General features: G+C 46.3%; 2 protein-coding genes across 3 annotated transcripts; both read right to left on the bottom strand.

Moving 5' to 3' along the window:
• Positions 1-8,758: 8,758 nt before the first annotated feature.
• On the bottom strand, positions 8,759-98,193 carry TM9SF3 (transmembrane 9 superfamily member 3). 2 transcript variants are annotated; one of them, XM_045024563.1, is made up of 15 exons: positions 97,950-98,193; positions 83,913-84,108; positions 67,788-67,910; positions 57,555-57,715; positions 55,335-55,412; positions 52,827-52,958; positions 51,644-51,810; positions 43,170-43,264; positions 39,068-39,198; positions 25,365-25,504; positions 20,892-20,960; positions 20,613-20,759; positions 20,041-20,124; positions 17,987-18,063; positions 8,759-10,394 (listed from the first exon to the last, which is right to left on the bottom strand). In XM_045024563.1, exons 1-15 carry the CDS (start codon positions 98,031-98,033, stop codon positions 10,327-10,329), a joined length of 1,752 nt encoding a protein of 583 aa, XP_044880498.1. In that variant the 5' UTR covers positions 98,034-98,193; the 3' UTR covers positions 8,759-10,326. The 2 variants fall into 2 exon arrangements, with proteins under 2 accessions (XP_044880498.1, XP_044880499.1); XM_045024564.1 differs by lacking the exon at positions 97,950-98,193 and adding an exon at positions 88,153-88,170.
• A 13,782-nt stretch (positions 98,194-111,975) lies between these two features.
• Positions 111,976-192,056, bottom strand: PIK3AP1 (phosphoinositide-3-kinase adaptor protein 1). The gene is made up of 17 exons (XM_045024228.1): positions 191,840-192,056; positions 183,472-183,888; positions 157,478-157,626; positions 153,374-153,518; positions 149,243-149,385; positions 148,363-148,495; positions 145,382-145,578; positions 143,194-143,383; positions 133,979-134,074; positions 129,317-129,499; positions 127,992-128,057; positions 125,104-125,309; positions 123,261-123,333; positions 120,470-120,625; positions 118,474-118,544; positions 117,805-117,920; positions 111,976-116,640 (listed from the first exon to the last, which is right to left on the bottom strand). Exons 1-17 carry the CDS (start codon positions 191,850-191,852, stop codon positions 116,586-116,588), a joined length of 2,409 nt encoding a protein of 802 aa, XP_044880163.1. The 5' UTR covers positions 191,853-192,056; the 3' UTR covers positions 111,976-116,585.
• Between the last annotated feature and the right edge of the window lie 37,150 nt (positions 192,057-229,206).

Raw genomic sequence — 229,206 nt, 5'->3', positions numbered from 1 at the left:
AAGTATGGATTGGATGAATGGACTATAACAGGGGTTGGCAACCTGCGGCACGAGTGCCAAACATGGCACGGTGAGCTGATTTTGAGCCACACGCAGCCGTCTGCCACAGTCCTGGCCCCTAGCCCCACTCAGCTCCCTCCACCCACCACTCTCCCCAGCAGGGGCAGGAGGCAGAAGCTTGATTCTGCGGCAACCAAGCTTCCCTTTCCCCCGATTCTTCCCCCAGCATGGTGCTTTCTGCCCCACCCCCTCTCCTTCCCTGCGCCAATCAGCTGACGGCCCTAGCAAGGGGGAGGGGGGAAGAGCAACAGCATGCAGGCAGTTCCCTAGAGGGGACAGAGAGAGGTAGGGACGGAGCCTTGGGGAAAGGGTTGGAACAGGGATCATATCCCTTCCAGCCCCCTGCCATGAGCTGCTCAGGGCAGGGGGCTGGGAGCACCCCTACGAGCTGAGCACCCCAGCCCTCTGCCCTGACCCCCCCCACACACAGCCTTCTGCCCTGCAGCCCCCATACCCCCCATCCCTCTGCCCTGACCCTTGAACCCCCTCACACACAGCCTTCTGCCCTACACCCCCCAGCCCTCTGCCCTGAACCCCCCCCACCCCAACACACACCCAGCCTTCTGCTCTGCATCCCCACAGCCCCATCCCTCTGCCCTGCACCCCCACCCCCCACCCTTGACCCCCCCACACCCACCCAGCCTTTATCCCTGAACCCCCCCAGCCTTCTGCCCTGATCCCTGAAACCTCCCCACCCAGGTCTGGGGTCCCGGCCGCAGGCCCTGCTCAGCCCGCTGCCAGCCTAAGTGAACAGAACCCCAGGCTGGCAGCGAGCTGAGCAGGCTAGCGGCGTAAAATCAGCATTTTAATTTAATTTTAAATGACGCTGCTTAAACATTTTGAAAACCTTGTTTACTTTACATACAATAGTTTAGTTATATAATAGAGACTTACAGAAAGAGACCTTCTAAAAACGTGGATTACCAGCACATGAAACCTTAAATTAGAGTGAATAAATGAAGACTTGGCACACCACTACTGAAAGGTTGCCGACCCCTGGACTATAATGTGGATAGAAAGCTGGCTAGATTATTGGGCTCAATGGGTAGTGATCAATGGCTCCATGTTTAGTTGGCAGCTGGTATCAAGCGGAGTGCCCCAGGGGCCCGTCCTGGGGCTGGGTTGGTTCAACATCTTTATCAGTGATCTGGATGATGGGATTAATTGCACTCTCAGTAAATTTGCAGATTTCACTAAACTGCGGGGAGAGGTGGATATGCTGGAGGGTGAGGATAGGGTCCAGAGTGACCTAGACAAATTGGAGGATTGGGCCAAAAGAAATCTGATGAGGTTCAACAAGGACAAGTGCAGAGTCCTGCACTGAGAACGGAAGAATCCAATGCACTGCTACAGGCTGGGGACTGACTGGCGAAGCAGCAGTTCTGCAGAAAAGGACCTGGGGATTACAGTAGACGAGAAGCTGGGTATGAGTCAGCAGTGTGCCCTCGTTGCCAAAGAAGGCTAACGGCATATTGGGCTGCATTAGTAAGAGCACTGCCAGCAGATCGAAGGAAGTGATTATTCCCATCTATTCAGCACTGGTGAGGCCACCCCTGGAGTATTGCGTCCAGTTTTGGTCCCCTCATTATAGAAGGGATGTGGACAAATTGGAGAGAGTCCAGCGGAGGGCAATGAAAATGATTAGAGGGGTGGGGCATATGACTTATGAGGAGAGGCTGAGGGAACTGGGGTTATCTAGTCTGCAGAAGAGAAGAGTGAGAGGGGATTTGATAGCAGCCTTCAACTATCTAAAGGGGAGTTCCAAAGGGGATGGAGCTAGGCTGTTCTCAGTGGTGGCAGATGACAGAACAAGGAGTAATGGTCTCAAGTTGAAGTGGGGGAGGTCTAGGTTGGATATTAGGAAACACTGTTTCACTAGGAGGGTGGTGAAGCACTGGAATGGGTTACCTAGGGAGGTGGTGGAATCTCCATCCTTAGAGGTTTTTAAGGCCTGGCTTGAGAAAGCCCTGGTTGGGATGATTTAGTTGGTGTTGGTCCTGCTTTGAGCAGGGGGCTGGACTAGATGACCTCCTGAGGTCTCTTCCAACCCTAATATTCTATGATTCGTTGTTGCAGTCTATTGTTCTCATCTCTTGGTCACTACTTGGGTTGGTTCCCACTTCCTTTGTGTTTGCCTATTCTTTGGTTTGGGCTTTTCAGCAGGATTTGATTACGCTCTAAGTTACAGCTCTAGGTTGTTAATGAAATTAAATTGGGTTCCATTATTGATCCCTGTTGTCTCTCACTCGATACTGCTTTTTACCTCTATAACAAATGTTAATTATGCCATAATATTTTGATGTGGTTAATAGTTATCTGAATTTCTCTATAGGTGTATTATCCCAATGTTTCTTTCTGTGTACTAAATCGGTAAATGGGCCAATACATTTGTGCTTCAGGTAGCAGAAAGAACAATTTATTCAATTTGCAACCAGACCCATTTATACATTAAAACTTAGGAGACATTTGAGTGACCTATCCCTATTACTCAAAAAAGCAAAACAGACTCAACAACACTTTGGGAAGTAGGTCGCAGTTTGCAGAGTGCTTTGAGATCACTGAATTTAAGATTTTATGTAAATGCAAAGTATTTTAGGAGTCATGTCCCAAAGAAACATCAAACAATACTTCCCTCCATTGTTCAGTCCTTGAATCTTGGGAAAATAAAGCAACTTCCTGCAATATTTCTTAACATTTGTATTTTACTCAGAACAAGGGCCCCAGGTAGAAACAAAGGACCCCTCTCACAAAGGAAAGAGCAAGATGGGCTAAATCAGAAGTCCCCAAATTGTGGTATGAGAGCTTGATGTGCCATCAATTCACTTCACAACCATTTAAGAAGGTGGTTTGTGAACCAATAAAGTTTGTGAACCACTGAGCTAGTCTATTGCTTCCAATGATGCCAGCTGCAATAGGGTTAAACAAAACCATACAGGCCACATTTAGCAAGATTCCTCTGGTGTTTGGAATTCTGTGAATGTGTCCGTTGGTCTTTCCAAAGAAGGTTGTCTCTCCTGCCACAACCCCCCCCCCCCCCAAAAACCACAAACCCATGCTGGAAATTAACAGCGCCCCTCTAAACCTCTACCATCAGGCAAGAAGAGTTGCATTCCAACAGCCACCCTGAGTTGTCCATTCCTGAAGAGCCTGGTAGCATATACTACCTGAATTTGTTACTAATTTGTTGATTCACAAAAGTGTTTTTGGTTTGATGAATTAGCAAAAGGAAGCTGGCTGCAACCCAAAGGAGTAGATCCTTCTTAATTACACAGAATGCACTCCTTGTCCATGTTTTATCATAATTTTTTTGTGTATACATGATTATCTAAATAAATTTCTAACCTTAACCGCAGTGGCACAGTCTGCTATATCATCACTGACCACAGAACATGCTAAACCTTTATCTAACTTTCAAGACCAAGACATTCTTAGCTTTAAAAAATTTTAAAATTTTGCTGTGACACTTTGCTGTGTCATGTTACTAAAACCAATATTTTTAGTCTTACTTTGACCACTGATGCAGTTTTTGGTTTATTGCACTTTGTGTGGGTTAGACAAGGAAGCTTAACTGGCCAGCTTCAGATTCTCAGACAATGCTGCAGTGTTTTGGGTTGCAATTGCAAACACTTCTTGGGAGCAGGGCATAGAGAAACTAAAGCTCAACTACAAACCATTTTCAGCTAATGAAAAAAGGTTGTAATTACAACTGTTTTAAAAGCTTTTACAGAGTCTAAATACTGAATTTAAGGTTCCTAACTGCATCCCCGTAACACTGAATGATTGTATTAGAAAGCAGAGTTATTTGACATAAGATTTTCTCCAGTTCTTAGGCTTGAAGGTGTTCCTGCTTTGGTAAAAGCATTAGACCTCCTTTTGATTAGACCTCCAAATAAAGCAGGGACAATGCTAATTAGTTCACCTGCTAACTGCTGGCCAGACACAAGAGGGAAACAAATAGTTTCCATTCCATTGTTGCATTACACGTGAGGGCACATTGCTACAGCCCACACTAAGATAGCAGCTTGCAGCAATGCATACAATACACCACTTTCCTAGCAAATTAAAGTGATAGTTAAACCAAGATGCTTGTGATTCCTAAGCAGCAGACACCCCAGATGACGGCAAAAAGGGAGCCTTCCCTCCTCCTAACTAGGCCAACAGAAGCCATGCTTTAGCTATTGTTGAACCTTGAGGTTCTTTTTAAGACTATGATTCTATTGCCTTGGTACATTACAGGCATTAGAAATTTACAGATAAAAGAAAAACCTTGAGAAAATGGAAGTACAATAGACTGCATACAATAACTTCCCTTTAAGGAAATTAAATATTTCCTGATATTCTCTGATCCTAATGCTTGGAATTATTCTCAGCAATAAGTGACTTTAGATGTAGACACTTCTGCGTACCAGGTAGACGACCAATTACCACTCTGGACTTTCAGAACAACCTTCTACAAAGCTCCACCAAAACTTGGCCACTGTACATCTTCAAATCCTTCTGCTAGAAAGAAATCTATTGTTTCATTAGCCAGCCTTTTTCCAACAAGACCTACTGCTGTAAAAAGCATCCCTACATGATCAGAGCAAATTTTTGTTTGTTAGGTTTATGGGCTGAAATACAAATAAGATTTGAGAAATTCTCCAATTCAAAGGATGTAAATCTTCAGTATCCTAACATTTATCAACTGTTGGCTAAACTGGCTTGTAGTATAAAGTATATTGCCTCCATTTATAAAACTTTTCACTTGTACGCATTCAATAACTTCCTCACATGTGAAGTTCCCTCACTTACACAGAAAGAAGTTAAAAAGGCTACAAGGAGTCTAATGTCTCTATTACAAGGATTTTTTCAAAGTTTATAGGCCTCAATGTGACAGATTCCTGCAGTGCAGATCGAACTTCCATTTAATAATTTTGTAGTAAAAAGTATTTTTGTAAAAATATTTAAAATTTTCCAAGTTTGTTCACCCTTCTACTTTGGGGTCGAATTCAGCAAACCATCCCTATTCAGCAAAGCACTTCAGCTTGTTCTTGGCCATTGTCTACCTTTTTAACAAAATGGTTATCACCATTTTACGTGATAGTGCCATGTTGTAATGAACAAACTAGTTAATCACAACAGGAACACGCTCTAACTTGTGCTACAAAAGGTGGAAAAACAAGTTCTTCTGTAAAATGTAAGCAATATTCTACTTGCATATTAATCTGCTATTATAAAAACACAGCACATGTTATGTGTACTCATGCAAAGGAGCCTTAGATAGAAGTTGCTTTTTGAATATTTCACATGAACTCTTGTATACTCTTATGAATCTTCTGTCTAGAATATAAAGAAAGTATCTGGGGGGTTAAATTTAATTATTTAAAAAAAAAAACTTACGTTACAACGCATAGAACTTCAGCAAGTACCCAATACATGGCCTTGCCTTGATAGTACTGCTGGTTAGCAAGCTACTGTTTCCACAGACCACAAGTGCTTATAAGATTAATATACCAGCAAGTAACAATTTTCCCCTTGTGTTTTGTATCAACCTTTCCTCTGTAAGAATCTTTTGCAATTCTTATACTCTTATCAGTATACTGATGAGAATGAAATGGAAAATAGACCTTTAGAGAGCCTAAACATGAGTTCACCGTCATCAGTTTTTCTTCAAACATAGGTTAATTCAGCATATAGGACTAGCCTCTCTCAAAACAAACAAATGGGCGCACCCTTTTTTGGTCCTCCCCCCAAATTATTTAGATTTTCTCCATGCATTAGAACTCGCTAATGTCACTTTACAAGATACTGTAAGAGTTGCAATTGTATAGACCAATGGTTTTCGACCTTTTTTCATTTGCAGACCCCTAAAAACTTTCAAATGGAGGTGCAAACCCCTCTGGAAATCTTAGACATGGTCTGCGGACTTCCAGGGGTCCGTGGACCACAAGTTGAAAGCCATTGGTCATTTGCTATACCATGACCCCAAGGTTGCAAAAGAAAAAAGTTTCAGGATCACTTCTACCTAGCCATGAAAAAAGAGCAGGTTATCACCTCCAGATTGAAAACCCATGCCCTAGGTAACTCCCAAACATATGACAACAAAATGTTAGCATTAATTCTAGGATTTAAATGCATCTCCCAGAGAAAAAAGTTACCTAGCTTTCTAACTGCATGCATTTTTCTCTGGAAGGAAATCATTCCTATTCCAAAAAGACACTTTGGAACTCCCACATTGGGAAAGATGAAAGAACTGAAGAGCTGCTCCTGAAGGATGGAAATGCATCAGCACAGAGTTTTGCATTCTCAAGTCTGGTTCTAGTCTAACAGAACAACAAACGTCATTACATTTGTGCCTCAAGTCTTGTCCACGTTTGGGGCGGGGGGGGGGGGGAAATCGGGAAATCTGATTCACTTGGGAGCCCTTTCCAATTCAGCTGAAGTGATTATAGTAATGGTGGGAGTCCCGCTGCAGCAGGTTTAGCAAAAACAATGACAAAAAGGGGTCCAGCTATCAGATCCTTGACTACTATACAGGTCCCACCTGTGCTAGCACTGGACCAGAGACAACGCTGATAGGAATTTAAGAAATTTCAGCGTGTAGACTTGAGTCTAGCTCAAACACACTCAATTTACAAGAGTTGCCTCCAGCTGTAGTCCTAAGATCTGAAAGTCAGACTGGGTTCTTTTTAGTTTATACATCATTACCACTAAATTTCAGCAGACCAATTCTGTCCTTAGTTCCATGTCCTTCAGTAGGACTGCATACATGTAACTGAATGGGTTGTGCAACTAGAATTTACTGTTGACAGAACCAGAATAAATTCCAACTCATTACTGTTGCCTCTGCAGTGCTGACAATAGTAAAATCTAAATTTGCCACTAAAATGAGTAGATCCCTCTGAACAGAGGCAGCGAGCTTTCAGTCAGGCACGATCAATTTTATCTAGTCACTTTTGCAACTATAACTGCATTTTAAGTTATACTGATGCTCCTATGCAACCAGATGTCAAAAGTCCAATAAAAATGACTACAAAATAAACAACTTAAATCTCTAACGTAGCATTCTCCTTTTTCCTGAAGTACGTACTACAGCTGCATTCTATTCATATTCCTTCCGAAATTCAAAACATTCACCGTTGAATATATCCAACACATTTGGCTGAGATGGGCTATTGCTATACATCACCATTTAGTAAATTCAACAAAAGTCATCTGTACTAAAATAGGAAGAGCCAAACTGAAGAGTTCCTAACAGATGGCTTTAAAGCCAATTCAAAAACTGACAAGAGGCCATGGTAGGAGAAGTATTAGGCGTAAGCTCTTTATTTCATCCACAACAGAGGAAGGGCTATGTTGCCTAAGCCAGAGCTTCCGCATCCTATTACCTGAGATGGTTCAAGCGGTATCCACAGTAACTTGAGCTAATAACTAAACCCTGCTCAAACAGCAACCATGACAAGGACAAGCAGTTCAAAATAACAAAGCAGTCACATTTCACAATCCTTCAAAAGCAGAAAACACCTATTCCTGCACTAGAATAGAAGTGTAAAAATGTCAATTATTTAAAACGTAGAGCATTTCTCCAGAGGAACATACCTGCAGAAATGGAATGTATCTTTTCAATGTCACTTTAAAAAGTACAGTGTGCTGTCTGGATTTTCTGAAGCTAATAATGCCAGAGGATGGAGAAAGGAAATATGCAGCATGCAATTCTGTAGCATTAAAAAAAAAAATCCAACTACAAGACAACCAATTAAATGAGATTCAAAAATGATTTATGACATTTCTGATAGACCAATCATATTCCAATACCCTAAATACAGCGATACAGACCCATTATTAATAATCCCTTTCCAAATCTTGTACCACATGGGGCACTTAATGTATTTATTGTGTTTGATAACTGATTTTCACTTTACATTCAGAAGAACATTCAACAGAAGAGGGCTAGGAAAGTCACTAGAGGGAACAAGTACAAAAAACATTTTTGTTTAAAGTCTACATTTTGTGAAACAGTCATTTTATTAAGGCAAAATAATTGCAAGTTTATGCTCCCCTTCAGTCAGTCTATGTGCTTTTAAACTACAACTATCTTATGTCAAACAGCAAAATATAGCTACAACCAACTATACACTTACTTTAAATGCCACTTCCCTTTTCCTGCAAAGATCAGTTAACATTGGCCAAGAAAATCAGTGTGTGTGGAGAGATTTTTATAGATCTATATGGGTAAAATTTCAACAGAATATGTAGGATATAATCTCTTTCACATCTCTGGATTTGGCTACATTCTCTCTATTCAGTGGAATTATCTTGTTCCAGTCATTTAAAGCTCATATACTTTACATAAAATATACACAGGATGCACAATTTTCTAGAAACATACCTTGTAATAAAATACTTCCTATGAGTTCAGTTCTCCCCTCTTCAAGGGTGGAATGGTATTTCGTCCCTCAGCTCAATAATGGTATGTTTTGTAAATACACAATTTAGGGATAATTAATACAAATACCATTGCATGGGGTCACTGTCCTTTTTCTCTTTAATTCAACAAGTTGCATTTTCTGGGGCAGATGTTATGTTCCAAACAGACTGTCTTATGAAAGCCATCCCTATAAGGCATGTGTCAAAATCCCAAGCTGACTGGCTTTTAAATCTCTCATGAAAACAAATGAAGAATCCCTCTAGCCAAGAATACTACACAATTAACACTCACTTGTCTTAGAAAATCTTAACCTTTATTTTCCCGTTTATATTAGTGCTCCTCATTTCTTCGCCCCAGTATACTAATTGGATCAACAGATTTCCCCATAAACATTTCAGTCAAGAAGGATCTTTCTCAGCTGGCCATCTTTGGAACTGTACTGTATAGCCTCCAGATGTAAGCAAACTTTCTCAGACTTTGAAGCGTGGGTTTTCAATATTTGAAAAGCACAGTAATACTGTATACAGAAAATGGCATTCAATAGCCTTGCCTTTTTAAACAAACATTTTCAACTGCAAATTCATCTATTTTGACAATCAGAACATTTTTGTCTGAAAAGTTTATTTTAGTTTTCTGAACACTCTAAAGCAACCGTGCTTTAGATGTTACATAAGTGTCCAGATAGGATTAAACAAAAATTAAAATGTTCTAAATTACAAATATTAACTCCTGTAAGAGCTTCAGAAAGAAAACAGACCAGAAAGTAGGACATACACACATTGTGAGGAAACCCCAACGTTTCATGCAATGGCAGGCAAGATGTAAAAAGCCACCCAAATTCACACATTTGTACACCGAATCATCAGAAAAAAGTACTCTGTAGTAAATCTGTACATCCAAATACATTTGGGATCTACACCTAAGTTACATTATTTAATGTTATATACACTTATTACCACTTTATAATGTCTTAAGGAAAGCCTTCATTCAAACCCAAACCAAAAAAAAGACTAACTTTGGAAAAAAAAAAAAAAGGAGAATCACTTTAGACATTCAGTTAAAACGCTGGTTTTGTTTTAATCTAGACCTCAAAACGTTTAATAAAAACAAACAGCATCCTCTTCATTTAACATTTTGCTTTCTAACTGTACAGTAAATTGCACTGTCTTCAGACTGTATCTTCTTTGGATGGTTTTAAGATGTAGCTGGATATTACTTTAAAGATAAATAAACGGGAAGTTGGTCCAACTAGAGTGATTGCTGATATATTACATGCAGGTGAGTTTAATATATTTTTAAAATTATTTTTTAGACAAATGGGTATAGGGATAGCTGATACTGCAAATGAACCAAAAGAAGCACCCAGAGTCAAAATACAAAACATACTTCTATCCTGACAATGGCAGTGAAAACCAGAAAAGTAATCTTTCTGGAACAGCATTTTTAGATAATTTAGAAATGTTAAGTACCAGGAAGACTACTAATCAAGCAGTTTTAGCAGCCAAGTTTCCCTCTTTTTACTGAATGGAACAAATTCTTGAAATAAACTGTTTGTCCTCTTCACTGAAGAGAGCTAGCCTATTCATCTTTAATGAGCTAGGTTTTTTTGGGGAAGATTAGCCATGTACTGTAGTAATGCCTACTGCATATAATCCAAGCATTTGCTGTGAACAGTTGGAGAAAGCAGTCAGTAAGAATCTAGGATCAATGAAAATAGATGTTACTTTAAGCCATCCACAAAATGGAGACCCACACGAGGCCCAGTGTTAAAACCCAACTCTCTTCTTGCGCTTTTTGTTGTGCAAGTTCATCCCCCATTGAAAACAGTAACTGATCCATAGTTCAGTTTTCTTATTTCCTTAGTCAATTTTCACATTAGTGTAGATTTTACGAACAAAGGCACTTGTTCCCATGTAACCAATAGCTCCTGCAAAACAAAAAATAAAATGTATATTTTAGAGATCACCTAATAACTATTAACATAAAACAAATATACTGTTCTTAGTCATTTAAGCCATTCATTCTGAAAAAAAAGACAATTACTGACCTGAGAATACTTGTTCTCTAACTGTATACAATTATCCATGCTCCCAGTGAATAACTGGCAAGAACTCCCATAGCTCTAAAGATCTAAATCCATTAAACCATCTGCCCAGAAGACTATGCTCCCTTGCCCTGATAATATAGCAGTGCCCCCTACTGCTTCTAATAACCAGGTCCTTTTCTCCAAGCAAAGGGTGGAAAGCAAAACATTCCCAAATCTCTGGGGTAGGTGGGTTTTATTATAAGTTACATACTTTATGAAAGTGAATGTTCTTTTTCTCACCATGAGGTAGAAATGAATAGCAATAAGTTGTTAAAAGGAAATTGCAACCTGCAGTTTTCAAATTAGTAAGAGTCATGAGGCGAGTATGCTTGGACCACAGCAGTAATAAAGGAACAGGACATTAGATGTTTGAGAGTGGAAACAGTTTCGGATTGAACAATACATTGCAGTAGTAAAGGGCCTCCTAACAAAACTAGACACTCAGATGGCAAGAGAGCAAGAACTCATTCCAGAAGCAGGTTCTGCAACTCCAGTAGGCCAAACCTAGAATTTAAGATGGATACGCAAGGCTGAGTAAGCAGTAGCATAGAGAATGCTACATGACTGTACCGCATATAGGGTGACCAGACAGCAAATGTGAAAAATCGGGACGGAGTGGGGGGGGGGGAGAGGGGGGGGTGTAATAGGAGCCTATATAAGAAAAAGACCCAAAAATCAGGACTGTCCCTATAAAATCGGGACATCTGGTCACCCTAACTGCATACCTCCCAAACAGGAACAAACTGAATGTTACTGCGGATGCCAACCTGTGAGGATAAGCTAACATGACACCCAAGGTGCAAACCCGGTAAGAATCAAGAGAACTGCAGTTACTCAGCCAGTCTGATCCACTCTATGGTGTGAAATGAAACCAAAAGCTGTGTGACAATCTAAGGACTGTAACCACTGCAGATAAAAGCCCAAGTTTATTAAGATGTTCTTTCCAGAATAGGTTATGCATGGAAAACTCACACTGGTGCTCCTCTGCGACAACACAGATTAAAACCCAGGATGAAGCATCTGAGATAAAGGGGGTCCAAAGCACTTGAAAAGGAGATCCAGATATGAACAAAACTTCCAGAGAAGAACAGGTGATTCCAGAGCCTGAACATCTTTAGAGAAATGCCGCAAAAACTTTCCACTTTGGAAAAGCATTTCTACCATAAGAATGGCACTCACTGATACCCATTTCTACCAGCCAAACCAAAAAAGGGAGAAAATCAAATCAAAACAAAAACCCTATCCAAGCAGAATTTCTACCCCAAAAAGGGAGAAGTACCAGAGACTCCATGAATTCCACTAGACACTTCACATGGAAGGTGCTCAGATAACTACAATGATGGGTCACAGGATAAAACAAAGGTAAACCAAAAAATAGTGTCATGCTGGTTGATTAAAGCTTAATTAAGAGTGCCACATAAAGGAAACTAAACCTTAAACACTGCCAACTTCGAAAGGGATCAAGAATAAGATGCGTCTTGACCAAAATGGGGCTTTTAAGATGATTATTTGTCTCTCCTGAGACATGTCAGAACTTTTGGATGGGGGAGGATGAAAGGTACATATGGAGCCTTTCTCCAAGGGATAGGGAAGAAAGGTGTCCATCACTGCTGTAGTTGGAGTACCAGCTCAAGCACAATTAGCATGGCATGTCTACACAGCCTGGGAATCACACCTCCCAGCACAAAGGCAGACATATCATAAGACTCTCCAAAGGAGAAGACAGGCTTTGGTCTGAGATGTGGCATTCATATACTCCTTTTAGCTCATGGACACAAGCTAAGAATGTAGGTATTTCAGTATGAACTAGGGTGACTCCAGCATCATGGTGGCAGTGGCAGAGAGATCCAAAGAGCACCTTCGTGCTTAGAATTATGATCCAGAAGAGCTGAACCAGAGATCTTACTCACATGCACAGCCATCTCTACCAATAAGCTTTCAGGGAGGCAGAGGGAGGGGGGGGGAGAGCGGGAAGTGGGAGGAAGTAAGTTGTAATATTCTTTGGTGCAAAGTAATTGTGCTCAGCCCTTTTGAAATTCCTGATACATATCCTTCAACCACCAGTTAAGGAATGAACGAACAGGCACAACCAAGCTACTGGCAGGATGGGATGTTTCAAAGTGCAGAAAAATCCGGGCTCTCTTCAAACTTCCTATAAACTCATGAGGACTGAGGAGTCCTTTGGATCTTCCAGGCTACTGAGCAAGTCCTCCCATTAGCCTCAAATAGCAAGCTGTGATTGTGAAACCAAAAGATATCCCAGATGCATCTGAGTTAGATCAGGCCATCAGCACCAAGCTAGCTAATGGTTTAGAACGGAGCGCATCAAGAGCAATAAGAGCATGAGGCATAAGTATCAGCATATGATATTCTAGGCAAGTTCAGCATCATGACTGTGCTTTATCTAGCTAGCAGATATGGCGTATGTATTAATGACTTGGCCAAGGCAATAGGATTAAATGAATTCAGTCAGTACTACTGGGGTTGGAGTAGGCTGCTTGACGACTTGGAAAGACTAGATGTGGCCAGGCTAGTTTAGTGGTCTTCTCTAATAGTCTGTGTTGAACTTAGTCAAACATCAGGGATGTTTTCAGAATTCCTTGAGCATGCCAAAACCTTGCCTTCCAGCCTTGCCGGCGGTAGCTGGCCACTCTAAAGGTGCTGAACTACTGCTGAGAAATTTGTAACGTTCTGCCTGCACCAAAGCAGACAATGTCAACAGTTTAAATTCTATTTAAGCCGAGCTACTCTGAAGCATTCCGACACTTGTGCTTTGAGGCCCTCTGGGGAATAGTGATGTCAGACACTACAGAAGCTTGGGAGGCCAACAGACCCTTAAAACATTCAAGTTAGGTCCTGGCAGTTTGGAGGAGACATCAGGCCACAGATCTCAGCCACAGAAACAAGTCATGGCCTACCCTTAATCTTGGGCAGTAGTCATATCCATGAGGGACAATTTATGACTGCATCCAAAGTATGGCTTGAAGCCCCCAGGCCGCTTTGCAGACATTGTATAAACAGCACGAGAAACTAAGACTAATGCTGCTCACTAAGCTACTTATTTAAATACAAGTTGGCTTTGCAAGGCAAGAAGGAAGAGATACCATTCCTCAGCTAACAACTAGAAAGTGTTAGCTAAAGTTGTGGGCAACGCAGTAGCATAGAACGTCACTGTGTTAGCCAAGAGAGGAAATGAACAGAGTGTGCGCTACCCCAGGTGAGGGTATCAGCTATAGAACAGCAGTTCTCAACCAGGGATCCGTGGCCTCCTAGAGGGGCCTTGAGCTGGTTTCAGGGGGCCACAGGGCCCTGTGTCTGAAGCACACAGCTAAAAATCTAGAGCAGAACCCTTGGGGCTCCCTGTGCTCAGTGCCCCCACGGGGCTGAAACTAGGAAAGGAGCCATGGGGCTGAAGACCTGAGGCCTGGCGCCCGCCTCCTGGGACTAAAACCAGGATCAGAGCCGCAGGGAGTCCGGAGCCCTAGTACTCCCTCTGGGGCTAAAGCCCCAATCCCCGGTGGCCCCTCCCGTTCCCGGGACTAAAGCTGAGTGTGAAGCCGTTGGGCTAAAGCTCTCATCTCTGGTGCTCCCCCAGGTCTAAAGCCCTGAACCCCAGTACCCCTGCAGGGCAGAAGCCTTGAGCACCACACCCCCAATCCCCTGCAGAACAGAAGCCACAGTCCCCCCCTCTTCTCCCTACCCAGTGGCTGAAGTCCAGAGTCCTCTGCCCCCACTGGGCCCCATAGTTCTTATAGCATGTTGGGGGGGGGCCTCGAAAAGAAAAAGGTTGAGAACCCCTGGCTTAGAACACTGGCGATACAGGAGTTCCTGACACACACTACTTGGAACCCAGACCCAGGTATAAAGACTATTATTTGTAACTTTTGAGTAAGAATTTTACTTACAGGTATTACCCATCAAGCAAGAAAAATTGTATTTTGGCTAGGGGTTTTTTCAAGGGACTTGGCTAACAGGATATCTGTGAGCAAATACTTGTTTAATGCAGTAACTGTAAAGTCCATCTCATCAGAACCATAAACTTTCATAAGCATGTAAAGCAAAACTCAAAGGATCCAAACAATCAGGAACACCTGAATCATAAAAGAAACAGTTTCCTTACTGTTGCTTTGAGAAAGGGGTTGGACTAGATGACCTCCTGAGGTCTCTTCCAACCCTGATATTCTATGATTCTGTGTTCCTAATACCACAAAACTACTAATGCAAATCAGAGTTGTGATTTTGTATACACAGGAGTTAAGAAACTCCAAGGAAGAGAGTGAACAATGTAAGTATTTATCTGTCAAGTGCACCATAAATGCAACTGAATTAAGCATGGACAATATGAAGTTAGTAAGCCACGAGAGCAAGAAGAATGGCTACCCAGATCAGATGAGCTCTCCCCTATGCTATTTAAAGAGATGGGGATTTTTAAAGTTTTATCTGTCTCCTGCATTAAGATCAAAGGTCTGGAAGTTGTAGGGAGCTCCCCACTGCCATTTTCAAAGCACTCATGCTCTATAGGAAGCAGTGTTCTCCAGTCATCAAAGTACCTTACAGTGTGTGAAATCTGAGTTAGCTAAACACAGTCGAGAGATTTATGATCGGGATAGGTGACCTAAATGTGCAGGGACTCAAAAGCAGGCAAGTTCATGTTAATCGATTCCAACAGCATCCAATTGCATGATCCTGCAGATAGCCAAGTGCATGAGCATCGTCCCTCCATGCATTGTTTCATAATAGATCAGCAGTAAAAAGCATGCACAGTGCACATTTTTCTAATGCACTTCGTTAGCCGTGCTGGATATGAATTTAATGCACAAAATGGATTGTTGTCTGATTTTGAAGAAATATTTGGGTAGTAAAAACCTAGATATCTCCTTAATACTGTTTCAAATAATTTTTCACAGTAACAAGAAAGCATACAAAGATTTCCACTTTCCATTTTCTTTTAAAACATTTTAATTACAAAAACTGATGGACACACTCAGTTCCTGACATTAGACATTTTAATCAGTACCAGGCTGAACACTTGAAGAAAAAAAAAATAAAGCTGAAAGGTATATAAAAGCCTACTAACGAAAAAATAGCTGAGAGACTGCCAGAACAGTGGGGGAACCTTGTAATGTGCCAAAGACTTGAAGAGGAAAGATGAGATTTCAGTCGGAAAAGCACTTAATTTAGAGTAGCCCACATTTCTTTTTCCTTGTAAATGTCATGAAATTACCTTCTTGGCTCTTTCTAAAGAGAAGAAAAAATATGCATGAAGCATAAGTGGTGGATATTGTATCTATTTGTGCCCTGAGCCTGCAAATCCTTATGGACATCGGTAACCCGTATGCAAGTGCTCCCTCTCGGAGCAAAGAAATATTTGCAGGTGCAGGGAGCTGTAAAATAAGACTGTAGGCTTGCATGAATAAAGCCAGTCATATTGTGCAAAAATGGGAAAGAACCAATTTGCACTTTCAAAAACATGTGAGGGAAAGAACCAAAAAAGCCAACAGGTGAATATACTAAATTCACCAAGTGAACTTCCATATGATTTACTACACTCTTATCCAAAGGTCTGCTCAAACAGCATCTAACAAGCAGTGAAACCAAATGCATGAAAGAGCACTGTGTTCTTTGCTCATTTGTAAATATTTGTAACATTTGCTTCCTCATTCCTTTCCAGAAAAAACAGGTCTCTTCTGCATTCTCTCCACTCCCAAGATACCCCTGGTACTGAGAGTTACTAGACTGAGCACTATGCGCCATCCCAGATGGTGCTGAGACCATCCATGAGTCCTTCACTGGATATTTGAGCCTGCTAAAAAGATGAGTGGAGGAAACCATCCCTCTTGATGCAAGACATTTGGACCACAGTCCTGTCCTGGGGTGGTGGAGAGAATGGACTCAGCACAGGGGCAATGTCAGCACCAGAGCCAAGGCTCACAGCTGCTTCTTTAGATGGTACTGCTGAGGGATTTTCTAGAAAATACCTCTGTGTCAACAGAGACACTGACAAATGATGGACCATGGGCCCTAGTGCACCTTTCCTTCTACCGACATGATTTTTGGGTGTGAAGAATGTTTTTTGTTTTTATGTTTTAAAGCCTTAGATGGAACTTTAGTTTATCCAGTGCTGGGAACACAGCTTCAGAAAGAGTGAACCTCTTATGTGGAGGAACTGGCATAAATTTCTTAACCCCAGAGAACATATCAAAGGCTTACTGGCACCAAGGGATTTGGGGCTGTTGCTGTGTGGCTCCCTCTTACCAGAAAGTCTGTCAAGCACCATTCAGTTACCTCCTGTCAAGTGAAGTGCCCTATTGTATCTATGGCCCCAGAACTGTTTGAGTCTTGGACTACAATTCCTGGGAAGGGTAAAGACTCCTCTACCATGGTTAGCTCTAGTCCTCCTTTCTGTCTGTAAGAGCCATGGCTGGAGATGATGGCCTAGGCCAAACAGATAACCTGGGTAATGTACTTCCTCATGGCTAATAGTAGTGACCAGCTACTAGCACTGTGTCCTTGCTGATCACAGTGATTTAATTCTGATCTGTTGCATGCTACAGCCTTGGGATTAAAGTTTTTTACACTTTGGAATAGTATAGATTAATGACTTACTTAACTACCCTAAAACCCCCAAAACTACAGAAGAGTTTAGGTCTCGTGTGAGCCAGACTGCTACAAGCACTTGAAGCAGTTAAGTGGCAAAAAAAAAAAGAAAAAAAAAAGTGGTAGTCAGGAGCCATATCCCTTTTATAACCTTTGCATTACAGCATGAGGCTCACGCATTTCACTGCTGGGTGACAATTCAAGGCAGAATCTTCCTTACTCAGTGCCTGCGCCGAAAATCCTTGTTGCCCATGTCCTCAGCCTAGTACTGGGAGAGTATGTCAGCAGTGAATAGAATGAGAAGTATTTGTTCAACTGACCACTCCTGAACTAAGGGCTTCCATTTTCAAATTTCAAAAATAAATAAATAAACTAATTAAAAAAAAAAAAGAGTTGAGAGTTTCAGGGCACAGTTTAAATGGATGCCTGGAAATCTAGCTCCTCCTCCAGGTGCTAAAGAAATAATCTCAAACTAAAACAGATAAAGGACTCTAGTTAATATGGAATTCATTGTGCAAATCTCAGATGTGTTGGAAATTCAACCTCTGATTATAGTATTAATTTATTCTTTCAGCCCTGCAGAGTGATGTCTTTTGTTTTCTGCATAGCACATAGGAGATATATATAAAAACAGTTCACATAAACGTGGTTCTACTAGGCTGGTATAAAATGAAAAACCAAGCATATAAGCCAGAAATTGGAAGATTATTTTCAAGGATAGTATGTTTTCTTTAATGATACATACAGAAGTAAAATTATTTACAAGGCATTTTGAAAATAGAGAGCTGTGAATTTATGATATATACATAGTAGATTTGAGTATATTCTGAACTTACCACACATTATCCCCAAGGCTGTGCTAAATACCGCCATGTAACCAAAGTAAAATGATGTTTGAAACAAGCCATACATTCTGGAAAAAAAAAAAAGAGAGAGAGAGAGAGAGAGAGGGAGATAGTAATTTATACCACAGGTATAGGTTCAAAAAAGGGCAACAAAAATTATTAGGGGTATGGAATGGCTTCCGTATGAGGAGAGATTAATAAAACTGGGATTTTTCAGCTTGGAATAGAGATGACTAAGGGGGGATATGATAGAGGACTATAAAATCATGACTGATGTGGAGAAAGTAAATAAGGAAGTGTTATTTACTCCTCCTCATAATACAAAAACTAGGGGTCACCAAATGAAATTAATTGGCACCAGGTTTAAAACAAACAAAAGGTAGTATTTCTTCACGCAACGCACAGTCAACCTATGAAACTCTTTGCCAGAGGATGTTGTGAAGGCCAAGACTATAACAGGGTTCAAAAAAGAACTACCGTATTTATCGGCGTATAACACGCACTTTTTTCCCCTGAAAATAGGGGGCAAATGATGTGTGCGTGTTATACGCCGATATAACCTTAACAGGGCCGGCTCTAGGATTTCTGCCGCCGCAGGCAGAAAAGAAAAGCGCCGCCCCCCCCCCCCCAGCGGCGCGGAGCGGCACCCTAGCCCCTGCCCCACTCCCGAGCAGCGCAGCACTGCCCTAGCCCCCCCCCCCGGGAGGCGGCCCGCAGCTGGCTACCGGTTGGTCTGGACGGTGGGGGGTGGCCGCTGCCCCCAGGAGAGCAGCGGAACAAGCTGAGGAGCGGCCCCTCCTCTGCAGCTGGGGCAGGGCCGCGCTACCAGCTCCGCCTGGTGGGGGGGCCCTTACTGCGGCAGAGCGGCGGGAGCTGGTAGCGCGGCCCTTCCCCAGCTGCAGAGGAGGGGCCGCTTCTCGGAGTGCACCGGCGGGGACAAGCGGAGGAGAAGCGGCCCCTCCTCTGCAGCCCGAGCAGGGCTGCGCTACCGGCTCCCGCCTTTCCGCGGTAAGCAACCCCCCCCCAGGCGGAGCTGGTAGCGCGGCCCTTCCCCGGCTGCAGAGGAGGGGCCGCTTCTTGGTGTGCACCCGCGGGGACAAGCCGAGGAGCGGCCTGTCCTCTGCAGCCGGGGAAGAGCTCCCGCCACTCTTCCGGTAAGCGGGCACATACACGCCCGTCATTTCGCCGCCCCCTAAATGAGCTCTCTTTTATCTGACTCCCGAGCAGCGCGGCCCTTGCCCCCCACCAGCGGCCTGAGCCCCCGCCCTCTCCCCCCCCCCAGCGGCGGGGCCTGAGCCCCGAGCCCCGGCCTGCGCGAGCCCCCACCTCCCGAGCGGCACGGCCCGGCCCTAGCCCCCTCCCGAGCGGCCCGGCCCGAGCTGCCTTAGCCCCCGCGCCCCTCCAGAGCGGCCCGAGACCCCGTCCTCCCTCCCTCCCCCGAGCGGCCCTGGCCCTAGCCCCTGCCCCCCTCCCGAGCGGCGTGGCCCGACCCTGCCCGAGCCCCCGTCCCCCTCCCGAGCGGCCCAGCCCGAGCCCCCCTCCCCGCTGGTGCCTGGAGCCGGCCCTGAACCTTAAGAAGCTTCAAAGTCCTTTATTTGAAATTTAAGTTTTTTTCCTGAAATTTCCCCCTTAAAATGAAGGTGCGTGTTATACGCCTGTGCGTGTTATACGCCGATAAATACGGTAGATAAATTCATGGAGGATAGGTCCATCAATGGCCATTAGCCAGGATGGGCATGGATGGTGTCCCTAGCCTGTTTGCCAGAAGCTGGGAATGGGTGACAGGGAATGGATCACTTGATGATCACCTGTTCTGTTCATTCCCTCTGAAGCATTTGGCATTGGCCACTGTTGGAAGATAGGAAACTGGGCTAGACTGACCTTTGGTCTGACCCAGTATGGCTGCCCTTATGTTCTTAAGTCTTTTTTTTGTTGTTTCTCAATATACCAGTTACTCCAAAGTAAGCTTATTTTTAATTCTTTAGGTCAAATGTTTGATTTACTAAATGCTGACCTATGACATACAAGATACAATCACCACTTACTTTGTTTTGAAAAAGTAGTAGTAAAAGGAATACATGTAAACATAGATTGCAGTTGATGCAGCAGAAAGAAAGCTCGTCCATTGCCTGAAAAACACATACAAGTCTGTCACACCACCAGATATGGACCAAACAAAATAAATTTCCCCGACAAAACATATGGTACAGGAGAAATCTGCAGCAGAAAAAAAATCTACTTGTCTAAACATGTTGTGCTTCATGTGAAAAGCAGGCTTCCAGGAAAACATTTGTCAGTAATATCAAATACTCATTAGCTTCTGTTTTATGTATCTTTTTTAGGCTACACAGTTTGAGAGCGTAATCAACATGCTCTTACTACAAATGAATTTACCTCATCTACCTTTTCTCCGTTATCCTGGAACCAACATGACTACAACAACACTGCAAACAATTCATACTCTAATGTCAGCCTTTGCTTGATACAGGGTGATTTTTAAAAAATCCACTTGTGTTTAGAGAAACTTTATTTCAATAGGGAAAGTCTCTTGCAAATCTGTATTATGATTCTGAGATAGTACATTATTAGGACATTTATGAACAAAAATGGTACTTACCACCTATAATCCTCTGCATTTAGCAGGAAGTACGTACATACAATGGTCACACAGACTGTCACAATGCAGAGGATAACCAGCACCAACATCATGAAGCCATAAACATAGTAGATCTTGTAAGCCCAGAATGAAGTGAAAATAAAATACCTAAGTAGAATTGAATGAAATAAGCAACTTTATTATTATATCGTAACTACACCTTTTTAGCAGTTTCAACTGATCAGGCATAATATATTTACTAGCAATAGCTAACTTAATTCCATGCAAAAAACCCCTCACATTTCAATGAAAATTGATCCAAAAGGGAGGATTCCACCTAGGCAAACAATAACAGCTGGTTCCATGAACCTGCAAAATAACAGAAATAGCAATCAATGTTGATATTAGATAAATGTATAGTTTTATATTTCATTAATAAAGATATCCAAAACAAATAGTAGAACACTTAATAAAACCCAAAAAAGCCATATTAAAGGCATCCATTCAGACAAATTCTCTGCATCAGTCCCTCTAGACCCACCGTATTGAAAAAGAAAATAATCTTAGATTTTTAAAACACGTGAGAGACTCACGCCAGTCTTCATGCCTGATGGGAAGTCTACATGCTGAACACCATTCACTGAAGCTGGGCTTTGGGTCAGGCCCTAAGAGGACAAAGCACCCCAGCAGCGCCAAATGAAGTCAATGGGACCTCACTGCTTTTGAGCATATGACCACGTATTTAGGAGCCTGACTACAGCCTCCTGTGTTGTTTTTTTTTTTTTAAATCTGACCCATAATACTTACCTATGTAACAAAGCCCCACAAAATCCCTATGATGTAATGTATGTAAAAATAATTCTGAAATGGAAAGTGCTATCTACCATCATTGTATGCAGTGTAGTTGTAGATGTGTAGGTCCTAGGACATTAGAGAGACAAGGTGGATGAGGGAATATCTTTTATTGGACTGACTTTTGCTGGTGGGACAAATCTTTCAGGTCTGGAAAAAGTACTCAAAGAGAGCATCACAGCTAAATGCAAGGTGAAAAAGATTGTTCAGCATAAATAGCACATATTCTAAGGCAGGGGTTCTCAGAACAATTTTTTTGGTGGCCTCAGAGTACAGTTACCAGCCCTTGCTGGTGGCTGCGCTGACATTTTTTCCAAGCTCGAGCCCCGCCACCTGGGCTAAAGTCCAGAGCCAGAGTCCAGGGGATGAAACCTGAAGCCTGCTGAGCTTACACACTGGCTCCACATACCTGCAGAGGCACTGAGCCCATAGGAGGCTGCCTGGTGCAGGGAACTGATCCTCTGCTGGCATGCCAGCAAACACCAAGGGCTTGGCTACACTTGAAAGTTGCAGCGCTGGGAGTTACAGCGCTGGTCGTGCAGCTGTGTAGGGACAGCGCTGGTGTGTCGCCACACTCACAGCTACCAGCGCTGGTGTGTGGCCACATTTGCAGCGCTGTTGGGAGTGATGCATTATGGGCAGCTATCCCAGCGTTCAAGTGGAAGCAACGTGCTTTTCAAAAGAGGGAGGTGGGGGGTGTTGTGTGACAGGGAGCGGGGGGAGAGAGAGAGAGTGGATTTTTGGAGCCAACACTGTGTGTTTAGCTTCCTGCCTTGAAAAATCAGAAAATGTTCGCGACCCCTTAGTCTTAACTCTTAATTGCAAACAGCCTGCATCCAAACAGACTCCCCGCTGTCAAGCAAACACTCACTCCCTACCTGCCTCATTATCTCATTTGATTGTTCACAGCCAGGTACAGATTGATCACAGCAAACAGGAGCTGTGTTATAAGCAGCTCCGGGATCAACGGAGCTCTGAGTTCACAACAAAACAAAGAGAGGCTGCATAACAAAACAAAGAGAGTAATTTATAAAAGCATTCTGGGATATCTGCTAATACCCTGGAGGCCAACAACAGCACTGGTGTGTGTCCACACTTGTCGAGTAGCGCTGGATCACCAGCGCTGCAATCGTTATACCCCAACCAGACCAGGTGTACAGCCAGCGCTGCAGCCAGGGAGTTGCCGCGCTGGATGTGCCTTGCAGGTGTGGACAGTTACTAATTGCAGCACTGGAAAGCCTCCACCAGCGCTGCAACTTTCAAGTGTAGCCAAGCCCCAAGACAGTCAGGAGCAATAGCTGTGCACTGCAAGGAAGGGCCACTGCTTTGCCCCTCTCCCCCATCTCCACCCAGGAGACTGTTCTAGTGCAGAAAAATCCACTCCACAGAGAAATGCTGTTCTAAGGGACCATTCAAAGTAGAGTGCCCATTAACACCTCTTTTTGTCCTATGACTGCAGGTGTTAACAGGCCACTCTACCTTGAATGGTCCCCTACAATATATGCTAACTACTTATGCTAAACAGTCTGTTCCACCTTGCATTTAGCTGTAAGGCTCCCTCAGGCCTTGGCTACACTGGCGCTTTACGGCGCTGTAACTTGCTGCGCTTGGGGGTGTTTTTCCACACCGCCCCTAGCATCTCCCATTGGCCGGGAACAGGGAACCGCAGCCAATGGGAGATGATGCCTGAAGCAACAGCAACACACCTCCCCCTGCGCCTCTCCTCCCCCACATTCCTTCTGCTTCCTGGAGCAGCACAGGGGCAGGGCAGGCAGGCAGGGAGCCTGCCCTGCCCCCGGTGTGCGTCGGGCCGGAGCCGCTATAGGTAAACACTGGGGGAGAGCGAGGGGGGCCGCGAGGAACTCGCGGGCCGCAGAAAATAATCTCGCGGGTGAGACCCCTGCTCTAAGTGCTATCAGTGTTAGTTATCTATATATTTGAGCAAGTCAGCTATAGGGGCACTTTTCATAATACAAGATAGTATTGTGGTTAAGGCACAAGAATAAGCATCAGACAATCTAATTTTATTTCCATCTCTGCCACAGATAAGTCTTGTGGCCATAGGCAAATCACAGATTGTGTGCCTTTCCCCATCCCTAATATGAGAATACACCTTCTTCACAGGGGCATTGTGAGTCTTCATTCATTGTGTAGCACCATCTCAAGTATTAGTATTACACTAAAAATGTGCTTCATTTTTGAGACTGTGGTAGCGAGTGCCATATGTATATCAACGAAATTGAGAAATGTTGCACTGTAAGGGACCCTGAGAGGTTTTCTAGTCCATCTCCCCATGCTGATGTAGGATTGGGCATATCTAAGCATTACAGGGATTTATTTAACCTATTTTTATCTATAGACATACATACATACATACATGTATATAGATATAATATTTAAGCGTGATTAATTTGAGTTAATTGCACGAGTTAACTGCGATTAATCGACAGTCCTAATACTTTCCTCATTAATAGCCTAAACTCATCATTTGACAGACCCTTACTGATATGTATATTTACTGCACCTACATTTAACAATGTAATTCATGTGTTTAAAACCAAACTTCCACAAAAGTCTTGCAAGAGACAGCGATCATGCATCTGTGTAACCAATATTTATGAGGAAAATATTTTACAAAGAAATAGTTATCTAGCTCAGAATTTTTGGAATTTTGTAATGCGATAGTGACTCTATGCCACAAGCTTATGAATAAAATTAATACTCAGTATCTCAGAGTAGCAGCCATGTTAGTCTGTATCCGCAAAAAGAACAGGAGTACTTGTGGCCCCTTTGAGACTAACAAATTTATTTGAGCATAAGCCCACGAAAGCTTATGCTCAAATAAATTTGTTAGTCTCTAAGGTGCCACAAGTACTCCTGTTCTTTTTACTCAGTATCTGTAGATATTACTGTCACTTACCAGAGGTGACCCCTTCATATTACCCACACTGATACTGAATTTAACTAGAGAGGTAATTTAGTGATTTAATTTGCTGCTTCCTTCATTATTTATAGGGAGACTTGTCTAAGTCGATGGTCCCACAATTTTACCTTCATTAAAAGTATCTTATTTCTTTTTCTCATCCTGATCCAGAAAAATCCATCAGCTCTCCAAGATATGGGCTGCAGTATAAATCAAACCTCACCTTCTCCACTGAGCAACAAACCATTAACTCAAGACACTGCATTTCCTGGAGATTGTGGGTGTAACACATTCCACCATCCCCTTCATTTTTACTACTCCACTCTTCTGAGAGGAATAAAATCAATAAAACCCATCCTTTGAGGATAGTTTTATTTCCACAGCTTCTCTCCTCCTCACTAGATACAAGCTAACAGGGCAAGGAGATTGTATTCATGGTATGCATGCTACAAGCTAAAAAAGTCTATTTTTTGGAAATAAAGATGCCTTTATATTCACATAAAAAGAAATATTCATGAACAATATCAACTTAATGGCCTAGAGAAACCTCTTACCCAAAAAACACGTAGTGGCAATGCAAGCTGCCCCCAACAACATCCTCCAAATGTCTCTCGGCCCTAACTGAGAGAAACCCACCTCCAAGGGTGAAGCTAGTTCAGTCTCCAGGGCCCGTTTGGTCTTAAATCTGTCAAAGGTGCTAACTGAGGTGGGAACTTTGATTTCTGGGGAAACCTATCTACCTGGAATGGGAATGGGACCACAAACTAGTGGCTTCAAGTTGAAAGTTTTTACCTTTATCCATCCAATCCCTTTAAAGAGATGCTTTAATGCAGAAACTTAAATCAGCTTCCTGAGAAGCTTTTTCTCGCACACATGCCTTGAACTAAATATAAATTTAAAAGCTACTCTAAAATTATTTTTGAGGTATTGGGATCATTCAAAATTCTAAACATTTTTATGTTTGAGTGAATACACAATGTATAAGCACTTCTCTTTACCATTTTTTCTCCGGTATCGGACGAGGCACAGCATTGACACGACAAGGAAAGTTGGGCTGGCCCGAGAGATTTCGGCCAAGAATTGTACCAACAAGGTTCAATGGAAGAATAACAAAGAAACAGATACAGCATACTGCCACCTGTAAATTCAATAAACAGGAGTATGAGATCACAGAAAAGAAAAGAAAGAGACATCTAAAGTAACAAGGCAAAAGTGTGTATGTTGTACCAATGCTGAATCATACTCCTAGTTATAAAAAGTTAGCCAACATCCAAACTACTTGTTTTGACTGTTGAGATGCAATATTTGTGTTTTATTCCATGGCAAATCTAACAGAAGAAGGTGCTAAAAGAAAAATATACTCTAGTAAAATTGTATCCGTCTGAAAATATTAACCATTTTCTGCTATGTTTGTAAAGAGTTTGGAACAAATTTATAGCAGTCTCTTCTATTTATAATGGTTAAAGTGAAGTTCACGTTGTACACTGAAAAACTGAAACCTGGACCCTTTATTCTGCTTCGCTGTATCAGAATTCAGTGTCCGAAAACTTCTCTGATTACAAAAAGTTAACTACACTAACTCTGAATAGATATTACCTAGCTGATAACTAGCCACATTTAAAATAGTTAAATTTAAAATCTGCTTACAATATTCTGGATCTGTAAAGGTCTTCCAAAAAAGCCAAAACCACAATGTTGAAGCCATATCACACTGTTCAAACTGACACTTGGGACCAGATTTTCTGAACTATACATACAAATGGTCAGACAGGTAACTGATTATTTGCACGTTCAGTTACCCACTTTACAAACAAAAAATACATGTACAAATTAGTGTACAATTGCATATGCACAGAGAAGAAAAATCATGCCCTTTATTCTGCCCCATTCCAATAGGGTGTGCCTCAGAAGATTTTAGAGTGAACCATCTTCAATTCTATATACAACAAGCAATTTTTTTTTCTGCTCATGAAAGGAAAGGGCATTTGTAATAATAATAATAATAAAAATAAAAAGGAATTATAAATGCTCAGCAAGATGTTCCCTAATCATGTAACTCTTGAATATAAAAAACTATGAAACTACTTGGAAATATATTAAATTACTCAATAACATTCTCAGATACCATACTTCTAAGTAAAAATAGAATGGTTACTCGCAGTATAGTAACTGTGGTTCTTCAAGAGGTGGTCAGTGTGACTCTCTCTGTAGATGCAAGTGCACAAGATCGGATTTCTTTGTTTGAATAGCCATGTCTGTTGAGGCCATGCATGCACCCATGCTCTCTCATGTTTGGACATAAAAGGTGGGGTAACCATGTCCTTCCTCAGTTCCCTTGCAATTCAAAGCCCGTGGTAGCTGAGAACTCCAAACAGCAGGGATTGGGTGGGGGGTGTTGTGGGATCCTGTAGCGGAGTGTGGCAGAGCCCCCCATGGCTCCTGCCTCTGCGAAGTCCACAAAGTCACTCTGAGACCCTGGGGTCAGTAACCACAGGTGCAGTTTATTTACACACTTGTTCCCATCACCATTTCATCATGTACAGTTGGCCCTTCACCATTTGGAGACAGGAGGGAGGGAAGAGCTACCTCCCTGCTTCCACTCCCTGCCTTTTCCCCTTCTTTCTGCTCTTCCCCTGGCTTCCTTCCCCTGAGGCTTTTATACAGCCCCAGGCTAATTAGGTGGCAGCTCTCTCTGCTTCCCCAATTAGGGACAGGTTATCTCCAGCCAGCTCTAATTTCTTCCCCTAAATGGGAGCTGGCGTGACAGAGGGCTAAATCAGCAACCCTTTGCCCAGCACCCTGTCACAGATCCCCACTGATGACATCTTAAAGAATGATCACCCTACGCTAACTGGTTCTTTGAGTATGTGTCAGCGTAGATCCCACTGCAGCTGACTGGCAAGTGGTATCCCCTCGAACACTGGGAATGAGCTGTTTCACCGTTTGACTAATCCAGCAGAAGTACTGCTCTCCTGAACTTGGCACCTGACCTAGCAGCTAAGTCCAAGACACAGTTTGACAAAGGTCAGCAGGTAACTCCACCTCGAAGATCTCGGACACTAGCACATGTCTGAAGAGATCACTTGAGCTCTAGTGGAGTGAGTAAGACTTGCTGTTCAGTTGGAGATGCAATAGCTTGACCTTTAGAACTCAGAGCCAGAAATAGACTGGGCAACAGTGTAAATGGCTTACTCCTGTCAATATATTAAAACAAAGTCCTGCACACCATTTCTTTTCTCTCAGTGCCAGCCTGGCTATAAGGAAGCAGATTGGTAAGATAGTAAATTGGTTCAGATGAAAATCTGAGACCTGGGAAATCAGTTTTGGATGAGGTCTTGGGACCATCTTTGTCTTATATAGGGGAGGTTCAGTCACAAGTGCCTAAAGATCTTCTGGCCAAAGTGATAGCACATTCCAGACTCGCTGCTGTCTCCCACTGTCACCTGTCTCTGATCAGCCAGTCATCTAAGTGATAGATGTGAATGTCTTGTCTTCTAAGATGGACCACTACCACCACTAGGCATTTTGTGAAGACACGCGATGCTGTAGAGAGGCCAAATGGCAGTATCTTGTACTAGCAATGACCCGATCACACTGTGAATTTCAGGCACCACCTGTGGGCGATAGATGGCTATGCAGAAAGTTGCACCTTATAAGTTGAGAGCCCTTAAGCAGTCTTGAATCTGAAGAGATGGAACGATAGAGGCAAGAGTCACCATCCTGGATCTGAGGCAGCCTATGTATTTGTTTGTCTCAGGGTCTAGGATAGGACACAGATCACCTTTCTTTGGGATAAAGTAGTACTGCAAACAGAAGTCTTTTCCCCCCGTATTATTCTGGAAACTCTTCTACAGCTCCTAGATGAAGCAACAAGGCCACTTTCTGTAACAGGCTCTCATGAAAATGGCCCCTGAAAAGGGAATGGGAAGGGGGTTGAGAAAGGTACGCTGTGGAAGTAGATGGGATAGCCAGGGGTAACTATATCAGCACCCATTCGCCCAAGGTGATATTGGACCAACTGGACCTGTGGACCAAGGCAAGATGGCTCCTGATTAGCTCTGATGTGGCTCCTGACACTTCCATTAAATCGGCTAACTGGGTGGCATATGGGACAGAGGAGGCAGAAGAGGTGCCCTCTGGTACTGTGGTCTTTTCCACTATGGCTAATCTGTCCGTCTGCCTGGGAGTAAGGGTAAGCCAGCTGCCTTTGCTGGGGCTGATATTTGTAGGGGTTCCCATAAGGGGTTAGTGTATAAATCTCTAGTGACCTCAAGGTAGCCCTTGAGTCTTAAGGAGTGTAGCACTTTGCCAGCCCTTGTATTGGATCTCCATCCACTTGAGTGGGAGGTGCTGGGTGATATCTTGGAACTCTCAGTAGCCCAGTGGCTAATAGCCTGATGCTCATTTCATGGTCGCAACCATGTCAGAAGCACCCATGACTGCCTGCGGACTCTTCTGGTAACCATCTGGCCTTCTTTAATAATCTTCCTTATCTCTTTCATCATGTTATGTAGAACAGAACAGGGTCACCCTGCTCTATGTTATGAAATTATACTTGGCAAGCATTGCCTGATAGCTACCCAGAGTTGCAGCGAAACCAAAAAGAGTAGGTTTTGTGCCTGAAAAGTTCTAACTTCTGGGGTCCATGTCCCCAGGTGTGCCTCTTGTTGATTTCAACTTCTCCTTCACTGCTACAGCTACTAAAGACGCTGGGCTCAGGAGGGAATAAAGTTTTTGAAATTCTTCAGGGACACTTGAGTGTTCTGCCACCCATTTGGACAAGGACTAGTGCTGGCCACAGACTCCTGGCCAGCTCTAATATGGTTCATTAATAGGGAGGGCAATCCTGGCTGGGGCTGATGGAGTCAGGATACCATACATTTGAGAGCTCTCCTACATAACCATCTCTATGTCCAGGGTCTTCACAAGGCAAACCAGGTGAGCCTGAAAGGGCTTAAAATAGTCACCTGCCAAGGCAGGGGTTGGTGCAGCTGCCTCATCAAGCGATAACTATTCTTTTGTTGGAAATTGGGGATGTTCTTCTGCTACTCCTAGCTCTTGAATGGTCAGTGGCCTAGGTAATGATGTCACCAGGGAGCCTGATCTCTTCCTGGATCAGCAGGAAGATCTGCTTTGGGATACTTGAGATAATGGTCCCCGGTGAGACCAGTATGGCCAGCTTGGCACGTTAAATGGTACTGGCCCAGATGTGGTGGTCAGCCCATTGCTATTCAGAATTCCGCTGCGTCAGCATCTTGTGAGAGAGGAATGCTCAGTACCAGCTCTCAGGTTGCTCTTATAAAAAGGTAGAGGAAAGGCATCCCTGCTCAACATCCGGGAGAAGGCGTGACCAAAGAATAGTACTTTTTGAATGGTGGTGACATGTGGCAATATGCCTGGCAATATGCTGAAGAAGTCTCTGTAAAGAATCTAGGTGAATCCATAAAGACATAGACTGAGCCTGTAATTGGCACAGTGGTCAGTGCTGGTGTCTTTGCTGGTGCGCAGAACATCATTTTTACTTCAGTAGAAGACTTTAGGCACCCTCTTTGGAGAGTGCTGTTCCTCCTTCTCCTTCAGGATTGTTTGTCCCAGCACTGGGAGCCACGTCTGAGCTTCATTTGGTTGAGACTTTTGGTCTCACCCTTACGTTGGGGCACCAGTTCTGGCCCCAATGCTGAAGTTGTCAATGCTGGGAGTGCTGATGTTGAGATTAGTGCCATATCAGCAGGCACTAGTGTAGTGACAGAAGTCTCTGGTCCCTGTGCTGAGGCTGTCAGTGTCAATGTAGCTAATGCACAATTGGATGGTGTTTTCTTTCCTGCCACTGCTTGACATTGGAGTTTGCCGTCTGCCCAAGCAGCACTTGCTGAAGATGACCCTTCTTGCTCTTTGGAGACAGTAGTCTCCTCCAGATCCAAGGTAGCATGCACTGATTATTCAAGCAGATGCAATTTCAGCTATGCAACTCTTGACTTCCACTCCTTGAGAAGGATTTACATACCATACACAATGGGAATGCAACTCTCCTCCAAAGAGTGACTAAGCCCACTGACTGGGTGAGAAGGCCATCATAGGTCAGGTAGGATTTAAACCCATAGGATTTGGAGTCTGGCATAGCAGCAGGCACACGGTACCTATCCATGCTATATATAGAGTCTTTTTTAGGAACATCCAAATTAAAGAAAAGAACGGACGTGGGGGTGAAGATACATTTCTCCCCCAAAAGTCTGGAAATGGATGCGTTTTTAAGATCAATAGCAGTAGTGGGTCAGACACTCGCTGGATTCTGCCTCCCTGTCATGGGTGGAGAGAGTGAACTGAGCAATCCAGCTGCTCCATCCTTTATGCCCTTGCACAGGAGCACAAGGCAGCACGGGGAGCATGTGGAGCCATAACGGATGCAGCTAGCCAAGAAAATAAACAAACTGGTCTTGCACACATGCTCACCTACAGTGGATGCACAGTGACACACACTTGAACAGCAGCTACTTTGCTTAGCTATCACTTTAACAGTAAGTGATTTTGCAGGTATACAGTGATATGCTTCTGAATGATCTGATATCAGAATTAGGCCTTAAAAATTAATTCAAGCAAAGTATGTTTTATTACAGTCAGCTAAGGGAAATTCAAAGGACAATTTTAACCAATACTTCAAAAAAATTTATACTTTACTGTAACTGCAAATCCTGCTTTCCAGATAGAAAACTCAATACTGACTAAAAATCTAGACAAATTATTTCTATTTAAAACACCCTAGTTAGTTCAATTTCTTAATTTTACTTTTATTGCTGTCTTTCTTCAACTAAAAATATCCACTCTTTAAACGTCAGCATTTTGACTTATTCTCCTGGCTTCAGTTGCCATAGGAGAAATCTTCTGTAACAACAGCCTGCTTTATTTGTAATTTTTTTTTTTTAGGGGGAATTCACTATTATATTGCCCTTGACTAAATGTGTACCATTTAATTTTTCATACTTGAAAAGAAACATTGTCAAGAGGGACATAAATTATGTACTAGCTCCACAGGCTTCACATTTTCTAACAACTGTAGCTTAAACTTCATTCAAAGGTGATAATTAAAATTTTTATGAGCATATCAAATATTAAATTGCCCCGGCAGGTTGTGTTGTCCTGAAAGCCGAATGAAGAAGGGATGAATGTAATAAAAACTGTCTCTGAAGAAAAAGAGGCTTGATCTCTCCTGTCAGATACCAATGCTTCACACCAGCGATCACCTGTCTCTCCCCCCATGAGGGAGGGTATGTAGAGGATACAGATTTTTTTTTTTTTTTTTTTACAGCAATGCAGGTTCACACACTTAAAATCTGGACAAATGAAAAGTTAATATACAGAACAGTAAGAGTCAGTGGCACAAAAACTAAAATGTTTAGCATATAATACTATCATTACCTGGAATCCTGCCTCAATCACAACTTGACCCGCTAAAAGTTGAGCTAAAAGTGTTACACCAGATACACATTGGTAGTAAGTTGGATTTTCAAACTGAGTTAAGACCAGGCCTGCATAATTTTACTCATTATTTGTCTTGCGGGACCATCTTGGAGCTTGAGACATGGACCAGGATCCCATTGTGCTAGGTGCTGTACAAACCCATATCAAAGATGAAGAGTTTAAAATCTAAGCAGTTCAGAGTACTTAAGGGTATTACCCAAGCTGTATCAGGATAAAATTGAGCAAAAGAAATCTAAATTACATGTTATTACATACAAATAACTACCTTAAAAGAACATTAAGGTTGCAATGTAAAGCACTCAGAAGCTAGCCCCCTTTTATGTAAGCATTATGATTCAGTCTTTAATTACATGATCACACACTATTTTTTGCAAAGGACCCCTGGTTCATTCAGTGCACAGGATGGACACAGCTCAGTGAATAATACCACATGCGGCTGTGGCCAAAGACTAACTCACGAGGGGACTTAGGCACCATTCACAAAACCACAGGTGGTGGTGGCTAGCAAACCAAAAATACCAATTCTTTACAGCTCTAGTTGCGAGTGCTTCACACATCTGTAAACCAGACTTCAAATGCCTCCAGTTGGGCGCTCTGAAAATGAGAATACAGTGGCTGTGAGGATCGAATTCATGTGACTTGCCCAGCAAGACATAGGAATTGTGTAGTAGAGGCAGGGATAGAATCCTGTTCTTCAGGGTAGCATTCAGCTACCTAAACCACATGACCATCCTCTTCCTATAATCCCTTCCTTCATTCACTACATAATTTCCAACTTCTGCAACAAGTGAAGCAGAGGTCCTACAAATAACAGCCTCATTCACTACACAACCCTGATTCCTAATATAGTATGTGACCATACTATCATACTACCATCATACATGGAACATATAGTATAGGGTCATATAATTAAAAACGATCATAATGTAATACATCCATACAAGGGGCCAAATTAAGGTTGTATAGGCACTTTTAATTCTGGCACTTCCTAACCCCTAAGAGCCTTGACACTGCACCCTTAATGTTCTTTTAATGTTGTTTTTTGGATGTAATTTCCTAGGTTTTTAAAAAGCAAACAAAGCAGAAATCCCCTAATGTGGAATTATACTGATACCGACATGGAACATCAACATGGAACATCAATTTTAGATCCACAGCACAAACATCTGCCACTTGAGCTAATATTAACTGAGTGAAGGGCTGGCTCTGGCTTTTTTGCCGCACCAAGCAAAAAAAAAAAAGAGGGGCGGGGACACCAGAGCAGCAAAACAGGAGGGGTAAAAATGGCGCGACTGAAGCGGCGAAGCAGCAAAGCGGGGGGGGGGACACCGCACGGCTGGAGTGGCAAAACCGGGGGGGGGGGGGGGAAGAGACACGGTGCGGCTAGAGCGGCAAAGCCAGGGGAGGGGGGGACACGGCGCGGCTGGCTGGAGCGGCAAAGCTGCGGGGTTGGGGGGGAACAACACAAAAACGGCGCAGCTGGGGCAGCAAAGTGGGAGGGGGCGGCGGGGAGAAACAACGGCGCGGCCGGCAAAGCAGGGGAAAAACAAAACAAAAAACCCTACAGGGCAGCCAGAGCCAGGGGACTCCCTGTGCTGCAGAGTGCGCGCCCGGTCTAATGGGGGGGAAGGAGAGGGAGCGGGGGGGAGAGAGAGAGAAGGGGGGCGGCCAGCGCTTCAGCAGGGCACTCACCACGCGGCCCCGACCGCCACGCCGCCAGCCGGGAGGGCTCTGCTCCCCTCCTCAGTGCCGCCGCTGCCCCCTACAGGGCAGCCGGAGCAGTGAACAAAAAAAATAAAATAAAAATAAAGCGGCGTGCCGCCCTAGGTTTGGGCAGAATGCCGCCCCGTAGAATCTGCCGCCCCAAGCACGAGCTTGCTCAGCTGGTGCCTGGAGACGGCCCTGGCTGAGTGCAGTAGTAGGTTGTCATCCTGTATGTGAAACCACCATTAAAGGAAAAGACACTCTGCAATTGAGTTTCAGTTATTTGCTGATAGCAGAGGAACTGAGACTCCAGAATACTGGGTCTATTCCAGATGCTTGGGGCGTGTACTTTAGTGGTTACGGTCCTTTCTGCCTCTAGTCCCACCAGCCTGTCCTCATTCCAATCCTTTCTATAAGGGAAAGTTCATGGTAATCCTGAAAAATACAATTCTCCATGTCAAAATATTTTGCTCTGAACATCTGTGGTTCTGCCCTATGTCAGCCCTTGTTAAGAATCTCTTACACAAGAAACCTGTTGGTAAATTTATTCACCAACCCTATCCCATCTATAAGAAGCAAGGGAAAAAACAACGGCAGTGACAACTATGCAATTTCCCATAACAGAAGTAGCTCAACTTTATATTTCAAGAGGTATTTCCTGACCAAAATACAAGTTATTCATAAGCAGTAGGACAGATCTATTAAACAAATCAATAGGAAATAAATGTATTAACACAAGATAATTTTACCAGAAATGTAAGACCAACACAGATAGAGAAAAGGACCAGACCAGACCCAATGTCTTTCCATGAAAATAAAACAGACGTGTATATGATGTGACTGTTTGGCGCATGAGTGCACAGGAAGATTACAAGGTAAGTCAAAGTATCTTACAGCATCAAGAGAATCCCAGATCCTCTCGAAGTACAATAAAAAAATTAAGAAGATTGAAAAATAAAAATGTAGGCTCTGAAAAGGCAGAGTCACAGTAACATCCCCCATTGTTACTGCTACAAACATAGACCAGAGGAGGGCAAACTAACTACCCCTTCCCTGAGCCCCCTACCCCTCTGCCTTGGGCCACCTGCCGCATCCCTCCTGCATCCCAACCCCCTGCTGCACCCCAATCCCCTGCCCTGAGCACCTTCCTGCACACCGCATTGCTTCCCACACCCCGTGCTCCAGCCCTACATTCATGACCCTGCATACAATTTCCCCACTCAAATGTGGCCCTCGGGCCAAAAAGTTTGCCCACCTCTGAGTTAGACACTGGGCAGTCAGTTTCCAAACTTGTTTAGTGGCTAGCAGGAATCAGACCTTTATCCTTCTCCTTACATACCATAGGTTTAATAGAAGTGCTCCAGAAGGATTCTTTAAACCCTTTTCTAAAAGCTTTGAGAAGACAGAATAAAATTGGTCAGCTTCATTATTACATTTTGATGGGAAAGGCAATGGAAAAACATTTTCCAGGAAGAGAGCCTGGAACTTTATCCTCTCCTTACAGAAGGCTTTCCCTACTGTTGATTAAGGAGCATGTGTACATCCATGAGAGTCAAGAACAGAATCCCAGGCCTACAGCCAGAGAAGTTAGTTTAGGATTATAGGGGAAGATCTTATTAACTTTCCACTTCCTGTGAGATTCCAGATAGGGCTGATGCGCAAGGTAGCAGAGGAAGCTTTGAGAGATTCAAAGTGGACCAGTGTTACAGTGAGCTCTAGGCAAGGACCCTTCAGTGGCTATGAAGGTTCAGCCAATCTCAAACCAGGAGAACTAGGTGAGGGGGGCTCCCTAAAATCCAGATGCAATAGCAGGGTACTAATGTAGACAGCTAGTAACTAGGCTTTACCTCTTGTTTCTGGCACTATGCTACCTGGGAGATACAGGGGTTGGGGCAGATCACCAAAAAAGGAGGGAGAGATTGAGCCTTTTGTTGCAAGATTTGGACGCGAGAGTTTTACAATTTCTTACTGAACCTGTTTCACTCAGTGTTCTTCCATGACCATCCAATTTACGTTTTCTCCACATTTGCAGGGCTGGCTCCAGGAACCAGCCAAGCAAGCTCATGCTTGGGGTGGCAGATTCTACGGGGCGGCATTCCGCCCAATCCTAGGGCGACACGGCAGGTATTTTTTTTTTTTTGGTTCTCCGATCCAGACTCCCTGTAGGGCGCGGAGGAGGGGAGTGCCCTGCAGCAAACTTGGCAGGGCAGCCCGCGTCCTTCCCTCCCAGCCAACCGGAGCAGCGCAGAGCCCTCCCGGCAGGCGGCGCGGCGGTCGGGGCTGTGGGGTGAGCGCCCCGCTGAAGACCTGGCTGCCCTCCTTCTCTCTCCCCCCCCCGCTCCTTCCCCCCTATTAGACCGGGCAGACAATCTGCAGCACAGGGAGTCCCCCTGCACCCTGGCTCCGGCCGCCCTGTAAGGTTTGTTTGTTTTTCCCCTCTGCTTTGCCGCTCCGACCCCCACCCCCTCATTTTTTTTTTTTTAACTTGGGGCAGCAAAAAAGCCAGAGCCAGCCCTACACAATTGCAAAACATAACAAGGAAGAGTAGACCTAGCAAGCAATTTGAGGTAGGGGGACTATTTAAGACCACCATGGAGTAGGAGTGTCACCTCTACTGTAGTTTGGGAAAAGGGACATTCATCTCATGAAGGAAGAGCAAGCTTGCCATTAGCGACTTTTGGAGACTTGCCCACTTTGGGGAGGCGAGAGAAACCACGTCTGCACAAGGAGAGAGGGGCTCACAAAAGCACAGGTATTTACTGTGAGGAAGCTAAGCTCTTTTCTCTTTCCCTCTACAAATCAACTCCATTAGCTGATTAAAATTCATTATATCATTGATTGTTCTGGTGACGTTTCTAATCCATAACTTGCTCCTACTAAAAGTCTGCAAAGTGAAGGGAGATTTATCACCACACAGTAATTATGACTCAAACATAAATTCATAATCCCTAGAGACTTAAAATCACTCTGTGCATAAGGAACCCTACACACCCATTACGTGACCCTTGAAGATGCCATTCTCAATTGCTTTTGCGCAAACATTTCCCTGATCTTAAAATGAAAATGAGTGGAACAGCACTAGACTACAATTTCAATGCAGGTGGAATTCCCTTCCATCAGCATTCCTAAACTCCAAATCAGAATACGAATGAGAAATGTGATATTGTGAATGCTTGCTCAGCAGTAAAACACAGCCTCTTTGCACATGTCAAAGATCAATGCTGTAAACCTTTCTGACAGTGTTGGATATGACTTGTCTCAGCACAGAAAAACCAATACAATATTCCATTTTAGCATAAACTGATTAACACTGACGTGCAAAAATTAAAATTCTAAACCTTGCTCCTTAAAAAGACATTCAGATTGAAAGTGATTCAATGGATGAATGAATCAAGCACCTTTAGCTTTATATTACATTGATTATTTTAAGTCCTATGGCTAGCACAGTAATTCACATTAAAGGTGATATTAAGGTTCTTATTCTAAATTTTTGGATTATCCCTATTGCCAATATTTTAGATAGGCCACTTGATGTATTCCCTCTCAATGGAAAATTCCTGAAGACCTTTTGACTGGGAAATAGAACAACTTCTTTTAAATCGCACTCTCCATTCTTCATCTTCACACTGATTTTTGAAAACGCAGTTTAAAGTACATCCTTGCAGCCCAAGTACATCCTTCCCGCTGCTCCGACTTGCCAGGAACAGTGAACCATGGCCACTACCTGCAGACGGTCAATGTGAACAAACTGTCTCGCAGCCCACCAGTGGATTACCTTGATGGCCCATGGGCTGCAGGTTGCCCACCACTGGTCTAAATCTAAACTGCTGCTGCATCACATGTTAAAACATTAGGAGACATTTTTCATACTGCACATTCCCCAAAAATTTTCTTTTACAAATTTATAATTATGCCTTGGCAGTTGGAACATGAACTCTATCCACAACCAAATCCTTTTTCTTACATTATCACAAAGGGTTATTTCAGAGCTGGTTGTAAGTGCAAAAACTTTTTCCTTAAAAAAAAGAGAGTGTTCTACAGGAACACTACAGGAATTCTAATCTTATTGTATAGATTCTTTTACTTAACCATTATTGCTTAGAACTGGCTTTCAACTGGATTGGCTGTGTGTTGTACCTTGGCTTATAAGTAGCCTGCATCAGTCTTTAGGAATAAACAGATCACCATCTCCCACTTTTATTCCAAGATTCAGCTATAACTGGGGCTTGTTTACAAGGTAATAAATGCCACACATTTGGAGGGATGGCGTTTCTGTTAACTTAGCAGCTGTGAATCTGTTACGGTAATTAAGACAAGCGCCATACCAAAAGCAATGTTCTGTTTGACATCATTTTGAAGGGTGAGTAAATTCATAATTAAGCCTGGTTTATGACATTCAACTGGCTTCCTCACATGTGAAGCAGTTATACCAAATCACTTCACTTTTCCTGTGAAGTGAAACACTAATCATGGTTGACAGAGAAAGAGAGAGAGTGTATAGAAACAACGAAGTGAGTGAATGGGCAAGGATTTGGAAAATATGCAACAGAAGCTGCAGGGAGATAAAAAAGGAACAAGACCATAGATGTCAGAGACATGGGAGGCAATGGCTGAGGGCCCTGAATCCAGGTAAATTCAACTTTGGACATTAAGGGGGTGTAGGGAAGAAAAGTATACAAGTCGCACGGCATCTTTAAAATAGGGATAATATTATAGCCTATCTCCCAGTAGTGTTTTTAGATTTAATCAGTATTTGAGAAACACTAAGATTCTTGGACAAAAAGTCCTAAGTTGTAAGTATTATCAAAGTGAAGTTCAACACTGTTTTAGTTGACTCGACAGTAGAATGGTTTTGAGAGGAGTGCTATGAATGGGGAACTGGTTCAGTCCTATCCATCCACCCACTCTACTACCATCAGCCATGACTTATATCCTATCCATCACCATCACTTGACCTGCTGCTTTCACAATGCTCATTCTAAAGCTAAGACAAAAGAATTGCCATCCTCCCCCAAGGACACCAACAGGCGCATTCCAAAAAGCATGGAGTGGCATTCACGTCCCCATTCTCTGGATGTCCTTGTTTTTCCAGGCCCAGAAAGTAAGAATCCCATGTTTCTTCCCAATAAAAGTGAATGGGACTTGAGTATGTATCTGGCTCAATCCAATTAAAAATGTGATCCTACTGGTATTTGTTAAAATTTTCAACTACAAACAGAAAATTCCTTTTAACAATTAGCAACTACAGTGAACTGGTTTCTTTAGTCTGAATTGCAACTATTATATTATATTTCAAGTTAAGTGTTATTGCAAGAACAGCAGTTTTCTAAACTACTGTAACACAAACATGGATTTTTTATATTATTTATCAAATTTGAGACACTGATCTTTGGAATCTCAGTACCTGAACTTAATTTTTCCACTTTGAGGTGATGGGTCACAAAGAATATAAGCTCTCCCAGTTTAGAAGCTAAATTTTCCTGGGTCTGCTATCCTGTTTCAAGTTCTATTAACTACTCACCATTGTTCCAAAGGGAATAGCCCGTGAAGCATGGTAATATATGGCAATGAAGTTAATGAAGAAGGCAGTGCCACACACCATCGCTGGAATAAGGAAAGCCCCAATGAACATTTGCTTTATCCATCGCCTTCCTGTAGGAAGAAAACATTAAACATATTTGTAATTGAAAACATGCCGCACTTTGATTAAAGTTCACATTTTGCCACAAGTCTGCCGGAATGTAAGTAATTAGCCTTTTTTTCCAAAATGAATTAAATGAGTACTAGCTAACATACACAGGAGCAAAGGTAAACTTTTAAACTGTACTTCACTTTTAATTAAGCCTTTTGATTTCACAAACAATAACCATTCTTTATGGAAATATGGACGTGGGAGGGTAACAACAGTCTACAATGGGAAACGCTAATAAGAATGTGTAAAATAAAGCTTATATGTTAAAACAACGTTTAGAAACACTACTGATGGGTGTTTACACATGCAATTGTTTCCTTGCATCAATGGGCACCAATTCTGTTGTAAAACGTCTAAGTGACTGGTTAAATGCAACAGGAATGGCAGTGCAGGTTTATGGCTATAACAGCAATAACGGAGCAACTTTTAAACAAAGACTTGGGGCACATAAAACACCACACTACAATAATGTAGTTAAGAAACGTGCTTAGCTTCACTATTTAATCACATTGCTCAGCATTATTCCTTTCCCTCCATTGCCCTGTCCTCCTCCTGTCTGTATATCTAAAGACTAAGTTTTTCAAAAGACAGGAATATTGGGTAACATTTTCAAAAGCGCTTCGATGATTTAAAAGCCCCATCTTCAGAAGTGCTCACGTGACAAGGGCTCTGAAGTCACTTAGTAGGGCTCTTGAAAATGTTACCTATTGTCTTCATATCTCAGTAGAGCACCTAACACTACTGGTGTTAAATGATACCATGTTTAATAAACTCAGTAACAAAATTTAATTCACTATAACAGGCATCTCCAACAGAAGAGTAAGACAAGTCAACAGGTAAAGGTCTTCCACACTCCAGATAGATGTTAAGAGATTTGCTGCTATGCCTGGGTATTCAAGGAACCTTGCAGACCTTTGTTTTGTGGTCTTGTGCAAGACCTCTCTGTGACTGCCTTACTCCAGTCTTGGCTGAATGTCCTGCATCTGCTATTAATCTGTGAATTTGTGCTAACTTAATTTAAATACTCAGTGTCTGGATGCATCTGTGCAGCTTGCTGAATAGAATGCAGCAAAGAAACCAACATATGGTTTCAAGAATTGCATATGGACTACAAACTTCCATTGTGCAGGAGCATCAAAAGCATTTTAGGGCTTGCCTACAGTTTTTGTAACCAATTTAGCCAGATCTGTAGAAAGCAGATATAAAATTAATGCAACCTTCTAGTATAGGCCTTTAGAGTAATATAGCTTGGTGTTGGAGATACAGGCGTAACACCCCAATGCTGGTAAAACTGATCTGGTTTTCTACAGAGGTCATTAAATTTGTAGAAAAACTGCATGTAGACAAGGCCGTAGACATTTACGACCTTTCCAAGCTCTCGGATAGCAGAGAGACTGATGCTGTAGAAAACGAAGCATTGATCAGCATCTCGTGCTAAAATTATACAAGCTTCTGTTTTTAAAATTCACCAAAATCAAATTTCTTAATGTTTAGTAGAATAAAAATAAATATTAACTATTCTCTTATTGCAGCACAGGAGATGGGGGAGGCTGGAGGAATGGCAGAGGCACTGCAGGTCAGAACTCAGAAGCATTGGTAGAGCTACAAGGAGAAGGCTGCTGATAGCCTGCCCAACTTTACCTAACTAGTACTGTTGGGCTTCTGCTGTCTACCGATATTCACTTTTGCATTTGATGAAGTAGAAACTGATCACAAGCTGAATAAATGGAATGAATGTTTTGCTAAGATTCCAGGAAGATTATTCTTCATACCATAAAGAATGGCACAATGCAATAAATAACACTGTGCACTTCTATAGCCCCTTCCATTCACTCTTTGTAAACACCGAGCCTCAAGATCCCTATGGAGAAGATAAAGTGATAACAGGGATCACTTCAACCACTAAAGGCAGGATGACCAGATAGCTACTGTGAAAAAAACGGGACTGTCCTTTTAAAATCTGGACATCTGGTCACCCTAACTAAAGGCCAACTCAGGGATAGAACACACAAACTGTTTAACAGCACACGGGAACAGGAGGCTAGCCTATCCATTTGGTACCATAGGGGGTATTCAACAGGCAGAATGTACACCTCTACCCTGATATAATGCGATACGATATAACATGAATTTGGATATAATGCGGTAAAGCAGCAGCTCCGGGGGGCAGGGCTGCGCACTTCGGCAGATCAAAGCAAGTTCGATATTATACAGTTTCACCCAGTGGTGAGCTGCAGCCGGTTCACATGAACCGGCTGTTAACTTTAGAAGCCCTTTTAGAACTGGTTGTCCCGCCTGGGACAACTGGTTCTAAAAGGGCATTTAAATTTAACAAGCGCTCCCTGCTGCAGCCCCAGCTCACCTCAGCTCTGCCTCCACCTCCTCCCATGAATGCTCCGCCCTGCTTCTCCTCCCACCCTGCTTCCCGCGAATCAGCTGTTCGCGCAGGAAGCCTGGGAGGGCTGAGAAGCAAGCAGGCTTCCCGCTCAGGCCCAGGAAGATGATGCTGAGGTAGGGGTAGGGGGAACGAGGAGGGCCGTGCGCCCCGGCCGGTCTCCGACCGCGGCCCTGCCCAGCCTCGGCTGCCCGGCCACGGCCACGGCCCTGCTCGGCCCCGCGTCCCCGACCACCCGGCTCCGGCCACGGCCCTCCCCGACCGGCAGTCTCCAGCCGCGTCCCTTCCCATCCCCCCAGCTCCAGCCGTGTCCCCGGCCGCCCGGTTCTTGCTGTGGTGCGAGGCGGCCCAGCTCCGGTAGTGCGGGTCCGGGCACAGTGGCGGCCGCGACCCCACCTACCCGGATGCCCGGCTCCAGACACGGCCCGGCTCCGGCCCGGCCCCATGTCTCCAGCCGCCCGGCTCCTGCTGTGGTGCCATGCGGCCGGGCTCCAGCAGCGCGGGTCGGGGCGCGGCGGCGGCCCCGGTTGCCCGGCTCCAGCTCCAGCTGCGTGGCTCCGGCTGCGGCCCTCCCTGGCTCCGGCCGGCCAGCCGCCTGGCTCCCGCCACATCCTCCGTCCCCACGCTCCGGCCGCGCGACTCCTGCCCTGACCCCACGTCCCCGGGCTCCCGGCTCCAGCCACGGCCGGACTGTAGCACCGCCAGCCACGTGTAGGCAGCACGGTAAGGGGGCAGGGAGGGGGTGTTGGAGAGAGGGCAGGGGAGTTTGGGGGGGTGGATGGGGTTGGGGGAGTCAGAGGGCAGGGAACAGGGGGATTGAATAGGGGCAAGGGTCCCAGTGGGGCAATCAGAAAGGATCAGGGGTTGGATGGGGCGGTGGGAGGCAGTCAGGGGCAAGAGTTCCAGGGGCAGTCAGGGGACAGAGAGAAGGGGTGGTTGGATGGGGCAGGGGTCCCGGGGGGCCATCAGGAATATGGGGCGGTGGGGGGAAGTCAGGATACAGGGAAGGGGAGTGGATGGGGCAGGGGTCCCTGGGGGGGGGGCATCAAGGAACGCGGGGGGTTGGATGGGGCAGGAGTCCCGGGGGTGGGCCATGACCCCTCCTGGGTTGAGGAGGGAACCAGTTGTTACAATTTTGGCAGCTCATCACTGGTTTCACCTATAAAGCAGTAAGATTTTTTTGTGTCCCGAGGACAGCATTATATCGAGGTAGAGGTGTAATTACTCAAGTTGGAATTTGACCAGGCTACCACAGTTAACATCCTTATATTCCTTATTTATTTAAATAGATACTACCAAGGTTTTAGCAAGCTTTAATATAGGATATGCAACCAAGAATGAACAGGAAATGAAGCATCATTTAGATTCAAAATCTCTTGTATTGATTAAAAACTATGGATTTCATGTGACTTCATTAACTACCTAAACATCACCTGTAAAAACCATGTATGTTTGTGCTGTTTATACCAGGAAACAGAATAAACTTTCTATATAAAATAGTATGATAAAAAACGCTGACATTTAAAAACAAGTTACCTCCTTGTCTAGCATAAAGGCTTCCTCCAAAATATCCATTCACTGGGGATGTTGCAGCATAAACAAATATAGCTGTACTAAGCATTGATCCTCGCCTAAAATAAAAAGATTTTTTTGTAATGCCAATAGAAATGCAAAAACAATTTATATTACAGCAAAATATTCACAGTAAAACAGGCATAGTTATCAGAAAAAATATAATTGCTATTTTTAGCTAGTGCAAAAGTAAAAGTTGATCAATGAAATGGGTCTAAAGTTTACTATTTACAGTGAAAATAACTGTTTCCATTCAAAGCTGCTCACCAGCCTCATTTGACGAGGCTAAAACAACTAAAATTAGTACAGTGGTTTTCTTTCCCCCCCCGATATGCTTAATTTCATTAGAAATAAAGGCAGAAATTATCACCTTTGACCAAAGTATTTTGATTTTTTATAAGCCCTATGTTATAAGAACTGAACTACACCTCTACCCCGCTATAACGTGGTCGTGGAGAGCCAAAAATCCCTACCGTATTATAGCTGAATCCCCGTTATATTGGGGTAGCAGCGGCAGGGCTCCAGCAGTGATTTAAAGGGCCTGGGGCTCCCCGCAGCAGCCGGAGCCCCAGACCCTTTAAATCGCTGGTGAGTCCCGCTGCCGCAGCCCCGGGATAGCAGTGGCAGGGCTCTGGCAGTGATTTAAAGAGCTCCGGGCTCCAGCTGCTGTGGGGAGCCCGGACCCTTTAAAATCGCCGGTGAGCCCTGCTGCTGCAGCCTTGGGGTAGCGTCAGCAGGGCTCCAGTGGGATTTAAAGGGCCCGGGGCTCCCCGCAGCAGCCAGAGCCCCAGACCCTTTAAAGCGCCGCCAGAGCCCCACTGCTACCATACTATATGCTAACCCGTGTTATATCGGGTTGCATTATAGCAGGGTAGAGGTGTATATAACGTGTACCCATTGTAATAATACAGCATATTGCTCAAAACATTTCTAGTGTCAATGCTTAGTGGGAAGACTTGAATTAATGTATGACATATCTGCAGATAAAGGGGAAGGAGAGTTACTTATATTGTACGGGAACTGGATTTGCTCGAGATGTATCCCTATGGGTACTCCATGTCCTGATGTGTGCACATTTTTGATCAGAGATTTTCAACAGCAGTGTCTGAGGGTCCAGAGTTGTACTCTTGATAGCCTTGTGCTCTAGTATACGGCTATAGGGGAGGGTGGACCCACCGCCACTTCAGTTCCTTCTCAGCCACGGAAATCCAGTGGACTCCGAGGCAGAGGGGAAAGAGGTCAGGTAGTGGAGCACCCATAGCGGAGGACATCTTGAAGAACTCCAGTTACTGTGCAAGATAAGTAACCTCTCCTTCTCCAAGGAGTGTTCCAAATCAGGAGATAACCGAGCAGCAGCCCCAACTACAGAAGAGGGTGCCGAGGCAGCAGATTTGGTATGGACCATACAACAGTGCTCATGAAAGTCGCATCAGCTCTGGAAGCAAATACCAGACCATTGTGCATAGTGCTGGGAAAAAGCATGCACAAAAGACCAGGTGGCTGCCCTGCAGATGTCTGAGACAAGTATGTTTTTCAGTAGGGCTACAGTGGTAGATTGAGCCCTGGTGAAATAGTTAATCACCCTTGCAGAGGGGAGAACCCCTGAGGCTTCATTACAGGTTAAGATGCATTCTACAACCCACTGGGACAATCTTGGGTTGGAAATCGGATGTCCTTTGTTTCATTCTGCAATTGAGATGAAAAGCTATGGGGAGCCCCAAAGAGCCTAGTACTATTGAGGTAAATGGCAAGAGCTCTTTTTATGTCCAGAGAATGGAGGCTCATTTCTTCTCTTAAAGTGTGAGGCTTGGGATAAATCACCAGTAGGTGAATCTCTTGATTAATGTGGAAGTCTGAAGAAACTTTAGGTAGGAAGCAAGGGTGTAGAGGTAGCATCACCTGATCATGATAGAACACCACATACGATGGGTCAGCAGTGAGGACCCGAAGCTCCCCTACCCCCCGCCCCCGGCCAAGGTGATGGCTGTAAGAATGTGGTATTGAGGGACAAATGAAGGAGGGAACAGTTCCCCACAGGTTCAAATGGGGGTTCTCTCAGCACACTGGGGACTAAATTGAGGTCCCACAGTGGAGCTGCCTCCTTGACCAGGATGGAAGAGGTTGAACAGGCCTTTGATATAGCTCGTAGTGATTGGGTGGGTGAAGACTGAAAACTTCCTTGATGGGGGCTGAAAAGCTGTGGTGGCAGCTAGGTGAACCTTAATGGAGCTCAGCAATAAGACTCTGGTTTTTAAGGTCAGCAGATACCCAAGAATGTATGACAGACAGGACTTGAGAGGAGGTACAGATCAGAAGCTGCTTCCAGGCTAGATGCATTTCCACCTCTGTCGATAAGTTTTCCTTGTCAGGGTTTTCTGCTATTATACAGTACTGTTTGTATCTCTGGAGAGCAAGCTTTTTCTATAGCAGAGAACTATCTGGCACCCACATCCTGAGCTGAACTATTGGGAGATTGGGGAGGGTGATGGATCTCAACTCTTGGGTGAAGACATTTCGCTGTCATGGGAAGATGGTGAGGCAGTTAAAGAGGCATGCCAACCACGCTTGGGAACAAGCCCCATCTCAGCTACAACTGTGCTATGAGGACAGCTAATATTTTCTCCTTTTTCAATTTGTTTAGCACCTTGAACATTAAAGGAATCAGGAGATAAGTGTTTAGCAATATGTAAGGCCAAGGAATCATCCATAGAATTGCAGCTTTCCCCCTAAGCAGAATTGTTGTCAGATCTGGATTACCCCAAGTAAAGACATCTCTCTCTGAACGCCTCATTGTTAAGCATCCCCTCACAGTTGATCTGGAAATGCCAGCAGGTGGAGGAGGCATGACAGTTTCACCTGGTGAGCAGAAGGATTTATGCAAAGGTTATGTTTCTTCCTCCTCACTGGCTCCTGCTCCTTTGCAAGGTACTCCTGTGGAGCAAGACACAAGGGTGATGCTGTTGCTCCTGGCGTGCCCTTTTACGAGATGGGACCATGCAGAACTGGCTGTCATATGGGGCCCAGGGGATTCCATAAGCACACTGTTGTGGGGCATAAGGGAAGGTGGTAGGAGTCCAAGGTTGCTGGGTCTATCTCCTCATGAGATATTCCTCCTTAGGGTGTACCTCAAGGGAGGGAGGGAGGTTGGAGGAAAGGTGGAAAACCCTTATATAAGCACCTGAGAACTGGACGAGGTATCACCCATGTCCACTGGAGGTGCAAGTGGTGTCAGTTCCAGTGGCCAAGCCAATATGAGGCAAGAAAGAGTCCTGTAACTGCATGAATACCAGAGTTCAATGCTTAATTGGCTGGTGAGATAGTGCCAGAGGATGTGTCGATACTCGCTGGAAATGTGTCTTGGTACTCAAAGAGTTTGGAACTGGTGACTGTGTGGGTAGCAGAGAACAAGTCACTGTTGAACATGGTAGGATCAGAGGGCAAGTAGGCTCCAGGAGGTGAATTGGTGCCAACAAAGCATCTCTATAACTCTCAGCAATGGTGATTCAGGTTCTTCCAGAATTCAAAAGTCCTCATGGAATAGGAGCCTGAACGGTACCAGGGACTTCGGATGGGGTCCTCAGGAGTTAGTATGTCAGAATGTACTGGAGACAGTGCTGACGTGCTATCAGTACCTCCTTCTTGGCTGGATGCAGAAAATGGTACTGAAAACAAGTTTTGGCTTGGCTCTGTGTCCATGTGTTTTGAAGGCACGGACTCTGGTGCTGATGCCAGTGCTGCTGTGGATTGTCTATCTGACTGCTTCTTGGTATACAGTGTAGTTTTCTTAGCTGGTGCCATGGTCTGGATACCAGAGGGGATAAGAGCCTCAGTGGCACCCATACCAGGACGTGAGATCTCCTGAGACCCAGACCAATAGGGTGACTGCCCCCTTCCTTATCTAGTTCTGGAGAATTGGGTCTTTTCTTCTTTAAGGGTCTGAGTGGTTGTAGAGGACCCCCAGGACCTTTGATAACTGCCACAGCAGGGACTGTTACCAGGGTTCTGAGGAACTGGATCCAAAGTAGGTGACTAGCAGATTTTACATCTGGATGGGAGGTGAGTCTCTCACAGGCAGCAGAAGCAGCTTGAATATCTCTTGCTGTGGGGAAAAGACCTATGGCAGGTCTGGCAGGGTTTGAATCCCGAGCATAACTCACGCTCAAGGCCACACATCAAGGCCCAAGGACAAAAAGCCCAGATCGGGCACATAAAGAAGAAAAGAGGAAAAAGTATCCCCACTTGGCAGAAACTGGGCTAAATAACAAAAAACAAAAAAAATGTAAAGATACCTAAAGAAAAAAAGAAACAGAGATAGCAAGCTGCTTGGCTAGCTAATGGACACCGCAACACTCCATCTCGAGCCGCTGGTGGTTGAGAAGGGACTGGAGTGGCAGTGGGTCCACCCCCACTCTATATATCCTTGTATTGGAGCACAAGGATATCTAGGGTGCAAGCACAGAGCTGCCGATAATGCTAACAAAAATCTCCGACAAAGAGTATGAATTCAAACTGGAACAGGTACAAAGAAGGGCTACTAGGATGATCCGAGGAATGGAAAACCTATCTTATGAAAGGAGACTCAAAGAGCTTGGCTTGTTTAGCCTAACCAAAAGAAGGCTGAGGGGAGATATGATTGCTCTTTATAAATATACCAGAGGGATAAATATTAGGGAGGGAGAGGAATTATTTAAGCTTAGTACCAATGTGGACAAGAACAAATGGATATAAACTGGACACTAGGAAGTTTAGACTTGAAATTAGACAAAGGTTTCTAACCATTAGAGAAGTGAAGTTCTGGAACAGCCTTCCAAGGGGAGTAGTAGGGGCAAATGACATATCTGGCTTTAAGACTAAGCTTGATAAGTTTATGGAGGGGATGGTATGATGGGATAGCCTAATTTTGGCAATTAATTTGGCAACTGATCTTTGATTATCAGCAGGTAAGTATGCCCAGTGGTCTGTGATGGGATGTTAGATGGGGTGGGATCTGAGTTACTACAGAGAATTCTTTCCTGAGTGCTGGCTGGTGAGTCTTGCCCACATGCTCAGGGTGTAACGATCGCCATATTTGGGGTCGGGAAGGAATTTTCCTCCAGGGCAGATTGGCAGAGGCCCTGGAGGTTTTTCGCCTTCCTCTGCAGCATGGGGCACGGGTCACTTGCTGGAGGATTCTCTGCAGCTTGAGGTCTTCAAACCACAATTCGAGGACTTCAATAACTCAGACATAGGTTAGGGGTTTGTTACAGGAGTGGATGGGTGAGATTCTGTGGCCTGCATTGTGCAGGAGGTCAGACTAGATGATCATAATGGTCCCTTCTGACCTTAAAGTCTATGAGTTCACAGGCTGAGCACATCCTGATGTGGAGCACCTATTGGAACACCACCTGAAGAACTACTGTTAGTAAAACATTAAAACTAGAAGAAGAGTCACCTAGTGTTCATTTGCTCATTGGTTCTCACAAGTCCTAAACATGTGATTTTATTGTCATCTATTAGAATCCAATAATTTATAAATGGAAAAAAAATTGACGTTTTCAACTTAGAGAACACTATGGAAAAACGTTCAAAAATTGCAAATGCTGTATTAAAACCCCATTAGGCACACAACAGGGCTCTTAGAGTATAAAGACAAAAGGGACCATTGTGATCATCTAGTTTGACCTGCTATTTATTCCTGTTTGAACTAGAGCACATCTTTCAGAAAAACATCCAAACTTGATTTAAAATTTGCCAGGGATGGAAAATCTACCATGACTCTTGGAAAATCATTCTAATGGTTGATTACCCTCACTGTTAAAAAATTGCATCCTATATCCAATCTGAATTTGTCTAGCTTTAACTTCCAGCCATTGGCTCTTGTTATACCTTTGTCTGCTAGATTGAAGAGGCCTCTGTCATATTTCTGCTGACCATGTAGGCACCTACAGACTGATCAAGTCACACCTTCACCTTCTCTTTGTTAAACTAAATGGACAGTGCTCCTTGAGTCTATCACTGTAAGGCATGTTTTCCAGTCCTTTAACAATGCTTGTGGCTCTTCTCTGAATCCTCTCCAATTTACCAACATTCTTCTTGAATTGAAGCAATCAGAATTGGACATGCAGTATTACAGTAGCAGTCACATCTGTACCATATACAGAGGTAATATAACCTCCCCACTCCAACTCAAGATTACTTTGTTTACGCATCCAACGATCATCATATTAGTCCTTTTGGCCACAGAATTGCACTGGGAGCTCAACTTCAGAGTGAAGGTGTCAAATTGAAGCAGAAGAGTTCAGTAGCTTTTCAAGTCATCCTCTCATCAATATAACAAATACAGAACCATACTTGTTTTGGTCCATCCTTTGATCATTTAAGGGCAAAGAAGGCTCTGACACTAAGCCACAAAAGGTAGCCTCAGAACAATTTCCTTGACCGGGTTGTAACAAAAGCAGACTCAAGCACTGCTCATTAATAGAACAGTGTTTCCTTCAATAAAAGCTGACCACGCTGAGGCGGTAACCAACAGCAAAATTTCAGCCAGACCACTGTATTGTCAGAGTCATTCTGTTAGAAACTCTCACTACTATTTGGTGGCGGTCTGAAATTAAGCAAATATACCTGCTGCACAGAAAAAAGTCAGAATGTTAACCTACATGAGAGCCTATATGCGTCTTAAAAATAAGTTCCATATTTCTGTTTTAAAATTGGTTAACAGATGCCAGCTGTGATAGCCTGCTTTTAAACTGGTTCAAGTAAAGATGACTATGTAAAACTACAGGCCCAAATTCTGCTTCAAGTGATGTTACTGTAGTCCAGAATTACTCCAATGCATTCAATGAATTCTAATTTGAAATACCATGCAAATATTTTTATCCACTATTTTGACTTATATGCCAGAAGAGCCCTAATACTAAAGCTTTCCTGCCACACAATCCAATATTAACAGCTGATGTGACCAAATGCCAACCACTTGTTCTCAGGTGAAAAATGGTGAGTGCCCGGAGAGGGTTTACGGGGTATTTTATGGCACTGCAGAGTACATAAAATGATCACTCCATTTAAAGTAGTATGGTATATCACACTTTTCAGCTCACACCATTTTCCTACTACAGGTCCATTTTTGGATCACGGCTTAGTAAATGCTCAATTGTGCTCTGAGAACCAGACTGCTACCTCATTGTGCACGGAGCACCTGCACAGAAGAGGACGGGTAAGCATATGCAAGTATATGAGTTCAGTTTTTTTCCCCCTCTCACATGTTTTACATGCATCTGATATCACTATTAGTGTGAGTTTCTAATAGTACCACAATGTGCAAACATTCCAAACATGAAAGTAGGCGTGGTCCTGTCCAAAAAATGCTGGCATTCTAAAACACTTTGAATTGTATTTAATTTCCTCTTCAGCTATCTACACCACGAGGACAATCACTGTAAAACCAAGAAAAGCACACTAGGCAACAGGATTTTAAAAGTGTTACAGGGTAAGTGAAAACAAGGCAGCTAAATTTGGAAGCCGGGTTCCCTCTAGTGGCAAATACAGATAGTTACAGATGACCTGCAACTGAGGATAAAGCTGAACTGAGAGGGAGAAAGTTTAGTCACTGTTTAAAAAACCTGCTAATAGTTGGTAAAATTGTTTATATTGTTGCAGCACCCAAAAGATACTAACTGCTTTCCAAAACAGAGAAAGCTAGTCCAGTCCCAGCAGACAATCTAAAAGGGCAAACAGATGAAGGGTTGGGGAAAAGGCAGCCGTCCCCGCAAGCAACATGGTCAAGGTGATAGCTACGCAACAGTGAGTTTAAGTTGGTTCACATTATTATGTTTTATATGAGTATTTAACGCCAATGACCATTCCTAAATATTTGTACAGGCTCCAATCAGGACTGTTCTGTTCTATGTATTGCACACACAAATTGACGAGAGTCTCTACCCCAAGAAACTTAGAATTGGGAACTTTGGTTCTGTGGAGACTTATGCACGTGCTTTACTTTATGTAATGTGCATAGTCCCACTGAAGTCAAAGGCACTGCTCACAGAATGTGAAGTTAAGCACATGTGTAAAACTCTACAGGAGTAATACTTCCTTAAAGATTCGGCATCTCACTTCAGTTAAATGTGTGACCTCAAAAAATATCCTGAGACTTTTTACTTCCCACAAAGTCCACTAGCAAAACCAGGGAAGATCAGACTTAATTTTGATACTTCTAAGATAAAACAAGAAATGAGAAAAACTTAAAAGCTTTTAGGCCTTCTTTGTTAAGTCATATAGTAGCAACAAAATCAATTTCTATAAAAAAAACATTTGCTAGTCATCTCTGAACATTAGAAAAATACTGTTTTATGTTTCAATTGAAACTGTACATAGAATTCATAACCAGCTTCATTTTTACAAAAAGTCTCAAGAACTTTCAGACGTGAAAGAGTGAGATACGTCATTAACATACTTACTCTGTGTATAAATCCTCTATCATTGCAACAATGATAACTATGAAAGAAACTGCAAAGATTTGGCAACCAGAGCCAATAAGCGATGAAAATATTAAAGGATGACTGGATGGTCTAAAAACATCGCCATGGACCTGTTTCCACCCATATTCATCACCCAGATCTCTGTCCTGTGTATAGAAATATAGTTTGGTTATAAATACCATTGCCAAGTAATAACAAGTGAGAAAAACAAGATGCTAGGTATAAATTAAAGTCTGCCCTAACGGAATCCTTAAAGCTAGATAAATTAACTCTACAGGACAAATACTCCATGAAGAACAAACATAAAATGCACAATGAAAGTCACTAGTAGAAAGCTAAATCCATTCAGAATGGTTTTACTTCCCCAACCCACAAATGTCAGTCTTTAGGGGTTTACACAGGCTTCTGAAGCACAGGGGGCCAATAGGGAGGATTTTTTGTTTGTTTTAATTTTTTTTTTTTTTTTTTTTTTTTTTTTTTTTTTTTTTTTTAAGATAGCATGTGTGAAATTGGCACTTGTGGAATATGGCTGTTGAAAGTTCTGGGACCGAAGCCCAACTTATCCACACAAGAGGATATATATCAAGAGTCATGGTAATGCATTTGTTCCACAATACCCTACCAACGTGCCTCACACATGCGTTGGAGGGACCAGCTCTAGCAGGGCCAAAGGGGAGTTCAGTTTCCATACTCAGTCAGTTTTTGGAATGTGCCAGCTAGTGCCAGCCCTGGTAATGTGAACAAATAGCGACTAGCACCTGAACTGGGTGGACCAAACATTTCATAAGCAGCAGAGTTTATGAACTCTCAGCTACTACAACCCTAAGCAGAATTCAAAGCTGCAACCTAGAAGTGAAAGGCTATTGTCTCATCACCAATCCTCTGTGCAGTCTGTCGCAACAGCTTTAGGTTTCCTAATTCAGTCCTCATCAGCCAGCAACCAATTCTTGTAACAGGAAATTATGTTGCTCTAGTTGGGAAATCTGAAAGCCATTCTCTTCTGGAGAGAATTCCCTGACCACTTCCTAGACAAATTTTCTAGACAAATTTCAATTTATTTCCTATTTTGGTGAAGAAAACTATTCATAAGCGCCAATGAAATAAACACCAGAAAAAGGAGTACATCTTACTAAAATTTCTAAGAACTTAGTGCAAGTCTTACCATATCATCCATTTCTTCTTCTTTGCTATATCGTGCATAATCTTTTCGCAATGTTCTCATTAATATCATAGACACTAAACCCACCAGAAAGATGACCATCATGAAGGAATTGAAAATTGAAAACCAGTGAATCTACAAGAAAAAAAGACTCAATTTTAAGTACTGTAGGTACGTATTAGTGCCCAATAAGTCAGTACAAACTATTGTGCTAAGTAGCAATGAATTATCTAAAGCTTGCACAAATCCTATTAAATATAGCTTGCAAAATTTTGCAAGTTTTCATCATCTTCCGCAACACATGATGAATGTGTCCATTAGTCAAACTAAGCTGCTACAGAACATTAATAGTTAAATCTCGACATTTTCCTTCTTACAACCAAAGGCATTCAGTCCAGAAGATTCCCATTCTGATTTGAAATCCCAATAGGCACTTTACTGGAACCTCGAGCCATCCTATTGAATAGCAGACAGGCCAGGTACCACTAGCAGTTTTAAGCTATACCACAGTTGCAGTTGATTGTTTTGTCTCAAATGGAAACAAAATATTGCAATGCTGCAAAACCACATCATAAAGTAACATGCTATTTCCTTGAGACAAAATGGGTGAGATAATATATTTTATTGGACCAACTTCTCTTGGAGAGAGAGAGAGAGAGAGAGAGCAGCTTTCAAACTAACACAGCGCTCTTCGTCAGGTCATGCTATTTAACTGTCTGCTATCTTTTCACTCCAGAATGATTCTATTGTAAAAAACATTACCAGCATAGCTCATGCTGCAATGTCACGCATCAGACTAGGAATAGTAATTTGAATGGGACTGAATTTTGCAAGACCTAAGGAAAAAGTTGAGCTTGAGCATGGGAATCATTCCTACATCTGTTACTACAGGAGATGAAATCATGGCAAACTAGTTTGTAGGTCAGGTCAAAAGTGTGGCACAATGTACAATGAAAGTTATTAGCTCTTGGAGTAACTAACATTTAAAATATCCTTCCAATGCTGAATAATTCTAACCTACCTCAAAAACGCCATTCAAAAAAATCCCACACATAAACCAGATATGACATTTATCATAGTTGCTACCAACTTTGGAATTTAGTATTGCAGGGACTACTTTAAAATCATAAGAACATTCCCTGAGAAAATGTATAACTTGAAAAGAAGTGTCATATTTTGCACCTAAGGGGCCCAACATACATCTATCTCCCTGTTCAAAATTGAAAAACACATTGACAATCAGCTAGTAACTAACATCTGTCTTACCAGAAGAAGAGCTATGTACAGAGTGCTTGTAAGTAGTTTTAACTAGAGATGTGCCCACCCCAAGTTCAGATCAAGATATGAACTTCCCCAGAGACCAGGGACTTCAGTTTGAGCTCATCTCTTGTTCTAGCACTGGCTAATTCTCTACCAGAGAACAATAAATCAGGATTTGGCATGAAAAATGTACACTTCCCCCACACCTGTTCACTGTGCTGTTAGCACTTTCAGCAGTCTGTGAAACTGTTCCACTGTCCATTAACTGTTCTCATTATTAACAAGGGAAAGAAGAGCCATTTTGCCTTATCATCAAAGTGACACTGGAGATTTTCAGTTATTAATATTTCCATATTGCTGCAATCATTTCACAAGTTCATACAAAGTGGAAAAGAGGCAGAGGACGATTGCTACAGCAGTCAGTAAGCTGCTGATCTTTAAAAACCCCATCCAAATTCTACTCCAACTCCACCCTGAAATCCCAAATGGATCAATGGCAGTGAAAGGCTTTAGGGGAATTCAGTACCATAATTTGAGCTGCTGCCTGTCTGCTTCAATGAAAAGTGCAGCTTACCTGTCTAAATCAAAGGGATTGTTGTTTTTTCCCAATTCAAAACAAAAACACAACCAGTAAATAGAGTGGGAAACTGATAGGTCCACAGCAATACTGATTCGGCACGATTTACCTTCTTTTGTTGTGAGCATAACATCAATGCTGCTTAGGACATATCAAGGCGGAACAATTGTTTACTGTACTCTGCTAGGAGAGGGGATGAGAGCGGGACACAAGTATAGCAGGGGAGCAGAATAAGAAGGCTACTGGGACAATTTCAGATAGACTGAAGCAGTCAGAAAGCCTCTATACAGCATTTTCTCATGAAGCAGCATAATGTGTGCTCCCTACTGCATCTCTGGCATCTTTTACACTTGAGTAACTGTTTGTAAGAATTCATACATGCTGCCTCCTTAACTTACCGGGTGCTGCAGAGAAAAGTTTTCCCATGAAGAGTGCTATTCCACAAGTAGCCTCATGTTAAAAATAAAATCAACTGGATTGAGCCATTTTTACATTTTTAAGTATTTTATCTGCACCCTTCTCAAAAGGCACAAAGCCACCTCCAAAACATTTTACCTCTCCTTTATCACTACAACAGAAGCAATTGGAGCAGCGTGGAGAACTGTTCCACTGGACTTTCTGAACCAGAGTACATTTCAAAGGAAGTTTTGTATGGCTGTTTTAGAACTACATACTCTGTGTTGAAAGAAAGATGGATCAAGGTACTTGTCAAATCGATCTTCAAACTTCACATCTGATTTTTTCCATTTCACCTGGAGAGAGAGAGAGAGAAAAGATTTATACTTGAAAAGCCCACAATACTTGCTCAGCCATAAATCCACAGGGATATAGAAACTGTCCATTTCAGACTTTTTTCTTCAGTTTAAAAATGAATTTATGAGATAGCAAAAGGAGCTGGGCTGACAGCCCCTAAGGACTGAAATCTATAGAACAGGAAAGCATAAGCAACAGCAATGCATACTTCACCATGCTGCCCTGCAAAACTACTCCAACCCTCATCTGAGAAAGCACATCTAGGAACAAGGAAGATGATTAGTCTTAGGTACCCGTAGGGCAGGTCCACATTAAAGAGTTAGGTCGACCCAGCTGCATTGCTCAGTGGTACGAAAAATCTACACCCTTGAGCGACATCGTTAAACCAACCTAACCCCCAGAGTAGACAGCACTATATTGACAAAAGAATTCTTCCATTGACCTAGCTATCGCATGCCTCTAGGGGCGGTGGATTAACTACAGTGATGGAAGTACCCCTCCTGTCACCATAGTAAGTGTCTACACTGAAGTGCTATAACGGTGCAGCTGCAGTGCTGCAGCTGTGCACCACTGTAATGGCTTAAGTGTAGACATAGCCTTAGTCCTCAACAATGGTTCTTTTTTCAATTGTTATAAGCGCCTTACACTTTCCATTTCAAGTCCTGTTTTTGGTTACTTGTCACTTTGACAAAGTAACTGTTCAGGCTGCCATTCTCATGCCTGGGAGTCTGCCTCAAACTAAATGTTTCTGGAAAGTTTTTGCTGAAACGGTTCAGTTGTTCTTGGAATAAGGTTATTAAGGAAAGACCCTTTGCCAAGTTAAAATTCTTAAAAAACAGTTTCATGCAGAAGCTCTAGTACCTCTGTGTTGGAGCAAGGACTTACGTTTGGCAAGAGTTGCCCCAGACTGAGGGACATGCCTTTCCCCAGCCCCTTGAAAATGCACTCAAATTTAGTCATATTACAAGCTTTTGAAAAAAAGCATTTTGGACATGCTCAGAGATTTGCCACAGGTTGGCAGCTAAATTCTCCAAAGAAAAATCCATTATGTTAAGAAAATCTAATACATTAAGCAGACGTGTTAGTGTTAATAACAAAGTACTTTAAGTGTAAATGTGAGACTGTCAAAGTAAAGCAGTGTAGTGGAAGGTACACATAAGCAAGCAAGCACGCGCGCGCGTATGTACTGTTAGCATACAGTTCATTAAATAAACCAACACATTAAACTGCTTTTACTTTCAATACTCTTTTTCGCTACATCCAGGAGGCCCTGGGGTGCTTTCCCCTCTCCTCAATCATTGGTAGGTGCATACTGAGACCTTCATGCCAAGCTTCTTCCCAATGCCAGCAACAGCATTGGCAGCTGTGGGAACTCTCTCCTCCCAAGCAGGAGAGAGATGCCTCCTGGTGACAAAGCACTTCTGCACAGCAGAAGCTGATCAGACCATGGTCCCTGTTTGCCCAGGGAACCTTGCTCTGCACTAGGAACTGGACTGAGATACCATTATCATCTGTCACATAGGTTATTCAACTACTCATTATTGTAAACTGCCCTGGGACAAACTGAAACCTGTGAACTAGATACGAAAGTTACTTGTAGATTTGAAATTTGATTCCAAGAACGCTAGTGTCATTAGGCATGAAACATGACATAGGAAAAGACCAATATATGCACACCAAATTTCAGTGAGTGGGACTGCAATCCTGTGCATCAGGTCACAACACACAGCCCCGTGGAACAGGAGCAGCTGCTGAGCGGTGAGTGTGGGATGGGTTTGCTCTCCAATACTCCTCCTTCCCCCAGGCCACCCTCTCCCTCCACACAGCTCCGGGGGAAATGAATGTTTGCCTGGTTTTACACCCCTAGTTTCATGATTTCTGTGGGTGCAACTGAACCATGAACCCACATTAAAGCCACCCTGTTCACGTGCATCAGTTAGTTGTTTTAAATGCATTATATCAGCATTTTAAATGTAATTCTACAAACAGAAAGTTATGGAAAAGATGCATCTTCACTTATGTCAAGCTTTCCCTGTAAAAACACAGACATCAATTTTCAATTTTGGATATGTGAGTAACTATTCCTAACGTACTATACTCTGCAGAATTTCTTATCCCCTATATATTCCTGCATTACTTACTGAATATGACATTTGGATTTTGGTATTTGGAACCAATTTGACCTTTCCTTCACTTGTCAGATTCACATCCACAATTCTATTTCCATTAAAACCAATTTCAAGTTTTTTGTAGGTCCAAAGATAATAGTCTTCCCCATTTTCATCTGCTTCACCAACAATACCTGTAGAAGAAACAAGTATTGTATAAGACACAACACGCAATTAAAAGCATTTTTCAAGAGTATTTTGTGACTAATTTCATGAACATTTGATATACACCTCTACCCCAATATAATGCGACCCGATATAACACGAATTCGGATATTAAGTGGTAAAGCAGTGCTTCGGGGGGTGGGGAGAGGGGTGTTCGCACTCCGGTGGATCAAAGCAAGTTCGATATAACACAGTTTCACCTATAATGCAGTAAGGGAGGGGGGGACGGATAGCTCAGTGGTTTAAGCATTGGCCTACTAAACCCAGGGTTGTGAGTTCAATCCTTGAGGGGGCCACTTAGGGATCTGGGGCAAAAATTGGTCCTGCTAGTGAAGGCAGGGGGCTGGACCTGATGACCTTTCAAGGTCCCTTCCAGTTCTAGGAGATTGGTATATCTCCAATTATTACCTATTACCTTAAGATTTTTTGGCTCCCGAGGACAGTGTTATATCGGGGTAGAGGTGTACTATGGCACACTACAAAAATAATCTTGGTAGCTAAATTAACATAACAAAAGAAAAAATCAGGACATACATTTAAGTCTTCCTTGTTTTTGAACTAGTGTGTTTGATAGTGTTGCACCTTCAAGCAACTGATTTGCTAGACCAGCAGACAGTAAATGTACAGGTGCAGATAACAAGGACCATATTAGTAGTGCAAGACACAGTTGTATCAATGTTCCTTCTATCTTTTCATCTGAGTGCCAGTATAAAGTTTATGAACAAAACTTTAATTCCAATCTCTCCCCCCCCTTACTTTCTCCTCTCCCTTGTTCCATCTACACTTTCATTCACTCACTCTTTCCTCTTCTATGACCCACTTCACATTCATTCTATATCCCACATTCATTATTGCCACTTCTGCCTCATCACACTCCCCCACACCTTGTGTCCTCATTTTCACTCAAATTTTTCTGCTGTTTGTCAGAAACAAAAGGTCCTGACTGCTCTACTTTTGCCGATGGACACTGGCAAGATCTTTCATGGCCCCATTCATCTTCATTTCCTGAGTGACAAAGCAAAATACAAACACTTAACTATTTTGCTACACATGATCCTATCCTAATTCTAGATCCTATCTAATCCTATCTCAACTCCAGGTAGAGAGGTGATCAGACACCACTAGGGCCACTGGGCTGATTGTATTATTGATTTTCATTATTTGTTACAAATTTCTTGATTTTCATCTAGCTGCTGCAACATTTCTGCTCTGTCACACAAGACTTCCACAGAATCCAGGGACTCTACCATAAAAGTTAGGTTCAGGTTGCCATTGAGTACATGGGCCTCAGCCATGGAACACATACCTTCCCTCCTAAGAATAACTTCAAGACACATACTTCAGGTTCTTCATAACACCTCAAACGAACAGGATGCCTTTGGCAGCTACAAACTGTGGTGAAGAGCCATGTATAAAAACATTTTTTCATAAAGAAAGCAAGATTCAGAATCGAGAACTTCTACCTCTTATAATAGTAGCATCCAAAGTGTGCAAACATATAGGAAGACGTCTAAAAAGAAGCAAGCAGGTGAAAGGCAATGGAAAGGGTTTCCCCAAAGGAACAGATGTGTGAAGAAACAGCACTTGAAGGTTATCTATGCCCTTTATTTTTCAAGATATAATTTTTCTTCACGTCTCATTCAAGCTCCTCTGTTCAGTGTTGCCTCACGTACACCGTGTAGGAAGAACATTTGCCGATTTGTGGCTATGCTACTCAGCCTGACCTCTGCTCTGCTGGCGTTGCCCAAAGCCATGACACTCTGGATCTCTAAACAGCTAAAAGGATATTCAGATCAACCACCTCTTGAAGGAGAATGTTAACACACCACTACATCCAGTCAAGGAGACTGCATGCCACAGAGCCAATTCAGTCTATCTGCTATCTGCCATGGCTTTGTAGCCAGTCTGAAGAAAAGCACTCATCTAATTTTTCCTGGATTCAGTTTAAAGCAACAAAGATTAGGTAACCTTCTAGATGTTAGTAACTCAGATGGAGGCCTTCCAATAGTAATTTGAGGTCAATGCCTTTTCATTGTCTACATACAAGAGTTATTGTAAGCTATCTAGATATCATCTAGCGAGCACTCTTCCATTTCCAGACCTTTCAAGCTTTCCTCCTAAGTGTAACTTCAAGTGTTGATGGTGTGTCACACTGGTAAATCCAACAACGGCTGAATAGTCTCTCCCCTGGTGGACAACCAGAAGGACTAGAACATGCTGGCAGGCAAACTTCTACCACGCTCATAAGCAGAATTAGGATAGTCATAAAAAGAAGACCATTTTGATGGGAGCTCAGATTTCTTGACACTTGTTAAGAAAAGTGGTCTGCTTCACCAACTAAGCAAAGCATAAACTGCCTAGAATTCATAGCAGGAGGCCATGCCATTTGGATTCTACGCCTTCAAACTCCTCAGAACAGACTTGCTTTCTATTAGTAGCACATGGTAAGGCTCAGCTAACCCATTAAGGAGACACAGTAACAAGCTGAACCAAGAAAAAAAAAACAACCCACCAAGGCCTTGTCTACACTAGGAACATTTTATAGTGTTAAAAATACGGTGCTTAAAATGCAGGCAGGCAAGAGAAAATTCTCACCCTCCAAGATATTTACAGGACACTACTCACTAATATCTAGGTTCTCACACATTACCCTTTAAATTCCCCACTGGTACTACCAATGGCTCAGCTCCACTAATGGTAGCAACAATGGAAATGCTAGTGTACACAAGATGGTCATTGGTGTTTGTACTGTTAGGTTCTGAGAAGGATTCATCAACATGCTGGGCTCCTGCCATTGCTGCCAGTAGAGGAAGTGAACCATTGGTAGCAACTGTGGAAAATGTTTGGTGCTATGGAGAGCAGTGAGCCTGAAGCGGCTCTAAAGCAGTGCCTAAATCAAACCACGCTTACTGTTTCACAAACTATGATCAAGCCTGAGCTTAACAAGTTCCTGAATTTAGCTCTGTCTAGACTTGCGGATAGCCACTTTTCAGCACCAGTTCAACTACACTCACTGCTGACAACCAAGTAAGCAATGGGTGAATTTTCTGGTGCAGATTATAGCCTAACACTGAGGGAGTGAACTGCAGCTCTGATAGTTCCACTTTGCCTTCAGGAAGAGTACTGGAACCAGAATCTTCTATCCTGCTGCCTTTGTGTGTGATGCAAACAAGTTATACCTGTTATAATAATGGTAATCTGTGCTATGTTGATCCATTAAATATAAAAAGGCAAGGCCTGGCTCCAACAAATGCAACCAAGATTAGCCTTTACCATTACATTGAAAGAGGCCCAGAGTGTTCATCTGGAAGCTACACTGCAGGCAGGGATAAACAGTCTGCATAAAGCATACCATTCATTTGAAGTTACAAATAAATATTAGAATCAAATTAAAATATGTTTTTCAGCATACAACATAACATTTAGTCAATATATACAAGATTCACTAATATTAGAAATATTTCTATCCCTATTGTTTCTAGATTGCTTGTGTTTCTAGCTCAAGTTTGAGCATCTAGTCCTCCATTCAACTTATCTAGGTACTCCAGTCTGAGTACTATGTAAAACAGGGATGGGCAAACTTTTTGGCTCGAGGGCCACATCTGGGTATGGAAATTGTATGGTGGATCATGAATGCACACAAAATTGGGGGTTGGGGTAAGGGGGGGGGGTAAGGGCTCCAGCTGGGGTGTGGGCTCTGGGGTGGAGCCAGAAATGAGAAGTTCAGAGTGCAGGAGGGGACCCCGGGCTGGGGTGGGGTGGAGGGGCATAGGGGCTCCGGCTGGGGGTGCGGGCTTTGGGGTGGGGATGGGGATGAGGGGTTGGGGGTGCAGGAGGGTGCTCCAGGCAGGGACCGAGGGGTTCAGCGGGTGGGAGAGGGATCAGGGATGGGGGTTGGGGCACAGGAGGGGGTCAGGGGTGCAGGCTCCAGGCAGCGCTTACCTCAAGCAGCTCCTAGAAGCAGCGGCATATCTCCCCCTCTGGCTCCTACATGGAGGAGCAACCAAGCGGCTGTGTGCTGCCCCGCCTGCAGGCGCTGCCCCTGCAGCTCCCACTGGCCAATGGGAGCTGCAGGGGCAGCGCTTGGGACTGGGGCAACATGCAGAGCCCCCTGGCTGCCCCTATGCGTAAGAACCTGAGGGGGGACATGCCGCTGTTTCCGGGAGCCGTGCGGAGCCATGGCACACGTGGAGCGGGGCAAGCCATGGATCCCGCTCCCCAGCGGGAGCTCGAGGACTGGATTAAAACATCTGAAGGGCCAGATGTGGCCCCTGAGCCGAAGTATGTCCACGCTTGGTGTAAAACATCAACATAGGGGTCTTCTGCAAATCTCTGGTCACAGTCAGCACTCTTTTATATAGCCTGTCCTTCTCCAGCTCATGAATTTGTCCTGATCCAACGCTGGCTTGCATGGTTTGTATTTCCCTAAACTCTTTAGCTGGAAGCAGAACTTATTTTATTTTGAGTCATCAGAACTTCTTGCACTTGTTTAGCAACTGTATATATCTAGTAAGTGGTTCATTCTGTAACTTGGACAACTGAACAAGTTTACAACATTAAATTCAGAGTTTGAGGCCTGTTAGAAAAACCTCAAGTGAGGTTAGAAAACCAGCCCCAAAAAAAGACATTACTTGAAAGCTGTTCCATCAGTAATTTCAGCAACCAACAAGAACAGTCTTCAAAACCAACAAATACTCACTGGATTACAGATAAGACAGCTAAACAGCTGTCATCCTAGTGCACTCTTGTCTACACTACCAAATAGGGTCGAGCTAAGATACACAACTTCAGCTACCCGAATAGCTATGCGAATAGCATAGCTAAAGTCAATGTACTTAGGGCTTGGCTACTCTTGCAGGTGTGCAGCGCTGGGAGTGACAGCTGTCTTCGTACAGCTGTGTAGGGAAAGCGCTGGTGTGTGGCCACACTCACAGCTACCAGCGCTGCAGTGTGGCCACATTTGCAGCGCTGTTGGGAGTGATGCATTATGGGCAGCTATCCCAGTGTTCAAGTGGCAGCAACATGCTTTTCAAAAGAGAGGGGTGGGGTAGAGTGTGACAGGGAGCAGGGGGAGAGAGAGGGGGGATTTTTGGAGCCGACACTGTGTATCAGCTCCCTGCCCCCTCATTTACTCTTAACTGCAAACAGCCTGCAGACCAAATAAGCAGCTGCTCCAATGGACTCTCCCCCCCCCCCCCCCCGCAGTTTCTCTCCTCAAGCAAACACTCATCCCCCTGCCTGCCTCATTCACAGCAAGGTAGTGGGTTATCTCAATTGATTGTTCACAGTCAGTTACAGATTGATCACAGCAAACAGGAGCTGTGTTTGTTTTTTAGATAAGCAGCTCCCGGAGCCCCGAGTTCACAACAAAACAAAGAGAGGCATCATAACAAAACAAGAGAGTAATTTAGTTAAAAGCATTCTGGGATATCTCTTAATACCCTGGAGGCCAATAACAGCGCTGGTGTGTGGCCACACTTTATGAGCAGCGCTGTAGCACCAGCGCTGCAAATCGTTATACCCCAAGCAGACCAGGTGTACAGCCAGCGCTGCAGCCAGGGAGTTGCAGCACTGGATGTGCCTTGCAGGTGTGGACAGTTACTAAGTTGCAGCGCTGGAAAGCCTCCACCAGCGCTGCAACTCTCAAGTGTAGCCAAGCCCTGAGATCTACTTACCATGGTGTCTTCATTGCGATAAGTCAACAGCTGACGCTCTCCCGTCAACTCCGCTTGCGCTTCTCGTTCTGGTGGAGTGCCGGAGTCAACCGAAGAGTGCTCAGCGGTCGATTTATCGCATCTATACTAGAACACGATAAATCAATCCCCACTAGATCGATCACTGCCCACTGATCCGGTGGGTAGTGTAGACAAGCCCTATGTAACCGTGCTGTTGGGCCAGGAACATTACTCAATGATCTAATTTTGAATGATAACATCAGCAGCTGAGAAGCCATCGGTAGCAAGAAAAGTCAGCCACAACTTCTCTTAAAAAACCTGCTAAGAGTTGCAAGGAGAGTGCAATAATGGCTGCTTTGACTGACTTCACATGGTGCTTTCAAAGCAGCACCTCTTGCAGTGTATGAATTTAATAGTACACATGCCACAAAGACTCCTGTGCTGCCATGCTCATCAGCACCCTTCCCATGCTCATCAGGACTCATACCTCAAAATACTCCTGCCCAAAACTTATTCTGAATTTTTAAACCTACTTTTGTAGCATTTGTATTTTCTGTGCTAGTGTTTTTGTCTACATACGTAAAAGGAGAAAAGCCCTGCTGCTGGTGCACAACATTCCACCAGGAGAAAATACTGCCACACTAGTTAAGTGAGTTCAACAGGTACATGAGAAACAAAGTAAAGTAGGATGGTTGAAGCAAGAACCCCAGATGATGCTTGGCCAGACAAGATAAAGAGTCCTTGTTTGAAAGCAGCATGCCAAGTTCTTTAAAGTCTGTGTATTCCTCATGATGTTTACATAGAACACAACTGACAGACACCAATACTCTTAGAGTACAAGCAGAGAAACAAGAGAAATGGGTTGAAATTCTAAAAGGAGGCAAAGGAATAATTTCATAACAGAAATCCTACTGAATTATCTTATCATCTCTTTAATTATCCAAAAATAAGATTTCTACCAGCCACAACCCAGAAAATAAGCTATCAGCTCATGAATCACATTTAAATGATCCTGCCTGGGCCAGTGGTTAAAGCAAAGAACTGGAGATTTGGGGCCTACCACAGAATTGTTATATGACCTTAAGCAAATTAACTTTTCTGTGTTTCCATTTCACAGATAAAGGGAAACTGGGATAGTACATGCTAATCTGTCCTCTCAGACACTACCACAATGGGCACCTTAAAAACACTGGACAATCTTGTCATGCCTGCCAAGTGCTTTAAGAGATTTAAAATGAAAGATGTTATAGAATGCGAAGTAGCATAGTTATTGACAAAGTCACAACCTGTCATTTCATTTCTAGTCAGGTCACATCCTGGAGTAGATTATTTACTTTCTAAATCCACACTTTCAGAATCTACACCCAGAACAGAAAAAACAGTTACTCGCCTCTCCTAACTGTTATTCTTCGAGATGTGTGCACACCTAATTGGAATCGATATGAGCAATCACTCAAAGAAGAACTTTCCAACTTCCAACAAGAACATTTTTACTTGTGTTTTAGTTAATGAAGGATTTTCTCAATATATCATAAGAATTGCATTAGCTGTATTGGAGGATCGTTGCAACAAGTAATTTAATCATAATCACCCACCCAAGAAGTTCACTGCGTCACATATTGCGCTGTCATTAATCTCTCTTAAATTTCCTATCAGATAGGCACTAACCATACATGAAAAGCTTTGAGTTACACTAGAAATAACTAGTAACCAGAGTTGCAGTTGAGCAACTATTAATGGTTTATTAGATAAATGTTAAGTGCTCAGAAAAATACACATTTTAAGCTTGCACTCCTGAGGCTAGTAATCATGACCAAATCCATAATGCTACGAGCCTTTAGGAAGGAGCTACGGATGCAGGCAGAACACCTGAGGGAGTGCTGAACAGTATCATGCAGGATATTGACTATCAAAAGGGATCCTGGCTAGTGGCTTGCTCTTTTTGTTATTAATTATTATTATTATTATTAAACTACAGTCACATACCTCCCTCCTGGGAAGGGACAGAAAACTTTGTCTTGTAACTCTGACAGAAAATAATTCACCTGAACACAAGGTTTATGTGACACTTGACACACTTTTTCCTTGAGCTTATATCCAGTTCCATAAGATTGTCTTTTTTTTGGGAGGGTGGAGGGGGAAGAGGGGGGGAGGGGGGGAATGACAGACAACCATGGAATCCTCCAGGGAAAGAGCCACTTTATTCCCAAGATCTTCTGGGAGTATAAGTAGACCCTAAGAAGATATAGGGAAGAGCCCCATCTGGCATTAGGAAACCTGAGGAACAAAGAACCCTTCTACCCTAATTGTTTTCTGCTGCTGTAGTCTGATCCAAAGAGCTCCTGATGGGCTAAACACAGCTTGCCTGAGCAGATGTGCCATAATTATGTTCTTAATTAAAAAGTTAAGAATATTTTAAATTAGAGTTTAAATCAACTCAACTCTGATCCTCTGCACTAGATCTCAACTAGGGAAGTTCAGTAAACTAGACTCTTTGTGCTTCAAAGTGGCAATAAAAAGTTATAAATGTTCCAAAAAAGTCTATTGTTAGGGTGCCATGTCTCAAACTTTCTGTCCAATTTGTTTCAAATTTGGTAGGGGGAAAAAAAAACTGACATGGCCACAAGCCCAGCCTGGGAAATTTTGAAACCAATATGACTCTTTGTGGATCTTGGGAAGGAAGAGCTGCCAAAAATCTAGGTTATAATAGAAACTCAGTTGCTCTTTTAAGTACAGAGCACAGCTACCTCAACTCCATAATAAGACCTGTGAAATTAGGTTGCCTGGTATAACCAGCAGGAGAGAAGCTCTCATTCAGCTAACTCTGCTGAGCCCTTGTTTCTATCACTTTAGACTGATCTGAGGTTTCCCACTCCCTCCATCAAGATCCATCTTGTACTTCCTCCTCTCTATAATCAGACTATGAGAGCTGAAGCGCCTATGTAAACGTGCAGAATCTGACCAAATTAGAAGATGGAAATCTGCATTGGCAGAAAAACTTGGACACAAAACTTAGCAGGCAGGAAAGTTTGCCACTAGTGTACAAGCGGCATCTAAAACCTCTTCTCATTAGGCATAAATAAGGGGGGGGGGGAGAGGGGGAGTTACGAGGAAGGTTGAGATGTCACAGATGGACACCATTTGGATAGGGAGAAGAGTTTTGATCCAAGCTTTAAGCACAACTTCTAGACCAAATTAAGAATGTCCAACAAAACCCTGCTCAGAAGGGGGACTTCCAAGAGAGTCAAGACAAACTGCAGAAAGAACAGACTGATAATTTAGGCATCCCTGGTTTAGTGCCATTGACTCAAGAGGAGTCACACCAAGGCACTGTCCTGCACAACTCCTCCACTAATATTTTCATGTATTAAGAATGTAAGGGAGATGCCTCATTTACACGTGAGTCTTAACAAAAAGCATGCAGAAACTCAGATCCCTGACACTGAATCTTGCTTCATTTCTTGTCCTTGATTTTGACTGCTTACTATCCTTGACAAGGAGCAAGATAAGTTTTTTGAAGAATTTCAAAAAGCAACTAAAGTTAATTTATTTCACTTTACATACCCAAATACTGTATAAAGCCCCTTAACTACATTAGAGGTAATGTTAATTGCCATTGTGCTCTGAATTAGAAAACTCAGAGGCTATTAATACGAAGTTAAAGCAGCAAAGAATCCTGTGGCACCTTATAGACTAACAGATGTTTTGCAGCATGAGCTTTCGTGGGTGAATACCCACTTCTTCAGATGCAAGTCATCTGAAGAAGTGGGTATTCACCCACGAAAGCTCATGCTGCAAAACATCTGTTAGTCTATAAGGTGCCACAGGATTCTTTGCTGCTTTTACAGATCCAGACTAACACGGCTATCCCTCTGGTACTTAATACGAAGTTAAAGTGATCTGAAAACTAAATGGCTTACTAAGTCTGAGTGGTGCAGGGCCAAGCCCCAGTGGCATAGTGCTACAAACCAAGTTCTGGCCCTGTTAGGCACACAGCTCCTAATAACTTAGTTGCACGTGCATATCCAAGCGAAGCATTTAGCCCTTAAAACTCAGCATTAGCAAGGCTATATTTTTGGGAAGAAATTGCCAAAACAGCTTTTCATTGTTTTTAAGAAACTGAAACTCAACAACACAAGTCACTCACAAATGTTCCCTCAATAAAGTTATCAATCCTTTAACACCCTCTTTTATATTCCTATTATTATTAAGCTACACAGATGCATGTTGGCTGTCAGTTTCCCTTAAGGAAGCTTAATCAGTAAGTACAGTGATCTCATTAATCCTCTCAGCACAATACTCAGTCACTCAACGACTGACAAATATGATGTAAGTATTTAAATTATAGCACATATATAGCACTTACCCCATATTGGCAAATCATCAATATACATCTGATACCAATAGTGATTTTTGATAGCATATACAAATGCATCTCTCTTTGCTTTGTCCAAGTCAATTTCACAGTATGTGGTCTGCATTACATCATCTGTAGAAATTAAAATAATATGTTAATGACATATTAATGATAGGTCTAGCTAAAACATAAATTAAGCAGATGGAGGGGAAGGGAATGCATATTTCCAGAGCTTGAAATTCCTACTGGTTGTGCATCCTCTGGCAGGTAACATGAGCAGCACACTTCAAGTAAGCACTGAGGTACCTAAACAAATGTCTCTGCTTCTCCATTCTCCCTCAAACACAGAAATAACAAAAGTTTTAGATCATCATATTACTACTTTATCCACAAATAGATTAAGATATACTTGTTAATAGTTTCTTTATTTGAAGAGGTTAAGTGAGGACTCATGAAGCAGCAGCAGCAAACTGACATTAACAATCATTCCCAAAGGCCATCTTGTGTTAGGAACATTTCCAGAGCCCATAAGCAATTTTAAAAGTGCATTAGTATATTTAGTTGGTAATTTCACAAATACAAGAATACAATATTACAAGTAAAGATAATAACTAACCCCACCTCTGTATTTCCAAGCTCAGTCACTAGTCACTCAGTCCCATTCAAAAATCCCCATTGGCACTAGCAATATGGCTCACTTCAAAAAGAACATGTTTTTCAGCTATTTGGTAGTCTTCAAGAAAAGTATAGCGAGGGAGCAAAGCAAATGGGAAAGATAAACAGACTGAACAGAGGACAAAAATGGGAAGGTAACAAAATGTAGAACAGGGGTCGGCAACCTTTCAGAAGTGGTGTGCCGAGTCTTCATTTATTCACTAATTTAAGGTTTAGCGTGCCAGTAATACATTTTAACGTTTTTAGAAGATCTTTCTATAAGTCTATAATAAATAACTAAACTATTGTTGTATGGGATAAAGTAAATAAGGTTTTTTAAATGTTTAAGAAGCTTCATTTAAAAATAAATTAAAATGCAGAGCCCCCCGGACCGGTGGCCAGGACCTGAGCAGTGAGTGCCACTAAAAATCACAGCCTTCGGCACACATGCTATAGGTTGCCTACCCCGATGTAGAAGAAGACACATGGAAAAGGAAGTGAACCTGTCATTTCAAATTGGAAAGCTATGTTAATTACTGAAAATTCAATATAAAAATGTGGTTCACGGGCAAGTACTTTCAGTAGCTGCCATGTTATTTGAGTAGCATTTCATGTGATGTCTGGATTTCAAGCCTTGCATTTCTTTCTGAAGGGAGACAAGTTAAAAGCACATCTTTTTAAAAAAATGCTTATTCTGGTGGTAACACTTTAAATTATTAAAGCTAGTGTTCTAAAAATCTATTTCACAACATGCTAGTCTATTTTCATTATTCAATCTGAGTGAAATCATCAACAGTGAAAATGAGTTTTTAGGCCAGATGTTCTCAAACTATCATATTGTGGACACAAGCTAATGGAGATAAGCTCACAAACTCACTCCTCATCCAACTCTGGGCAGTGAGGCCACTTCACATTTCCAGCCTGAAATTCTACGCTCTTTTAGGCAGGAACTGTCACTATTTGCATTATGCCTAGCACAATCAGTGAGACCTTGTCCGGAGTCCTCTAGATGGTACTGCAATATAAATATTAATCATCATCATCCCCCCTGTTGTGAAGAGTTCTTGCTTACATAAAAAAAGGTGTTAGGAAGTTAATGTATTTTCAGCTGCGCTAAAATAACCTGGTAGTTGGAAACAACAACGTCAATGTCATTCAACCAGTCAGCACACTGCAAATGGCTACCAAGAGCTCTGGATGACAGACCACTTTGAGATCAGTTTTAGGCCATTTCACTCTCAGGTTCTCATGCCTGGCACAATGTGATGCTGGAACAGCACACACAACGTTCTGCTTGTTTTTTTAAACTGATCCCATTCAGTTCTCATTTTTAAATGCACAGAAACATTTCTGTTGGTCCTTACCTTTCTGAAGGGTAATTTTAGGCCAAATTTGACCTCTGGGTGTGTTTAACAATTGCTCAGAGATCAAAACAAAAGCATCTATTAGTAGAACATTATGATTCTTGTTAAGTATAAAATGGTCAAAGAATGGCAACAACACAGCAAGTGAAATGATGTTTTATTTTGGAAAAATGTAATTCCCCCTCTTAGTGACAAATCCAAAGCTTAAGGACGTTAATTGCTTTTTCTAATTAATGCCATGCTGACTAAAAAAAAGTGTTCTGGCAAAACTCTGCCAACCAGAGTCATTTTATGAATATGCTCTGGAAAAATATAGGTTCACACTCAGCATGGGCAAATAATATCCATTGTTCAGCAACACCTTCAGATTCAAATACAACTCTGAACTCCCTGGCCTTTGTCTGCTTTAACACAAACCTTTAAATGTGTGAAAAGGTAAATGCCAGAAATCTGCAAGTCCATTACAATATTTGTACACACATTGATACAGTACTAGTTTTGTTTTTAATCAAATGATAAACATCTGAATACAGAGGTAAACTCAGACAATGCATAAGCAAGATTACTAAAGTGTAGCCATGAAAATTGATGCATAATTGTCCTTTTTGACTCTTATTTAGTTGTACTTCAGAACCTAAGCACTAGCTTGTGGTTGTGAAGAAAGACTTTAAAATGTTAATTAGCAGGAACTAGCATAGCAATGTCTGCCTCAGGGCTTGCTTGCACAGAGAGTTATTCCAGAATAGCTATCTAGCTTTAAATACACACCCTCTCTTAATCCGAATTAATTTTCAAGTGTAGACAAGCCCTCAGTCTGCAGAGTTTAAAAATACCTTCATCCATTTCTATGGGCTTTACTGTTTAAAGCCTCATAGGCCTCAACTATTCCACTACTGATTATTTTAGCAGAAACAAGCCAATTTCTTACAAATTAAACACTTCACTGAAGTCAATTTAAGTTGCTCAAGTGCACATACCATCACTTTAAAAAAAAGGGGGGGGGGGAGAAAAGCACTAGCTACATCCTCACCCAAAACTTGCAACTTATAACCATGATTCCACTTTCTTACCCACACATCACTGCACTCCTAGGTTGTGCACAGGAAGCTTGTGTGGACGTACCAGAGCTAGCTTGAGTATTGGAGCAGCAAAGTTGTGGCAGCGCAATCTTCAAGCACAGGCTGCACAAGCTTGTCTGGAACCTGGGATAAGTACTTGGATGTCTCTAGCTCATACCAAAGCCTGCACTGCCACAACTTCACTGCTCCTGTACCCAAGGCAGCTAGATCAAAGGTATATCTACATGAGCTGCAATCACATCCCGTTTGCAGTACAGACATACCCACATATGCCTCCACCTTTCAGATGCACACACAACAATCACCTAGTATTGCCAATAAAGTGGAGTGGTTAGAAAAGGAACTTCTCTAGTTGTTTGGAATGTTGGTCTCTTCTGAAGCAAATGTTGGATGATTACGTTTAAGGGTATCATGCTGAAAAACTACATGGAAGTAGTTTGTAACAATTTGTGATTTTGGGAAGTTGCTCACTATACCTTCTAGGAATATTGCCATGAGCAAGTAGTGTTTTCCTTTTTTCCCCCAATAGCAGATGCTTGTGCTTGGAGTTGAAGTAGCAAGTTTTGTGCAGAGATAAGGGGAGAGGCATGTGTATTTTGGGTGGTGTATGTGAACAAGGCAACTTCTTCAATGAAATAACATGTCTTCAGCAAAAACAAGCATCACATTAAAAAATGAAGAATCTGGGAGTAGCATAAAAACAAATTCAATATTGAAATAAACAGAGGGCAGGGCAAAGCCAAAATTTGGGATTTCTGCCTCATTTAGATCTAATTCTGTTTCATTCAGGTTTCTATACCACATCCATTACTGAGGTTTCTTAGCGCCATCCATTATTGCATCTAGCATCCTAACAGCTGTCACATCTTCCTGAAGTGCTGCATACATGAAGCCTTTATTATACCTTTGGGTACTGATTCCTTGGTCTAGAGGAAAAATTCTAAGTGATACATTAATGTACAATAAAGATGTGCTTAAAACAATTTTCATTTTTAAATCTGCAATTTTCTCTAATGAGTGTTGTACCTGTAATAATGACAAAAAATCTTCTACAGTACAATTTAAAGTGCTGATACATATTAATTCACTAGAACTCAAGTGTAACAAATTGAGTCTGCCAACTCAAACATTTGTCATTTTTACATCAATTTCTTTATTGAAGTGCCACTATTAAAGATTGTTTGTCAAAAAATTTTAAATAATTTGAACATCTAAAATCACTATAAAAGGATAAGCTAATATTAATACAATGTTTCCCAACTTTTTGAATAAAGGTATTTATGTGGAGTTGGTCCTTGTAATACATTCATTCTACACTGTCCAGAGTGGCCCATATTCATAACAGATAAGAAATGCAGCTACACTATTTTTTTATATATGTGTATATATACACATACACAATATATATATATTTTTATATGTATATATGTGTATATATACACACACATACACCCCGAAGTGGGTATTCACCCACAAAAGCTTATGCTCCAATACTTCTGTTAGTCTATAAGGTGCCACAGGACTCTGTCGTTTTTTACAGATCCAGACTAACACGGCTACCCCTCTGATACTTGACTATATATACACACCGCTACCTCGATATAACACCACCCGATATAACACGAATTTGGTAAAGCAATGCGGTAAAGCAGTGCTCCGGGGGGTAGGGGGGAGCGCTGCGCACTCTGGTGGATCAAAATAAGTTCAATATAACACGGTTTCACCTATAATGCGATAAGATTTTTTGGCTCCCAAGGACAGCGTTATATCGAGGTAGAGGTGTAGTAGCATTAGCAAACTTATAAGATATTTCTATAGACTTATAAGTGAAAAAACTGCTTTATATATGCAGTTTCATCATCCGTTAGAGAAAGCTGATTTGGTAAGAAGGCACTGGAAAGTTTTTGTGTGACGAGAGTAAAGGGGATTGGATGAATTAAAAAGTTGCTAAATCCACTTTGGCTCCTCTGATATTAGCAACACCGGGAGCCTTAGTTTAGATGGGTCATTAGTGTTTTAACTACCGTATCAACTGAACATGCTCTGAAAAGGATTACAGGAGAAACAGCATAGTTTTGAGCTTAAGGCACTGGCACTGGACTGGGATTCAGGTGATGGGGGTTTAATTCCCAGCTCTGCCAAAATCGCTGTGTGGCCTTAGGCAAGTCACTTCACCTCTGTGCCTCACCTGTAAGACATAGGATGGGGGAGAGAGCAACCTGTATATCTACAATAAGCTCTTTGGGGCAGGGACTCTTACTGCGCATGTATACAGTACCTAACAGAATCTCTCTCTGATCTCGAATACATTTAATAAATGGTTAATGACGATGTTTAAATTGTAATTTTTAGGCTCAAGCCTTATCTAACTGGAGTTGCCCCAATTAGTCACAAGTGTAGCCATACAACTGCGTACACCTAATCTAGGCATGATAAGCCCCTATAAAGCCACAATTTGCAGTAGTGTGGCTTATCCCAGTTTCAAGCAGGGGCAAGTTCCACTGACAATAAACAGCGTTGCCCATCTCATTAGGGGTTTACGGCCACGACAAATCCCCAGTGCAGACAAAGCCTGGGTTACAAACCCAGTGGGACAAGCCATGCATCCAAGGGCTACCTTTGGGTTGTCTGACAATTTAATAACACTACACTAGTTTCATTTGCATAAGGGCTACTTTTTATTATTATGTTCACACGCTTAAATTCTGGAACACAATTTGCAGCAAAGGGTGGATTATAGGGTAAATTCCACAGCATCACAAAATAATGAGCTCTGGTTATCCCTGTTCCATGATTAGCGCATTTAAGTTTGTTTGTGTGTCATGTCAGCACCTTTCACAAGCACTGAGGTTTGATATAATTTCTCTCTTAACTCAATGAGAAACAAAGGGACAAATCCACAATTCAACTTAATTTGGCAGACTGAAAGATTTCTGCAAAACTGATTTAGAGAGAGATTAATAAGAAATAATTACTGAGCTGTTATAAAACATTGAGGTTTCCCTTTAAACATACACTAGAAAGTCTGACCTGTTAACTCAGGATTTAGATCTGACCTCAAAATGCTCAGTGTAGCTGGAGAAAAATGCTGCTTGAAAACTTCAGAGTTTCATTTAAGGACATTTACTTTGTATATTTTGACTTGTGATGTTGACAATTTGTGTTTTAACAGTTATAAAGCTTTAATTTTTTGAATCTCAGTGTCAACTGTCATTAAATAACTATTGTCTGACACCTCCCCACACCATTATTTGACATCCCCATCATTTCCCACAACTGTGATAATGTAAATCGATAAAAAACCAAGATTATCTATCAAAATTATACAAATATAAAAATTTAATTCTATATTATAAAAAGTAGTTTAGATTAATACAAATTTTTAAACAAGTACTAATACAAAAAGGCTAAAACTGAAGATAGCTGTCACAGGGTCTTCAATTCACATATACACTAAGAAACTTTGGCAGACTATTCTCACGAGTGCTACCACTGATTCATCTGTGGGAGTTCAAGTATAGACAAGGCTCCTGTGACTTCCAGCATTTTTACCACTGAGATAGGTCGGTAAAAGTGCTAGAATCTGCCACGATTTTGTCTACAAGAAGATTCTTGGCTATGCTAAAACCAGTGGAAACTTCCTCCTTCCAACCTGCTCCCCTCCCCACCCCACCCCCCAAAAACCTCCCCACAGTTTAGACAAGACTCAAAGCTCAAACTCTGGGTTCCTGTTTTTGATTCAGTGTGGAAACATTATAAAAAAAGTGAGATCTGCAGTCAGTGAAAAGAATATGATCTGTATCATCTCCCTCTCCTGGATTATCTACTAAAGCAAGGGCCGGCAACCTTTCAGAAGTCGTGCGCCGAGTCTTCATTTATTCACTCTAATTTAAGGTTTCGCGTGCCAGTAACACATTTTAACGTTTTTAGAAAGTCTCTTTCTATAAGTCTATAATATATAACTAAACTATTGTTGTATGTAAAGTAAATAAGGTTTTTTAAATGTTTAAGAAGCTTCATTTAAAATTAAATTAAAATGCAGAGCCCCCCCGGACCAGTGGCCACTGAAAATCATCTCGTGTGCCGCCTTTGGCACATGTGCCATAGGTTGCCTACCCCTGTACTAAAGCAATAGGTTCTCAACTTTTTCCATACAGTGACCCCACACGACAAGAGAAAATGTTTTGGGACACTCTGCCCCCCATTCACCCATAAAGGGGAGGCTGAAATCCAACCGGACCTGTTTCCAGCACCCCTGAAACTCGGATTACAGATAAGCAGAATGAAAACAAAATAAACCCCTTTTCCAATACCACAGAAGTGTCAAAAATAGGAGAAAACCCCAAAACCACAAGCACACACTTCCAAAAAATTGTTTAAAAATCTTGACTTTACCTGTTAGAAATAAACTAATGCCTCAGTCACTTAACACCTCAGAAAAACATGTAGCCTTTAGATATTTTTCACATGAAGATCTAGATTTGGCACTCTATATACAAACCAAGCTCTTATTTAAGATTTGTAATCTTTCATATCTGAAAAAGTCTTACTTTGGGTTGCAATTGGCTCAGACTGCCTGCAAGGATGTGCCCTGATATATCTAGGCATCTCTCATATCATTTGAGAATCATTAGAGATGCTAAAATAGGCACACTGATATAGGTGGAAGGCCAGACCTTTGGGCTATGAAGAATAATATTTCTTTGTTTCTCAATGAAGAGAAAATATTTGTAAAAGGAAAGCCTACCTAAAGGTGGAGGAGGATATAATCTCGAATGTTCAAGGCTTGTGATGTCTGCACATCAAAGCAAGACAGTAATGGAAAGTAGGCTTAGCGACAGCTAGGAATCACTGAAAATATGACAGAACACTGAGCTGGCAGAGTCAGCTCTAGGTTAGAGGAGTAAGGACTTCAGTAATATTTCATAGCTACATTTAGTGCTAGTTTATGAATGCTATGGAAAGCATGGCTATTTTTAGTTCTCCTGTCTTCTCTTTCCAAGGGACACTGAGTACATGAAGAGAGGCAAATAACCTAAGTACTAAAAAGAACAGTTGCAAATAAATAAACAGGGTATAATTTTCCCCACTCTCAGTTAAAAAAAAGATGCAACAAAGGAGAGAAACTGGAAAAGGAAATTTCAAAAACTCTTGGCAATATCCCTTGGTCATTAATGACCAGGCTCCCAGAGTCTAATGATACAAAACCACACTGTCCTGACTTGGACAACTCTTCTCCCCTCCACCCTCCAACCAAAGCCAAAGCAATCTCAAAGTAGAGAGAAAGCACATTATTTCCTTTCTGACTTCTTGTTAGCCTGGGGATGTTTGGTCTTTTCAAAACAGAACCAAAGGGACAGTTCTGAAAGGGGGATTCAGAGGAGTTGAATGTCGGACAGAATGGGGTGGATAAGTCACTGACTTAAGCATCTGCAATTGTGGTATTAGTAGGAAGAGTTTTAGTATTAAAGACACCTGAGGGAGTGAAGTTCAGAAAAATCTAGCCATTTGTGCCAGACTCATCCCCACAGTATCAGCACCTGAACACACCTTTAGAAAGGCAGCCATTTTAATTAGGAAGAAAAACCCCATCCCATGATGAATAGAGAGATCAGAAAAACACAGAGTGAAGAAACTGGTCTAGAAACAGAGTGAAGAAACTGGATGAACAGTTATTGAATGTGAGCTGTTCCTAGCTCAAAGAATGCTCTGAAAACCCCTATTTTCCAGCGTAAAGGATCTCAGATAGGCTGTCACAACAATGATGAATCTGTATTAGAGGGAACTAGCCTAGTGAGAGTTTTCTTCACTCATACGTTTTCACATTTCTTCAGGAAAGAAATCTGTACATTTGGAGACTTACAATCCCTGTCCACAAGTTGTTGCACCCCGGCACATCTGGGAAATACCTTTTCCTGATTCTTCTCCATTAAAGGAAGGAAGGAAGGAGAGGGAAGGACACTGCAGCAAGTCTCTTCCTCCAATACTAAAGCATTTACAGAAATGTCTGAGAAGGTATTCAGAGACCTCTGAGAAAGACTTATGTGAAGGCACCAGATCCTGATTCTGAGCCCATTTCTTCAGAGATATAATAGGGAAAGAGAAGGTTCTGGGATGATCAAATAAGATTTTTGACTATAAAGAGATGTCTAGAGGGGACAGAGGACAGAAACGAACAGATTGTTCAACCTGCATATCCAGCTTTCTTGAAGATGGGAAGAGTGTGACATGCAAAGAATGTTGGCACAAGAACAAATCAGCATAAACTAGCCATGAATACATTTAGAAATTAGAAAAAGGTTTTAACTATCAGGGAGGTTCTGGAACAGCCTTCCAATAGGCATAGTGGGGGCAAACAACGTAAGTTTAAGATGGAGCTTGGAAAGTTTATGAACAGAATTCTGTGACAGGGTTGCCAGCCAAAGCAAGGGACTAAACTCAAGACTGGAAGGGACTTCCCTACATAGGGACATAATGACCCAGGTCTAAACCAGCCTGATTAACCCTGGCAATGATGGTGGGAGTCAGGCTTTATAGGCCCTTTTATGTCTCTATGGGAAAGAGCTCCTAATCTCAGCAGGCGGAAATGTTGTGTGGTTGAAAGAGCCCATTTCCTTCCCTTGGCATCAAAGCTGTTTTCCCCACTATTAAAAAACCTAAACTTAAGGTTACCGAAGCCACTACTTCCATTCCAACAGGAAAAGTTTCCATTCTCATACTGCACAGAAAAAATTTATGATGGAAGCAATAGTCTGCTATAGCACAAAACAACCCACTGCTGTTCCCATAGTCATGAAAATAAAGAAGAGCCATCCTCATCTACCAAAAAACCTGAGATGACAGAGAAGAGCATTAGTAACTGACTTGCAGTATGGCTAATCTTCTGGAAGTCAAGAAACAGCGTGGGGAAAGAAAGGAAAGTAGAATACACAATGAAAGGGCACAAATATTCTCATGTGCCTGCCTGAGGTAGAAGAAGAAGAAAATCCTCATCTGCACTGGTAACAACCAAGTCACATAAACTGACTTCTTTTCCAAGCTGTTTCCATATCTATGGTGTGCTCTTGCTAACAGGGATGACGCAGAATCTCTATGCAAAGACAGTGCAATAAAAATTAGTAAACTGGTTGCATAAAGTCAGACATTTGTCATACCCTGAACAGATGAGGAGTGATTAAATAAAGCTTTGCCATAGTGTTTAACTGCAATCAGATGAAATGAGAACAGCTTTCCCCATTCTTTTTACTTACCATTTTCATGCACATTCTAGAAAATTAGATAAAATATTGCTTTCATTCATATTTAGTAAAATCCATAACAATCTGTAAATATAGCAAATTAGTAACAAAAGGATTGTTTTCTAGGGTTGTTGCCAGTATCATTCACTAGTACCATCAGTTTCTTCTAAAGGATAGGGTCAATTTAAAAATCATGTTAACACAAGTGCCTTTCCTCATGTTAGCAACAATGCTTTAAATTGTTAAAACTGAAAGTTATAAAATCAAATTATATTTTGCCATTTATGCCCTTCATTGTTTTTCACTCTGTAAGATTAGTAAATAGAGTGTCTTACTCTGGAGACATTTGGCTACCAAGAACCTCAACCCATTACAAGGGGAGAGAATTTTCACTACCCTATTGATCCCTAAAAACTCTTGGCTGCTCTGAAAAAGAGGATTCCTCTATTCTACGGTAGTCCCAAACTTTTTTTGTAAGCCCTTTTGCTCAGAGCTCTCTCAAGCAGTAGCATAAAAATAACATGATTCTTGACACCTTCACTATTGCCTTTCGGATTATGAATAGCAGCAACTACTAATTAACTTCATTTTGCTGCAGCTTGATGATATATAAGCAGAAGTAGCAGCACTGGAGTTCTGTCTGCAGATTCAGGAAGACAATACTCCCTAGGTCTGCCTTTGGTATGGTAGGCTCTTTCACCATCTTAAAACATTCTACTTGTTAAGCAAAACTTCATTTCCACAGAAGCTGATGGTTTAGAGTTCCACACTCAAAGACAGCTTTCCACTGACCAGCCTCAAGTAGATTTTTCAAGCTTCAGTCACATGAAGTTTATAATAATGAATGCAAGATCCCAGTACATCTGTTCTAGCAATTTTAAAGGGAAATATTAGAAATGTATCAGAGTATCTAGCTAAAGTCAGAACATTATTTCTTTTAAGCACATGTGCATCCCTTCTTCAGTAATATGGAGGGGTAGGAGAAAAGAGCTTACATAGCAAAGAATAAGATTTCATGTCATCATCTTATTTGGTTTAGGGATCCCAGAGAGTGGGGTCCTGAAAGTGCCAGGGGGAGCTCTGTTTCTCTGACCTCTGTGCCCTTTGCAAAATTTATCTTAAATCTGAGAATTCTCTTACTCTAGGAACTCTTTTTGGCATGTGCAGAGAATGAGTTTAACTACCTTCCCCCTACCCCCAAGTCACTACAATGATCTTTCCAAGACTTTCCTAAAGGAGAGACCATCCTTTTATCCAGTGGTTTCAAACTGTGGGTCGCGACCCAATACTGGGTCACGGAATGTAAGGCACTGGGTTGGGGCGGCTCTGGTCAGCACTGCCGACCGGGCCATTAAGAGTCCTGTTGGCGGTGCAGCTCGGCTAAGGCAGGCTAGTCCCTACCTGTTCCAACACCGCGCTGAACCCCAGAAGCAGCCAGCAGCAGGTCTGGCTCCTAGGCAGGGGGATGGGGGCCATGGAGCTCCACACTCCCATTGGTGGTTCCCAGCCAATGGGAAAGGGAGGAGAGGGGGGGTGCCTGCAGCCGAGACATGGAGCCACTTGCACACCTCCGCCTAGGAGCCAGACCTGCTGCTGCTGCTTCTGGGGAGCAGTGCAGTCCATGGTGCCAGGACAAGCAGAAAGCCTGCCTTACCACCCCCGCTGCGCTGCTCACCGGGAGCTGCCCGAGGTAAGCCTGCGCCCCAATCCCCTGCTCCAGCCTCCCCCCACCCCAAACCTGGAGCACTTTCCTGAACTCCAAACTGATCATCCCCAGCCTCAGCCCAGAGCCTGCAACCCCATCCCTGATCCCCTCCCACACCCCAAATCCCTGCCTCAGGCCTGAGCCCCCCCAAACCTGGAGCCCTCTCCTGTACCCTAAACCCCTCATCCCCAGCCCAGAGCATGCACCCCCAGCTCAAAGCTGACCCCCCCGCACCCCAACCGCCCCTGCCCCAGCCCAGAGCCCCCTCTCATACCCTGAACCACTCATTGCCAGCCCCACCCTGCAGCCCTCACCCCCGCACCCCAACCCCAGCCCTGAGCCCCTCCCACACACCAAACCCCTCATCTTCAGCTCCATTGGGTCACGGGAATCAACAATTTTCTTCAACTGGGTTGCCAGAAAAAAAAGTTTGAAAACCACTGCTTTTATCCACCTATTTCCACTAGCGTTTCCTATCAAAGTGGCTTAGTAAATAACTAGTGTTTAATCCATTGAAAAGGAAAAGCCTAATTTGTCTCTCTCTTTCTTATCAGCCAGGGATGTAAGAGCCACCTTACCTGACAGAGGAAATGGTAGTGGTTTCCTCTCCCTAGGTTGAGTCTGACTATGTTAAGTGAACCTTACTACCTGTGCCAGTGACTGCCATCAAAAAATGGCAGCTAATTTAAAAATCCACAAGTGCAGAAATGAGCAGTCAAGTAGTGAAGCGTATAGGTCAGCTAAATTGTAATTTGGGGATTCACTGCTTCTGCTAGAAACTCCAGGGGAAAGATCAGTTTACGTAAAGGGTTTTGCATAGCTTTGGGAGCTTCAGTTAGAATTTGGCAGTACTCAAGATTTTGGCACACTGTACTCCATCTTGCATTTTATCTCTCCTTACAATTTAAGTTGAGTGTCTCTTTAAATAACCACTGGCACCTTAATATTTCAGTCTTAATAGTGTAAGTCCACTTTTTGCTATATTGAGTTATTGCATTTTTCAGCTTGGCAAACAACAAAAACCTATAAAGTCAGTTTCACTTTCAGATTCTTAATGTTTTTATACTGGAGTTTCTAGCCCTCAAGGGCTAATCATAATCTTCAAACACAAAGCGAACCTAAACCAATGCAGTGTCGTCTTCCCAAGTGCCTCTGTGGCTGCTGAAACATGACAACACTATACTGAGTGAACAGTCAGTTCTACTGGTACAGTATTATGAAGAGCAGCAAGTGAAAGTGTAAACACTCCTCTGAGTCTCAGGCTTCTTCCTGGGAAAGTTCTAAGCAACTGCAGAAGAAGGTAGTAGAGCTATTCATGCAGGAAGACGCCCCCAAAAAGGCTGGAGAGCACAGTAGAGACCATTCCCAGCCATGATGCGTGGTGTAAAGTTTGAATATTAGAATCCTTGCCCCACCCGACCCTCAGGAGAGTGTGCAAGAAAGTTCCTCCTTTCCAACAGCCAAAGGAGGCAGAAAAGAGTCTCTATTTTCCAGCCATATAAAAGCAAGAAATCCAGTATGAAAATGGAGCCATCAGAGCATGGCCCAATGACAATGACCCAATAGGAATCCTTGTACCTTCTCCCTTCCCAGCACTTGTGGGGACAGCCTCCTCAGTAGTATGCTGCCTCTGGATCTTACGTGTACCCTCTGTATTCCTACCTATATTTGCTGGTATGTTTAAGTTCTCTAAGGAGAAATTGAGTATATTTTTCATATAGACTCATAGCAGTTTCTCATTAGTCAATAAAATGCTTTGAAACTTAAACCATGCATCCTCATCTGCATTGCTTAGCTTATCAGCCCAAGCTGCTCTGTGAACTCTTCATAAGTTATGAAGATTTACCAGACAAGTTAAGAGCAGCTAAACTAAAAAACTGACCTGCCTCAGCAAATGCATTTTTTATTTTTTTTTGGAAAAGCAAAAAAGATTTTTCCTGATACTGAAAGGACATTAAAAGATCAATGACCTACTGTTAATCTAACAGTTCATGTGTTTTCAATTCTTCTTCTTAAGTAACTTCACTGTGCTTTGTGTCTCTGTAGATAAAGATTTTACCATCACCAATGATCCATTTTACAGAAGACTACAAAGAACCCTTTCAAAATGGAACTTCTACCAAGTCAGTTTTGTAGCTCATTTTAACACTCTTCGACACATGTTACATGTAACCTATGTATTGTGCAATTTCACATTTAGTTTTAAAGATTCACTGTAGAAGCTAGTAGTTCATGCAATATCCATTCAGAAGAGGCAGTAAGACATTAATTATCCTGTTGATCATTATTTTAAATGTAGTAGTCCCATTATTTCTTTCTATTCATTTAACTGGACAGTGATAAATCTTAACTGGGGAACTTCATGTCATTTCCCTCCCCTAAACCCAATTCCAATTTATTTTTAACTTTACATGCAATAAAGGTTCAAACATTGCCTATATAAAGAAAATTATTGTAGCAATGCTTTCAATCTGAATTGTTATAGAAAGTAGACATATTTTTAGTTTTTCAATTTTGTGTTTTATCAACTTTTATTTTTATAAAAATACTAGGCAAAAAAATCATTAGTGATGCTTTTACAACTGGAAGATTAAACAAGAGGGATATAATATTCAACAACAATAATTTTCGGCAGGATTTTCAAAAGTGCTGAACAACCACAGCTCCTACTGATCTCAAGAGAAGCTACATGTGCTCAGCATACTTGAAAAATATAGTCACTGTAGTACCCGCATTCTCACTTTCAAGTTCTTCCTTTATTATGCTGAAGAGGGTCTGGAAGAGGTCCACATCTCGTGTCTACCCCAATAGCAAAAACAGCAATACCATAATTCCAATTTTACAGACCAATAGGAACAGTATTACAAGAACACAGAAGTTTAAAGAGTAAGATTAAAGCCACAGAATATGCTATTCTACAAAACAAGTTTTCCTTCAAAATCAACCTCAATACATTGTTTATATTCTACACCAGGGTGGGCAAACTACGGCCTAGGAGCTGCATCTGGCCCTTCAGACGTTTTAATCCAGCCCTCAAGCTCCTGCCAGGGAGCGGGGTCTGGGACTTGCCCTGCTCCGGCGCTCCAGCCGGGGGGCTTTCCCCGCTCCGCGCATGCCGTGGCTCCCAGAAGCAGTGGGATGTCCTACGCATAGGGGCAACCAAGAGGCTCCACACACTGCCCCCACCCGAAGTGCTGGCCCCGCAGCTCCCATTGGCCGGGAACCATGACCAATGGGAGCTGCAGGGGCAGTGCCTGCGGATGGGGCAGCGTGCTGAGCTGCCTGGCTGCACCTCTGCATAGAAGCCGGAGGGGGAACATGCCGCTACTTCCAGGAGCTGCTTGAGGTTAGCGCCGCCCAGATCCTGCACCTCTGACCCCCTCCAGCACGCCAACCCCTGTCCCAGCCTTGAACCTCCTCTCACCCTCTGAACCCCTTGGTCCCAGCCTGGAGCACCATCCTGCACCCCCAACCTCCAATTTCATGAGCATTCATGGCCCGCCATACAATTTCCATACCCAGATGTGGCCCTCAGGCCAAAAAGTTTGCCCACCCCTGTTCTACACTAAGTTTTTCTAAAGAGGACATATGGCTAAATATCTCACGTCTGAGTTGCCCTGTTTTCAATAATACAGAAAAGCAAAGAGAAGCCCCTCTAAGATCTACCTGTGCCAACATGTGGTATTGGGCAGTCATTTTATATGTACTCTGTTTATAAATTAAGAGCTGCACTCTTATATTCTGAAAACTTTTTAACCTTCAAAAATAAAAGCAATATACTCTACTTTCATACTGAGCATTCTTCGATTTTCTTCAACCCTGTCCACATTCAACATCTGAATGGTCATAATCAGTTACCACAAAAGTTTATTAGCTGCTGCAAGGAAATATCTTTAAGGGGTGAACGAGAGAGACAAAGAAATTCAGTGTGTTTAAGAGACCATTTGTAATAAAGGCCTCTGTTTTCATACAGAGTTGTGATCAACAATGAGAAATCTACTAGTCAAGGGAACTGAAGGTGTTTCTTACTCAGGAGTTTTTAATTCAGAGATTAAATGTAGGGGATTTTTTTTAATGTATCTTATCATGCTTACCTTTAAATTTAATGTCCAGACCACTAAATTCCAATTCAACTCCTTGAAGTGCTTCTCCTAGTGTTTCATGATAATGACTGATGCTTTTTTTTGATCCCACGCAGAAGGGAAGAGAGAAATATTTGTATGTCTCTTGGCGATTGTGGTACGGTCCTACTGTATTCATCCAAAGAACGACTTCTTCTTTATCTTGGTACTAAAAGAAAGCATATTGAAACATATGAGAAGTCTACCACAGTAAAATTAAGCACATCCATTCTTCATGTTATTTAGAGAGGCAGTGGTATATTTGGGGAGTTCAGAAAGGAGAGGTCCAAACACCATCTTCACTTTGGGTCAGACAACTAAAAGAGCATCACATAAGACAAATATTTGGTTGGTTGGTTTTTTTGTTTTGTTTTGTTTTTTTGGTTTTTTTGGGGGGGGGGGAAATCTATGCCTGCTCCTCTTAGGCATTTAAACAAATATTTGGCATAAGGGTATGAAGCATCAGTAGCCCTTTACAGGTAACATTCCCAGAAATTGAAAGCATAGAAACTTACAAAAAGCATTAAAGAGAAACTCCTTTATCTTTTTTATCTGCAACGGTATAAATTTGCCAAAGACTGCATACAGGATGCGTAAATTGTACCTTAGTGGAACACAAGTACCCTCCATCTTAATAACTAGAAGTAGCAATAAGGGTAGCCCTCTCAACAGGGTTTTGCCCTAGACTTCTCTGTAAAAACAATTAAAACCTTATCTCTTGTAGCTACCTCTGGCCAGTAAATGTAGTACCCCAGCCAGTAGCTGTCTAAAGTTTTTTCAAGTTCTATCATAATAACTCCAACACTCTTAATATATGCACTCCTCAGATAAATGTCTTCATTAATGCTCAGATGTTGGGACGGACTCACAAAAATAAGAACCAAAGTGTTTAAGTTATCATGTGTGATACACTTTGTAAAATGCTAATCTTGACTAGTTTTTTTTTTTAAATTGTGCTTTTAACAGTATTTAAAGGACTAAACAGTTTACCTCTAGCCTTTCCTCCACACTTCAATATATTGGTGACTATACCATCAATTCACCAAACCACATGGATCTGGATTTCAAGCCGGGAATAGGTGCATATAATTGTATTTGGACATGGCAAATCCGATTTTCAATCCTACTTTAGAGCTAAAATTCAGGCCCCATAAATATGCAAGAATGAAGTGTTCTCGTAAGGCTGAGATATGCACAAATGGAATAAGTATTTATGTTACTTTGAGTGGAAAGGGGAATCAAATGTCAATTAGGCATAAGTATTTTTTATTGTGCAGTCAAAGTAACTGGTAGATAAGAGTTAGACATTTTTCATTTCAACAAATGAACAAAAGTCCTTAAACACAATTATATGAATAGTTGCCATACAGCTAGTTGCCATACAGCTAGTTGGGCCTAAAAATAATTAGCTATAAACCCACATGTAGAGTGCTTGAGAGCTAGAGTGCTTAAAAATGTTTTATTCTGATTTATGCATTTAAATCACCATGTTTTGAGAAAAAGATTTAATCCTTTCATTCCATCATGTCACTTTATTAACAAATCAAAGCTGCTTATAATGGAAAGCCTTGTACTCTTTTGTATTACATCTGCAGCAATCAATGATAAATATTTGGTCAGTTTCACTACTGCATGTCCAGCAATAATACTAACCAGCCATTTGTCAGTTTCACTTTACTTGGGAAAGTAGCAGAGGTACAGGAGATTTTAGGGATGGGGAAGAAGAAATGAGAAGGGAGCAAAGAAAAACCATACAACATGTCAGAGAAAGCCAGAAGAGGTTCCCTTCTCTCTACCACCAAATTGAAAGGTTATACCAGTGCAGCACAACAATCCATCCTTGCAGAAAGCTGAGGGAAGGTGGGAAGTATAGCATTCAACAACTGAAGTGAGCATTAGGCTCCTTACCAACATTCCTGATTCTGCTGGCAGACTGGGGGCTATATCCCATCTTTCTCTACTTTTTGTAATGCCTGACTTGACTTTTGTACCTTCCTCCCCCGAATGTTTTTTGAGTAAATGTTCCAGTATTCAAGTGTTACCTGTCAAGATCCAAATTTCTCTCAAGTACTGTTTCTCTCATGCAACAGCTGATGACATGCTGACTTGTAAACAGGGCTGTAATCTTTTTCAGTAGTGGATTGTGTTAATTTTCTTAAACTTCTGAACCCTTGTCTTCCACAGAGAGTGGAGAGGAAAAAAAATGAACTCCCATTTTAATAATTTACTTATTTGCAGGCAGTCTGTTACTGAATGGTGACCTCCAGATTTTTTGGGAAGCATTCCAGGTCACCTTTAAAATTAATTAAATCAATTGTATACTATAAGTAAGTATTAAAACAAGACATCAAAGTTCTGTTTTCTTGTTCAAATATAAACACGTTAATTAAGAAAAACAGACTGACAAGCCTGGGAGTGAATTCCTCCATTTATCTTCAAATAGATTGTAGATTAATTATGTAACTAGACGGTCAACTTTTTGGGGCAGGGACTCTGTGTTCATACATGGTCAGCATATTGAGACCCTTATCTCAACAGGGGCTTCCAGATGCTACTGTAATACAAATATAGAAAACATACAAACATGGGTAGTAACAGGAGGCTGTTTTCCTCACACAACCCAGAATGCTATATCATTTCGCTCTGGGGAGAGAGGACCCAATTAAGCATGAAAAGGAGTTCACTCAATCCCTTGCCTCTCATCTGAGAGGGACATGGGAGTTATGGTGGTTGTGTGATGTAGACCATTTAGCGGGACATTGTGAAATGAATCATCAGTTTCAGTTTTAGGCCAATGAATAAGCAAATTAAAGACAAAGACTCCCACTGCCTCTCACAAAGAGGTGAGATAAAGATGGAGTATCAGATTCCACCAAGTTTCCTGGTCACTCATTACTTTATTTAAGGCAGATGTGTATTTATTGGTAATAGTATTTGCTACTAGCACTCCTTCCACCTTGCTATCAAAAAACTAGTTTTGATCAGTACTTTCATCTAGCAGGAACCAAAGATGCAAAAATAATCTCCACCAAAACACAATGAAACATACATCTCTTCCTTATCATTCAAAAAGCTTCCTAAGTATCTATTGGGTTTCCAGGAAGTGGGGTGGGCGAGCCCGCCCCATGCTAACGGAACCCCCCCCAGCCTAAGGGGAGGTGCCACAGAGCCTCAGAAACCCACTAATTGCGGGGGACAACTAATAAAAGAACAGGGACAGGAGTGCGGTCAAAGGGTCATAAGAAGGGAGCCTGACGGTGACACCGAGCAGAGAACCCCGGACAGCGCCCACTAGAAAGCCATAATATCCTATCCCACAACATTTAATTAAGCCTTGAGTCTTTGAAGAGTAAAATGAGCAGAAGAGAACTTAAATCATTCCAGTAAGATGTTTATCACACTTCCTCACTATACTAGCAACAAACCCTAAACACAGGAAGCACTCAAACCAATACCTGGCCAAATCATAAACATCCCTGAAGACAGGAGCAGCTCTTGTCTAAGAGAAGAGCATAATTCTCTTGCATCTGTAAACCCTCTGGGGGAGAGATCACACCTTGCCTATAAAGCACCATTTATTTATGCAGTGCCATAAACGTATCAGTGTAGCAATCTTACAAATAACAGTTGCCATTCTCCAAACAGCATGAAGTGTGACTTGCCAAGAAGCCAAGACAACTACAAGTACAAGACAACTGTTACCTTCTTAATTAAGCAAACAACAGAAGTATTAGAGAATTTAGGAGCCTGGAAACAGACGGATTGATTTTTTGAAGTAGGAAGAACTACCACTTGTTATACAAAAAAATATCTAAAGCTATATACAAAAACAGTGTATCTAAAAGTGTCTTTTACTATTATTAGCTTCATCCTTGCAATACATCCCTACAATGAATTGTATGGTATGTTCAACTTAGATTGTAAGTTCCTTGGAGGATCGATAGACCTCTCGTTTTGCTTGTGAATAATTATACTACTATTTCTTCCAACCCAAAAAAACCCACTGAAATAAAATATACTACACAATTATTCTTCAAACCTAAGAATCACACAAAAAGGAAATCTTCCCAGTTCTGCAGACAAAGACAATAATTGAGCCTCCAGTCTACTAAGAGTGGTAGGCCTGACTTATTAAATGTATCCAGTTAGTATCTAAGGACATAAATCAACTTATTTGTCTTTTTAGCACTGACACTGTTATGATCAAACAAACCATCAGAATCTGCAAAAAACCTCATTGGATGTTGAGCTGTCTGGACAAATGCAGATCTTCTGACAAAGCCCTGAATTTGACTCCATCTGCTGTTGATTCCACCCATTAGCCACACCCCTCTTTCCAATCATTCTACCCATAGGTTTTTAGACAGTCCTAATTTTCTTGTTGTTCCCTAATATGCATAAGAACTGTGGATGTTATTACTCCCCTATTAATAGTTAAAGTTATATTCAGAATGAAATTAGAGCCTAATATTTTAGGCTCTATACATAATATGTTCATGTTGGTATTCTGGAGTGACAAGTCCAACCATTAAAAAAACCCAAAATCTAAAGAGTTGGTCTTTTCCTTAAAAAAAGGTTTTAACAAAGCTGGACAAAAGCCATCAATTCCTATGGTGATGCAGAAGTAATGCTAGTTGTGTATCAGTTACTGCACTGTAATAAGTTACTAAGGGATGCTGCTGAAGCAAAGTGTACCTGCAAAATTTTAAAGGCACCTAAGATTTGTTTCTAGAGAAACAGAGTATCATGGTGAAGAAGTAGAAACATTGTGTTAAGTTTTATTAAAAGCATCTACATATTTCAAAAACAACAAACCAAAATTTGAATAGATCAATTGCCACTAAGTTCCCAAACTACTATAATAAAATCCATGGTCACACACTGTGAAGACACAGTGGCTGACAGGCAGCACCTTGTACTGATAAAGTTTATTTCCTACACAGAAGCATGAGTATCTGATGAGTATCTGAACACTATGTGGAAGCAGGCTGCTCTTAAGTCAAAAGTCCTGAAAGATTAGTGATGGAGGCCAAAAACAGTATATGGAATTTGAAAGTCCTGATGCATTGTTTAACTTTCTTTGATCTATACAATGGAAGAAAGGCTATCCTTCAATATATAAAAGTGTCAGGAGTTAAAGTCATTTTTCCCTTCTTCTGACGTGGAATTTCTTCCATGCTCCCTTCCTCAAGAAAATCCCCCCTCAGCAGTGGATCACGAGGGTCTCTTAGAAGGGATAGGGAAGGAGAGTTTGGCAGCACTATGAATTGGAATTGAATGGTATCACCTAAGACCCACCAATCTGTTAGCCATGGCATGCCCATGGGAACCCCCAAATGGAGGGAAAAGGGGAAGGCACACAAGCTGAAGACTGAGGGGTCTTAAGGTGTAGCACAACAAAGTGTGCTTCAATAATCTAGTCAAAGTAACAAAAACTACCATTAATTGTGTTCGGATCCTTGTCTGAAAGAAAGGCTTTTAGCCGTCTTGCAAAGTGCAGAGGAAAAACACACTCAGGTAATGCTCACTGAACATCAAGGAGCATATGAGAATCCAACATGACACTCATTTGCCCTTCCCACCTACGTACCAGGCTACAAACCTAAGTAACAAGTGGCAGGCACTCCCTCAGTTTGGAGAAATGATTTCAGGCACTAGGTAAGTCATTCAGCCACATCATACAGGTCTGTGAGACTGAGTTTTAAATCAATGTCGTTAAAGAAGTCATTAAGCCTACATCTTCTCACAAACCTTTCTAATTAGCCACACACTCTGAGCAGAGGAGACAAAACAGAGTCCTGAATGAGAGTATCTATTGGAAAAGTGCTCAGTTACTCAGTTCTATCCTTTATGATCTTAGAAAGCAAGACAGCAAATCAAAGTCCCTTTTAATTCGGCTAGGGTATCGAAAGCAGCATTTAATTGAATAAGGCATGCCATGGGGGAGCCAGATGGTCTTTTCTTAAAATCACTTGTACTGTAAGATTATGTAACTGGATGTGATAGTTTCCCTCTCCTGCTATTCAAACAGCAATTTCCTCTTTAGCTACAGAAGATTTAATGACAACTGGATTTAGGCATTTGGAGAAGAAAAAAATGAAGACTGCAGCAGGAGCTCCCTATGAGGACAAACAGAATAGTCAGTGAAAAGTTAACAGTGATCAGGTAAAGTGTGTGGGAACAACAGTGTCAATGTCTAACTCAACAATAAGATAAGTCAACAAAACTAGTAGAAAGTAAGAGCAGATAAACAGACGTTTATCTAAAGAGAGCTTCTGGTTCTCACAGCACGTAAGATGGTAAGGGTTTTGATACACTACCTGATCTGTCTTGTTTAAATATATGAAATAAACATTTTTACAAAGGAATACATTTCTGCCTCAGCTAGAAATTAATTCTAATGAGTCTTGTGGGTGACACAAGTAATGCAGTAATTGTGCAAAGTGGTGAAACAAGTCAGTGGTCAGTCATGATTATCAGAGCAGGGGAAATGAGGTGATGACTTAAATTTAAAATCTGTAGTTACAGTAACTCCTTGCTTAACGTTGTAGTTATGCTCCTGAAAAATGCTACTTTAAGTGAAACTATGTTAAGCAAATCCAATTTCCCCATAAGAATTAATGTAAATGGGGGGATTAGGTTCCAGGGAAAAAAAATTTCGCCAGACAATAGATAGATTAGATATACACAGTATAAGTTTTAAACAGACAATTTAATACTGTACACAGCAATGATGCTTGTGAAGTTTGGTTGAGTGGTAAAGTCAGAGGGTGGGCTATTTCCCAGGGAATGCCTTACTGCTAAATGATAAACTCAGCTGAGCTCTCAAGGGTTAACACGTTGTTAATGTAGCCTCACACTCTACAGGGATTCTATAGGGATCAGCAAAGAAACCTACCTTACCTTATTGAGGTCAGAGGGTGTAGGGATGCAGTGAGAAAGGCAAAGCGACGGGTGGAGATGGACCTAGCGAAGGGGATTAAAACCAATAGCAAAAGGTTTTTTAGCCATATAAATAGGAAGAAAACCAAGAAGGAAGAAGTGGGACCGCTTAAAACTTTAAACGGAGTGGAGATTAGGGATAATCTTGGAATGGCACAATATCTGAATGAATATTTTGCCACGGTCTTTAATGAGGCTAATGAAGGGCTAAGGAATAGTGATAGAGGGACCGATGGGAATGAAGATATGGGGGTAGACATTACAGTATCTGAGGTGGAGGCCAAACTTGAACAGCTTAACGGAAGTAAATCGGGGGGCCCGGATAATCTTCATCCTAGAATATTAAGGGAATTGGCGAGTGATATTGCTAGCCCGTTAGCGATGATTTTTAATAAATCTCTAAATTCGGGGATTGTACCGTTGGACTGGAGATTAGCTAATGTAGTTCCTATATTCAAGAAGGGGAAAAAAAGTGACCCGGGTAACTACAGGCCTGTTAGTTTAACATCTGTAGTATGCAAAGTCATGGAAAAAATTTTGAAAGAGAGAGTGGTTAAGGAGCAGGAGGCCGATGACAACTGGGATAGATTACAGCATGGATTTACGAAAGGTAGATCGTGCCAAACCAATCTGATCTCCTTCTTTGAGAAAGTAACAGATTTTTTAGACAGGGGAAATGCGGTGGATCTAATATATCTGGATTTCAGTAAGGCGTTTGATACGGTACCGCATGAGGAATTATTGGTTAAATTGGAAAAGATGGGGATCGAAATGAAAATCCAGAGGTGGATAAGGAGTTGGTTAAATGGGAGACTGCAGAGGGTAGTACTGAAAGGGGAACTGTCGGGTTGGAGGGGGGTTACCAGTGGAGTTCCTCAAGGTTCGGTTTTGGGTCCTATTTTATTCAATCTATTTATTGCTGACCTGGGAACCAAGAGTAGGAGTGGGCTGATAAAGTTTGCGGACGACACCAAGTTGGGAGGTATTGCCAATTCGGAGAAGGATCGGGATATCCTCCAGGGAGATTTGGATGACCTTGTAAACTGGAGTATTAGTAACAGGATGAAATTCAATAGTGAGAAGTGTAAGGTAATGCATTTAGGGATGACTAACAAGAATTTTAGCTATAAGCTAGGGACGCACCAGTTGGAAGTAACGGAGGAGGAGAAGGACCTGGGAGTCCTGGTTGATCGTAGGATGACTATGAGTAGGCAATGTGATGTGGCCGTTAAAAAAGCTAATGCGGTCTTGGGTTGCATTAGGCGGGGTATTTCTAGTAGGGATAAGGAAGTGCTAGTCCCGTTATATAAGGCGTTGGTGAGACCTCATTTGGAGTATTGTGTGCAGTTTTGGTCTCCCATGTTTAAGAAGGATGAGTTAAAATTGGAACGGGTACAAAGAAGGGCCACTAGAATGATCCGAGGTATGGAAGGCCTGTCATATGACAGGAGACTTGAGGAGCTCGGTTTGTTTTCCTTCACCAAAAGAAGGATAAGGGGAGATATGATTGCACTCTTTAAATATATCAGAGGGATAAATACCAGGGAAGGAGAGGAATTATTTCAGCTCAGTGCTAATGTAGACACGAGGACAAACGGATATAAATTGTCAGTCAGGAAATTTAGGCTTGAAATTAGACGAAGGTTTCTAACCATCAGGGGAGTGCAATACTGGAACAGCCTACCGAGGGAAACAGTAGGGGCGAAGGACCTCCATGACTTTAAGATTAAGCTAGATAAGTTTATGGAGGAGATGGTATAATAGGATAACGGGCTTAGTCAATAGGTCAATTAAGTGCCAAACTGGTACTTAATTGGGTCAAATTGGGTCAATGATATGATATTCTTAACCTCTTTCAGAGGGTATGGCTGGAGAGTCTTGCCCGCATGCTCGGGGTTCAGCTGACCGCCATATTTGGGGTCGGGAAGGAATTTTCCTCCAGGGCAGATTGGCAGTGTCCCTGGAGGTTTTTCGCCTTCCTCCGAAGCATGGGGCAGGGGTCGCTTGCTAAAAGAGTGGGTAGATCGGCTAATGTGGCCTGCATCTTGCAGGAGGTCAGACTAGATGATCATAATGGTCCCTTCTGATCTTGAATTCTATGATTCTATGATTCTACAAGGCAGCACAAATGGAGGGAGGAGGGACACCATGGCAGAGAGAGACAGAGACATACACGCAGTGTGTGAGAGAAAGAGATGCGCATTGCACCTTTAAGTATGATGACCCCCACTCTAAGTACACTGCCTTTTTAAGTAGATCAGCAAGTTGAGACAGCTGCTGCTGCCAGCAAGCTCCCTCCATCCTGAGCCCTGTCATGTCCCCCCCCCCCCCAACACACTCTATGGAAATGGGGTAAAGTAGCAGAGGGGGCAGGAGAAGGGGGGAGGGGGACACCCTGACATTAGCACCCCTCTTCTCCCCCACCCCTTTGCATAGCAAGCAGGAGGCTCCTGGGAGCAGCTCCAAGGCAGAGGACAGGAGCAGCACACAGCAGTGGGAGGGAGGGACAGCTGACCTGCGCGGCAATTGATAGCCTGCTGGGCGCCTGCTCCACAGGGAACTTAGGGGAGCGGGGAGCTGATGGGGGGCTGCCGGTCCACCCTGGTTCCAAGCCCCCACCACTAGCTCCAATGGGTTGCTCTTTCTGCAAGCAGTGGACAAAGCAGGCAGCTGCCAAACAACGTTATAAGGGAGCACCGTGCAACTTTAAACAAGCATATTCTCCATTTGATCAGCAACGTAACAATGAAACAACGTTAACCGGGATGACTTTAAGTGAGGAGTTACTGTACTTTATTACCAAGATGCAGTTACTGTTCATAATAAAAACGTAAGCAAATGTACTGGTCTATTTAAATGCAATTTTAGATTTGTTTTGCTATGAAAACAAGCTTTAGCTAAGCTTCCAAGGCTCCTTCAAACCAACAAGAATTACTTATCTTGCAGCCACAAAGGACAATGCTATTCTAGAAATGCCTACATCATAATCCTTATCCCCTTTCTACTCCACCTTGCACAAAAATCATGTGTCCCTTAAAAAGGCCGGGAAGACAGCCTTACAGCTACAAGATGACAGCCACCTGTGTCCTAACAAGAATATAACAGTAGACAGATCTGTTAAATAGGTGCTGTTGAATGCAACATGAAGGTAGGAAAAAAAAGCCAACAAATAAGAAGTGTTGCATCTTCAGGACTGGAATAATTGGCAATTTCTTGTTTTGTTGCTTCATAGTAGATGATACAGTGTATATGGTCCAAGGATCCTACTAAGATAAGAAATATGATGTGACTATTTCTAAAACTAGAATCAGCAAAGACTGAACAAGAAACATCTTGATGGTTCCACAATCCAGAATCCACTACTTCAGTTTAGAATATTACAGAAGGCTGCATAAATGTACAATTTTAAATACCCTATCACCAAACTCTTAAGATGTAAACATACCAATTTACACTAAGTTTAATTAGGTGTCACAAATTTAGTTTCACAGCATTTTCTGTACCAAGTTTGATATCAGTTCAGTAATTCTGGTAACTATGTTGAGAACGTAATGATCTATTTTGACCACTAAACATGTAGTAACAGCCCAGAGAAGTACTACCATAAACACAAGCTGCCCCCTTATGCCTGTGCCATCTCTGACAAACTACAGTTTTAGAAACCTTTTTCATAATTGACTCAATATTAGTAAAATATAACCATGCTCTACCTAGCATGACTATCATGGGTAGGGGTATCTATGTGGCCACTTTTTAGCAGTTCTAAAACTTTTTCTGGGTAGTCCTCCAGCAAGGCTGTACTGACTAGAGCTAGGACCACATTGCAACACCCACACTAACAATAAGACATTACCGAGATGCTACTGATTACGGCACACCACCAATCTAGTTTACAGCTATATTTGTAATATGGACTGGTGATTAGAAGTATTTCCATTAGTTGGCAACAATGCTTCAAATGCCACTTTCAAGCCGGATGCAACAAACAACATAAAATAAACGGATAAAGTTGAAAATACTCTAAAAAGAAACACAGCAACAGCCAGACCATTCTTAGGCACATGGTATGTATGTTGCAAACCCATTTCTTTCCACAGAGCTCATTTCAAGTGGGACAAAGCTTAGAACTCTCTTTAGGATCCTTTATAAGAGTGGCAAAATTAGCATGGTAACCCTAACGTTAGCATGCAGACTATTTAATCTATATGTTTCTGAAGTCCAAACAACAACTGATTAAAAGGGTGCAGGAGAACGGTGTCTAGGATTTTTTTTTAACTGAAAACATCTGTCTGATAGGTGTCAGTGCCACAGAGAGTTAGTGTTGGGCTACTGAAGTTTATCTGATGATAATTCAATAGGATAAAAAGCGTTTTAATCCAAGAACCAATCAAGATACTTCAAACGCACGCATCCCTGGGCATGCTACATAAAATCATAGGACTGGAGAGGACCTCGCAAGGTCACCTAGTCCAGTCCCCTGCACTCATGGCAGGACTAAGCATTACCTAGATCAGCAGTTCTCAAACTTGGGCCGTCGCTTGTTCAGGGAAAGCCCCTGGCAGGCCGGGGCCGTTTGTTTACCTGCCACGTCCGCAGGTTCGGCTAATCACGGCTCCCACTGGCCGCAGTTCGCCACTCCAGGCCAATGGGGGCTGAGGGAAGGATGGCCAGCACATCCCTTGGCCCGCGCCGCTTCCACAAGCCCCCATTGGCCTGGAGCGGCAAACCACAGCCAGTGGGAGCTGTGATCAGCCAAACCTGCGGACATGGCAGGTAAACAAACCGGCCCGGCCCGCCAGGGGCTTTCCCTGAATAAGCGATGGCCCAAGTTTGAGAACCACTGATCTAGACCATCCCTGACAGGTGTTTGTCTGACCTGCACTTAAAATCTCCAATGGTGGAGATTCCACAACTTCCCTAGGCAATTTCTTGCAGTGCTTAACCACCTTGACAGTTAGGAAGTTTTTCCTAATGTGTGTGAGGCTAATTTTCATTTTAGTAGTTAGATTTTTTTTAAAACATTTACAATTTAGTTGTATTTCATCACTTAGGCTGCTTTTTTAGACTTTGCACTTCATTCAGTCTGGACAATTAAAATACAGCACTCAGTTTCACTTACTGGTTCTCCCACATTAACACAATGCTAGTAGATACCCAGAGTGTTCCTCAATAATGGAAGAATCTGACGGTGAATCTATATGAAGACTTTTTGGACAGTTCATCTAGTATCTCTGCAATTCCACCAGTACTAGCAACAGTGGCAATGCAGACTATACAAGCATTTTACCACACCATCTAAGCTTGATTCAAGTAGGATCAGAGGATACTGTAAAAACACCTATGCACTGTCTACACTAGCATTTTTACAGGTGCTAGCACCAGTGGTAGACAAACAGTACAAGAGGTCCTAGTGTGTGCAAAGAGCAGATGTATAAGTTAAGATTCTGTAAAGGAACATAAAGGAACAGATATACAATTAAATACTGAATTATTTTCCAGCAACTTCATCTGAACACAAGATCTTTTTAAGCTATATTTGCCTTTAAACTATAAAGATTTTAATCTCTGAACTACATCCCAATTTCTCTTGATTTACTAATCTCACTCTTCACTAATACATTTAGATAATTAAATCTTTGAAACTGACCACTTCAGGGCCGTACTTGGCCAAAAAGGGGACAATGGCAAAGTTATTTCTAAATGATATTTTACTTATATGGCACATTCTGAATTTATGAAAATTGTATCTATTATAAAATCATAGAATTGTAGGACTGTAAGAGACCTCAAGAGGTCATCTAGTCCAATCACCTGCACTCAAGGAAGGACTAAGTATTATCTAGACCATCCCTGACAAGTGTTTGGAGATTTTTAAGAGCAGGTTAGGCAATGATGGAAATTCCACTACCTCCCTAGGCAATTTATTCCAATGGTTAACTACCCTGACAGTTAGGAAGTTTTTCTTAATGTCCAACCTAAACTGCACATGCTGCAATTTAAGCCCACTATGCTTCTTGTCCTACCTCAGAGGTTAAGGACAACAATTTTTCTCCCTCCTCCTTGTAACAACCTTGTATGTATTTGAAAACTTATGTCCTCTCTCAGTCTTCTCTTCCCCAAACTAAACAAGCCCAATTTTTTTCAATCTTCCTAATAGGTCATGTTTTCTAGACATTTAGTTATTTTCATTGCTCTTCTATCACAGAAAAGTTATCAAAGCCACAGAATCAGAACCAGCGTGTACCTGTATGGGGAGCAGTACCACAGGACCAGGAATGTGCACATGTGGAAGAAAAAGTGCAAGGAGTCAGGGAAACTGAGGAGCACGGATACTTAGTCCCACTTAGCCCAAACTCATCCCACCCCTGAGAAGGAGTCTGCCATACAGAGTATGGCCAGCCACTGTGCACGGCACACCTGTGATTGGATTAGGTAGGGACTGACATGAGACTAGCTGTCATTCAGGCAGCATATTCCCCCCATCAGACAGCAGGGTCACCAAACAGCCCACAACCTGAAGCAGCATTTTGGGGAGGAGGGGTGTGGTGAAGATTGGGACCAAGTATTATTAAGAGGAAAGAGTACTGACCTCTTCAGCAACCCCCCCCCCCCCCCAAAAAACCCTACTGAATGGAACAGACCCTCCTTGCTGCAACCACACCCCCACTAGGGACCAGATATTACACTTCCCCTCCCCTACAAGGGAACAGTATTCAGAGCCCCTCCTCCACAAACACACGCACTCCACAGGGAGCAGGTGTACAGGCCCTCCCACCCACACTTCCGGGTGTGCAGGGCCCGATCTACACACACACACACTCCCTCCCCCACAGGTATTCACGTCCCCCACCACACACACACACACATATACAGGGGATGGGTATATGCCCCGCCCCACCCCACACAGGGTGGTGGTATTCAGGGCCCCGCCTCCATAAACACACACTCCGCCCCGGGAACGGCTGTGCCACCCCGTGCTGGACCCGCCGCGCCGGGCACCAGGGACCCGCCCGCAGAGGCGAGGCGAGGCGGGCGCGGTTGGCGGGCCAGGCCCAGCCGGCTCCTCACCGTGTGCTCGTGCTCGTCGGCCCGGGCCCGCAACAGCAGCAGCGCCGCGGACGCCGCGCACAGCAGCAGCCTGGGCAGCTCCATCCTCCCCGCCGGCCTCCTCCGCGTCACCACCGCAAGCACCAGGCTCCCCCCGAGCCGCCCTCGCTCTGCCCGGCCCGGACCCGGACCCGACCCCGACCCAGGCGCTGGCGACGAGACGCTGCTTCCGCTGCCCCGGCCACGTCATCCGGCCGCACACCGGAAGCGCTGCGCCTACGGTGGCGAACGGGAGCCAAACGTCAGCGCGCGCGGCACCAGCGGCCTCCGCGGAACGCCCCCCGCGCGAGCCACCTCCTCGCGGCGCCCGAGGCAGCGCGCTGTGGGCACGGAGGGCGGGGCTGCCTCCAGCCCGTTCGCGTGGGTGGAGCCAGTGCGGGAGGGGCGGCCCCAGCCCGTGCACGAGGGGGAGCCATTGGGGATGACAAAGGGGGAGGCTGGCAGTGCCTCAGGTTACCCTATAAAGACAACAGGAGCAGCCGCTTTGACCTGGCCTGGGCAGCATCTGGCCGGCCAGGCCCAAACACTGGGATGGGGCTGCAGGTAGAGGATAGGGGAGCAGCCTGCCGAGGGTGACCAGATGTCCCAATTTTATAGGGACAGTCCCGATTTTTGGGTCTTTTTCTTATATAGGCTCCTATTACCCTCCACCCCGTCCTGATTTTTCACACTTGCTGTCTGGTCACAGCCTGCCAGGCATGGTGGCCCCACAGTTATGGGAGTGGGGCCCTTGGAGTAGTGTCCATCCCCACTCCCAGCCCTTGGGGATGGGTAAGCCTGCCAGCCACACTCAGGGCCGGCTCCAGACCCCAGCGCGCCAAGCGTGCACTTGGGGCGGCATCCCAGCGGGAGGGCGGCAGGCAGCTCTGGCGGACCTCCTGCAGGCATGCCTGCGGAAGGTCCCCTGGGACCGCGGCTCCGGTAGACCTCCCACAGACGTGCCTGCGGAGGGGCCGCTGGTCCCGCGGCTCCGGGGGAGCATCCGCAAGCATGCCTGCAGGAGGTCCACCGGAGCCGCGGGGCCAGCGGACCCTCCACAGGCACGTCTGCGGGAGGTCCACCAGAGCCGCGGGACCGGTGACCGCTAGAGCACCCCCCGCGGCGTGCCGCCGTGCTTGGGGTGGCGGAAATCCTAGAGCCGCCCCTGGCCACACTCTGGCTCTCACTAGCCTTGGTTACTACTGCAGGGTGACCCCAAAACACTCACAGCCCCAGATTCCCCCCCCCCCCCCAAAATTACTTTCTGTGCATTGGGTCACAGCTGGCAATTTCATCAAATGTCCCCTTGTTCTTGTGTTGAGAGAAAGGAAGAACACCATTGTTTTATACTTTTATCAGGTCCCCTCTTATTCACCTTTCTAAGGTAATCAGTCAATCCCTTCAGTCTCCCCTCATGAGTGTTTTCCATGCCCCCCGTTATTCCCATTACCTTTCTCTGCACCCTCTCAAATTCTACATGATCATTTATGAGCTGGGGTGACCAGAACGGCACACATAGAGTTGAAGGTATACTATTGTTTTATGACCTTTTCCATAATATTTGCTATCTCATTCCTGTTGAATCCTAACATCTGGTGTGATAATTTTTTTTTTAACTGTAGCTGCACACTAAGCCAAAATCTTTGTTGAGCTGTCAGTAATGACAACACAATCACTTCATATGATAAGATATGTGTAAACTATTTTTCCCTCTATTGTGCATAACTTTGCATTTATCAATTCTGAATTTCATTAGCCACCATGTTGCCCATGCATGTAGGTTGGTTAAGTCCCTCTGAAATTCTTCAGTCTTCTGTGGACTTTCCTACCAGAAATTTGGGGGTTTTTTTTAATCTTTTGGAGCTTATTAAAAATGATGGGAAAAGTCACAAAGAACTTTAGTGACTAGCGGGAATTAAGGTAGAATGTGTGTGGGCTAAGACAGTTCAGCTAAACAAAATGCACTTTATAAACATAATTCTGCACTTTGATAACCCCAAAACATTATGTCAACTGTTCATTTCCTGTAAGTCTATCTAAGCCAAGTCCTAAGGCAAATCTAAATATGGACAGGTGTGACAGTCTGTACCTCGGAGGAACACCCTGCACCCCCATGTTCATCCTTATCATATAATTGTGTGGTATCCAATGCAAAGTTTGTCATATCGGGTGTCTTTTGAAGGCTCATGATGCGCTGAGCATTGTTATAGTAATGTTATAGGTTGTAATTTCATATACATAGTTATGAGGCTGAAAATTTGTCCTCATGGCTTAAAACAAGCCCAGGCAAAACTCTCCAGGAGCAGAGGGACAGTTCACACCTTATCAGGGCATGTATGGGACAAACCCAGCCCAGCCTGACAGGAACAAAAGACACTGGCCTAGGCAGCAACAAAGGATCTGTTGGACTCTCAAGTGAGTCACCCCACTTCCCTTTGTCAGTTTGGAACTATGATGAGGTAATGCTCACCTGACTCTGAAGGGTGGGGGCAAAGCCAAGAGGGAAGAAAGAACAGGATAAAAAGGAAGACATGTTTGCCATGCTCTCTATCTTCCACCTCCATCTATAGACACCACCCCTAGATGACCCAAGCAGTGATCAAAGGTGAGAGCCTGGCTGAAGGGCAACCAGCCAGCCTGTGGTGAGAAGCATATAAATTGGCACTGAAAGTGTTAAGATCAGCTTAGAATGTGTTTTGCTTTTATTTCATTTGACCAAATCTGACTTCTTGTGCTTTGACTTATAATCACGTAAAATCTATCTTTTGTAGTTAATAAATTTGTTAGTTTATGCTACCTGAAGCAGTGCGTTTGCTTTGAAGTGTGTCAGAGACTCCTCTTGGGATAACAAGCCTGGTACATATACATTTCTTTGTTAAATTGATGAACTCATAAGCTTGCAGCGTCCCGTGGGCATAACTGAACGCTGCAAGCTGGAGATTCCTAGGGTTGTGTCTGGGACCATAGATATTGGCTAGTGTCATTCAGTTGCACAATCCAAGCAGCGGCTGGCTAAAAGTGCTCACTCATGTAGCTGGGAGCAGCTTACATGCCAAAGGCTCTGCATGAACAGCCCAGGAGTGGGGGTTCTCACAGCAGAGCAGGGTAAGGCTGGCTCCCAAAGTCAAGGATTTGAGTAACCTAGCAGATCACCTGTCCAGATAACACCAGGGGAAGGTCACAACAGGACAGTAAGCAATCAGATTATAAATATTCCATTTCCTAGTCAAGGACCTTCTGTTAGGTTTCTGTGCAACACAGAGTAAAAAATAAAATAAAAAACACCCAAAGGCTATAGAGAACCCAGCTCATTACTCCCAATTCTTGTGCTGCAGTTACTGGATCAACATTCTCTGCACCTATTAGTGACTGTAGAGCCTTTCCACTGCCAATTCAGTTCAGCTTGGAGATTGGAATCCATTGTGGAGTGTTTAATTCTGCACTAGCTGAAAGAAAACCCCAGTTGGGGTTGCTAGGAGTACTTTCAAGCTGCTAATCAGGCATGTCCTTGTTCGCATCCAAACCACTCTCAGTGGAAAATTTATTTTGAAGTAGTTTAGGACCATGGCACAAGGGGAGGAAAATATTAATTTCAAAGCTAAACACAAAAGCCAATATAGGACAGAGTTGGCACCCTACCAAAGCACAGATGCTTGGAGACATAAGATGCCCAGGAAGTCACTTTGTCAAACAAGGCAGGCATGTTTACACAAACAGGTGTGTGAAAAGTTCACACACAGAGCTATTAAAGGAGGGGTCCTGCTCCTGCTGCTTGTCCTAATCATGAGTACAAAGCCCTGCTCACACTGTGTATTGCTGAGGGTGGGGTATGGCAATACCCAATCCTCTCCCCATAATAACCTACAGAGACCCATTAAAGCCTTTTAAGCATAACATTCACTTTGGGGAGGGAAGATGGAGACCTGTGGGGGCGTTCTTTCAGCACCTCCATTTGTTACCAACTAAGCATATGTTGTTAAGTGGCTGATAGACTATTCCAAAGTTCTATTGTGATAGTAAAGCAATTTTGTTTTGTTAGCACACAAAACCGAAAATCTAGTAGTTAAAAATTACCACTTAAAGTGCTGCAAAGTGGTGGCCATAAGCACTGGCAACTAAACATGAACATTTTCTCTTTCAAGAAGAAAAACCTTAATTTCCAGGGATTACCTTCTACCATCACAGACTCAGAGCAGCTCAAGAGCGAGGGAACTGGGGGGTTCCAAAGAATGACAAAGCCAGGTATGCAAGATGCAGAAATCTGGTGCAAGCGTAACTGTGACTCCATCTTGTCTGCACACCATGTGCTCCTTCGGATGCAGTGTGCAAACAGCACTTTAACCTAATCACATTGAGACCCAGTTAAAGTATTTTGCCGACAACTCCACCTCCTTGATTGGTGGCGGGAGAACACACGTTGATCTTTGTTTCACCTTTTCCATCCAATACTCGCCAAACAGTAAGAGCCAGAACACAAACTATAATGTATCTCTCTTCCAAATTATCACTGAAACTCAGGTGCAGGTGATAAAAACCTTCTGTACGTGGCCCAAATGCTTTGGTCTGGCTCTTCAGAGCTGGGGTGGAGTAGTGAGAGCCCTGACAGCTCATTAACATGTGCTCCAGAATCTAAGCTTCAATTTTGCAACAAGGGATGGATTCTGAGGCAAATTCTGCAGCCAAAATAGGGGCGTCCCCTTGAGGGAAGGGTTTGGCCCTGGGCTGCATTAGCAACACCAGTTCAACCTGTTCAAGGCAATCTGTTAAAGCCATTGTGTACATTTGAGGTGCTAAGTAATTTGGCAGTCTTAGATGGCAGAGTTCTGAAACAGTGGAGAGTGTTCCGGGGCATGACTGAAGGGCAGTATCAGCTGGGAGGGCCCAGCACTGAAATAGAAGGGTGTCATGAATGGAGGTTGAGATTGAGGTGCACATTAGAAAAGCTATCTGGAAGCCAGGACTTGAACAGGGGGGATGCAGGGTTCAGATGCTTTGGAAGAAACATGCATGTGTCCCTCCTGCTACTACACACTTTCATAAGCACTAAAAGCCACATCAGCCTTTACAGATACTGACAGGTATTCTACACCCAATATTTCTGGGAACATTTTAGAAAACCTAACGACAAGCCAACGTTTTCTTGCCATTGAAAAATACCATGGAAAAAGTTGCAGTATCACTTCAAATGTTTCTACAGTATTGGAGATGTGAACAGTAGTGCCGGATTAAGTATGAGAGAATCAGGTGAGCCTGACTCAGCAAAATTATATTCCAAGATAATGGAAATCCAGAAAATGCATCCGAAGAAGTGGGCTGTAGCCCACGAAAGCTTATGCTCGAATAAATTTGTTAGGGCTTGGCTACACTTACAAGTTGCAGCGCTGGGAGTTACAGCGCTGGTCATGCAGCTGTGTAGGGCCAGCGCTGGAGTGTGGCCACACTGACAGCTACCAGCGCTGCAGTGTGGCCACACTTGCAGCATTTCCAGCGCTGTATTGAGAGGTGCATTGTGGGCAGCTATCCCACAGAGCACCTCGTCCCATTTTGGCGCTGAGTATTGTGGGAAGGGGAAGGAAGTGTGTGGGTCATTCCGCTTCCTGTGCCAACGCCCCGTGGTGCATCGCTTCACATCCCAGCATTCACAGTCTTTCCGGCCATGTTTGGCGCCATTGTGAGTCTCTTTCAGTTTTTTACTCTCTGTCTGTGAATCGTGATTTCTGTGGGAAATGGAGCCTGAGCTGCTGAGGACTGTGCTGATGAGTGTCGCCAGCACAACACGTTTGGCAGTTGAGCTATTCCTTCAGCTCCAAAGTGACAGTGAGGAGTCCGACAATGATATCGAGTCGCCTGCCGCGTGTGACACTACAGTGCTTGTGGCATTCACGGAAATGCTCAGCACCGTTGAACGCCGCTTTTGGGCTCGGGAAACAAGCACTGAGTGGTGGGATCACATCGTCATGGAAGTCTGGGATGATGAGCAGTGGCTGCAGAACTTTCGTATGAGAAAAGCCACTTTCATGGGACTGTGTGCTGAGCTAGCCCCCACCCTGCGGCGCAAGGACACAAGATTGAGAGCTGCCCTGACGGTGGAAAAGCGGGTGGCTATTGCAATCTGGAAGCTGGCAACTCCAGACAGCTACCGGTCGGTCGGGAACCAGTTTGGAGTGGGAAAGTCGACCGTTGGAATCGTGTTGATGCAAGTTTGCAGGGCAATTAATTGCATCCTGCTAAGAAGGACCATGACTCTGGGGAATATGCAGGACATTGTGGATGGCTTTGCACAAATGGGTTTCCCTAACTGTGGAGGGGCAATAGATGGGACGCATATTCCTATTCTGGCACCCCCCCACCTAGCATCAGAGTACGTTAATCAGAAGGGGTATTTCTCTATGGTTCTCCAGGCGCTTGTGGATCACCATGGGCGTTTCATTGACATTTACACAGGCTGGCCTGGAAAGGTGCATGATGCACGCATCTTTCGGAACAGTGGCCTGTTCAGGAAGATGCAGGCAGGGACTTATTTCCCAGACAGGAAGATCACAGTAGGGGACGTCGAAATGCCCATTGTGATCCTTGGAGACCCCGCTTACCCGTTACTGCCTTGGCTCATGAAATCCTATACAGGGAAGCTTGACAGGAGCAAGGACCGGTTCAACTACAGGCTGAGCCGGTGCCGAATGACTATGGAGTGTGCTTTTGGGCGTTTAAAAGCCCACTGGAGGTCCTTGTATGGGAAGCTAGACTTGGGGGAAAGCAGCATCCCAGCGGTTATATCCGCATACTGTACCCTCCATAATATTTGTGAAGGGAAGGGTGAAACATTCAGTCAGGAATGGACCACCGAGGTTCAAGTCCTGGAGGCTGAATTTGCACAGCCAGAGAGCAGGGCTACTAGAGAGGCCCAGCACAGGGCTACAAGGATTAGGGATGCCTTGAGGGAAGAATCTGAGGCTGAAAGCCAACAGTAATGTTTGCTGCCTTGCATGGGAGTTAAGTGCAGTGGTTACACTGTTAGGATTCTATTATTCCGTAACATGATTTGCAGTGACTGTTTCTTTACTGGGATAAGGTATCTTTCACTATCTGCAATAATAAAGACTGTTTTCAAAGCCAAGATTTATTTTATTGAAAAGAAAAAAAACTTCATTGACAGACACACAACATTTCAGGAACCTAAAAGGGCAGGGGGGTGGGTTGGTGAACTGTACAGTCACAATTGTGCATATGTCCTGTCTGCAGTGCTGTGCAATGGCTGCTGCACTTCAGGGTGCATATACTGCATGGTGATGGGGGTTGAGTGCAGAAGGTAAGGGTCGTAGTTCTCAGGGCTGGTTGGTGAACGTACAGGTGTTGGAGGCAGCTGGTGGTGGTAAGAACCTGGATGCTGGGGAAGGGGGTTTGGAGCTGACATTGGGGCAGAAGAGAAAAAAATTTGGGTCGGGGGGGCTGTGGGGCAGCACGGGACTGCTCTGCCTGCATGTCTATGATAGCCTGGAGAGAGTCCGCTTGGCGCGACAGGATGTCTAGCAGCTGGTTTGTGCTTTTCCTCTTTGCCACAGCGTTTCTCTGCCAATGTCTCTGGCGGATCATGCTTTCCCTTTCTCTCCACTGCTGCAGCTGTTTACTCTCTCTAGCAGAGTAATCAATAACTGTTTTCAGCATGTCTTCCCTGGTCTTTCGGGGCTTTTTCCTCAGATTCTGCAGTCTCTGTGCAGTGGTAGATCTGGTCAGTCCAGCAGTCAAGGTCACTTTAGGAAGGCAAAAATGGCAACAGTTAACAGGGTAGCATTGTTTTCATTATCTCATCCAGACAGTAATTCCCACACACTGAAGGAGTTTTCAGTCCTCACCTTAGCATACTTTTCCCACACACATAACACAACAGAAGCCACGAAATGGTGAGTGAGGGGTACTGGGTGCTTCATGGCTGTGCAGGGCTTTCTGTGTGTTGGGGACAGCAAGCAGCTGCAGGGGGGATCTGCACTAAACAGTCTCCCAACATTTTCCACAGGAGTTACTCCTGGAAGATATCTCCCTGCTGCGGGTCACTAGGGAAGAGCGGGAAGGTCTTCTACAGCAATGCGGATTCCGCCCTGGCCCCTATGCAGCTTGCCTGTGTGTAGCAATGGTCCCCCCACCCCTCGCGGCACAGTGGCGCGGACATGTTAGCCTGACTGGGACAAGGACCACAGCGGCTCTCCCTATAAACCTGCACAGGCACATTGCCCACGCTCTGGCTGAAACTTTTGCGGAGATTACTGCAGCCGATTACCGCGATGTGATAGACCACATCAATGGGCTATTCCACATCTAGGCAGGCATGAATGCAGCCCTAACCCCCCCTCCTCTCCCAAAACTTTTCCACCCAGAAAATAAAAGCCGCTTACCGGTAACCCGCTGCTCTGCTTGTCCTTCAGCAACTGCTGGCTGCTGCGATTGGCTTCCTTCCTCCTGGCTTGAGAAGAGCTCCTGGCTGCATGCCTCCTGGGACTCTGGGGTGTCTTCCCCCCATCCCAGTAGCTTCACTCGCGGTTTCCACACCCCCCCGCCTCCTCCTCCTCCTCCTCCTCCTGCTGCTCCTGTCCCCCACCCTGCTCAGAAGTGTCCATCGTGGTCCTCGGATTGGCAGTGGGGTCACCCCCAAGTATCGCGTCCATCTCCCTGTAAAAACGGCAGGTCGTGGGGGCAGCACCGGATCGGCGGTTCCCCTCGCGGGCTTTGTAATAGGCACTCCGCAGTTCCTTTACTTTAACCCTGCATTGCAGCGTGTCCCGATCATGGCCCCTATCCAGCATGGACCTTGATACCTGCTCAAAGATATCATAATTCCTATGGCTGGAGCGCAGCTGGGACTGCACAGCTTCCTCCCCCCAAACACTAATGAGGTCCAGCAACTCGCCATTGCTCCATGCTGGGGCTCGTTTGCCGCATGGAGGCATGGTCACCTGGAAAGATTACCTGATTGCACTCCACACCTGGCTGCAGCAAACAGGAAGGGGATTTTTTTTAAATTCCCAGGGCATTTAAAGGGCGGGTCACCTGAGGCCACAGCAGTAGAGTGCATACTGATGAGCAGAGTGGCTGAACAGGAATTCTGGGATAACGCCTTATTCCCTGGAGGCCAATTAAAGCGCTGGTGAGTGTCCACACCTGATGAGCAGCGCTGGATCACCAGCGCTGCATTCCTTATACCCCAACCCGAACAGGTGCACAGCCAGCGCTGCAGCCAGGGAGTTGCAGCGCTGGTTGTGCCCTGTAAGTGTGGACAGGGTGTAATTGCAGCACTGGAAAGCCTCCACCAGTGCTGCAACTTGTAAGTGTAGCCAAGCCCTAAGTCTCTAAGGGCTTGGCTACACTTACAAGTTGCAGCGCTGGTGGAGGCTTTCCAGCGCTGCAATTACACCCCGTCCACACTTGCAGGGGACAACCAGCGCTGCAACTCCCTGGTTGCAGCGCTGGCTGAAAACCCATCCCAGCAGGGGTATAAGGAGTGCAGCGCTGGTGATCCAGTGCTGCTCAGCAGGTGTGGACACTCACCAGCGCTTTAAGTGTCCTCCAGGGAATAAGGAGTTATCCCAGAATTCCTGTTCAGCCACTCTGCTCATCAGTTTGCACTCTACTGCTCTTGCCTCAGGTGACCAGCCCTTTAAATGCCCCGGGAATTTTAAAAATCTCCTTCCTGTTTGCTGCAGCCAGGTGTGGAGTGCAATCAGTTAATCTTTCCAGGTGACCATGCCTCCACGTGGCAAACGAGCCCCAGCATGGAGCAATGGCGAGCTGATGGACCTCATCAGTGTTTGGGGGGAGGAATCAGTGCAGGCACAGCTGCGCTCCGGCCGTAGGAATTACGATATCTTTGAGCAGATATCAAGGTCCATGCTGGATAGGGGCCATGATCGGGACGCACTACAATGCAGGGTGAAAGTTAAAGAGCTGCGGAGTGCCTATTACAAAGCCCGCGAGGGGAATCGCCGATCCGGAGCTGCCCCCACGACCTGCCGTTTTTACAGGGAGATGGACGAGATACTTGGGGGTGACCCCACTGCCAATCCCAGGATAACGATGGACACTTCTGAGCAGGCTGGGGGACAGGAGGAGGAGGCGGAGGCGGAGGCGGCGGCGGCGGCGGCGGGGGGGAGGAAACCACGAGTGAAGCTACTGGTATGGGGGAAGACACCCCAGAGTGGGCATGCAGCCAGGAGCTCTTCTCAAGCCAGGAGGAAAGTACCCAATCGCAGCAGCCAGCAGTTGCAGAAGGACAAGCAGAGGAGCGGGTTAACGGTAAGCGGCTTTTATTTTCTGGGTGGAAATGTTTCTGGAGAGGAAGGGGGGTTATGGCTGCATGCATGCCAGCCTCTAGATGTGGAATAGCCCGTTGATGTGGTCTATCACGTCGCGGTAATCTGCTTCAGTTATCTCAGCAAAAGTTTCAGCCAGAGCGTGGGCAATATGCCTGCGCAGGTTTATAGGGAGAGCCACTGTGTTTCTTGTCCCAGTCACGCTGACGCGTCCGCGCCACTGTTCCGCGAGTGGGGGGGGGATCATTTCTGAACACAGGCAAGCCGCGTAGGGTCCCGGGCGGAATCCACATTGCTGTAAAAGAGCCTCCCGCTGTCCCCTAGTGACTCGCAGCAGGGAGACATCTTCCAGGATTAACTCCTGTGAAAAATGTTGGGAGACTCTTTAGTGAAGAGATAGGGAGATAGTGAAGATCACCCCTGCAGCTGCATCTTCACTCAACCCCTCTATCACTCCAGATTACCCGAAGCAACCAGCTCCCCTCTATCAATCAAGCCCCACTTCTCCCTCTATAAGCACCCCTAACTCACCATTTCGTGGCTTCTGTCGTGTTATGCGTGTGGTAAAAGAATGCAAAAGTGCGAACTCCCTCAGTGTAACAATTCATGTCTGGAGATAGTGGATACAATGCTGCCCCTGTTAAATGTTTCATTTCTGGGTTTCTACAGTGACCTTGACTCCTGGAGTGAGCAGATGTTCCACAGCACAGAGGCTACAAAATTTGAGAAAAAATCCCCGAAAGAGCAAAGAGGACATGCTGAAGACTGTTCTTCATCACTCTGCTGCAGAGAGAAAGGAATTGAAGGAGTGGCGAGAGAAGGAAAGCATGATCCGCCAGAGACATTGGCGTAGAAACGCTGTGGCAAAGAGGAAAAGCACAAACCAGCTGCTAGACATCCTGTCGAGCCAAGCGGACTCTCTCAAGGCTATCGTAGCCATGCAGGCAGAGCAGTCCCGTGCTGCCCCACAGCCCCCCCCGTCCCAAAGCTTTTTGCCTTGTGCCCCAATGTCAGCTCAAACCGCCTTTCCCCAGCATTCAGGTTCTTACCACCACCAGCTGCCTCCAACACCTGTACGTTCACCAACCAGCCCTGATACCTACCACCACCCTTACCCTCTGCACTCAACCCCCATCACCATGCAGTATATGCACCCTGAAGTGCAGGATTCGTTAAACAGCACTCCAGACAGGACATATGCAAACTTGTGACTGTACAGTTCACCAACCCACACCCCTTCCCTCTTGTGTTCATGAAATGTTGTGTGTCTGTCTGTCAAGGAAGTTTTTTTCTTTTCAATAAAACAATTCTTGGCTTTGAAAACAGTCTTTATTATAGCAGATAGTGAAAGATACCTTAGCCCAGTAAAGAAAGAGGCACTGCAAATCATGTTACGGAATAATAGAATCCTAACAGTGTAACCACTGCACTTCACTCCCATGCAAGGCAGCAAACATTACTGTTGGCTTTCAGCCTCAAATTCTTCCCTCAAGGCATCCCTAATCCTTGAAGCCCTGTGCTGGGCCTCTCTATTAGCCCTGCTCTCTGGCTGTGCATATTCAGCCTCTAGGACTTGAACCTCGGTGGTCCATGCCTCACTGAATGTTTCACCCTTCCCTTCACAAATATTATGGAGGGTACAGCAAGCGGATATAACCGCGGGGATGCTGCTTTCCCTCAAGTCTAGCTTCCCATACAAGCAACGCCAGCGTGCCTTTAAACGGCCAAAAGCACACTCCACAGTCATTCGGCACCGGCTCAGCCTGTAGTTGAACCGGTCCTTGCTCCTGTCAAGCTTCCCTGTATAGGGTTTCATGAGCCAAGGCAGTAATGGGTAAGCGGGGTCTCCAAGGATCACAATGGGAATTTCGACGTCCCCTACTGTGATCTTCCTGTCTGGGAAAAAAGTCCCTGCCTGCATCTTCCTGAACAGGCCACTGTTCCGAAAGATGCGTGCATCATGCACCTTTCCAGGCCAGCCTGTGTAAATGTCAATGAAACGCCCGCGGTGATCCACAAGCGCCTGGAGAACCATAGAGAAATACCCCTTACGATTAACGTACTCTGATGCCAGGTGGGGGGGGCCAGAATAGGAATATGCGTCCCATCTATTGCCCCTGCACAGTTAGGGAAACCCATTTGTGCAAAGCCATCCACAATGTCCTGCACGCTCCCCAGAGTCACGGTCTTTCTTAGCAGGATGCGATTAATTGCCTTGCAAACTTGCATCAAAACGATTCCAACGGTCGACTTTCCCACTCCAAACTGGTTCCCGACCGACCGGTAGCTGTCTGGATTTGCCAGCTTCCAGATTGCAATAGCCACCCGCTTTTCCACCGTTAGGGCAGCTCTCAATCTTGTGTCCTTGCGCCGCAGGGTGGGGGCGAGCTCAGCACACAGTCCCATGAAAGTGGCTTTTCTCATACGAAAGTTCTGCAGCCACTGCTCGTCATCCCAGACTTCCATGACGATGTGATCCCACCACTCAGTGCTTGTTTCCCGAGCCCAAAAGCGGCGTTCAACGGTGCTGAGCATTTCCGTGAATGCCACAAGCACTTTAGTGTCACACGCGGCAGGAGAATCAATATCGATATCATCGTCGGACTCCTCACTGTCACTTTGGAGCTGAAGGAATAGCTCGACTGCCAAACGTGTTGTGCTAGCGACACTCATCAGCACAGTCCTCAGCAGCTCGGGCTCCATTTCCCACAGAAATCGCTATTCACACACAGAGCAGAAAGACACTCACAATGGCGCCAAACGTTGCCAGAAAGACAGAATGCTGGGATGTGAAGCGATGCACCACGGGGCGTTGGAACAGGAAGCGGAATGACCCACACACTTCCTTCCCCTTCCCACAATACTCAGCGCCAAAACGGCGCCAAAACGGGACGAGGTGCTCTGTGGGATAGCTGCCCACAATGCACCTCTCAATACAGCGCTGGAAAGTGCTGCAAGTGTGGCCACACTGCAGCGCTGGTAGCTGTCAGTGTGGCCACACTCCAGCGGTGGCCCTACACAGCTGCATGACCAGCGCTGTAACTCCCAGCGCTGCAACTTGTAAGTGTAGCCAAGCCCTAAGGTGCCATAAGTACTCCTGTTCTTTTTGCAGAAAAAGTATGTTTGTTGCACACAAAATATGGCACTAAAATGTGACTTGACTGAAGCACATTTTTTAAAAAATAACCTCCATTTTAATCAATCAGTAAAATGATTTTTGTACATTTAAGTGATTTGAGTAAAATTTGCCATTGAGCTAATTTTCTGCTGCAGAAGAATGTAAAAAAATTTGACCGAATTATCAAGAGTATGTTGTGCAAACATGTAGTAGGTGCACAAACATCCCAATCTACATGTGCAGTATGCAAACATCCTGGTGTACATGCACAATTTGAGTGCCAAAATTATGCCTAGTATCAGAGGGGTAGCCGTGTTAGTCTGGTTCTGTAGAAGCAGCAAAGAATCCTGTGGCACCTTATAGACTAACAGACGTTTTGCAGCATGAGCTTTCGTGGGTGAATACCCACTTCTTCAGATGCAACATCTGAAGAAGTGGGTATTCACCCACGAAAGCTCATGCTGCAAAACGTCTGTTAGTCTATAAGGTGCCACAGGATTCTTTGCTGCTTCTACAAAATTATGCCTGTGTGGTATGCATGCAGTTATGAAGACTGAGTTAAGGTTGTACCCAAACTGAAGAGACTGGGAAGTTTATATTGTCAGTAATTGGAAGTTTATTCTGCAAAATTTAGACATATTTTTAAAAATATCCCAAACAAGTTACAGTTAGAAGTAAAAAACACAGCATTAAGCATCGGTTGATCAAATAATAAACAGAAGGCATATAAAAGCAATTTTCATAAGCTAGCGATAACATACCTTTCCCAAAAGGTAAACAGCATACATCATCCACTTGTCACCAAGTATTGCACAATGCCAAAAAAATAAATAAATACACACATTCTGATCTTAGAAAATGTCAACTGAACATGAAAAGTCCTTCATACTTTATGTTGTATGGATTGATTAGAGCTGATTACAGTCACTTCCCCCATTTTGTGCGACTGGCAAATGCCACAGTCTGATCTTTTCTCATTGCAGCCTTAGGCATTGATTTTTATGTTCTCTTCAGAATTGTAGCAAACTATATTTTGCTTCAAACTTTCATAAGCTGGGCAGAGCTCATAGGGGGATGAGCCTGCATTCACTGAAGTCCCTGGCTAAATCTTCCACTGACATCAGTAGAATCAGGATTGGGCCCGTTGAGTGGTTTTTGACAAACATTTCAGTCCAAACAGCTTTATGTTTACTTTTTCGAAAGAGGGGGTTGGAGAAGGATACAGCTTGGGCTGAAGCAACTCAAGATCCCCCCCACATCACTCAGTCAGTGCATCCCAGTCCAGATTTGGACTGCCTGCCTCTTGGGAATGAGCGGAGAGTTCAGTCTCCACAGTTTGTTGGCAGACAGACTTAGAACTGAATAACAGGGCTAGGTAGTCTCATCTGCTCTGGTGGGTTTTGAATGCACACTGGACTGAGAGCAAATGCATTTCACTGACCAGCCATCACATGGTCACTGCTGACCCAGCCTCACTTGAATCAGTGTTTTGGAGGTGAAAGACCATTAGTGGTCTCCCTGGGCTTCCATCTTAAAACAGGCGCCTTTTTTTAATGCTTCAATTACAAACTTAATTACAAAGCATTTCTTCTTCCTCTCTTTTCCTACTATTTCAGCACACTTTGTTGCATACGCAGAGACAATCTGCATTATATGCTCATCCAACACAAGAGCCTAAAGATGAAAGGAGACTGTTAAAGCACTGAGCCCTAAATAGTTTTTAATGACCAGCTGCAGACTAGTCAGGGCAAACTGAGGGCCAAATCTCTGGCATCCAATAGGGTGTGCTCAGGTTTTATGACACCCCAGCTTGCCTGGGGTTTGAAAGCCATGCCCAATTCCCATGTTTACATGAAACAGGCATACGAAGCCATGATATCTTCTGCTCTTCTTGGTAGACTAAAAACAGTTCCTTGTTCTAGATTGCCAGGCATACAGACCTGCAGCTGATCCGCTTTGTCCTCCCAAGGGCAGAGTTACAGGGAGAATATCACCAGTGGCTGCATTTGGCTCTAGCTACATAGTGGCACACCTGCACTAGACTGTAGGGTGACATGTTTCCTCAGAGTGTAAGTGGGGCCTGAACAGACCATGTTTGTAATGAACCTTGATGCCACTGTCCCAGTTGTGGTCTCAGAGCAACACAGTTGCACAATAGGCTTTGGAAAGTACAGAAGAACGCAACAGACACTTGTTTAAATGGACACTTTGGTATGAGGAAAGTTCTGAGCAGCAAAAGAGGGAGGCTGGCTGGGCAGAGATGTGAGGGTTGTTTTTAGATGCCAGTTAAGCAGCTGAAACAAGTGAGGCGCAGCTCACTGCTGAGCTCAACCATAAGGTCTTAATCATTCCAGTAAAATTCCACCGCGGAGATGCCATCAGAACATGTCCCTCTGACCAAACTCACATTAGAGGAAACGTGTGTGACAGTGTCCTCTAGTGGTACAGAGTCAGAGTTAGCCAGGGTTGAATGGACAGAGTGCAGGCAGTCTCTCCCCCTCACCCCCAGCCTGCATGCCTGCTTTAACACAGGGGTTCTCAAACTTCATTGCACCCCGACCCCCTTCTGACAACAAAAATTACTATATGACCCCAGGGGGCGGGGGAACCGAAGCCTGACCCTGCCCAAGCCACCCAAGGGCTTCAGCAGCAGGCAGGGGGCCTGTAACCTGAGCCCCACCACCCAGGGCTGAAGCCCTCGGGTTTCGGGGCCAGGTGGTGGGGCTAGGGCTTCAGCCCCAGACCTCAGCAAGTCTAAGCCAACCCTGGCAACCCCATTAAAACAGGGTTGCAACCCATTTTGGGGTCCCAACCCACATTTTGAGAACGACTGCAAGTTTAACATACAATGGCTACAGGTTTATCTGGAAAGGAAATGTTCTGAAATTGGGAGAGGGGCGTCTTCATGCTTTGCTCTTTTCCTTCTGCCCCACATTCCTCAGTTCATATACCCTGGGAGATAGGAAAGCAGTTAATTCCTGCAATGCTGCAGCACAGAACTGACCTTAGGGGCAGAGCACGAGAGAGCTACAGAGGCAAAGGAGCTGCAGGTTGCACAGGGATAAACCAAAGGGCAGAACCCACCAAGATGTGTGCAACGTAAAATAGAAGTGAGCACTGAACAGGATCTGGCCCCTGAATTAACTCTCCTCTTCAGTTTTATTTCCTTTAACTCATTCCTTCCATTTGCAGTTTCATTTTCTCCTCGATTAGGTAAAGAAACTTTTTTTCAGTTCAATGGAAAAGTGCTGGGGACTGCGCCCGCTAGGGAAAGGGACACAAACCCAACTCCTGCTCTCTGCATCTCAACCCTTCCCCCCGCCTAAAGCGAGTCACCAGCAAGCTACGGCAAGCCAGCATTCAGAGCCTGTAGTGTTCCGAGTAACACCTGGTTAGTGGAGGAGAACACTCATGTACTTTTAAAGGAGCACCCATGGCGCTTGCTTGCAGTATATGAGACGAGGAGGGTGAGGTAATATTGTTTATTGGAGCAGCTTCTGTTGGTAGAAGGGATGAGCTTCTGAGCTACGTAGAGCTGCACTGAAAAGAGAGTTTGCCCTTGATTGTGAACTGAAGATGCATTTCACAAGTGCCACCCTGAACTGTTTGAATGACCCACATCTCTACAAAGCAACAGTAGGAGACACCCAGTGGATTCCTTCTTCAGCAACTCCCTCCATTGGCCACTTTCTGTATTGCAGGGGATAGGGAACTGCAACTCTGGTTGCTCTGTTGCCTGCTTACCTGAGCTCTCTCTGAGACTAGAGGGCTGGGTTCAGCTAGAAAGGGATGGCTCCTCTCCCCCACACAGCTACCACAGGGAGAGAAGCTGAGAACCAACACGTTATTGTTACCCAATTCTCTACCCTGGGCAGGGGCAGAGTAGCCTCTAACTTGTGCCAGCCATCAAAGGTTCCCTGTGAGCCATGTCAGCCAGGGATTGCTGGAGCTCCTTGTGTTTTCCTCACCCCAGGCCTGAAAGCCAGCTACCCCAACTCTCTGTGATGACGACTTTAGCAGTGGTTTTTGCTCCTTGTGCCATCTGAGTGGCACAAGGGGGGGAGCAGAACGAAGAAGCCCTTTGACCTTTTTGAAAACACTCAGCCCTCAGGTGGATTTGGTTGGACACGGCTACTGTAGGTGCAGGTTTGCTAAACAGGATGCTAAACAGGTTAAGCAAGCAAAACCCAACCACTGAATGGGATGTCTGTGCCCAGTGAAGTAAGCAACAATTAAATCCATATTTGAGCCACAAAATACATACACCTTATCAACACACGCTATTACAGGGCATAAACAGCCTTAACACAGATATGATACTCAAACGCGTACAGGGAAGGGGGAAGGTCAAAGGACTGCTAAAAATTTCTTCCCCTAATGCAAGAGGTCAGCTATTTGGATTTAAAGTAACAAGGCCCCTAGAAGGCATGTATATAGAGCTGTTTCATGTGACAGAGCAATTCCCTCACCAGCTGTTAGGGAGTCTTGCATCCAATGCAGTGTATATAGCACCTCACTAGTGTCTTTCCCCATCCAAAGACAATGGGGTGGGCAGAGAAAAGGGCTGTATAAAAATGACTTTTGCTTGAATAAGGAAGTCTTCACATAGCCCTTTTTGCAAAACCATCATGTCCAATAACTATTAAAGGAAGATCCGTTACAGGAGATTTGGTGGGAATGAGCCAGTGTTCAAATGTTACACTACCAAACTACTGAGATCCACTCTTTCGATGAAGCTCATGATAAGCATTCTTTGAAGACAGTCTCTGAAAGGAGCTTTTACATTTTCTTTTTTTCACATTTTCCAGTGATTCTCTTTAGTTGTTTTTACAACTCTCGGGGTGTAGGGTTCCAATGAGGACAGCATGTTCTTGATGAGAGGTGTAACCCCATATGAGGTGTAAAACTGTCAGAAGACTCGTCCAAATTCTCTTTGCCACCTTGGCTAGTTTTTCCTTAAAATCTAGAAGTCCCAAGACACTCCACAAAAAGAAAAAATGTCACAAAAAGCTGGGCGATTTCTCAGTGAAATGTTACTACAAAATGCACCAGAGCTGGGGGGCAGGGAGGGGGAAATCATCAGGCTTCCATCTATAAATAGTAAAAAAGATCCTTTAAAATGTCTGTATATATATATTTTTTTCTATATATATCTGTACACATAACACACTAGAATATCTCATATTCCAATGATCTCAGGATTCAGCGACCTCGTGGGGGCACAGGTGGAGGAAAAAAGTTTTCGCTGCTTACAGGCCTGCAACAAGACACAGAAGCATATTAGAAACCCGAGAACAGGGGTGTGGAACATTTCATTCTTACACTAAATAGAACATTGTATTTGATATTTAAGTTTGCATAAGAAGGGCAGAGTCTTATGCATTTAAGTTTACCTAAGAAGGTGAGCAGGAACTGGCAATCAGTAATTCATCAACAGATGGGAATAGAACCCAAGAGTCCTGTGTAATGCTGGACAAATCACTTTAACCTCTCTGTCTTGGTTCCTTCATCTATAAATGGCTACACCAGTATAGTAGCTGCCTGCCTCACAGGGCTGTTGGAAGATTTAATGTCTGTAGAATTCTGTGTTATATTAACGCTCTGAACTTGCAGAATCTTTCTTCTGAGGCTCTCAGAATGAGAGCAAGGGGAGGGATATAGCTGGCAGCTGCAAGCTTCAAAAGCTGATTCACACCTACTTTAGGGGGGTTAGTTATACAGTTGCAAGAGCCAAGGAAACATGGAATTCACTGCTTCTGGACATGGCTGGCAACTGTATCTGGACTTATTGTAACAGCTGGAGAAGTTTAACAACATCTGTAATTATACAAGCTAGGATTCTAAAGCCTGGATTACACAGAGTGGCACTGGTTTAATTAAAGGGATTTTGTTTTAACTGAGTTTGCAGCAATGTTAAAACACACCTTTAGTTAAGCTAGTGCAGTTTTAGGGCTGAGAAAAGTCCTAAAGGTAAACAAATCTACTTCCAAGTGTAAAACCAGATTGTTCAGTGGGAGGGAGTCCCCCTCCACACATATACAGCATTGCCTGTGGGTGTATTGTGAGGGGTTCTTCTCCAAAGGATCATGTATTGAACCTCTGCCAAAGGCATACTGGATTAGATGGATCAATCTAATTCAGCATGGCAAACACCATGTTCCAGTAACACAGTACCTTTTAGCATGTAAGCTGTACTAATAGGATTGCCAGTCAGGTTACTAACCAGGAAATTAATTCCACTAAGTACTATGTGAGTGTAAAATGGATTCCAGAATTTACACAAAATTTGTTTATTTTGTTAACAGCCTTGTCATTCTGGTGAAAGGGATGCATTACATCTGCAGCCTTCTAGCTGTTTGCATTGTGCTACAAACACCAACCCCTCAGACACTTGTGTTCAAGGTCAAGTTACATGCTTTACCTGCTTGCACCTCGGGGAGGTATTCTTGGAGGCCTTTCAGGTAGCGTGAGGGGAAACCTCTCCACTTGCTGGGGTATTGGGCTGCGGCTTCTGGTAGCTTCCAGGATTTCATTATCCTACGAAAAGCAAAGACAGAAGGGGAGTGAAGTTTTGCCAAAACATCCATAATACACTAGTATCTCAGATCCTCGTAAGGCTCTCCCTCAAATAAGCATATTTCCTTTAGTGTCATTATGGGAGCATAACCTCTTGACTGGACAAGTCAGTGTATGAAGATTGATCCACTTACAGTATAACCAAGAATACAGTTAGATGAACTATGAATAATATCCTGCACAGGAGGTGTGCCAGGGGCCTTGTGGAACAGAACAGTAGGAAAGGCTCCTGCCTCAGAGAGATTGCATACAGACTATAGACATGAGGGCGAGACAGAAGGGGAGGAATTGGGCTACAGGGTTACATACATAAAGCTATGAGGAGGCTCTTTAGCAACCACATTTTAAAGTCATTTGTTTCTCGTAAGTTTCACAGTAGAAATGGGTTTTCTTTGATTTAAAGCATTTGGCTTTTTTGCCATTTATGCATTTTCAAGGGAAATATTTAAGAACTAATGCAAAAACCAGGCCCAGGTTTGTCAACAGCCAGCATAGGATAAAGATGAAGGCTTACCTCGCTGTCACCTTCCATCCCACTACTAACACTCAATGTACTTCGAGTACTCGATCGGTTACTGGCACTACCTAGTTAGAAGACAAGAGACGAGCACGTCATTAAATCTTGTCAATTTCTAAAGATATTAGCAACACAGAAGTCATTCTGAACTCCTATTTACCTCTTAATGCCTATTACTTAACACTCATTTTAATAAACTCACTTACTTTTTAATGCTTCCTTCACTCGCAATCATTTGCATTTCACTCATCTTGGGCAGCAAAACCGGGCTCATTTACTTCACTTTGTTTTTAGCAAGTTTCTCATGCAAAGCCCTGCATGTGAACTGGGGTTTCCAACACCCTATTTCATTGAAAGTTTGTGACTCTGACACTGGCTTATTTTTACATTGGATACACACCTTATTTTCATGCGTATTTAAATTGACACTCCCATGGCAGTTCCATTAGTTACACTGCTACAGCAGTATCTAGAGGTCTGTGCAGTATTGGCATAATATGCTACAAGATTAGAAAGCTCAAGAATCTTTTTTAAACCAAATGGGGTGTTTAGAGGTCCCCAGAGCCCCCATATTTAAACATAATGGCACTGGAGCCAAGGCTACCGTATATTCCGGCGTATAAGGCGACGGGGCGTATAAGACGACCCCCTAATTTTTTCATTAAAAAATTAGTTTTGCCATATACTTGCCGTATAAGATGACCCCCCCCCCCTTCTGCGGGGGGAAGTCAGAGGGCTCTGGGCTGCCCGCCGCGGCGGGGAGCCCAGAGCCTTTTAAATCCTAGCCACGGCGGGGAGTCAGAGGGCTCTGCGCTGCCCGCCGCAGTGGACAGCCCAGAGCCTTTTACACCCCAGCCGTGGCTAGGATTTAAAAGGCTCTGGGCTCCCCGCCGCAGCGGGCAGCCCAGAGCCCTCTGACTCCCGGCCGCGGCTGGGGTGTAAAAGGCTCTGCGCTGCCTGCTGCGGCGGGGAGCCCAGAGCCTTTTAAATCCTAGCCGCGGTCGGGAGTTTATACCCGGCGTATAAGACGACCCCCGATTTTTGGGGGTTGTTTTTTAGCCCAAAAACCCGTCTTATACGCCGGAAAATACGGTAGTCCTTTTGCCACAGGAGGAACTCCCAGCTTTTGGGGAGCTGCCCAGGCCCAGCTGGTATGAATGGATGGCACCTTCAGAGATCCCCACTCTCCCTCCCAACACAGTTCTGGGACAGCCAGCCCACTCTTCGAGGAACCAGGACCACAGCCAGATTGTGCTGGGGTAAGGGGTAGCTATTGGAGGAATCCCTATAAAATTGGTACCCTGCCTAACTCCCATCTCATATAATGATCTATACAAGAGTCATTGGCGAGCCCACCACAGTTGGCCTCCACCCCAGAGATGTGCCAAACATACCCAGTCAAGGTGACAGTGGCAACCTGCTGGGGCCCAGTTCTGCCTTCACAGGCAGCAAATAACCCCTGCTGATTTCTATCAGAGTTACTCAGCCTGCAGTGAAAATCAGGAGCTGCATGCATCATTTGCATGAAATGGAGCAGATTACAAGCAAACTTCAATAACATATTCAAGCGTGTCTGAGTCACTGAGGAGCCCAAGTCCCATTGGCTATCACTTCTGAAAGCGTGAGCCCTTATCTATAATAGCAGAGGGAATGGCCCATAGAGACTACTGAGTGTTCGGTTCCCTGCATGCAATGTTCCTAGGCTCTTCAAATCAAGTTGATGCGTGCACTGCATACTGGGAAATTAGGGATTGTAGCCAGGGGCCAATTTCCTTTCTATTTAAAACAGCTGCTACTGAAGTCACTGGGAGGTGTGTTTTTTACTTCAATGGGAGCAGGATCAGCCTGACACATTCCAGGGCTAATGCTGCAGTGTTTGCCTTGGAGAGTTCTGAGGGCTAACTTTGCTCCTGCTGATTCCAAAGGCAGGCAGAGGAGATGATTTCAGGCCAGCTTTCCTGTATGGGATGCCTGAGATGCATGGCTTGCTTACTTGCAGTGCTAGAGGTGCTTTCTGTTTTCCACTCTCCTCGCTTTATCTCCTTTCTTGGTGGGAAAACATTTTTCCTGGGGCCAAATTCATAAATGCCACATTCCAGTTTCCCGGGAGCATTATGAGACGGTCGTATAGGCACTGTGATTTCCAAGTCTAGAAGGGAAAATAGCCATGAACAAGTCAGTGGCAGCCTCTCTCAGGTACTACAGGCTACTTATACATCCAAACAGAGGATTAAACATGAATTACTCAAGCACTGATTCCCACAGGGGCTTTGCTTCCATTGCTCAATATCCATCAACATTCAGATGGACTGGGCAGATCGACCACACTGCTACTGCTTGCAAGGGGAAGGCCACAGGACTTAGTCATATTAATCTGGTTTAGTGCAAAGAGAGGACACTTATCCACAGGAGCATCCCCATGGATGATTAGCAGACACAACCACCTCTGGGCTGGAGCAACATTTAGCGTTACTATTCTCTATGCACAAAAGAAGTGCACCCATTAGAATGACTCAGTTAACACTTGGCTCCTCCAGCTCTCTTGCCCAGCTGTAGCAGTAGGTAGAGCAGCCGAAGGGTTGATGTTAAGGTTCTCATGCCCTATTCCAGACTGCCACTAATTTGCTGGGTGCCCCTGGGTGAGTCAGCAAATCGCTCTGCTCAGGGACGGGATGTCATTGCTGCAGGCAGGAGGAGATGAAGGAGTCGGCACTTGTAAAGCTCTTAGCCCACGAGAAGCACAACAGGAATGGTGAGGGGTGGGTAGGCTAGAGGCTATGGGCCGTGTACATGCGTCTACCAATTCAGCTCCACTCCTGTCTGTCAGACAACCTGTCAGAATCAACTTTTTACCACAGTTGGCCTTCCTGGTCTCCAAAATGGAACAGAAAGAAGATCCAGGAGTCCAGATCCAGTAAGATCACACAGGGCAGCCCAGGCGCTGACCCAAACCTTTCCCTCACTCAAGCCAAGGGGGAGCCATGCTGCCCAGCAGCTATGTGGCCCAACCTCAGAACAAGGAAGCTGGCAGGCTGAGGGGTTGCTGAGCACTAGGACAGCCTGAGTCTAAGGAGGAGGTGGTCAATGCACTGCACTAGCCTGCAGGCCAGGGGGTTTAGGCACCATCTAACTGAGGCTGTGGGAGAGGAGATCCCACTTGTACACCTCACCAGCAGCAGTCCCACTTCTTAGTAAGACATGGGTGAGGCCCCAAGAGTGCAAAGCCTTCCCCAGTCCCACTGAGCTGAGGTGGGTCTCTGCAGCCATCCGAGTCAGCTGCAGACATCTTGGAAGGGGTAAAAGAGGGCTACCAGCTCTGGAACAGAATCTTCAGCCCAGGGGCACTTTGCTGCCTCATCCCTGCTCTTCCTCACACTCCCCTGGCAGCTCCAGGTGTGTGACTCTAGCAGCCTCTTGTAGGGGCAGCATTTCTCCAGAAGGTCTATGGGGCAGGCAGTGTCAGCAGCCAGGCAGAGCTCTTTCAGAGACCCTGCAGATCTTTCCACACCAGCCTGACTGTCCAGAATCTTGGGCAGACCAGCACAGAGCTCCTCATCCACAGGAGTAAGGGGCCTACATGAAGGGGAAAGAATTGGCTCTGAACGCTCAATCTTTAGAAGGCTGGTAGCTTCCAGGGCAGCTGGTTTTACCAGTCCTTAGTATGATCTCTCCTGCCCCCACGATCTCTTGCATCATGGAACAGTTACAGGACCAGGTGCTTGGCCCTTCAGCACAGTCTTTGATTCCTGGATCTCCAGGGGCTTCCATTCATGGCCTAAGGTTCACCCCTGGAGATGGGTAGCATCCTCATTTACAGACAGGGAAACTGAGGCACAGGCAGTTAAGTAGCTTGCCCATGTTTTAACTGCTGATATATCATACAGGTGTGTATTTTATGTGTATATATTACACACAGATGGTGTAACGGGTTGGACTCACCCCGGCAGTGCCTCCTACTGGTGGCTCTCCGAATTTAGCTCAGTCCAGCTCCGGAGCGCCCTCTGCAGGCCAGTGATCCACCTGTTCTTCTGGCCCCTGTGTCCCTTCCTAGACCCGGTGCCCCTTTCTCTGGGGTGCTGCCCCCTGGCAATAACCCCTGTCTTACTCTGTCTGGGTTTCCCCTTCCTTGGGAACCCCCCACCCTACTATCCCCACTTCGCCTCAGTAGTGGCTACTGCCCAGTCTCTATTTAGCCCCCGTTCGCTGGGGCAGACTGCAGTATCCAGTACTCATCATTGGCAAAGGGGGTTTGGACCTGCTGCCTTGGCCTAACCTTAAGTTGCCCTCTGCAACCTCCCAGTACCTTCTGCTCTCTGCTAGGCCGCAGCCTGGGGCTTTCCAGGCCAGAGCTCCCCAGCTCCTTAGCCTGTCCCCAGCCCTGCTTCACCCTAGGTACCTTGTCTCATCTACCAAGCAGCCAGGCCCATCTCTCTCTATCACCAGAGAGAGACTGTGTGGGCTCCTGTCTTCCCTGCCTTTTATAAGGCCCTGCTCCTCAGTTTGGGGCGTGGCCCCCAGCTGCAGCCACTTCTCTAATCAGCTCAGCTTGAGAGCAGCCGCTCTCAAGCCCTGCCAAGCTGTTTCTAACCCCTTAAAACCCTGGAGCAGGGGTCCACCCTGCTACAGATGGGTATATTAATATATTACACAGAGTTAATAAAATACACGCAGACAAGTTCCAGCCTACAAAGGCCCCACAGATGAGTGTGGGATTGGCAGACACTCTGCAAGTGACCCCATTAGTAGCTTCGTTACTGGAGAGAGAGTTTGAGTAAATTTGTTACCTGAACGTTTTCCTGTTTTTTGCTTCTCAATTTGCCTCCGGGTGATGCTGTCTCGTAGCCGTTTCAGATTTTCCTAGAATGTCACAATACATTCTTTTCAGTGCTTGGGATAAATGAACACATGCAGTTTTATGATAGCACCAAGAATGTACTCAGGCTAAATCTGTCTCCGAGCTGCATCACCGGCAACAAAATCTGTCTGGAGTTCAATCTGTGCGACCAGGTTTTAATCTATTCCCGGGAGAAGTCCACATGGTGTGCGTATGGCTCTTCAGGAACCAAGCGATTTGAAGATGCTCATGGCATATGTTCTGAATCAGGCTCAGAGACCCACCAATATCTTGTGGAAAAGATCTGGAGAACATTCTGTCTGGAGAGGATTCTGCTGATCTTATATACCCTGGTTTCCTATATTTCTATTCCCCCTATTATGGACACTAGCACAGAAAGAGGATTTGTGCTGCTGCTCACTGCCCACCTGACGTCACCACCAGCCATTTCAATGGGTCAAGCAGGAGACGGTGAGTGCAGGAGGGGAATGGGCCGCCACACATCCCAATTTCTGAGGCTCAGTCCTAGTGGAATTCAAAACCTCCCTGCTGAAACAAGGGGGGAACTGCAGTCCAGAAACACAGGTGAGGCTGATGAGACATCCCCACAGCATGACAGTGCCTGGTGACGTTGCTGTCTTATGGGGATGCAAGTGTTGCACTGTGGAGAGAGGACAGTCTCAGATCACACAGCCTTAAAAAGGAGGCAACCCTATACAAGTGGAGACACAGCAGTTGCACCTGCTAGGCAACTGAGTCGAGTTTAAAATCAGAGCAGCAACTGTGCTCCAGCCCAGGGAGAGAGGATAACAGGGTGGAAGGAGGAAGACTTGACCCTTAGGAGCTGTTCTTGTCTCCAAACATCTGCTGGAACGATGGCAGCTGGCCCAGAACCTGCCCCCAGCAGGCCTTTAATCTAAGGAGAAGTGAGGGGTTCTCATGAGTCCCTCTGGATAAAGAAGACCGCCTCTGGGCGAGAATGAGGTGGAGGAAGTGGCTTGCTTTTGTCCTGCCAGCACCTACAGGAGTCTTAATCGCCATCAGCCCTCCACAGCGCTCTCGCGGACGCCAGGGCCGGCTCCGTTGCAGCGCGAATAAGAGGCTATGCTAGGAGCTGGTGCCACATTTAAGGTGGGAATATGAAAAATTAAGACTTGGATGCTCATTTCCAGACCCCCACTACAAACTGCTGAGTGACAGTAACCCTATGACTCCCTCATGGACTAGTCACAAGTTAGGTGCTTTTTCCAAAAGCAGGTTCTCCTGAACACCCGGAGAGTCATCATTAGGAAGTCTCTGGAGGCCGTAGGTGGGGGAAGCCTTCTCTTATTCTGGCTTGCAAAGTGCCAGGGGAGGATCATCCCCCCATTTCAGCACAGTACAAGTGCTTGCAGCTGGTATACTGTTCCTGATCCGAGGTGGACAGGAACTGACAGCCTACAGGGATTAGGCACAAAGTCATAACCTTCTGACGGGTGTGGGGTAGCTTGTCTGATCTTAGCTGGGTGGGGCTCAGTCCAGTTCCTGGTAAGCAGGGATCCACATTACAAAAGTCACCCCCGCTGTCACTGGTCCTTCATTAGGCCATGTCAGAAGGGAGGCCAGTGATTGAGCAGGACTGGGGACCCCCACAGGGACAGCCAATCCAGCTCAGAGGTGAGACCTGCTGGTGGGGCAATTTCAGAGACACTAGCAATGCTGGCTGCATTGCACCTATTCTGTAAGCAGAGAATGGAATTCACCAGCCCCGAACTAGCTAAGAAGGTGTTTTTAACCGTGGTTGATGCCTGTACCTGTTGGAACCGGAATGATTCCGATCTCTTCTTCTGGTTCAGTTGCCACTCCTTAAAATGGAGCACGGCTTCATCAACATTGAGTATCCCCATCTTGACTTGTTCCTGTAGCGTAATTAACTGCCGCTGACCTGGGGTTTTCATCCCAGCGAATGGGTCGTATATGCTTGATTGTGACTGGTCCCTGACAAGCCTGACTGCAGGCTCTGAAAAGAGAAAGTTAAACACGTACTGAGCTTGGGGTTGTTTTTTATACTCAGGGACACAGAGCTTAGGTGCCCCACACCATTATGGTACTGCAGGGGTATAGCAGAGATTCTTAACAGACAAATCAGGAAATGCCAGTGTCTGGTTCCAACAACCTAGGTCTCCTGTCCCAAGTGCTTTCTGTGACATGCAGCTATGTAGTGGTATTCCCATAAAATCTAGAGACCCTGGCCAAAATCAGGAGCCCTTGTTTGCAAACACATAGTAGAGACTGTCCCTGTCCTTAACAGCTTGGAGTTTAAATAGATGGCACACAGGATACGAGGGGAAACTGAGGCACAAAGCAGGGCAGTGACTTGCCCAAGGTCTCCCAGCAAGTCAGTGGCAGAGTCAGATCTCCTGATACCCAGCCCAGGTAACTAGAATAAGCCGCTTCTCAACCACTAAGAGCACAGACCTGCCACTGCTAGCCTGAAGATCTCGAACACCGTGGTTTACTGGATTCACCACTGAACTGAGACTCAGGCCTGAGTTTTAGTCTCAGCTCTGCCACTGGCCTACTAAGGTGACCTGGACAAGACACTTCCTCTCTGCCTCAGTTTCCCCATATATAAAATGGGAATAAGTATACTGACCTTCTTTGTAAAGCATTCTAAGAACACTCGATGAAAAGCCACCATGACAGAGCCATGTATGACTATTAAGGCCCCAATTTTGAAATCCAGGAAATTGTGGGTGGCTCAGAACCAGGGGTGAGCTGCAGCGGGTTCGCACAGGTTCGCGGGAACCCGTTGTTAAATTTTAGCAGCCATTTTAGAACCGGTTGTTAAGGGCTGCTAAATTTAACAAAAGTTCCCGCCCACTCCTCTCCTGCTCTGCCCCCTTCTCCTCCCCCTCCCCTGCTTCCCGCGAATCAGATGTTCGCGGGAAGCCTGAACAAGCAGCATGGAGGCAGCCAGCAGGTAAGCTGGGGCGTGGAGGGGGAGGGGAGGTGCGGCTGGCTCAGCAGCTCCCAGTCCCAGACCGCGGCTCCCTCCAGCCCAGCGCCGGCCCGGGGAGTCGGGCCCCACGGCTGCCGCCGAGCGGCCGGGCCCCGGTGCCGGCCCGGGGAGTCGGGCCGAGCGGCCGGGCCCTGGTGCCGGCCCGGCCCGGGGAGTCGTGCCGAGCGGCCGGGCCCCGGAGTCGGGCCGGCCCGGGGAGTCGGGCCCTGGAGTCGGGCCGGCCCGGGGAGTCGGGCCCCAGTGCCGGGCCGGCCCGGGGAGTCGGGCCGGGCCGGGCCGAGCGGCCGGGCCCCGGTGCCGGCCCGGCCCGGGAAGTCGGGCCGAGCGGCCGGGCCCCGGTGCCGGCCCGGCCCGGGGAGTCGGGCCCCGGTGCCGGGCCGGCCCGGGGAGTCGGGCCCCGGTGCCGGGCCGGCCCGGGGAGTCGGGCCCCGGTGCCGGCCCGGCCCGGGGAGTCGGGCCCCGGTGCCGGGCCGGCCCGGGGAGTCGGGCCCCGCGGCGCCGGTCGTGGTCGTGGCAGAGTGGACCCGGTCCCCAGGCAGTGTGGTAAGGGAGGGGGGTGGGTTGTGGGGGGGTGGATAGGGGTCAGGGCAGTCAGAGGGCAGGGAACAGGGGGATTGAATGGGGGCAAGGGTCCCGGGGAGCAGTCAGGAAAGAGCAGGGTTGGATGAGGTGGTGGGGGCACTCAGGGACAGAGAGAAGGGGTAGTTGTATCGGGTAGGAGTTCTGGGGGGCCATTGAGAATGAGAGGAGGGGTTGGGTGGGGCGGCAAGGGGCAGTCAGGGGACAGGGAAGGGGGGGATGGGTCACGGGTCTCGGAGTGTGTGTGTTAAGGAACATGAGGGGTTGGATGGGGCACGACCCCCCCCCCCCCCACGGAGGGGGGGGAAGGAGGGAACCCGTTGTTAAAATTTTGGAGGGAGGAGGGAACCCGTTGTTAAAAATTTGGCAGCTCATCACTGCTCAGGACCTATCAGGATCAGACCCCTGAGGTTTGGGTAAAACACTAGCAGCATTATGTAATGAACACTGTCAATCTAATGGGACAAACCCTGAATACAGGGTTTGGCTGCTAGAAAAACACCAGCTCTATAAATGGAGCATCCTTCCCCGACTTGGGGCAGGCCAACTTCACTTTTCACTGAAAAAGCTGGATTATTTTCTGTTTACACTTCTCTGTTTTCACTGATTATAACAGCAATAGTGACCCCTGAGTCCGACACTTCCTGACAGCTAGTGAGTGGCAACTGATAAAGCTGGTTGTTAACTACCAGGAAACCACACCCTGTCTTAAGGCACTCCCCTGAATGTCTTATAGCACTTTAGTCTAAAAGCTACACAATGAACTACTGATGTATGGCCCAACAATCATACCGGTACTGGCATGCCTCATTGGCGACAAATACAGCCCCACTCCTATTACCAGCATAGAGGGGTGAATAAACCACCTCCCAGTGACAATCCATAAACAAAGCAAATAGCTAGCCTTGCAGTCACAAAGCTAGGATCCTCCCTGGCACTCTGTCCTAGGGAGCCAAAAGACCGATGGGTGAGGAGTCATGCGAGCACTAGTGGAGCTGGTCAGCTGTCTGGCACATACACACAGTTCATTCACATTAAATTAGCTTGCCAGCTTTCCTCTTGCATTATTGGAGAGTTCTCTGAAACAGACACCTGACTTACCTTTCTTAACCTTCCCTGCAGAGACATACAGATTCCCAGGTCTTTCGTGAGCTTTCCCTGCAAATACTATAAAACAGGTATTCCTTAGACACCTCATCACATCACAGACAGGACAGAAATGGTAAGGTTATACACAGGAAATCGAGCAAACCCACTGAAGTCAAGGAAGAAAATAAGACAAGGGACAGCATGGTAGAAACACCCTTCCCGTGGACAGAATTCAACCATGCAATCCATCCCTAACACAGGACTGAATACACTTTTCCAGAGATGTTTTCGTGTCAGGCCTGCTGCTGGATGCCCCTTTAGATGACGCTCCAGAATTTGGTTATAATTTGTTTTTTAAAGAATTGCAATGTGTGTATTTATACAAAACATTATGATGGAGCGTTCCAAAGCTGCCTAGAAGATAATTGCACAACTCGCTTTAATTTCAATGGAGATTGTGCATCTAAGCCCCCTAGGTAGCTTTGAAAATTTCAGCCATAATGGATGGTTTTGTCTACATAAGAATGGCCGTACTGGGTTGGACCAATGGTTCTTATGTAGATAAAACCTTTTACATTTCGTCTTACCTTTTCAGAGCAACTGAAATAAAATTATTTTCATGGTAGGGAGTGTTATCTAGTAGTTAGAGAAAGGGATTGGAGTTAGGGGGGAGGGATAGCTCAGTGGTTTGAGCATTGGCCTGCTAAACACAGGGTTGTGAGTTCAATCCTTGAGGGGGCCACTTAGGGATCTGGGGCAAAAATTGGTCCTACTAGTGGAGGCTGGACTCAATGACCTTTCAAGGTCCCTTCCAGTTCTAGGAGATTGGTATATCTCCAATTATTATTATAGGACTACCAGGCTCTATTTCCAGCTCTACAGATTCAGTGACACCTTTACATAGTTTCTGTGCCTGAATTTGCCCATCAGCACAACAGCCATACCATTATCTACTTTGTAACTTTAGGCACTTCCCAACAAAACTGGGTCTGTCCAGAGCAGACCATAGCTGATCCTGGCTTTGGAAGCCTGCAGTCCAACTGCTTACACTCAAGCCAAGACCTCAGGATGCAAACACCAGTGTTTAGGGAGAGGGAAGAAGGGTGAAATCCAGATCTGGATCCCAACAGGAGGCCCATCTCTTATGGAATGAACCAAGAAGCTAAAGGTGAATAATCTAAACTCTGGGGATTTTGGAAGCCAGATGAGGATTCTGATCAAGGTCTGGGAGGTGGGCCCATCGCTGTCCCACTTCTACAACAGGTACTCCATGCAGTGTCTGCTCTGCTGTGTACTGCTGGGCACAGAAATACAGATGGTTCTGGTACAGGACTCACCTTTGGAAATGTACAGCTCCTTGTCTTGATGAAGGGAGCTGGAGTCAGGCCTCGGAACAGGAACTGGAGGTCTGTTGACCATTTCCTGAGGGAAGTCATCCTGCTCCACAGTGTAGTAAAGTTCATCCTCACCGCACTGCTGGTAGGGATCATCCTCTGAATCTGGCACTTCTTTGCTACTGCCTAGAAAGCAACTAAAATCAGTGAGACACCAAGCCACCCAAAGCTGTGCTGCCATCGGCACTGTAGCTCTCATCAATCACACAGCACACTGTGCCTGATAACATTGGCCATAATTGAATGGAAATAGACACTCTATTTTTAAAGTGGTTCTTAAGTGCCTAGGACAGTTCTTTATCTGGTCACCGATGTTTAGTAGTGGGTTAAGTGCCTGAAGCAGGTACCACCTTGTTTGGTGCGGGTATTTTCAACAGTGCCTATTCTTCCTGGATCATGAAGGACTGTGGTGAAAAGCTGTAGGGCTGTAAAAAATTTAGGATGTTAACAGTGTTTGTTGCTTATATTAGTCATCTGCCATCTACTGGATCCCAGCTGCTAGTGAACCTATCACAGCACTAGGTTTCAAAGGCCAGCATCTTGGCGGGGTTAGTATATTTACCAGCTGCTGAAACTGACCAAAAGTTGTGTTATCTGAGGAGCATTATTCCTTTCTCTGCTGCAGCCACTGGCTGCTGCCAGGTGGAATACTGGCCAAGAGGACTATGGGTCTCTTCTGATAGGAAGTAATTCCTGTGTTCCTGTCTGCGTATTCACTAATTGGAATGCTGACGTCTTGGCGTGGGAGCTGCACCAAATAATATAATAAATAATAATTGGAGATATACCAATTTCCTAGAACTGGAAGGGACCTTGAAAGGTCATTGAGTCCAGCCCCCTGCCTTCACTAGCAGGACCAATTTTTGCCCCAGATCCCTAAGTGGCCCCCTCAAGGATTGAACTCACAATGCTGGGTTTAGCAAGCCAATGCTCAAACCACTGAACTATCCCTCCCCCCTAACCACTTAGATCCTCTCAGTGGAAGTAACCCACTCTGGTACTCACATGTGGCCCACCCTGAGCACCTTGCTGTCTTTAACCTATTTATCCTCAGCACCCCAGTGAGGTAGGGGAGTGCCATTGTCCCCAGGGGGAACTGAGGCTCAGAGAGGTTTAAATAACTCACACAAGGTCACAGCATGGAACTGAACCTGGGTTTCCTGAGGCCCAGGCCCAGGCCCAGGCCCAGGCCCTAGTCACTGGGTCACCCCTCCCCCTGGAGTGAGGCAGGTGACCTAGGGCTACTCTGCATGGCTGGCAAGGGCAGAGGAATGCGCAGAGCAGCTGGGGGATTAGTGTTAGCAGGGGCAGTTCAGTCTTGTTCTGCTTCTGAGCTGGGGACGTGGGGAAGCAGAAGAGGAGCCACCAGGAATCTGAAGAGGCAGAGAGGCAGTAAGGGCTGGGGACTCAGACCATGTCGGAGCGGGTGGCGGCACAGAGCTGAGGGCTGAATTGAGTCGGAGAATGCAGAGGGGCAGGGATCAGAGCAGGAAGCCAGGTAGGCAGCAGCAGAGGGGCATTTGCATTTAGCCAGGGCATCCCAGAAGGCAGCAAATCAGGTTTTCCACTTGAATTTTGTTCCCTTCAGCCATGCAGTAAGAATCACATTTTCACACTGGCATGGAATCCACAGGCCCACTGTGGCCTGGCCAACCCACGTTCATTTAATCCTCCTGACTTCACCTAATGGCCAGTTCTTCCACTAGGCCCATGTGCCCTCACGAAGGCTCAGAGCAGCACAGGCAGGTACCAGCCTGCGGCAGGTTTTCCCAAAGAAACACTCATGCCTAGTCTATACTTATAAGGTTTTCCGGTATAGCTCTCCTGACAAAACCCACCTAGTGCAGACCCAGCTTATACCAGCAAAAAGTTGTGTTTGCTAGTATAGCTTAGCACACCTTGTTTTGCTTGCCAAACAATATAAATTCTACCAACAAAAATGCCGGTATAAGCCCTGGCCTCAGACACCTGTTGCTCTCCAGAAAGCAACAGCACCTGGTTCACCCAAGCAACTCCCTCAATACTTCCTAGCTGATCAGCAGCACAGTCTCCTGAAAATGATTCCTTGCCATCAACCGCAGACTAGCAGCAGAGAGTGATTAAGATACTTAGTGCAGGGGCGGCTCTAGAAATCAGGCTGCCCCAAGCAGCGCGGTGCGCTGCGCCGCCCTTCCCCGGTCCTGCGGCGGGTCCCCTCTTCCCGCGGCTCCGGTTAAGCTCCCGCAGGCATGACTGCGGCAGGTCAACCGGAGCCCGGGACGAGCGGACCTGCCGCAGGCATGACTGCGGCGGGTGCCGTGGTCCCGCGGCTCCGGTTGACCTGCCGCAGGCATGCCTGCGGGAGCTCAACCGGAGCCGCGGGAAGAGGGGACCCGCCGCAGTCATGCCTGCGGCAGGTCCGCTCGTCCCGGGCTCCGGTGGACCTGCCGCAGTCATGCCTGCGGGAGGTCCAGCCGAGCCGCGGGACGAGCGCCCCCTCCGCAGTCATGCCTGCAGCAGGTCCACTCGTCCCGGGGCTCCGGTGGACCTCCCGCAGGCATGACTGCGGCAGGTCCGCCAGCCCAGCCTCCCGCCCTCCCCGGCGGCAGGGGACGCCCCCTACATTTTGCCGCCCTAGGCACCAGCTTGTTTTGCTGGTGCCTAGAGCCGCCCCTGCTTAGTGGCTGGAATTCAAAGAAGGCCTCATAGCTGCATGGCTGTTAATTATCTGGCCTGCACAAGCAAAGAATAAGAGGAATCCAACCTCACACAGTTTTATTTCTCCTTTCTAGGCCGCTATTTTCCACAGCGGTCTTTATGCCTACGCATCCCCAGTTTCCTGTGGTATGGAGAAATGCCCCAGCTTTCCATAATTAAGGTTTAAGATAGCCTCCCCGTACAGGCTGGAATTTGAACAAACACCCTACTAACTTCATCAAGCGAACCATCCGAAGTTATGTGAAATGTTTTACCCAAGGGCAGATCTTGGATGTTCAGCATTTGGTACAAGCAGGATAAGCCGTATTAGAAGCAGTGTTGCCAAAACATGGTTTTAGCATGAGTGTCACAGCATGTGGTGTTGGGCAATCAAGAACCTCTGCTTTCATTTAAATAAAAAGCCAGCTGCTAGCCCTCGTAGTTCTGGAGAAAAGTGTGAAAACCTGACCTGAGCATACAGTAAAGGCTCACAAAGCAGAATGCAAAGAAAAATCCCTCAGTCTCATGATCTTTGATCACTTACGGCTGCCCACACTGGAGACAATGGGTTCAAGAGAAGAACTGTTCTCAGTTCTGAAAGTTAATATTTGCCTCCTCCTCTCCGCAAAGAAACTTGGTCTATGGATGCCAACTTTGTCATTAGGTTGTCTGGCCCAGGAGGTGTGTACAGTCAAATCTGCTGACTTCAGTGACAAGAAATGTTTGATTGTTACCTCTTAACCCAACAGAAACACACCTAGCAGAGAGAGCTGGATTAGATTCCTTCTTGTGCAGCCACCGGATTGTTCACTAAATTCTATGAGTTGCACCTACAGACAGTGTGCTTGCACAGCATCACTAAAGGCCTAGTTTGACTTGCAGAAACTTGGGCTTGTCGACATAAACATTTAGTTCTCAGCAAGCGGGGGTGTGAATCTACCCCACGCTAGCCTGCCATGGACTAACTGTCTGCATGGACTCTGCTGACGCATTTGTTAATGGACTTTGATCTAGTATTTTTTGAAACGGGACTAGATTAAATGTGCATTAACAGTTTGTTAATGTGTCCATGTGGACAGCTGGTCTGTGGCAAGTTAGTGCAGAGTACATTCACACCCCTGCTTGCCACAAACTAACTGTCAGCATAGAAAGACCCTTAGTTGCTGGTGATGTGAGAGAGGGCTATAATCCAGACTGGCTCTCAGGGCCCAGGCAGAGTTCGCAGGGATGCTAGTTAGGAAAACCTGAGCATGTTTGATATGAAACCTAGAGCCCCATTATGCCATTTCCACAGAGTAGAACCCCTTCTGGAGCATCGTACATGCAGAAACCAACTGGGCCAAAAGCCTTCAAGACAGGTACCTCAATTAAGCACCTAGCAGAGGTCTGGTCTGAGAGATTCTGGGCACTATTCTTTCCCACTGAAGTCAATGCAGAGGCCACATCCCTATCTACACAACCAGGTAGTTGAAGATAATAATTAGCCACCTCTTAGTCAGAACTCAAACTCCTCCCCCAGGCAGATCTGCACTCAGGCAGCTTCAGGGGGGCTGACGTCCTCTTAACATGGAGACAGAAGGCCACAGAAAGGTGAGTGTATACAGGAGAACCTCCCTGTCTGAATATTCATGTCACCTAATAAGGGGGGAGCGGATAGAACCAGAACTGGATCTTACTCTGAGTTAAAACACAAATCGAGCTGGTTGTGTGACTATGCAGATACTTGAACCACCTTCCCTGCCGTACTGAACACTTTGCAGCAGATGGGGAAAATACCCAGTGCAGTGGAGCTGTTCACCTTGAGCACTGGGGATTTGCTTCTATCCTTACAGAGCAGGACAAAATCTCAAACAGAATTTATTTTAATTAACCCTAACCCATCCACCCCCCACCACTTCCACTCTCCACCCCCACCCCTGCAGCTCTCACCTTCTAAAAATTTGCGGATCATAGAGTCTTTTATATTCAGAGAAAGCTGGTCTTTAGCGACTGGGGCTTTGGGTTTTGATTGAAGCATCTCGACATCTGGAAGAACAATTGGGAAGAGTAATCCGTTAACTATGTCTTCAACCACACCGTGTTTTCCATTAGCTGTTCACAAACCCAATATGATTAGCGGACCTGAGATTTCTGAAACACCCAGGCCCACTGACCAGTCACTCAACTTTAGGATGGACAATTTGGACAATTCCAAGCACAAGTATTTGCCTCAAGAGATGATTGTGGGGCTAAGTCCCAGTAAGACTGGTGAGAGTTCCATGCCTACTCTGAAAGGAGAATGTACTGCATTGTATCCAGTCTAAAACCATGTCTACACTACAGGGACCCTAGCACCATAGCTACATGGTGTAGACCCAGCCTGTGGCAATGGAAGGGGCTTTTCCATCACTGTAAGAACACCACCTCCCCGAGCGACTGTAGCTAGCACAACAGAAGTTAGGTCGGCATAGCTATGGTGCTCTGGGGTGTGGATTTTTCACACCTCTAAGCACCGTAGCTATGACAACCTCTTTTTTAAGTACGGACGAAACCTAAAACCCAGCACTGGAACAGTAGAGCAGTAACACTACAATTACGTCTAAATTTTAACCCTGTCTTTATTTGCCCATAACTTCCCAACACTTTCACCTTTCAGACTGAAATTTCCAGGTGTTGTCCCTGTCTGGAGGAGACTAGTGTATAGAAAGGTTCAGCTGTTTAACATGAAGGCAGATATGCTATTCCCACCAAACAAGTTTTTTGTGATGCTCTGCAGCTGAAATGGCTGGAGAGGAAATTAAGATTGTAAACTGTTTAGGATAGATAGAGACTGTCTTTACTACAAATCTATACAGCAGTTAGTACAATGGACCCCCAATGTGGTTGGAGCCTCTAGCTGCTAGCAAACCTGCAGGGGATGGGGGCAGTGCCAGGGAGTAAGGAACTAGAGGGTCCCTGAACTGGAACCTGGAGTAAAGGGTGGATCAGGGTTCTCCTGCTAGCCACTGAGGAAGTGGCACTCTGCGGCAGTGAATGGGAAGACTGCCCAGGATTGCTGAAGGAAGGGGAAAACATGTAGTGTGACCTGGCTGGTAAGCCAAGTCACAAAGAGGCAGCAGCAATTCATGGAGCAAGAGTGGGGCTTCTGACCCAGAGAGAGAGGTGGAGACACGGTGTGCAACCATAGGAAGGGTGTTCACCTTGCATGCTATACCCCTGAGTGACCAGGAGGAGGCACCATCCTAGCAGGGAGTGGAGCACCCTGCCACAGAACCCTATTTAGGGAAGCATGTGAGCACATTCTTCCGGGTTTTGCTGATCAGGGATGAACTTTAAGAATGTTAAGCAAGTGCTTTAACTATTACAGGCCCCATCTGTGGAAATGCATGTTTTGGTCAAGGTTGGTTTTACTGTGGCCAGGTTATAAGCCACTGAAAGTCGCTATGCTCAGTACGTTTTGCACAGGGTTTCTGCCAAGTTCCTCAAGTGCGCAGCCAAGGAAGGCCATTGCTGTACAGGCAGAGGCAAACAACAGAGCTGAGTAGTGGAGAGTTCAGTGAAGGTGCCAGCAGGGCATTGAGAATTAGCTACTGTTTGGAAGACACTTTGGGCTGCTCAGCTGGAGTTGGCTATCCACGTCCAATGTTTCAGCATTAGAGGGCATGTCTTTGTACAGAAACTTGTCATTTTTATCCAAGTAATCAATAATTAACAGACTGGTATTTACAACTTATACAATCAGGCATGAATCAAGCCACTGATGTATGGATTTCGGAGTGGAGCAAACAGCGTTGGGAGTGCAAAATTCCTTTCCTTCTCTGCATAGAAAACAAAGAGACAGTCTCATGTTCCCCTTTTTTTTCAGTGCTCTGCAGAATCATTAGACCAGAACAGTAACAGGAAGTTGGGGAGTTTTCTGTTGCGTAGCCAAATCTTTTCACCACGTAGTGTCAACTACCAGGGATAACTACTGCATAAGAAGGCTACTGCTTTTCTGGGTAAAATTGATCTATCTAGCCAATAAGTTGTCAATCTATTTCAGGCAGAGAAAATCTTAAACCAAGGGATCACTGTTACACTTGATTAGTGAGTGACCCATGGCAGAGACCAGATCTGCTTTATAGGGCATTAGCCAGGATTAGTTAACAACTCACTAATCCCACCAACTGCCTGTAGGGTATGTGTGCCGTTTATGGGGTTTTCTGTTTTTTTCCTTTCCCAGGAGAAGGCCAAGCTGGTTTTGCCAAGGAAGAGTGAAAACTATAACAGGGATCCCAGACTTTGCCCAGCTGAGAGCTACACTGGAAACTTGCCAGGAGTCAAAGGACAATACCCAATTGGTATGAAATACAGCAGCTTATATATTAGACACTGCTATACTGCAGACTCCAAATGGACAAAAATAAGAGGCCGAAACACCAGAGGTAGGTTATCCTCATGCACTGTCCCAAATACCTGACTCTGTAGGAGGATGAGCTAGAAGTATAAATAAAATATCAAGTATGTGACATTACTCAGTGAAGTAGGCGAAGAGGTTAGTGGCAGATCACAGGGAACTGCAGACACTGACTCAGCGGGAGAGAGATTAGCCTCCCCGATGTAGGCAGGATTTTAGGCTTGCCTGACAGGCAATTACCACATCACTGTCTCCTGGCACACAGATCTGCCTTGTATACAGATGACACCTATTAATGTCCTACCCATGTCACCAGATCGAGCTGAAGTCTTGGACATCCCCCAGATTGATTATCTATTCCCCTTACCTCATCAGAAATGAGACTCTGGGGCAGGGATTAGGGAGAGAAGAGTCACCCACAAAGTCTGGACCTCACAGCCAGGTGCCCAGCAATAGTTTGCAAGTGACCCCAGGTTTGCTTGAGCTAATCAGGGGACCTAGGGTGAAAGATCTTGTGGTGTGAAGGCAGCAGGCAGAGGAGAAGCCATGCTGGAATCTCAGGTGTCATGCTACCTAGGATTTAAGATAAAAGATAGACCTCCAATTTCCCTTCCTATTCTGTCTGGAGACTTCATGTGGGTTAACGGCTTCTCATTCAGCCAGTAGAGCCTTGGACCTTCTGGAAGTTCAGTCACTGCCCCTTGGTCTTAGAGACACCAACTATACACACAGGCTGCCTCAGTGTGTGGCTGCACCTTCCTTTTATGTTAGCATGTAAAGAAACCCCTGCCCGCTTCTCCATTAAGTCTTCAGAGACAGTTGTGGTCGGCTATTACAGAGCACACACAAAGCCAGCTGTGTTCAGAGGTCAGTTCTCTATTACTTAACACAAAGACTTCAGTGTTTTGCCATAATCCCACCCTGGATTTTTAAAGCAGTTACATTTTGTGCATGATTCCCTTTGTTCACCTGAGGAAGACAAGAAGGCTGCAGTTCTGTGCACTACCTACAATCCATAGACACGGGTTAGAAAAACCTTGTCTATGCGGGGGAAGGGAGTGGGAATAACACAGCTCACTAACATGGGAAAAGACATGAACAGCTAACAAAATCCACTCTTAGTAAGGATTCAGGGGTTCTGAAACCTCATTCTGCACTTCATGGCACAATCGTTTAAAAGCTGCTGTTCCAGCAGTGTCCCTTCCAGAGGGGGCTTGTGAGACTAACTATTTAACTCTTTAAAGCAGGGGTTGGCAACCTTTCAGAAGTGCTGTGCCGAGTCTTCATTTATTCACTCTAATTTAAGGTTTCGCGTGCCGGTAATACATTTTAACGTTTTTAGAAGGTCTCTTTCTATAAGTCTAATACATAACTAAACTATTGTTGTATGTAAAATAAATAAGGGTTTTAAAATGTTTAAGAAGCTTCATTTAAAATTAAATTAAAATGCAGAGCCCCCCAGACTGGTGGCCAAGACCCCGGCAGTGTGAGTGCTACTGAAAATCAGCTCGCATGCTACGCATGCCATAGGTTGCCTACCCCTGCTCTAAAGCATGAAGCTCCAGCTCCATTAGTTCCTGCACCTGGATGCTCTACAGTTAAGGTAACAGGGCTGGGAATCAGGCAGGCAATCTGGTGCCCCAGATCTTTGTCCAAGGTCACATGCACACAGCAGCAGAGGGAAAGTGACATGGTTATTTCCCCATCTAAAATGGAGTTAATGCTCCTCAGGTGGCCGGAAGCAGGGGTGCCAGAACAAGGAGGACCAGGGGGTCATGGTCCCTCCACTTTTTACTGGACGTAAGGAAGATGGTGCGGAGAGGAGTGAGTGCTGGGTGGAGCCTCGGGGGGAGAGGCAGTGCAGGGGCAGGATCTTGGGGAAAGGAGTGGGGCAGGGGTGGGATCCCTGGGTGGATGGGTGACATGGGGGTGGGGCCACAGTTCGGGCGCCTGTGGTCCCCCCACTTTTAGGGTGCTTTGGCTGCTCCTGGCTGGAAGATTGCAGTTTGTTAAATGCACTGAAGTCAGTGGATGCCAGGCCCTAGAGAGGGGCAGAGTGTTATTTGAGTAATTGCTGGAGGGGCGAAAGGGGGCTTTATGGCTGCAGACAGTAGCGTTAAAACAATTTGTATATTGGGGGTACTGAAAGCCATTGAACCAAACTGTAAACTCTGTTTATGATGGAAACCACTTCAAGCCAGGGGGTGCTCCCACACCCCCAGCACTCCTAGTTCCAGCACCCTTGGCTGCAAATAAGAATAACTCTCATAATTAGCAAGTCAAAATGTGGGTCACAGAACCATCTAGCCAAGGAAGGAAATGCCTTCCCCTGGCTGGGACCAGAGTGAACAGAGTCAAGAAACACATAGCCTTGGAGGAGGGCAGAAGTTCCCCATAGCTTCCTCCTACAAGTATATCATTGGTCTCCTTATTGGTTCAGAGACTGGATAAAAACATAACAAATCTGCACCTTCACGCTCCAGTCGATCATCACTGAGCTGCATGTGCTAAGGCCTTAATACATGGAGCCTTCTGCAGTGTAAGAAAGAGACGGGAACAATGGCAATCTACAGACATGGGGACTTTGGCCAGTTCCTTGACACTGTCTGGTACTTCACTGCATGATAGGATGTGTTCTGCTCCATGCTTTAAGGAGAATGTTCCATTGTTCCCTCCAGCACGCTTCACTACACGCCCTCGCTAATCAGGCACATCAGACCCTACCCTCTGGCATCTTCTTAGGAAAAGCACCTTCAATTCCAGGCACGGAAGTTTGCCCTGCACTTAGATCAAAAACAACCCACTGGTTAAAGATTAGTCAACCCTCAAGAGTTCGGAGGTGGAAGTTGGGAGAACAGCTCTGGCACACAGACTCATTCAAAAGGCCACATTTCCGAGATCCAGAGTTTGGAACTGAGCAGGAGAGGTTGGTGGAGGAAAAGAGTTCACACTGGTTAAGACAAAACGGTCCCTTTGTCCACAATGCAGAAGTGAGGTGAAAAGGATAACTCCCCCGTCATACCTCTCAGCTGCTGTTTGTAACAGCTACCTGCAACCCACACAAGCCTGCTGCAATTTCCTTATACCTGGAAGTTTCAAATACTTGTAAGGTCAAATGTAAGGTGTAATCAGAGGGACAATTCTACTGAAGGGGGAATTCCTACAATTAATGGGATGAAATTAACTAAAGGACAATTTAGGCTCAATATCAAAAATATTCTTAACAGTAAGAGCTATTTGGCTGTGTGCTAGTTTGTGAAGGGAAGTAGGTTATGAGCATTTAGAACGACACTGGGGAAGTGGCTGTAGGGAATAACCCTTCACGGGACAGGGCCGGGGACACAGAGTTCTGTATAGGAACAGTTCTTTCCCAGCTCTATGGTTGGGTGGCCCATCTTAAAACTGAGCTTCATGGGACACCATCAGCTTAGACATCACACTGGTGTCTGAATCTGTCCTAATCCTAGCACAAGTAACACCTCTTTCTGGAGCTGAACGGTTAGAGAAACTGTCAGACCCACAAAGTAAAAATTCTCTGTGTTCCTTGCACAGAATCCATTTCCCTAGGCCAACAGAGAGAGAAAAAAGCATTGAAAAGACTAAAGAGATCAAGACTAGAGACTGGCTGGGGGACTCAGTACCAGTGTGTAACCTGAAGCTATTTTTAACACTTTGAAACGGATTACATTTCAAACAGCTTCTCATTAAGCTAGGTAACCACTTGGTGCTTTCAAGCTCTCTCAGGTCATTTCTCAAAGTGTGTGGCACGAACTGTGGTCCAATCCTGCCAGGTGGGCATGTTGCTGATATGGTTGTAGCTTAATATGTCCCTTGTTCAGAGAAGCCATTGGAAATACTAGAAATCAGTTCCAACCTGGAGGAAATGTGTCAACAAACATCATGTTTCACTTTTCTATGTAGTCTTTCATTTCCACAGAGCTTTAACTAGGTGCCAAATCTTGAAGTCTATAATCATTAAGTCAGTGCTAACTCAGGCAATACTCCCACCACTTTCAGTAAGGGCTTGTCTTGATATCAGTATAGCTTATTTCAGACACCAGTCAAACACCTGTATGCTGAAATAACTGCATCAACACTAAGTTACCCCACCAGTTGAGCTGTATCTGTCTCTACACCAATACAGTTACATAGGGGCGAAAACTATCTAGGCCTAAGAATTTTCCCAGGTAAAGACTCCGTAAGGCCTTCAAAGATTTATTCTTTATACCACCACCAGCCCCTGGGGTAGAAAGGGATTGCCATGCGGAGTACAGAAAACACAGCACAGCTCTGGACACAAGAGCAAACACACTGTTACAGAAAGTGCGAAAGGCTCTTCAGGGTCGCCCAGAGGATTCCGGGGGCCCGGGGTCTTCGGTGGCGGGGGGCCCTTCCGTTCCGGGACCCGCCGCCAAAGTGCCCCGAAGACCCGCGGCGGGAGCCCCCCGCCGCCGAATTACCGCCGAAGCGGGACCCGCCGCCGACGTGCAGCCCGGTCTTCGGCGGTAATTCGGCGGCGGGGGGCTCCCGCCGTGGGTCTTCGGGGCACTTCGGCGGCGGGTCCCGGAACGGAAGGGCCCCCCGCCACCAAATTACCGCCAAAGACCGGGCTGCACGTTGGCGGCGGGTCCTGCTTCGGCGGTAATTCACCAGTGGAGGGTCCTTCCGCCCCAGAGCGGAAGGACCCCCCGCTGGCGAAGACCGGGAGCGAAGAAGCTCCTGCGCCCTCTTGCCCCGCCCCCTCTGGGCGGCCCTGACCCTATCCACCCCCCCCAGAACACCCACAATCCACCCCCCCCATTCCCTGCCCCCTCCCCCAACCTCTGCCCTGACTGTCTCCAGGGCTCCCTGCCCTTTAGCCAACCCCGCCGGCCCCAGCCTCTTACCCCCGGCTCCCTCCTCACGCGCAGCCTCAGCGCCTCGGCTGAACAGCCGCAGCGTGCCTCCGGCGGCGCCTGAGCTCCGTCCCGCTCAGAGCCGCGTGGGGAGCGGGTGGGGCTGGGAGCTCCGGGCCCAGCGGAGGGAGCAGAGCTCAGCCCGGAGCTCCCAGCCCCGCCCCCTCACCACGCGGCTCTGAGCGGGGTGGGGCTCGGGCCCCGCTGGAGACAGGGCGCTTGATGCGCTAAGGCTCCAGGAGAGGGGCGGAGGCGGGAGCCTCCGCTCTTCTCTTGGGGGCCCCTGCGGAACCCGGGGCCCGGGGCAAATTGCCCCCTTTGCCCCCCCCTCTGGGCGGCCCTGAGGCTCTTTGCCCATGCAGACAGACCAAACCTCAGATTTAAAGAACAGCTCTGTTCTGCAGAGTTTTTAAGATGTCACCCTCTTGTTCAGATCTGCTCCTTGTGCGAATTCAGAGCCAAGATGCCCATTTGTGACAGAACTTTTTGTTCTTTACTTCCGCCAGCACTGCAGAGCCCATACAGCAGCGTGTAAGCTGGATTCAGTTACTTTTTGTGCCCCAAGAGAATCACTTCATTCTAGTCTTTCAGACCTCTGCAAAGCCACCAAAGTCACTGGCCTTGTGTACGTGTCGCGAGAGCACATTGGGGCCTACAGAACCTTTGCCACTGGTGAGGTTCAGGAAGTGCAGCCCGACTCAGACCCCAAGTTTGCAGGACTGGCAATCAGCCCACTTTTACTCATCAACTGAGCACATTTGAGCTGAAGTCGGAGAACACAGTACGGAATCTCATGAGGCCATTTTGACAGCATAGCTGCAGTCTACATTCCAATTCAAAAGTCTCAGAGAGTAAGTTATAGGAAACCCTACATCAAAAGAATGAGTAAGTTACTGCGTTTCTGTAGAGTCTCGGCATTTCAACCCACTAAACTCAACTAGTTTTTCCTCCAAGTTTTTTGCCCTGCCCATATTAAATACCTTACACAGAGATCCACCCAGTCTCCATAGAACTATCCAAACCAACATCTAGAAACCAATTCTACGCAGACTACTTCTGAAACAGCACACGCTAGCCACAGCTCCCCAGCCCTCACTCAAGTACTAGGGACAACAGGATCTTTGTGGCTGAGGTATTCAATTGCTCCTGCTGCTTATTCTCCACCTGAAATCCTAACCACCTGGTTTTGTAGCAACATAACCATCTCCACAGCAACCAAATGAGACATCACAAAGACGGGATTATGAATTCAGGTGAAGAACAAACAGCAGTGGCAAATGAACCCTAAGCAACACAGATCTTGTTTTATAGTTTCCTTCAAATTCATATGGGGAGGGGGGAGCAATCCAAGATATATTGTCTATACGCAGAAGTGTTTCAGTAGGAGAAGTCTCCTCTAAGGCAGTGAATTTTTTTAAGTGTCAGTACCCTCCCCTCCCCTCCACTGACAGCTGATTTTCTCACAAGCAGTTAAACAGTGGCAACCCACACTTTTTAACTTGTCCTGCCTCCCCTCAAGTCACTACATTGGCTTCTCAGCTTCTACATCAGATTGTAGTTCTTTGACCTTCCTCTTAAGAGATCAACCCTACCGTACAGGAGGTGCCTTTTTTTAACATACTCCTTTCATGCAGAGCAAGATCTGCAGTCTAATGATGAAAGTGTTACTTCTTTTTATGCCTGTTATCTCAAAGCCGACAGTAGCCCAACCATCTTTTAGTGTTGCTGGTGTGGACAGAGCAGAAATGTTACAATCAAAACACATTATAAATGCAGTCAGGGAACTGCTATGTGTAAACACTCATCAAACTAAATCTCTTATTTTGTTAAGCCAAGGCCTGCAACACTCCACACAACTTAAAGTCTATACATACACAGATCATCTGTGGCATCAGGGGCAAAGTTGGCCATGGATTCATAGAGCTCATCATCACAGCCAGGATTCAGGGAGCATTTCATCAGCAGGTCGGTGGAGAGGTGAGCCATGGACTCATAAACAGAGTCATCTTCCTCGCCCTGCATCAGCTCCTCCTTAATGTGACTCTTCAGCATATCAGCAGTTTCCTGGAGGAGGGAGTGTAAGCAAAAGAATCAGTAAAGAGAGGATCTGAGAAATAAAGCTGCTCTTGCTGTGTGAAGTGCAGTGTATTAGCATGTTCAGATTTACTGAGTGATGTGCAAAATGTTTTTAAAAGTTGCCTGCATCCCGTGTCCAGAGTTAGGAGATTTAATTGCTGCCCATGCTATAAGCAAGCAGAGGACGTAAGTCTCCAGGGACATCAGTCTGGTATTTTTCACCAGCACATCCATCCTCCGAGCCCACAACTGCATCTGCAAGTCTCCCCTTCTGGAAAATCAGTGCCAATATCAGGATAAGTCTGCCATGCACTTGTTATGGAAAAAGCCTTCCAGTGTAAACCGATATCTAAGGTGGTGATGGCTCAACAGAAGCTGCCGTTGGAGCCTTTAGCTGGAGATGTGGGTCGAAGAAACAGTTCCTTACACCCCAAGCACTGTGAGAAAGGGCCACCCCCTGCTTCACTCTGGATTTAGTTTCCTCTTTTTTTGACAGCTGTACCAGAACATGAAGCTACGTGTTCTGGAAGTGCACAGCCCGCCTCCTCCGAGAGACCAATAGGAAACCTCACAGCTGATCATCGCTTGTGTAATACCAGCAACTTTCATTTCTCAGGGCAATGGAATTCTTTGTGCAGCTGCTGCGCTAGAGAGCAGCACTAACTTTACAAGGCCTGTGCTGGTAAGGCAGAACACTTCCCAAGCTGCTCTCCCCAAAACCCAGCACTGACTATGCTCCAGGCCCAGCCACTAGCTCTCTGCCATACAGCTGGAAGGAGCCGTCTCACCTCACCTCCTCTAGCTATTGCTACAGTGCCTTTTTAGTTGTTAGCATCTCTGGCTCTCGCCCCGACCAGTGGCTGCACTAACGCAGACCACTGACCTGTGCTTACAGTAAACGGGACATGGGGGATAGCGCATTGGGGCTGCTATTTCAAGCCTGACTAGCTCTCTCACCACAACAGGCGTGAGAGAAACAGCTAGCACAGGTCAGGCCAGGCCTGTGACGCTCGTGGTATATTTACCAAAGAATAGGGCTGGAGGCAGCTGGATTTTCTCAGCCTCCTGCACTTCTCCCGGAAGTACACAGGTTTTAATGAAAGAGAGGCGATTCACAGCCTTGTAACCCCACTGATTTCGGGGCAAGGCCACACAACCTAGCTAGTAGCTTCCCATCAGAAGCCTGCACAGTCCATTTTAGTCTGTCACTTGCCTTTGTGCAGAAAACCATCACAAGACCTAAGCAGCACCCAAGTCTTCAAAACAGGGCTTCACCTCTACTGGGCAGGGCCAACGTCCCCCTCCATCGTCTCATTAAGTCCCTCCACTTTTGACCATGTAACCCCCAAGCTAACAAGTGCAGGACCTTCTGCACAGAGATCTAAACCCAAGGCGTCACCCTTGTGCTTGCAACGTGCTTGTCACTTTCAGAGCACTTCCCCTCAGCTCCTTTTCCTGCTGCTTTGAAGTGACAACCGTGCAAAGACTTTGAAGTGCAGGCAATCAGAGAGAGTTCTGGGGCCCCAATGTCCCAGCACACTCTGAGTCAGTGCCGTGGCACTTCTCTGGACAGAACAGGATGGAGGGGCTGCAGCTTTGGCAGCATTAGGGTTTATCTCAGGGGCTTCACACCAGGGGTCGGATGCTACGGACGCATCGGTAGCAGCATGCTGGTCCCGAGGGTTGTGAGTGAAGGGGACCAGAAGTACATACTCTGTTTCTATCTCTTCTGCTCCTCTCTAAGAGCCCTCTACCCATCTTCCCCAGTCTCCCATGCTGCACCCAGCTGCTAGCCCCATCTTACAGCAGAGAGGAGCCATGGTATGCCAACTTCCCCTCCACCCTTCTCCACTGCTTGCCATCCCAGTGCGCAGCACCATCCTCAGTGACAGGTTACCAGCCTGACGGACAGCAATCTGGGGCAGCTTTCACTGTACAAAGTGCATGCCCTCCAGCCCCCTCCAGCAGCACCTTGCTCCCTCTTACCACGTATTCGTCAATGAACTGCCGCAGGTCCTTAAAGCCATGGTTTTCGGCAATGTTGTTTGGGTAGTACCCATACTTGTTGGCTACGCTGTAGGCTTGCAGGGCTCCTGGGCAAGTAAGCAGCAGCGCTGTAAGGTTCTTCAGACCATATTTTGCAGCGAAGTGAAGTAGCGTCGGCAGCTCTTCGTCCCTCTGATCTGAGAGAACAAAGGCTTTTAGAAATCAAGCTCCTCTCTGGCATCAACACACCCGGTGGGTGATGAATGCAGTGGCTAGTAAAGGGGGAGGCACACAAAAGCAGCACATTAAATAGCCCTGGAAGAGCTCCACCATGTCAGAATGGAGAGGAGCTCGGCTTGTAGAGCTGAGCCAGCCAGAGCTATCTAGGACATTCAGATGCCCAGTTCCCATTGGTTTTCCTGGGAGTTTGGCATCCAAATCCCTTAAGGCATTTCAAAGCTGCAACTTAGCCATGAAAATCTCAGCTTCAAAGACACTTAGATCCTCTCATGAAAAATGCTGCAGGAAGGCACACCTGCCTGGCACACTGGGGCACCACTGGCGCTGCAGCTGGAAGGGCAGGGAGAAGAGAGTGAAAATGGGAAAAGCTGTTCTCTGGTGAATGCATCAGCAACATGACGTAGGGGAGCACATCAGGTGTTGGGGGCGGGGTAGTGAACCCTCAAGAAACTAGATGGCAGAGTTAGCAACGAACAAGGTGCATTCTCACTAAACAGTGGAAGACACATGACGTCATGGTGAAGAAGCACATGGCTAATTTCAGCCTGAGCAAAGTTCGTAAACTCGCCTCCCAGAGTGCCTGTGCATGTGCTGGTTCCATGCCAAGGAGCATGCTTTGCTCATGAATACTGGTGAAGCAGATGTGCACAGCCCATGTCAGGCACTGCCCAGGACAGAGGCTGAGGAAGGCTCCATCTGGCATGGGGGAAAAGGGAGCTGCCTGGTTTACTGGGGCTCTTTCTGGATATTCAAGGAGCAGCACTGTTCAGCCAATCCCGGCTGGGTGTCAGCAAAGTGAGGATCAGGAGATTAAACACAGAGGCAGGCAATACAGAAGAGGGATAGGGGAAAATACTGCCAAAAAAGGGGTCCTGGGGTGCTGGCCAAGATCCCCAAAAGCCATGTGCTAATCCCGGGGAATTCGGCAGCACTCTGCCCACAACAACAAGGTACCGCACCTGGAAAGGCTGCTCTGATCCAGGCATTTAAAATCAAATCTCCCACTACCATACTGGGCCTGTTTTCAGAGACATTGCTGTGTCTCACTGCTGAGACTGTAAGCGCTGCCCAGGCACGTCCTAAGGCACATGGTCAAGGTGGTCTTCACTGCACTCATTACTTTTACAAAAACAGTTGGCCAAGACTTTCAGGAGTGACAAGTGATTTCAGGCCCTGGGCCTCCCAATTTACTCTAATTGTGAGCTCAACGGGAACAAGGAAGTGAAAATGCATAAACTATCACAATCACCTAGAATAACCAATGTTGATGGGAAAAGGTACAAAAAGGAGACAGAAGATTGAATTAGTCCAAACATAAAGGCCTCCTGATACAATTCAAGGACTGTGTTAAGAACATGCCTGTGAACAAGAGGGACTGAGGACCAAAAATGACTAAAGCAAAATGGGTATGTTGGATATTAGGCCTAACTGAGGGAGAAAATAATGAGGGGATGGGCTATTGCACCCGGCACTCCCTTTTGGGGTCATTAAGAGACTTTGGGGAGAAAAATTGGCTATTGGCGCAAGTTTCACCATCATGGCTGCCACCTCCAGCATCTACTGGGATCTTTTTTGTCCTAAGCTTGAGGGATGCGTGACCAGACTGGGTCAGAGAGAGGGACCCAGATACCATCACCACCCTACCAGCTCCATCTGAATGCCAACCACCACCAGGGATGCAAGACTGTGTCTCGCCCCCCCCCCCCTTGGTGTGATCTTTTCCTTCCCTGCCTTACCTCTTGTCTTTCCTATCTCCTTTTTCCTTTTGTCTAAGAACAGTCCAGCTTAGTCAGCCAACACTGCTGTAAGCCTGTCACCAGAAAGGCAGCTAAAGGCTACGCCCTAGACAGCCCAGTGCTGGAACAAGTTTGCCAGTCTCGCTGTGGCTGATCAGACCGTGTGCTGTGCCTGTGTTTTTCCAAGAGTGGGGCTGCAAGTGAGAGTCAGCATCAGTGAGAAGCTACATTTGCTCTCTTTGCTGCTCTTTCCTCTCCCCTGGTGTCTGTGTTTATCTCAACTTGTCTTCTAAGAAATGGGATCGGCTTTAACAAGTACAGCAACAATGACAGCTCCAGTCCAGCTTATCTCATTTCTTTCCCCCCCCGCACCCAAAAGAACAGTTATTACCAAATACCAACTAAAGACTGTCAAATGCAGGGGGAGGGGGTGTCCTTCTAAAAACTCTCTCCAGCTAAAGGAAAGGGAACAAGGGATGTTGTTAAAATGAAAACTGGATTTAATACCCTACATTTCAAATGCTATTAACTGTTTTTCCTTCTTTTCTGTATCTTTCAATAAAGAGTTTAATGGGTTTCTTTGTTTGTTTGTTTTTTGCATTGCTGAGGTCTCTAGATACCAAACCCCAAACCTTGTTTAATGTTGGACAGTGACTAGGTTATGTTAATGCCTTTGTCTCTTCGGGCCCCTTTATTCCATCTAAATTAATACAACAGCACCCAGTTTAACACCTTGAAAGGGAGCTCATTTTCATAGAGCAGGGGCTCAATTTTCTTTTAAAGATGGCCCATGTTGGGTGCCCAACATCACTAGGCACTTTTGAAAATCTTGGCCGTAGATTATTGTCCACCCTGCCCCAGGCCTGCCAAGATAATGGTTCTTTACTCCATTCTTTGTGTGTTAAAACCCTGTAGTTCCATTTTACATGGTGCTGCAGGCGACTCATTTTACAGCCACTGATTACAGGCAGAGAGTTGTAACAAGGACATTTTTTAAAGACTTACTTGTTGTCATATCTTCTTCCTCCAGCTGGTTGATTCCAAACAGGTGCAAGCCACTTGCAGGAATGTTGTTCTTCAATGACTCAGTCAACAGTTTGTCCAGAGCTTCTATGTTATATGGTACTATTTTAAAGGCCTGAACAGAAGTGAAAAGTAATTTATCTTGTGGGCATTTTCAGGCCAGACATTCAGTTCAGTTTGGATGTATAAAGTAAGTTAAAAACAAAAAACTAAGTCAAAAGAAGAGAATGCTAAACACTCAAAGACCAGAAGGGCCAAAGTTAAGGTTGTATGTGCAATTTTAACTGCTTCCCGATGCATATTCATGATACTATATTTAGTTACATGATTAGTTGCTACTATTCTCAGTGACTGAGTATGCAGGTTGGCAAGCACAGTGAGTGAGTCTGGAATGCAAAAATTACGGTAAGTCGTTTCCTGAAACAGAAGTGAAAAATGAAGGAGTTACTTTACTTTTTGTGATATGCTCAACTAGCCTGGTCAGTTTCGCATGTTGCACAAGGCTTTTATGTTTGGCTTTCCAAATGATTTGTTATTTCTTGAAGACTTATTCCAGGTTCTGTAAAATCCAGTTTCTCAAGTTAGCAAAGTCTAAACTGGGGGGGTTAAATTACTGCATTTTCCTTGAGCTGCCAATAGATCTAAGAGTTACCATAGCTCCTCATAGGGAGAGAGCACACTCTGCTTTCTGCAGATGGGAAACATTAGGCCTAATTAATATTGACTGCGATAAAACAATGAGATTACATTTCTATCCTTCCAGCAAGCTCTTTCCTTCCGAGCGCTTTGGATATCTTTTTTGCTCACCTCCTGCCCCAGAAAGAGCTGATTTCAAAAGTTGCCTTTTGTCCATTGTCATTACCTGGCACATGAACTCCACTGGATTAGCTGCATTGGCCAACAAGTTGCCGATCTCTTCCATGTCACTGTAATAGCTGATGTTCGCTTCCCCCACCATCAAGTCACCTGAATATATCCGCAGAGATGCTGCTCCAGATGTTAAGTCTTTCAAAGGAAAGGAAAACAATCCCCAGTAAAAACAGGCAATGAGCGTGAGCACCCAGAAGCAGCACTGACATTAGGAGGGGTTTCACTCAACTCCATCAGCATAAGCGTTTCAATTGTGGGTGAATCTGGCATGTGTCAGTAGGGTTGCCAATTTTGGTTGGATGTATTCCTGGAGATTTCATCACATGACATAATCTTTAATTCCTATCTATCTCATAGAGCTGGAAGGGACCCTGAAAGGTCATTGAGTCCAGCCCCCTGCCTTCACTAGCAGGACCAAGTACTGATTTTGCCCCAGATCCCTAAGTGGCCCCCTCAAGGACTGAACTCACAACCCTGGATTTGGCAGGCCAATGCTTAAACCACTGAGCTATCACAGTTTTAATCACATTGTTAAACAATAGAATACCAATTGAAATGTGTTAAATATTTTGGATGTTTTTTCCCACATTTTCATACATATTGTATTCTGTACTGTAATTGAAATCAAAGTGTATATTATTTTTATTACAAATATTTGCACTGTAAAAATGATAAACAAAAGAAATAGTAATTTTCAGTTCACCTCATACAAGTACTGTAGTGCAATCTTTTTAAGTGCAACTTACAAGTGTAGGGTTTTTTTGTTACATAACTGCACTCAAAAACAAAATAATATAAAACTTCAGAGCCCACAAGTCCACTCAGTCCTACTTCTTGGTCAGCCAATCACTAAGACAAACAAGTTTGTTTACATTTAAAGGAGATAATGCTGACCTCTTTTTATTTACAATGTCACCAGAAAGTGAGAACAGGCATTTGCATGGCACTTTTGTAGCTGGCATTGCAAGGTATTTATGTGCCAGATATGCTAAACATTTGTATGCTCCTTTATGCTTTGGCCACCATTCCAGAGGACATGCGTCCATGATGATAACGCTCGTTAAAAAAACAATGTATTAATTAAATTTGTGACTGAACTCCTTGGCGGAGAATTGATTTTCCCCTGCTCTGTTTTACCCACATTCCGCCATATATTTCTTGTCGTAGCCATCTTGGACCCAGCACATGTTGTTCATTTTAAGAACACTTTCACTGCAGATTTCACGAAACACAAAGAAGGTACCAATGTGAGATTTCTAAAGATAGCTACAGCACTTGACCAAAGGTTTAAGAATCTGAAGTGCCTTCCAAAATCTGAGGGGACAAGGTGGGGAGCATGCTTTCAGAAGTCTTAAAACAGAAACATTCCAATGCGGAAACTACAGAACCCGAACCACCAAAAAAGAAAATCAACCTTCTGCTTGTGGCATCTGACTCAGATGATGAAAATGAATGGTGTGCACTGCTTTGGATTGTTATCGAGCAGAACTCATCATCGGCATGGACGCATGTCCTCTGGAATGGTGGTTGAAGCATGAAGGGATATAGGAATCTTTAGCATATCTGGCATGTAAATATCTTGCAATGCCAGCTACAACAGTGCCATGAGAACGCCTGTTCTCGCTTTCAGGTGACATTGTGAACAAGAAACGGTCAGCATTATCTCCTGGAAATGTAAATGAACTGTTTGTCTGAGCGATTGGCTTCACAAGAAGTGGACTTGCAGGATCTAAAATTTTACATTGTTTTATTTTTGAATGCAGTTTTTTTGTACATAATTCTACATTTGTAAGTTCAACTTTCATGATAAAGAGATTGCACTACAGTACTCGTATTAGGTGAACTGAAAAATACTATTTCTTTTGTTTTTTACAGTGCAAATATTTGTAATAAAAATAACTATAAAGCGAGCACTGTACATTTTGTATTGTGTTGTAATTGAAATCAATATTTTTGAAAATGTAGAAAACATCCCAAAATATTTAAATAGTATTCTATTGTTATTTAACAGTGGGATTAATCGCGTGATTAATCGTGATTAATTTTTTTAATCGCTTGACAGCCTTAGTATTTACATTAACAGTCTTGTTTTAGACACACTACCTTAACCGTTTGCTGGGCCAAGTTCTCCTCATTCTACCCACTGACTTCTGGGAGGCTGAAGAGGTGTAATGGTTTGGCCCTCTATTCCTCAGACTGTCACATTATGACATTATGTGCAAATAATGATTTTTTGATTTGCTGTCTGTTCCAGGAAAAAAAGATTTTGTTTCTAGTCAAAACTAACATTTTTCAGAAAACCAAAAAGTTGGGGAAAAAAGTTGTTTCATTTGAGGTTTTTTAATTTTTTTAAAAATAAAATTGAAGGAACTTTCTTAATGAAAAATCATTTCAAATTGAACAATCAAAACATTTTGTTTTGACTTTTTCGGAGGGGAAAATTAAGATTTTTATTTTTCAACCGAAACCATTCATGACTTTGACATGAATTCACAAAATGTTTTGGTCAACATGAATTTGCATTTTGTGCTGAAAAAACTTTCAGATGAAAAATGTTGCCCAGTTCTAATTATGACTTTTTCTCAAATGAAGCAACAGAGCCACTTGACTCAAGAAATCTAAATGAATGTGGATTAACTAACACTATAGGGAAGCTACCACAAATTTATAAGACACCTCGGAAACCCCACTGCTAAACTTTGGGCCAAAAATCTAAGTTTAGGTTCGTAATTTTCAGTCTGGTTGTTTTACAAACCCAGAGCGAATAAATGGGTTTGCATGAATTAAAGAGCAAGCTACACTAATCAGTTTGTTAGAGACTTGTGTAATGAATTATGTACCACAAATATATATTAAATAATGATTGTATATATTACTGTTAGGAAATAAAAAGGTCTGTTTGCTTTTTGTATGTGTTTTGGGGGATGCAGCAGTTCAGATTGTGCTGATAAGAAAAGTGGTTTGCATATCTTATCAGTAAAATTATTGGCCTATGCAGACAGGAAGGTGAAGAAGAGGGAGCTGGTAGCTTTGGAGTAAATCCGGTGCACACCCTCTCCCTCCCAGCAAGACAAGCTAAATGTATAAAAACCCAGAGCTACAAAATCATACCAGTAAGAAGAATAAACAACTACTGTAAGACAAGAATGACTGGATGGAGTCAATGGGGTTGAAAGCAGAGAATAGATGTGTTGGAAACCAGACAGAAAAAAGTAAGTTTTAGCAGGATAAGCACGAATGTATTATTTGAGGTTAGTTATTGTGATTTATATATGATAAACTAGTGGTTTAGACTAGATAAGGACACAGATTAGGTAACTTGGTAAACTGAGTCTGCACAAAGTTAAGGAACAGGGAATAAAAGATAGAGACTGACAATAAGAAAGTGGAGAAGACACAGGGGAAGAAGAGTTGAACATAGCAGAGACAAAACTGCTTAAATGTCAAACTTTCCTAGTATTTATATTTTGTGCCTATACTACCCAGCTGTGTCCTTTGAAGCCATTCCGTACAAAGAAGGCCATTTCTGGCATCAATCTTTTTCTGATGCCCTGGTGGTGGTGATAATATTTTGCACTTCTATGGGTTCATTCAGCTTCCAAGTGCTTCACAAGTGATAACTGTTCTTCAAAACGCCCAATGAGGAGAGCAAGCATTACAATCCTGACCTTACTGATTGGAGACACAAACGCACAGGGGACAATCCCACACTAAGGGTACGTCTATGCTACCTGCTGGATCGGCGGGTAGTGTTCGATGTATTGAGGATCGATTTATCGCGTCTCGTCTGGACGCAATAAATCGATCCACTAATCGACGCCCGTACTCCACCTCGGCAGGAGGAGTAAGCAGAGTCGACGGGGGAGCCACGGCAATCGACTCGCTGCCATGAGGACGGCCAGGTAAGTCTAACTAAGATATTTCGACTTCAGCTACGCTATTTGTGTAGCTGAAGTTGCATATCTTAGTTCGAACCCCCCTGCTAGTGTAGCCCAGGCCTCAGACGCAGACCTGGGAGGAAGTAGAAGTTTGTGATTTCCCTGCCTCTAGCTTTTTGTGTTCCAACCTCTAGATTGTTCCCATCTGCAACAGTTTAATTCCCAGAGGGAGAAATTCTACCTACCAGGAGCCTGTACGGAGACAGTGTATTCATTTTCCATCTTGGCTGGCACACGCACAGATTGGGCATTCTCTGGAAAGAATTCAACTTCTGTTCTCACTTGACAATCCAGTTTACATTTCATGATAATATAAAGTGTTGTCTGCACCTAGGAGTAAAGGCATCACAACATGTAGGTTCACAATATCCTGGAGCCGTTCTTCATTGCAACCCCCGCGCTGCTCTCCCCTCTGCTGAATTCAGCTCAGAGCAGTGGGGACACCTTTTCAGGGCTTCTAAACTCCACTTGGAAAAAGTAACCCACTACAAGCGATTGCTTAGAAACTTCATCCCTGTCAGGTTTCAGTATCACACACAGGGCTCTGTATCTGGGTTCTGTGGATGGCTGAATAAAGCTGAAGACAGTGGATTGGGGCAGGCTGTAAAACTGCCAGACATCCTGGTGCTTGCATCTGTGTGTAGGTGACAGGTTTTAATGCCTCAGGGTGCCATTTATATGGTGAAAATATGAAATCGGTGCTTGTGGCACCCACTAGCCAGGAAATGAAATCTCATGAGCACACTAGATCGGTTTCATTAGCATCATAAATGGCTCCCTTAGGCTCAAGAGCATGTGAAGGACAAGCCCTAAAACAAATATTGGACCATGTCTACATCGTGACCTATAATCCACAACGTCTAAGGCTTTGTCTACACTAGCACTTTTGTCAGTAAAACTTCTGTCATTCAGAGGTGTGAAAAACCACACACCCCTGACTGAGCAAAGTTTCACCGACAAAAAAAGGGATGAGGACAGTGCTATGTCTGCGGGAGATACTTTCCCACTGACATAGCTACCGCCACCACTCATTGGGGGTAGTTTAATTATGCTGGCAGGAGAGCTCTCTCCCGCACTGGTACCACTGTGCAGCTGTAAGGTCTGTAGCGTAGACATCAGAAACTGGTTAACTCTCGGGGGAAGGGGCTATATTTTGCGTGTTGGAGCAGCACCTGGCACAACAGGGACCCAATCCCAGCTGCTTCTGCAATCTAAGTTATATGTAATTCCTTTGTGTTGCACAGATGAGGCAGTACCCAGAATGCCTAGTTTTGCTGCTCATGAATGTGATGCTTCTCAATTCCATCATAGCCTTGCACAGATTATAACTCCGTCAACAGCATTCTCTGCTCCAGGTATAAGCAGCAAGATATCTTGTCATGAGCATACACCAGCGCAAACAGAGGAGTTTTGCAGATGGAGTTTGTGGACAGAGCTGGGATCTCTGCTACTTGCTTGTGCAGTTTCAGCTTCATAGCTTCTTACCCTGAAAGTGAGTTTTTCCCGCTATTACTCCAAACAGCACAGCCATCATGATGTTATTGCTCATGCTCAGGAGAGGATCAAAGAAAGCAAATTGGAGCAAATATACATTTACTTTTCAGCCCAAAAAGGCGTATTATGACTTCCTCAGATTATTGGTTACTTCTTGTATCTATTTGTACAGCACCTGTCCAGCGAAAGCTCTATTTGTAATCCAAAGTATTTCAGTGCCACAGAACTATGAACTCTGAGAGGGGAAGTTAAACCAAAAATCACTCTCTCTTACATCATGCTGTAACTCTCACTCAGCTTCGGCTCTGCTGAACTGTGAAGGGGAGTGAATTCCTGGCCCAGACTCTCAGGTGAGGGATCTTACTGCCAGCCCTGGAGAATATTATCCTAGGGACTAATAAAACTCCCAGCCAATCTTAGTCTGCCAACACAGGGTATGGGCATCTAACATTTTATATGCTATAAAGTAAAGATATTGTTACTCTTTTCTCACATAGCCAAGGCTTTAAAGATCACCAGTACCTTAAATGTAATCACTTAAGTGTTTTGTTACACTAGCAGGTCATCTACTACACTGATTGTAATCTACCAGTATCCTGTAGGTCTTTTCATGCTCACAGTCTCTTATGCAGTAGACCAGGATCTCTCTACCATGCCAGTGGGATAGAGCCTATTAAAAGCAGAGAATTCAGCCATTTCTAGGTACCAAAGACGACAGAGAAAGCCTACCTCAGCTTCTGATTTCCCCCTCAGTCTTAGATCATCTATGATTGTATCATGCCATGAGTTCGAGATTCCTAGCCATTGCCAGTGACACCTCGGACAATGCACTTATCCTCATTTTAAACATGAGGAAACAAAGGCAGAAGTGAGTTACCTACAGTACACGTCGTTGTGAGGCTTAATTCATGAAGGCCTGTTATCATCACGTGGAAGGCACTAGAAATGGATAAAGCTTTATAGCACGTATAGTGCTGGTAACACATGAGGCTATGATGTAACCTGGAAATGCCCTGAGATGATGGATTGTCCAGTAAATGCACAGGGGTGGTAGCAGCATCGTTCCCATGGATGTGGCACTTACAGCTGTCCAGGAAGTTCCAAACGTACCCCAGGTTTCTTTTTTCAAGATGCTCAGCCCCACAAGATCTTGAGGCTGCCCAGTGCTCAGCCGACTTCCCAGTTAACTTTGCTCTCTGTGGTGAGGTTGTCTCCACGGTCAGTCATACCGAGGAGAGCACACAAAGATCTTAGGCCTCAGTCACAGGCGAGGATGTTTCACAAAACACAATCAGCTATTTCCTTTGAATCTATTCCCGACCCCGTTCCGTCCCACTAAGGAATGCTTCTGCCACACAGGGCACCACTTCAGTTCAACAGCAGCATTCGTTCTCCTATGTTCCAGCGTGTTCAGATGCCACCACACACAGCCTTGTGCTACAGGTAGGTAAAGCTTAGAACTCCATTAGAAGCTCAAATTCAGTTACACATAGTGACCAGTAGGGGTCATGGCTGCTACAGTTAAACAAACCCTTGTCCCAGCCACAGGAGTTGCGAGTTTCACCTCTGTCACTCTCAGCACCTGCAGATCTGGAAGCAAAGACCTAAGAGTATGTTTCAGACCCACCACCCTCTCCGCCCCTCTCTGAACATGGGAGCATATTTTGCTACTGTGCATCTGAGCCAGAAATGCCCAGTATGGTAAAGCCATTTTAGACGAGGTGACAACAATACCGCCAACCTCTAGCATCCAAAAATCAAGGGTCGGTTGCAAAAATATTATGAATGGCTTAAAAATTCTTGTTAAATGGATTTTGGATTCTCAATTGCCTAGTAATCTATGCTTTTATGGCTCATGTTTTCAAGCTTCTCTGCAACCATGAAGCCTAGAAACTCTAAATAAAAGCTGAGTGTCCCATGGTCACATGACTCCAGGAGCTGGGGCTTTAAAACAGACTCCAAATATGGAGAAACTATAAAAGCCTTGGAGTTGGCCACACCATGACAAGTATGGAAACATATCGAGTTGCTGCCCTTGTTTCATTGCACTAAAAGGCTAAGCTGGCGCCTTTTCCACAATGCACGAAAAGGAAATAACGTAAACTGGTGGTCACATTGCAACACTGCAGTGCTGCTTAGCTGTTGGGTTTTTCAAGTCTCCTGTAACAGTCAGTACCTTAAGTTGTATGGACATCAGATCTCAAACTGAGCAGTATCAGGCTGGGTCAGACCAGAACATATACCCCCAGATACGGAGGGAAGTGAAGTTGGTGCTCCATTAGGTGGTGCTCTTGTGACAGAGTTTGCTGGGGCATATGTACAGTACTCTCCATTTGGGGGGAGAGGCGGGGGAGATGAGCTGTGCTGACAGAGATGCTGTCTTTCAGAAGAGACAGGAAACTGATCCAGAAAATTTGCAGGAAGTGCTTTGGGACCCTTACAAAATGGTGTGTTAACCCCAGAACATATATAGTCCACCACGACTTATTATATCCCACCAACTTGAATAAGCTCATAAAAGCCTGAGCCTCTTCCACAACCTTCAGGTTGGGTGGCAACCCTGTTTAAGTCTTCATCGGAGGAGTTACAGTGCAGCCAGGACAACCGTAGGACACTGAGTGTCACGGTATTGCTCCTGGGCTGCGGGAAGGAATCTCAGGAGATGGAGACACTGGGGGTGGGGCTGAAGGAAAAGAACAGAGCTTGGGTATCCAGCATGGCAATGCAGAGCACTAGCCACTAGTGCACAGTACAATCCCATGTCAAGAACTCTAGAGGAAATGGACATACTGTACCCCACAGTGTATGCGGTCAGGCTGCACCACCAGGTCTCCCAGGGTGCTCTCGGATGTCCCGTGCTGCTGACTCATTGCAAGTTTCCTGGAATAAACTGGGTTTTTCTCGTCTTCTGCCTCTGTATCAGTCACAGAATCGCAGCCAGAGTCTAAACAAAGCAGACAGAATCCCGTTAGGCCATTCTCATGCACCAATAATACATGGATGCATGGAGAAACACATAAACCTCAAAGTATTCTAAAAGAGAACCTGCTGAAATTCTTAAACAAGAACTCAGAAAAGGAGATCTAGTTGAAAAAAGGGGAATCAACCAAGTTTCCTCATTTATTCCTGTAACGGGACGTCTGGGGTTGGTTTGCATTTGGCCACAGAGACATACAGCTCCACAGACCTGCTGTAGTGGCACTGAATATGCTTATTCAACAGCCCCATTCATATGAAAATGAAACTATAGTAAACATCAATTACAGGAATTTGGTCATCAGCTGGGCTGATTCTAACAGTCCACACTCCTCTCCCAAAGCTATTAAAGGATAATTGATCCCCCTTAGCGCCAATGATGAGCCTGCTTTTGAGGGCCTACTTGTATTGCTCACCACAGAGAGTTATATCAGACTATTGGATCCACTCTTTCTACTCCAACCCAATCAGTCTCTGTTAGGGTTCCCCCCCAACTCTGAACTCTGGGCTACAGATGTGGGGACCCGTGTGGAGACCCCTAAGCTTATATTCTACCAACTTAGGTTAAAAACTTCCCCAAGGTACAAATTCCTTTCCTTGTCCTTGCTGACACCAACAAGTGATTTACACAAAAATTCAGGGGATGGTCACTTGGAATCCCTATCCCCCCAAAATATCCCCCCAAGCTCCTTCACCCCCTTTCCTGGGGAGGCTTGAGAATAATATACCAACTAATTCCCTTAGCAATGTGAGTACAGACCAGACCCTTTATCTTTAGAACACTATATGCAGAAAAACAGTTGTTATGGCACAAGTGGGCCGTGGAGTTTTTATAGCATGTTGTGGGGAGGCCTCAGAAAGAAAACGGTTGACAGCCCCTGGTCTAGAAAACATGAACTATGAGGGAAGATTGAAAAAAATGGGTTTGTTTAGTCTGGAAAAGTGAAGACTGTGATGGGGGAGTGGGGGAGACATAACAGTTTTCAAGTACATAAAAGGTTGTTGCAAGGAGGAGGGAGAAAAATTGTTCTTCTTAACCTCTGAGGGTAGGACAAAAAGCACATTGGGCTTAAATTGCAGGAAGGGAGGTTTAGATTGGACATTAGGAAAAACTTCCTAATTCTCTGGGTGGTTAAGTGCTGATATAAATTGCCAAGGGAGGTTGTGGAATCTTCGTCCTTGGAAATTTTTAAGAGCAGGTTAGACAAACACCTGTCAGGAATGGTCTAGCTAATACTTAATCCGGCCATGAGTGCAGGGGACTGGCCTAGATGACCTTGCGAGGTCCCTTCCAGCCCTATGATTCTATGTAAATAGTGGTCAAGGAGAGCCATCTGACAATATATTTGGGATTTATTAAAGCTTCTGAATGGTTTGATCTTGTAGGACATTTCCTCATAGTCCTAGTCCTGTCACCTGACTGGAGGCTATGGAAACAGAGCTATTAGGTAGAGTGAAAACAGTGAGCCATGTTAATCAGTTACTGGATTAACTGCTGATGGAGCAGCCAGCTGGGGGAACTTTGGATATGAATTATTCAACTGCTCTTTCTTTCAGAAAACCCTGACCCTTGCCTTACTAACTTCCCCTCCAAGCAACTGGGCAACACTGAGGGGGCTATATTGAGAGACTGAGTTCCCCCGTCACCGATACCTGAACATGAATGCACCAGAGCACAGTCTACTTTACTATTCCTGGCAGCACAAAGACCCAAAGGGACAGGCAGAGTTGGCCTCATTACACCATCCAGGCACCTGAAGAGTGACCCAATCCTCTCTATGCCACCATCTATATTTGCAAAATGGGTATAAGTGAAAACATCCAGATAAGAGAGACCACAACTGAGAGGGTCTGATCCCTTGATCAGTAAGGTAATACCTGATTTGAGCTTCCTCTGTCAGTAATTATTGTATTCATCGGTGAAACATTAATCTCTGTCTTGGTAGGGAAGGACCCTTTCTGCTCCCCTTCAAATAAACTACCCCAAAACCAGGCCTGACTGCTTCTGAAGTACCCATGAGAACAGCAGTCAGGCAAGGAACTATGGTCCTACAAACCCCACTGCATTTCCTTTTGAAGGATGGACATCCAGGCAGTGCTAGTAGCTGAATGTCTCAGAGAGCAACTCCATGCAGTGTCTCTCCCATCCCAGCCAAGCCCTCCCCCTCAGTTTCACAGCCAGCTGGGCTGTGTGATTTCAGTGTGCATCTGTAGCCCCCAGTTAAAAACCCGAGAAAAACTTGATCTGGCCACCTGCTATGCTAACTGTTTACTAGAAATATAAGCCAATGGGAAGCATTGAGTTATTTTAATATACTGAATATTGTTACGCACAGAACATACATCCGGTCTGTCATCCATTTCCTCCTGACTTCACTGATTTTATCTGCATGGAACTGACAGCTGTGGTTTCTTAGTACTTAGAATTTAGGCATGTGAGCTGACTGAAAGAGTCTGCAACTTGTCCAGAGTACTTCAGCATCTGGATATTAATACGGTTCACAGGACTTAGCATTAACCAGCCCGACAGGCTGAGTAATTAATTCGCTAAGTTTGTGCCCTTATGGGTGATCTTTGGACACATTTTTCTCCATACAGTGCTTCTTTCCCAGCTGAGGTAGCATGATTTAAGAGCAGACAAATTTAGTGTCAATACTCCAAGGATGAGTGTGAAAGCCTACATGTGGACCAGCACCTCCACTTGGACACTGAGTTCAGATCTAACTGGGCAAACTCATCTGTATTTGCCAGAAACTTGGTAAAATCCTAGAAGTGACAAGGAACTTTGGCAAAATTACAGCTGGAAAAGCAAGGCCCTGACCTCTGCTGTACTCACCTCCAGGACGAAGAGAGAAGAACAGTAACACAGGGCAGACTAGTTAGCAGAAAAGCACAGCATAACGGTGAGGTTGTGGAGGAGTTTGGAAACCACACACACATACACACATACAAATGTATATCTGGATTGGGAGAAGATAATTTTTATCTTATAGGTGAGATAGGTGGTTACCCACAGCTGGTTAATAAATACTTTGAGAGTCTCAGATTAAACATGCTGTCCAAGTGCAAAGCCCTCTGCAAACATTTCATTGATCCCCGTGAGGTAACATTTCACGGGTGGAAAAACTAGACACAGAGGCAGTATCTCCAGTAGACTTTCCTTAAATTTTCTATCACTACTCTCACCACTGAAACGCCACAGCTTGTGGCTATGGTAGGAGCTCTAGCACAGGCCATGTCATTGGCACTTTAGCTTCTGTCACGCAGGGTACGAGTATAACAGGTAAACACACCACTGGCATGCTCCATGCTCATGCTCCCAGAGTGGTTGCTACAGTGAGACATTTTTAAGAAAGTCTCTAGTATAGACACCACTAGAGACAGAATTTCAAACCTCAATACCTCAATGTAAGAGGTTCTTACTTGGCAGCGATGGGATACCTTAGCTCCTTTGTGCTCCTGTAGCTAGGCCCTTTGATGTGGTTCAGCCCTCCAGGCAAGCCACAAGTCCTCCTAATCAGGGCAAACAGGAGTTCAAACTCAGAACATGTCCTGGGCCCTCAGACCTCTGCCTTCACCCCTGTCGATGCAGGGCTGGCACCAGTTTCCGTCCTGAGGCTAGTTCAATAGCCATTTCTCCCCGAACCTGTCCTGATCTTCCCCACTATTGATACAAGGGAGGAAGAGGGCTGGCTTCGTCCCCCGGAATCTCCAGCTACAGGCCTCGAGACAGAAGCTAGTGCTCCATCTGCATTCCCTTCCCCAGCCCCCGTGCCCACAGTCACCTACTATACCCTGCCTCTCTCCAGGCCTCATCCAAGGTCCTCCTAGATCAGGGATGGGCAAACTATGGCCCGCGGGCCGGATCCGGCCCTTCAGGGCTTTGGATCCGGCCCGCAGGATTACCCCTGGTGGTGCTGCGGGCCCGGCGCTGCTCTCAGAAGCAGCCCCCAGGCCGGGAGGCAAAGGGCTCCATGTGCGCACGCAGAGCCCTCTGCCCCCCCCCACCCAGGGGCCGCAGCACTTCCTGGAGTGGCGTGGGGACAGGGTAGGCATGCAGGGAGCCTGCCCTGGCCCTGGTGTGCGCCACTGCCACCCCGGAGCCACTTTAGGTAAGCGGCACCGGGCTGGAGCTCAAACCCCTCCTGCCCCCCGCCCCCCAACTTCCTGCCCTAAGCCCTCTGCCTGTACCTCGCACCCCTCCTGCACCCAACTCCCTGCCCTGAGCCCCTTTCTGCACTCCTGTGCATTCCAACCACCTGCCCTGAGCTCCCTGCTGCACCCCGTGCACCCCAACTCCCTGCCCTGAGCCCCATCCTGCACTCCGTACCCCTCCTGTACCCCAACCCCCTTCCCTGAGCCCCCTCTTACACTCTGCACCCCTTCTCTGCCCCAATCCCTTGTCCTGAGCCCCTTCCTCCACATCCCGCACTCCACCCGCCCTGCCCCGGCCCTGCATACAATTTCCTCACCCAGATGTGGCCCTCGCCCCAAAAAGTTTGCCCACCCCTGTCCTAGATGGTTTCCCAGCCTTGGAGAGCCCACACCAGGTCCTGCCTCATCCTAGTCTCTTCCAATTCTGAGGGAAGTCTGTTCCTTATGTTCTTTGGCATTCCTTCCCAGCACGCTTTAGCATGGTTCCTGAACTACAACTCCCCTCAATCAAAAACTCTCTAAAAGTGGGAGGGCCACTGGCGCCCACACCATGGCCCCTCCCCCCATGCCACCCCTTCCCCCGCACCACCCACTTTCCCCCCGATCCCCCACGCCACCCATTCCCCCAGGGCCCTGCTCCTGTGCTGCCTCTTCCACCTAAGACCCTGCCCCCCTGCTCACTCCTCTTTGCCCCCTCTTCCTCATCGCTCACCCTTTTGGAGGGCATAGCCTATCCACTTTTAAAAGTGATGAGGCCATGGCCCCCTGAACCTCCCCCCCATTCTGGTGCCCCTGCCCTCAGTCCCACCATAGTTCTCCCCCCTCACTCCGAATGCCTTTGTGTGAGGATGAACCATCGCCCTACAAACGTGCAAACTTGCAAATGCTGCATTTCCGAGACCAGTGAGATCAACAAAAAGCCAGCCAGAAAAACCAGGAGGTCTAGGGACAGGAGAAGAGAAAGCGAGGAGGAAAACATGGACTGGAATAAAGAGAAGCAGAAGATACTGGTAAAATGAGCAGCCACAAGTGGAAGGGGAAGCAGCAGGGTATTTACCAAGTTTCCACTCAAAAAAATCTTGGTTTTACCAATTTTTGCTCTAACTGTGCTTTTTTTGGACCTGGGAATTTTTCACAGGGGAAGCAGATGGGCCGCGGTGAAAGGCTGGGGGCAGGAGGGAGCCATTGTTCAAGGGTCGCAGCCTTCCACTCCACTTCTGAGCCCAGCCCTTCAGCGTGGCCCTCTCCACTACCCCCACGAAGTGGGGGAGCAAAATGGGCAGGGAGCCAGGTCCCAGCAGCCAAGGTCCCCTGACTGCTGCTGCAGGGAGTAGAATGCTTCCTCAACTGCTATGTGGGGAGTATCACCCATCCCCCTCCCTCATAAGTACTGGGCTCCCTTCCCCTATCACCCACTCTTGTCCCAATTTTCTCCCATTTTTTAATAAAACCCAATAAATTCCTGGGAAATTAAAAAAAAAAAACACACAAAGGGCCTTATCCATCCCTTACTCACCTTACCCGAGAGGAGGAATTAACGTCTTCAGACCTAGTAGGTCACATAGGCACCGCCTCCATGGGTGCTCCCAAGGTCCCACCAGCTTAGCGCCCGGCAGCCACAGCTGTTTGGCGGGGCCGCCGATCAGCTGTTTGGAAGCTGGGGGAGGCGCTTGCGGGTGGGCGGAGAGCAGTGAGTGGCAGGCACGCATGGGGCCTTGGGGGAGGGGTTGGAGCAGGGATGGGGTGGGGTGGAGCACCCTGGGGGAAAATAAATCGGTACTTATAGTAGGTCAGCACACAAAGTGACTGCGTAAACCGAGTCATGCATTTGCCCAAAAATACAGGCCTCTCCTACACTTTCTCCACACAGCTTATAGTCTAAACATGCACCAGTCTCTGCTTATAAACCAAATAAAGGGGAATTGAGAGGACAAGTTAACCTCATCAGGATTGTTTCACTGCTTATCGAGTAGTTGTTGGCAGCACACCCACAGTGGCGACAGAGGAATTTGTAGACCTGTCACAGCCCACACACTAAGGCCATGGCTACACTTGCAAATTTGCAGCGCTGCAGCAGGGTGTGAAAACACACCCTCTCCAGCACTGCAAATTGCGGCGCTGCAAAGCGGCAGTGTGGTCAAAGCCCCAGCGCTGGGAGCGCGGCTCCCAGCGCTGTACGTTATTCCCCACAGGGAGGTGGAGTATAGACAGCGCTGGGAGAGCTCTCTCCCAGCGCTGGCGCTTTGACTACACTTAGCGCTTCAAAGCGCTGCCGTGGCAGCGCTTTGAAGTGCAAGTGTAGCCATAGCCTAAGCCTGTATCTGCACAGGCGGCTTGGTAGGGATGGCAGAGTGCCTGAGGAGAGAGTCCTCTCTGCACAAACAGTGGACCAATGTGAGGGAGCTGGATTAAGCCAGTGACTAAATTCTTCTCACAGACCTCGCCAGAGCCTTTCACTGCAGTGGGGAAAGGCTCTGGCAACAGGGAAGGAGCAGGGCACTACACTGCTAAAAATAGTAGATGGGGAGGCCTGGCTTGGGAGTGCAGAGAGCCATGTAGGATATATAACCTAGGTTCTGGCATGTCTGTACTCTACCCACCTATGCCATACCTCACTGACTGCACTGCTATTTATATCCATGCTAGCTGGGCATGCAGTGTTTGTACTCTATGCACTACCGTAAGTGCTGATATAGCCAAAGAAGTTCAGCAGGTTTCCTAACAAAGCACAGGAATATTGACAGCCTCTTCTTCTGGAAAAGGAGGCTGAATGAAAAGTAAATTGAGAACACTGCTATTTTCCAAAATCCTTATGAAGTTGCAGTTCTCACTGGTAAATTAGCAATTTTGGAACAAATTGACAAATTAAACAGTAATAAGTCACCAGGACCAGATGGTATTTACCCAAGAGTTCTGAAGGAACTCAAATATGAAATTGCAGAAGTACTAACAGTGGTATGCAACCTATCATTTAAATCAGCCTCTGTGCCAAATGACTGGAGAATAGCTAATGTGATGCCAATTTTTTAACAAGGGTCTAGAGGTGATCCTGGCAACAACAGGGTGGTAAGCCTAATGTCACTACCAAGCAAATTGGTAGAAACTATAGTGAAGAACAGAATTATCAGACCCGTAGATTAACACAATATGTTGGGGAAGAGTCAATACAGCTTTTGTAAAGGGAAATCAAGCCTCGCCAATCTATTAGAATTCTTTCAGTGTGTCAACAAGCACATGGACAAAGATGATCCAGTAGCTACAGTGTACCTGGACTTTCAGAAAGCCTTTGACAAAGTCCCGCACCAAATGTTCTTAAGTAAAGTAAGGAATCATGGGATAACAGGGAAGGTCCTCTTGTGGATCGGTAACTGGTTAAAAAATAGGAAGCAAAGGATAGGAATAAATGGTCAGTTTTTAGAATGGAGAGAGGTAAAAAGTGGTGTCCCCCAGGGGTCTGTACTGGGACCAGTGCTATTCAACATATTCATAAATGATCTGGAAAAAGGGGTAAACAGTGAGGTGGCAAAGATTGCAGAGGATACAAAATTACTCAAGATAGTTAAGTCCAGAGCTGACTGAGATTTACAAAGAGATCTCACAAAACTGGGTGACTGGGCAACAAAATGGCTGATGAAATTCAATATTGATAAGTGCAAAGTAATGCACATTGGAAAACATAATCCCAATTCTACATATAAAACAATGGGCTCTACATTAGCTGTTACCACCCAAGAAAAGATCTTGGAGTCATTGTAGACAGTTCTCTAAAAACATCAGCTCAATGTGCAGTGGCAGTCAAAAAAGCAAACAGAATGTTAGGAACCATTAGGAAAGGGATAGATAATAAGACAGAAAATATCGTAAGGCCACTATATAAATCCATGGTTTGCCCACACCTTGAATACCGCACATGCAGTTCCGGTCGTCCCATCTCAAAAAAGATATATTAGAATTGGAAAAAGTACAGAGAAGGGCAACAAAAATGATTAGAGGGATGGAACAGCTTCCATACAAGAAGAGATTAAAGACTGGGGTGTTCAGCTTAGAAAAGGGATGGCTGAGCAGGGATACAATAGAAGTCTATAAAATCGTGAATGGTATGGAGAAAGTGAATAAGGAATTGTTATTTACTCCTTCTCATAACACAAGCACCAGGGGTCACCCAATGAAATTAACAGGCAGCAGGTTTAAAATAAACAAAAGGAAGTATTTCTTCACACAACGCACAGTCAACCTGTGGAACTTGTTGCCAGGGCATGTTGTGAAGGCCAAAGTATAACTAAGTTCAAAACAGAATTAGAGAAGTTCATGGAGGATAGGTCCATCAATGGCTATTAGCCAAGATGGTCAGGGATGCAACCCCATGCTCTGGGTATCCCTAAACCTCTGACTGCTAGAAACTGGGACTGGCTGACAGGGAATAGATCACTCAATAATTGCTGTTCTGTTCATTCCCTCTGAAGTATCTGGCCCTGGTCACTGTCAGAAGACAGGATACTGGGATAGACAGACAGTTGGTCTGACCCATTATGGTCATTTTCATGTTCTTAGTCCTGCTCTTGGAGTAGGGCCACTAGCGTCATTTCAAAGACACCAGCAGTGCAACAGCCTGCCTGAATCCAGCAGGGGCTTCCCTCCAAACCCAACCAAGGTGCACAAACAAGGGGGCTTCCTCCTCCAGACATGACTCCAAGATCATTTATTAAATACTGTTCTTTACAAACCTAGCCATACACTTCCCTTGGTAATGCTGGAGAGCTATCCTCTCCTGTCGCCAGGTAAACACATGTACAGCCCAGATAGGGCTATCCCTATTCATCCATTATTTGTCCAGACAGAATCCTGCTTCGCCTGACACTCAGTTATCCTTACTGCTCCTTTTGGGCAGAGGCCTAGTGTGCTGATCTGGGACAGGGTGCAGTAGCCACATCTGAACACCAGCAGACAGGGAGTTCGCTCCAGTATGTACACCTGTGAGAGCTGAAGAACCAGTAAGGCCCTTGAAGGAAAGCTGAGGCAGAAGAACAGCTCCCTGCATAAGTTCTTCCAGGGAGGATGCAGCTGCAATAGGGCTGGGTTGTAGTCTGCAGTTGGCTTTGTCTATTTGTTTATATCAAAATCTTGTTATGAACCATGTGCCCCAAACTTCAAGAGTGAGGGACAGAAGGTTCACTCTGTCTGCCTCACTTAACCAAGAGCAGGTGACACATCAAAAAGCATGTGCCTGCCTGGGGATTTTTCCCAGTGCCGAAAATCAAGCTATAATCATCACTGATTCAGGGCTTCCTGTTGAGTAACTATGTACAATAAAGGAACATTCAATGCATAGATTAGTTCTTTCCCATCTGTTTAAGATGCAAGTTCTTTGAAGCAAGGGCTGTCATCTTATTTGTTATAATGTTAGCACTACAGAAGAGTTTCCAGACCCCCCCCAAAAAACTCCATTAACCTGAAAGTATTTATCGGATGCTTTTGAAAATCTTGTCACTAAGTGGTTTGGGTGCCAAGACCCCGCGAGGCTGCAAGCAGAGTTCAAATGGGTGCAGCAAAATGGACTTTCTTCGACAAATAGGTCTCACCACCTCCTGCATCTTTGCGCTGAGATAGAGTTCAGGATCTATCCAACCCCTGCACTACCTGTCCTGCTATATGGGTGTGATGGGGTGTATTCCCCACACTCGTCCGGAGAGGGTAAATTAGGCCCAATTAACCTGTAAGCAACACCTGAAGGAGGAGCTAGGGAGCAGGGATTGATTAATCAGACATGGGCAGGAACAGGAGGGGCCATATAAAGCCAGATAGCTGGCAACAGAAGGAGGCTGCAGGGTGGTAGTCTGCAGTCACTCCCTGGCAGAAGGGAGGTGTGTTGGGACCATAGAAGGTAGTCCACAGTTACTCCATGGGAGGAAGGAATTTGGAGGCTGACAAACCCAGAGAGGGGGAAGCCAGGAAGGTAAGAGAAGGCTCAGGGGAAAAGCAACAAGGAATAGGAAGGAGTGCAGATCTTGGCTGCTGATTAGAGGGCCCCTGTGTTGGAACCAGGAGTAGATGGCAGGCCTGGGTTTCCAGGGCTGTCAACCCAGCACTTCTTGCCAGTAATAAATTTAAATAATTGAGGGTTAGGGTAATGCTTTTCCTTAGTCTCATTCTCCCTTTGTCTGCCTTGGAATTCCCTTCTGGAGGGCCCTCAAGTTTGCCTAACTGTTGACATGCATGCCCAGGGTCATCAACATCATGAAAAATCATAGTCAAATTCTGACTTCCTAACAGCCTTTGAAGGTGGGGTTGGTCTGAGCCATATGGTGGGTTACTTGCGACCCACGAAACAAACTATTGTAGCAAATGCCTTGGGAGATTAGCAACAAGCACTAATGGCACAAACTCAGTATATAGTTGCGTGTCATTGTTTCAAAAGGCCTGAGATGCACAGTGTGGCAGGACTATTCCAAGTTATGTAACACCAGGATAATTGCTATTTATTTCTACATAAGCTACAGCATAGGTACCAGTCTCATGCTTTAAGTATAAACTTACCATGAGGGGGCTGATCAGGAGGGAGAATCCCCACTTCCTACACAGTCAGCTTAGTGCATTTTGGGGTTTTGATAATCCAGTAGGTACAGAAGAGCTCTCCAAATGATCGGTCAAGTCCCAGAGTTCTATTCCTGCCTCTGCCAGTGACCATGAGCTTCGGCAAATCATGTAGCTCAAGCTTCTCAAACTTGGGTGCCAAAAGCCTGGCACATATTAGGCATCAAGTATGGCATGAATGGCTCTGTTCATTTCCTGTACTCCAAACGAAGCTAAGAATAGTCTGTCTTGTGAGGATGTCAGCATTGAGATCTTTAGTTGCAGGGTACTCTGACGATTCAGTGTTTCTCTGAAATCTCCCATTGGCTAATGGACTCCTTCTGAAACACTGTCGGTATGTCCTCTTCTGATCATTCCTTGGACTCTGCACATTGCACTTTAACTAACTCAAGATCACCAGCCTTACCTTGCAACATCTTAATGAGAAGCTCTCAGAAGAGCTAAAGTTATATAAAGCACTCTCTTTTTGGTTCAGATATATTTCTAATTGTCCTAAAAAAGAGAAGCAGAGTCCAAGATAGCCTCGATGACTGGACTGTGGCTTTTGTGGATGAGATTTTTAAAAAGCAATAGTTGAGTCAAATTAAATATTTTAAAATGCAAATCTTCACTGCTGCGAACCACAGCAGCCACAACATTGTAACAGAGCCACAGATGTACAGTGTAGATCTTATTGCCTGCTGCAACGCTTTGTACAGGTGTGCTTCGCCATATTTGGTGTTGAGCTCTCCAGCGGACAGTGAATTTGGTAGCATGTCTCTTTGCAGCAGTAGCTGCTTCGCGTCTGTCATGCGGGAAGGACTCTTACTACATCCAGTGTTATGGCTGGATTGTGCCAGCCTCTGACAGCCCAAGCACTGGCCATGGCTGGAGATGGAACGTCAGAAATGACAGATCCATGATGTGTTCTGGCATGACCATTCCTTTGCTCGAGGAGAAGGATGAAGAATCGTGGAGCCATGAAGCAAGAAATTGCTTTCTTACTCTTACTACACAAAAATGGTGCTTTGGGACCTGTGATGCTATTATAGAGTGAATATCTGGAAGGGGGCAGCCACCAGGAGCAGTGCCTCACCAGAGCCCAACACAAGCATCTCTAACTTAATATGGCCCCAGAGACCCCTCCAGCCCTATGGAAGTTTCAAAGTTCCCCTTGCCCGGTTGGGTCTTAGCATCACCCTTGCTCCCTTCCTGGAGTCTTCATACACTGGCTTCCCCTAATTCCTACATGTTCCCAGTGGGGATTTCACTTCAAATAGGCATCCTTATAATCTTTAAAATCCTCAAGAGCTACTGTGGCTCTTAGGAGATCCCCAGAAACTGGGGGCCAGATGTTGACTTCTGCACTAAGCCTATGATTCTTGCTAAGCTCTGCAGCAGGTCGTTTGGACTTCAGGGAGGCATGAAAATAGGCAAATCAGGGACAGGAAGGGGCAGAAATCAAGATATTGAGCTAATGGGGGCAAAGGAACATGGAAACTTAATCTGGCTGGTGAGCCAGGGGCCCTAAGGAGTTCCTAGAGACCATGTAGTGTCTGCTACTTGCCATTTTCTGGCTCTCTCTGCCGTGTGGAGCAACCTGTCTTGCATAGTTCCATTGTTGTATGGAAATACACTGTCCGGGTTCTTAAACTGGCCTTATTAACATGGTATCAGAGTGGCTTCAGAAGTGCATGAAGCGACATGACCAGCATTTGTCATGGGATTCCCTTTTCCTGTCCAAGGGGAAAACTGTGAGTTCTCATGTTAATTTTCTTTGCTGTGTTGTGTTGACCTGCAAGATACACTTCTTTGCCTGGTCCTGGGAACAGAAAGTGGTGATGTTTGAGGCAATTTTGGGGTCCTATGGGAATTTGCCCCATGGGGTAGAAGCTGTGCAGGGTAGCATGCTCCCAAAGCTTGCAGGAAGGTAAAACCCTGAAACTCCTACACAGCTTCATTAAGAGGAGTTGTGATTGGGTGAACATATTAGAAAGAGAAGGATAAACTTTCTTTACAAGCAGTGTGGTTATAAATAACAGATATTAGAAACCCAGGAACTTCAGAGTTCTGTACTGTAAGTGATGGGGGTTATATAAAGGTAAAATGTACAGTTAATGCACACAAAGAACATTAATTATGCCCCACAGAGGCATCCAGAGAAACAGACTAACACCTTATCCATCTGTAACAAATGGGTTTCTTGCAGCCATGACCACAAACTAAGATCTCTTCTTAGACATACACAGTCCACAGAGGCACTTCATAGATTCCTGACTTACACAAACTAAAAGCAATCCTTGACCACTTCTCACTGATTCAGCGTGCCAAGAGCTATATGAGTGTCGGATAGCATTAGTGTCTCCTTGTACAAACTTTCTGAACTCAGATAATGAAATTATAGCACATATTTGAAAAGGGAAAAGGCTAGTGTGGTGAGAAAGCGTAAACCTATAATTGGCTTCATCCCTATCCCTAACAAGAAGTGTGCACTGCAGAGAACTATTCTCGATAGTCCATAGACTGGTGTCTTTACATTTAGGCTGTGCACAGCCATAAACTGCAGACTCTTATGTAAAAAGACTAAGCAAACTGGCCAGTGACAGTCACTGCACCAGTACAGTGGCTTTTTCCAAATATACGCTAGCCACTGGCAGTGGATTTCAGGAAGCTCTTAGGAAAAAACGTTTATTCCAAAATTAGCCTGCTTTACAAAGTAGATATGAAGGGAAGATTGCAGCTGGTATCACAACAGGAGCAGCGCTTAGGTTGTTTGAGAGACGTTAACTGTGGATCTCCACTTTCAAATAATGGGATTTCCTAAGTTTCATTTTTAGCTTTGAGTTTCCTAGGTTTCTAATGACTATTTCATATCTAGATTCCTGTAGAGTTTTTCTGGGTAAAATTTTCAAAAGTAATATAGAACCTTAAGTCCCACTGACTTTCTGTGGTGCACCAACACCACCATCATCACCAAATATACATAGTCTACTGTGGAGCATTGCACCTGCAGAGTGACCATGGTTGATGGCAGAGAGACAAGATGGGTGGGTAATATCTTTTAGTGGCATAGTGTAGTGAAGTTCCCAGATCTGGCTCAATCCTGCAAATCCACAAATCTCTGGGGTGGCTCCCCAGGCTCTGCCAGGTAGAATCCAGATGTGCGCCACTTCATGCGTCAATGCAGAATTTGAGAGCATGGCGTGCTGGGGTATTTTGGTCCATCCTGGGGATGTGGCTGAAGAGCATGCAATGCCGCTTTTGAATATGATGAGCAATTGATTGAAGTCCACACCTCTGCAAGACTGTGACATTTTGCATAAAGTCAAACTACTTTATGCTCAGGATTTGGTGCTCCAAGTCTGCCAGGTTTCTGACCCATTGTCACGGAATCCACTCTCTGCAGATGGCGCCTCCTCCTGGTCACTCTGGGGATTAGCTCTGGTCAGAGTGTTGAGGGAGTGGCTGATGAGATTTCAGAGCCATTGGCCATTATCTTTGAAAACTCGTGGTGATCAGAGGAGGTCCCAGATGATGGAGAAAGGCAAATATAGTGCCCATCTTTAAAAAAGAGAAGAAGGAGAATCTGGGGAACTACAGATCAGTCATCCTCACCTAAGTCCCTGGAAAAATCATGGAGCAAGTCCTCAAAGAATCCATTTTGAAACACTTGGAGCAGAGGAAGGTGATCAGGAACAGTCAGCATGGATTCACCAAGGGCAAGTTATGCCTGACCAACCTGATTGCCTTCTATGATGAGATAACTGGCTCTGTGGATATGGGGAAAGCGATGGACGTGATATATCTTGAGTTTAGCAAAGCTTCTGATACAGTCTCCCACATTGTTCTCACTAGTAAGTTAAAGTATTAATTGGATGAATGGACTAAGGTAGATAGAAAGCTGGCTAGATTATCGGGCTCAACAGGTAGTGATCAACAGCTTGATGTCTAGTTGGCAACCGGTATCAAGCAGAGTGCCCCAGGGATTGATCCTGGGGCTAGTTTTGTTCAACATCTTCATTAACAATTTGGATGATGGGATGGATTGTACCCTCAGCAATTTCACAGATGACACTAAGCTGGGGGGAGAGGAAGAATCATAGAATATCAGGGTTGGAAGGGACCTCAGGAGGTCACCTAGTCCAACCCCCTGCTCAAAGCAGGACCAATCCCCAACTAAGTCCCCAAATGGCTCCCTCAAGGAGGGAACTCACAACCCTGGATTTAGCAGGCCAATGCTCAAACCACTGAGCTATCCCTTCCCCCAGGTAGATATGTGGAGAGTAGGATAGGGTCCAGAGTGACCTAGACAAATTGGAGGATTGGGCTAAAAGAAATCTGATGAGGTTCAACAATGACAAGTGCAGAGTCCTGCACTGAGGATGGAAGAAACCCAGGCACTGCTATAGGCTGGGGACCGACTGGCGAAGCAGCAGTTCTGCAGAAAAGGACCTGGGAATTACAGTGGACAAGAAGCTGTATGAGAGTCAACAGTGTGCCTTTGTTGCCAAGAAGGCTAATGGCATATTGGGCTGCATTAGTAGGAGCACTGCCAGCAGATCGAGGGAAGTGATTATTCCCCTCTATTCGGCACTGGTGAGGCCACACCTGGAGTATACATCCAGTTTTGGGCCCCCAACTACAGAAGGGATGTGGACAAATTGGAGAGAATCCAGCAGAGGGCAACAAAAATGATTAGGGGCCTGGGGCACATGGCTTACGAGGAGAGTCTGAGGGAACTGGGCTTATTTAGTATGCAGAAGAGAAGAGTGAGGGGGGATTTGATAGCAGCCTTCAACTACCTGAAGGGGGGATTCCAAGAGGATGGAGCTTGGCTGTTCTCAGTGGTGGCAGATGACAGAAAAAGGAACAATGGTCTCAAGTTGCAGTGGGGGAGGTCTAGGTTAGATATTACGAAAAACTATTTTACTAGGAGGGTGGTGAAGAACTGGAATGGGTTACCTAGGGAGGTGGTGGAATCTCCATCCTTAGAGGTTTTTAAGGCCCCACTTGACAAAGTTCTGGCTGAGATGATTTAGTTGGGGTTGGTCCTGCTTTGAGCAGGGAGTTAGACTAAATGACCTCCTGAGGTCACTTGCTGGAGGATTCTCTGCAGCTTGAGGTCTTCAATCCACAATTTGAGGACTTCAATAACTCAGACATAGGTTAGGGGTTTGTTATAGAAGTGGATGGGTGAGATTGTATTGCCTGCGTTGTGCAGGAGGTCAGACTAGATTATCATAATGGTCCCTTCTGACCTTAAAGTCTATGAGTCCATGAGGTCTCTTCCAACCCTGATATTCTATGACAGATCCGTCCCTATGCTGGAGAGCGATGTGGTACAATACAACAACAAAGCACCAGACTGACAAGTGACCATAAGAGGAGAAGGCTGTGGGCTTCAGAAATCAGGAGAATGCTTGGAGCTCATGCATGACTCCCAGCCCTAGGGACAGGCTATCAGTGTTTCTCAAATGCGGCCACCAGGGGCTTTTCTTGAGGCCACAGCCTCCTGGGCAGTGACTGGAGGGGGGTGCAAAGCAGCCTCTCCCCCAAGGCCACTAGAAGGGCGGCAAGTGGCAGGCTCCAGGTGGCAGGCTCCTGTGGTGGGACTTTGGGCTCTTGCCCTGGATCCCAGCCTCGCAGCAGCGGATGCCAGCTCTGAGCTCACACACACACACCTCATTGTCCCTGGCCCCTGCAGCCTCGCCCAGCCCCAGGTTCCAGACGTGCAGTGGTGAGCTCCGGCCCCCAGCCACAGTCTTCAGGCTCCAGCCTTGGACCCTGGACTCACTGCCCCCCCATTGCCCCTGGCCCCCACTCCTTCCCCAGCCCCCCATCCTTCCCCACCATCGCCCCTATGTCCCTACTCATCTCCCCATCCAGGACTTAATTTGTACTCTGGCTTGGCAGGGCTGAGTAAGTCTGCTGTGAAAACTGTTATTCGTACAGTTGTTAATATCACTTTTCACAGCCTCCCAGCTAGCTAGTAAGTCTGCTATGAAAAATTATATGAACAAACATTACCTTTCGCAGCAGCAGACTTACTAACTAGCAAGTTTTTTAAAAAATGCAATCAAATACAAAAGAAACAACAACAAAAGACAAGAATGTGCAAAGCACCTTATTTGTGTTTCTATTCTGTTTAGGTCCAGTAAAGAATAGAGAACTGTACATTATTTTTATTATTGAGTCTGCAAAAAAACCCTACATAAATAAATTATAATGGATTTGGAGGTGGATATATGCATATTTATTTGTTTTCCTAAAGTTAATTAAGTATTTTAAGAAAAATTGTCATAGCGGCCACCAGCCACCAAAAAATGTATTCGGAGAACCCCTGGGCTAGATACTACTGTCTCCATGGATTTTCTTCAAGGGTTACAGCTCCATTTCTCACTCAAGGAGCATCTTTCCTATTTGCAGGGTCAACCCAGTGCTCTAAATGTCAGGCCCCCTGGGGGAGGCAGGCTCAGGCAGCTTGCTTGGCTTGGCATTCTCAGGCCAGCAGGACCTTGAGACACAGCCACAGGAGAGGACGAAGAACCATCTCTCCCTACTATAAGGAGCGGGCCAACAGCACTGTGCATTGCCCTCTAGCAATCTCCGGCTAGTGAATGGTCGTTGCAACAGCTTCTCTGGCAGGAGGGTCAGTGCAACATAGAATCTTCCTGGAAGCAGCAGCTGCATAACAGGCTTGTTCGCTAGCCATTGGATGATTTTGAAGGAGTCATGGACACAGTGTGCTCAGTCACTCTGACCCCATTTGTCACTCATGGCGGCAGCTGAGCACACACCGATCAATGCATCTGTTTGAGTTTTCTGGTTGCAATGTTTATGGCAATTGGCAAGGGGTTTGTTCGTCACACATATTAACACTGCTAGGCCCATCTGCCCCGGGATGTTAGAAGGGATCGCTCACTTGAGACAGGGAGGGTAGGAGATAATCCAGCACTTTGGATGTGCATCAAACTGTTTTCTGTAACTCTCCTCCCAGTGGCAAAGAGTAGGTAGAGTTACTGGTTAGCTGCTCCATTAGTCTCACGTTTAAAGAGTTGGTTTTGGATAGTCCTAGACATCCTAAATTAAAGCTGGTTAAGAGCACTCCAACTGAAGGGCTCCATTTTCTACACAATAGAGAGAACATAAGTCCCTTACATTGCTGCTGTACTCCTTTGCCTTGACCCAAATATCCACCGGGTGTAGAGAAAGGGATAGCCTCTACGACCCATTCATTCCTCAGCCTTCTGAACTAAGCCTGCCAACAGGGTGCCAGTTAGGTACCAATGGTGGGTGGGCTGGGGTGGACTTTCTACCAGGAAGTGGAGTGAAGCGTGAAACTCAAGTTTGGCCATTACCGGCCTCTGCATGATTGCAAGTGGTGACCAGTGCCAATGAAAGAGCAGGAACTGCCGAAGCCAGCTGGTGGTCAGTTGAAGCACTGAAGTCTAAGGGTTGAGAGCTTCACTATAACAAATGTTTATGAATAAAACCTGGACTAGATACCTTCTTTGCATTTTGTCAAATCTGCTGTGAAAGTGTTCTTAAAAAGAACATGTGCTGAGTCATCATCTGAGACTGCTATAACATGAAATACATGGCAGAATGTGGGTAAAACAGAACAGGAGACATACAGTTCTCCCCCCAAGTTGTTCAGTCACAAATTTAATTAACACTTTTTTTTTAACGAGCGTCATCAGCATGGATGCATTCCTCTGGAATGGTGGCCGAAGCATAAAGGGACATACGAATGTTTAGCATATCTGGCATGTAAATACCTTGCAACGCCAGCTACAGAAGTGCCATGCGAACACCTGTTCTCACTTTCAGGTGACATTATAAGTAAGAAGCAGGCAGAATTATCCCCCATAAATGTAAACAAATTTGTTTGTCTTGGCGATTGGCTGAACAAGAAGTAGGACTGAGTGGACTTGTAGGCTCTAAAGTTTTACGTTGTTTTATTTTTGAATGCAGTTATTTTTTGTACATAATTCTACATTTGCAAATATTGTAATAAAAAATAATAATATAAAGTGAGCACTGCCCACTTTGTATTCTGTGTTGTAATAGAAATCAATATATTTGAATGTAGAAAAACGTCCAAAAATATTTAATAAATTTCAATCGGTATTCTATTGCTTAACAGTGCGATTAATCATGATTAATTTTTTTTAGTTAATCACGTGAGTTAACTGCGATTAATTGACAGCCCTAATAAAAGTATAACCACTTTGAAACTTCGGCAATGTGCTAAGTAGAAACAAATCCATTTGGATAAGCGGACCAGTTGCTCTGACATTTCATTCATAGTTTCACCCACCCATCAAAAAAGAACCAGGAAGGCCACGCACTTCCTCGCTGTCCTTCCTGCACATGACATGGTTTATGTGGTTTCTGCTACTTTATTTCCCACCCACAACTAAATCGAGCAATTTATAGCACATCAGCCTGTTTCCTGTAATTTAAGTCTGATGAGGCCTTTAGCTCATGGGAAGCTTGTAAACTAGTCCACTGTCCAGGTTTGTGATCATAAGAAGGTAAGCAAACCCAGTACTGAGTGAGACCCCGGAGTAAGACAGATTGTCAGTACTATTTCATAGCCTGCTAGGATTAAAAGTTTCATAGACCGTTTTCCCACAGCTTTCAAATGGCACAAATTCATTTCTGGCCCTTGTGGTCCAATGTGTGACTCCTTAAAGGCTTTCCTAGTCTCTTAAATGATCAGTGATTCCTGCTGTGGTCCACAACTGCACACAGCATGTCCCAGACCTTGGAACAGTTTAACTTTCAGTTCATTCACTAGCTTTCTGAACCATGTTCAAGTTCTTCACCTTCAAGTTTCTGCAGAACTCTTGCCCAATCTGCATCTCTGCTCATTTCCTCCTGCTCACCAACTCCTCTCCAGCCTTCCTCCTAGCCTCCTCACTGTATTTCTCCCACACTCCTTTTGTCCGTGCAAGGCTTCCTTGGAAACACCCAGCAGACACCCTCACCTACATTCTCTTGGAAGAGTACTTTGTGTGGTATCTCAGCACTGCCACAGGATTCTTTGCTGATCTCCCCAGATACCTGCACTACATCTCAGTTCCACTCCTCCTCCACGTCTGAAGTGTATTGTTGGAGAACTTTAATTAATTTTTAAGCAACTTTGGGCAGAGTCCCTATTCCAGGCAAGAAGCCACTAAACCTCTGGCTACAGTTGACTTCCCCAGGTTTTGACCTCTGAACTTTCACTTGGCTTACAGAAAGTTTTGTAGAATGAGCTAATCAGTAGGTGTTGTGGGGAACAGAGCTCTGAAAGTAACTGGAATGCTCCAAATCTCCTTTAGTTAATGTTTGTCAGTATTGAGGAGCCATACCATTCTAACTACACACATCACCTTGCTCCCACCAGCCTCTGCAAGCATGCGTCATTAGCCACAGGCAGCGTTGTTGTAGCCGTGCTGGTCCCAGGATATTAGACAGACAAGGTGGGTGAGGTAATATTTTTATTGGACCAATTGCTGTTGGAGAGAGAGAGAAAAGCTTCTGAGTTTACACAGACCAGAAGAGCTCGGTGTAAGCTCAAAAGCTTCCCTCTCTTCAATACAAGCAGTGCACAGTTTACCATCAGAAAGGCAAAACAAGAGTTTCTCCTTTTCTGACTTTCTACAGAACTAGCAGAGCAGTTAAAGTAGCTCACGGCCTGTGATGATACAGGTGGTGGTCTGCAGCACTGTCCAAACGGAATCACATTCTGACAGCTGCACTTGAAGCAATAGTGCAATCCCCAAAACACAACATGAACATGCTGACAGACCTTCTTACCCAAGCACAGTGTTTCTCAACAACCGGTCCATGGACTGGTGCCGGTCCCTGAAATCTCCCTGACACAGGTTAGGAAGGCAGCAAAATGGTCCCTGGTATCAAAAAGGTAGAGAAAACTGCCCTGGAGCCGACAGATAGTTTGCTGCCAGTTACTTGTCATTGTGAGGCTCATTATTATATGTGCCAGTCAATCCCTCACAAATTCTCAGTTAACAGACAGTTCAAGCTTTCCCTAATTACTCTGCCATGGTTTTAGTTTTCCATTTTATGCTGATGCTCCCATTGCCAGTGCTGTGAGCATGTGCAGGCGTGTCAGAGACATGGGTACATTTCTAGTGCGCCCGTAACTATAGCAATAGCACCTACAGGCCTCAACCAACATCAGAGCCCATTCTTCTAGGGCAAACTGCGAGTCCCTGCCCTGAAAAGCTTTCAATTTGAATAGAAGACAGGGTAGGGAAAGAGACAAAACAGTAGTAAAAAATTGTAGGCCATGGCACGGAATGGTTAAGTGACCTACTCAGGATCATACAGGAAGCATGTTGCAGAGACTGGAGTCAAAGCCAGCTCTCCTAAGGCCCAGCCAATGCCTTAACCACAAGGCCACCCTTTCTGCTAGGTAGTGTGGCATCTAGCACTAAGGGCATGGACTATGTATCTACACCATGTTTCGCTAGGGAAGATGTCGGTTCTCAAAATGCACTTTAAATCAATTACCTAAGAACTGACTTCACCTAAACCTCATGGCAGGTTCTATTGTGACACTGTCGAATCAACTGAAAGGCAGTTCTTCACCATTTCACCCAAAGAGGAACTATGTACTATTGTACACCTGGGGAGCTCTTCCCTTTTTAAATAAACATCAGAGCAGCTGGTCTCCTGGTAATTCACAGACTTTACGTGAGATAAACATTTCTTGCCCTGAAACAATCACACCTTGGACAGATTTACAATTCGTACTATCAGGCTGACAGGAACCCAGTCTTGAGTCCTTTAGAACTGTGTCCCACCATGCGCCCCAAACAGCCCCAAATTCCATCACTCAAGTTAGAACTCAGTGGAGTAGGGTTTCTGTAACTTCTTACAAACTGTTAAAATGAACCCAGTAAAGCCAGCTTAACAGATACTATACTGCTTTGAGAAAACTAGGAAAGACTCCCTGATGAGAGCTGTATAAATAAAATACTTGATAGTTAAAACTATCTTTTCTTCTGACAAAATATTTAGCAAAGGTAGAATAAAGCCAATTGGTGGTATATGCATTTGAGTTCAAGTAAGGCAACTGAAGAAAGCATGGACCATTTTGATTATGTAAAAAAGTCAGTTAAAACATGATCTGCCTTAAAAATCATCATTAAATTGTACTAAAGGCTGCAGGCAAGTATCAGTGATTTCAGTACATTTGCCTGTCATACTGAAAGGTAATCTGTGGAGCAAGAATTAAGGTTGAACTTGAAAAAGTCAGACTCCTAGTATTTTATCAACAAGAAATGTACTTGTATAGCAATTGCTACTTTATGGTCATAGACCCCACAAAGCATTGTACAAGTTCCCCATTAGATAGTGCAGAATACAGAAAGGAATCATTTACCTCATCATAGAGGCTGGTCCTGAAAGGTGTCAAGGGCATTTGGCATTTCCCAACAGGTTCTCGGCACCTTGCAAGATCATCCCTAGTTCCCCATGCCAGCCAGGTATCCAACTAATTAGATAGCGCTAGCATGTCTCCACATGTGTCCTGTGTGTGCCCAGATGATTACATTAGAGTGCTTGCTTGGAGAGCGAGAGTTAGGGTAGTGAGATTCCCGCATTGTATGAGACAAGGCCATTGGCACACACTTTCAACACTCTACATGCACCAAGGTTGGTGTCTCTGGGACACAGTTCCAGTAGGTGAGTCCCTTCTTTGAAGAACCATAACCTGAATAGTTTCCAGCAAAACGGGGGTATTTAAAACCTTCTCCACAAAGTTAAAATCCGTAGTTTGCACTCGATTGATTCAAGCATCTTTAACCTTAATTCCACCTTGATTGCTAGTGAGCATTCCCTGGGGTTTTTATAGCTGCTATAATGTGAGACCAAGGAGTGCGGAAGAGGCTGTGGACTTCCCTCTTCCTCAGAGCTGTAGGAGGGCAGCCTCACTAGAGCACACTTCCTACGTTCCTGGTGATGGGAGCCTGTCTCCCAATGACCTTGGGAGGCGCATGGGAATAGGGCTCCACCAGGGTGAGTGGATCTGCCTCAACCCACTCAGCACATCTGCTTCTCCCCATCCCCACATCCCTCTTTGCACCCACAGCCTGCACCTCCCCTTGAGTCCTTATGCCCCACTCCCAAGACTTAATGCCTGGGTACTGTCCAAAGTGAGACAACTCCAGGGTGTGAGGAAGAGAAGGCAGATGCCTCAGAGGAGGATGTTGGCCTCCTGTTCTCCCTTTGGGTGTCTCCATATATATGCTATGTGCCAAGAGGATTAAAAAAGAGCGCTTGCATGGTCCTGCTTTGAGCAGGGGGTTGGACTAGATGACCTCCTGAGGTCTCTTCCAACCCATATCTTCTATGATTTGACAAGAGGGAGTCCCACTGCTAAGAATCACAGGTTTGTCTGCTACAGAAGCCACCTCTTCCCCCATCACCTTGCCACTCCTCAAAATGCTGGAAGCCAGAGGGTCTGGGGGAAGAATGAGGAGAACTGGGCACTTGGAAGGAAGAAGAGAGAAGTAGGAGTAACTCCTTCCCCTTCCTGTTTGCTTCTGCACATTTGCGGGACAGGAGAAACCCCAGCAAGTCTTTTGAGAGCTATTAATCCCCTTACAGGCCTTGTAATTAATACTGTCCCCTTCACGCCCCCCCCATAAACATTCTACCCCATCAGTCAGGTTGCACCTTGAGATCAATCTCTGCATAACAGAATCTAGAGGCTCCTGCTTGCCCCCATTCAGAGGTCATTGGTCTCCAGCTCTGACATGCTAATGTAAGATTGCTGGAGCTAACAATCTGTACTGACAGTCCAAAACCCACTGAGATAGTGACTTTGGAAATCAATTTCATCAGCTAAATATTGGTGCTGCACTCAGCCAGGGGAAGGCACTACACTAAATTCTGTCTCCTGCTTTTCTTTGCTGCAGAATGGCAAAACAATTGGTAACGTCTCTAATTTCAGGGTGCAATAATTTAGCTGCCTTTGACCCCATTCACATCAAGTTTAGAAGAACAACTTCTACCTTGGCCCCATATCTAGCCTGTGGCAGGGCAGGGGTAAAACCCCTTTAAAGCTCTCCCAAAAGGCTGGCCACAGCCTGCTCTCTGGCCAGGTGGCCTGGTGTAGAGATGCAGGTACTCAGCAGGGAGCCCAGCTGCAAGCCCTAACGAGGGCTGGCTCAGACGCTCAGATGAACCTGCTGGGCTAAGTAGTGACGGCTGGGCTGGGGCAGGAGAAGGCTATAAAAGCCCTGGGCAAACCTCAGTGGGGAGGCTAGCCTGGGAGGAGACAGGAGGGCAGTATCGCTGTCTCTGTGCCAATAAGGAAGCCTCAAGGGCCAGGAGACCCTGGGGAGGGTCTGTGGGGCACTAACTGTTGGGGGATCTGGGAACTGCACAAGCACTGTAAATAAAGACACCGGGGTGATTCTACAAAAGAGGGAGCGAATACTCTTTATTAAACCAGCCTAAACACAGGGTGCAGGCACAAAAGTGGGAGAGCCTGTGCTCACCCTGTGACATAGCCTATCAATTTTGAATCCAAAGTGATTTCTGTGGATTTCAACAAAGGGTCCAAAACTGGGCTTGTGTGTGCACTCCACTGTGGCCTGAGCAGTGGTCTGAGGAACGCAGTCTGTGACTATGGCTTTGGCTATGGTTATACCTGTGTAAAGATGACTTATACTGGTATAGTTACTCTCCTTGCTGTATGGGATACCTGTACACTAGTATCACCGTCTACACTAGGAGGTTGTACTGCTTGAATTATAACTTTAACCACTATAATCAAAGAGACAGAACTTTTTGGTGTAGATAAGCCCTACGATCCTATGATGTGCCAATGACGCTCAACAGCCATGGAGATTACTGGGAGAGAAGGGTGCTTAGCACCTTGTACCACTGGGCCTGAGCTGGCCACCATGTGGCACAGTCCTTGACTTTAAGCCATAGACTGACCACAAAAGCCCACAATAGTTCCCATGATTTGGGTCCATAAAAACTTGTTCAGGGCTCTCTCCTGACAAGACCCCCAGAGTCTGGGGAAGTTTAGACCTAGTCAGAACTTTGTGGCTCAGGCCTCTCTAGTTTAGAGTCCATTACCACTTCTGCACTTCAAGAATCTCTAGCTCTTGTGAACTGAAAGGGGGGTTGGTCATTTCAGACTGCTTGGCTCAATGTAGTGCCAGAGGCATCAAGGTGCAATTTTGAACTGCTATGACTATGCTAAATATACCTGCAGTGGATTTGTAGCAAGTGCTGGTGTCTTTTCTATTGCCCAGATTTTCCAATGCTGTTGCACCTATGATTTAAAGGAGAGAGCTGGACAATATAGTGTAGAGCAGGGGTGCCCAACCTACAGCCCACGGGCCACACACAGGGTCTCTCATAAGGCCCCTGGCCTGCTTCAACACAATATACTAACGGCCGATTCATTAACTTTTTCTTGGCACATTTACATCATTTTAGTTTACTTAAGTGTGTAAACAGACAACACTGTACATAGAAACAACCTATCTAAATACATAGAAAAAAAGCTGAACTTAAAATATAAATCAATGCAGGTGACTTTAAATCTTATTAAAATATATAGAACCCGTTTGGCCCACACAAGATCGTGCTTAGGTTTATGTGGCCCTCCTATGTAATAAGGTTGGGCACCACTGCTGTAGAGGACAATCATACATTGGCTCCTGTAGGGGGGACAAGATAACCTAGAAGAACAGCCTCCTATTTTTTATGAGCCTGGGTCAGTATCAGTGCAGTGAAGAATGGACAGAGCTCTGAAGACGCGCTAGCTTCCCAGACATTCAACAGCACATCCCATTATACAGGTACCCCTCAAATATTAATAGCTAACATGCCATCCAGATTCCCAAATGCTTTGCAGATTGTTGACATGGAGCTGGTGGGTGGGGTGGAGGAAAAGGGGTCCGGAGAGCTCCCGAAATTATAGAGGATTATAGACCAGGCTTTATTTTTATATTTCAGAAGAATATGTGAACAGCTCCAAAGAGGGATCAGTAATAACATGCACCCTTCCCCCAACCAAAGAGACACGAATCCCAGCCTGCCACCTTACCTTCTGAAATAGTCTTCTTGACTGTTGCAATGTAGGCATCTGGCTCATCATCATAGGTGAGCTCTTTCCACTGGGCCCAGTCCCTGAAAAACCCTAAATAGTCATCACAATCCTCCACTCCACAGAACAGCTTGACCACTTTGTGTGGGGGCCTCAAAGCTTCCTGCAGGCTCCCAAGGACGTCAGGGAGGTAAAAGTTCTGCACCAGCTCGGCAGACAGCAACACGATGATGCATCGGCTGCTGCTGAATCGATCAAACTCCTCCCAGGGAATGGCAGTCCCGTACTCCACTTCGTAGCTCAGAACCCGCTGCTTTCGGACTTGCCGGCACGAGAAGAAGAGGTTCTGAAGGTACTGACACCATTCACTGGCATCCCTGGCATACACAATCAGCACATCGCATCCCCCAGGGGCCCCTGTGCAGATGCAAGGTGAAAGCAGAGAGAAGTATTAAGCTCTGCAGCCAGAATCTTACCTCAATTTTGGAGCAGAGAAGCAAATTCTCGTGTCTTCTAATTTGTGAAACGAGCAGAACCTGATGGGACATTAGGAGAGCAGATGCAGAGAGAATGAACAAGTGGCATTTGCATTCACAGAACAGCTGTAAGGATAGCTAAACTTGTACTTGCATTTCCTGTTCTAAAATCCGAGTAGTAGCTCTTCCATTCTCTCAAGCCACCCTTGCAGGGGAGAGGGGGATTTCCTGCTCTGTTTTGAGTGAGACAAGTCACAGGTGGAAATTTTCAGATTGTGTGTGTTTGGGGGGGGGGAGGGATAAAGAGTCTAATGGGGGGAAAAAGTCCCCTCTATGGTGAAAACTGAATTCAAATTGATGACAGGGACATTGCAGATTTATAAGGGTGTCCTAGAAATTAAATGCTCAGGAGAAGGAGTCAGCGCTAAATATAGCACACCTGGGAAAAGAAAGATCTTTATTTAGACAAGGTGTCTCAAGTCTTACGGGAAGCTACCGTGGTCTTCATGGGGGCCAGGCGTCTGCTCACTTCTTAGCACCATGCAAACTGCCTGGGCGGCATGTGTGTGTGTGTATAGCTGAAATGAGTCAGCTCAGTCCTCCAGAGCCTGCAGTATGGAGCCACAACAGCAACCCCGTAGTTCAGGCATCAGATCCTCTCCTCTGCAAGCCCAGTTTTGACCTCCTCTCCTTTAACTTCCATGAAGGAAGCTTTTTGCCTGAAGTTTAGCAGATTGTGCTTGGAGAGAAGGAATCAACAAAGCAAACACTAAAACTCAGCCTTCTGGCAGCACCAAAGCATCTGTCAGTATTACAGCCAGAGCCTCCTATTCCAGGAGAGACCCATGCCTCTCCACTATTTATTCCATACTCGTGTTCTAGAATATAAGCACTCCTGGTTGTGAGGAAAGCCTTGAAGGGTGAGCCAAAGTGAACTGATGCAGTGTTATATCCGCATGTCTAAAGAGATCCTTAAAGTAAGAACTTCCCCATTCACCAAAATGGGACATTGACTCTAAAACCTGAAGATTACAGTTCAGTTTTCATTGTTAATTTCAGTGCTGTTCATTTTAGCTGGATATTTCTCCTAATCTGCCTTTCCTATGCTCCCAACCTGCCTCTCAATGTGTCCAAACCCCCAGAGCACCCACCCCCATCAAGAAAAAATAAAAAAGCTTTTATAAGAAAAATAGGTATCAATCTCTGGTTTAGTATAGCAAAACTTCTGGTAATCTGGGGACAGCGTAAGTGTTGATTTATCAAGACAGGTGACTGCACAAGTTAAATGTCCACATTTAATTCATTAATATCAAATCAAAATTAAGCAGCCTCAAAAGATTCCATTGTGCTGCTGAACCCAGGAGCCTTGCAACGGAAATTAGGTTCAGCTAGCCAAAGTATGCAGGGCCTTCATCGTGGCTTGTGTGGAGGGCTGAATTAAGGCAGACAAGTGCCTGGGTCTGTGGGTCCCAGTCATGTAATGACAGACAAACCATTATTTTTCTTCTATATTGAAGCTGATTCTAACCCTTATGGCTGAGAAATGAGGCGTGACAGTGTGACCCAGGTGTAACCAAAGCAGTTATGGTTTCCTGAGTCTGCAGACAGGCTCTAGCAGTGGCTGAAGCAGCAGTCGCCATTAGACTCCAACAATTAATGGATCATACCCCAGATACAGTGAAGACAGAGTTATAAATGAACTACTAGGACAGCTGTATTTCTCTGGGAAGATGCAGATCCCAAAGCATATGAGAGCTGGGGACATTCTTAGTTGATAGGATCTAACTTTGGAACAAACTCCTAGATGAGCAAAACCAGAATCTGACTGTCTTTAGGAAACACTGCAAAACCTTCCTGTGAATTTTAAGTTGTGTGAGCATTTTGAGGCTGCACCAGTGCAAGGACACAAGGGAACAGGGAGCCTCCTTCCTCTAGCACTTGTGCACAAGATGAAGCCATAGTTTGATAGCCTGTAGATCCAGGCTACTAGCTCTGTTAGTACCATTACCTCTACAGAGGGGGCATAGCCAGAGCCCTGTGACCACTGCACTGTGGTGAGCAGCTATGCAGGGAGGCACGGCACTGTTGGTGAGTACATGTCAACTGTGCCCTCCACAGCCATAATTCTCCTAGCCAGCCTCTCTTTCCCCCTAACAGACCTGTGCTAGGGTAACGAATGTATGGATTCCACAAGTTCTCCACCTCTGAACCAAGGCTGCAAAACGTTAGCTTGTTTAGAGTCAGTGGGATGGAGGTGTTGAACATGTGAGTGTTGGTCCACAGAGAAACAGAACCAAGGAAATCCCCTCGTGTTATCAAATGCTTTAGCACTCTGTTTATACAGATATTCTTAAGTCTAAGAGTCAGGAGTTTTGACTATTTTAAAGAAAACTAAACCTCAAGCAGTCTAGAAATAGTCAGTTAAGACGTCAGCAGCAACCATGCCTACTCTTCACCCACTTCCCCTTCTTGCCAGTGGGAGGGCACAGAACTACACTTGATCCTGGTTCTGAAGCATCAAGCACATAAGAACAGCCATACTGGGTCAAACCAAAGGTCCATCTAGCCCAGTATCCTGTCTTCTGACAGTGTCCCAGAGGGAATGAACAGAACAGGTAATCACCAAGTGATCCATTCCTTGTCGCTCATTCCCAGCTTCTGGCAAACAGAGGTTAGGGACACCATTCCTACCCATCCTGGCTAATAGCCATTGACAGGGCCGGCTCCAGACCCCAGCGCGCCAAGCGCGTGCTTGGGGCGGCATGCCGCGGGGGGCGCTCTGCCTGTCGCCGGGAAGGTGGCAGGCGGCTCCGGTGGACCTCCCGCAGGCATGCCTGCGGATGCTCCACCGGAGCCGCGGGACCAGCGGACCCTCCGCAGGCACATCTGCAGGAGGTCCACCGGAGCCGCGGGACCGGCGACCGTCAGAGCGCCCCCCGCGGCATGCCGCCGTGCTTGGGGCGGCGAAATTGCTAGAGCCGCCCCTGGCCATTGAAAAGCACCAGCCAGTGCCGGAGAAAAGTGCAACGAATGGGAAGTTATGGCATAACCCTGATCATAAGGTGAGTGTCTTCCTAACACGCCCAATGTCTGTTAAAGTAAACACTCAAGGAATATAAACCCTCATGCTTCCAGGTACATGGCAACAATTATCAGCTGTGGCTGAATAAGGAAATCCACAGTTACAGATTACCTCTTTTCTCCTAGTAAGCTCCTATCCTCAGTTATATGTGTTGGCAGTAAATTCCACAGGTTAGTTTACATGATGTAAAAAGAGAGTAGACAGCAAATATTTTTAATTCTCATTTGGCAGAAACTCATTTCCTTACCTTAATTATGATAAAATTAAAGAACTTTGAAGTGTTGTTTATGCTTCTGGTACTGTTTAATTTCTGCATTGCTCAATTTAGATAATGAAAGGCTGCTTTCTTTTACTTTATAACAAGACACTCTGATGGCTCCAACCCATGTTCAGCAGCAGTGCAATCACTGCAGGAGCATATTAGTTTTCTAAGATTATTTTCATGTCATGGAAAGATGTTCAGGTGTCATAGGTTTTGCAAGAGCTTACAAGTACAAGATATAAGCTATGTGCCAAATTTGAGCTGAAGTTACCCCCTTTAATGTCTACCCTGTAAAACACACTGCATTGCAACATCATTCCATTTGCATGATAAGATTATAAATTAGCCTGAAAGCCCCTTCTGAGATTGGAGACCCATTGTATTAGGCACTATGCAGAGGCAGAATATGTCAACACTGCAAATAAAGGTGTAATTGAAACATGCGTACACATACCCCCACTAGCTTTAATCTAGCTGGCATGGATAAGAGTGGTAGTGAGGACGTGGCAGCACGGGCAAACTGCTCTGTTCGAGCCGAGCAGGGACTCTGGGTACATATACAGTGTCCACACAGGGTCTGTGCTGCCGCATCTTAATTGCTATTGTTACCCATGCTGGCTAGATCAAAGCTGGCACGGGTATGCTGACCCCTGCTCCATCACACCTTCGTTTGTGGTGTAGACATAGAGTCCCTGCCTCAAAGAGCTCCCAGTCTAAACAAAAGCTAGGAGAGGGAACTCCTCAAATTCACCCATGCTATAAGTTGACTAATTTCAGTGGAGCTAGAACAGGGGTCGGCAACCTTTCAGAAGGGGTGTGCTGAGTCTTCATTTATTCACTCTAACTTAAGGTTTTGCGTGCCAGTAATACATGTTAACGTTTTTAGAAGGTCTCTTTCTAGAAGTCCATAATATATAACTAAACTATGTTGTATGTCAAGTAAATAAGGTTTTTAAAATGTTTAAGAAGCTTCATTTAAAATTAAATTAAAACACAGAGCTCCCTGGACCGGTGGCCAGGACCTGGGCGGTGTAGGTGCCACTGAAACTCAGCTCGCGTGCCGCCTTTGGCACCTGTGCCATAAGTTGCCTACCCCTGAGCTAGAGCAATGGCTGCATTTGGCCCATCATATGTACTATCAGTCAATGACGTGCTCTGGAATCTGTCTGGATGGAAAGCATAAATAAAACCATTCTATTTTCCAGGGAATCAAATATTGGTATTTGATAGAGGATCCAATTTTCCTCCTGTTGAAGAGAATAGCCAGTGACTTCAAGTGAAGCCACAGCATATATTATATAAAGACTACACTAATATGAATAGGTCCGAATCCTTCAGAGTGAAAGCATTTCCAAGAGATGCTGACTATCCTCATCTCCCAGTGAGTCAATGGGAATTAAGGTGCTCAGCACCTCCCAGGCCTATTGGGTTTAAGTTATACAGGAATCCTTCATGCATGGAAGTTATACAGGAATCCTAAGCATGCATTCTCTAGCTGAACTGTGTAACAAAGCAACAACCTAATCACCTCAATAATTATTAACTAACATGTTATCAAAGGCTCCCAGGTTTACTGCACCCGGAAACCAGCACTTTATTTAAAGCTTCACAAGCAAAATAAGGGGAAATAGCTGAAAAAATAACCAGATAAAAACCTTGTGAGCAAGATCATCTCTCAGTGATAAGAACACAAGATTTGCATGAGATAGTGTATGACCCTAAAGCAGTTCTGTTTGCCACTTAGAACAAGATTTTGTTTAATGAAGAGAAAGTATTTTTTGGTATCTGCCTGTCCGTCCCTTGAGACCTCAGTCTGAATTATTTTTACATCACAAGGAGACATGCATCAGTAAAACTCTAAAGTTGCTTCACACTATTGAGATGGCACGTTTTTTCCCCTTTTAGAGAAAGAGAAAAAGCACAAACACGTAATTTCCCCTGCAAATGCAATAAGGGGAACTTGCACATTCAGTGCCAGCAATGAAGGTTTACACAACAAAGACCAGATCCTGTTCCCATTGGAGTCAATGGCCCTAAGCCAATGGTATTAAATTTTAGCCATGTCTTCTACCACAGCCTACGATAGGTTATAGGCTGCCTTGAGCTGTTTGGTGCAGAGGATCATGACAGACAAGGCAGCCACGTGGATGGGAGTAGAGTGGCACATAATGGGCACTGAAAGCTTATCAAGACACCTTGGAAGACCCTGCCATGTGGCTGGGCACTGTGGGAGACAAAGCAAGGGGATAGATGTGTTGCCTGGGTGATTTTCCACTTTGAAGTATGCCCTGATGTTAGGAGCATTGAGTCAGCACTATGCACCTCTCCTCTCCCCACCCCATCCCCGCCGGCCGTATTCAGAGTAGGATGTAGCAGGATGAATATTGCTTCTGCTAGCAAAAATTGCATAGCCCCATGACATCAGCCTGAGGGAAGCAGGGTGCCATGGAGGAGCCCAGGGAGCTTTGTGAAGGCCTGGGCTATCTGAGTGTTGCAAGATAGATCCTGAGGACCCCCCATGGGTTATGGGGTGGAACCCTCTCACCCAATTCCACAGGGAAAAACGGGGTGTGCCCCCAACACACTGCATTCTCCCATGTAATGCTGTGGAGGAAACACTGCATATAGGGAACACTGCACCACGGGTACCATTCCATCTTACCCATATCAATATGAATTAACTCATTCTGAGTGATACACATTAACCCCACTTAGGCCCTAGGGTATGTCTATACTGCAGTCAGAGGCAGGACAGGCATGCTCACACAGCACTAGCTTTAATCTAGCTAGCACAGCTAAAACAGCAGGTCTGGCAGAACAGGCTTCAGAGCAACCTGTAGAAGCTTGCCTGGAACCCTGGGTAAGTATTCACATTGCTAGCCCCTGCTGGGGTCCATACTGCCATGTCCGCATGCAATTTTTAGCACTGCTAGCAAGATTAAAGCTAGTACAGGTCTGCCTACCTGCACTGCAGCCTCTAACTTCAGCATAGCTATAGCCTAAGGGTAGGTCTTCATTGCAGGTTCTCTGCTCTCAGTTGTAACCACAGACCCAGGCTTGTGGACTTGGTATTTCCAAGCCTGTGCTTGAGTGTCCACACTGAATGTAAACCTGGGTTTACAATTGCTGGGCTTGAGCCTCACAGCCGTGCTAACACATCCATGCTGCACTACATGGAGGTTTCAGGGCCGTGGCTTGAGCTGCATCCACACTACAAAATAACAGGGCTTGGACATGAGTCTGAGCAGGACTTGGGCTCTGACCCACCCCTCTAGCACGGTCCTTGGACCTGGGTCCTGAGTGCTGGCCGACCCCAGTCAGACTGATTTGTATGTGGATGAAAAGGGGGCTTGGGCGCAAACCTGAGTAAGAGTCTGGGTTAGTGTGCAGTGTAGACATGCCTGAAAAGGCCGAGGAAAAGGAGGCAGGATTACAGTGAGCTAGCTAATAACCTGCACTTATCTTGCTGTGCAAACTTTTTGGAAGTGAAGGCGTAGCCTGAGAAAGAGTTACAGTTAGGTTTCTTCCCCAAGGCAATATCCAATGGGTGCTGTTCCCAGCGGTGCCCCACATGAATTGCACCCTCCATTCCTTCCCTTTGGATAGCATTAACTGTGGCATGCAATGAGACTGCTTAACATGGCTATACTGGGTCAGACCAATGGTCTATCTAGCCTCCTGGCACGTGCCAGATGCTTCTGAGAGCATGAACAGAACAGGCAATTTCAGTCCTTCCCCTGTCACCCAGTCCCAGCTTCTGGCAGTCAGAGTACTGGGGCACCCAGAGAGTGGGGTTGCATCCCTGACCGTGTTGGCTAACAGCCACTGATGGACCTATCCTCAGTGAACTTATCTCATTCTTTCTTGAACCCAGTTATAGTTTTGGCCTTCACAGCATCCCAGGCGGTGAGTCCCACGGTCAATCCACAGCGATCGGGGGCAACTAGACAATAGGCAAGGGCTGAGTGCTAGCCAGTGGACCTTTTGGGTGCAGAGATGGAGTTCACTCACCCTGTATGACCCAGCCCATGGCCTCTGACTCTAACAGCATTGCCAGCTGGGTCCTGTGGCCAGGGGGCCCACTTAGAAGAGCACTGGTGCCCAGGGGCCACCAGCTCACCCCAGGCGGGGGAGAGCCATGGGATGAAGCAGCCACTGGCCCTGGCTTGCACGCAGCAGTTCCCTGGGGCACAGAGGCTGGCCGGAAGGCAGCAGGTGCAGCGGCCAGTCCTGGGCGAGCCAGCTATTCTCTAGAGACTGGGATGACCGGCGCTCACCCGAGGGTCTCACCACGGGAACCTACACACCCATCGCCCCCCGCTTTCCCGCTAGCGGGCACGTGGGGGGCGGCGGTCTCGGAAAGCCCGGGCAGTGGCAGGCGGGTCCCTCTGCGCAGCGAGCGCCCCCGAGCGGGGGGCAGGAGAGGCCGCGGACGCGGAGGGGCGAGAGGCGAGTGCGCCCGGGGAGGGTCCCCGGCATGGGCCGGGCTGGGGGCGCGGCGCCCGGTGGGGGATCCGAGCCGCAGGGGTGGCCGTGCGGGGAACCTACCTGGGCTGGCCATGATCCGGGGCTTGGGCGCCTTCACATCCCCGGCAGCGGCTCCTGGCCGGGGCGCTGGGGCGCTGCCGCCGCGGGACACTGGCTGCAGCCGGCAGCCGAGTGGGAATTTCCTCCTCTGGCCACTTCCGTCGCGAGGCAGCGCCGGGGGCTGCCGCCCTCCCCTCGCTGCGCCCGCCCCGCCTCGCCTGGGGCCGGCTGCAGCCGCGGTCCCCCCCGGGGCAGAACCGCCTGGGCGCCGGCTCCTTCCCTGCGAGCGCGGCCGAGCGCCACTGGCGGCTCCTCCGCCGGCCCACCCCGCCAGCCCCCTAACGCTCCCACCCCCCGCCAGCCACGCTCCACTCGCTGCCTCAGTGCCCCGCTCCCAGCCCCGTCCGGCCCCCTGCGCACCCCCTGCAGGCAGGGCCGCCGCTCCTCTCTGCCTCCCTCCGCAGCCCGGAGCCACCAACAGACCCGGGCCTTTCCCCGCCCTGGCACTACCCTGGCATCGCAGTCGCGCTGGGCCCCCGGAGCTCCCTTGCTGACTCCCCCAAAGTGGGCAGATCCCAGCCTTTGCCATCAGCGATGTTCCTGAGGCCTTGTCTGTACAACGAGGCGAACTAAGGGGACTCAGCTGGTTTAAATTCCCACCCTAGGTGGTGCAGTTCTCATCTGTGTGGGCACATCTCACACAGGGGGGCCCTCTTCCGAAAGCGGGTGCCCACGCATACTTGAACTGAAACAGCCTAAGCCTAAAGCGAAATGCATCCCTGTAATTAAAGGTGGCACTTTAAGCCAGTGTAGTTAAACCAACACATGCCCCTGTTCAGATCCTCTTGTTCTGGGTTAAGAAAGAGTGGCTTATTCTGCTTTTGTTTGAACTGATCTCTATTTCACTTTGACCAAGGTTATATCTACCATACATCTATGCCAGCATAGCCCTACCATGCAGGCACACATACACCAACAGAAGGGGGAATTCAGTGGGTCTAGGAACACCACCTCCCAGAACAATGTGATCTATGCCAACCAGCAGAACCCTCTTCTGCCAGCCTAGCTGCACTATACTGGGGGTTTTGTCAGCTAGGTCACAGAGGGGAGTGGATTTGGGTTTGATTTTTTTCAACCCTCTGACCAACAAGTTTCAAGTGTACATAGGGCCTTAATTTAAGTCAATGAGGGGTCCGTTCAAACAAAACCAATATAAGCCACTCTTCGCCCATACAGCAGTCTGCAATGGTTTAACTATGCTGGTTTAAATCACCCCTTTATTTTAACTAGTAAGACTTAGGTAGACAAACCTCAGTACTCATCCCTTTCCTTGTGATGCTGTGCCCGGAAGAGCAGCAGTGGCATTGCATGTGTACAGAAAGTTTTGCTTTGGATTTTATTTCCAATGGAAGCACTGATTCCCCCATCTGACCAGATTCTCAGCGCATAGGTGCTGGAACTAGCTGTGCAGGGGGTGCTGCAGCACCCCCGGCTTGAAATGGTTTCCATTATATCCAAGGTTTACAGTTTGCTTTAATGGTTCTCAGCACCCCCACTATACAAATTGTTCCAGCACCCCATCTCAGAGTGATGAGGATAATGAGGGGTAGGGTCACAGGTGTGGATGGGAAGGTTTCGGCAGCTGAAAGGAAGGTGGGAATATAAATAGGGTGCACGTTTCTCTGCAAATAAGAAGAGTTCTCGCTCACCGGCCTGCAGGTTTGCCTCAGAAGAGGATGAACGCCTTGAATATTCAGGCTCATTGTGGCTGTATGGGGAAAGTAAGGGTAGGAAGTCAGCAAGCAGCAGGTCTGCTTATGGGGATAGAGGGGAATTTGTCCTTCAGATACACGTGCACTTGGCCTATCAATGTCATCATTTCAGCTACCAGAGAAGCTCCATCAGAAGTTTACAAAGAGCAGTGACCCCAAGACAAGGCCAGAAAGAACAGGACAGACACATCAGACCCATGATTAACAGTAAACAGCTCAAAGCCACTGTACACACTCATTCACACTAGGCCTGAATTTGACTTAGTATCTGACTAAATGGCCCCGGTCTTTTAAATAGACACAAGACTCTCCTTCCCTTCCAGTCCTAAACTCTTGTGCAGTATTGTACCATCTGTCCCGTTTCAGTTCCGCAGTGGCTGCGTTTCAGAAGCAGATTTAGAAGCTGACAGACGTCACTTCCAGTTTGTAAAGCCCCTTAGGATGAAAGACACCTAGCCCTCCAGGGTGGAACTCTACCGGGGAGGGATTATGCTAGCAATTAATTAGTCCCAATGTTATATGTTTTTGTTCCAAATGAATAATCCTGGCCCAAGGAAAAGCAAATAGTGAGCAGTTTGTACGTGAACACTACGACATTCACTCCCCTACCCTCGCACAATTCACGGCTAAATTCTTGAGTACGCATTGCTCACCTCATATTCTGCATGGGAACCATTGACCTGTATGCCTTTCTGTCTCGTGCAGTGCAGCATGTTCCTTTCTAGCGCTAAGAGCTCCCTCATGTGTTGACAGGTGGTAGTTCATTAACAGAACTGGCTGTTCATTTAAGCCAACAAACATCACTCTCCTCACCTTTCTTTTCTGGACACTAAACATCTAACCCTGTTCTTCATGGGCAATCAGGGGAATCAGGAAAGTGCGTGGAATTAGCAATTCCTATGTGTCTGCTTGCCCAGGAGATGTTTGCCCCACAACAGGAGAGTTAAAGAGGACCCATCCCAAGATCTTAGTCACCTACTCCAGAAGGAATTCTTGGACTCCTGCATTCCTATTGCCACCGTGCTCCCATTAACTGTCCGTTATTACCCTTTGCAATGAAGTACGTCTGCCTCAGTTCCACCATTTCCTCATTTATAAATTACTTGACCCAAATCTGCCTCCTTACTCACTTGTCTCCATGAAGAATCAGCCAGTCCCACGCTAGAAGACCCCTTGGAAACACAACTGCTTTAATGTTGCTCAGTCTTGACTAACTCCCGCCACTCCTGATCTCCTCCTTTTAAGAAGGGGAGGCCTTTCCTCCCCTGTGATTTGCATGCACTGCAACCAAAAGCCAATCAGAAAGGAAAGGAATGTGACCTGGGCATGTGTGGAATCCAAGTGAGCTAAAGGCCATGAAAGTGGAATTAAAGAAGGGCCATTGAATCCTACTCACCAGCTGACGGTGTTTAGTAAGCTGGTATTCCCCTCACTTTGTGGGGCAGTGCATCACAGTTATAGCCTCCATCTCTATCCTGCCTTAACTCAGTACTCTAAGCGGGTGCTGACCATAATGCTGGATTATGATCCCTCTTCCTCCCACCTCTGCAAGACTGCTCTCTGCCATTACAGTGTCAGCACTCTGTCAGTTGCCTCTTGCCTTCCGCCACTGCTTTCTCTATAGCCCAGCTGTCCAATCCCTAGTATGCAGAATCCTGCCAGCCACCTTATTGCACATAAAGAGAGGTGAACCCATGACACTCACATTTCAGTATTCCAGGATCTTGAGTCAAGATTCCCTCCTCCTTTTTAAAAAATGCTCAGATTTGTTGCAAGCCAGCCTCAGAAGTTCTATTCCACTCATCTCACACTGACCTCTCTCCCTTCTCATAATCCTGCTGCTGATAAGAAAGGTCTCTCTTGGTATCTCCATTTTGATCAACAGCTCTTTTCTAGTCTGAGAAGGAGCCGTTCCTTCTCTCTTGCCTATGCCTCCTTTGTTTTGGGTCTTTCTTGAACTCCATCAAGGACACTGAGCAATAGTTTGGCCTGAGATACTAAAATAAAGTCTCATTGAAAGCCATTGGCTCTCTCACTTCAGAGATGTTAAAGGCTCCACAGAGTCAATCAGTACCATTTACTGACACTGATGTCAACCTCATGGGAAGAAGGGATATGAGTAGAGTTGGTCAAAGTTTCCAATGGAATAATCCTGTTGGAAAATGCAGTTTTGTCTAAACTGAAATGTTTCAAGGGAATGAGTCAGTTGACAAGAGTTGACTGGAAAATAGCAACAAGTCATCTTTGTTATATTAAAATATTGGATATTATATTTAACATTTTATATTATGCATTGGCATTACTGAAAAAGCATTTTTACCTTATCAAACCAATCTGATAGTCCTAAACTGAATTTTTTTGGGAATTTGTTCCCTGGGACATTTCAGCTTTTTGTTTCAATTTGAAACAAAAAATAAAAAATGTTGGAATCTTTTATGGAACAGAAATTCTCTTTTCCTACCAACTCTAGTTACAGGTTCCCCCAGTGGCCAAGAAACTGATACTAGAAAAAAGAGGACTTACACATGTGCTGTGTAATATGGACACACCAGTAATGTCTAAGCAGAGTTAAGGTTGCAACTAAGGTTCTAATGAAAGGTAAATTTACCACCTCACTCTCCAGCAACATATTTAACTTTAATGTGAAAGATTAACTCCTAGTAGCAAGTAGTTTTGCTCTGGTTTAAGGAAACAGAGCAAGTAGTGTCAGATAAAGAATTAAGTGACTTGAAATTGGTAAGCATCTAACATTTTCCCATGTGGGATAGATTAAATCTTTACTTTGAGTCACAAGCTTTCACAATGACCTTGCATATAAGATAGTCTAAGATGAGTGAGCAGCAGTGAAGTAGTTTGGGTTGACATTTAGAAAAGACGGTTACTCACCATTGTAACTGTTGTTCTTCGAGATGTGTTGCTCCTATCCATTCCAGTTAGGTGTGCGCGCCGCGCGTGCACGGCTCTTCGGAACATTTTTACCCTAGCAACTACGGCGGGCTGGCTGGGCGCCCTCTGGAGTGGCGCCGCTATAGCGGTGGATATATACCCCAGCCGGCCCGTCCGCTCCTCAGTTCCTTCTTGCCGGCTACTCCGACAGTGGGGAAGGAGGGCGGGTCTGGAATGGATAGGAGCAACACATCTCGAAGAACAACAGTTACAACGGTGAGTAACTGTCTTTTCTTCTTCGAGTGATTGCTCCTATGCATTCCAGTTAGGTGATTCCCAAGCCTTACCTAGGCGGTGGGGTCGGAGTGAGACGTGGCAGAGTGTAAGACTGCTGAGCCGAAGGCTGCATCGTCTCTGGATTGTTGCACCAACGCATAGTGGGAAGCGAAGGTGTAGACAGAAGACCAGGTGGCCGCTCTACAGATGTCCTGGATGGGTACTTGGGCCAGAAAGGCGGCAGACAAGGCTTGCGCTCTCGTAGAGTGAGCAGTGAGGCGGCGTGCTGGCACGCGAGCAAGCTCATAGAATGTCCGGATACATGCAGTCACCCAGGAGGAAATCCTTTGGGAGGAGACCGGCTCGCCCTTCATGCGATCAGCAACCGCTCCGAACAGCTGGGGCGAACGCCGGAAGGGCTTCGTCCGCTCTATATAAAAAGCGAGGGCCCTGCGGACGTCCAGGGTGTGAAGCTGTTGCTCACGAGGTGAGGCATGTGGCTTCGGGAAGAAGACCAGAAGGAAAATGTCCTGGTTGAGGTGGAAGGCCGACACCACCTTAGGGAGGAAGGCCGGATGTGGTCGAAGCTGCACCTTGTCTCCGTGGAAGACGGTATACGGTGGACCAACCGTTAGGGCACGGAGCTCGGAAACTCGTCTTGCTGACGTTATAGCAACGAGAAAGGCCGTTTTCCACGAGAGATAGAGCAGGGAGCATGTGGCCAGGGGCTCGAAGGGTGCTCCCATAAGCTTGGCCAGAACTAGGTTCAAATCCCAGGATGGGGTAGGATGTCGTATCGGCGGGTACAAGCGGTCCAGGCCCTTAAGGAAGCGGGAAACCATCTGGTTGGAAAAGATGGACCGACCTCCTATGGATGGACGAAAGGCGGACACGGCTGCCAGGTGTACCTTCAAGGAGGAGACCGCGAGTCCTTGTTCCTTAAGGGACCAGAGGTAGTCCAGGATTGTAGGAATAGGGACCAGGAAGGGATTAAGGCCTCTGTGATCGCACCAAAGCGCGAAACGCTTCCATTTCACGAGGTAGGTTGAGCGAGTGGAAGGCTTCCTGCTTTCCATCAGGACTTGCTGCACCGCCGCCGAACAGTCCCGCTCCGCGTGGGTCAACCACGCAGGTACCAAGCTGTAAGATGGAGGGACTGTAGGTCCGGGTGGCAGAGTCTGCCGAAGTCCTGCGTGATGAGGTCCGGCCATAACGGAAGGGGAATGGGATCCCGAACGGAGAGCTCGAGCAGCAGAGTGTACCAGTGCTGCCGTGGCCAGGCCGGAGTGACGAGAATGAGGCGGGCCCTGTCCCTCCGAAGCTTGAGTAGCACCCAGTGTATGAGTGGGAACGGAGGGAAGGCGTAGAGGAGGTGATCCGTCCAGGAGCAGAGGAATGCGTCCGACAGGAAGCCTCGGGAGCGACCCTGGTAAGAACAAAACCGGTGGCACTTCCTGTTCTCCTTGGAGACAAACAGGTCTATCTGGGGAAACCCCCACCTTCGGAAAATTGTGAGCACCACATCCGGACGAAGGGACCACTCGTGGGCGAGGAACGACCTGCTGAGATGGTCGGCCAGCGTGTTCTGCACTCCTGGAAGAAAGGACACTGCCAGGTGAATCGAGTGGGTTACACAGAAGTCCCACAGGAGCATCGCTTCCGTGCAAAGCAGGGAGGAGCAGGCTCTGCCCTGCTTGTTGACATAGAACATCGCCGTCGTGTTGTCCGTGAACACCACCCACACAGCGCCCTTGCAGATGGGCGCGGAAGGTGTGACACGCCAAGCGGATCGCTCGCAGCTCCCTGACGTTGATATGGAGGGAGAGCTCTCGGGGCGACCAGAGACCCTGGGTGTGTAGGTCGCCAAGGTGAGCCCCCCATCCCAACGCCGAGGCATCCATGGTCAGGGTGACGGATGGGCGAGGAGGGTGGAACGGGACTCCTGCACACACGACCTCTGGGTCCAGCCACCAGCTGAGCGAACCGAGGATTGGCTTCGTGACCGTGACTACCATGTCCAGAGGGTCGCGGTGCGGACGGTACACCGACGCCAGCCAAGTTTGAAATGGGCGAAGGCGCAGCCTCGCGTACGTGGTCACGAACGTGCAGGACACCATGTGGCCCAGAAGGCGTAGGCAGGACCGAACCATTGTCGTGGGAAAAGCGTGCAGGTCCCGGATGATGGAGACCATCGTCTGGTGCCGAGGTCGAGGGAGGCAGGCCCTGGCCAAACTGGAGTCCAGGACCGCTCCGATGAACTCCACCCTTTGTGATGGAGTTAAAGTGGACTTCTCGGCGTTTATGAGAAGGCCCAGGTACCGAAACAGGGCTAGGATCTCGGCCATTTGACCTGCCACTAGCTGTCGGGATGACCCGCGAACCAGCCAGTCATCGAGATACGGGTAGACGTGCATGCGACGACGGCGGTGGGTGGCGGCAACCACTGCCATGCACTTGGTGAAGACCCTCGGCACGGTGGAAAGGCCGAAGGGTAGTACCGCAAACTAGTAGTGCGCCTCGTTGACTACGAACCGCAGGTAGCGTCGATGGGGAGGGTAAATCGCGATATGGAAGTACGCGTCCTTCATATCGAGGGCGGCAAACCAGTCTCCCGGATCCAGGGAGGGAATGATGGTCCCCAGGGTGACCATGCGAAACTTGAGCTTGAGCAGGTACCTGTTGAGCTCCTGGAGGTCTAGTATAGGTCAGAGACCTCCTTTCGCCTTGGGGATGAGAAAATATCGGGAATAAAATCCCCTGCCTCGCATGTCATTCGGCACCTCCTCTATGGCACCCAAGCTCAACAAAGCCTCAACCTCTTGCAAGAGGAATTGCTCGTGAGAGGGGTCCCTGAAGAGGGACGGGGAAGGTGGGTGGGAGGGAGGGGGCGAAACAAACTGAAGGCGGTAACCATACTGGACCGTATGAAGTACCCAGTTGTCCGTTGTTATTTGGGACCACGCCGGGAGGAAGTGGGAAAGGCGGTTGCAAAATAACGGGGAAGGATCCGGTAAAGAGTCTGATGGGCCGTCCTCGGACGTCCAATCAAAATGTCTGCTTAGGCCCTTGAGGGGCCTTGGAGGGCGCCTGGGCCTGGTTACGCCTGTTGCCCGACGGTCTACGGCGGTTTAGGCTGCCTCTGCGACTATTATAAGGCCGTGACCTGGCCTGAGTAAATGGTCGGTATGGCTGTTGCCGGAACGACCTCCGCTGGGTAGCCGGTGTGTGCATACCCAGGGTGCGGATGGCGATTCGACCATCTTTGAGGGTCTGAATCCTTGAGTCCGTTTTCTCAGAAAAGAGACCCTGAGTGTCAAAGGGGAGGTCTTGCAGGGTGTACTGCACCTCGGGTGGCAAGGTGGAGGACTGCAACCAGGAGATGCGTCTCATGGTCACTCCCGAGGCCAGGGTTCTGGCTCCTGAGTCCGCCGAGTCCAGAGCGGCCTGGATGGAGGACCGGGAGGCTTTCTTGCCCTCTTCAAGGAGGGCCAAGAACTCCTGTCGGGAGGCTGATGGGATCAGCTCCGAGAACTTGGACAGGGACACCAAAATGTCATAGGTGTAGCGACCAAGGAGAGCCAGCTGGTTGGCAATCTGGAGCTGGAGACCACCTGCCGAATAGACCTTCCGGCCCAACAGATCCATGCGCCGTGCGTCTTTAGATTTTGGCGCTGGAGCGGGTTGCCCATGTCTCTCCCGGTCATTTACGGACTGCACCACGAGGGAGTCCGGAGTCGGGTGCGTATATAGGTACTCGTAGCCGCTGGGAGGAACCGAGTACTTGCGTTCCACTCCGCGAGTGGTGGGAGGAACGGACGCCGGTGACTGCCAGATGGTAGTGGCATTCTTTTGTATGGTGCGGATAAAGGGTAGGGCCACCCGCAGCGGGACCTCAGCTCCAAGCACACTGGTCACCGGGTCGTCATCCTCAGCGACTTCTGCCACGGGGAGGTCAATAGCCTGCGCCACCCAGCGAAGAAGGTCCTGGTGGGCCCGCAAGTCAATCGGAGGGGGGTCCGCTGTAAATGCCCCCACCACCGCCTCATCCGGCGAGGAAGACGAGGACAGACCCTGGACCACGGCCTCTGGAGGTGGTTCTTCCAGGGGGTGGGAAGCCACCTCGGCCACAGGATGCTCTGCCACTACAGGTGGCGGTGGGGCCTCACCCTGTGATGATGGAGGAGGCCTGCTGAGCATTGCTTCCAGCACCCTGCATTCGGAGCCCCTGGGGCGCGGAGGGCGGGGGAGCCCTTGAGCCTCGTGGTAGGCCCAGGGGGTCCAAAAGCCCCACTGCTGCGGTCTGTGGTCCTGCCCTTGGGGGTCGGCCCGGAGATCTCCACCGCTGTCCGCCTGAGAGGCGACCGAGGGTTGGCGAGAAGGCCATGGGGGGACAGAGGCGCTCAAGGACTGCGCCGTCGATGCCGCCGGTCTGTCCCTGGATGGTGCCGGGGATCGGTGCCGGTTGTCGCGGTGCCAGGAGCGAGAGCAGGACCATCGACCGTGCCGGTGCCGGGAGGTCGACCGCGATCTCGACCGATGTCGGTGAGAGCGGCTTCGTGAGTCGCGGTGCCGGGAACGGTACCGGGAACCGGACCTCCTTCGGTACCGACGGTCTGGTGACCGGGACCGGGAACGTCTCCGGGAGTGTGACCGGTACCGCGATGCGGAGCGGTACCGGGACTGCGACCAGCGCCGAGACGGGGAGCGGTACCGAGATTGTGATCGGTGCCGGGATCTGGATCGGCGTGACGGTGACCGTCTCCGGGATCGGGATCGGGACCGGGACCTGGAACGCCGTCTATCCCGTCTGTCAGGGGAAGGTGGCCTCATCATAGCCGGCTTTCCCACTGACTGTACAGCCCGCACCGGCGGTGCCGGGGGCCGGAGGCTCGGTGCCTCTGTGAGCTCGATGAGCTCTCTCACCGTCGAGAAAGTCTCGGGCGTCAACGGGAGAGGCAGCTCGACCGCGGTTGGCACCGGGGAGCAGGGCGGTACCGGACTCAACGGCCCTTGTGGCGCCGGAGTCGACGGAACCGTGCACGGTCTGTGCACCACCACAGTTGGTGCCGGAGGTGCCGGCGGTGGCTGGGTGAGTGGTCCCGACGCAGGTGCCTTGATAGGCTTCTGCTGCGGCTTTCGTTTCCCCGATGGCGAGAGGGAACGGTGCCGAGGCCTCGGTGCCGGCTGCTTCTTTTTAAGAGTCTCGGTGCCGGACCGGTCGGGAACCGCTGGTGCGCTCCGTGCCGAAGACGACTGCGGAGCTGATGGTGTCGGCACCGCAGGGGTAAGCGCCGATTCCATTAGGAGCTGCTTCAATCTAATGTTCCGCTCCTTTTTCATTCTAGGTTTGAACGATCTGCAAATTGGGCACTTATCTGCGCGATGGGCCTCTCCTAAACAACGCAGGCAGGAGTCATGAGGGTCCCCAATCGGCATGTGCCGCTGGCAAGCCGCACAGGGCTTAAACCCCGGTGTCTTGGGCATAAGCCCGCACCGGTCGGGAGAAGAGGGGCTAAGCCCCCCTAATTCCCCTTAATCTACCTAATTACTAACTTTACTAACTATTTTAACTGACTATATACACTAAATACACAACGAGAAACAGAGAGAAGCTAGGGATGTGGAGGTCAAAGGAGCACTCCACTGTTCCAACGGCCGTCACGGGCGGGAAGAAGGAACTGAGGAGCGGACGGGCCGGCTGGGGTATATATCCAGCGCTATAGCGGCGCCACTCCAGGGGGCGCCCAGCCGGCCCGCCGGAGTTGCTAGGGTAAAAATGTTCCGAAGAGCCGTGCACGCACGGCGCGCACACCTAACTGGAATGCATAGGAGCAATCACTCGAAGAAGAAGCTAGGATTCAGAGTTAACTTACTATTAAGACCAATGTAGCAGTTTACTCCTTAGCCATTATTTCAGACTGTCCTTCTACAGACTCAGGAGACAGGACTGCATTACGGTTGCATTCAGAAGAGTTTCTTGGCTGAATATCATCAAGGTTCTTTCTTTGTTGCCTTTCTGCAGAACAGGAATAGATGTCCAGGACCTTGCAGGTCAGCTTGCTAGCAGAGGAGAAGTTATTGATGTGGTGTATGAGTATATTCTACATGTAATTTGTTTATTTTCACATACACTTGTCCTAGAACAGAGGTTGTCAAACAGCATGCAGGCAAAGCCCTCACCCAGAAATCCCAGCCCAACCCTGGTGCCTGGTTTCCAAGGAATAACGGTGCCACAGACAGAGAGGAAACTCTCCTGCTGCTCTGCCCAGGAATTTGCAGAGCCCAAAACCATAACACACAGCATGTCTTCCCAAGACTGACGATTTGCTTTCACACTAAGAAAGGACTCAGGAGAACACAATCACCTGATAATGCCTACTATAACAGTATAGAAGAAAGAAAATAAACATAAAGGGAACCATAGCTCTGTTAAACCCAATCCTGTGATGCCAAGTGTTGGGTCCAGCCTTCCCAAAGACATTCCCTCCTCCAGCTCCCAACTGGCCACTCTTACAGCCTCTCTCCTGAGCACTTGTGCAAGGGAAGGTGGGAGGTTGAGCTCAAGTCAACTTCTTGTTCAATGAGAACAGCTGGGACGTATCTATATGCAGAGTTGCACCAATTTAACTTCAGGTGTTATTTTAAAACAGATGTGGTTTAGTTGGTGCAAAAGGCTACATGGACTGGACACCTGCTGTGGGTTTAGCTTAAACCTGCTCTGAATCATTTTCAAGCTAAACCAAAGTAAGTGTCCACACAGGGTCTTAACTCAAATGAGTCAAGTCTGTCTCTGTAGGCAAAGCCTTAGGGTATGTCTACACTGCAATTTAAAACCTGTGGTTGGCCCATGGCAGCTGACTCGAGCTCATGGGGCTTGGGCTTGTTGGATCTGCAAAGCTGCACATAACTCCTTTACAATCTGTCCAGTAAAGTGAGTTCCACGATCACTGTTGATACTCACAGGGATGCCAAAACGAGGTACAAAATCCTTAAGCAGAAGTTTCACAACAGTCCTGGCATCTGCTTTCCTGCAGGGAAAAGCTTCAACCCAATTGGTAAATACATCAACTAAAACTAATACATATTCATAACCACAACATTTAGACATTTGAATAAAATCAATCTGAATATTTACAAAAGGTCCCCAAGGAGGAGGGTGGGCTGCCTGCTTAGCTTTAACAGCTTTACCAATGTTGTGTTGTTGACAAATCACACAGTGTTGACAGTAGGAATGTGCTACAGAAGGGGAAATGGGTGCAAACCAATCTCGGGTAACTGCAGCAACCATCCCCCCTTTGCTCACGTGTGCCATTCCATGGTATATGCGAGCAAGATAGGGCAATAACATCTTCGGTGCCACCAGGCGACCATCCGGGGCACGCCAAAGATGATCAGAATGTAAAATGCAGCCAGCAGCACTCCAAGAGTGCTTCTCAGTTCTTGATGCTGCCTCCTGGATCTTAGCCAGATCGTCAAGGGAGGCCAGTGAAGGCTGCTCTATCAGTACACAGGAATGTGCAGCCTGAGGTGCAGAAAGAGCCGCTGCTTTGGCTGCAGAGTCAGCCAGAGCATTTCCACGGGTAACTTCATCATGAGGGGTCTTGTGAGCAGTACATTTAACAACAGCTATAGCTTTAGGCAACAAAAGAGCATTCAAAAGAGCAGATACATAAAAACCATTCTTAATAGGAGAACCAATGGATGTAAGGAAGCCTCTATATTTCCAAAGCAATCCGAAATCATGAACTACTCCAAAAGCATAACGAGAATCCGTATAGATAGTGACCGTTTGATCTCGAGCCAGAACACAAGCTCGAGTCAAAGCCACAAGTTCAGCTACTTGAGAGGAAAACACTGAAGAAAGGAAAGCACTTTCAACAACAGCACAGGTAGTGCAGACAGCATAACCAGCAACTAATTTACCCTTAGAATCTCGCAAACACGAGCCATCCACAAAGTAAAGGAGATCAGGATTTTGCAAAGGCACATCCAGTAAATCATCCCTAGGACGAGTAAGAACAGATGTTACAAATACACAATCATGCGGGTCTCCATCCTCAGGCCCAGGCAACAAAGAGGCTGGATTAAGAACAGGGCAACGAGCCAAAGTAATATGAGATGAAGAAAGCAAAATCAGCTCATATTTGATAAGACGAGAAGCGGATAAATGCTGTGTCTTAGATTTCAACAACAGCGCAGCTACAGCATGTGGAACACACACAATCAAAGGAGAGCCTAATACAATAGATTCAGATACCTGAACAGAAAGGGCCGCGGCCGCCACAGCCCGTAAACAAGGGGAAAATCCTACCGCCACAGCGTCCAGGGCAGTACTGTAGTAAGCAATTGGACGGTGTTTGTCCCCGTGCTTTTGCGTTAGTACAGCCAAAGCAAACCCATTACGCTCATGACAGAAAAGAGTAAATGGTTTAGTATAATCAGGAAGTCCCAGGGCCGGAGCAGTAGATAGTCTCTGTTTAATAGCAACAAAAGCGCTCTCAGCCTCTGGGGGCCAAGGAAGAGGCTCAGGGGTACCAGACTTAGTCAGATCCTGTAAGGGTTTAATCACTGTTGCATAACCTAAAATCCACTGTCTGCAGTATCCAGTCATGCCCAGAAAAGTACGCATTGAGAAATAGTACCAGGCCTAGGCATATGTAAAATAGCAGAAATACGAGAGTTTGATAAATGACGCTTGCCATGAGAAATATCATGACCAAGATAATGAACCCTGGGTTGACACAGTTGGAGTTTCTCCTGGGATGCTTTGTGACCTTTGGCAGCTAAAGCAGTTAAAAGTGTCAGAGTATCAGTTTTACAAGAGTCAAAAGAGAAAGACGCCAGCAAAAGGTCATCCACATACTGTATAAGTACTAATTTTCCAGGGAAAACCACATCATCCAGATCCTTCTTCAGGATCTGAGAAAACAGGGATGGAGACTCAGTATACCCTTGGGGTAACCTGGTCCAGGTGTACTGACATCCTTTATAAGTAAAGGCAAACAAATACTGACTATCTGGGTGAATTGGAATAGAAAAAAAAGCTGAACACAAATCCACAACAGTAAAATAAGTGGCTGACGGTGGAATACAAGAAAGAATGGTAGCTGGATTTGGAACCACTGGAAAAGAAGGCAAAACCACAGCATTAATAGCGCGAAGGTCTTGAACAAACCGATAGGTGTCCCTTCCTGGCTTCTTTACAGGAAAGATAGGAGTATTACAAGAACTAATAGTGGGAACAATAATACCTTGTTGTAATAAAGATTCTATAACTGGAGCTATGCCTGCCACTGCTTCAGGACGCAGTGGGTATTGTGGAATCCTTGGCAAAATCTTAGCAGGGTCCACAAGAATTTTAACCAGTTCGGCAGTTCTAATCTGTCCCACCTCATTTGCATGACGAGACCAGAGATGGGGGGGCACTTGTGACAATAAATGCACAAGGTCAGGGCTGAGAGGTGACTTCGACGCAGCTGGCTCGGAGATATGGAGTGTGGCCAACACCAGGTTTGTATTCTCATCAGGAACCTGTAAGAATACGCCATCTGGTGTACAGTAAATGGTACAACCTAATTTACACAACAGATCTCTTCCCAGCAAATTCACAGGAGAAGAAGGACTGAGTAGAAAGGAATGCTTATCTTCTAGAGGGCCAAGAAAAACTTCGAGGGGTACTGTGACAGGATGCGAAACAGGACAGTTTGAAATGCCCACAGCATTAACAGACAAAGTGGACAAAGGAACAGAGGGAAACTCTGAGGATCTCAGAGCAGACCTGCTGGCCCCCGTGTCCACAAGACAAGTAACAGATTTTCCAGCAATATTACAATCAACAAATGGGCCTTCTTGATTAATAGGAATTAAAGGATTCATGATGCAGTTACGTTCCCTCAGGCTGTCCTAGTAAGGGGTTCCTTGTGGGGAAAAAACAGGCGCTTCAGGATTTGGGAACTGAGTAGGATTTTGAGCTAATCGATTTGGACACTCATTCCTCCAGTGTCCCTCCTGACCACAAAAGTGGCATGCAGTGCTCCCAGTCGGGGCAGGATTCTGGGCAGGATATGAGGAACCCCTTCCCATACCTCTCCCACGACCTCGTCCCCGTCCTCTTCTCATTCCCCCACGACCCCTGTTCTGATAAGTTTGTAACTGTAAAGCCATAAGTTTTGTTTCACTACTTTCTTTCTTCTGGTCTATGCAAGCAGTACAATGATTGGCAACTGTCACCAATTCAGAAAGGGGTTTAGTTTGCCAGCCGATACAAATAGTTCTTAATGGTTGCTGAACTTTTGGCAAGAGTCCCTGAACAAAAGCAGCTCCTACCGCTTCCCTGGCATTATCAGCTGGATCAGTAATTCCCGAATGCTGTTCAAAGACCTTTGTTAGTCTATCAAGATAATCAGCAGGGGATTCTCCCTTATTCTGTTTACAATTCGCAATTTTAGTCCAATCTGTTTTCTTAGGACAAACTTCTGAAATAGAGGTCAAGAGACGATTCCTAGCCTCTGTCAAATCATCCCCAATACCAGGGTCGGCATCAGGCCAAGCTGCCTGTCTGTTAAGCCGTTGCTGAACTTCAGCTGGCAGTACAGCTCGTAAAAGTTGATTAATATCTGCCCAAGACGGATTATAGCACTGAATCACTGTCTGGAGCTCTTCTCTAAACTTTACTGGCTCCTCCCTGATTTTAGGAAATTCTTTTACCAAGTTTCTAAGATCGCCAGGTGTCCAAGGGGCATGTACCTTAACTAACCCCCCTACAGCTCCAGCTCCAGGCAAGTCTCTTAAAGGAGCCTGGAGTGCCTGTGTCGTGCTTCTAAGAAAGCCGGCATTATTAGCAGCAGAAGCAGGGTTAACCGGACTACTGGTGTCAGTCAGTAGGGAAGAAGATAATTCTTCCAAAGAAGGAGAATGAACAACTTGTGCAGTTGATACTTGCGGCGGCGATACTACCACTGCCTGCATATTCCGAGAAGGGGGGGCCGTGGGAGGAACCGGCTGCGGCTGTGGAATGCTGCTAAAAAAATCCACTATGTCTTCAGTAGCCTCCTCCTCACTTTCAGGCTTAACTAATTGAGGATAAAGAGAAGCAGAGGGCTGCACTGGAGCAGGAAGACATTTGGATGTCTTACATTGAAGTTTTAAATCCTGTACTTCAGTTTTTAATTTTTCTTGCAAGTCCGTCAGACTCCGCACCCGAGACTCATGGAGTCTCTTTGTTGCTTCCTCCCACCAAGACAGAAACTGCTCGCACTGCGCAGCAGAGGCGTGTGATTTAAGGGTTTCTCTGAGGTATGTAAGTTTATCTAACTCAAAGGTACCTTCTAATGGGCATTGTTTAAATGAATTTTCACGCGTGTACAGATTCCAATCATTTAAATACCTGCAGGTTTTAGGACCATAATGTACGTACATGTAGTATGCTGGGGTACCCTTAGGGGGTAAGGTGGAAAGTTTAGACTGTTCCCCCCCCATTTTCCAGTCACACCAACTGAGGGGGTCCCTGTCCGCGCTAGCGGATCAGAATCTAAGAATCCCTCCCTACAGGGTACTCACATACAGGAGAGACTCACAAGAAAGACTACGACCCTCTTACACCTCCTTTCAGCAAAGAGCGTCAGCTAGTCTCTGGGAGATAAAGCCGCGTACTCTAATTGCTTCCAGGGAGACGATCAGATTGTCAGTAGCCCACACAGAAGGGAAAGGGGAGGGAAGATGGGTTCACACACTCCTAGACCCAGGCAGCTTCCTCGCCGGACTATGCCAAGCTGAGTCAGCCCACCGTGGGTCGGATCTCCTAAAGATCCACTAGTTACTGGGCTTGCGTTAGAGCAGTCCTGATCATTAGCTTCCGCTTCACAGGGTACTCTGGGCGTCTTCCGATAACGATCACTCACACTGGTGTACACACACACACACACACCAAGGCCTCTTTTCCTCTTTTTAACCCTTTTTTAACCTTTTTATCTCTTTTTAAATTTTTTTTTATTTTTATTTTAACCAAGATGCATCGTTACCTGGTCCGGACCAATACCATGAGGCGGTATGACAACCCCTCTTGAGGCGGTAAAAACCCCTCAGCACCGGTGCATTCTAATGCATTTACCTATGCATTACCTGTTGGCCAACTCAGCAGTTCCTAGTACTGCTATAAACTAACCTTATTGGGGCCTCTCCCCAATACCACTCTGCATTTGATCCTGCTGCACAGTCAATAAGTTCAGATGGCGTGAGCCCAGCAGAAACATATGTCCCCCACAGACAGTCCTCCTCCGATACCCCAATAGAGATTTCAAAAGGTCTCTTACCTCTATTGTGGCGCCATGGGGTTCGAAGGGGAACGATCCGTAGCAGCCGTCTGTGTGTCCGTGGGCGTTGCCATCCCGGACGAGCCCCCAAATTGTCGAAGAAAAACTAAGTTCTCGCTTTTTTGTTTGGGTGCAGCAAAATTAAATACTTTATTAATTTCTCTAGTGAACACAAGAGGGAGAGAGTGTCAGGAACTGGGTTGCCCCTTGTCCCGGACGGATCTCTCTCAATTAGTAAGCAATTCATAACAATCATTTATACCTTTGTTACAGACAGTGGCTAGCAAACCTGGAGACAGTAAAAAGTAAACATTTGCATTTGTTTATACATAAGCCTATTCGCTATCTTATTTGTCTTCAATACTAGAACAGAAAACAAAACTGCAGTTTACAAGGTCGTAATGACTCTTCACACAATTCACTCTGTACCATATTAAGATCCCTTCAAACCTTCATTAATTAATTCTTGGCCTCCACAGGCTAAAAGACTGTTTAATTGTGGTGTAGACATTCGGGCTTGGGCTGGAGCCTGGGCTGTAGGACCCTGCAAGATGGGAGGATCTCAGCACTTGGGCTGAAGCCCGAGCCTGAAGGTCTACCCTGCAATTAACAGCCCCTTAGCCCGAGCCCCTTGAGCCTGAGTCAGCTGGCACAGGCTTGTCATGGGTGTCTAACTGCAGTGTAGACATACTCTTAGTGACCCTGCCAGGGAATTTAACTTCTGCTCCTATTCCACCCCTACACTGGAAGCCAAATTAGATGATTTACATTAAAAGCCAGGAAATGCTGAAGCCAAGGAAGTCGGAGGGACTTTCCAAGTTTCTTTAATCTGGTGTTTGTGCAGTGGTGGGGAGAAGGACAGAAACTTACTTCTTTTACTGTTGAAGCACTGGATCATCTCCCTACAGCATCTCTGAGATTCCCTGCACCACCCATGTCCTCCTGCACATAATCTGACTGTGCCAATGGCAACTTCCTATTGGATTCAGTGTTAGTGATATATAAAACCATTTAAAAACTTTATATCCTACCCTCTGCTGCATCAGTAGATTGTAGAAGACCTTTATTACACTTCCCACCACCACCATCATCACCCTGCTTCTCATGCAGAAGGGCAAGAGCCCTGCTCTCAATGTAGATGCATTGGGTTGGGGAGAAGACCAGCTACCCTTAAAGCTGGGGCAGCAATGGGACCTGCTACTCTGGCAGAGGTGATGGTGCACACTGCTTTCAGAGGGAAGAGTTGAAGGCACCTTACACCAAATGTTCCTGGTCTCCTCTCCATGAGCAGGATGTCTCTGGTGCCACTGCGTAGCATCACTGCTCCTCTACCATAATGGAGAGCCAGTAATACAATGCAGTGATTCAAGACTTTGGTATTAATCTGCAGTTTCCTTTAAGGGTTTTGCACTCCCTTCACCTCCACTTCCTTGACTTCTGTCTTGCCTATGGCTGCATTTCCATTGTGGGAGTGACTCTTAATCTACATTTGGCACAGAGACACATGTAACTGGTCTGACACATTCCGGCTTCCATCAGTGTAGCCAGATTAGTCAGGATCCATCTGCAGGTTTGTCCAAAGCGGAGCCTCTCCAAAAAGGAGTGTTTAGAGTTTTGGTTTTATGGAAATGGACGAGATCTGGAGTCAGACTTTGGCTCTGTCCTAGGTCCTGAGTCAAGCACTGACCATTCCCCTTCACCCTCAGTCCCAGGGAAGCACAGTAACTGCCCCAATCTCTCTACTCCAAGCAGATATTTTCTTTGTAGATCATCAGGGTAACCTTGTTTTGAGTGTGGTGTGCCTGGCTAGTCAGCCAATAAGAATCTTCATACCCATACCCAACAGCATTCCTTTCATAAGGGGAAAATGCCAAGGTGCTAGTGTGATGTCACGAAGAATAAGCTTCTGATCTACCAGAGAAGGAACAATTCATGTTAGTTACGGATCAAGGTATTGGCATGTCACCTGTAAATGCACTTCCTTCTGGGCAGCACTTTGTACCAATTCCCAATCAGTCCCACAACACTCCTAAAATAAGAAACTGACATCTAGGGTACGTCTACAGTACAAAATTAATTCAAACTTATTTTATTCAAATTTTCGGAAGCGATTTTATACATTCGGTGTTGTGTGTCCCCACTAAAGCGCGTGAATTCAGCAAAATGCATCCCCAGTACCAAGGCTAGCATTGAATGTCAGAGGGGTGCACTATGGGAAGCTATCCCACAGTTCCCACAATCTTTGCCGCTCATTGGGATTGTGGGTTAAGCTCCCAGTGCATGATGGGGCAAAAACATTCTCGCGGCTGTTTCTGGGTGTGTGCCGTCACTCGCTCCTCCCTCCGTGAAAGCTACGGCAGATGCCATACTACCAGCAGACGGTGCAGCACTGTGCACCGCCTGTCTCCTGGTACTATGAATCCACCTTACATGTCCTCTCGTCTTTCTATCTACTCTTTCATCTAACCATTTCCTGCCTTTTTTCGGCTACCGTGAACAGAGCTGCACAGCTTCTGACGCTTTTTCCATGTTGTCTGTCCTGGGCTCCTGTGGAAGCTACAGAAGGCAACAATTCCCCACTGTTTTTCAGCCATCGTGAACAGAGCTGCACAGCTTCCGCTGCAAACTCTGCTCACCTTTCCACCGCAAACTCTGCTCTCCTGCTCTTGCAGCTTTAATGAGCTTCCCGACTCTGTGAAAGCTACAAAAGACAACCATTTACCGCCTTTTATCGGCCACCAAAGAGCTCGTTTCGTGCCCTTTTTCCAGGATTACCCATGCAGGCGCCATAGCGCAGCAAGCATGGAGCCCACTCAGATCTCCGCTGCAGTTTTGACCGTTCTAAATACCTCACGCATTGTCCAGCAGTATGTGCAGTACCTGCAAAACCGGGCGAGGAAGCGACGACAACGCAATTACTATACTGATGAGGACATGGACACAGACATTCCTAGAAGCATGGCATGTGGCGATTGGGAGATCATGGCAGCATTAGGCCTGGTTCATGCCGTGGAACACCGATTCTGGACCTGGGAAACAAGCACAGACTGGTGGAACCACATAGTGTTGCAGGTCTGGGATGATTCCCAGTGGCTGCGAAACTTTCATATGCGTAGGGCCACTTTCATGGAACTTTGTGACTTGCTGTCCCCTGCCCTGAAGCGCAAAGACACCAAAATGAGAGCAGCCCTCACAGTTGAGAAGCAAGTGGCCATAGCACTGTGGAAGCTTGCAATGCCTGATAGCTACCGGTCAGTCAGGAATCAGTCTGGAGTGGGCAAATCTACTGTGGGGGCTGCAGTGCTGCAAGTAGCCAATGCAATCATTGACCAACTGCTATCAAGCGTAGTGACTTTGGGAAACGTGCAGACCATTGTGGATGGCTTTAATACGCTGGGGTTCCCCAACTGCGGCGGGGCGATAGACGGAACGCATATCCCTATCTTGGCCCCGGCACACCAGGGTGGCCAGAACATAAACTGCAAGGGGCACTTTTCCATGGTGCTGCAAGCACTGGTGGATCACAAGGGACGTTTCACCGACATCAACGTGGGATGGCCGGGAAAGTAGCAAGACGCTTGCATCTTCAGGATGTTTCAAAAGCTGCAGGAAGGGACTTACTTCCCAGACCAGAAAATTGCTGTTGGGGATGTTGAAATGCCTATAGTTATCCTTGGGGACCCAGCCTACCCCTTAATGCCATCACTCATGAAGCCATACACAGGCACCCTGGACAGTAGTAAGGAGCAATTAAACTATAGGCTGAGCAAGTGCAGAATGGTGGTAGAATGTGCTTTGGGATGTTTGAAAGCGCGCTGGCGCAGTTTACTGACTCGGTTAGATCTCAGCACAACCAATATTCCAATTGTAATTACTGCTTGTTGTGTGCTACACAATCTCTGTGAGAGTAAGGGGGAGACGTTTATGGTGGGGTGGGAGGTTGAGGCAACTTGCCTGACAGCCAGTTTCACACAGCCAGACAACAGGGCGATTAGAAGAGCGCAGCAGAGCGTGCTGCGCATCAGAGAAGCTTTGAAAGCCAGTTTCATGACTGGCCAGGGAACGGTGTGACAGTTGTGTTTGTTTCTCTTGAAGATACCCGCCCCCTATATATATGAAAGGAAATAAAGTCTAAATTGTTTAAAAACTGTTCTTTATTATTTGTTGCACAACACATTGAGAGAAATCAGAAGGCAGACGGGGTGGGGGGGGGTTAGGGGGGTGGAGGAGGAGGGAAGGACAAGTCGAGAAACCAGATCAAAAGTTCACATATGCCAGCTTTCTGCTGCTTGGGCGATCCTCTGGGGTTGAGCGTGTGGGTCCCCGTAGCCTCCCAGCTCGTGTTCTTGGGCATCTGGATGAGGAGGGAGGGCAGTTATACAAGGGCTGCAGTGGCAGTCTGTGGTCTTGCTGCCTTTCCCACATTAGATCCACCATACAGCAGAGCATATCAGTTTGCTCCCCCATGAGCTTGACCATAGCGTCCTGGCTGCTCTCATTGCACGTGTCCCTCCTCTTTTCGTGTTCCTGTAATGCTTTACGGGACTCCGCAATTGTTTGCCTCCACGCATTCAGCTGGGCCCTATCAGTGCGGGAGGACTGCATGAGCTTGGCAAACATGTATTCCCGAATTCGTTTTTTCCGCCTTCTAATCTGGACCAGCCTCTGGGACAGAGTAGATGGGGCAGTGTTGAAACATTTGCACCCGCGGGAGGAGAAAAAGGGAGGGTAGTATTTTAAAAATATACATTTCAGAGAACAAAGGGGACACTTTGGTATGAGTAAGCCACCACACACAGCCAAGCAACAGAATTCAGCTTGCAGGCAGCCTAGGGGCATGCGGAGTTCTGCTTCTTCTACATTCATTTCAATGTTTTCAAACTGCTGGGACCCCTTTCCCATAGCAAACAATGCTGGTGGGTTTGCCATAAAGGAGGGCCTGTGGGCTCTCTGGGATGATCACTTCAAACAACACCCACCCACCCCCCACCCACCACGTGGCTCTGATGAGGCTCTGAGCAGGGATGAGCCCTTTAAACTATACACGAACAGCCCAGCCGGGTTTCCCCCCCACCACCCTACTGCATGGCTCCGATCAGGCTCTCACTCACCAGAAGTACCTTCTGCAGGGTCATGGTGTGGGAGCCCACATTGGGAGTGGGGGGAGGCTATTGGCTCCAGCGTTAAGAATAGTTCCTGGCTATGGGGAAAACAGATTCCTCACTTGCTGCCTGTGCACTGTCCTCCTCCTCCTGCTCTTCGTCCTCTAATGACTCTTCCTCCTCGCTTCGTGCAACTCCCCCCCTTGCAGGTGTCCATGGACAGTGGTGGGGTAGTGGTGGCGTCACCCCCCCATAATTGCATGGAGCTCACGGTAGAAGTGGAATGTATGGGGCTGTGACCCAGAACACCCATTTGCCTCCCTGGCTTTTTGGTATGCTTGCCTGAGCTCCTTGATTTTTGTACGACACTGCTCTGTGTCCCTGGAGTAGCCTCTTTCCGTCATGGCCCTGGAGACTTTAGCGAACGTATTTGCATTCCTTTTTTTTGGAACATAGTTCTGCCATAACAGACTCATCTCCCCAACATGTGATGAGATTCAGTACCTCCCGTTCGGACTGTGCTGGTGCTCGTCTGCGAATCCAGGACTGCGTGATCTCTTATGATGGTGGACTCTGCATGGTCGACTGTGATGGTGGACCTGTGCTGATGGTGACCAAACAGGAAATGAAATTAAAAAGTTCCCAGGGCTTTTCCTGCTCCTCAGCCTTCCCCAGCCCTGCTGCACTCAGGTATTCAGCCTCAAGCTAAGCAGCCAGGCCCATCCCTCTCTGAAGGCAGAGAGAGACTGTTTGGCTCCTGGCTTCCCTGCCTTCTTATAAGGCCCTGTTCCTCAGTTTGGGGCGTGGCCCCCAGCTGCAGCCACTTCCCTGATCAGCTCAGCCTTGAGAGCCACTGCTCTCAAGCCCTGCCAGGCCACTGAGCCCTTCTCAGCAGGAGCAGGTTCCACCCTGCTACACTTGCATTTTATGTGGTGCTCTAACCCAGGAAAACCCCAAAGGGCTTCACAAACTAGAGGCCACAGCCTCATTACATCCTCTTTTATGGTGCCCCTCTAGGGTTATTCAGCTTTTGCCAGGGGCCAAACTGGGAGCGGCGTGGTCAGGACCATCCCTGGGGGGGTGCTGGGTCTGGGGCAGAAGTGCCGGATTCATCTCTTCCAGGACTGATCGTGCCAGCCAATCGCACCGGGCCACAGGGCCCCCCAAAGCATGGGGCCCAGAGCAGTTGCCCTGATTTGCCCTACCCAAGGGACGGCTCTGTGTGTAGTGCTCTTTCAAGCTCCACCCACATGGACACTGCTCACAAGTGATTGTGCACATCTTCATGATCCTCCCTCTCGTTTCTTATGCACCCTGAGAGGCAGTAACACATAACAGTGCTGACATTTAAAATATTAGCCTTGGGCCTCTGAGGCACCCTCTGCAATGAACCAGGAAATCTCTGTATTTTTTATGAATACGGTGCATGCCTCTGTGTTTGATGATGAGTTACTTGCTGGTGAGCTAGATCCAATGGGGTTGTTAAAGGAGTCAAGCAGAGAAGGTAAAACAACAGCCTAGAGACCGAGCATTCTGACAAACACAATAGCCATGTTTATAGCCTGGTGAGAACTCAGCCCCAATTCTGGGGACAGAGCCTTTTTTGCCCAGACTGGGAAGAGAAATCAGAGGGAACACTGAGCTATTGCACTGTAGCCATCCTGGCCGAGGGCAGTCAGGCCTGGTGGTAGAAGCAAGGGTTCAGCCTACAGGTTAGAGATGGGTGCAAGGTGGGCAGTGTCCAGGAAATGAGCTGAAAGTCAGCTCCAGAGGGACAGAAGCCAAATGCAGAGCTGAGGGGTGAAGCGGAGTCATAAGCCAGAGGCAGAGCTGGGGAGCAAAACCAGAAGTCTGAAGGTGGTGGGGAGCAGAGCAGGAGCAGGGAGTGGAACAAGGGAAAGCACAGGTGCACATTGTTAAGCAGCCATTGATCTACTGTGGGGGGCCAGGCTTACAAGCAGGGGCTGTGACCGCTCTGTCAGTTCTAAGGCAGTGCAGAGGGGCTCATGGTTGCCTAACAATGGAGTTAGTCAAGGAGTAGGCCAGCAGCTGGTCCTAGCTGGTCTAGTTCGGGACACACAGGCCCCCAGGGCTTGGAAGAGGGTGGGGGTTAGGGTTAGGAAGCATCACTGAGAGCTGTCATGCTGGCCAGGGAGTGCACGGCGAGCAGGGCAGTCTGCTGCTCTCAGCCAGAAATGGGACTTACTTGGGCTGAGGGGGAGCTTACAAAAGCTGACAAGCAACGATTAATGTGGGAGACCCGTGTGTCTAAGGCTTTGCTATATGCACTTTGTATCTTTGGGGAAATGAAAACACAATGCTTTGTTCTGCTGCCGCCATTTTTGAGTCACTGTAGGCAGCCGCTGTTCACAGATCCCTGGCGTGACATGGGCTCACAGACACCAAACACAGCTGGGCCTGTTGGGTTAACATGGTTGGGAACTGGGGGGCTGCAGCCCAGAGATCCAGTCCCAGAGTGGTTGGACCGTGTGGTTCCACCCAGAGGTAGGGGCAGGAAACCAGGCCTGGCACCTGAGGGGTGCACTTGAGAGGGACTAAAAGGGGTCTAGGTCGCAATTTGCCCTGTAACCATGATGTCCCCATTGGAATCAGTGGGGCAGCTGCACTTTCAGAGCCATTGTGTCAAGTTCTGCAAACTTAGGCCAATGTCACTGTAATCATTAGCCTCTAGAGCATGAGCTGGGGTCTCACAACCATGACATGCAGACACTTTCAATGAACGCTTAGATTCTGACTAACAGAACAGCCTGATGAAAGAAGTGGCAAAACTCCATTCTGCTGCATACAGGCCCAATCTGAGCCCCGATTTTAACAAGTGCATTTGTTATACACCAGAGCATGACTTACCCCACCTCAGCAGAGCAACCTGGAGCTTTTGTCAAGCAGCTGCCATGAGAGATCTGAAGGGTGAAACATATGGGTCTTTCCTTCTGATCTGGGACTAAGAAATAACCCCTAAGAAACTTACAAATTTCACCCCTTAGTCCTCAAACAACCATGAGTTTTTTCCAGCCCCTGCTTAGCCTGGCTAGTTTTAAGACAAGGGAAAGTGGATTTTGCCCCTGCCCCCAATTTTCAGAACTGACCCAAACCACAACTGGGCTGCTGACGCAAAAGTTGCTGCAGCATGGTTTGGACTTCTCTGGATCATTCCCCGCTGGCATTGCTCAGACTCAGAGCACTGTGACCAGGGCCGGTGCAACCATTTAGGCGACCTAGGCGGTCGCCTAGGGCACTGGGATTTGGGGGGCGCCATTTTCTTCAGCAGCGACTTCGGCGGCCGGATCTTCAGCCGCCCCAGTCGCCGCCGGCATTTAGGCGGAGGGAGCTGCAGCAGCGGAGTGCGGGGAGGGCCACCTGCAGCCATAGGCGGCAGGTTATATACATTTGAGGTGCTCGAGCACCAGGAATATTCAGGGCCTGGTGCCCTGCTCCAGCAATATTTGGAGCTGGGTCTCTCCCCCGGCCCTGCCTGGATCAGGCCCCGGCCCCCGCGGGCCTCTTCCTCCCCCCGCCGCGTCCCTGCCTGGAGCAGGTCCCAGCCCCCGCCTGCCACCCCTCCCCCTGCATGTCCCTCACCCCCCGCCGCATCCCTGCCTGACAGAAAGCAGTGCGGCGCCTCTCCCCTGCCTGCTTGTGTTGCTGGAGTAGAACGGCTCCGGGCAGAACTGCTGTCTGCTGCCCCAGGGTCCTAGCGCCCGCCATCCACTAATGGCAAGGCAGGCTGCTCTTACCCTGCCCTTCCGCCCTAACCCTGAGCCTCTCCAACGCCCCAAACCCCTCATCCCCAGCCAGAGACCTCATCCCCTCACACCCTAATCCTCTGCCCCAGCCCTGAGCCCCCCCACATCATGAATCCCTCATCCTCAGCCCCACAGCCCTCACCCCTGCACCCCAACCCTCTGCCCTAGCCCTGAGCCCCGTCCTGCATCATGAACCCCTCATCCTCAGCCCCAGCCAGAACCCTCATCCCCTCGCACCCTAATCCTCTGCCCCAGCCCTGAGCCCCCCGTCATCCTCAGCCCCACAGCCCTCACCCCAACCCTCTGCCCTGAGCCCCCTCCTGCATCATGAATCCCTCATCCTCAGCCCCACAGCCCTCATCCCTGCACTCCCTCCTGTTGCCGGCCAAAGGGCCCAAGGAGGCAGCAGTGGGGTTCGTTGCCCGGTGTGCGTCGCACTAATTAACACACCAGGGTGGAGAAGCAAACCAAGTTTATTTGAGCTCAAAAAAGGTGCCAGGGAGAAAAAGCATTCTCAAATCCTGCACATCCGCACGCAGGCGGGGTCCCAGCATTTATATCCCCCTTGTTTTTCCCCCTTTTTCCCTCCCCCTTGCAACAGTTACACTTAACACTATAATGTAGCTTGTTAGAACTGTTTTTATTCGCATATTTATCTATGGCCTTTACAGCACAGACGCATGCAGACTTTTCTCCCCCGCCTCCCCCGCCTCCCCGCCGCTTTTTGCTGTTTTAAACTGTCCTGCAGCTGCAAGCTAAGAAAGCTGACATTTACAAATTTTGCTTGCTGTTTATTAGCATCTTAGGCTGGTTAAAGTTTACAGCATGGAAGAACTTTGGTTCACTCAGGCCTACAGTCACAACTTTGGTTTACTTAGGCCTAGGGACACCAACACTCCTATCCCCAAACTCCCTCCCAGAGGGTGCACCCCCTCCCCCTTCCCACACACCCCTTCCCACCCCCAAACTCCCTCCCAGAGCCTGCACTACTCATGCCTTCCTACGCCCCCACCCCCAGCCCAGAGCCTGCACCCAGCACCCAAACTCCATCCCAAAGCCTGCACCCTGCACCCCTCCTGCACCCTAATCTCCAGCCCAGGACCTGCACCCCAGACCCCCCCCAGACTCCTCCTAGAGCCTTAGGTAGGTGGGGGCGGAGTTGGGGGGGCGGAATTGGAGGGCGGGTTCTGGGCACCACCAAAATTTCTACAAACTTGCCACCCATGCCTGCAGCAAGTAAGGGGGGGGGCGGCATGCAGGGGAACTCCCCTCCCCAGCTCACCCCTGCCCCGCCTCCTCCCCGAGCACACCGTGGCTGCTTCACTTCTCCCGCCTCCCAGGCTTGCGGTGCCTAAGCTGATTGTCGCCACAAGCCTGGAAGGCAGGAGAAGTGAAGCAGCCACGGCGTGCTCGGGGAGGAGGCGGGGCAGGGGTGAGCTGCTTCACTTCTCCCGCCTCCCAGGCTTGCGGCGCCAATCAGCTTAGGCGCCACAAGCCTGGGAGGCGGAAGAAGTGAAGCAGTGACGGTGTGCTTGGAGTGCTCGTGTGCAGAGCAGGGGTGAGCTGGGGTGGGGGGGGTGCCTCAGGGCGGAGGGTGGGAGGTGAGGAGCTGCTGCAAGGGGGGCACCTCAGGGCGGGGGGGGGAGCTGCTGCAGGGGGGGCGCCTCAGGGCAGGGGTGCGGGGGGGGAAGGGCGCAAGGTGGAAGTTTCGCCTAGGGTGCGAAACATCCTTACACCGGCCCTGAGTGTGACACATTGCCAGAGTGGGGATCCAGGGGGCATACGCCATCTTCCTCTGCTTCTCAGCCTGCCCAGCAAGGGAATGGGGATGCTTGATACTTCTCTTCCCCATCTCATGGAGACAAGAGAAAAGCAAGAAATCCCCAGTACCTCCCAGCAGCGAGGTGGGTGGAACCAGGGGTTCCTTCTCTCAGTAACTTTAGCAGGGGACAAGAATGCTCCAGCCCAGAGAAGGGAAGAGAAGAGGGACTGAGAAGAAAGGACACTAGGGCAATGGGAGAAGTTCAGAGGACTAGCATAAAATGTCCCATATTTTTTTCTTGTTTCAGAGATCTGTGTCTCCCATTGCAGTGTTGGGAGCAGTACTGGCGTGATATAGAAGTGGCACTAGCTTTGATGGCCTGGCACTCCCTCTGCTGGCTGACAACACCAGAGAAAGAAGCAAAGTTGGGTAGAGGCTACAAAGGGAGCAGAATTAATGAAGCATGAGAGAAGGAAACACTCACTAAGCCAGGGAAAAAGAATGATAGAAGGGCAGTGACTAGAGACGTTTGCACTGTGAGTGTTGTGTGTATCACATACTCCTGGCGCTTCATTCACAGTTAGTCATTGCTGAGAAGCTACTTTTAAGGGGAAGTACAGATCAGCAGCAAGGCATCTCCCCTCCATGGCCTTTGAGATGAAACAACCACAGCATGATCTGAGCTGAACTCAGAGGCAAGTGCTATAGGCAGCCCAAGTTTGGACAACTGAGAAGACAGGAACCATTCAGCAGCGCAGTGGCCTCTCCTGTGGCCGGGCCCAGGGGTTTGTCCTTCTCCTCCTCGCAGTTTTGGATGGGGGTCTTTGCTCTGTGGGGCTCACTCACTCCTGTGAAAGTAGTAGCCAACTTGCTGAGGCCAGTCTGTGGCTTCACCCCTACTGATGTTAATGGGAGTGGCAGCCATTTTGGCAAAGGGCAAAATTTCACAAGTAGGCAGAAATCAGAAGATCCAGACTTGAGCCCTTACAAGCCCCAATAGCACAGCCCAGCCTCATTAACATTTTCCAGAGTGACTATCAACTTGGGGTGCCCAACCGGCCTCCTTTGGTGGGGCTGATTCAGGGAGCAGTCGCCCAGCACTTCCTGAAGACCAGGCCTCTTTGAAGTGTCAAGTCGGGTACCCATAATCTGGTGTCACTGCTGAAAATCTTGGCCTTGACCTCTCTGACTCGGTTCTGCCCTTCATCAGAGGGGGTGAACTGCCACCTTCTCAGGGAGGTTGTCAGCTCAGCAGAGTTTGAGAGCCCCACTTTGCCAGCACATAACACTGACTCAGCCCAGTGCTCCGTCCCAGCCAGCGGTGGATCGGCCAGAGATTGGTGGCTCTGCTACTGCCTTGGCTGACAGCTGGGTCTTTTTAGCTCTGGCTGTGGTGTTGCCAATTCTTGGGATTTGTTTCATGAGTGAGGGGAAGGGGATAGGGCTAGGCCTGGAGCTCATCCCACCATGACTCAAGAAATTCCAGCCTATTTGCAAAATTCAGCCCTGCAAGAAAACAGGCAGAGTCTCTCCCCTCTGCTTCCCAACCTCACAGAAGAGAGCTAAACTGACCAGCAGCTCAGTGCAGCTCCCTCCCTTCACCCCCAGAGCAATGGGATGGCATCTCTGCTTCTCCCCTCATTGCAACACCTAGCTTGGAAAGGGGGCCCTGCAGCAGCCCTGTGAAGAACTGCAGGAGCTAGAGGAGGAGGAGCAAAGGTGAGGATGGGGCGCGGGGGGGAGCAGAAGCAGGACTGATCGGGGCTGGGAGCTGGGCAGATGTAGCAACTGGTCCTGTGGCACTTCTTGCATCCGAAGAAGTGGGTATTCACCCACGAAAGCTCATGCTGCAAATTAGTCTATAAGGTGCCACAGGATTCTTTGCTGCTTTTACAGATCCAGACTAACACGGCTACCCCTCTGATACTTGTAGCAACTGGGTGCAGCACTGGTATGGGTGCAGAACTGATGAGGGGATGGGGGACAAACAGAATGCATGTGACAGGCCAATGCATGGGCAGAATGGGTGTAGGAACTGGGAGGACTGGAATGATTTGGAGGTGAGGGGGCAGAATGAATTGCTGGGTAGGGGACAGGCAGATGAGGGCAGAAGATAATATCCAATTGTTACTGCCGCTCCAGGAGGCGGGCAGAGTTAAGGACTGTGGGCAGTACCTTAACTCTGAATTGCCTGGTTCTTTTAAGTTGGAGTTTTGCTGAACTCAAGGTTCTGGAAGGGCACGAGATACCAGGATAGCTCAAGCAGCAGGGGCCAGAACCACCATGGAAAAAAGTAGTTGGTGTTCAGAACCCACCTGCCACAGCTCTTTGGCGGGGCCCTGCTGATCAGCTGTTTGGCGTTGGGGGAGGGGCTTGAGGGAGAGTAGCAAGCCGCAGGCAGGTGCGGGGCTTGGGGAGGGGGCGGAGCAGGGGTGGGAAGAGACAGAGTGAGGTAGTGGTCTCAGGGGAGGGGGCAAGGGAAGAGGTGGCTCAAGAGTGGGGTGTCAGGGGAAGGGACTGAATGGGGGCAGGGCCTCGGGGCAGAGCGGGAGTGGAGCACCCCCAGGGGAAAATAAAAGTCAGTGCCTGTGTGGACAGCAACACGGATTGCTGCAGCCGTGCTGGGGTCAGGGAGAATTCAACAATCAGGAGACCGGCCAAGAACAGAGGAGAATCTTTCTTTAAAAGAATGAATGATTTGGGGGCCAAATCTCAAGATTCGGGGAGAGGTCTGACTCATGACTTCTGAGTTCTTGAGATTGGCAGTGCTGGGTTTATGCCTTAAGATCTTGTGGCACTAAGTTTGATCCCCACCATCAAGAATCCACACAGGGGTGCAGTGTTAAATCCTCCCACCAGAACCCAGAGTATTATAGGGCAGAGCTGTGCTCCAGCTCCCCCCTTAATTAGGGTGACCAGATGTCCTGATTTTATAGGGACAGTCCTGATATTTAGGGCTTTTTCTTATATAGGCTCCTATTCCCCTGTCCCCCCACCCCTCCCGATTTTCACACTTGCTATCTGTCACCCTACCCTTAATTTCAGTTTAGTCAGTGTGAGTCCCCCATCTCCCCTCGCACACCCGGATGTTTGTGATTCAATTAAATTAAATGGCAAAAAATGTCATCAGTGCAGAGTTAAGGTTTCCAGGTGCTACCTCGTGCCCTTCCAGAACCCTGAGCTGTATTCATTGTGTTACGTGTAGCTGTATTGAATGGTGGAGAAATAAATTGAAGCAGTTTGGAAGAGCTGTGATTGAGAGAAGTGGTAATCTGGGGATTTCTGGCCCTCTGGGCAAGGTATAAACCCTTCTCTCTGCCCTCATGAGTGTGATCAAAGAAAAGAGGGGTATGTGTACCCTGGGAGAGCCAGTATGCCTCATTTCATAGCTGCATTGTGTAGGTTGTGTCACAAGCAGGGCACAGGAGTCTTCTTGCAGTGGGGATTGTCAGCAGTGAGCTGAGAGATGAGTTCAATGAAAGGTAAGTGAAAGTGCAGCGTTAGGTGGCATCATGTGCGTGAATACGTAAGGGTTACCAAAGGGGGTGAAGGAGCCATAACATATAGCTGATGTGGTGGCCTTTGTGTGGCGTAGGCTAGAGTGTCTGAGTGCAGGGTAGGGGTAGGTAGCTCCTGCTCTATACAAGGCAAAGCGAGTGAGCATATGAGTTGGGGCATCGCTCACAAAGAGGAGAGTTAAGGTTGTGTGGGCATCTGCCTTAACTTTGTTTTTCTTGGTTTTCACAAGGTTAAGTGTGGCTGAACTCGACATTCTGGAGGGGCACAAGCTAACTCTGGGTTAATGACAGGTTTTGAGAAATGTCGCTGGTAGGAGTTAGTGATTATTTAGGCCAGAGGTACCCAGTCTATGGCTCATTGGCCGTACGCAGCCCATGCATTTCATAGGGCCCACAGCCTGCTTCAACACAATATATTAACGGCCAATTCACTAGGGCTTTGTTGACATGTTTACATCATTTTAGTTTACACAAGTGTGTATATAGATATTACTGTGCATAGAAACAACTAGGGCTGTTGATTAATCGCAGTTAACTCACGTGATTAACTCAAAAAAATTAATCGCAGTTTTAATCGCACTGTTAAACAATAGAATACCAACAGAAACGTATTAAATATTTTGGATGTTTTTCTACATTTTCAAATATATTGATTTCAATTACAACACAGAATACAAAGTGTACAGTACTCACTTTATATTATTTTTATTACAAATATTTGCACTGTAAAAATGATAAACAAAAGAAATCGTCTTTTTCTATTAACCTCATACAAGTACCGTAGTGCAATCTCTTTATCATGAAAGCGCAACTTACAAATGTAGATTTTTTTTTGTTATATAACTGCACTCAAAAACAAAACAATGTGTGGAGCTGGGCTCTGTTGGTCGCGATCCGATGCGCCAAGGCTTTGCAGGACTGAACCCAGAGTTCCATGGCAAAAGACCCCAGCTTTATAGTTGTAAATTCCCATTTGAGTCCATGCATTTTGCAATGTCATCCTAATGTAATCATTAGTCCTTAAGTGGTGTTATCATTTGATGGTTATTGTCGTGCTTCCCATCATTATCTCCTACTTGTTGTCTCACATTCGGGGGTGCCTGCCTCACTTCTGAGGTCGTCAATGCTGCTAACATGTTTAGCATCGGATACAATGGAGGTTTTCTGATTGTCTCCTGGTTTTTCCAAGTCTCTCACTTTTTCTTGACCATCTGGACATTTGTGCTGGCTTTCACACCTTATCTTTTCCTGATGCATGCATTCCTCATTCACACAAACACAAACAATCTCTTACAGAAACCTTCAAAGGTATCCAGACAGCAGTATTTTATATCCACCCCCTGCCCTGAGCTTCCTGCTGCACCCTGCGCCCCCATGGACCCCAACTCCCTGCCCTAAGCCCCCTGTTGCACCCCTCCTAAACCCCAACCCCCTGCCCTAAGCCCCGTCTGTACCTCACACCCCAACCCCGTCCTGAGCCCCCTGTTGCACCCTGCACCCCAACTCCCTGCCCTGAGCCCCCTGCCTGCACCCCGTACCCCTCCTGCACCCCAACTCCCTGCCTTAAACCCTCTGCCTGCACCCCACCCCCCAACCCCCTACCCTAAGCCCCCTGCCTGCACCTCACACCCCTCCTGCACCCCAACCCCCTACCCATAGCCCCCTGCTGCACCCCGCACCCCTCTTGCACCCTAATCCCCTTTCCTGAGCCCCCTCATACACCCCACACCCCATCTCTGCCCCAATCCCTTGCCCTGAGCCCCTTCCTGCACACCGCACCCCCTCCTACACCCCACACTCCCTCCCGCACCCCAACCTTTATGATGTTCGCCTCTAAAAAAATAAATAAATAAAATTCCCTGGGTACACACCCTAATGAAATGTGCTGCGCATGCCTATGATGATTTTATAGACCTCTATCATATCCCCCCCTTAGTCGTCTCTTTTCCAAGCTGAAAAGTCCCAATCTTATTAATCTCTCCTCATATGGAAGCCATTCCATACCCTTAATCATTTTTGTTGTCCTTTTCTGTACCTTTTCCAATTCCAATATATCTTTTTTGAGATGGGGCAACTACATCTGCTCGCAGTATTCAAGATGTGGGTGTACTGTGGATTTATATAGAGGCAATGTGATATTTTGTCTTATTATCTATCCCTTTCTTAATGATTCCCAACGTTCTGTTTGCTTTTTTGACTGCTGATGCACACTGAGTGGATGTTTTCAGAGAACTATTCACAATAACTCCAAGATCTCTTTCTTGAGTGGTAACAGCTAATTTAGACCCCATCATTTTATATGTATAGTTGGGATTATGTTTTCTAATGTGCATTACTTTGCATTTATCAACATTGAATGCCATTTGCCATTTTGTTGCCCCGTCTGTTAGGATATAGATATTCAGACCTGTCTGCAAAGGCCTATACTTTAAGAATTTAGGGGTATTCTTATCACTTAGCTAGTTATAGAGGTATAAAAGAAAGAATCAAAATCACTGTCTGTGGAACAGCCTTCTCTTACTGTGACAGGCTAAGGCCGTCAGCTAAGATGTAGTTATGCACCATAAGCTGGGAAGTGTATGGTCACATCCTCACATTCCAAACTAGTCACATTGAAATAAGGTGCTATTGGGCTATTAGGAATACAATCCTGCCCTGATATTTCTATCACCTTCAGAGAAACGGAAGAGCCTAGAAGATAGCATCCTGTCTGGCAAAAACTCACTTATCAATAGACACAGCTGGAAAACCCTTATGTCTGTATAGATGTAGTTGTGAAATCCTCACTTCTGTATTGTTTTGTATGTTTTTTTGCATGGTCTCTGTCTGGTTCTGTAATTGTTTCTGTCTGCTGTATAATTAATTTTGTTGGGTGTAAACCAGGCCTGCACAACATGCGGCCCGCGGAGCCTCACTGTGCGGCCTGCGGAGGGATTCTAAATTCCCCGCACACAGCGCTCTGCGGGCAGCCCAGAGCCCTTTGAATCCCAGCCGCGGCCAGGAGTCAAAGGCTCTGGGCTGCCCGCAGTGGCGGGGAGCCCAGAGCCCTTTAAATCCCAGCTGCGGCCGGGATTCAAAGGGCTCTGGGCTGCCCGCAGCGGCGGGGAGCCCAGAGTGCTTTAAATCTCAGCCGCGGCCAGGATTCAAAAGGGCTCTGGGCTGCCCGCAGAGATTCCCGGCCGTGGCTGAGATTTGCGGGCAGCCCAGAGCCCTTTGAATCCTGGCCGTGGCTCCAGCGGATGGGCTGGGGCTGTGATTTAAAGGGCTCGGGCTCCCCTCAGCGGCAGGAGCTCTGGGCCCTTTAAATCCCTGCCCCAGCCCCAGAAAGCTCCGGGTTCCCGCAGCCACCGGAGCCCCGGGCCCTTTAATTTGCCCCTGAGGGCTCCCAGCCACCTCTTCAGCTGGGAGCCCCTGGTTGATTTAAAATCAAGTATCACCTCCCCACCCCCAACCTTCCTTTTTGGCCCACAGCTGTTTTGGTGGGGCGGCGCTGGGGAAGGAGGGTTTGTTTCTGCAGGGCTGGGCGGTGCTGGAGCGGGGTGTTTTCGCGGGGCTGGGAGGTGCTCGGGGGAGGGGGTGTTTCCGCAGGACCGGGGGGTTTCGGCCCTCAGCTGTTTTCTTTGGAATAATGTGGCCCTCGCCGCTTTACGAGTTGTGCAGGCCTGGTGTAAACCAATGAAGGTGGTGGAATATAATTGGTTAAATAACCATGTTACAATATGTTAGGATTGGTTAGTTAAATTTCGGTAAAATAATTGGTTAAGGAATAGCTAAGCAAAACTCAGGTTTTACTATATAGTCTGCAGTCAATCAGGAAGTAAAGGTGGGGGAGGGGGAATGGGAACAGGGACCGGGGATGGGGGAATTAAAATCATGTCTTGTTAAAGGGGAAAATGGGAACAGGGGATGGGAACAGGAACAGGGACACAGGCAAGGCTCTGTGGTGTCAGAGCTGGAAAGGGGGACACTAAGGAAGGAAACTGGAATCATGCTTGCTGGAAGTTCACCTCAATAAACATCTAATTGTTTGCGCCTTTGGACTTCGGGTATTGTTGCTCTCTGTTCATGCGAGAAGGACCAGGGAAGTGAGAGGGTGAAGGAATAAGCCCCCTAACACCGTCACCCAGTTTTGTGAGATCCTTTTGTAGCTCTTTGCAGTCTGCTTGGGACTTAACTATCTCGAATTAAGCAGTGATTTGATTGCAGCACAAAAGCAGGGGGACGGGAATCGATGAGGGAAAGTGGTGGGGACTGTGACTTGAGCCAGTTGGCTGTGGGGGGAATCACTGAGGCTGGAAGAGGAGCTGGGCAAGGTGGGGAGACTGGGCCTGGCTGGATAAGAAAACAAGCCTGGGTGTGGGGGAAATTTGGATTCAGTTTGTTTTTTATTTTTTAAATCTAGGAAATCACACACAAGAACTGTGTTAAAAGGACATTAAGGTTACAACATCAAGCACCCCGAAGTTAGCAAAAGCCAGCCTTTCCAAAAGGCCCCAGTGCAGCCACCCGGCTGCTCCAAACCCTTGGCTCCCCCTTCCCAGTTGGCATGTTCCTGGGGTGCAGTGCCGTAACAAGGGCAGGGCGAGTGAGGCACTTGCCTCAGGCGCACAAAGTTGAGGGTCTCAGAAAGTGGTGGAGAAAAGAAAAAAATCCGCTGTTACAGAGTGATTTATAACTCCAGTGATCTCCTGCCCCCTCCCTCCCCCGCGCACCTCCCCCGGCCCAGACTTGCTTCCCCCAGCCCCTTCCCGACCAGGAGCAGAGCAGCTCCATGTTGCTTCCTTGCAGCAACTGCTGCCGCAGGGTCCTAGTACCCCCCATCTCACTGCCAGGGCAGACTGACTCTCAGCCTGCCCTTCCCACTCAGACCCTTTCATTTTCCAATGGGACCCTCCAGCAGCACAGCGCCCCCGCCCGCAGTCACCGCTCCTGCCCCATGCTGGGCAAGGAGGCAGCCCCATCCCTCACGCACAGTGAGGCAACAGCAGGGGAGGATGAGCACGCAGCACCCCCTGGCACCCACCACGGGGGAGGCGAGGGAGATTCCTGGACCTGAGAGGGGCCATAGGAGCACATGCAGTGACAGTGATGGGGGTGAGTGTGCTGCTGGGGGGACAGGAAAGGGGGGCTCCTCCCCCAGAGCTGAGGGGAGTTGTTCTCTCTGGCCCCTGTCCTGCAGCAACCTGCCTGCACCCCAAACTCATCCCCAGACCTGCCCCACCCCAGAGCCCACACCCCCAGTCAGAGCTTTCACCCTCCCACCGCATCCTCAACCCTCTGCCCGAGCCTCTCCAGCACCCCAAACCTTCCATTCCCAGCCAGAGCGCTCACCCCTACTCTCGCCCTGAGCCCCTCCCACACTCCAAACCCCTCATCTGCAGCCACAACCCACAGCCCTCACCCCTGCACCCCATACCTCTGCACCCCTCCCATCCCCAAACTCCCTCCCAGAGCCTGCACCCCCTCCCATCCCCAAACTCCCTCACAGAGCCTGCACCCCAATCCCCTGCCCCAGCCTAGGGCCTGCACCCCAGACCTCCTCCCTCACCCAAACTCCACACACACACACCCCCGCCCAAGGCCCTGGGAGGGAGTTTGGGTGGAGGCGGGTTCTTGGCACCACCAAAATTTCTACAAACCTGCCACCCCTGGTCCTGCCCTGCAAACCTGAACTCCCAGCATTCTCAGGAGTCAGGACACATGCTGATCCCTAGTGGCTTCTGCTGATTTCCAGCACCTCCTTCCTCTCTTAACCTGCGAGTCCCTCGCTGGACTGGAACCAAAGACCATCTTGGAAGCAACATTACGAGCCCAAACAGTCAAAAATCATGAGTTGACCCCCCACAAAATCCCAGGCTCCACCACCACCCCGTCATTCATTCTTTGGTGGCAATTCAGCAGCAGGTCCTTCCCTCCGAGAGGGACCGAGGGCCCCACTGCCGAACTGCCAGCCCCGGGGGAAGGGGCAATTTTATATTCTTGCCTCAGGCACAAAAA

Source organism: Mauremys mutica, chromosome 7 (genome assembly GCF_020497125.1).
Source record: "Mauremys mutica isolate MM-2020 ecotype Southern chromosome 7, ASM2049712v1, whole genome shotgun sequence".
NCBI lineage: Eukaryota > Metazoa > Chordata > Testudines > Geoemydidae > Mauremys > Mauremys mutica.
This window is presented reverse-complemented; position numbering and strand designations above follow the sequence as displayed.

Excerpts from the sequence above, each read along its gene's own strand:
- TM9SF3 (XM_045024563.1), bottom strand. The coding sequence starts at position 98,033 with ATGGAGCTGCCCAGGCTGCTGCTGTGCGCGGCGTCCGCGGCGCTGCTG. Across the intron at positions 57,716-67,787 it reads TGATGATTTGCCAATATGGG|GTATTGTTGGTGAAGCAGAT; the intron begins GTAAGTGCTATA and ends TTTCTTCTACAG. Across the intron at positions 43,265-51,643 it reads ATAGAGGATTTATACACAGA|GCGAGGATCAATGCTTAGTA; the intron begins GTAAGTATGTTA and ends TTTTTATTTTAG.
- PIK3AP1 (XM_045024228.1), bottom strand. Across the intron at positions 148,496-149,242 it reads CAGTGGAGTTCATGTGCCAG|GCCTTTAAAATAGTACCATA; the intron begins GTAATGACAATG and ends ACTTCTGTTCAG. Across the intron at positions 143,384-145,381 it reads AGTTCATTGACGAATACGTG|GAAACTGCTGATATGCTGAA; the intron begins GTAAGAGGGAGC and ends TCCCTCCTCCAG.